Source organism: Eschrichtius robustus, chromosome 1, assembly GCF_028021215.1.
Source record: "Eschrichtius robustus isolate mEscRob2 chromosome 1, mEscRob2.pri, whole genome shotgun sequence".
Lineage (NCBI taxonomy): Eukaryota > Metazoa > Chordata > Mammalia > Artiodactyla > Eschrichtiidae > Eschrichtius > Eschrichtius robustus.
In genome coordinates this window covers 11,969,815-12,258,172 of record NC_090824.1, presented here as the reverse complement: position 1 = coordinate 12,258,172, position 288,358 = coordinate 11,969,815, and the positions used below count along the sequence as shown (strand labels likewise).

Below are 288,358 nucleotides of genomic sequence, written 5' to 3'. Positions count from 1 at the left end.
CAGGACTTTAGAGAAACAGGGATATCACCTAATATATTAATTAATTTAAATATTTTTGTTTAGCTTTACTTATTTACTGGCTTGTCTGTTGTCTGTGTCCCCACACTAGAAAGTAAGTTCCAGAAGAGCAGGAACTTTGTCTTGTTGCCTCTGCATCCCCAGCATGTACAGTAGCACCTGGCATGTAGTAGGTGCTCAATATATATTTTATTGTTTAATAAATGTGGTAAATTAAAGATGGCCATAAATTCTTTGCTAATCTTCCCATTGAAATGGGGTGGTAGGGTCTACTACTCCTCACTTTGAATCTGGGCTGCACTTAATGACTTGCTTGACCAATGGAATATGGCAGAGTGATGCCCTGGGACTTCTGTAGCTCAGCCATAAGAAGCTTTACGGGTTCTACCTGGGGTTTTGGAACTCCTGCTCCTGGAATGCTCCTTTTCACAGCCTGTTCTTCTTGCTTCGAGAAGCACTGCGTGTAGGTGCCCCCAGTCAACAGCCCCAGCTGAGCTCCCAGCTGACAGGTAGCATCAACCGCAGGTCACAGTAGTGAGCCGGTTTGGACATCCAGCCCAGACGGGCATTCAGATGACCACAGCTCCAGCAGAGGAATGTATGATTGCAACTAGATGAGAGGCCCTGTGTGAGAACCGCCCAGCAGAGCCCAGTCAATCCAAGAACCATGAGAGATGGGGAGACGGGCGTGGTTCTGACATGGGATGAGAGGGGAAGTGGCAGCACGCCCATGCCCATGATAAAACAGCATGTGTGTTCTGGTCTCATTTATGTAACATCACCTATGTATCTATAAGCCTAAAGAGGAGCTTGAAAGATAATTACCAGATTGTTAATGGGTGGTTATCTCAGAACGGAGACATCCACGTGACCTTGACTCTATATTTTAATGAGTTGTTCAGGTGCTTTACAATGAGTATATGTTATATCATTACATATAATAAGCAAGGTTACTGAGGGTGGAGTGGGAGAAAGATAATAAATTAACCTCAAGGTTTTTCTGCAACACAGTAGATAGCCTTGAAGATTATCATGGCTATTTTCTTTAGGTGGTAAAATTAAAAGGACTTAAGTTTTCATCACCAGGATTTTATTCAGATCCTGGGTCAGGTGAGTTTAAGGAATTTGCCCAATGTTGCAAGGCTAGTATATCAGTCAGGGCTCCTCTTTGCCACAGAAACCAACACCAGCTGATTTAAGCAGATAAGAAATTTCTTAAAAGATCATTGGGCCCTTATTCATGATAAAAACTCTCAGCGAACTAGGAATAAATGGGACCTTTTGCACCTTAACAAAGGGCATCAAAAAAACCCTGCAGCGAACATTATATTTAATGGTGAGTGACTGAACACTTTCCCCCAAAGTCTGGGGAAAAGTCAAGGATGTCTGCTTTCATCACTCCTAGTCAACATCCTAGTCAACACAAGGCCAAGAAAAGAAATAAAAGACGTAAGGATAAGGAAGAAATAAAACTGTAGGCAGGGGACTTCTCTCGTGACGCAGGGGTTAAGACTCCGCCTGCCAATGCAGGGGACACGGGTTCGAGCCCTGGTCTGGGAAGATCCCACATGCCATGGAGCAACTAAGCCCGTGTGCCACAACTACTGAGCCTGCGCTCTAGAGACCGTGAGCCGCGACTACTGAAGCCCATGTGCCTAGAGCCTGGGCTCTGCAACAAGAGAAGCCACCGCAATGAGAAACCCGCACACCGCAATGAAGAGTAGCCCCCGCTCGCCGCAACTAGAGAAAAGCCCGCGCACAGCAATGAAGACCCAACACAGCCATAAATAAATAATAAACATTAAAAAAATAAAAACTGTAGGCAGTATGGTCCACATAGAAAAGACCAAAGAATTTTCAAAGACACTATTAGATCTAGCAAGTGAGTTTAGCAAGAAGGAAGGCTACAAGGTCAATATATTGTACAACAAGTTATTTATTTATTTGAATCTTTGTGTGCTAGCAATGCACAAATGGAAATGAAAATTAATTTTTTGAAAAGGTACCATTTACAGTAGCACCAAAACCATGAAATACTTAGGGATAAGTAACGTGTAAGATTTCTAAGCTGAAAACTATAAAATATATTGGTGAGAGAAATCAAAGAAAACTTAGAGAAATGAGATCTACTGTGTTCCTGGATTGAAAGACTCAATACTGTCAAGATGCCAGTTCTCCCTAAATTGATCTCCAGATTCAATGCAATCCCAATCAAAGTCCCAGCAGGCTTCTTTGAGGAACTGACAACCTGATTCTAATATTTATATGGAAAAGCAAAGGACTTAAATTGGCCAAAACAATTTTGATAAAGAACAATATTGTAGGACTCGTAGTACCTGATTTCAAGACTTACTATAGTAATCAATACAGTGTGCTATTGGTGAAAGGATGGTAGATAGATCAAGAGAACAGAAAACAGAACCCGGATATAGGCCCATACATATATCAATTGACTTTTGATATAGGTGCCATAGCAGTTCATTGGAGAAAGGATAGTCTTTTCAACAAATGGGGCTATTGGACATCTATATACAAAAACAAAACAAACCCCCCCAAACCCTCAATCCATGCCATACACAAAAAGCAATTTGAAATGGGTTATAGATCTAAATGTAAAAGCTAATATAAAACTTCTAGAAGAAAACAGAAGAAAGTCTTTGATACTTTGGGTTAAGGAAATATTTCGTAGGACACAAAAGTGTGAATCATAAAAGAAAAAAATAATAAAATGAACTTCATCCAAGTTAAAAACTTCTGCTCTTTGATAGACACTTATGAAAATAAAAAGACAAGCCACAGACTGGGAGAAAATATTTGCAGAACACAAATCTGATAAAAGACTAGTAACCAGACTATATTTTTAAAACTCTCAAAACACGATAATAAGAAAATAACCCAATTAAAAAATTAGCAAAATATTTGAACAGAACACTTCACCAAAGAATATATACGAATGACAAATAATCACATGAAAAGATGCTCAACAGTACTTATAATTAGGCAAATGGAAATTCACACCGTAACCAGATACCACTATACACCTATTGAAAGGGCTCGAATTTTAAAATCCTGACAATTTCACAATGCTGTTGAGGATGTGGAGCAATTGGAACTCTTACACATTGCTGGTGGAAACTGGTGGAAATGCCAACTGGTACTGAAACAGAGCAGGACCCTATGGTCCTTGCCCCCCATGTCCTCTGCCTGCCTTTTGTCTGTGGAAAAACTTTAGCCAAACAGTAAGTTTAATCAGAGAGGTGAGAAAATGCAGAAACAAAGGAAAACAGCCAAACAAGACCAAATAATAATTGCTTAGTCATTAAGCATAGTCAAGGACCTTTGGCTCCTTCTCAAGGACTATAGATAATATCCTGAGCCGTATCCCGTGAGCTGTCTTGTAGATACTGAAGCCCCCACCAGGTGGAGAAGTTAACTGCATGATGACCAGACTGTAGCCATGACATAAGCTGCCACAATTCTGAGAATTGACCTCAAAGAATGGGAATCATTCTGCCATTTGCGACAACATGGATGGAACCCGACAGCATTTTGTTAACTGAAAAAAGTCAGAGAAAGACAAATACTGTATGACCTCATTTATCTGTGGAATTTGAAAACATCAACCCATACAAACAGACAGTAGAATGGTGGTTACCAGGGGCTGAGGGGTGGAGAAAACAAGAAGATGTTGATCAAAGGGTACAAACTTCCCTTCCCTTATTCATAAGATGAATAAGTTCTGGGGATCTAAAGTACAGCGTGGTGATTATGTTAACAATACTGTACTGTGTACTTCGAAGTTGCTGAGAGTGAAGCTTTAATGTTCTCACCATAGTAATAGCAACAACAAAATGGTCATTATATGAGGTGAAGGATTAACTAACCTTATTGTGGTAAACATTTTGTAATATATACATGTATCAAATCATCACATTGTACACTTGAAACTTACACAATGATAGACGTCAATTATATCTCAATAAAGCTGCGAAAAACGTACCCCAATAAATCTGAAAAAAACGGGGGCCATTGAGAGGGCCAGAGAACCTAGTTTTGAGAGTATATGCCATGAAAAATGCCCAGAGTCATACTGGACTCTGGACTTAGCCTCAGTGAGTGTCCAGTCAGGAAAACAGAAAGCACCTCAGGTTTTCAAGCAGAACAAGACTTACTCCATAGGCTGAACTGATGGAATACATGGGGCCCAGGTCACGTGCCTGTACCTTAGCAGCAAGGGAGGCGAGGACTGGGAATATCTAGCATTTTCAACTTTTCAGGCAGAGGATTCACCATAAACTAAGGGAGTCCAGATGCCAGAGGCCAAAAGGAATGACAAACGTCCACTATAGCTAGTAAATATGAAAGCTGGGTTTCGAGCCCTTATCAACCAGGACCAAGGTCTTCATCATGACATGGCAGGTCTTGGGGTGGTGCCTGAACGCTGCTCCCAGGATCCAGAACCAGTCAGTCTGGAATGGGTTAATAACTGTGGCCCCCCTGCTGTGCTCTCTCCACCATGAGAGCGGTGAGCTCGGGGCTTCCCCTTGGCTTCAGCTGCTTCTCTCGGCCCTACCCACACTGAGATCCCACCTGGGCCCTTCGGCACCGTGTGTGTCTTCAGCCGGGAATGGCTTTTTTGGCTTAGGAGCGCCAGGTCCTCAGAGAACAGAGGCGGGAGGGACGCCCCCTTCATGGACGCACAAGACGGGGAAGCTGGAGCTTTGAGCAGCATCCGTGTCCTGATAGAACAGGAAGGGGGAGCGGGAGGTCAGGGTGGGTTAAGGGAGAAGAGGAAAGGTCAAGTTGAGGTTCTGAGATAAAAGCCCTTCCTCCCCTCTGTCCACTTGCCCTGTTCTCAGAGAAAGTCTGGCTCCAGACAACCCAGGCTTTCACCTACCTCTGGTCTCATCCTCTGTTGACCCTCCCAGGCTGCTCAGCACCGTCTTCTTCCCCCTTCCACCGACCTCTGGATCTTTCTCCCTACTTCTTACTAACCCACAGCACATCCTGAATCTCGGCCTTGAAACACTCACGCACCTAAAAACACTACCTGCAGGGAATAACACAGCTGAGAGAAAGGTATGGACTCCCTAATTCAAAACCGACCAAGCCTGGGAGGGCATCTTGGGAAAAGGAAACACCTGCAGAGCAGAGAGGAAAGAGAAGGAAGGTACAGGGAACATCTTGGATACACACCCACCCAGCAAACATTCTCCACTCCTGCTTCCTCTCCTCCCACAAAGAGGCTGAAATGGCCAGACACACACCTTCCCAGACTCCTTTGCCACAGAACTAGGGCATATGCTCCAACCTTGGCCAGTAGGATCAATAAGAGGAGGAGTTTGTTGGTATCTTCAGAGTGAGGTATTCTCCCCTAATGAAAGGAGCTGCATGGGTGGGAATGCCCTTCTTCTCTAGCCAGATGTTGTCACATCTACACATGATGCTGGAACTGTGGCAGCCATTTTGTGACCATAAGGACAAGCCTAGGACCAAGTTATTATGCTGAGGAAGGCTGAGAAGAAAGATGAAAAGGGGTCTGCGTCCCTGATGACATTGCTGAGAACCAACCCTGGACCTTCCCTCATGTAGGTGAATTATGTGAGATAATGAAGCCCCTATTGTTTAATCCTCTTGTAGTTGGATATTTTGCTCTGTACAGCTGAAACTATTCTGATGGATACAGAAATAAACCAGCATTTGCCAAATTCCCCAGTGTGTAAGGCTGTGTTAGGAGCTTTTTATAAGGTCGTTACTACATTATCCCCATTGTACATTTGAGGAAACTAAGGCTTTGAGAGGATAAGTAACCTGCACAGAGTTACATACTAAGTGCCAGAGGCAGAACTCTAAGCTGTTGTGACTTAAAAAAATTTACTGAGCGCTTACTACGTGTTAGGCAGTCTCCAAGGGCTGGGGAGGCAGGGCAAAGGAGACAGACAAACCCCGGCTTTCAGGGAGGTTCCATTCCAGTAGAGGAGGCTGTAAACAAACAAGCAAGGTGATTTTAGATTAGCGATGATTGCTAAAACGGTCATAAATAGGGTGATACGGTGGAAAGTAACTCGGTTTCTGGTGTGTGTTGGAGGGGGAGTGAACATTTGAGACAGGGTGATTGGGGAGGGCTTTGTAGATGAGTCACATTTGAACTAAGCCCTGACAGACAGGAAGGCACTGCCATCCCCATGTGAAGACCCAGCGAAGGGCCTTCCGGGCAGAGGGAGCAACATGTGCAAAGGCCTTGAGGCAGCAAAGAGCTGGGGACATTTGAGGAGCTGAAAGGAGGCCACTTGACTGGAGCTCAGTAAGGAATGGAAGAGGCTAAGTTTGGAGAGAGGCAGGAGTCAGCTCCTGTAGGGCCATTTAGGGCTTTGGAAAGAGTCTGGATATTATTCTGATTGAGAAGAGGAGTCATTGAAAGGTTTTAAGCAGGGGATGGCATTATTTGATTTACGTTTTTAAAAAATATTTATTTATTTTATTTATTTATTTTTGGCTGCATCGGATCTTAGCTGCGGCAGGCGGGATCCTCGTTGAGGCACGCGGGCTTCTCTCTAGTTGTGGCGCGTGGGTTTTCTCCCTCTAGTTGTGACGTGTGGGCTCCAGGGCGTGTGGGCTCTGTAGTTTGTGGCATGCGGGCTCTCTAGTTGAGGCACGCGAGCTCAGTCGTTGTGGCGCATGGGCTTAGTTGCCCCACGGCATGTGGGACCTTAGTTCCCTGACCAGGGATTGAACCCCCATCCACTGCATTGGAAGGTGGATTCATTACCACTGGACCACCAGGGAAGTCGCTGATTTATATTTTTGATAGGTCTCTCTGGACACTGTGTGGGAATTGCATAGTAAGGGGTAAGAGTAGAGGCAGCAAGACCAGTTGGGAGGCCATTGGTGTGGCCCTAGAGAGAAGTAATGGTGGCTTGGAATTGGGGGGGTGGCTTGGAAAGGGGTGAACAGATTCCAGCCAGGTTCCCAAGGCACAAGCAACAGGACTTGCCAATGGATTGTATGTGCAGGGTATGGAAAAGGGATAAATCAAGATTGGCCTTTAGTGCTGGGGCTTGGGCAACTGGGTGGTGGTGATGTCTCAGGGGAGAGGAAGAGGTTTGGGTGAAAATCAAGAGTTCTGTTCTGGAGTCCAGAGCTGGTGTTCTTTCCATCCTTCCCCACTGCCTCCCTACAGTTAGTAAAATACAAACTTTACACGAGGAGTTATTACTGCCCTGTGGGCACATCTGAGTGGTAAGTGATGTGAGGGAAGCAGGAAAGGACTCCAGGATATAGCAAAAGCTCTAAGAGAGCATTTTCTTGTCACCTCCAAAGTGCTCCTAAAGCACGTTTGTTTACTGGGATCATTAAATTAGCACAGTGTCTTCTAAGGCTACCCCAGAAGCAGATCCTGAGACAAGGATGGGAGTGCATGTAGTTTAATTGGGAGGTGACCTCAGGAAGTGATGGAAGGAGAATGGGGATGTGGGAGAAGGAGGGGAAGGAGCCAAGATGGGGTTTGTAATGAGCAGGTTACCACCATGGGCAACTGGAGTGTAGTCTGGCTGGGGACCTCTGAAAGAGAGTATAGAGCATGCATCAGAATTGTCCCACCCAAGGGACAAAAAGCTGGGTTCTTTATACTCCAAAAACCATTCATTGACCGAGGGTTGCTCCCAGGGGCATCAGCTCTCAGCACCTCTGTCTTCCCCTTCCCCTGGCCCTCAGAGAAAGCCCTCAGGTGGAAGATCATAGGTGCTCACAGGAAGGAACGATCAGTGTGCACTAGAATGGCCAGTGCCGAGGGGATGTGGGAGGGGCACCAACAGCTCTGCCATTGCTAAACCAGCAAAATGTTTTCACTGCTACTAACCTTTTAGAGCGAGTCTCAAAACTACTAGACAGTAGTATTCAAAGTGCAGTCAATGAATCAGTGTCACAAACCGTTACCATTCACAATAAAGAATTTGTAAATCAACCCACGGCTTCTTTCATTGAGAAAGTCCTACTATATAAAAGTCAGCTGTGCCTAATGACGAAAATCGATTTACATCCTGGTATAAGCTCCTTGTCTTCTTGCAGACTGGTAACAATTCACAGACCAGCATCTTCTGCAGTGCTATGCTAGACTGTGAGATCGTTGAGGACAGATGCTGTGACATGTTCATCTCTGTATCCCCAGGGCCTGGCACAGCGTCCAGTGTAGAGGAGGCACTTGGTGGATCTGTATTGTGCCATTTTACAGATGAGGAAACAGGAACGCAGGGAGGTTGCCTCCCAGTTCTGCTGCTTGAACCCTCTAAACCTCAGCATTGCCTCCTGGCCTGACAGATCCATTCAGGATGACCTCTCTCCTGAGAGAGTGACACCAATCGGAATCAAGCAGAGTGTCATTTCCCCCTTTAAGAGTTGTGTATTGGGCTGTGTTTATCCCTAGGGATCAGTCATGCAGCCAAAGTTCTTTCCCATCCATGCTTCTGCCTGGACCAGGCTGCTTTCCATTCCTAGGACCACAGGTAACTAGGTGGCCACCACTGAATACTGTCTTGATGAGACTGATGATGACTGTATGATTCCTCAATGAAGTGGGAAAACTCAGGCACGGGGAGTTGCCTTTTGGTGATTCTTCTTTTAACCACATAAGGCTGGCAAAGGACTCAGAAACTCTTGAAAGTTGCTGATGAGGGAGAACTCTTTGATCACTGTCACAGTGACTCATGCACAGAATAAGAGGGTCCAATGGGTAGTCTAGGTTAGGTTATGCTGCAGTAACAACCCCCAAATCTGAGTAGTTTAACACAGCTAGAGTTTATTTCTGGGCCATGCTACATGTCCAAGGGTGTGTCCCCAGCGGGTTCTGCTCATGTGTCCACTCAAGGACTCAGGCTGGTGGAGACTCCACCTTGACATGTGCTGGTAGGACCATTGCAGCAGTGAAGGGAGGGGAGTGGAGTGAACAGCTCACTGGTTCTTAAAGCTTCCTCCTAGAAGGACACGTGCCCTGTGAGTTTCATTGGCCTGAGCAACTCAACACTCTCCTGACTTCAGAGGAGATGGAGACGTGAAATCCTACCAAGTGCGTGGAAAGCAGAGTCAGCACTAATGGGGAACAGCACTAATGATAACCACAGATGTGCCCTCTGCTGTTGGCATGATCCTATCTCTCCGTATCCTCTTACATTTATGTTAGTAGCCTGTTTCAAAAGGCATTTAACACAAGAGGGAGGGGATATGGGGATATATGTATACGCATAGCTGATTCACTTTGTTACACAGCAGAAACTAACACAACATTGTAAAGAAATTATACTCCAATAAAGATGTTTAAAAAAAGAAAGGGGCTTCCCTGGTGGCGCAGTGGTTGAGAGTCTGCCTGCCAATGCAGGGGACACGGGTTCGAGCCCTGGTCTGGGAGGATCCCACATGCCGCGGAGCAACTGGGCCCGTGCGCCACAACTACTGAGCCTGCGTGTCTGGAGCCTGTGTTCCGCAACAAGGGGGGCCGCGATAGTGAGAGGCCCGCGCACCGCGATGAAGAGTGGCCCCCGCTCGCCGCAACTAGAGAAAGCCCTTGCACAGAAACGAAGACCCAACACAGCCATAAATTAATTAATTAATTAATTAATTGAAAAAGAAAGGCATTTAAGTTTGCTGAACTTTGAGCAGGAGAACTTGAAGCATTCCGTGCCCAACGCGATGAAACTCACCATATGATAACTCAATCTCAACCCTTAGGTATGATCACCAGACTTTTGTTCCTTGTAACTTGCCCACTATACCACCTGCCCACCTGTTGGGTTGTTAGCTATTCCCTGCACCTGGATTCCCCATTAACATCACATCGATCCCTATGCCCTCTCTTCACCTGGAGTACTATTATTGCAAATCACCGTTCCCATCAAGTACCATCGTCTTTGCTGAGTACAGGAGAGCTTTTTTTCTGGCACCCACTACTGATTCCTTCCCCTGGCCTAGCCCCAGCCTCTGTTCCTCACCACCCCACCCACCATGGGCAGGACTAGAATTGGCCCCATCCCCTCCCAGTCCATTCATCTAATTGAACCAGACCATGAACACCTCTCCTGAGATGTCTGCATTCTAGATTTGCATCCAGATAAACCATGCATCCACCCATTTTTTTTTCCCCCTCATGCCCTTCCATCCCAGGAGGTGTAGCTAAGATTTATATAACACCTGCCCCAGTCTTCCCCTTCTGCTCAAGCCCAGGTTGCTAAGTTTAAGAACATTTTCTGTTCCTACTTGTGGTGCCCAGCCAGAGCACCACCCACGGCAGGTGAAGGGTGGAGGTGAAGACACTTCTGGAATAAGAGGGTGTCAGGACCAGGTTGAGCTGGGAGGAGCATCTGCTGAGGACGGCATACCCACAGTATGTTGGGTGTAAGCCAGAAAACCATCAAGGGGAAGCCAAGGTCAAAGCCGGAAAGGCGGTGCCAAGTACAAGAGGCAAAAAGGATGGGAACGCAGGACACGTATCACAGGGCCTCAGCCAGGAGGATCAAGAGTAGGACACAGCGGGGGGGATCCCGGGTGGGCAGGACACAGCCCAAGGCCATAAACAGCCCGAGGGCTCTGGGCCACCTGCCTTGTCTCTCTGTTCCCCACACCCTGCAAGCACTTCTAACCCAGCGTCAGAAACACTGCCTTAAGAGACCAAGAGACAAACAGAAGCTGAAAAATCCGTGCGTCTGTGGCTGTGCTTTAGCTACCGCTCAGCTAGTGCAGTGAACCAGCGGGCAGAACCAGGAATGACTAATGTGAAGCTAGGGGGCTGCAGGAGTTCTGCACGGGCTCCCGAGAGGAAAAGGACACAGGGTTGGAGTCTCTCAGGTGCTCCTCGGCCTGGCCCGGCGTGGCTGAGAACCGGAGGGACAGGCACAGCGGAAGGGCAGCAGCGGTGCGGCTCTGAGGCCTGCCGTGAGCTTAGGTGCGGGGCAGCCCCCTGCCCCCTGCTGGTGGGTCCCGGCGGGGCTTTGCTCCGCACTCCCCGCCACTGGCAGTCAGGGAGCACCGCGGGGCCGCACCCCGGGCACACCCATCCGCACCCTCCCCCAGGGTACCAAGAACGGTTTCACAGGCAGCAGGCCCCAGAGGGACCCGGGAGTGGAAGAACCCAAGAAGACCGCGCACGAGAGCGCAGGAGCCGCCGCTTGGCGGGACGGGGTAAGGCGGGGGTGGGAGGGGTAGGGTGGGGTGGGGGGAGGTCCCTCTCATGGGCTGTGTTCTGATTGGCTGAGGAAATCTCAGATACCATTGGTCTAAACCTGAAGTCGGCAGCTGACCTTAGCCTCTCAAGGGTCCTTCCGCAGCATTTTTGGGGTCTTTGGGGTTGAGGGGTGCGGGGGCTGTTGGAGAGATTTCTGTCACAAGCGATCAGAACAGTTGCATTGCACCCAACATTGGGGGCTGCACTCCCAGATCCCAGGCATGCTAGCAATTCCCCTGGGCTCTGTCTCGTGCTCTCTGAGGTCCTACGGGGGGCTACGTCATCAACGTAGGGGGTGCCTCAGGCTGTCGGTGTTCAGGGCAGCAGGCAGCATACCACACCACTCTGGCTTTAGAGGAGGCGTGCGTGAAGATCTTCTCTCAGTTCTCTCCAGCCACATCTTTCCTTTCCTTTTGTCTTCGTACCTGGACCAAGGAGAACACAAAAACTCCATGTGCTAATTGAAGCAATATCTTTCATCAGTAGACCCAGTGGAGCCTCCCAGAATACTCTGTGCCATTCTTCTTCCCTCTGTGTCTTGCAACCAGAGAAGAGTGAGGTTATCATGTCTTGGGTGTCTTGTCCCACAGTGGAAGGCACCAGAAATGCCCACCACCCACCATATTTTTAACACCTGTGCTGTACTGACCCACCGAGTTTCCAGCTCACTTCAATAAAGCTTGAGATGAGACAAGTCCCAGAATCCATTATCTCAGTCCCCCTTGGGAGCATTTGCTGCCTTCAGGGCTTTAACAAACACAACCCCCCACTTCCATCAGCAGCCCTTCTGCTTTTACAAAATGACAGATGCTACACGCCTGCTAAAACCAGGTTGTTTTGCATGCAGAGATTTTCTTTTTTCTTTTTGGCTTATGTCTAGCTACACTTCCAGAGCCCTGAGGGAAAGTTGCAAGAGAATCTCTGGTCAACTCCATAACCATTATGCCTGAGAGATAATGCAGAGAGACTCCCTTACACCTCTACGGACATGTTCTGGTGAAGCGCGTTTCCAAGGTGAGATTCGGCTAAGTTCGTGCTGAACCGAAAGAGGTTGACTCAGAAGTTGATTTATCAGAGAGCTGGAAAGAAGCCGGGCCGAGCGGTTGCCAAGGGCCGCATGCAGAAGTGCTGAATGTATAAACCGTAACACTGTTTAAAAATGAGCCATCCCAGAAACTCTGGCTTCAAAGAACTCAGCCTCAAACAGCAGTGGGAAGCAGTCAGGAGAGGCTCCCCTGGGATCATGCCACAGAAGGGGTTTGCCTGCCCTGATTGTCATTCCAGCCACGACAAACAGCAGAGCTCCTGCCGGGGCTGGAAGCCTGGCGCTCTGGGATGGCCATGCAGGATGTACAGAGGCCAGAGGGTTTGGGCATCTGTGAGCCATAGGCCAGGTAAGGGAGAGAAAATAAAGGCAAAGAATGTGGATGAAGAGTGTGTTTGGGTGCCCAGACAGGGCCTGATGACATTGTAGACACACAGTAAGTATTTGTGAATGAGTGAATGAATGAATGAATGAATGACTAACACAGGCCAAGGGCTGTTCTAGGTACTGGGATATATCCATGAACAAAAAGAAACAGCCAGACATTCCTTGTGGAACTTTCATTTTAGAGGCAGGGGAAACAGACAATAAACATACCAAATACAGACATCATAGAGCATCCTAGAAGGAATTATGTGCCTGAAAAAAATAGAGAAGGCTAAGGGGCTTGGGAGTGCTGGGTGTGGGTGGGTGTTGGAATTATAAGTAGGATGGTCAGGGCGGGCCTTCCTTACCATGTCATCGCTGAGCAAAGACTTGAAAAAAGACAAGAGAACTGGTCAAGTAGGTATCTGGGAAAGAGAGCTCCAGGTTAAAGAGAAAAAAGCCCATGCATTGAAAATTTATGTCCACACAAAAATGTGCACATAGAGGTTTATGCAGCTTTATTTATGGCTGCCGAAACTTAGAAGCAACCAATATGTCCTGCAGTAGGTGATGGGTAAATAAATTGGGGTACATCCAGACAATGGAATATTATTTAGTGTTAAAAAGAAATGAGCTATCAAACCATGAAAAAACCTGGAGGATCCTTACATGCATATTACCAAGTGAAAGAAGCCAATCTGCAAAGGCTATATACTGTATGATTCCCGCTGTATGACAGTCTGGAAAAGACAAAACTATGGAGATAGTAAAAAGATCAATGGTTGCCAGAGATGCGGGAGGGAAGGGTGAATAGGCGGAGCACAGAGAGTTTTTAGGGCAGTGAAACTACTCTGTATGATACGGTAATGAAGGACAGATGTCATTATACATTTGTCCAAACCCACAGAACGTACAATACCAAGAGTGAACCCCAATGTAAACTGTGGACTTTGGGTGATGAGGAAGTATCTGTGTAGGTTCATCAGCTGTAACACATATGCCCCTCTGGTGAGGGTGTTGATAATGGGGAGGTTATTCCTGTTGGGGGGAGGAGATATATGGGATATTTCTGTACCTTCCTCTCAATATTGCTGTGAACCTAAAACTGCTCTAAAAAAATAAAGTATTAATTTTAAAAAAAGCCTGTGCAAAAGTGAGAGTGAACCTGGAGAGGCATAGTGAGGTAGCCAGTGTGGCTACGTGGACAGAGTGAGGGGAGAAGGACAGAGAGAGAAGAAGGGGAGTGCCGGTCAAGGTCGTGGCAGGAAGCAGATGGTCTGCTCACACTGGATGATTGGAAGAGAGTTTAATTAAAGGACAACTTGCAGAGTAGACAAGATTCCGGGGCACCAGGATTCAGTATCCCCGGATGCCATTACCCGCCCTGAAACTGAAGGGGCAGGAAAAGAGAAGTTACTAGAACCCAGGGAGAGAGGAGGTGGCTGCTGGCTGAGTGACACTAGCAGCCATGCGGGGCCCTGCAGGGGGGAAGCGGAGGGAATAAGCACCCCAGCTCTCCTCTCCTCTCTCCCTCGGCCACCCGCCCAGGGTCCCCTATTGTCTGAACCCAACGGGAAGCCAGAGAACCCACTGCAGGTCAGCCTCTGGGGGCTGGGAGCAGGGTGAAGGGTGGAGAGTGGAAATACAGGGACCAACCAATGATGCCCAGCACAGAGCAGATTGTGCAGGGCCCTGGGGCCACCTAAGGACTTTGGCTTTTACTCTGAGTAAGACAGGAGCCCTTGGGGCTGTTGGACAGAGGAGTGATGTGATCTGACTTCCGTCATGAATGAATGGATGAATGTCGTAAATAAACATCAGGTACGATCCTTAGTGCTGACGTTAGTGGCCAGGAGCTGAAGGAGGAGCATGAGCCCTAAGGGTCAGGGGAGAGGGAGATGCAGGAAATCCTAACGATGGTTTGTACATCAGAGGGAAGCAGGATCGGAGGGGAGGGGAGGGCGCAAGCACCCAGCACCTCCAGACTCAGGCAGCCGGGGTCTGCCGGGCTGCTTTATCCTCCTGGCCTCTGAGAGAAGTGTTCCAGCTCAGTGGTTCCCTCTAAGATTCTACTCTCAGCCTGGTGAGGTGGGCCTGGACCCCTGTAGGACTGCCACGGAGACACCAGGCTTGTGGGTGTGGTCCTGAGTCATCCTGGGGTGGGGGGGGCTTTATCAAACCCCAAGTGCCAGCCCACATTTGAGTGCGCATTGCCCTTTGCTTACCAACCAGTTGTGCCAATGGCCTGTACCAAGAGCCTGTGCTGCGGGCTGCAAAATGCTCAAAGCCACCAGGCTGCCAGTTGATGGTGTCAGTGGGAAACAGAGGAAACTGCAGATTAGGTGTATGGCAAATATGTGGGACGGAAGCTGAGCAGTCCTATCCTGCAGCACCGAGAGAAGTCCGAGAGCTCTTGGTACAGTGGTGCTGTCATTTATCACATGGTGTAACTCTGCTTATTCACTGCATTGCTTGGTAATGCTTTTTACATTTTCAGTAAACCCTTCCAGCCGTAAGGGAGCTCAAAAACATTTGTGTGCATATTTAATGAAAACTTAAGCGCTATTTTTCTGTTTCTCAAGAAAATTGATGATGAGAATGTACCTAGCACAAAATGTTGATGTTTATCCAGACACCACGGGGACCATGGTCACCGACCACATGGAAACCTGAAGACAGGAATCTGCTGAGGAAGCATCAACATCCACCGCAAAAGGTAGTGATTATTTTTAGGAAGTGATGCCCTAAGTGAGTGACTTAACATGTGCAGCTCCAGAAAAGTCCATTTACACATCCCTCTGTGAACCATGACTTTGTTGAACAGGTACAGAGTTTCAGTTTGGGATGATAAAAAAAGTTCTGGGGATGGTTGCACAGCAATGTGAATGTATTTAATGCCACTGAATTATACCCTTAAAAATGGTTAAAATGAGGGCTTCCCTGGTCGCGCAGTGGTTGAGAATCTGCCTGCCAATGCAGGGGACACGGGTTCGAGCCCTGGTCTGGGAAGATCCCACATGCCATGGAGCAACTGGGCTCGTGAGCCACAACTACTGAGCCTGCGCGTCTGGAGCCTGTGCTCCGCAACAAGAGAGGCCGAGATAGTGAGAGGCCCGCGCACCGCGATGAAGAGTGGCCCCCGCTCACCGCAACTGGAGAAAGCCCTCGCACAGAAACGAAGACCCAACACAGCCAAAAATAAATAAATAAATTTATTAAAAACAAACAAACAAACAAAAAACTAAATTACTATCACTGATTTCTCATTTAAAAAATGGTTAAAATGGTAAATTTTATGTTATGTATATTTTACCACAATAAAAATTAATCTTGTTCATTTTTTTTCCACGTTTCCTTGTCCATATACAAAGAGAAGTGATAACTGTTATCGTGTGGGCTCCACTGGCAAAAGAACAACCTTGCAAACAGTTAAATGATGCCTATTTGATATCAATGTCATCCAGTGTTTTAAGTATATCAGTTAACTCCAATGCGGATTTGATTTTTTTCAACCAATTCACGGAATCAAAATAAAGTTTTAAAAAGTTCATTCTGCCAAGGGTAAAACGTCCAAAATTAATGTAAACACATTGTAAACTTAGTTAAAATATCCAGCATTGAAGATAAAATTGTTTCTGTGGTCTCAATACAAATATATACTTTGGTGAATCACAGCTTTATGGTAAAAATGATGTTTGTACTAAATTAGCAATGACCTTGGAATTGGCTGTGATGCACATGTAATTTCTAATTCATTCAAAGTAGCTGTGATGTCCACCAACTGAAATAAAGCTGCAGTTGTTAAACATTACAAATATTTTTATACATACTCAGAGTAACTGTGATAATGCTGAAGCAGCATTAAAAAAATTTTTTTTTGCTGACAAGTCATTAATCAGATGTTAGAAATGCTTGAGCTTTGGCAGAACCACTTTCTACATCAGCCCAAGAGTTTTACCAAGCTTTTTCTCTTTTTAAAGGGAGTCTCAACATTTTTGTCAAAAATCAGTTGGAAATATTTAATCAAAGTACTCAATGAATGGAGCCCTAAAATAGAACTTCGGCTTTTAAAGCTTTTTAGCAAATTGCAATGATTGAAGACAAAGCTTGCAAACAGGAAGGCATGAAAATGAAAAAAAGGGACTGAAAAAATTCTAGGATGTGCTTTGGGAAATCTTATCTTGAGGGGAGAATCTTTGGATGGAGCTTATTTTTTTAAGTGTATAAATTTATACTCTGTACCAGATGGAATAAAATTAAGAAAGGCCTACAATCTAGGTTTGACAAAACATTGAAAAGAGTCATACTGCTCCAAAATTGTTCTCCTGATGAATATTCCACGCTGTACTAGGGACTTAATATGTCAGAGAAGAACATGTTTGGTGTATCATTTTAAGTTCCTTTCTAGTTGGATCTAAATTAAGTATGAGTGTTTGTTTCCTTTGGGGGAAATTTTTTTTCCAGTTTAGAATTTGTGTTAAAAATGTCACTAATAAACCCTTGAACCTCAAAAAAAAAAGTCATAAATATAGATCTATTATTCGATGCCTTTTTATCTTATAAAGATACTTACTAAAGAAAAGTAATCTGAAAGGAGGCAAAAAGACAATGTGTGAAAATATCTTGGCTGAAATATTATACATTTCTATTTGAAATAAATTAGAAATGAGAATCTCCTTCATCTAGCAAAATTTCCTTTGAGCTCACCAGGCACCTCAGCACCAGGAAAGAATATTTTCTCAATTAAGAATATCATGGTCTGCTTGTGGTTGCCATGGGGGAGGGGGGTGGGGGAAGAATGGGTTGGGAGTTTGGGACTAGCAGATGTAAAATATTATATATAGAATGGATAAACAACAAGGTCCTACTGTGTAGCATAGGGAATTATATTTAATATCCTGTGATAAACCATAATGGAAAAGAATATGAAAAAGAATGTGTGTGTGTGTGTATATATGTATTTAACCGAATTACTTTGCTGTACAGTAGAAATTAACACAACATTGTAAATCGACTGTACTTCAACAGAATAAATTAAAAAATAAAAATAAAAATATATCATGGTCTGTAGAGGAGTCTTTTGAAGATCTCAACAATTTCAAATGTATTAACAATTAAATGCAATTTTGAAGAAAATTTCAGGCTATGTTATAAACATCTAAAAATAACGAGCCCAAATTGAAAAAAACAAAACGAACCATATTCTTCAGAAGAGTATTTATGACACGGTATTAGAATCAGATATAGCTACAAAAGAGAGTAAAAGTACTTGATTGTGCACCCAAAGTAATTATTCTTCTAATTTTTTTCAATGTTCACACAATTAGTATAAATACTTTAAAAACTTTGTTCAGACATATATGGATACAGATATGTGTTATTTTTATTTTGAGAACGAATATTATTTTTAAATACAGTTTTTGAATCACACTGTTTTACAGGTTCACCAATGTCATAAAACCAATTTGTTGATCAATATATAAATATAATTAATACAATTTTAATTGCTTTTAGTACCCCCTAACCTCACAGGAGACAGACCAGCCCGAGACTTTAAAATCCTGCTCAGAAGACTATTTGAAAAGGCTGGGATGCCATAGTGACCAAGCAGAGTGAGTGGGCCACAGGAAAAGAACAGAATGCATTGCCCACATCAAGGTGTTTGCAACTGCAGTGCCCCAGCAGGAGCCACTGAAAGACCCAAAGAAATGCCCATGCAAGAGAGGTGTGTAATACAATCAGACTCAGGGAGCGTGGAGCCTTTTTACTGTAGAACCAGTCAAGTAGCAAATCTTCTGCCCCCTTTCCCTGCCTTCCCTCCCCCTCACACTCCAACCCACAGGGGCCAGAAGCCAGAAACCGGAGTTAGCCAACTAGGGAGGGGAAAGGGAGAGAAGGACCACAGCCTGGTGCTGGAGCAGGAGGGCAGGAGGTGGGGCAGAAGTCTTACCTCTGAGTCAAGATTTGGCTGTTGATTGGAGAGGAGAGTTGAATTTCTGAATTGAGACAATGGATTGCAAAGAATAATTACCCAGGGACTTTTTAAAACCAAAGAGCAAGCAAAAATTGAGGGGCTAATAAGGAATGAAATGTTGATGTTACAATGTTACAAAGACCTCAAGAACAAAGACCTCAAGATGTTACAAAGACCTCAAGGACATTATCTGCAGCAAAAGAAGCCAAACATGCAGGTCACATATTGTACATTTCCATTTATATGAAACCCCCAGAATAGGTAAACTCACGGACACAGAAAGAGGACTGGCTAGAGGTTGCCGGGGTTGAGGCTTAGGGAGTGGGGGATGGAATGGAGAATGACTGCTAATGCGTACGGGGTCTCCTTCTTGGGGTGATGAAAATGTCTTGGAACTTGATAGAGGTAGTGGTTGCACAACACTGTGAATGTACTAAATGCCACTGAGTTGTACACTTTAAATGGTTAATTTTATGTTATGTAAATTTTATCTCAATTAAAAAAAACCAAGGGGCTACCCCAAATGTTCATCCAGGGACAGGAGAAGGACGCCTCCTGCTGGGATGGTTGAAAGGCCAGTGCCTAGCAAAGAAAAAAGTTTTTTGTAAGGACTGTTGTCTCTCACATTCTGCGTGTAATGCATATTACTAAATAGGGCTGGATGCATCAAACTATGTCAACTGTACTCTCTGGGGGATTTAAAGAATTTTTGAGGGCAAATTTGGACTCTGCTGAAATTTCACCTACTGTTCTGACTTCAGAGCATTAGCTCCACATACTCTGAGCAGCAGTAAAGCATTAGGCAAGTGAAGACAAGACAGAGAAACAGCTTGAATTGTCTCCCTGGGAGCTGAGCCTCATTAATAGGAGAGTTCCAGGCTGGGGTGAAGTTCTACAAGCTTCTGCTGCCACAGACTCTGGACCACTTTGGACCAGAACCAGCCATCACCTCCTGTCATTCTGAGGTTCAGCTCTTTGGCGTGTCCTCGTTTCCCCTACCTCTGGATTCTGACCATAAATCCCCTAATTCCTGAGACAGGTTCTGTGCCAAGCAACCAAGGAACCCAGACAGCTTGGAGTCCAAGAAGCCTGCTAATTCGGAAAAAACCTCTTGCCCCAGAAGAGTAGTGACTGGCAGCTGGCAGGCATCCTGGGTGTTGGCACTGGCTGTTGTGTGCCCAAGGGAAGGTGGGCAGATTATTTAAAAAACTGGCATGGCGCTACTGAGCTTTGAACTTATGAATGCGCATTAAAATTGGAAATTATTAACCAGAGAAGTAGGGAAGTAATTAGGATCCAAAGTACATTATTAACTCAAGCGAGCAGATCAACTTGACCTCTCCATGCCTCAGTCTTCTCCTCTGCAAAATGTGAATCCTTTTGATTTAACCAGATGGTGTGAGAATGGAATGGTATAGATATATATCAAAATGCTTTGAAAAGTACAAAGTGTCACACAAAATGCAAGGGTTTTACCCAAGTTGTTTACATAGGAACTTAGTCAAAAACACACCTAGTGGCAAAACCGAGGGCTCTCAATATTTAGGGAGAAGTTGGGCCAGTGGATGGATCTACAGCCAGACCATACTGTCTCATGCAGGGTTGGAAGATCTGTTTGGGCTGTCTACCAACTCCCTGTCCTCAAATTTGTCATTTATTAGAAAGAGAAAACTGGCCAGAAGGGGAACCCAAATGAGAAAAATTAATCATCAGCCTCTCATTGTAATTGCCTTTGTTTTTCAGGATTAATCAATCCTTGGTCATAAAAATAACACAAAGATTTGAGTTTAAAATTGGGGGCATTAAGTAGTGCAAAGAACAAATTTCGAGTGTTTCTTATTTGTTTACCTAGCTGGGAGCATGAAGGACGTATGTTTAAGTTGGCTTATTTGGAATTAGGAGACTTTGATCTGGATGTTTCATTTTCTACCAAACCATGATGACATTCAGTTCAACTAAGTAGATATTTGCTGAGTTTCCATTTTGCTTCCAAGCCAGGGATACTGGGGTGAATGAGATAGATTTCCTCTCCCTTAGTTTGCGCATAGGCTCTTGGAGATCAGCCCCAGCCTTCGTCTTGGGTTTGAAGGAAATGAGTAGACATAAACAAAACCCGTAGACGTACACTTTGAAGTGTGTCGGGTGTGTATTCTGGCCAGGGATTTCCATGGAGTTAGCACCAGCAGAGGGGGACACCCAGGTTAGAAACCCTTCTTTTGAATAGCTACCAAACTCTCTGGTCCCTTAAGCATATCCTGAATCAAGAGTCTGATATTTAAACTGACAGCCACTCATCACGTTTGAAGGGCAGACATCTGAAATTAGAATGCCCAAAGGTCAGGAAAGCAGAAGATGATATTTGGTGTGTTGTCACAAGGCAGTGTGTTTTAAGATACTACGCTCATTTGCATGGTGGTTGAAGGTTTTTATTTTTTTAAGACAACCACTAAAACTCCAGACCAATTTTCAGCCTGAGTACTCCCCATGATTTTGCTCCAAATACTGAACAGATGAGCAATGAGTTGAGTTTTCCTGAATCTAAGCACCAGCAGCGTTGCCCAGCTCAGAAATACAATAAGCAAGACTTACCCCAAAGTACAAGAACATTGATTTTTTAAACTAATTTAAATTTAATTAAATTAATTTATTTATTGGCCACGCTGCATGGCATGTGGGATCTTAGTTCCCCGACCAGGGATCGAACCCGTGCCCCCTGTGGTGGAAGCACGGAGTCCCAACCACTGGACTGCCAGGGAAGTCTCAAACATTGATTTTTTATAGAATTTTATCCTTCCAAAGATCACAAAATACTTGCCCTGAGCTGCCTACAAGTGAAGTTTCTCCAAGGGCTTCCATCCTCCCCTCAGCTAGATGCAAGACCAGCCAAACCCACAGACTTTCATCCAGTGTTTTTCTCCCAAACAGGTCTGGGAAGTAAGTGCAGGCTGGAAAGAGGTTTATGATTCAGTTTTACCATTTGATGACGGAAAGGAGGAATCTCCTTTTATGCTCTGTTGGCACCAAGAGGGTTAGAATTTCAGAGCTGGATGACACTTTAGATTTGGTCCAATGACTGCTCTTCATTTTCCATCTCCAGGACTTTTTATCTTTCCCAGACTGAAACTCTGTACTCATTAAACAGCAACTTTCCAATCTCCCCTTCCCCCAGCACCCAGCAACCACCATTCTATATTGTCTCTATGATTTTGACTACTCTAGGAACCTCATATAAGTGGAATCATACAGTATGACATTTTATGACCTTTTATGACTGCTTATTTCACTTAGCATAATGTCTTCAAAGTCATCTATATTGTAGCATGTGACAGGATTTCCTTCCTTTCTAAGGCTGTATAATTTCCATTGTAGGTATATACCACAATTTATTTATCCATTCATCCATCAATGAACATTTGGGTTGTTTCCACTTTTTGGCAAACACTGCTATGAACATAAGTGTACAAATGTATGTGTGAGTCCCTGCTTTCAATTCTTTTGGGTGTATACCCAGAGGTGGGATTGCTGGATCATATGGTAATTCTATATTTACTTTAAAAAAAAAATCTATTTATTTATTTATTTGACTGTGCTGGCTCTTAGTTGAGGCACGTGGGATCTTCATTGTGGCGTGCAGGATCTTTAGTTGCGGCATGTGGGACCTAGTTCCCTGACCAGGGATCGAATCCAGGACTCCTGCATTGGGAGCATGGAGTCTTAACCACTGGACAATCAGGGAAGTCCCTATGTTTACTTTTTTTGAGGGACTGCCATAATGTTTTCCATACTGGGTGCACTATTTTACATTCTCACTAGCAACGCACAAGGCTTCCGATTTCTCTGCATCTTCACCAGCACTTGTTATTTTCTGTTTTTTTAAATTTTTATTTATTTATTTTTGGCTGCATTGGGTCTTCGTTGCTGTGCATGGGCTTTCTCTAGTTGTGGTGAGAGGGGGCTACTCTTCGTTGCAGTGCACGGGCTTCAGTAATTGTGGCACATGGGCTCAGTAGTTGTGGCTTGCAAGCTCTAGAGCACCTTAGAGCTTGCTCAGGCTCAGTAGTTGTGTTGCACGGGCTTAGTTGCTCCGTGGCATGTGGGATCTTCCCGGACCAGGGCTTGAACCCGTGTCTCCTGCATTGGCAGGTGGATTCTTAACCACTGTGCCACCAGGGAAGCCCTATTTTCTGTTTTTGATTATAGCCATCCTAATGGGTATGAGGTGGTATCTCACTGTAGTTTTGATTTGCATTTCCCTGATCATTAGTGATGTTGAGAATCTTTTCATATACTTATTGGCCATCAGCATATATTCTTTGGAGAAATGTCTATTCAAGTCCTTTGCCCACTTTAAAATTGGGTTGTTTGTTTTTTTGTTGTTGAGTTGACACTTCTTTTTATATATATTACTAAATGGGTCACAGAAAGGCTGCACTTACCCAAAGACACTCAGCTGGATGGTGGCAGAGTCAGAATAAGAATTTAGGGGTCCCAGTAACACAACAGGGCTTTGTCCCACTTCATTCCTTATGGAGGAGGAAACAGAGGTGCAGAGGTGAGGAGACTCACCTCTGCTACTTAAGGCTGTGGTCTCTAGGGCACAATCTGCCAATAACAGGCTCCATTTGCTGCATCTCGCTGAGTGATTGGAGCCCAGATTCTCAACCCTGTGCTATGGTCTCAATTGTTTCTCCCATCCCCAAATCCACATGTTGAAGCCTTAACCCCCAATGTGACTGCATTTGGAGACAGGGCCTTTAAGGGGGGTAATTAAGGTAAAATGAGGCCGTAAGCGTGGGGCTCTAATCCAATAGGACTGGTATATAAGAAGAGGAAGAGACACCAGAGCTCTCTCTTCTTCTCTCTGTGTATGCACAGAGGAAAGACCATATGCGGATACAACAAGAAGGTGGCTGTCTGCAAGCCAGGCAGCGAGGCCTCACTGGAAACCATCCCTGCCAGTACCTTGTTTTGGCCTTCTAGCCTTCAGAATTGTGAGAAAATGAATTTCTTTTTTTTGTTTGTTTTTTGTTTTAAATTGCTAAGTTTAGGGTAATTTATTTCACTCAGTAGACAACTTCTTCCACAGATTTCATAACTGGGCATGCTGTGCTGACATAAGAAAAACCTAAAAGGTAGGAGAAGCTTTATACCTGGGCAGTGAGCAGAAGCTGAAAGAACTCTGAGGAGAGTATTAGGAAAAGTCTAAGAGGCTGTGAAGATATTGTTAGCAGAATCCTAATGGCCTTTGAGGTGATTGCCAGTGAAGGTTGAAAGAAAAGTAAGGATAATGTTATTGGAAACTGGAGGAAAGAAGATCCTTACTATGTAGTGACAAGAAGTTTAGTAACACAGCCACCTGTGGTAATGTGGAAAGTAGAAAATATAACAATTAACTAGGTACATCACTTGGAACTTCAGATGTAAGCATGTCATTTCAAATACAAAGGACAACTGGTCATTCTGAGCACCAATAGAATGCAAATCCCTCTGGCCAACTAAATTCACTCAAGTACTATTATTTCTGTATGATCATAGGCTTACATTTCCAAGTATTATTTCTTCTATTAACCTTCCTCTTAATTCTTTTCATATGCCTTTGGAAAACATTTTCCCATTAAAATAAATTCTACATTGCATCCTCCAAAACACACTCACTTGACAATCTTGTTTTACACTAAAATCTTTCTCTTGACTTGAAGGCTTTTCTAGTGGTGGGTGTTCATTGAGAAAATGAATTTCTGTTGTTTAAGCCACCTAGTCTGTGGTATCCTGTTATGGTAGCCTGAGCCTACTAATACTGGATTCAGAAAGTTACCAGATGGAGAAGAACCCAGAGCGAAGTGCCAGCGTGGGTATGGGTGGTCAAGTTGGCCAGCTGGGTCTCACAATGGGTGTGGCCATTTAAGTTTTTCTGGAATCTTATAGGCTTCGATCTGATATCCGAGTAATCTCCTCCTGGCAGAACACAAATTCCTGATGTTGAAAATAAAGAGCTTAACAAAGCCTACTAAAATAATTCTAAAGGCTTCCTGGATATCAAATAGCTCTCACTAAAAAGTATTCTGATGATTTAAAAGTCCCAGACACGTGCATATTAGGTTTCCCTCAAAGTGCACATGGTTTCACCACCAGTGTTGTACTTCTTTTATTCTGTTCTCTTCTCTGTGATCCCTGGTTTGGGTGGTTTTTCTCAGCTATTTCTGATGTATTTGTCAGCCTTTCCTTCCCTGTCCACCAGATTAACTGCCAAATCCCTCCAAGGTTCCTTATTTCTGTAAGATCTATTGTAGTTATACTTCAAATGGTCTTGACTCTAAGGCAAATAGGACCCAGCAAGCAAGGGCCAATGGGAAGAGGAGGAAGTGAAGAGCATCTGTGGGTGGGCCACTGGTGGGACGGGAAGCAGGCTGGTCATCAGGCTGGCTCTTAAGGATGGGCCTAGGGAAGGGGGCTAGAATGTCAAGTGGGAAACTGAGGCAGAACCCTAACCTAGTAACAGGAATGGGTTCAACACCACAGGAGTTGCTCAGCATGGTGCACTAGCCTGGTGTCAGCAGACAATCTTCTAAGCCACTGAGCTTCTCCCTTCTGCCCATCATCCTTTGCTCCATTTTCTCAGGCTCTAGTCCATCCTTCCTGTCCTCACCTCGCCTCACCCATCCAGTCTCTTTGTTTCATGCTATATAATATTTCATCACTCGTTCTTGGCTTTGTCTGCTCACTGGAGACTCTCAGGGTAATGTCACGGTCCTGGGACTTCTTTCAGGGTCAAGGGCAGGATCCCAACATGAGTAGGGGCTGGCTGAGACTCAGCTGTGTCAGCTTCCCAGAGTGAACTCTGGCACACATTCCAGAGGCTCTGAAGATTTTACCTGGGAATTACCAGTTCCTAAAGGAACTGGGCAGGGTGGGAGTTCTAGATGGGAGGTCTAAGAAAGTGGTGAAGTTGGAATTTACACTCAGGAATTAAGACTCCAAACCTAGGGCTCGGTCTGCTATAGTACTTCTCAAATTCTAATGTGCATCTGAATTTTCTCAACATGTAGATTCTGATGTAGTAGGTCTGGGGCGTGGCCCTGGATTCTGCATTTCTAACCTGGAGTGCCCAGGTAATATGGACACTGTTGTTCCGGCCCTTTGAGTATCAAGGCCCCACTGCATCATATTAAGGGAACTCCAGCTGTGCTGGAATTTCAGCTACCACGGAAGGCTGGAATATTTTTGAGTACATTGGGCCTCTAGTCAGGCCTGGTGGGTACCACCTCCCCTGATGCATCTCATCAGGCTTGAATCTGTAGCAAAGAGGTTCTCAAGCTTGAGGGTGTATTAGAATCACCTGGAGGGCTTAAGACACAGTCATCTGGATCCCATTCCCAGACTTTCTGATTCAACAGGTGTGGGGTGGGCCCCAGAATTTGCATTTCTAATGTTTCCAGGTGATGCTGCAGGTCTGGGGCTCAGACTTTGGAATCACTGTTGCAGAGTAACTAAAACTGGGGTACCACTAGGGTCCCACAATAGAGGGTCTGATGGTTTGGGTTTGAACCTGATTCTACCCCTTACAAATAGTGTGATATGGGCTAAGTCACTCCTTTTCTCTGAGATCCAGTTTTCCCATCTACAAAGCAGTGATAATGCACCTCGTTGCACAGGGTTGCTGAGCAGTTGAGAGAGAATGTTGACAAGTGCTTCACACATGTTTGTCCCTAAGAGTGGGTTCCCAGTCTGCATGGAGAATCTGTCTGCTGCCATCAAACAATTAAAATTATTCAGCGGTTTAAAGACCTAAATATACGACATGACACCATAAAACTCCTAGAAGAGAATGTAGGCGAAAACATTCTCTAACATAAGTTGTAGTAATATTTTCTTAGATCAGTCTCCCAAGGTAAAAGAAAGAAAAGCAAAAATGAACAAATGGGACCTAATCAAATTTAAAAGCTTTTGCACAGCAAAAGAAACCATTAACAAAACAAAAAGACAACCTATGGAATGGGAGAAAATACTTGCCAAAAGATGCGACTGACAAGTGGATGATGCGACTGACAAGCAGTAATATCCAAAATGTACAAACAGCTCAGACAACTTAATATCAAAAAAACCCAAGTAACCCAATCAAAAGACAGGCAGAAGACCTGAATAGACATTTCTCCAAAGAATACATACAGATGGCCAACAGGCACATGAAAAGATGCTCAACATTGCTAATTATTAGAGACATGCAAATCAAAACCACAATGAGGTATCATGTCACAACAGTCAGAATGGCCATCATCAAAAAGTCTACAAACAACAAATGCTAGAGAGGGTGTGGAGAAAAGGAAACCCTCCTGCACTGTTGGTGGGAATGTAAATTGGTGCAGCCACTATGGAAAATAGTATGGCAGTTCCTTAAAAAACTAAAAATAGAGCTACCATATGATCCAGCAATCCCACTTCTGGGCATATATCCCCCAAAGATGAAAACTCTAATTTGAAAAGATATATGCACTTCAATGTTCATAGCAGCACTATTTACAATAGCCAAGACATGGAAACAACCCAAGTGCCCATCAACAGACAATTGGTTTAAGAAGATGTGGTATATATATACAATAAAATATTACTCAGCCATAAAAAAGAATGAAATATTGCCATTTGCAGCAACATGGATGGACCTATAGAATATCATACTAAGTGAAGTAAGTCAGAAAGAGAAAGATAAATATTATATGACATCATTTGTGTATAGAATCTAAAAAATAATACAAATGAATCTATATACAAAACAGAAACGGACTCACAGACATAAAAAGCAAACTTATGGTTACCAAAGGGGAAAGACAGAGGGGAGGGATAAATTAGGAGTTTGAGATTAACAAACTACTATACATAAAACAGAGACACAACAAGGATTTACTGTATAGCACAGGGAAATGGAAAATAATCTGAGAAATATACGTATATATAACAGAATCACTTTACTGTATACCTGAAGCTAACACAATATTATAAATCCACTATATTTCAATTTTTTAAACAGTTGTTTCAGTCCATTGGTCTGTTGTTTTAGTTGCTTGACTTACCCTTTTCATGGAATTGAGTAAATTAACCAAATGGATCAGTATATTTTTTTCCAGGACGCTCTTTGGGAAAGTGAGGTCTAGAGGACCTGCATCTGAAACCCCCAGGACAGGGCTTCTTGAACTTTAATGTGCATCCAAATCACCTGGGGATCTTGTTTGACTGCAGACTTTGATACAGTGGGTCTGGGATGGGGCTTGAGAATTTGCATCTCTAACATTCTCCCAGGTAATGCTGGTGTTGCTGGTCCAGGACCACACTTCTTGTAGCAAGAATTCTGGAACAATATGAATGTGCAGATTCCTTGGCCCTGCCCAGACCTTCTCTATAATTTCCTCAGGTGATCCTTTGGCAGACTAAAGTTTGAAGGCTATTGTCTCAGTGATCAGCCTTAATCTTTTGCCTTATAAATGTCGGCTGTAACCCAAACAGTGGGAGATGTCAACATCACGTGGCCTGCCCTGCACATTTCATGGGGATGGAGAGGGAAGCAGAGGTGCCTTCAAGTCCCACTTCTACCACTTCTGGGCCATGCTGGGAAAATCATTTCACTTTCAGTTAGTTCTTTTGAAATAATCGGCTCATTGGTAAAATGGGAAAAAAAATATCTGTCCTTATAATGGGTCGTTGTGAGTCTGGAAGACTTGCTGGGTCCAGAAGCACTTTGGAAATTGTAAATTTGCAAATGCAAAGGATTATCTTAAAAACAGAAAAGTTTAGGGCAAAACTTTCTGTGTCAACTTATGAAAAACTAATTTTACCTGGGCCTTGGCCATGGGCACGTGGCTGAATGCAGAGCACCATGAAGGAAGTAAAATATTTTGGTGTTGGTCCTAACTTAATCCAAGCATAAGTCTTCCAAACCTTTGAATTTTGACCAACTCCAAAGAAAGCCAGTTGGGTATGACTATCTCTCCCTTAAAAATTATTTAAATTGTTAAATGTACATTAACACAAGCAGCAGCTGAAGAGTAACACGTAACAGCACTGACCTTCTCCATACAGGAGTCAGCAGGGTTTGAAAAGCAAGTGAATGGTTTGGAACTGAGCTCATTTCACAACACAACCAATGTTGTGAATATTGTTTCTGAGTGAGCCCACAAACCCATTTACCTCTTAATATAGCTAAAACTCAACACTTAAAAAAAACTAACAGCAATGATGTGTAAAGAGCATTATGGTTTATGAAGCATTTCTATATTCACTGATTTTTACTTCCTTTCCATTTTAAAGATGAGGAAACTGAGGCTTAGAGAGGTTAAGAGAGTAAAGATTATAGAATCAGTCACAGGCCAAGAGCTTGAATCCGGTCTGCTGATTTCAAGACTGGTGCATATTTCTGGTCTTCTAGAACCAGTTCCAATGAGCAGGGTTTGAAGGATTCCATCTTGGATCATCGTGTACATACCTATTCCTATAACTACAAGACCTGGGAATTCTCCTTCACCTGCTTAGTCTCCCACCTGGTAGTGGGGGATTCAGCAAGACAGTGCCAAGGGCAGAAGTATTAGTCAGGAGAGACAAATTACCTTAGCAGTTTTTGAGGGATATGTTTTGCCCCTTGGGCTCCTAGTTACACTTTCGTTAATTCAAAGGGATCTGTCTCATCTCTAATTGGAAGCAAAGTTACTACCTCTAACTTAAGCAAGAAAATGGGTGTATTGCTTAGGATTTATCTTGGTTGCTAATGACTGAGACTTGAAATAATACCAGCCTATATGAGTTGGAGGATTGTTTTTTCTCTCACTTCAAGCCTGAAAGTAGGTAATATAGGGCTGGTATGGTAGTTTCACGAACTCCTCAGGAACTCAGTTTCCTCTGCCTTTCTCTTCACCATCCTTAGGGCTGATTTCCACCCTCAAGTTCACTTTATGGCTGTGATATGGTCATTGTAGCTCCAGCCATCACATCAGCACTCCAGGTAGAAAAAAGGAGGAAGAAGGGATAAAAAAGTGCATCTCCCAAATGAGTTAATGTCTTTAAAGCTGGGTAGAGGGACTTCCCTGGTGGTGCAGTGGTTAAGAATCTGCGTGCCAATGCAGGGGACATGGGTTCAAGCCCTGGTCCAAGAGGATTTCGCATGCTGCAGAGCAACTAAGCCTGTGTGCCACAACTACTGAGCCTGCATGCCACAACTACTGAAGCCCGCGTGCCTAGAGCCCATGCTCCGCAACAAGAGAAGCCACCGTGATAAGTCCACGCACCGCAAAGAAGAGTAGCCCCCGCTTGCCGCAACTAGAGAAAAGTCCACGCACAGCAGCGAAGACCGAACGCAGCCAAAAATAAATAAATAAATAAATAAAGCTGGGTACATTTATTCACTCAGTAAACTGCAAGTTTTATTTCTAAGGAAGAAGGGAGAATAGCTATTGGCATCTATGCTCTGTTGGGATTTTGGGTAGCTCATGGAACTGAAGGTCAGGAACATCTCAGGGATTCACAGAAAGTCTCTTTAGGGAGCTGTTGTGGGATAATTTTGCCCTGCTTCCTTCAATCCCTGTGAGCCCACTCAAGATTCAAATTCCCAGGAGAAAGAATCTAAATTTAAGTTTGCCTTAGCGGCTCGCTGGGGGATCGGAGAAGTGGACCTCCGTTGTTGACTCTCCACCAATTATAAGGACTGGGCCAGGATCCTTGCTCAAAAGAAGGGATTCTGGGCAGAAAAAAGTCACAAGTGTCTCCCAGGCTTCATTTGTTGTCGCATTTCATTCTCTCTCTTCCAGCCCCAGACTCTTCTTAGCAGAGAGAAAGCATGGTAGGGTGTGGAGTGGAAACAACAAGGCTTTTGAAATCAGCACACCTGGGTTTACTCACAGTTCTGCGTTTACCAGGTGTATGACGTTGGGCCCGTATTACTTCACTTGGCTGAGCCTCAGTTTCCTCAGCTATTGGAAAGGGAATAATCTCATGTGCCTTGAAGTTGGTTGTGAGGATTAACATAGTGGAATTGCCACAGTCTCACTAGTCCTGAGGATGAATAAGGTCACTTTGACAGTGGTAATCTAAGTTTCACTGATTCTCCATGACCTGTGAACCCCTGCTTCCCCTGCTTCAAGTATTTGTGAGGGCAGTTAGGGAATGCCCTACACACGTGCTTACCAAGAAGTCGGATACTCCCATGCATAGGTGTTGCCCTGCCAGGCACCTTAACCCCTGTCCTTCACTCAGCCCTGGGGGGCCTTTATCAAAGCTGAGCTATGGTTTGGGGAAATTGTGGGGATAAAGCTTTTCTCCCCTCTTTGATGTTACTCTCAGTGGAAGGGATCCCAATCTAGCAGTCCTTAGACCCCCAGGTCTCAGAGTTTTCTTGAGGCCTCCTCCCTCTCTGAGGCCCTGGACATGCAGCCATAGGACTCCCTGGCGGTGTTCCAATGGCTGAAGTTGCTCATTGCATATACAGAAATCCATCTTCTCCTTTCTCCTTAGGAAGTAAACACTGATGTCCAGCTGGGCCCCTTTCCACCTGGAGTAAAAGACAAGATTTCTTGGCTTCCCTTGGAACTCAATATGTCCATGTGACTAAGTTCTGGCCATCAGGACATAGGCAGAAATGCTGTGTATAAAGAAGGCTGCTTAGGGAAATTTCTCAGCTATAAGTGTGTCCCTTTTTGCCTTCTTCCTTCATTTTTTCAGCCAGCAGCCTGAGTTGTGATGACTGGAGCTCCCACAGCCATTTTGGACCCTGAGGAGAGCTTGTAGACAGAAGCTATGTCCTTAAACAGTGAAGGAGAAAGATTGAAGTCCGTGTCCCTAATGATACTGTGGAATCTCCATGCCAGTCCTGGACCATCGGTTCTGGACCGCCTTTGCATCAAAGAAAAATAAATTTCAATCTTATTTAAGCTACAGTTATTTTGAGGGTTTCCTTTTTTTGTGTGTTATAGTCAGCTGAAACTGATCCTAATAGATGTTACCACACGCACATCAGGTAATTTCCCTTTTCCCCTTGGGGTGAATTCTTGCCAGGTGATCTCTCAGTCCTCATGAAAATAGATTTCTGAAGGGATCTTCCCCACTGGCATTCCAGACGTGTCCAGGCCTACCCAAATCCTACCTAGAATCAAACTGGGTCTCTCATAACTCACATTGTAGCTATTCTTATAATACATGGTCTGACACAGTTCTGAGCATACCAGGCTCAATAAAAATTAGTCAGCATTCTCTTCATCCTTTATATGTGTAGGTGGTCAACTCCTTCCACCTGTTAGGTCTGGGCTGTAATGCAGAGGGCTGAGCCAGGGTGGGGAAATCCTATATAAGCATCTATGAACCAATCTGCCCCCCTAGAGGTCCCTTTCCACTTTCCAGCCTTGCTTCCCTTTAGGACGTTGCTGGGCAAGACCCTGAGCTCAGAGGGTAAGCCACCATCCATCAATAACACTTCCTGCTGAGCCACTGGCAGGGGTTGGAGGTGGGGTCCCAAAAGGAGAAGATGGAGCCCTTACCCTCAGAGGCTTCTACCCAACAGGGACTAATGACGCTGAATGATTAGAGTTGAGACAGGGACTCAGGAACACAAGGCCAGCTTGAACCATCTGTTCCAACAATCCATTATGGCCCTCTGAGGTCTGACTCATCTCAAATAGCCTCTGGGTTTCCTGGGTAACCTTCTCCCCTCCCCTAACTCATGCTGACCTGAATCCAGGCTACTGTGGATGCAGAGGTTCTCCTGACTATTAGAGTCATGGGTGGCTGAATGACTTTTGTTGTTTTGATGATTTGTCTTTAAGCAGGAAATCAGATCTAAGCCAGTTCTAGACATTCAACTTGTTAAATGAATTGAACTAAGGAAAAGGAGAGTAAAAAAACATGCCTAAACAAATGGAATGAACGGGCCAAGTCAAGAGATGGTTTCTTTCCACGTCCCCCCAAAAAATGGAAGCATGCTTCTCAGGCCCGGGATTGTGGGGCTGGAGTCACCATCCCTCCTGCTCCCCCGCCTCCCTTTTCCTCCTCATCCCAGGCTGGGCTGAGGAGTCTGGGCTTTATTTTCCACCAGAGACACCTGAGGAATCCAGAGGTCAGGCTGAGTCAGGTGACCCAGCATGTGTCACCGTGTTCAGAGTGTGCAGTCACCCTTCCTTCCTGGAGTCTTAAGTTAAGGCCTGAGAGGGTCTTTGCGCTGCAGAGGTCCTGAGACAGCAGAAAAAGGAGGCTGAGGTGTGGACAGCGAGGCCCAGAGGAGGCTCAGGAAAGCTCCCCAAGCCAGCATTCCTAGGAAAAATGCTCCTGGGAATGGTGGTTGTTCTTCCCTTTGCAAGGTCCTCGCTCAACCTTGGAGCTGCCTTCTGCAATTCAACAGAAGTAGACTCAGTCCCCCATGTCCTATAAGCCCAAGCTCCTTCCTCTGAGTGTGTGGGAAGGAGGTCGAGGCCCCAAGGGAGCAAGTTTTCCTGCCAGTAATCCAAACAGAAAGCTGGCCCAGGAAAAGTTTTTGGAGTAAATCCACCCCACCTTGGAAAATTCTATCAAATTATCATATTCTGCGCTATATACACACTTTCTATAAAAGCAAAAATTAAATGGTACTTCGGGAGACAGGGCCTTGGGGTGTCTTGCACAGTAGCCTAGGAGACCTTAGAGGTTTCCTTTATTACCCCTAGTCCTCATCAGGCAAGATTTATTTTTACTGTACCTAGCTCTCCATTCAAATGATCAGAGCAAATCCAGTTACAAATGACAGTATCTCTTTGAAACGGTGATGGTGACAGAATCCTGAGTGTTTCCAGTATGCAAGGAGTGGTAAGTGGAAGGCAGTGTAAGGTAGTCTTTATTACCAACTTATAATGTGTAAACTGTCACTGACAGTCTATTTAATTTGTGTGTTAGTTATCTATTGCTACATAACACATTCCAAACAGCAGCTAAAAACAACAGTTATTATCTCATAGCTCCTGTGGGTCAGAAATTAGGAGTGGCTTAGCTCAGGGCTTTTGGCTCAAGATCTCCCAGGAGGTTGCAGTCAAGCTGTCGGCCAGGACTGCAGTCTCATCTGAAGCCTCAGCGGAGGTGGAAGATCAGCTTCCAAGCTCACGTCCATGGTTGTTGGCAGTCCTTGGTCCCTCACCACGTGGGCCTCACCACAGGGCTGCCTTGTGACATGACAACTGGCTTCCCCGGAGTCAGTAATGTGAGAGAGGCTGAGACCCAAGACAGTCTTTTTGTTTTTGTTTTTGTTTTTTAATATTTATTTATTTATTTGGCTGCACAGGGTCTTAGTTGCAGCATGGGGGATCTTTAGTTGCAGCATGTGGGATCTAGTTCCCTGACCAGGGATCAAACCTGGGCCCTCTGCATTGGGAGCACAGAGTCTTAACCACTGCGCCACCAAGGAAGTCCCCCAAGACAGTCTTTTTATAGCCTAATCTTGAAAGTGGTGTCCCGTTAGTTCTGCCACATTCTATTTGTTAGAAGCAAGTCATTCGCTCCACCCACACTCGAGGGAAGGGGATGAAACAAGGATGTGAAAACCAGGAGGCAGTGATCATTGGAGGTGGGGAAAGGGCATCTCAAAGGTTGATTTCCACAGTTTCTGCCTTTTCTTCCTTTTTTTTTTTTAAACATCACAAATACTTTAGGGATTTCTGTGGCTTAATCGTTACCCTGGTGTCCCTACTATTTTTATCTTTAAAGTTCGAAAACTCCTGCAAGGGAGTTTTCGGGCACTGGAGAGGGAATTCTATCCTGTGGTTTATCTTCTGTGGTTTGGGGAGAAATGTTCCACAAATTGGATTTTCTAGACAACTGGGGGCTTTTCCCTTTAAGCACCCAAGTTCTGTCCATACTGTACAGGAGACCCATGTAATTCTGGAGTATAATTCCTGAGACCATTGAGAATACCTAGATTACAAAAGGAAAGGTGTGTATGTATGACAGGGTTTCTCAGGAATCGCAATTCTATGATGTCTCATTTCTCGTAAGCATCCCCACACATTAAGTTAAATAAATGTCTTTGTAAGTTTTGCTAAAACTCTCTCACGTGGTTAATAACTTCTGTGCAGGTTGGAGCAGTTGCTAAAATAGCTTTGAGAATCAATTTTTCTTGTTTCTGGAGGACTTGATTATGTCCTAGCTATGAGCCACTATTGAATTAAACACTTCATTCCTTTTTTTTAAAAAAAAAAAAGTATTATCTTTATTCCAAGCCAAACTGTCATTCAAGTACAAAGGCAACTGAAAATTCCTAGTGTTTGAATGGCAGAATCTATTAGAGGATAAACTTAGACTCCCCCAAGAGATGATGGGAAAATCTTCAACAAAAGAACGGGCAGAGGACATTGATTCATATCACTGTAGACCAAGACAAAACACAAGCAGTGACTATGATGGAAGAATAGATTCTAAATGATCTAGAAGTGATATAACTGACAAAAATTCAGATGCAAAGGGGGAACAAAGTTATATACAGTATAAACACATTGTGGTATAAATGAGACACTTCATTCTGTAGGTTACTCTAAACATCTATCCCTTGCAAAAGAACCACCAATTTCTTAGTCATCCTCACTTTCTCTTCCCTTCTAATACAGCTCTAAAGGTCCATTTTCCTTGTGCTCTTTTCCATGCCTTGGCTTCCTCTTTGAGGCAGTACGGCTCAGTGGTTGTGAGGGGAGGCTCTGGAGTTATATAGTCTTGGTTCCACTGCTTCCTGGATGTATGACTTTAAGCAAGTCACTTGACCTCTTTGGCTTCAGTTTCCTCATCTGTAAAATGGGGCTTATTACGTTTCCTACTCATAGGGCTGTCGTGAGGATTAAATGGAACAATCCACGTAAATCTCTTAAGAAAGTGCCAGGAACATAGTAGGTGCTCAATAAATGTTCGAGGTGATGGTCACTGGTCATGGGAATAAGAGACAACAACAAGGTCATACTGAGGGCAGGTGCTGGCCATTGACAGGTATACTCAATGGCATCCTGGTATCCAAATTCTTGTCCCATCTAAAGGCAAATCGCGTCTAACCTTCAGGGTTGCTGGTGAGTGGACCAGACACCTATTCTACTGAGTCCTTCCTGCTGCTGCAAAGAGAGAGTCAGGAGCCTGAAGTGACCTTTCTCTTGGGATTCAGGTTCCTCAACAGGAACCAGGACCGATATGCAGGTGGACTCATCCAGCCATGTCTCAGACATGAGACTCCCATGTCTCAGAGGTGGGTGCTTGGGGGTGTTAGCCCTTGAACAAAATGGCCCAGACACTATTGTGTTCCAAATGCAAATATTTGCATCTCATACTTTTCTGCCTCTGAAGGATCACTGCCAGCTGCTGCAGTCGGCATACATACATTGCCAGCATGCCTGCTTCCAGCAGCTCTCTTCCTTCTCCTTCTAATTTCTTACTTTCACGGGCTGGGAAACGTGAGAGTGAACCTTAGTAGAATTTTCTGTAAAAGACAAGGCTTTAAGTGAGGGTCTGAGGGCTGTGCCGCGAGCAAAGCTTGGAGCTGATGAAGGCTGTGAACTGTGGCAGAGACAGCAGCGGGCAAGGACTTGACCTGGTCTCAAATCACCAAATTTTTGAAGTTTTATTTAAAAAATTATCATAGAGTACAATTTGGCTCCTTTTCCTTTTCTCTAAATTTAAGACGTATAAACGTATGTGACCACCGCCCCAATTGGGATACAGAATAGTTCCATGACCCCAAAAGACTCCCTTTATGGCCATGCTCTCCCCCACCCAGAAGCTCTGGCAACCCCGATGTTCTCTGCATCACGACAGTTTTGTCCCTTCCAGAATATCATGTAGATGAAATCATAGCATATGTAATTCTGAGACTGGCTTCTCTCACTCAGCATAATGTCTTTGAGATGCATCCAGGTCGTCGTCTATCAACAGTTCGTTTCTTTTCATTGCTGAGTAGTATTCCATTGCATTGTTTATTCACCTGGTGAGGGACATCTGGGTTTTCCCAGCTTTTGGCTATCACAAATAAAACTCCTATTAACAAGCGTGTACAGATTTTTGTGTGAATATAAGTATTCATTTCTCTAAGGTAAATATCCAGGAGTGAGAGCTCTGGGTTATATGGAAAGTATATATTTAACTTTATGAGAGATCACTAAACCATTTTCCAGAGTGGCTGTACCATTTTGCATCCCCACCAGAAATGCTCCAGTTGCTCTGTGTCCTTGCCAGCACTCGGTATTGTCTGTCTTTTTATTAGTCATTCTAGTAGGTGTGAATTGGTATTTCATTATGGTTTTGATTTGCATTTTCCTAATGGCTAAGGATATTGAACATCTCATGTGCTTATTTGCCCTTCTTACATCCTCTTTGGTGAAGGTCTATTCAAGTCCTTTGTCATTTTTGAAAGTGGGTTGTTGGTTTCCTTACTGTTGAGTTTTAAGAGTTCTTTCTGTATTTTGGATACAAGTCCTTTGTCAGATCTGAGACAAGGCTTAAGCAAATACTTAAGCACCTGAGCCTTCCCCCTTATTAAATGGGGATAATGTAGTTTTCTTTGCCTATTTCCCAATGTTGCTCTGAGGATCAAATGATAAAGGCAAGTGAAACATCGGAAGCTGGGAAGGAATCACTATTGCTGTTTGGGTTACCCAGGTTCTTGTGTGAATGGTCTGTGACCTACGGGTGTTTCTTTATTTACATAATGTTATGCTCCTTCCAAGCAGGTACTTGACAGACTAAAAGGTTTAAGGTGAAGGGGAGTTGTGTGGAGAAATGGTCTCTGCTGACAGCTACTCCTTTTTTTGTCACCGCTGGAGCACACTTCCTCCCCCAGAGCCCAGGAGACTTGGCCAGGAAGGTGCTAGAGGTCGATGGTGGTTGAGCAGCCGGTGCCAGGAGCTCCTCCGCAGACCATCTGCCCCAGCTTTAGGAAGCAGCTGCTGCTGGCCCAGGCAGAGCCCAGCACTCCTGTTGAGAGAGGATCACATGCCACAACTGAGGGTTGAAGAGAGATGTGCAGGAGAGGATGTGACTCGTTCCCAAGTGAAGGAAGGACGACTGGACTCCATCTTCCAGATCCCATTGCGTTGCCGGCTGCCTTGTGAGCGAGCCAAGCTTGAGGGTGGCTAAGAGGAGCCAGCAGTGGCAGAAGATATAGGACCCGTGTCCTAGTAGTGTTTACCCATAATCTAGCAGTGCCCACCTACATTCTAGCCGTGCCCACCCATATTATAATAGTGGGTATAATGGTGGCCTCCCCACTGTCTATCCCACCCCTCCCACCTAGCACAGGAGAACTTCAGTTTGAAGAATTAACTTCAGCTCACGGGGTGACTCTGAGGCATTTGAGAATAATCCCATTCACCCTGCTACTGCCTGGTTCTGGAATGCGCATGACCTGATTCTGCCAATGAGACACAAGGAGTGGTTTGCTGAAGGTGTCTGGGAAATTGTTCTACCTTTTGGGGGTGGGGGCGGGGTGGGATGAGAAGCCAGATCCATTCGCTCTGTTTCACCCTGTCTGTCTGTTTGTGTGTCTCTCCGTCTCTGTCTCTCTCCCCCTCTGCTGGGATGCTAGCAGCTAAGACCACAGGGACCCAGACTTGCAGTGAGTCCAGTGCTGAGCCTGGATGAGCAGAGATGTGGAAGGAACCTGAGCCCTTGTTTCCGCCCTGAGCCTGAAGCCCACCTGGTCTGGAAGTCTTTGCTGAAGTTGACAATATTCCCTCCAGTTTAATTCAGTTTGTGTTCAGTCCCTTATTATTTGCAGCCCAAACACAGTAGCTGTTATAAGCTGTCCCCTCACCAAGCTCAGGAGCCCTCCTTAGCTCACAAGTCAGACTTCAGAGGTACGGAGTGGCTCTGGGGGTGAGGACAAGGAAGAAGGCAGAAAAGGCAATGACCTCTTCTCACTTCAATGCCACAACATCAACACAGTTTTATGGACCAAGTCTCATTTTTTTTGTTTTAACGTGGAAGCATTAAAAATCACCTAACCCATATTAACTTGGATTAAAGTGAGGGGAGAGTCTGAATTATAGCATCTGTTCAAAGGAAGGCAGTTTGTTGTATTCTGTTTGAAGCGCACAGTAACCGGACCAACGCTGGGTAGAGGTCCTGCTGGCCTGCTTCAGGGAAGACACAGTTAACATGTCGTTGCTATGCCAACACTAATCGTTGCTTTGGGGATTTTTTTCTTCACATATATAGGCAATAGTGGCTGAGTCAATAGTGTAAAGGAGGTAACAGAGGCGGCGGAGGAGGGTTTAACCTGTTTCAGGGAACAGACTGTTTTCAAGGAGCAGCGGCCCCTGGCAGAACAACGTGGTGCTCATTGTGCATTCATCACTGCAGGCTCGCGCGGACGACCCCGGCACCGCCCAAAGGCTCACAAGTTTTAAATCTGAGGAATCCCGAAGGATGAAGCTCTGGGGCACACGCACCGGAGGCCGTGCGCGCACCTGGATTCACACGTTCACGGGCAGTGACAAAGCAACACACACGAGACACGGCGGAAGAAACTCGCTTGGGCCCTGTGTACTATCGGAGGGTTTCTCTTTGTGGGAATGTGGCTGCATTTGCGCTTTTTTAGTAACCACTGGTTACCAAGGCAGTGAGTGCATGCGTGTGCGTGTGCGTGTGTGTGTGTGTGTGACACAGAGAGAGAGAGAGAGAGATACTGAGTGCCAGCTGGCAAGAGCATCGCTCGATTTGTAGAGATTTCTCACAAGCCCTCAGACCCTGGAGAGAACTGCAAGTCCTTGGTCCTGACCCTAGTTTAGTTTTCCTAGTTGACCTCCCAGACTGTTACCGAAATCTTGAAGACTAGATCAAATCAGACTATTGTTTTCCTTAGCGGATAAAGACTCGTTCATTTTAGGAAAAGCAGCCAGCTAATACTGGTGTGTATTGGGGATGCAGGTGGGGGGAAGGCCCCTTTCCTTAAATAGAAGATGGAGGAGGGGGGAATCCTTCAGCATGTGCCAGGTGTTGAGCTACCTGAGAGCCAGGTCACCCTCCTTCTTTCTCTGTCACGTGTGACTCGAGTACCTGCCAGGTGTCAGGCGCTGTGCGGTGTGGATATGGAGATGAATGAAACACAGAACCTGCTTGTGAGGGTCTCACAGTGTAAGGGTGTAAGGGGAGACACGCACACACGCACACAAGCACACATGGAGCTCTAATGCGTGTTGAGATGTACAGGGAGCGAGGAGCACGGAGGAGCCTTCAAGCTGGCATTCGAAGTTAAAGCCGGCGTCCCAAGCACAGGAGGGAAAGCAGATGGCATGAGCAGCGTTAGGGCAGCGGGAGTGGAGAGGTGGCTTGTTTGGGGACCAGGGAGGCCTCCAGCCTGGCCGTGTGGTGCAGGGGTGAAGAGCAGGGGCTCTGCAGGTGGGTTAGCCGGGATGCCAACGTGGGACCACAGGCACTTTACCCACTCTCTCTAAGTCTCTTCTCTTGTCTGTAAAAGGGGGATGATAGTCATACTTGTATTGGGCGGCAATGATTACATGAGATGATGCAGGTTAAAGTGCTTAGAGCCGTCCGGGCACGCAGTAAGCATGTCGCCCGTTTGCAGTGTTTCCTAAGCATCGCTGTCAGAGGGGTTTGTGTGTTAGTCTTTCTGAAGCCAACACTCCCCTGGTCCTTCCTCAAGGCGCTCTGGTCCTGCCAGGTGTGTGAAAGTCTTGGTCATGGAAATGATCTACTATTTTTAAAAAGTGAGGTTCCACAAGACATTATGTTGAATTGGAACTGTCAATATAAATTCATAATCTCACAAAAAAACGTTTGCAGCTTTGTCATTACAGAGGGTAAACTCCTTGCAGCCAGATTTTGGTTTTCCACATTTGTTCTCCACTAATGGAATCAGGTCTCCTTGGAAGGTAGGTGATTCTGTGTCTTGGGGCAGGGAGGGGGAGATAATCAGTATGGAAAGTTCTGGATCATCTCATGATCCAGAAAGGAAGAGTGCTATCAAGGATGCCAAGGGCATCCTGAAGGTGCTTACGTGGACAAGTTTGACCTTCTAATCATGTGGTTTATTGGAGAAAACTCGTGAAAGGCCATGAGTTCATAATGATATGCAAATAAGAACTGTTAGTCTAACATTGAACAAAAGGGGAATTGAATGACTTGAGGTGGATGACTAGTGGGGTATAGTATTTGCTTTTTATTCTAAAATTAAGGGGTTGTTAATATGTGTGAGTATTTCATTTCTTCTCTAAGGCATGTGACTGGTTATAATGACCCAAGCAAGCAGGGGACGGGTGTGTGAGCCTCCGGTTCACTCCTGGCCCCTCTCCCTGCTCCTCATCACACAGGGACTGGCTCTGATGGGCTGCGTTTCCCAGGGTTCTGGTTGGGCGTGGCCAGCTGGGAGGGAGGCTGGAGAGTGGGAGGGAAGGAGAAGCCAGGCTGTTTCTCCCCGTGCTTCTCTGTCTCCGGCCGTCTCCAGCATCGGCTGCATCGCCTTTATAGCTCCAGGCGCTGTCCTGTTGGAGCCACCACGGCGCCAGTTTCTTTGGGGGGCCCCCAGCTGCAGGGCTCCACTACCACCTTCTCCTTTGTCTCACCAGCCCAAAGGTGTTAGTGGTTTCCTCAAGTTGCTAATCTCCCTGTCTCCTGTTCGGCTTCTCAGCTGTATAATCAATTCCCTTCGATGCATCCCCTTCATGTAAATTATTAAAATGACCTCTGTTTCCCAGTTTGTATCTGATAGGATATGTCATTGTTTCTATCTGCACAGGCAGAGAAGAATAAACACCAGGAACTGCGAGTCAACCAAATAATCCCAGAATAGACAGACACAGTGGCAAGGGCAGGAAGGGTCAATGAGCACTGTGGTGACATAAAATCCAGGCAGGGGGACTCAAAGCCGAGAGGCGGCACACAGAAGAAGCAAGCAAGGAGAGGGTTCCGCAGGATGTTCCTGGTGACGCATTCGTCACGTGTCCTGAGGAGAGGAGCTCACTTTGCACATTTGATCCCTCATCAGGTAAGAGATGAAATGTTTCGATGGTCTTATATGAATAATAATAAAATGCAAATAAAAGAATACATAAGTTTCAAATAATATTGTGGGACCAGGTCAGTACATCCTAATAGGACAACGGGTTAGATGGTATCAGCTAAGAGACATTTAAAGGTAGAATCAATTCTGGGAAAGATGCCGAGAGTGGCAGGTGCCGTCTGTGTCCTGTCCGGCTCCCCTCGGTACCCATAATCCCCTCACCTGTCACTGGGCAGCTTCAGACCACGAGCCCTGCCACTCTTTGCCTGAGGGCTGTCTCTGGCCACTGGAACCAGCTTGGCCCAGGTGGGCAGCCTGGAAGTGTCCATCTCCAGGGCAGCCCTCAACCAATATCTGATGAGAAGGGTGGATAGATACTCCAGCACCCCTGCCTCCCACTTGGGGTAACTGAGGTGTGATCTACACCATCTCCCATGTTTCTGGGCAGGACTGTGCCTGGTCACCCACAGTGGTCACCTGCTTGCAGACACGGCCTCTCTGGATTCCTCCCTTCCTGGTCTCACGTCCCCACATCCTGACAGGTGATTCCTAGAATCTCCTCTCAAAGAAACTACTTCTACTCATATTCTTGTCTCAGTGTCTGCTTCTGGGGGAGCCCAGACTAAGGCACCATTAAAAAAATAAACTCATTTGGAATAATTCTAGATTTAGAGAAAAGTTGCAAAATTAATACCGAGACTTCTCATTCAGTTCCTTCCAATGTTGATTTCTTTTTTTAAAAAATGGCTTTATTGAAGTATAAATGATATACAAAGGACTGCACGTATCTAATGTGTTTGGAAATATGCAAACCCCAGAATACCATCACCACAATCACGGTAGTAGACATACCAAAAACCTCTCGAAGTGTCTTTGTATCCTGCCCCCTTTTTTATTGTTGGTTTTGTTTTATAACACTTACCATGAGATCTACCCTCTTAAATTTTTAAGTGCACAATATATATTGGTAACTATAGACACTATGTCATACAGCAGAGCTCTAGAACTTATCCATCTTGCATAACTGAAACTTTATACCCACACATTATCTGGTCATTTGTCGCCTGTTAAACCTAAGAGGTTAACATTGCACATTACTATTAACTAAATCCAGGCTTTCTTCAGATTTTATCAGTTTTTCCGCTAATGTCTGCTTCCTGGTTCAGGATCCCACAGGATCCCACGTTGCAATAAATCAGCGTGACTCCATGGTGTCCTCTGGTCTATGACAGTTACTTAGTCTTTCCTTATTTTGCATGACCTTGACAGTTTTGAGGAGTACTGCTCAGGTATTTTGTAGAATATCCCTTGGTTTGGGTTTGTCTGATATTTTTCTCATGGTTAGACAAGAGTGACGGGTTTAGCGGAAGAGGATCTCACAAACGAAGTGCCCTTCTCACTACATCATCTCAGGGAAGACACCAAATTAAATTTAAAAACGTAAAAAAAAATCCATTAAAAAGACAGATGCTTAAAATCCCCAAGTCATCACAAGTAAAAATTTTTTATAAAAGGGGACCCAGCCTGGAGTCCGGGGGCTCATGTTTGAGTCACCTGACATTGGACATCCAGGTCCTATGTCTCAGCCAAGAATCAATTAGCCAATTGCCTGATTCTATGTCCTCAGCTTGTCTGAGAAAGTGTCCTCTGAATTTTGGCTCTGGTAAGACTAATGACTCCTCAGGAAGGAGTAAATATTATTGAAACCCTAGGACGATATAAGAAATGCAATAAAGGATTAATAAATGTAGCAATAACCCTGGGAAGGAAATATATCAGGTGCAGAATAATGAATTAAAGCCATGGTGTGTGTGTTTTAGAGTGGGTGTAAGTAGGTGCAGTAATAAGTTGTGTAACTATTGTGTTTCTGAGTATTTTGTCTGCTATTTGAGGTCTTTGAACTATTCAAAAGAATCAAATGGATTGTTTGTAGTGGAATTTCAAATTGTTGAAGAACATATCATTCATCATATTTATAACTGAGAAAAATTGGTTTTCTGAGTTCTCTTAATTAGATGTAATTGTAACAAATTAAGGATTCAGGAAAGTCTACACAATTGTGGGAGCTGCTTTTCCCCCATAGAAAAGCCCCTTAGGCGTTAAATCGTCTATCAGTGGGTTACAATAGGACTAATAGTCAGTCCCTCCCCACCCCCATCTGTAAAGCTGTTAGCTTTCAGGCGCTGAAATACTAAGCCTCTCACAGATGCTTTAGGCATTTTCACATCTTTCATCTCATTTTATCCTCATAAGAACCTGGTGGTATTATCTTCATCTGACAAATGAGAGAACTAAATGTGTAATTTAGGATGCATCTGACTGTGAGAAAGAGAATACTGGACCAGAAATGACTTAGACAGCAATAGGTTTATTATCTCCTTGAGAAGTGGTCCTGCTAGCTGCAGGGCTGGTTAATTCAGGGGCTCCATAACACCAGGTCCCAGCTTCTCTGTGCTTCTCTTGACTACTTCTCATGGGCACAAGGTGGCTGCAGCAGTTCTAAGCAGCCACAGCGTCCTCGTGTAAAGCAGGCTCTCCTATGGTGTTAGGGAGGAAATCCTCTCCCAACAGTGCTTTGGTGACTGCTCCTCACTGGCTAGGATTGAGTCCTGTATTCAGGTCTAAGCCAGTCACCTACAGAGGGGCGGAGTTACATGATTGACTTGGACCAGTCAACCTTCATCTCCTGGGACTGGGAGGGTGGAGAGGCAGCCAAACCAGCAGAGAAGATGGGCACAGGCAGCCCTGGCTGTGAGGAGGCGTGGCGAGGGCACGGCTTGTCTAAGCCCAACCTGTCAAGACTGGAGTCTTAGGTTCCAACTTACACTTTGGCATTTCCCACTAGACCTCTCTGAGTCCTTGGAATGAGGTCACACCTTTAAATGGTCTTCAACTTGGAAGGAGCCTCCAGGGCCTTCTGGGCCAGTCTCTCTCTGGCCAGCCGGCGAAGGTGGGTTTAAACTTCACAGAGCAGACTTGTCTTGCTTCTTCCCAAAGACTGTCGCAGCTGCTGAGGCTCCGAGGGCCACGTAGTCCATGCTTTTTATTGCACAGATGGGAACAGTGGGGCGGGGTGGGAGAGGGAGCTCATGGTCACAACAGGAAGGGACTGGATTCAGGGCCTTCAACTCCTGATTCTTGATATGTTGCCCTTTCTACTCCACCTGGCTGTTTTGCAGGTGAATACTAATAAAAGTGAGCGTGTATGGGAGGCACTTTAGAGCAGCACTTGAAAGCACAGACTGTGGAGACTGACTGCTGTGTTTGTATCTTTGGGCAAGTTACATTATCTTTCTGTTCCTCAGTTTCCTCATCTGTAAAATGGGTATAATAACTGGACTGCTTCCTCGGGTTGTTGTGAGGAGTAAATGAGTGAGTACACGTAAAGGCTTTGGCACACCTAGTAAGCTTTTTAATTATGATCGTGCTCCTACCGCGTGCCCAGCACCATGCTCTATGTTTTGCATTTATCTAGTCTTTATGACACCTCTATTATTAGCAGAATTGTTTTACAGATGAGGAAATTAACGCACAGAAATGTCAGGTAACTTACACAGGGCCCCATAGCTGAGGCCACACTGAGTGTCAGACCACGTCTGTCTCTAGAAGCCTGAGCTGTTAATCACTTTGCTATCCTGTCTCCCTCCCCTTGGTGTTCGGCCTCTTGGGTTCTCTACTGCAGATAAAAAAAACCAGGGCCAGCCAGGTCAAGCCCCCTAGTTCATGGTCACCAAGCTAGTCAATGAAACAGGAGCTAGGAGACAGGGACATTTCACCAGCCCACTCTTCCCCTGCAGAGACAGAGCCTCCTCAGGTTCCGACAGCAAGATTTGTCTCAGCTACTCTGTCAGGCAGTTCTTCCTCATGTCAGACCCAAATCTTTCCTGCTTTAATTTATGCTCATCTTCTTTTTGCTGAATCTCTGAGGCCTTTTTCCAGTTTATTTGAATTGTTAGCTTATGAGTCAATGAGTCTTCACACCTGCCACTCAGCCCTGCCCTGTTTGTCCCCCCGCGTCCACTTCAGAGCCTCTCCCTGAGGATGTAGCTAAGGCCTTTCTGTGCCACCTTCAGGGACAAGAGAACCAGGGGTCTCTAGAGTGTCCACTCTTGCCGCAGTCTCAGCTCAGCCTCAGCGGGATCCCGTTCCTCCCCAGGCCTGGATGAAGCGTCTCCCTCCTGACATCTTTTTTCCTTGTACTTCTCCAGACTTCCCACCTCCCATCTGGCTGGGGAGTGACTATTTCTAATATGTGAACTGGGGGAGGGAGAGACTGTCCTCTAGACCTGCACTGTCTACCACTAGTCACATGTGGCTATTTAAATTGATTAAAAGTCAGTAAATTTTAAAAATCCCGTTCCTCTGCTGCACTAGCCATGTTTCAAGTGCCTGATAGCCACGTGTGCACAGTGCCTTTGTATTGGACAGCGCGAGCACAGAACATTTCCACCACTGCAGAAAGTTCTATTGGACGGCAACAGAATTGTGGTTCTCTAGCTCAGAATCATATGGAGGACTTGTTAAAATACCTAATGCCAGGCATCCCCCACCCCCAACCAGAGTTTCTGTCTCAGTATGTCTGGGGCGGGTTGGAGGATTTGCATCTCTGACAGTTTCGTAGGTGATGCTACAGAGGCTTGCCCAGGGGCCCCACTTTGAGAACCGCTGCTCTTCCCACCACTGGGGGAGGCTGCTTGGAAGACCCGTACGCTGATCCTGAGCTGATGGTGGGAAAGAAGGACGGGTGGACACAGCTCCCGCAGCTGAGCTTCGAGAGGGAGCATGAGACCAGCCTTTTCTTTTTAATTTTTATTGGAGTGTAGTTGATTTACAATGTTGTGTTACTTTCTGCTGTACAGCAAAGTGAGTCAGTTATACATATGTACATATCCACTCTTTTTTAGATTCTTTTCCCATATAGGTCATTACAGAGTATTGAGTAGAGTTCCCTATGCTATACAGTAGGTTCTTATTAGTTATCTATTTTATATATAGTAGTGTGTATATGTTGATCCCAATCTCCTGTTTATCCCTGCCCCCCTCCCCCCCCCCGGTAACCATAAGATTGTTTTCTACATCTGTAACTCTATTTCTATTGTGTAAATAAGTTCATTTGTACCATTTTTTAAAGATTCCACATATAAGCGATATCATATGATATTTGTCCTTCTCTGTCTGACTTACTTCACTCAGTATGACAATCTCTATGTCCATCCATGTTGCTGCAAATGGCATTATTTTGTTCTTTTTTATGGCTGAGTAATATTCCATTGTATATATGTACCACATCTTCTTTATCCATTCCTCTGTCGATGGACATTTAGGTTGCGAGACCAGCTTTCTAAAAGCAAACATTGGCGGGACAGTGGGGTATGTTCCTGAATTTGCCAAAAAAAAAAAACTCCACCCTCAACCCAACAGAATAATCCTGCACGCCCGTGGGCTGCCTGGGCTTCATTTCCACTTGTCTGTAAGTTCTGAGAAGGAGCCACTTCAGTTCCAACCCTCAACACTGTCCTTCTCCAATGACGAATACAAAACGAGGAGCCACTCCAATGTCACCTAAGACACTGGTCCTTGGTTACAGTTTTCTTTCCACCTTGCACTTTCCAAGACCCACAGGTACTTGATACCTTCTCTCTCGAAGAGGCTGTGTCGGGGACAGGAAAGCACTGGATTTGGAGTTGAAAGATTTGGATTCAAGTTCCTGTGTGACCTTGGGCATTGCCCCTCTGAGTTCAGTAATGGGGTAATATGATCATATTACTTTACAAAGCAGTTTTATGCTCAAGGAATACAGGATGTGATTCTGTTTGTAAGTCACAGAGTACTATCCAGACCTCAGGTCCCGTAGCTTGGTGTGTAACTATTAGAGCACAGGCTCTACCCAATTATTTGTTTATCCGCACATCTCTCGACAGCCTGAGAACTCCTCAAGGCAAGGCTCTGTCTTATTCACCTATTAATCTTTGAGCCCCCTAGTGCTTAACTTGAGGTCCAGCAAATAGTTATACCAATAATGATTATTATACTAAAGCATACAGCATGTATCATGTGTCAGGCACTGAACTAATATATTAATTCATTTAATTCTTACTGCTTCTGCACAAGGTATGTATTACAGTTATGAGATTATACATAACAGGTGCCAAGTAAATATCTATTGAAGCGTCTAGGGCAGCCCTTCTCCAACTTTAAGAGGAATAGGAATCACTCGGGGATCTTGATCTTGTTAAAGTACACATCCTGATTCAGCAGTGCTGGGGTGGGCCTGGGATTCTGCATTTCCAGCAGGCTCCCAGCTGCCAGGTGGTGCTGCCGGTCCGCAGACCACACTGTGGGGTCAGAGATCTAGATCATTTAACAAGTCATCAGATAGAAAACATCCAGTCCCTTGTGGGGTGGATGCAGGGGTGGGAAACACTCAGAAAAAAATAACTCATGCCTTACTTTGGTGTTGAGAGGATTACAGATCCTCAGAATAGACATTCTCTGAGGGGATGATGAAGTGAGTCAATCAAAGGCAGCTTTCAAAGTCTCATTGGAACAGTCTATTCTCACAGTTTCCAGGAAAGGCGCAGGGTAAATACTTTCCAACATTAGGAACAAAGCTTAACTGTGTGGGGCTACACATCTGATCTTAACAGGGAGCCCAGCACTTGCTGTCAAATCGCCTGGACTCTGTCCTCCAGCGAGGGCTGTGAGACCTTCCCATGGCAGCCAGGGCGCAGGTGGACCTGAGGCCAGTCCCCCTAGCAGGTGGATGGATGCCCAAGGGCAGTGGGAGGAAGTGCGTGGATGAAGTGTGGCCTCAGAGTCACACACAGCTGGGTCCCAATCCGTTGCCCTTGCCAGCTGTTCAGTCCATGGCAAGCACCTTATCGCCGTGTTTCTGTTTTCTCAGTGTAGCAGACAGATGATACCAGGTTTGATGAAGAAACCAAAACTCCCAGAGGCTTTCAAACAGAGTGACTGTAATGCAAGGAATTGGTTACAGAGGAGATGGCAGAGCTGGAAGCCAAACGGGGCAAGGGGAGGCAGTCCAGAGGCTAGCAGGAAGACAGCCGTGGGCTGCAGGCCCAGGAGGGAAGCCGTGTTTCCACGGGGTCAGGTCACCAGGGTGGGGCTGGAACCACAGAGGACACGGCCCTTGCCAGGATGCTACCTGAACAAGGACAAAGGAGGAGAAATACCCCTAGGGCTTGCCTCTTTACCCCACCCTCCAGTCTCTGCCATTGCCTCCCTGGGCTGAACCTAGCTGGATGCTGGGAAACATGGCCTGCTGCAGCCAGCCGTGCTGTAACCCGGAGCAGGAAAGGGGAGGAATGGCTCCGAGGGCCAACATGCTCAGGACCTGCATCACAGGTTCAAGGACTGGGCGGGGAAGCCTGTGTAAATGCCCCGGCACAGTGCCGGCCACATCAATAAAGTGCATGTCCTTCCTGCTCCTGGAAACAGCCGGCCTCGGGGGTTAACCGTGTCTTCCGGGATGCCGTCTTGGCTATCAGCAGTTTCCCTCATCACCCCTGTCTGTGTGGAACTCCAGGTTCTGTAACTCAAGAGAATCCTTCTCTACTGGCCTCTAGGGATCCTGGAACAGGTGGGAAAGGGTTCTTCAGACCAAAAGACCATCGGGGCCCAGGGAAGTGGCCAAGGCTGGATGCAGGGACACCGGCAAGGGGTGACAGCCTGGACAGGACTGTCACTGTTCTGTCCATTCGTTCATTCATTCATCCATTCATTCATCCATCCATTCTTCTCTTAAGCAGTCACTGAGCCAGAACCACAGTAGGTGTCAGGAATGCAGGCTGTGTCCCAGCCTGGTGGGTGATGCAGGCCTGTAAATTAACATTTCAGTCAGGGCTGTCTTGGTTCTAAGAAACAGAAAACCATTCAAAAAACTCAAGTGAAAAGGAGGCTTATTGAAAGGGGTAAGGGAACCTGATAGAATCAAAGTTCAGGAAGTGCAGCTAGACCTCAGGGACCTGGCCCCATCTTGCTCTCTGCCTCTCCGAACATCTGCAAACCAGATCACACGTGGTTCCTGCTCCCCCAGAACTTCTGCCTGTGGGTGACGCTGGCTCCCCTGCAGTCAGCTGACTCAGGCCTTGACTCCCCGTGACTGTACAAGTCCAACACATCCTCATCAACCAACTAAGATCACTGGTCTCTCCATTTACATTATAGCGAGAGATCCTGCCCCTGACTGGCTCTCTTGAGTCAGACCCCAGGCCCCATCAGGGTGGCCTGGACAGGACAGGCAGTGGGGAGGTGGGCGGAAGGGCAGGTCCTGACAAGGGAGCCCAGGGCAGGCAATGAAACATGCTTCCTGCAAGAAATTATTACAGATCTGGCCTAAGGAGTATATTGAATATGGAAAAGCATTTAAAGTGATAATAGTGACCATTTATCAATTCATCAAGTTTTTATGTGTCAGACATTATATAAGTACTTTTTATATGTTTACCTCTTCTAATCCTCACTGTAGGCCTCAGAAGTCTACTTTATTATTTTCCCCATTTCCCCATTTGACAGATGAGAAAACAGGTTGTAGGAGGTTATATACGTGGCCTGAGGTCAGGTGGGTGGAGGTGGTAACAGCAAACTTGAGCCACGTCGCTGAGCCACATGTCTTAGTCCTGTGGTTCTCTGCTTCCACCGAGAGCAGACGCCCATCAGTAAGGCCATTTCCTGTGCACAACCTACAAGAATGCTGTCTCCAAATCAAACCTTTCTTTTGTTAAGGAATTTCAGATGCACAGACTTGGGGCATTAATGTCCCATTTTAAGGCTCACCATAGCCGTCCACCTGTGCTCAAATCCTCCTTTATCTTGATCGTGTCTTATCCTTCATCCAGGTCCCTATCCTAGGCCCCTCCCCTAGAGCTGTCCACTCTGCAGTAGATAACATACGTGCTTCCAATTTACCTCACGTAGGTTTAATGAATATATGCTATCCTTTGAAAGTGTATATGTGTTTGGGGTTTATTTTTCAGGGACTGTTTATTTTTTATTTCTTTTTAAATTTTATTTTATTTTTTTAAAAAAATTACTTATTTTATTTTATTTATTTTTGGCTGCATTGGGTCTTTTTTGCTGTGCGTGGGTTTTCTCTAGTTGCGGTGAGTGGGGGCCTACTCTTCATTGCAGTGCGCGGGCTTCTCATTGCAGTGGCTTCTCTTGCTGCAGAGCACAGGCTCTAGGTGCGTGGGCTTCAGTAGTTGTGGCTCGCGGGCTCTAGAGCACAGGCTCAGTAGTTGTGGCTCCCGGGCTTAGTTGCTCTGTAGCATGTGGGATCTTCTGGGACCAGGGCTCGAACCCGTGTCCCCTGCATTGACAGGCGGATTTTTAACCACTGCGCCACCAGGGAAGTCCTATTTCTTTTTTTAGATCATAAATCACATAAATTCCCCTCTAAGCCCTGTTTTTGCTGCATCCCACAAATTTCCTGTGTTTTCATTTTCATGCAGTTCAAAATATTTTAAAATTTCCCTTGAGATGTATTCTTGGACCCATGTGTTATTCAGAAGTATGTTGTTTAATTGCCAGGTATTTGGGGATGTAGTAGTCCATAGATGTCCGTTATGCACAGTTGATTGATGGTGTTGTTGAATTCAATCATGTGCTTACTGATTTTCTGCCTGCTGGATCTGTCCATTTCTGGTAGAGGGGTATTGAAGTTTCTAACTCTGAGAGTGGATTCATCTATTTCTCCTTGCAGTTCTATCAGTTTTGTCCTATGTATTTTGATGCTCTGTTGTTAGGCACATACATGTTTAGAATCATTAGGTCTTCTTGGAAATTGACCCCTTTTTCATTATGTAATAATGCCCCTCTTCATCCTTGATAACTTCCCTTGCTCTGAAGCCTGCTCTAACATTAATATAGCTACTCCTGCTTTCTTTTGATTAGTGTTAGCAATGTATATCTTTCTCTACCCATTTACTTTTAATCTATATGTGCCTTTATATTTAAACTAAGTTTCTTGTAGACAACATATGATTGGGTTTTTTTTTTATCCACTCTGATAATCTCTGTCTTTTAATTGGGGTATTTAGACCACTGATATTCATTCAAAGTGATTACTGATATAGTTTGATTAGTATCTACCACAGTTATTACTTTTTTCTATTTGTTGTCCTTGTTCTTTGTTCATATTTTTGTCTTTCACTCTTTTTCTGCTTTTTGTGTTTTTAATTGAGCATTTTTTAAAAGTTTTTTTTAGTGGGTTGCCCTAGAATTTGCAGTATACATTTATAGCTAATTGAAGTCCACTTTCAAATAACACTATACTGCTTCATGGGTAGTGTGAGTACATTATAATAACAAAATAATACTAATTCTGCCCTCTTGTCCCTTGTATCATTGCTGTCATTTATTTCACTTACGCATAAGCCATATAGGTATGTAACAAAATACACTGTTGCTATTATTATTTTGAACGAGCCATTGTCTGTTAGATCAATTGAGATTTTTTTAAAATTTATTTATTATTTATTTTTGGCTGTGTTGGGTCTTTGTTGCTGCGGGCTTTATCTAATTGCGGCGAGTGGGGGCTACTCTTCCTTGTGGTGCACGGGCTTCTCATTGCGGTGGCTTCTCTTGTTGTGGAGCACGGGCTCTAGGTGCGCGGGCTTCAGTAGTTGTGGCACATGGGCTCAGTAGTTGTGGCTCATGGCCTCTAGAGTGCAGGCTCAGTAGTTGTGGCACATGGGCTTAGTTGCTCCGCAGCATGTGGGATCTTCCCAGACCAGGGCTCGAACCCATGTCCCCTGCATTGGCAGGTGGATTCTTAACCACTGTGCCACCAGGGAAGTCCTGAGATTTTTTTTTTTAAGTTTTTATTTTATCTTCAATTATTCCTTCTCCAGTGCTCTTTATTTCTTCATGTAGATCTGAGTTTCTGACCTACATAATTTTCCTTCTCTCTAAAGAACTTTTAACATTTCTTGCAAAGAAGTCTACTGGCAACAAATTTCCTCAATTTTTGTTTGTCTGAGAAAGTCTTTATTTCTTCTTCATTTCTGATGGATCATTTAGCAGGGTACAGAATTCTAGGTTTGTGGGTTTTTCTTTCACTCAGCACTTTAAATATTTCACTCTACTCTCTTCTTACTTGCATTTTTTCTGAAGAGAAGTTGGGTGTAACTCTTATCTTTTTTCCTCTGCAGGTAATATTTTTTTTCAGTATTTTTTTCTTTACCTTTATATGCCTAAGTGTAGTTATTGGTTTTTTTGTTTGTTTGCATTTATCCTGCTTGGTGTTCTCTGAGCTTCCTGGTTCTGTGGTTTGGTGTCTGACATTAATTTGGGGAAATTCTCAGTCATTTTTGTTTCAAATTTTTATTCTGTTCCTTTCCTTCTTACTTCTCCTTCTGGTATTCCCATGATGTGTATCTTACACCTTTTATAGTTGTCGCATAATCTTTGGATATTCTGTTCTGCGTTTCACAGTCTTTGTTCTCTTTGCTTTTCAGTTTTGGAGGTTTCTACTGCTATATCCTCAAGCTCAGAGGTTCTCTCCTCAGCTGTGTCTGGTCTACTAACAGGCCCATTGAAGTCATCTTTCATTTCTGTTATAGTGTTTTTATTTCTGGCGTTTCTTTTTGATTCTTTCTTAGAATTTCCATTTCTCATCTGTTACATTGCCCATCTGTTGCACCCTGCCTGCCTTATCAATTAGAGCCCTTAGCATATTAATGCTAGTTGTTTTAAATTCCTGGTCTGACAATTCCAACATCCCTGCCATATCTGAATCTGGTTTTGACATTTGCTCTGTCTCTTCAAACTGTGGTTTTTTTTGCCTTTTAACATGTCTTATAATGTTTTCTTGATAGCTGGACATGATATACTGGGTGAAAGGAACTGCTGTAGACAGACCTTTAGTGATGTAATGGTGAGGTGTGTGTGTGTGGTAGGGGAAGCATTCTGTAGTCCTGTGATTAGGTATGTCTTTCAGAGATCCTATACCTCTGGATTGTGAATGTCACCGATGCTTTTCAGTTTTTTTTTCCTCCCCTTAAGGGGAGACAGGATGGCTCCAGGGGGCTGGAGTTGGGTATTTCCCTTTTCCCATGTGGAAGGCTAAAGCTACACAATAGTCTAGGGGCTTCCCTGTGACTGGATCACCCTGGAGCGTTTTACTCCCAGACTTGTTCATACTGAGCCTCCAGCAATTTGTTAATTACAGTTCCGGTTTCAGAGGTTGCAGCTTGTGGGTTTCTGCTCCAATTAAGTTGTTATTCTCTATATCTATCTGTTGGCTTCTGCAATTTGGAGGGCGGTGGTTTGCCCCGTGACCTCACTTCTTTTACAGATCTAAGGAGAGGTGTTGATTTTTCACTTTGTTCAACTTTTTGCTTGTTGTTAGGATAACATGGTGACTTCCAAGAGCTTCTTACACGGTGGACCAGAAACCAGAAGTCTCCCTTATCTAGTTTTAATTGAGAATTTTATATTATTCCATTTTCTCTCTCCTCTTAGCCTATCAATTATAACTCTTTTAATTTGTTTTGGTGGTTGCTTACAAAATACATTTTTTAATTGATATGTCTACTTTTAAATAACAATATACCACTTCACAGGTAGTGCAGGTACCTTTTCCCCAATTTCTCCCTTCTATCCCTTGTGACATTGCTGTTATACATTTCACTTACCATATGCTGTAATTATACATTTTTATTCTTGTTGCTTTAAACGAAGTTATCTTTTAGATCAATTGAGAATAAGAAAAGTAAAATATTTTCTTCTCTGATGCTCTTCCTTTCATTACATAAATTTAAGTTTCTGACATATAATTTTCCTTCTGCCTGTAGAACTTCTTGTATCTTTTTTTTTTTTTTTTTTGCAGGGCAGGTATGCTGGTGATATATGCCCTCAGTTCTTGTTTGTTTGAGAAAGTCTCTTTATCTCCTTTACTTTGGAAGAATAATTTCTCCAGGTATAGAATTCTAGGTTGGTGGGTTTTTTCTTTCAACATTTTAAATATTTCCATGCCATTCTCTCCTTGTTGAGAAGTCTGCTGTAACTCTTCCCTTTTTTCCTCTATTGGTATGTTCCCCCCTGGCCTCTTTGATGATTTTCTCTTTGACTTGGATTTTCTGTAGTTTGAATGTGATGTGCCTAGGTGTGGAGTTATTTTGCTTGTTTGCTTGCTTGTTCATTTGTTTTGGTGTTTATTCTGCTTGGTGTTCTGTGATCTTCCTAGATCTGTGATTTGGAAAGTTTTTGGCCATTATTACTTCAAATGTTTCTTCTGCTCGATTTTCTCTTCCTTGTCCTTCTGGTATTCCAACTATGCATATGCTACACCTTTTGATGGTGTCCCACAATTCTTGGATGTTCTGTTCCATTCATGCTTTTTCCTCTTTGCATTTCAGTTTGGGAAATTTCTATTGACCTGTCTCCAAGTTTACTGATTCTTTCCTTGGCCGTGTTTAGTCTCCCGATGAGCTCATCCAAGGTGTTCTTCATCCTGTGATGGTGTTTTTGACTTCTGGCATTTCCCTTTTGATTCTTTCTTAGAGTTTCCATCTCTCTGTTTACATTATTCGCATGTTCTTGTATGTTGTCTACTCTTTCCACTAGAGCTCTCAACACATTAACCGTATTTATTTCAATACTCTCTCTGATATCCAACATATGTATCATATCTGAGTCTGGTTCTTTTGATTGCTTTGTTTCCTTAGACTGTTCTCTCTTGCCTTTTATCAGACTTTGTTATTTCTTGTTGAAAGCCAGGCATGTATCGGACAGTAAGGCCTGGGGTAAATTGGCCTTTAGTGTGAGAGTTTATGTTAATCTGTCTAGGTGTTGGGCTGTGTTTTTTTTTTTTAATTAATTAATTAATTAATTAATTAATTAATTTTTGGCTGCATTAGGTCTTCTTTGCTGTGCACGGGCTTTCTCTAGTTGCGGTGAGTGGGAGCTACTCTTTGTTGCTGTGCACAGGCTTCTCATTGCAGTGGCTTCTCTTGTTGCAGGGCATGGGCTCTAGGCATGCAGGCTTCAGTAGCTGTGGCACATGGGCTCAGTAATTGTGGCTCACAGGCTCTAGAGCTCATGCTCAGTAGTTGTGGGGCACAGGCTTATTTGCTCCATGGCATGTGGGATCTTCCTGGACCAGTGATCGAACCTGTGTCCCCTGCAGTGGCAGGCGGATTCTTAACCACTGCGCCACCAGGGCAGTCCTTGGGCTGTGTTTAATGTTTGCTGCAGCCCTGTGTTCCAGAGGCTTCAACTTCTTCTAGAGTCCTTGTTTTTGTCCCCTCTTGAATCTGGGCATCCCTAAGCACTCCCCTTTGGAAAGAGTCTGTGTCTGACAGCCCTTTCAACTGTAATCCACTGTTATTGTATTGGAACACTCTTGGTGTGGTGGCTTTGTGATTCATTAGCTTTGTTTGGGCATGTTTCTTCACTGAGCCTACTTCCTAACCTATAAAATAAGAACAGTAATAAGCCAAGACGTGGAAGCAACCTAAGTGTCCATCAACAGATGAATAAAGAAGATGTGGTATATATACAATGGAATACTACTCAACCATAAAAAAAGAACAAAATTTTGCCATTTGCAGCAACATGGATTGAACTTGGAGGGCATTATGCTAAGCGAAATAAGTCAGACAGAGAAAGATAAATACTGTGTGATATCACTTATATGTGGAATCTAAAAAATACAACAACCTAGTGAATATAACAAAAAAGCAGCAGACTCAGAGATATGGAGAACAAACTAGCAGTTACCAGTGGGGGGGGCAGTATAGAGGTGGGGGAGTGCAAGGTACAAACTACTGAGTATAAGATAGGCTCAAGGATGTATTGTACAACATGGGGAACATAGTTAATATTTTGTAGTAACTGTAAAGGGAAAGTAACCTTTAAAAATTATATAAAATTTTTTAAGTGAAAAAAAAATCAATGTGGAGCATTCTTCCCATAAAGAAGAAGAAAAAGAGGAAGTGGAAGAAGGAGAAGGAGAAGGAGAAGGAGAAGGAGAAGGAGAAGGAGAAGGAGAAGGAGAAGGAGAAGAAGAAGAAGAAGAAGAAGAAGAAGAAGAAGAAGAAGAAGAAGAAGAAGAAGGAGAATGAGAAGAAGAAGGAGAATGAGAAGAAGAAGAAGAAGAAGGGGAAGAAGAAGAAGCAGAAGAAGAAGAAGCAGAGAAGGAGAAGAAGGAGAAGAAGGGGAAGAGGAAGGAGAAGGAGAAGGAGAAGAAGAAGAGGAGGAGGAGGAGGTGGAGGAAGAAGAAGAAGAAGAAGGAGAAGAATAACACCTTTTAAGGCTGTGTTAAGGCTCACATGAAATCCTGAGTGAAACACTGAGCACCATGCCCAGTATCGACTTGATTCTTGGTTGAATCAATGGGCCTATTTAGCTTTACATCATTCACTGCTGCTGGTCTAGTTGGATGGTGACCCAGAGTATGGCTTTGCCTCCCTCAACCACACAGTTAGAATCAGAACCCTTCTCTCCCCATCCCAGTGGCTCAGCGGTATGAATTTTGCAATAGACAAGTTTCTTAAAAATAAATAAAGGGTGCTTTCTAGGTACCCCAGATGCTTTAAGCATCTAATGACATATTTAAGTACAGAAACTGCCGGAACCACCTCTCTCTCCTGAGAAAATAATAACCTCCCTAATTGCACACTGACCGAAGATACATTCCCCCAAGTAAATAGTATTCTGTTCAGAAGCATCCTAATTAGGTATTTACCTAAGAGATTGCAATGGCTTCACCCGGCTCCCCAGGGAAGTACTAAGCATCATATCAGGGCCGAAAGGACTGAAAAACAAGCCAGCATCAATAAAATAAACCCTGTCATTGATTTTCCATGAGAAGGCAGAGGGCTGGGGCTCTGGGGAGAGGAGTTGTTAGCCAGCTGTGCGTGGGGCAGCATGAATGCCTGCATGAATGGAGGCAGCTCCCCTCAACGATGGTCACAGGTCAGGCTGAGAGGCAGTGCCTTTTTGTCCCACCTCCCCAGAATTAGGAGCTGGGGCTCTGCAGGAGAATGCCTTTTGTGCAGCCACTGAGTGCTGAAACAACAGATGTAGGAGCTGCTGAGGCTCCACGTTTGGTGGGAGGTGGAGGGGTCCTCTCTGTGTCCTCCCAGTTCTCATTGGCTTTGGGTCATGGAAGTTCCTGGAGAGGCCAGGGAGCCTTATACAACCTTCCCTGGAGGTGGAGTTACCTGCTCCCACCCACTCCCCTTCTCTTTCTTCTCTTTCTTCCTCCATTTCTCTCCTGTCTTGCACTTCTAACTATCTCATTCTCCCTCCATCTCCTCTTTTTTTCTTTCACCTTCTTCCTTTCTGCTCAACAATCCCCTTCTCCTCTGTCTTCCCTTTCTCTCCTCCCTCAGCTCCCTCACCCTCCTTCCCCACCGCCCACTCTCTTCCACTTCCTGGCTCCTCACCTGGAACTCCAGGGAGTCCAGACCTGTCCTCATCACCCACACAGCACGTGGCCCCTGGCTGGGTGGTGGTACCCCTGCGGCAGGCCCTTGGGTGCTGGGAAAGTGATGAGAGTTTGGGAAAATCAACCTCAGCTTCTTACCAGGAACTGATAGGAGATACTCCTCAAACCTGGCTCTTTTGCTTGCAGGCACCATCAACTGTGCCTTGGGATCAACATCATAAAGCTGTCCGGGTGGAAGGTTTCTACGGATACACTGCGAGGTGCACAGGGGCTGTCCTCGAGAGCTTGCAGATTGTACATACACTCAGAGGTGGAGGGTGGTGAGATTCTCAGCACGTGGGGATCACCAGCCGTCACAGTCAGTGAAGGGGGCATGGAACACGTGGGTCTCCTTCTCATCCTGGCTTATGGCCCAAAGAACATGCCCTTGTATTTTCATTCTCAGAGCCCTTCTTTTCCAGCACAGAGGGCTTTGTCAGCATGGGTAGAGTCAAAGGAACCCTAGCGATTGTCCTGATCTGGAATTCTTAACCTGGGTCTCTAGCCTGGACGTTTATATTAGTCTGCTTCTACTGCCATAACAAAGCACCGCAGACCAGGCAGCTTAAACAATAGATGTTTATTTTCTCACAGTTCTAGGGACTGGAAGTCCAAGATCAAGGTGTCAGCAGGGTTGATTTCTTCTGAGGCCTCTCTCCTTGGCTTGCAGACGGCCGCCTCCCCCTGTGTCTTCACACGTTCTTCCCTCTGTGTATGCCTGTGTCCTAACCTCCTCTTTTCATAAGGACATCAGTCCTATTGGATTAGGGCCCACCCTAGTGACCTCATATTAACTACCTCTTTAAAGACCCTATTTCCAAATATAGCCACATTCTGAGGTCCTGGGAGTTAAGACTTGAACATACAAATTTAAGGGTGGGAGACCATTCAGTCCATAATAGGGTTTGTGGATAAAACTGGGGGAAAATAGGAAAAAAATGACATTTTTATTTTCACAAACCTCTAACTGAAATGTAACATTTCCTTCCTGCATTACAAATGTGGGCAATAAACCATAGTTACATTATCAGCACCTGTGATATTGTTACCAATAAAAGTCACAAATATTTTCACATGAAATTATAGTTGTCAGAGACATCCTAAAATATTGTTTATACTCATAACTACTTTGAAATTACAGTTGTTATACCCACTGCTGGGTCTTCTTTATTGCATTTATTAAGAAGCATATATGTTACTATATAACAGTTTTTTCAGTGTGTTGATAATTTTATGATAATTGGTTTCTCTTGCAAATTCAATTTTATTTTATGCACTTTAAAACATTATACTGAGAAGGGGTCCAGAAGCCTCACCAAACTGCCAAAGGGATTCATAGTACATAAAAGAACCCTGGACCTAGTTGAAAACTTCATTTTTACAAGGGAGAAAAAGGGCACCCAGAGAGGGAAATTCACTTCTCTGTGGTCACACAGCTGGTTAGTGGAAGTGCTGGGCTAGAGCTGAGGTCTTACAATTCCTAGTCCACTGCTTGGTCCACTCCATCATGTTTGCTAGCTGTTTTTCCCCTGGTGAGGACTGGTATAAAATCATTAGCTTTGATATGAATTTTTAAAATACCTTCAGATTAGTAGTATATCCTATATGTCCTTCAGATGTGCAGCCTTCAGGGTCACCCTTCCCTTTAATAGCCAACTAGCCTAGTCCCCTTTCTGAGAGATAGAAGGTAGGCCAGCTTTGAACTGCTTCCCCTCCTGACATGTTAGGGAGATCTTGGAGGAATGTTTACAGGTTTCATAGGCACTGGTTTTCTCTGATGACCCCATCTAGTAGGGCAACCAACTCATCCTGGTTTGTCTGGAACTTTCCCAGTGTTTACATTGAAAGTCCATGACCTGGGAAGCCCCTCCTTCCTGGGCAAGCAGGGGTGGTTGGCCACCCTCCCAGTCAGCCTCTTGCCTGGACAGCTGCTCCAGCCCCTTGGGTCATCCCTTACCCACTCATCATCGGCCTGTCCAAGCTCTTCCCTCTTTGCCTACTCTGCGTGGCTCTCCAAAGCCCAGCTAAAACCAGGCTGTCTCTTGCTCTGCAATTTCTCTGAAGACTTGGGAATTATATTGTGGGTAAGAGAACAACCTAATATCTTATTGCGGATCTCAAGGCTCCTGGCTGCCCGGGACCCTTGCCCAGGGGCTGGTTCTCTCTCCTTGGCCCCCAGACTGCTGCTACTTGGCGTGGGTCAGTGTGGCCTCATCCAAGGGTGCTCAGCTCCCTCTTTCCCCACCAGAGGACCCTGACCTCGGCCCTCAGCCCTCTGCCCTCTTGGGGCTCAGATCACTAACATCCCCCCACTTCCCAATCAATATCCTGATCTTTCTCACAAATACCATATGCTATCACTTATATGTGGACTCTAAAATATGACACAAATGAACCTATCTAGGAAGCAGAAACAGACTCACAGACATAGAGAACAGACTTGTGGTTGCCAAGGGAGAGGGGGGTGGGGGAGGGGTGGATTGGGAGTTTGGGATTAGCAGATGCAAACTATTATATCTAGAATGGATAAACAACAGGGTCCTACTGTATAGCACAGGGAACTATATTCAATATCCTGTGATAAACCATAAACCATATATGTTATACATATATATAACTTAGTCACTTTGCTGTACAGCAGAAATTAATGCAACATTATAAATCAACTATATTTCGATAAAATAAATTTTTAAAAATCCTGGTCTTTCTCAAAGGTGCTTCTCTACATGAAGACCGGCTCTGACATCATCACCGCAGCACAGCTCAGCCTCTGATTCTCACACGCCCCAGCTTGGCTTCACCTCTGCCAGTGAGAAGGTTCATAGATGTGGTTTTCTAAAAACAATCAGATGTCCATTCTCCATGTCTACATCTCTATTCCTGCCCTACAAATAGGTTCATCTGTACCATTTTTCTAGATTCCACCTACATGCGTTAATATACGGTATTTGTTTTTCTCTTTCTGGCTTACTTCACTCGGTATGACAGTCTCTAGGTCCATCCACATCTCTACACATGACCCAATTTCATTCCTTTTTATGGCTGAGTAATATTCCATTGTATATATGTACCACATCTTCTTTATCCATTTATCTATTGTTGGACATGTAAGTGGTTTCCATGACCTGGCTATTGTAAATAGTGCTGCAATGAACATTGTGGTACATGTGTCCTTTTGAATTATGGTTTTCTCAGGGTATATGCCCAGTAGTGGGATTGCTGGGTCATATGGTAGTTCTATTTTTAGTTTTTTTTTAAGGAATGGACATGTGGACACAGTGGGGGAAGGGGAAGGTGGGACGAATTGGGAGATTAGGTTTGACATAAATACACTACCATGTGTAAAATAGATAGCTAGTGGGAGCCTGCTATAAAGCACAGGGAGCTCAGCTCGGTGCTCTGTGACAACCTAGATGGGTGGGAAGGGGGTGGTGGGAGGGAGGTCCAAGAGGGAGGGGATGTAGGTATACATATAGCTGATTCACTTCATTACGCAGCAGAAACAAACACAACATTGCGAAGCAATTATACTCCAACTAAAAAAAAAAAAGGAAAAAAAAAAAAAAACACTCAGAGTTTCCTTCCCTCCAACACGACTTCTGCAGTCATTCCTGGAGCAAGGCAGCATTAAAATAGCAGTCTGCTCCTGACCCCTAGGGCAGTAAAAAATACATTTGCATCATTGTTGCAGGCATTCATGTATTCATTCAAGACACATTTACTGAGACCTACCTACCACGCACTGGGCACTGAGCTGGGATATGTAGATGCAAAGATGAACAATATCAACCCCTTGCTCTCTAGTAATTCCCTGCTAGTAAGGGAGACAGACCATCATATGATGCAGCCAGGGTTGTATGGTGCAATCTACCAGGTGCTGGGTGAACCAGGTGACGATGTGGTCGTTTCCACCCTGGTGACAGGGTGGAGGGTGGAGAAGGGAAAGGAAGGTGTAGTGCCGTGATTCTCAGAGAATGATGTCTAGACCAGCACCATCAGCATCACCTGGGAACTTGTTGGAAATGCAAACTGTCATGCCAACCCAGACCTCCTGAATCAGAATCTCTGGGGCTGGGGCCCAGCATTCTGTGTGCCAAGAAGCCCTGCAGAGAATTCTAGAGCCAGTCAAGTCTGAGAGCCATGGGCACAGTGGATGTTGTTGGTGCCCCTCCCCCAGTGCCCATTACAGTTTAGTGCAAGCATCCCCCCAGCTGCCTCACCTGGGAGGTTACCTCCATCCCCGCCCCGACAGACCACAGCCAGTGACGGACATGGGCTACACTGAGCTGCTATCTTGGCCACAGCTCTGTGTGTGGGGTAACTCTGGGGTGCAGGTATGATTCAGAGTTCTCGAATGTTCCGACTGAAGCTCGTCCCCAGCTGGGTGCACATTCCTGCTCGGTTTGATCCCCGCCCTCATCCTGCTCCCCTCATACCCTTCTCCTGAGACCACCCCCAGTAAATCAACCTCACGCACCCCAGCTTTAACCTCCTGAGCTACCTGTCAGCGCAGAGGGTAACAACATAGGGAAGCTTGTGCACGGATACACATATGTAACACGTTCCAAAATCTCAACTTCACACTTTGGCCAGGTATCAGCAGATGGATTTGTACGTACCTGGACAGAAGGGTGATCATTTAGTACAGCTGACGTTATTCGAACGTGCATTTTTCATCGGTGGAGATGCAAGTATGCTCTCCAAGGCAGTTTTTGGCAATGCTTTCAAGAGATGGACTAATCAATCACTTCTGATTCTGGCTGTTTATTGGAGCTATCAATCATGCTGAACCCTCTTGGCGTTAATGGGAATGTCATCAGTGCTTCTACAGGATTCTCCCTGCACCTCAGCTTTAAATAGCAAGATTATTATTTTTCACATGTTATTCAATCTGGGATTTCCCCCCACCATTGGTTTGAGTCCGGGAGACCCTCCCCCTGAAAGTGCTTCTCCTTCTGGCCCACCCGAGGAAAGTCAATTTGCCTCAGATTTGGGGAAGGAACTAAGCCAAGATGCCTTCACGCAGACTAATTAGGGGTTGCGCTTAATTACAGGTGTTCTGACATTTTTGCAAAGGCTGCCACGTGTCTCTCCTGATGTTGGATATTTATCTTCTCGAAGCTAGGAGAGGCCGCGTCCTCCCGCTTCCCCAGGGGCCTGACAAGTTGCTGGGGCTCCCGATGAACTTTATGTGGTTATAGTGACACAGGCCGGGACCTGGGACCCTTTACTGCAGTGCTTGCACTTGGACAAACGACTCCTCCAGCAACAGAATACAAAGGAGCTCTAAGGGACTGAACATAACTGCACGCATGCGTGATTGGGGCAATTATGCACAACACGGTACAAAAAGGCTAAAACCCAACTGCCACTTCTGAGGTGCCGGGCGCAAAAGCAGGGGACTGCGTGTGATCCCTGCACACAGCACCGCCAGGCGGGTGGGCAGCCCACCATACCCACCGATCTGCCCCTACCCTCACCCTATTTGAGGAACCAGCTCACTCCCCCACTTCGGGGAACAAGCAAGGGCACCTGTTACTTGTTTTCGCGCACGGGTCCCCATAAAGCCTTGCCGGAATTTCTCGTCTGGCTTCTCCTCAATTTCTGCTGATTAAAGAGTCCAGGAACCCAGGTCGGTAACAGCGGTGCAGGTAATCTGTGTGATCTGTGAAGTGGGCTTTCTTAAATCACAAAGAGGATAGAACAGTAGTGCCCAGCTATCACCTCCCTGTGATGATTCTCTTTGACCAAGAAAATCTGTGAATCAGAAGAACAAACGCATGTGTCCCCAAGCCAGTCCCCTAAAATGAGCATTTCCTGGGGACTGGTGAGATTAAAGGACTCAACAGCCATTGAGGCTGTTGAGGAATGAGTGGGTGGGTGGAGGGAGCTTAGGGGTGAGCTAGGGTGGGACAGGGGAGAGCGGGGGAGCTTGTGAGGCCAAGGGTTGGGGTACAGAGCAGAGACCCGCAGAGCAGGGCAGAGTGGAGTCTGGTTTCAGTCTCCAGTGCCATAGTTTTGTCTAGTCAGCCTTGACTCTGACCTTGGGTCCAAAAACTCCTCCTCGACAGCCATCCCCGTCAGCCCTCTGTTGTTGCTGTCTGTCTGTCCAGTTCAGGGGTTACTGGATCCCTATTAGGATGCCACTTTTGGCTCAGTCTGTCCAGGAATGGTCGGTGAAGCACAACTGTGCCAGGCGCAGGAAGAATGCAGCCCAGGGCTCACACTGACCCCTCGCACCGTCTTGGCTACAAGATCAGGAGAAGGCAGAAGCCGTGATGACGACCACAGGGTTTGGCATGACAGTACCTCTTGAGTTTTCCTCATTTGCACCATCTTCCCCCGCCCACTGCCACTTCCATGGGAAGAGAATGTGGGCTGAGTGAGTGAGTGAATGAATTAATGAATGAATGTAGTTGAACTGCACCTTGCTCATTCTCCCCATCAGACCCTCATTATCCTCACTGGCTTGGAATGTTCTTCCCATGCTCCAATTTCCAGCCCCTCCCTTACCATCTTTGACTCAGCTCAAATATCGTTTGTACATGTCACTCTCTTGATCTTTCTGAAAGGCAAACATGATCTTGTCACCTCTGTGTTGAGATCCTTTAAATGCCTTCCCATTGTTATGGATTTATCCAACAAATACACATTGAACTCCTTGTGCAAAGGTTGCGTCATGTCTCCCAGTGCCTGGGACTGATCCTGGTTACGGGCAAGACTGCAGAGAAAGTCTGTCTCCTAGTGGGACTTACATTCTAGCAGAGGAGAGAGCCGCTGACCAAGTGAAAATAAACCAGAATGTTCCAGACTGTAGCCCTTTGGAGCACGTAGTCTTGGACTGGCAGATGGAAGGCCCACATTTAGTGCTTCTTTGTAAACCACACTCTCATCCCGTTCACCTCTGCTGCCTCTGTTTCTTCCTCTGAATCTCTTTCCTTCTCTTTGACATACACAGCTCCAGTTTTCTCGAAGGTCACAAGAAGCCAGAAGAAGCATCTCTGTCGGCAGCTTCCGCCAACATGAAATGGAACTCCCAAGGGGCCTGCAGGAGTTATTGGTTTAGGGGTGAGAAAAGGCCTTGATCAAGTGGCCTCAGGAAGGGACTATTTGTCTCCGGAGCCACCTCCCCTGCCCTCCAGCCTCTGTCTTCCTTTCCATTCCTTTCAGACCAGGATCTGTGCACGGATGGCAGTGGGTGAGCCATGGCGAAAATTCGTTTTTGGCCCTAGGAGAGCTGGGTTCCCGTCCTGCCCCTGCCCAGGTGACCTCAGGAAAACCTGTGGCCCCTAGTTTTCATCCCTGAGGTGACAAGATTGTGTTAGATGACATCTGTGGCCCCTTCCAGCTCTGGGTTTGACTAGCATCTTGCCTTCCTTGAAGCTTGGTGAGTCATTGTGCTTCTGCAGCTCCCTTGGGGGCAGCTCTGCTCTGAATGTTAGTTTTGTGATGTGAAAAACATGGCAGGGAGGGGGGCATTGATTCAGTGAAGACTTTCTGGTGATCTGTCACATCTTGCAGCACCTGCCCGCTTCATCCACTTTACGTTACTGGAAATCAAGAGGAAAGTGGAATTCCAAAATAAGAAAAGCGCAGGCAGAACAAAGGGATGGGTCTCTGCTGAGGTGGTCAAGGGCTAATGCCAGGTATTTCCCACTCTCTGCCTGGGTTAGTGGTAGTGTTGCGCTTCCTGACCCTGTGTGTTTGGATGGGGCCATGTGATTAACTCTGGTCAATAAGTTGTGAGGGGAAGTTTGCATATCACTTCCAGGCCAGAGCATGGAGGTGACAGGGGAAACATTTCAGCACTCTTGACAATGTTTGAGAAGGAGTCTGCTCAGTCAGTCTGGGTCTCTGAATGACCACATTAAACAGAGTGTCCAGCTGACCCTAGATAGATGTGTAACAAAGGAGAGAAATACCTTTTGTTATCTTAGGTCCCTGAGACTTGGGGGTTGTTTGTTACTGCAGCATAATCCAGTATGTCCTGACTATTACACAAACCTAGATTCTGTCAAGAGCATTGGAGAACATGGTTAATTTCCTCTGAGCAACTTTCATTAATCCTTCATTGGTAAGAACAAAAAAAAAAAAACACAAGATGCCCATGTGGAAGCTTAACTGGGTCTTTCCTTCCCATCTTACAGTGTGCAATGCTCAAGGATAAAGAGCCCTTGGAAATCCACCACGAAGGTGAAGGTCTATGTAGATTCCTGCTGCACCAGTTCAGACCGTAGGTTGCGGGGCCTGTTTTTCCTCTGCCTCATGTCCCCAGCCTGACTCCGTACCCCAGCATGAGGAGCTTCCTTTCCCTAGCAAGCCCTTTCTGAGTCAGATGGATGAGAAATCAGTTGAGAAAGGGAAAACAAGACAGCTTGATCTTTCAGGGATGAGTTTGAAGACATTTCCCAACTTAATATTTTACCTGCCAGGAAAAAAAAAATGAAAATATTCATAGGAAATTATCTTGAAGAGCCCATGTGATGGGTGAGAAGAACTTTCCTCATTGTTTTCAATAATGTTGTTAGATGACGTGATTGACAATGAATAATATCGAGAGGGATTATTATTGCTGTCCAACCCACTGTTTGCCTCAGACACTTATTATCAGGGAAAGCTGATTACATGCATAAGAATTTTCATGTCTAGCCAAGACCCCATAGTAGATGATTTCTGTAAAGCAAATGTATGGACTTAGAAAGAAATTTTAGCAGAAAATTTCCTGTTAAGAAAACTCTTCAAACATAAAATTTTCAAGTCTTATCATATTGGCTCATCATCCCTAAAGTAGAATTTGGGGTGCATCTAGTATGGGACCAACTAGTACTTTACTTGGCAAAAGATGTCTGTGCCATCATCGTTATCTATGATAGAATTTATATAAACCCCCTAGACATTCCCCATTGGTACCCGTGTCCCTGGCTGGTTCCCAGGTTTGGCGTTAAAAGGCTTAGATTCAGGACCCACCTCAGCTACTGACTAGCTCAGAAGCGTTAAGCAAATCAGTTTATTTCTCCGAGATTTGATTTCCTCACCAGCAGAAGGGAGTCAACTGCCAACTCCTAAGGTAGCTATGAGGCTCCACTGCTTCTACAGCTCAGTTCTGGTCACGTTCTCCCACTGAAAGTTTCCATTCCCATCGCCTTGCTGTGTTGTCCAGTATGGTAGCCACTAGACACGTGTGGCTATTTCAATTTCAATTTATATTAATTAAGCTGAAATATAATTGGGACTTCCCTGGTGACGCAGTGGTTAAGAATCCTCCTGCCAATGCAGGGGACACGGGTTTGAGCCCTGGTCCAGGAAGATCCCACATGCCGCGGAGCAACTGAGCCCGTGCGCCACAACTACCGAGCCTGCGCTCTAGAGCCCACAAGTCACAACTACTGAGCCCACACGCCACAACTACTGAAGCCTGTGCGCCTAGAGCCTGTGCTCCGCAGCAACAGAAGGCACCGTGAGGGGAAGCCCGCACACCGCAACGAAGAGTAGCCCCCGCTCGCCGCAACTAGAGAAAGCCTGAGCGCAGCAATGAAGACCCAGTGCAGCCAAAAATAAAATAATACATTTTTTTAAAAAAAGGTGAAATATAATTGGACATCTGGTTCCTCAGTGGCGTACACCACATTTCACATGTTCAACAGACAGAGGCTAGTGGCTACTGTATTGAACAGTGAAGATACAGAACATTTCCCTAATTGCAGAAAGTTCTATCCGATGGCACTGGGTAGCACTACCAAATTATTTGTTAACATGAAATCTTGTGAGAAGTTCCCCTACGTAAAACAGTTAAAAAGAGATATTCTGATTGAAAACAGGTAGGGAGATCAGAATCCCTCCCGTCCTCCACCTCTCCTGGCTGCCTCTCGCCTCTCGGGAGGCTGTAAGGAACCCCGCAGAGGCCCTCGGAGCAGAGTCTGAAAACCACTGGTTCATAGTCTAAAGCTCAGACTGCTTTGTAGGTGGCCCTTTATGACCCGACCTCAACCTATCCTGTTCTCCTCTCCCACCTCCACGTCACCATCCCCTCCCCAGGACAATGAGTTTCCTCTCCCTAATATGCCCTTCCCCCTCCTCTGCTTGCTAATCATGTTAATCACCTTCCAGGACCCAGTTTGAAGTAGATCCCATTCAACAAGTGGGGTTAGTCACTCCCTGTATCCATTACTGGTGCTTTAACTGCCTTGGATTGGGCCCGTCTCCCCAGCCAGCCTGTGAGCTCCTGGAGGGCCGGGGCCGTGCCCTGTATCTCTATATGCTTGGTACATGGGCGGCACTTAGGAAATGTTAGTGGGGTGGACAGACAGAAGTTGGGTGAGGCCTTGCAATGGGCCTGTCTCCCCAGCTACACTGTGGGCCAGGGCACTGTCCTGTTTTCTCATGACAGCAAACTCACACTGACCCACTGCATACTCACAATCCAGCCCTGTTTTTGGACTACACAGCTGCCTGCAATCCTCAGGTCTGTCCCCAGTGCTGGTGGGAAAGGACACTGTGGCCGGGCCGGGCCTGGAGCTCACGGCTCCTCATTCTTCCCTCCCACAAATATTTGTTAGGCACCTACTGCATACGCAGCAGTAGCTGGGGCACAGGGGGATGGAGCCCTGGCAAAGCAACACTATCCCTCGCCCTCATGAAGTTCACATTCTAAGTAAAATTAACAATAGATAAGTAAAACATATTTTGTCAGATGGTATGATGGAGGAAATTAAGCCTGGAAGGGGGAAAGGGAGGGTGGGGCTGGGGCAGGAGAGCAACGCTGAGGGGGTCACAGGGTGAAGGAGGGTGAGCAGGTGGGTCTCAGGGAAGGTGAGGGACATAAAGGCCCTGAGGAGGGAACCATGTGGATGTCTGGGTGAAGGGTGGTTTGCACAGAGGGTACTGCAAGGACAAAGGTCCTGTGGTGGAAGGGTGCTGGGGGTGTTTGAGGCCCGATTGGGCAAAGCCTCGTAGGTGTCTTGCTGTGGACTGAACTGTGTCCCCTCCAAATTCCTATGTCGAAGCCTTAACTCTCAAGGCAACTGTATTTGGAAGTAGGGTTTTTAGGAGGTAATTACGGTGAAATGAGGGTGGGGTCCTCATCTGAAAAGATTGGTGGCCTTATAGAAGAGAGAGAGAGATATCACACCAGTGAGCACACAGTGAAGCCAAGCAGAGGGGTCTCACCCGAACCCGACCACACTGGCCTCCTGATCTTGGACTTCTGGCTCCAGAACTATGAGAAATAAGCATCTGTTGTTTAAACCCCAAGTCTGTGGAATCTGTTATGGCCACCGGAGCAGACTAAGCCACCTCTGTAGGGACTTTGGCTTTTACTCGGAGTTGGGAGCCCTGGGAGGGTTTGAATGAGGAGGAGTGGCACGTACTGACCTTTGGTTAAAAGAATGTGTCTGGCTTCTGTGCTCAGAACAGAGGGGACAAGGGGACAGGGAGACCCAAGAGAAGTCTATTGAAAACATCAGGCAAAGTCCGCACAATGGAATACTTCTCAGCAATAAAAAGGAACAAAGTGGTGCCTGCTGCAACATGGAAGAACCTCAGAAACATCCTGCTGCGTGAAAGAAGCCAGATGCAAAGACCACAGACTGTGTGAGTCCACTTATGTGAAATGTCCAGAGAAGACACGATGGAACGTTCTAAAACGAGACTGTGGTGATGGCTGCGTAACTATAAATTTACTCCAGATCATTGGTTTGAACCAGGGTGATGAGAGTGGAAGCGGTGAGAAATAGTCAGATGCTATTTTGTGGGGTCAGCAAGTAGGATTTGCTGACGGATTAGACCTGAGATGTGAGAGAAAGAAAAGGCAAGGATGGATCTACATGCTAACACTTACAGCACTTACTATGCTGCAGACCCTGGTCTCAGCCCATTACAAATATTAACCCATTTAATCCTTATAAAACTTCTATGAGATAAAGACTATGAACCCCATTTTACAAATGAGAACACTGAGGCACCACAAGGTGAAGCAGCTTGCTCATGGTCACATATTTAGGATGAGGCCAAAGAACTAGATTAGTGGAATTGACATGTATTAAGATGAGGCATGCCATGGGACTTCCCTGGTGGCGCAGTGGTTAAAAATCTGCCTGCCAATGCAGGGGACACGGGTTCGAGCCCTGGTCCGGGAAGATCCCACATGCCGCGGAGCAACTAAGCCCGTGCGCCACAACTACTGAGCCTGCGCTCTAAAGCCCGTGAGCCACAACTACTGAAGCCCGCGAGTCACAGCTACTGAAGCCTGTGCGCCTAGAGCCCATGCTCCCCAACAAGAGAAGCCACCACAATAAGCCCGCGCACCGCAACGAAGAGTAGCCCCTGCTTGCCGCAACTAGAGGAAGTCCGAGTGCAGCAACAAAGACCCAACGCAGCCGTAAGTAAATAAATAAATAAATTTATTTTAAAAAAAAGAAAGATGAGGCACGCCTGTGACAGGAGCTGGTTTGTAGGGACAGAAGGTCAGAAGTGCCGTGTGGACACATCATGTCTGAGAGGCCCCCTGGATGCACTGAGTAAGCCACAGGATAATCAATCAAGTCAGTGGTTTAAAGGAAGTCGCTTTGCTCTGGGACCCTCTTGCCCAAGCTTAAACTGAAGGTGTTTTAATTTGGAAAGGCACCTCGGAGCTGTCCCAGCACAGTAGGATTGAGATGGGGGGGCCGGAGCCCTATGCAGCTGGGAATGGGACGTCAGAGACGGTAGCGGATTGCATATGGGGAGTCTGGCCATCATGGGGCAACTGATTTTCTGCCCCACCTTCAGGACAAGCAAGATGCGAGGACAAAAATTCTGGTTTCCAGACAGGAGTCAGCACACCTGGTGATTCTAAGAGCCCCAGGCAATGACTGTTTCCCTTCAGCCAAGCAGACAGAGCCTCAACACAGGGATTTGGGTAATTAATGTAATTTGAGTCATTAATTGACCTGATTTGGTCTCATCTGGACTATACAGATCTCGCCAACATTTGAGATACAATTAGAGGTTGTTATGTGTTTCCCTGTTGACCCACTTGTGGGAGACTCTTTCTGAGTTTACCTGGCGGGATGTAAATGACTTCATCTGGCTTATAGAGTAAAATACAGTGTCTATACTTTCAGACCTGTGGTATGTAGAGAACAGTAGGTGGGAAACCACGAGACTGGCTTCTGATAATCCCCAGGCCACTTATACAGAGGGCAGGCAGTCAGGCTAGATGATCTTCAAAATCCCACCTGTATTACTCAGGTAGGGCCACCGTAACAAAGAACCACAGACTGGGTGGCTTAAACAACAGAAACGTGTTGTCTCACAGTCCTGGAGGCTAGAAGTCCAAGATCAAGTAATTGGCAGGGTTTGTTGTTTCTGAGGCCTCTCCTCTTGGCTTATAGACGGCCACCTTCTCCCTGTGTCCTCACTTGGTCTTCCCTCTGGGCCTTTGTCCTAATCTCCTCTTCTTGTAAGAACACCAGTCATATTGGCTTAGGGCCCATGCTAATGACCTCATTTTAACTTAATTACCTCTGTAAAGACCCTATCTCCAAATACAGCCGCATTCTGAGCTATTAGGAGTTAAGACTTCAACATATGGGTTTATGGGGACTCAATTCAGCCCCCATCTCCATCCAACCCCAAGGTTCAGCGATTCAGGGTCCCCTCTCTGTTGCTAACTCCCCATGAGCTAGGTGTGACATTCTCCCTCTGGACCTCAGTTTTCCCATCTGCTCTGCCCCCCTCAACTGGGAGGCACAAACCAGTTAATGTACAAGAAAGTGCTTTGTCACCCCCAAAGTGGTGGTCCTTGGACGGACAGCACCACCCCTCGGGGGCATTTGGGAAATCTCTGGGTGCGGGCTTTGGGTTGTCACCATAGTTGGGAGACCTCAGGGCATCTAGGGGGCAGGAGCCAGGGAGAAGTCCTGCTTCATGGGGGACGTTCCCAAACCACAAACTGTCCTCTGTCACTCGTGACTTTCTAATATCCTCTGTGCATTCATGTAGGTGAAAAAACAACCCATAATCATCTGAACTTAGCACCTAATTCTATTTTACATATAAACACAAAGCATTTCTTTTTGCAAAGTTTAAATGTATACTTTTTACAGGAAGGCACTGCCAGGCAAATCGAGAGAAGATTGTACCTTGTTTTGTTTGCAACTGTAACAAAAATTATTCACCACTTTAGAAAACACATTTTCTACAACACACATTCAGAAAATGGGCTTCTAAGGCAATGCCACTCATGGCACATGAGTCACTGGTAAGACATACCTGTACCAGTTTGCATGTGTAGCTGCCTTGTCCCTTCCAACTAGAGATGCAGATGTCTCCTCAGGCTGTTCCCTAGCATAGCTGTGAAATATATTGTCCTGATTTACTTTCTTTCCATTCCTTTTATCACAGCCAGGGCATCATATATTTTCTTGAAATTATGAGACAGGTAGTTATATTATCAATGAATTTCCCTTAAAGATTGTAAAGGGAATGCTAAATATTTTTAAATGGTGGCTATAACATAAGGGTTGAGAAATTCTGCTCTAAGACAACATGCAGGTACAAATTTGTACCGGGCTGGTCAACGTCGCCCTCTGGGGGTTTTGCATTTCTTCAGCCCCCAGGCACAGGTGCACCTGACCCCCCCAGGTGATCTGGTTGCAGTGGAGCACCCTCAGAAGGAAGGGAACGTTTTTGCTTTTGTCATTTCTCTTAACTCTCACCCAGCAAGGCGCTGGCATCTGCATTGGCCACTACTCATTACTTTAAACAATAGAGTCGGTCACTGCTGAGGCCTCTGGACTTCTGTGGGTGAGAGGGCACAGCTGAAAGCCCAACTGCCCCAAGCCCGGCTACCTGTGCCAAGCAGCTGGCAACACCCCGAGAAGCCGGGTCACTTGGAGGCCCGGCTGGGGCAGAACTGTGGGGACCAGCTTGTCACCGGTGACGTCACTGAGCGGGGCAGGGCGTGGGCACAGCCTGCACCCTGGGGCAGCCCACCCTGCCACCTTGCCACTTGTCTGTGCTCCAGCTTCACTCCCAGCCTGGGTGCCAGCCCCTTCCCAGCCTTGGGGCCTCCGGCTTCATTAGTGGCACAGCACATAAATGAGGCATGGCTCCCCTGGGATGGCCACCCTCCTCAGGGCGCTGCAGACCCTACCCCAACCTCTCTCCCTGGTGTGCATTGGCCTTACTGCTGCAGGTGACATGGAAAGTCCACCAAGAGAAGCCTCCTCGGCAACAAGCCAGAAGTGGTCCTGCAGTTTCCCTTCGTGCACCTGCTCTGTGTTTCCTGTACCTCCAGGTCATTTTCTCTGAGCCTCCAGCTGAGAAGTCCCAAACTCAATGCCTTGCTCCTTCCTTGAAACCCTCCAGCAGTTCCTCAGCTCCTACAAAGAGACTCCCCAATGTGTGGACCACCTGCATAACTGCTTGTCAAAATGCAGGTTTCCAGGTTGCATCCTGGACCCACAGAATCACAGTTTCTGGGGATGTGACTCTGGAATCCATCTTTTAATATGAGCTCCCTGGGTGATTCTGTTTTCTCTAATTTGGGGCATCCTGACCTACAGAAAAAAGTCCAGTTGTCTTTATGGCACCGGCATCTTTCACAGCTAGGCTCTGGTCTACCTATCCAGGCTCGTTTGTCACAACTGGGCTCACAGTGAACTTGTCATTGTTCCCCAGCATCGTGCGCCCTACCGTTTGCACGTTCCTCTACACATACTCTTCCTTCTGTCTGGAAGCACAGTCCCTCCTTTCCCCCTTGAAAACTCCTACGCACCTTTTAAGACAAGATCAAACAGCACCTCCTCTGGAAGCCTTCCATGACTCCCTCCAGGTAAGCAGTTGTTGCTGCAGCGCAAGGTCATATGGTGATTATAGCACTTCCCATCCTGTTCTGTCCTCATCCCTTTAACCCCACCTGGCAACGCCCTCCTCATTGTCAGCCCCTGGCAACAGCAGGACTGTCATTTATCTTTGAAACCCCAGCAACTAACACCCTTCCTGGTACATCCTGGGTGCTCGGTAAATATTTATGTAACTTTAAGTGGTCTCTTGGACACTAATTTCCCATCTCTTCTTAATTGAGGTTCTGCCTTAGGCTGCTGGGCTTCATTTAAACCTTGGTCATTAAAAAGCAGTTCCTTTGTTTCTTCTGCGTGTTTCATATTTAGCCAAAGAGATTTATTTCTCCAATAAACCCTGCTCTCCAGTCAGCCACATTTATCTGCTCCTCCTACTGAGAAATGAAGGGACAGTATGCACCAAGAACTCCTGTGCTAGTGAATGCAGAAGAAGGGGACCAGGGAAACTCGGTTCAGTCTCACCGCCAGCCAGCAGTTGATCAAGGCTGCTTCCCTGGCATTTGTCTCCTGTGTTTGCAGGGTTAAATGAGGTTCTTTAGGGGGGAAAAAACTCAGAACTCTTTTCTTTGTTCTACTGACTGCTCTAATTTTCTTTTTTTAAGGTTTTATTTATTTATTTATTTTGGCTGTGTTGGACCTTCGTTGCTGCGCGCGGGCTTTCTCTAGTAGTGGCGAGCGGGGGCCACTCTTCGTTGGGGTACGTGGGCTTCTCATTGCGGTGGCTTCTCTTGTTGCGGAGCATGGGCTCTAGGCACGCAGGCTTCAGTAGATGCAGTGCAAGCTCAGTAGTTGTGACTCACAGGCTCTAGAGCGCGGGCTCAGTAGTTGTGGCGCATGGGCTTAGTTGCTCTGCGGCATGTGGGATCTTCCCGGACCAGGGCTCAAACCCATGTCCCCTGCATTGGCAGGTGGATTCTTGACCACTGTGCCACCAGGGAAGTCCTGCTCTAATTTTTAATATGAAAAAAAGAGAATCTCAGGTTCATGTTCTAAGAGGGTGACTAACCTATCAGGGAATGTAGAGCTGACAGGTGTGTTGTTAGCAAACCCAACGGACTCCAAGCTCCAAGCGACACAAATGCAGGCTGGGGATATTTCCTACTTCCTGGCGACCCAAGACTGCTGGAGAATTTTCGCCTGATGTGAATTCAGGTACATATTCGGTCTTAACAGTTGGGGTTGACACCCATCCGATTTCTTCTCCGTGGATCTCTTCCTTTCTGTTTTTCTTGGTTGAGAATATTATATCTTTAAGGATTCCTGCTGCCAAACTGTTTTCATAGATGTAAACCAACTGTTCTGGTGGTGAGGCTATTATATTCCCTGCCAACTTATCTCCAGGAGAATTCAGGGGTTTGGGGACGGGGAGGATGGCAAGCACTAAACGGACCGGCTGGGTGCTGAGCTGGACACAAACAATATGGTCTTGCGCCTAGAATTCTGAAAGTTCAGGGTGAGAAGGAACTTTGAAGGTCACCTTGTCTAACCCCTCCTTTCCATGCTTGAACTCCCTCTGTGACATTCTTAGCAAATGTTGATTATCTAACCCTTGTACAATCACTTCCTGTGCCAGAGACCTCACTATTCTCTCAGGCAGCCCATTCCATTTTCTGATTGCTCTGCTCACCAGCTTTCTCATAGGGTAAGCTGACATCGTGTCTCTGTAACTTCTAGGGGATGGCCTTCCTTGTGCCTGCTTGTGTCATGTAGAGAGAGGCTTAAGGATTGGAGGCTTTCTCTTGTTCAGGTTAATCATCCCTGGTTTTGTACACTACTTCTGTGGGTCATGGGAACCTACATGGTTTTTACACTTTTTTCACATAATGGAGGTGCTGTGACATGAGCCCTCTGGGGAGAGCTCCCCAGTGGCACGGTTCACTTACTTCTCCCCAGGATGGGCACGTGAATTCCATCCACAGCCATTCACATCACAGGTGGCTGTCACTACCTCAGTACTTAGTACCTTAATGCTGGGCCCATAGGGGTACTCAATGAATATTTACTGGATAAATACAAGGATAGATGGATGAATGGGTGGATGAATGGGTGGGTGGTTGAATAAATAAATAGATAAATGGATGAATAAACAAAATTATGACTCAGTAAGTGAAGGAGGCCAACTGGAAATGTTTGGATCAATCAATCAATATCTATGGACCCTTTTCTATACCAATATTGTGCTGGGTAGAGGGAAGGAGTGCTGGGGAGAAAATGAGCCTTTTACAAAGAAGTGTAGATATAATGATTTATATCCTAATGATAGAAACAAGCTGGATGCAAACCTGTGAAAACAGCCTCCTGCCTCTCTAGGTCTGATGGTTATTGACATCTGTCTATAGCAAGTTACCCGCAACATAAATTTGGCTCCTTGGAATTCCTTCCTGTGATTTGGGATTGAAAGAAGTTAGAGCTGGAAGGGCTATTAGTGATTAATTGGTCAAACCCTCTCTTTTACAGTGAGGACCTGGAGATGGAAGTGACTTACCCAAAGCCACACAGGGAATTAGTGTCTGAGCCAATTCTGGAATCCCTGTCTTTCAACTCCCAGTCTAGCACCTCTTTTCCAGTATGCTTTCTTTGCTCAGAGATTATTTGTCTTAATCCACATTCATTGTGTACTTGCTCCGAAATGTCTGCTTTGCATTGACTTTGCAGACCTGGCTGGCTTTGAATTCCATAGATATCATTCATTCATTCATTCATTCACTCATTCTCTATCCAGCCACACTTGGGGGAATATTTATTATTTCACATTGACCGTTAGTATTTAGGATAAACAATGCTCCGTGTATTTATTAAAAATAACTTTGAAAATAGTCTCCTTGGTTTTTATGTAAGGTTCACAACAATCTCCCTTGGAAGCCAGTATGGAGTTGAAGAAGGCTATGTGTGATTTAAATTTAAAGATGGGCCAGATATGACCTGTGATCAATTTTCAGTGGCTGTTGTGCACTTGGGCTGCAGAGACATTAAGGAAGGCTTGTAAACTACCTAACAGAGCACTTAAAAATCTAATAAATAAGAAATACAATGCCACTGTCAGAAGTCTTGATGGAGGTCGGAGGGAGCCAGAGAAGTAATTTGTGCAGTAAATCCTGTGTATTTCCATTACTCTTTTTTTCCCCTTCACACAGGCTAAAAATAGAAGTCTCAAATAAATATGTATCAGAGGTAGAAAAGAGAAAATGGTGATTTGGAATGAATTGCTTGATGGTCTAAGCTGATAATATAGAAATTGGAATCAGAGATTATAAGCGCAGGGTATGATACTGCCATGTTTTCTAGGAGCCATATTTGATATGGCAAAACGTCTAAAGGGCTAGGTGGGGGGGAAATGTTGCCGAGTCCCATAACAACAGATCAAGATGAACAAGGTGAAGACCCAGGGAAGTATGACTTTTGTCCTTACTTGGCTGATGTCTCCTGGACATTCCATGGTCTGACTTCTTTATGGTCATTAATGACCATGACTGAAGGTGTTTCAGCTTCCATGTCTCAAACCATCTGGCTTCTCCTCCCATCATGCAACTACTCTTCTGATGACCACTAATGACCTCCTTGTCATTGAGGCCAATGGACACTTGTTTTATCCCTTGTTTCATGTGGCGCTGATATTGACCCCTGCTTCCTTTTCCTTTCCCTGCTTTTCTTCCTATTTCTCATCCCCATGTTCTCAGTATCCTTTGCTAGCTCCTTTTCGCCACTTGTATTTGAATGTTGATGTCCCCCAAGGGCTGTCCTTCACTCTCTTCTTACTCCACACATTCTGAGCAACTTTGAGACTCTCAGCTTTCTGTCTTCGCCCATTGTATGTCTTAGCTCCATGTTTTCAAATTTTTTCTAGATCTGTGCTGCTTAATATAGTTGCTGCTAGCCGCATGTGGCCTTTTAAATTCAAAATCTCAAATTAAAATAAAATTTAACATTTGGTTTTTCATTCACATAAGCCACATTTTAAAAAATCGAAGTATAGTTGATTTACAATGTTGTGTTAGTTTCAAGTGTACAGCAAAGAGATTCAGTTATACATATATATATATTCTTTTTCCAGATTCTTTTCCATTATAGGTTATTACAAGATATTGAATATAGTTCCCTGTGATATACAGTAGGTCCTTGTTGTTTACCTATTTTATATACAGTATTATGTATCTGTTAATCCCAAACTCCTAATTTATCCCTCCCCGCCCCCCTTTCCCCTTTGGTAACCATAAGTTTGTTTTCTATGTCTTGTGAGTCTGTTTCTTTCTTTTTTTTTTTTTAAATTAATTTATTTTTGTCTACATTGGGTCTTCGTTGCTGCACGTGGGCTTTCTCTAGTTGCGGCGAGCGGGGGCTACTCTTTGTTGCGGTGCTCGGGCCTCTCATTGTGGTGGCTTCTCTTGTTGTGGTGCATGGGCTCTAGGCATGAGGGCTTCAGTAGTTGTGGTTCGCAGGCTCTAGAGCGCAGGCTCAGTAGTTGTGGTACACGGGCTTAGTTGCTTCGTGGCATGTGGGATCTTCCCGCACTGGGGCTCGAACCCGTGTCTCCTGCATTGGCAGGCGGATTCTTAACCACTGCACCACCAGGGAAGTCCCTGTGAGTCTATTTCTGCTTTGTAAATAAGTTCATTTGTATCCTTTTTTTTAGATTCCACACATAAATGATATCATCTATTTGTCTTTCTTTGTCTGGCTTACTTCACTTAATATGATAATCTTTAGGTCCATCCATGTTGCTGCAAATGGCATTATTTCATTCTTTTTATGGCTAATATTCCATTGTATATACATATACCACATTTTCTTTATCCATTCACCTGTCGATGGACATTTAGGTTGCCCCCCTGTCTTGGCTATTGTAAATAGTCACACAAGCCACATTTTAAGGGATTTATAGCTGTGTGTGGCTCTCATGTTGGACAGTGCAGCTACAGAACACTACCATCATTGCAAAAGGTTCTACTACACAGTGCTGTTCTAGCTATTGCCACCTGAATATCCCACAAGCACCTCAAACTCATCATGCCTCAAATATATTATCAGACTAACTTTGGTGTACATGGAAAAGGGTGACAAAAAGAAATAAGGGAGGGGGAAAAAAGAAACTTTCAGTTGTAAGTAATATAAAACCCATCTCAACAGGCTTAAATAATAAAGGGAATTTTTTGATGCATGATACTAAATGGTCCAAAAGAAGGGTGAGTTTCACATGAGGCTTGACCTAGCAACTCAGCAACGTCATCAAGGACCATCTCTCTACTACATCCATAGTGTTGACATCACCCAAAGGCCAGCACCACTTATGGACACAAGGTGGCTGCCAGAAGCTCCCAAAGCAACAATCTTTCTCACTCTTGTCCAAGGAAGATAGGGGCAGTTTCAGGTGCAGAGCATAGCGATTTTTTGTTTTTTCAGATTATATTCTATTATACGTTATTACAAGATATTGGGTATAATTCCCTGTGCTATACAATAGATCTTTGTTGCGTATCTATTTTATGTATAGTAGTTTATATCTATTAACCCCATACTCCTAATTTGACCCTTCCCCCTTCCCTTTTCCTTTGGTAACCGTAAGTTTGTTTCATATGTCTGTGAGTCTGGTTCTGTTTTGTATATAGATTAGTTTGTATTATTTTTTAGATTCCACGTATAAGTGATATCCTATAGTATTGGGTGGGCCAAAAAGTGCCTTCGGTTTTATAAGTAAAAGACACATTTTTCATTTTCACCAAGAACTTTATTGAACAAAGTATTCACCCTTCTATTCCACTACCTTCTGCCATTTTTCAGGCAACTTCATAATTCCATCTTCCCAAAACTTTTTATCTTTTTGAGCAAAGAACTGTTCCAGGTGCCTTCTACAGTCTTCCAGGGAATTGAAATTTCTTCCATTAAGAGAATTTTGTAAAGACTGAAATAAATGGAAATCTGAAGGTGCAATGTCTGGTGAATATGGCAGATGAATCAGAACTTCCCAGCCAAGCTGTAACAGTTTTTGCCTGGTCATCAAAGAAGCATGCGGTCTTGCGTTATCCTGATGGAAGATTATGTGTTTTCTGTTGACTAATTCTGGATGCTTTTCATCGAGTGCCGCTTTCAGTTGGTCTAATTGGGAACAGTACTTGTTGGAATTAATCATTTGGTTTTCTGGAAGGAGCTCATAATAGAGGACTCCCAATCCCGCCATATACACAACATCACCTTCTTTGGATGAAGACCAGCCTTTGGTGTGGTTGGTTCACTTCACTTGCTCCACGATCTCTTCCATTCCACACTGTTGCACAGTATCCACTTTTTATCACCCGTCACAATTTGTTTTAAAAACTGAAAGTTTTCATTACATTTCAGTAGAGAATCGCATGCGGAAATATGGTCAAGAAGGTTTTTTTCTATTAACTTATATGGAACACAAACATCAAAGCGATTCCCATAACCAAGCTGGTGCAAATGATTTTCAACGCTTGATTTGGATATTTTGAGTATGTCAGCTATCTCCTGCATAGTATAACGTTGATTGTTCTCAATTATTGTTTCAATTTGATTGCTATCAACTTCAACTGGTCTACCTGACGGTGGAGAATTGTCCAATGAGAAATCTCCAGCATGAAACTTCGCAAACCACTTTTGACATGTTCAATCAATCAGTCACAGCACCTTCTCCACACACAGCACAAATCTTTTTTGTGCATTTCAGTTGTGTTTTTACCTTTCTTGAAATAATAAAGCATAATATGCCAAAAATGTTGCTTTTTTCTTCCCTTTTCAATATTAAAATGGCTACACAAAAATTCACCAATTTTTTTTTAACATCTTTATTGGAGTATAATTGCTTTACAATGTTGTGTTAGTTTCTGCTTTATAACAAAGTGAATCAGCTATACATATACATATATCCCCATATCCCCTCCCTCTTGCATCTCCCTCCCACCCTCCCTATCCCACCCCTCTAGGTGGTCACAAAGCACCAAGCTGATCTCCCTGTGCTATGCGGCTGCTTCCCACTAGCTATCTATTTTACATTTGGTAGTGTATATATGTCAATGTCACTCTCTCACTTTGTCCCAGCTTACCCTTCCCCCTCCCCGCATCCTCAAGTCCATTCTCTATGTCTGCGTCTTTATTCCTGTCCTGCCCCTAGCTTCTTCAGACCTTTTTTTTTTACATTCCATATATATGTATTAGCATATGGTATTTGTTTTTCTCTTTCTGACTTACTTCACTCTGTATGATAGACTCTAGGTCCATCCATCTCACTACAAATAACTCAGTTTCATTTCTTTTTATGGCTGAGTAATACTCCATTGTATATATATGCCATATCTTCTTTATCTATTCATCTGTCGATGGACTCTTAAGTTGCTTCATGTCCTGGCTATTGTAAATAGTGCTGCAATGAACATTGGGGTGCATGACTCTTTTTGAATTATGGTTTTCTCAGGGTATATTCCCAGTAGTGGGATTGCTGGGTCATATGGTAGTTCTAGTTTTAGTTTTTTAAGGAACCTCCATACTGTTCTCCATAGTGGCTGTATCAATTTACATTCCCACCAGCAGTGCAAGAAAGTTCTCTTCTCTCCACACCCTCTCCAGCATTTATTGTTTGTAGATTTTTTTAACGATGACCATTCTGACCGGTGTGAGGAGATACCTCACTGTAGTTTTCATTTGCATTTCTCTAATGATTAGTGATGTTGAGCATCCTTTCATGTGTTTTTTGGCAATCTGTATATCTTCTTCTTTTTGGCAATCTGTATATCTTCTTCATGTGTTTTTTGGAAATCTGTGTATCTGTATATCTTCCTTTCATGTGTTTTTTGGCAGTCTGTATATCTTCTTTGGGGAAATGTCGATTTAGGTCTTCTGCCCATTTTTGGATTGAGTTGTTTGTTTTTTTGATATTGAGCTGCATGAGCTGCTTGTATATTTTGGAGATTAATCCTTTGTCAGTTGCTTCGTTTGCAAATATTTTCTCCCATTCTGAGGGTTGTCTTTTCATCTTGTTTATGGTTTCCTTTGTTGTGCAAAAGCTTTTAAGTTTCATTAGGTACCATTTGTTTATTTTTGTTTTTATTTCCATTTCTCCAGGAGGTGGGTCAAAAAGGATCTTTCTGTGATTTATGTCACAGAGTGTTCTGCCTCTAAGAGTTTTCCCCTAAGAGTTTTATAGTGTCTGGCCTTACATTTAGGTCTTTAATCCAAAAAATTCACCAATTTTGATAAGTCTTTTTTTAAATGCATGCTGATTTGACAGCTGTCACATATAACCTAACAAAATTGTTTCAAATGAAGTTAAAGACAACTAAGTGCTGCTAGAGCCACCTTATGGAAAAAACCAAACGAAACTTTTGGCCCACCCAATATTTGTCTTTCTCTGTCTGACTTATTTCACTAAGAATAATAGTCTCTAGATCCATCCAGGTTGCCGCAAATGGCAATATTTCATTCTTTTTTATGGCTGAGTAATATTCCATTGTATATAAGTACCACATCTTCTTAAGCCAGGCATCTGTTGACGGGCGCTTGGGTTGCTGCCATGTCTTAGCTATTGTAAATAGTACTTTTGTCTTAGCATTTTCAATCAAAGCCTTGAGATCCACTTTGGTTGGACCAGTCCAGGCCGCCTGCCTGTGCCTGAACCATTCACTGTGGCCAGGGGCATGGTAAGGATTGACTGGCTTAGTCCCATGGTGCATCTCTGGTTACAGAATCACTTGGAATAAGCTTTTCCTGATGCACAAGTGTTCTCAGACAGAAATTGGGAGCTGCAGGGGAGACAGAAGGGAAACATGGATGCTGAGGTGGTACCCACGGATGTCTGATAGGAGGGGATGGCATGATTTTACAATGAGATTGATAAGTGGAGTTTACATTCAATTTCCTTTATTTTCGAGTTTTAGAATCAGAACCTGGGTACTTTGGGTTGAACTTGAAGAAAGCCAAGCAGCAGTTGCAGCAGGACCATGCTTCTTTCATGTAACCCACTATCAACTCCAAGCAGGACGGGGCTCCTTCCATCCTATGTGTTTCCTAAGGAAAGCTTTTGCTTCTCAGCCCCAGAAATGATGGCGTTTTCTGGGGGGTCCAGAGGACCAGAAAATGGGGTTATTTTTTTAAAGCCCAAAGTAGAGTGGGGAAAATGTGCATTTTCCATTTACTGTGATATATTCTTTCTCAAATTGGGGAAAGAAATGCAAAGAATCAGGGGAGGGGAAGAAAGCAGAAAGAAATAATGTAAGTGAATACCGTACCATATTTCCTGGTTCAGACTGGCAAAAAGAAAACTGCTTCTACGATGGCACAGGAAATTGTGATAGATGCCAAAACTAGAACAGAAAGCTTTTCTATAATTTTTATACTGCTTCATTTTATTTGTTTGCCAGTAATCCATATCACCTGTAAGAAAAGCACCATCTCCTTAAAAGTTCTGGCAAAAATTCACTTCATTTCATGGGATAGAAGTTAGTAAAGCCACGGCTTTTCAGCAAGTATGAATTAGGACAAGTATTCAAATGGATCAGACCAAAACTGCTTTCTTTCTGTGTATAATGAGCATCTTAAGGGAGGAGTGAGAGCAGCCTCACAAACTCCATTAACAAATAGTTACTTTATTTTGGTTTTGGTTTTGGTTTTGGTTTGGGTTTTGTTTTATTTTTTAAATTTATTTATAATTTAATTTTTATTTTATATTGTGGTATAGTTGATATACAATGTTGTGTTACTTTCAGGTGTGGTTGCTTTCAGCAAAGTGGTTCAGTTATACATATACATATACCCATTCTTTTTCATATTCTTTACCCATATAGGTTATTACAGAATACTGAGTAGAGTTCCCTGTGCTATACAGTAGGTCCTTGTTGTTTATCTATTTCATATATAGTAGTATGTATATGTTAATCCCAAACTCTTAATTTATCCCTTCTACACACCTTTCCCCTTTGGTAACCATAAATTTATTTTCAAAGTCTGTGAGTCTGTTTCCGTTTTGTAAATAAGTTTATTTGTATCATCATTTTAGATTCCACATATTAGTGATATCCTATGATATTTGTCTTTCTCTGTCTGACTCACTTCACTTAGTATGATAAAGACTATACTTTCAGGGATCATTTCTATTAGTTCATTACATATTTTCTTCTTTAAATTATTTTTTATAATTTAGGAAATTTCTGCTTCTGCTTCTCCCCCTCTCAATTCCTATCCTCTCTCTGTCCTTCTCTATTCCTCATCCTCTTTCTCTCCTTCTCAAACCCCATTTTTCTTTGGAAAAGTTTCAAGTAGAATGAATTCAGTGTTCTCAGCCAAGCCTCTGTATAAAGAGCTCACTATGTACTTTAACAGAAATTATCTCCTCTGAAGAATCCCTGCTTTAATCTCCCCCAAGGCAGGTTTTTGTGGTGTTAGAACAAAATGACACAATTCTCTTCAAACTAAAAGCCTTATTAATTAGCATTCAGAAAGTCTTGCCACTTTCTCTTCTTACCTTTCTTGTAATTGGAGGCTTAATTGATTGGATGAGTTTCAATGATTTTTTAATAGCATGTGGTTATTAGGACCAATCAAATACTTCAGAATAATTGTCTTAACTTTTGAGGTGGGGGGGGTGGGGTGGAGGGGGGGGATGGCAATAATCATCTCTAACATTGCTGGGATTTAAAGAATACATCTTGGCTGAGTTAAAACTTTTTTCTGTATAACGTATGTCTCAATGGGGCTGGAACCAACATACACCTGAGCCAATAGCCTTTCATGGCAGATGTGGTCACAGCAGGTGACCCCAACCCGGGAGAGCATCTCTTTCATGTGAGGTCTCCTGTGGCTCAATGAAAAGCTTGATTGTTTCAGGGAGAACTGACTTAAGACCCGATTACAGGTATGGGGGAGAGACAATTGGATTATATCATGTTGTGTCATCTCACCCGGGAGATAATAACCACTCTCCCAGGCTGGAAACCCCTCCATCGCTTACTAACTGTGGGACTTCAGAAAAGTGTAGGGGTCATGGGGTTCTCAGCAGAGGAAAGGAACTTAATGAGTCCAGCCCTTACCTGCCTCATCCGCAGGAGAGAATGAATGTCAACAGCCCTGAAATCAAATTGCAAAACTATCCAAGTGGGAAGTGCTATTCTCCATGCAGTAAATGATCTGAATGCTCATAGAGAGACCTGAATGGGGTTGGAGGACATCCCCTGAACTATTACTTTCTTTGACTTAAACTTCAAATGCGCTTCCAGCCCAGTCTCTTCTTGGGAGCTGGCCTTGACATTGCAATTCAAAGGGGACCCTTCAGTCCTCCTGACATGCCCTTCCCAATTGATTTTGCACCACCTGCAAAGAAAGTGCTGTGCCCAGCAGTCTCCCTCAGCAAACCTAGTCCTTCAATCCCCCGTGGTCCTGCTGCTTCTGTGGCTGGTCTTGCTCGATGAAGGCGAAGCCTTAGAGCACCAGTGAGGGGAAGAGTGCCATCACCTTGGCACCTCAGGCACCCTACTGCCACTCCAGCCATGAGTGGCGGCGTACTTGCAGCCCAAACACTGCCGCCTGCCACTTTGATTTTTCAGGGACTGTGGACACCATGCCTCCATTTCCACCTTTGATCAGAAAGCTCAGAACAAAACAAAGCCCAGCCCCAGGACACACACCTTACTCCTGTCAAATCGCCCCTCTTTTCTAAAGGGCCCAGGGAACAAGGGGGGCTGTGCCTATCTCTTGGAGGAAGGATGCTCTGAGAGGTCTCAGAGCATTTGTCCTCAGCAACGGTGAGGTCCCTGCTCTGGGGTTTTGATGCAAACTTCCCTGCCGGGGAGGGTGATGGCGAGGCCACTGCTCAAAGGTGCTCGACCACAGGCTGGAGCCCTGATCCCTGGAGTGGGTGGGGGAGAAGCGGCAGGGACACAGCGGCCCTAGGAAGATTGGGGGTGACCATTGTGCCTTGAGAAGGAGAATGAGGCATCTTCTCTCATGCCAACGCCTGCCTCACCTGTACCCCTCAGTGCAATCTTCCAGCAAAAAGGAGAACCACCTTCCCCTCCGTGGGCAGCTCTGGCCCTGCCTCCAAGGGCACATGAGGGTCATCTGTGGCCATCCCCTTCTTCCCCACAGTTCTAGATTGAGGATTCCATTACTAAATTCATAAAATCAAGACAAGACTTAGCGGTCACATTGGAACCTGTTCAAGGTGACAAGCATTGAACCTGCACTTAAAGATCCAGGAAATATAAGGTTTCCTGTGAACTCCTCAGTCCAAGCATGTATCTGGTTCTTCCAGATTCCCAGGACAGAAGTCTGGGAGTCATCCAGACTCCTCCGCCCGCACTCCCGCCACCTCCCCCCCCCCCCCCACCCCGCACTGTCCTAGGCCTCTTCAGTCAGCCAGTAACTGCAGTCCATTTATCTCCTAACTTTCTTCCAGGTCCATGCCCTGGAGTCTGGTGCCCCTGTCAGGCTTAGTCCACACCTGGCTTCCTCCATCGGATTTTCTTTCTGTAATCTGCCCCGCTTCAACCCATATTTTCACACAGGCTGCACAGTGGTCTCTTTGAAAGCCGAATCTGACCATGGCACTCACTCGTGCGGAATCCCTGAGGAGCCCGTTATTGCCTCCAGGACAATAGCCGAACCCCGGCGCCTGACACCCAAGGTCCTTGAGGACGTGGCTGGCTTCCCCGGGAGCACTTCAGCCATTGCCCGGCACATTCTCTTTCTCCCCGTTACTGTTGTTCCTCAACTCAAGGGTGCACCGGATTTTTCCTATGTGTTACATTTCTGAAATTCAGACGTGTCTAAAATTGACATACACACTTCAATCCCCCACCCTCAGCCCCGCCCCGAGAAACTGTTAATAGATCAATGGTGCGTCATATAATCACTAGTGTTTTGGATCAGAGGAGCCAGCATGGCAAGTGGCAGAAGTGACAATCAGTTCGGCAAGTGAGGCAGGAAATGGAGAGAGATGTTGTACTCTGGACTTCATCTGGTGGAGCCGCCTGAAAGGGGATGGGAAGGGTCAAACCGGTCTTTTGGCAAGATCTGTCTAGAAGCCCTGTGAAGAATGGATTGGAAAATAATGACAATGGAAGGGGGATGGGAGAGAGAACCAGACCTTAGAAGCGGAAATGTCTAGAGGACACTTTGCAGGTAGACCTTAAAGTATGGCCCATTAATGTACAGTTAGTGCAGATCAAGTGTGGGCAAACTTTTTCTGCAAAGGGCCAGTTGGTATCTCAAACTAATGAGGGTCTTTAAGATATTCCGAAAAGCCTGTTCCCTAATCCTGCTTTAGTAATCGAGTGCACTGTCCAGTCCTTTCTAGCCAGCAAGCATCTCCCTTAACCTGAACCTCACGTTTAATTGGTATTTGTATCCTCTTTGCTCTAACATTCATGGATGCCAGGCACAGCTTTATGTACTGTAGATAATTCAAAACTAATTAAGACTCCAGGAACTCGAAATCTAGTAGAAGAGAGAGACAACCAGAAGAGGAATTCAAACACGCTGTACAAGAGGTATGAACCAAGGGCCATGAGAATACAGAGGAAGGAGGGGGCTTCGTTCTTCCTGGTCCAAGGGAAGGCTTTGCCGAGGGATAACATTGGAATTGGTCCTTGAAAGATGGAGTAAGGTTTGTTTGTCCAGGAAGAGGAGACAGCTTGAGCAGAGACACAAAGGTGAAAGTGGTGTGTTCTGGAACAGCAAGGGGGCTGGGGGGAGAGAGCTGGGGCCGAATGAGTGAGTGCAGAGCCTGGAGGAGAGATTAGAAAGGCAGGTGGGGGGCTAGACCATGAAGGGCTTTGCACACCTTGCAAAAGCTGTGGAGTCTGATCCTGAAGGCACAGCAGGCTGAACAGAGACAAATAACGATTGCTCCCCAAACCTTGAATACTAAACTTTCACAGTGAAATTAAAAAAAAAATTCTCCCTAAAACTCGGTTCTCTTGCCTTCTCTGCTCTGACATCTACTTCAGCGGCAGCTCCAGCCGTGTCTCAGAAACACCCACGCCACCAACCCCCTGTTCTGTTCAATCGCTCTTTGCAATGAAAACGCCTCTTCCAGTTAAATGTGAATTTTGGATCTCATTGATCTATTTCCACTTATTACCAACAGCGGTTGGAAGATTTGCATGATGAAAGGTGGGAAGATGAAATTGTCTTCTCCTTGGAGAAATCATCTGTGCACCTGCCGTTTAGAAATTATTCCAAGTTCACGCTCCGTGAGAAAAGTTGCAAATTGTTCCCTGGCATGGAGGTAATGTACCCGTCCACAGGCGACCTCGCTCATGTCTAGGTGTGTTATTAGCTGCAACACCCCCTTGGTGTGGCCTTGGGGAAGCAAATGAAGAGTCATGGATCAAGGTCACTGCCAGGCATTCATTCATTCACTTATCAAATATTTATTAACAACTGCTTAGATGCCCAGCACCAGGCAAATTGTACTAGGAGGTACACACACGTGAATCGAAAAGCACAAGTCTTCCTCCGCTAGAATATAAGGTCCGTGGAGCAGGGACTTGGCTTGTCTGACTCACTGCTTTATTGCCAGTCCCTATAATGGTACCCAGCACATAGTAGGGGGTGTCAGTCAGTATTTACCAAATGAATGAATAAAGGAATGAAAGCGTTTATGTTTTAGTGGAAAGAATACTGGAAACCTGGGTTTGAATCCTAGAATCTGTGCTTGAGCAAGCCATACTCATACATATTTTTATCTATAAAAATGACTTCCTTCACCAATTAAAAGTTGAAGCTTTGATCCTAATAATATTGAATACCTGTAGTTCCATATCATGTCCCCAATATATCTTTATCTTCCTGAATGGGAGAAACCAATCTAACAAAATACTATAAACGTCATGGTTTCTGAAATGCCATCATCTACTACTCTCCAGGACCCAGATAATACCAACTGATACTAGGACCAGGGAAAATTGAGACTCCAACAGAATAGAGAATGAGTAACTGCTTTTTTTCTTTGTTGGCGTGGTGTTCAAGAGCCAGAGGAAGGACAGAAGTCTGACCAATTCCTGCTCTACCACAGCTGTGCGGTGCCAGTTGATGGAATTTTGTCTAGCCCCCTCATTACACAGTCAGCAAAGAGACATGATCAGCAGAGCTGGGCGCGCCACCCCCGCTCCCCTTTGCGTTTTGGTCAAGTGAGTCGTGGTAGTCAGCAAGCCTGCCCTTCCTGGGCAGTTGTAACAGTTCAGATAATAGGCCCACAGACGTCAGCCCTGCATTTATCCGCTCACAATGGCTCAGTTCTGCACTGCAGCATTATTGCAAGCCCACTTTGAAACAAACACGCCTTGAAATACACACAAATGTGTCCCCGTGCCCCCGCCTCTGCTGGCAACTTTAAAAGACACCTCAGCGAAACCAAGCTGGGCTGTAATGAGAAGGGGCTGTTCCTGAACACGAGGCAGAGGCCGGCAGAATCTTAATCAATAAACTGAAATGCCAGGTGAGTTTGAGATGCAGGGGCGGACCGTGGATGCCTGGTCGTGCCTGGCTTGCAGAGTGCCAGCTGATAGGGTTTTGCCCAGACTTGGTCACAAATGTAGGCAGAGGGCGTGTGCGACCTGAGATGTTTCACGATGTCCTCTTTAGATGAAAATGTCATCCTCCTCCTCCCTGACAATCGCCTTTCATGCCTGAAGAGTCCAATTTCAGGCCAGTCTTTTAGATTATTAGAGGCACTGGGTCCCTAAAGCTTCTCTCTAAATAATGGAAGGAGGGATGTGCTTACTGTCGTCACAGCAGCAGCAGCTGTGCTCTGATACTGTTCACAGTTACAAGGGGCCTTTGCGAGTTTGTCATTTAACCCTCGCAATACCCCAATTGAGGTAGGTGAGGCAGAGACTCCCACATTTATAGATAAGGAAATGAGACTCATACGGGTTCAGTGACTTGCTCAGGGTCACCAGCAAATACGCATTAGAACCAAGAACTCTCATGGTTGGGATTGACTCAAAGCTCATCTAGTCCCGGGTATCTCTTGTCAGATGCCTCTTAATATCCTAGACCGGCAGTCACCTCACTTTTGCGTGGATGCTTCCAGGATTGAATTTACTTCCTCACAAGACAAGCGCTCCGTTCCACTGTTGGTTAAGCCTCATTGTCGTTCTGTTCTCCTTTATATTATGGAGCCCACATCTGTCTGCCTTTATCTTACAACCTTCTTTGGATACATGGAATAGGTTGAGTCCTTCTACCTGACAATCGTTTCTGTTTGAGGATCATTCCTATGTCTTCCACTCCCAGGTCTTCTTTAAGCCAAAAAGTTCCCCAGAGTTTTGAGATACCCTCACTCTCATTGTCACCCTCCTTTGATTGTTTTAAATTGTTAATATTCTTTTAAAAACAGAAGCCATCAGAACTTGACATGACAGTCTACCTGTGGCCTGAGAAACAGAGTAGAACTGTTACTATCACCTCCTCGGATTAGGACCCTGTGGTTGTTTTAATGCTACCAGAGCCTGCATAAAATCTGCCCTTCACCTAGAATAGTGAGATGTAGGGAAGGTAAGATTTGATAAAAGAATCATAGAATAATGGGACACAGGAAGGGTAAGATTTGCCAAGAAAATCCTGGAACAGCGAGACATGGGAAAGGTGAGATTTGATAGGAGGAAATCAGGAAAGCATGGAATGCTGCGGTGGAGAGGTTACCCTTGGAGACAGGATGGTGGGGACCTTATGGGTGCTAGAGCTGCTAGAAAGGGCAGTCAGAGAGTCTAAGAAAAGAGGCCCTGGGGTCAGCCATACACCCACCTTCTCTGCCCTCCCCTGCAAGGCCCCAAATTCAAGAACTGCAATTGCTGACTAAGCTGCTTCAACCCTCCCATCTTGTGATTGCCAGGGTGACCGAGGACACATACAGCAGAAATGGCTAGTGGTCCACAAAGTCTGTCCTCTCCTGCCATTCGTTAGAGATTAATAGAGTTATAGGTGAACATGTGGCCACATAACTAGAGATGCTATTTCCCAGCCCTCCTTGTAGGTAGGTGTGGCCATGTGACTTTCTCACCAGTGGATCGTGAGCCACGTGCTGGTCTAGGCCTTAGAAAACTGGGTGGGGCTCCTCCATGACCTTCTCTCCCTCCCCCCAACCCCACCAGCTGGAATACAGGATGTGGCAGGGACCCAACTTCAACCGTACCCAAGAGGATAAAACCTGCGGCAGTGGTTCTCAAACTTGATCTCATTGGAATCACCAGATGGGCTTGTTAAAACACAGGTTGCTGGGCCCACCCGCAGGGTTTCTTCAGGGGGGGGTCTAAAAATTGCATTTCCAACAAGTGACTTCTAACAGGAGATACTGCTGCTGCCCATGGGGGGGTCTGCAAATGACACCTTAACTTCTGCCTTGAGGGATTGCCTGAGTTTATAGACACAGTGAAGACATCCAGGACTGGACATCAGACCTGGGTACAAAGAGGCACCTCTGAAGGATTCCTGAATCATACAGGGCAGAAGACACAGGAGAAAAGCCTGGGCATTTGGTCAAGCTGGCATGGAGAAGGGTGAGCTGTGCTTTGGCCCCTGCTGTCCGGTGATACAGTTTGCATCTCTGAGTGCATGAAGCAGGATGTACCAATGACTCAAGATTTCGCTCCTTTCAATTCTTTGAGGCTGTGCTCTGCTCATCTGATGGGATCTTGGGGAGTGTCACCTTGGACTTGGGGTGCTGGCCACCCCTGACCTGGGAGTGGGAGCTGCATTTCCTCTGTCCACCCAGCAGACCCCCAGTTGTCAGCTCTGATTCTGTCCTCCTGGGGTGTCTGCTGCTCGTCTGGCTGCAAGTCCCCCAGGCTGGCTCGCTGGGGGGTCCTGTCAGGAGCAGCCCATTGAATGCCCCCTCTGCCCCCAGGCACTGTGCCAACTGTTCTCTGCGCTTTCTCCCATTTTGATCTAGTCATTTGTTTTATTCATATACTTATATCTGGATTCGTCTCAAAAGGATTTTAAGGTAAATTTGTTTTCCAACCCTCACAAAAGCCTGTGAAGTAAGGATTATTATTTCCATTTTAAAGTCCATGAACTGCTGCTTAGAGAGGGGATGTAACACAGCTAGTGGGCACAGCTAATGGCAGAACTGGGACGGAACATTGGTCTTTTTGACTCCAAATTGTATTCTCTTTCTTTCCCCCAATAGGCCTTTTTTAAAAGCTATGAAAAATTGATACATATAAAAGAACATATGTAAAGTATATGTAGGTTATAACCCATAACAAAAAAATGCCCCCTGTGAATCGGCCCCTTGGGTTCTCCATGGGCCATGCTGCTTCCAAACGAATATTGCCAGGGACCCTCCAGGAACCAAGGTGAGCTGAGGGCGTTGTAGTTTTTTGTCCTGTAACTCTCACCTCCCCTGGGAGGCAGGCATGCCATGCTCAGAATGCAGACGGAGAAACCAAGGTGCTGGGGCTCTCCCAACCAGGCCAAGGTCCCAGGTGGGGTCCCAAGGTGACCTGAGGTTCACAGAGCCCAGGGCTTCCTATTCTGTCTGCTTGTCACACCCTCTGGGCCCATTTTGGAACATGTAGATCCCTGATCTCCAGCCCTGACCTTGTAGATCAGAATCTCCAGAGCTGTGGCCCAGGAAGGTATTTTTTTCAAAACTCTGGTGCAGCTGGCCCACAGACAGGGATGGGGGACTAAGTTCTCCAGCCCCAGGCTACACCGAGTGATGGGGGAGCTGGGGATGGAGCCTCAGAGCTGCAAACCGACCTACTTGACTTTGCTGCCTCACGATTCTCAGTGACTTGCAGCCATGGGAGGGCCTCAGGGTGGGATACGGGGCCCTCCTGATACAAACTTGTAAACCCTTTCCCATGCAAAGGGCACTCCACCCCAAAGGCTGTCATTGCCACATAAGGCCAAAGTTAACGAATGAGTAGTGAGGGTTTCTAATATTTGTTGTTTAGAAGGTAAAATGAGCGTATTGCTAGAGCTGACTGAGGACTCTTAGTTCAGCATTCTACTAAGAAGTCTGGCTGTCACCCAGCTCTTGGCATCAGAGGTGGCTGGGAATCCTGCAACGCTGGGGAAGAATACACGCTGCCAGAGTCCCATTGGTGCTGCCTTGCGCTTTTCAGCTTCGGCAGCGTCCGTGGCGTTGGTGGCGAGCTGTCTGGTTAACACTGTGGTGTGCGGTGTTGCCTATCTGCATCAGCTGTTTAAGGAGTTTATAATTTTCCAATAACTCCATGCTAATGTTATATTCACAGGCAAACTATCCACACCCCTGTTGCAAAGGCAGCTGTGAACATGCACCTCGGCTCCCTTGAATTTGCTTGGATGGTAGCATCGCATGTTACCGCGCAGTTCCTTTTCCCTTAAAACTCGGGACAGGTGGGGGCAAGTGGTCCATGGGGCATCTTTTATCCAAGCAGGTCACCAGTCGACAAAGTTTGAGAGCCATCGGCCCAGAGGTGTCAACTCTTAGAGCTGGGAGGGACCTCGGCCCCAAAGCCGGGGAACCTCAGAATCCACTATGGTTTCTTTAACAAAGTAGACTCAGGAGGTAGTTTCTCTTCTAAGACTAAGGCCAGGCACATGTACAGAGGCTGCCTGCCCAGTAACATGCTATTTCATTTACAGCAGCCCAAGAGCGTAGCTTGTGTGTGTTAATATTGGATTATTTCTCTTCATAGTTAGCTGCCTCCTCACTTCCCTGTTTCCATGGCAACACTTCTCAAACACCACTTGCACTCTGAATACACAATGTAAACAACCTTCAGTTGAACATTTCCCAATTTAGGGGTTTGGAGCCACAGCCAGCAGGCCTGCCATTAGGAATAAAGGTGAGACCCCAAACCTGGGAAACTGCTCAGAAGCGGCGTGCTGGGGGGTGCTGGGGGGACATGCAGCAAAGGATTCCTGAGCCAGGTCTTTGATGGACAAGGGGCCCAAAGGTCACTCACTAATATTCTGTTCTTTCTTAGTATATGAGGGGCTCAGGGTGACTTACTGAACTGGCAGGGACTCCTCTGTCACTTAGAGATGAGGAAACTGAGGCTTGGAGAAGGGAAGTGATTTTCTTACTGTCACACACTTGGTGATGGAGACGAGACCAGAACTAGGGTGTGTCCAGGAACTGCACATGTTCACCCAGCATTCGGTTCCCCAGCCCCCTTGTGCTCATGGCAGACATTGTTGGTCCATCCTGGAATTCTTTCCCATGGAGCCTAGACTCATACTTCTCCATTTTAGCACAGTGCTCTGGGAAGTCATTGCCAGTTGATTGGAAATGGCATGTGAGATGATGTTCAGTTGCCATTCCAGCATGACCAGTACTAGATCCAGTACTGAAAAGAGAATGGCATTAGTGTAGGTCACTCATAGGTTTCAGAAGCCTGGAGATCTAAGAAGTAGGAAGATAAAGCAGGAAGGAAGTAACTCAGCTGAGCATCTTCCGTGAGCCAGACGCTGACGGAGGTTGGTGCTTCCATATGCATGCTCTTGTCTCACCTTTGAAACTCACCAGATCGCCATTCAAGGGGAGTCAAGGGTTGGTCAGTCCAGACAACAATCAACACGGGGGGCAGAGAGAAACTAATTGTGGACCTAGCCAGAAACATAAGACAAAGCAAGTCCATGATGGCCTCCAAGGACTGGATGGGGGAAACCAAGATCAAAGGACAAACCCAACGGGCAACAGCGGGGCCAAAAATGGGAGACGAAGCCCAGTGCTGGTGGGTGTGGAGTCTGGGGGGCAGCACAGCCGACGGGCAGAAGTGGGGAGGGGTGGGGCGGAGTGCAGGGACCTTAGAGAGGCAGGTGCCTGGCGAGGGTGCTCCCTTTTTCCAGGGATCTGGTACAGGGGTACTGCTGGCTGTCCAGAGCTGCCTGACATGCGGCTTCCTCGGCAGATGGTGGTGACATTGTCTGTGCCTCTTGTCTTGAGAATTGCCTCCTCTGGGCTTGCTGGCTGCAGGAATGTGCCCCGAGGCAGCCCAAACCGGCACCCCACCTCTTCTTGAGGGAAAGGCACTGATCCATCCAGACAGGGGTGTCTGGAGGAAAGCCACGTGTCCTTTTTCCCAAGTGCATCATGTCAGCCCAGAGGTGCTGTGAGGGCCTCAGCAGGCTCCGGGCTCAGGTGGCTCCACTATAGGAACTCCCTCCACTAAAGAAAATAGGGACTCAGCCCGCTATCCGGGGAATGGCTCAGGACCCCACTAAAGGCATTGCTTTTTTCCTTTCATCAAAGGAGATATTTTTCTTTCCAGTTTCTACCCACACGTAGTAACGCACACATTTTTCGCATAGTTATAAGCATGATAAGGAGGATTGTTGGGTTTTTTTAAATAGAAAAACCTCAGACCTTTTCCATTCAACGTCTTAGCAACCCTTAGCATCCTTTGATTTCTGAGCAAATGATCACATGATTGCTGTGTCTTTAGCAAAGAACCAAAGGACACTCCTGGCCTTAGGAAGTTGAGGAGAGGCTCAGATAGTGGGGCCAGGAAAATGCCATCAGCGGTGTCCTATGGGAGTAAGTTGCCATTCCTAAGAGTCAAGATTTTGGGACGTGGGCAGGGAGGGGGGATTCCCCCATTTAGTCACAGACCAGGCTTTGGAGCAGTGGGAGGATGGAGTCCATCATTTGCAGGTTTTAAACAAGCAAACAGAAGGGGAGGTTCATCCCTAACGTAGTTGGTGCACAGCTTCCCAGGGGCCCTGAGCCTGCCCCTCTCAACCGTCAGAGTGGATTTGGTTTTGCTGATTACAAAGGTGTGCACTGGGGATGGGGTTTTGCCAGTTGTCTGTACTCCCAGGGATGGCACATTGGGTTTCCCCAGTGATGCTGTAAATGTCCCTGAGAGCCAGGCCTAGGCTTCAGGTCCCCATTCCATAACCTGTGCTGGGCTGGTCTTGCCTGGGGCCCTCGAAACGAGCACGCCACGCCCTCAGGGTATCACCCTGGAAGGAAATCCACACGTCCGTTGGGGCTCTGGGCTGTGATGACCTGGGGAGTGCGTCTGAGCATTAAACCTGGGGCACTGACAATGCCCTCTGCCCTCAGTGCCTCAGATATTGTTTCTGCTTTCTGTTCTCCTGCCTCCTTTTAGAGGAAAGACAAGGTTGAGGACAGCGCTGCCCTTCCTGTCCTCAGAGAAGACCTCTGTGCTGGGCAGTTTGCCAAATGGAAAGAGCTACGAGCCAGGGAACCAAGGCCTGGCTTCACCACTGACTCACTGTCACCCTGGGAAAGGCATGCCCCTTTTCTGGGCCTCAGTTTCCCCATCTGTAAAGTACAGGGATTGGGCTATAGCAGGATTCCTCAAAGCACCAGTGCTATGGGGTTATTAACTGGTGATAGGAGCAGAAAGGAAAGCGGGGCCAAATCAGTTTGGGAAATGTTGAATTTAGCAAAATAAAAATGCTCCATTGCTGCGGATCTTCTCAGAGCCTTTAATACACTTTGTGGATTTCCAAAAGGAGATTATAGCATAAGGTATTTCCAAAATTTGTTTAAACATAGACCCTCTAAACCTTTTCAGTGTCAGTATTAGAATTCTCTTTCTCTCCTTGGAGAGCCAGCAAAGTCATTGATCTTCACTTCTTTGAGCATCTAAGGCTGTTTGGTTTTTCAGTTTGTTTCTAAAATATAAATAGTCCTTGGTGAGGTCTTGGGGGTGGGTGAGGATCCACCTTAAACCAGAGGTTCTTGAAAGTCCTTAGAAGATGGCTTTGGGGGAAGGGTTCCACTCCTGCAGAAATGGTATGCAAAAGCTGATGTGTCTAGTTTGTACACTCTCCTGGGGTGGGGGGCTCAGAGTCTATAGCATTCATCACATTTTCTAAGGCATCTGTACCCCAAAGATGGTGATGCATTGTGTTCTAATTCTTGGTAGAAATCATTTGATTTTGTAGGAATTTGGACAAGACTTTGATATCTTGATTGGAATCAGGGCAGTTGGGCTCAGGGAACAGAAGTGACAGGAAAGTGGACAGAAGATGGGGAAAACGAGAGGGACCAGCAGTGACTCCATCCCGGGCAGGGCATGGCCTCCCCAAATTCTCCCCTGGTCCCACTATGAGTGCCTCTAAAAATCATCACGTGGTTCTTGGCTATGGAACTCAGCTACTGAATATTAATGCTCTGTGGCAGGGAGAAAATTACCGCTGTCCCAGAAAGGCTCCATCTCTTACAGGTCACCGGGGCTCCATTTGTTAAATTGTTGCCCAAGGGCACAAATGTCCTGCAAGTATGTGTCTCCTCAAGGTCAGATACTTTCTCTTCCTCAAAGACACCGGGGTCTCCACCTCAGACTCCCTCCATGCAGACCGGAGAGGTTGCTGAAAAGGTGAGAAGTGGTGGCAGGAAACTTCCCTCTTTACAGAGAAAAGCCTGCCCACAAATGTGTCCGAAGGCGGTGGGGCATTAGTGGGGTGCCTGAGAGAAGGTTCTGTTGGAACCAAAACCGAAAGACCAGATCCACAGAGGGAGACTTTGAAGTGTTAATTCAAAAGCAGAGTTCTCTGACGGACTACCAACCGTCCTTGGATCACTGGCCTTTGCAACAGAATACTAAGCATGAGTTTACACATTATTATTTACCAGCGGCCTGAGGGATTAGAATTCTCTTGGCTTGAACGGCCTCATGACTGTTCACACACATGACCCCACGGAGCACAGGGTTAGCAGTCGAAGGGGAGAAGGTTACTTACTGCGTGTGCTCTCACAAAAGCTCTTTCTTTCTCTCCTTGGAGATCTTCTGAAATATCTCCACACCGCAGGTAAGAATTTGCTTTCAGAACCTGGTTTAAAAGAGGGAAGAGAGAAAGTACAGGCCTCAAAGCTAACTGACAGCGTTCATCCGAAATCCTTTAAATTAATTGAAAACGCTGAGTCACACCCACCCATTGTATAACAGCCATTTACCCACATTGCGTAGCAGCCATTAAAGTATCAGTGTTACTTTGGGGGGCACTTTACTATGCCACCCAGTGGTAAATCTCCTCTGGGGCCCCCTCTTTTTTTTTAATTGCCCAAAAGAGTCGCAGTTTGCTAATTTATTATCAAATGGGCTGAGTCTGAGTTGATCCCAGCCTCCTATTCAGCTTTTTGCCTCAGCACAAGGATGGTGGACCATGTGAAAGTTGGTGTCCAGCCTGAAAGCCGTGCTTGATATTTTAAAAACATTTTGAATTATCTACAAAGGCAGAACCACCAATCCATCACCTAGCAGGCGTTAAAGGATGACTTACACGTGCAGGCGGGTGAGCTCTGAGCTTCCGTCTCTCTGTGTCTTTTCTGGGTCTCAGTTTCCCCCTCTGTCAAAGGAGAGCTTGGACGGGAAGATGCATTCTTGAGGCAGGACGATGAAGAGCAGAGATCCTGGATCCAGACTGCCTGGCTTCGAATCCCCGCTTTGTCACTTACCAGCTGTGTGACTTTGGGCAAGTTACTTAACCACTCAGAGCCTTGGGCTCCTTCATCTGTAAACTGATGATTACAGAATTGTTGGGAGGATTAAAAGGGTTGCTAGATATAAAGTGCTTTGAACACTGCTTGGCCCCAAGCAAGGATAGGTAAATGTGATATACTGTTATGATTGTTCTTGTTGGGGCCCTGGGGAGATGACTCTTTGTGCATGGCACTCATCACCCACCACTCACCATTTCCTCGGCTCCCTGGGCACACTGCTGGACCGTATTTCCCGCCTCCCTTGCGGCCCTGGCCACTTGGCAGAGTTCTAACCCCAGAATGTGGGTGGAAGTGAAATCGCCACGTCCAGGTCTGACTCATAAAAACCTTCCCTGGGGGGTGGATTTTCCATGTCTCTCCCGCTCTGCCATTTCAGTGCAGATGAGTTTGGCACCCCTGGAGGCCCAGCGCTGAAGATGGTGCGGCCACGAGAGGGAAGGGACCAGGAGCTCTGACTAACCGCTTGGAGAAGAGCTGCCTGCCTCTACGCCCAATTCGGACTTCGTTTGGGTGAAGAATAAACTTCAGCGGTCCCAAGCCAGTGAGGTCTGGGGGCAGCTAGAGTTACTGTATCCAGGCGCTGGGCTAGTGTGGACTTTTATGGAGACTCAGACATCCTTCCCGAGGGGTCGAACCTGCTTGTGGTTGTTCAATTTCCTGTCTCCAAGTTTCTGATGTTATCTGGGTAACTGAGCCAAAGGACACCCAGTTCTCTGGCTGGGGACAAGAGCTTGTATGTCCAGCAAGCACTGGCCTGGGCTCTGGCAAGCTCCCCACAGACAGCTGCCTGAGCTGGCTGCCCACACTTTCTGGACAATGGGGCCGAATTTCTGCCCAGATGCCATGGGGAGCTACTCAGGTTCCCTGGGAAGTAGCCCATGTTCAAAGTATTCCATTTCAGTTCTCAGATCTTGGTCCTCCCCCGTCTTCCCCATGGCTCTCCCTTGAGTGGGAATTAGCAGGAGCGTTTGTACAGAAGCCTCCTAAGTGGGCAAAGTGAAACTTCCTCATTAAAACTCAAAATGTAACACCTTCCCCAACAAAGCTAGGGCTAGAAGGACGCTCGCTGTGTTAAATTGTCTACTGGTGGCGAGTGACTTGCTGATGGTGTCCCTGAGTTGGAGACATGTGTGTCACAACGGTCCCAGAGGCATTTAGTAATTCCCCTTGTGGCGGAATCCCTCTCCATTTGATGAAAATCTCCTCCAATGCTTTCTCTGTCCCTCTCTCCCCGCCCTTGTCATTTTTCTCCTGGCACGACTGTCATTTCTACCCATGTATTCAGGCCCCTCCAGAGATGCAGAGAGGCCAGGGCTTTTGAGACCTGAGCCATTAGAAAGAAATAAAGAAATATGAAAACAAAATAGAGTACTTTCATAGAAAAACAAAAACCCAAGCTGCTGTAACCTTTGGCTGCTCAGTACACCAATTATAAAGGAAAATCCGGCTTTTGTGCAATGTCATGTTTCATAGTGAGCGTGGAGAGGCCAATCCAACAGCAGAACATTAGCAAGGGTCTAAAGTGGAGACACCTATGAGCCATGTCCCTTACCAAAGAGCCCTTCCTACTGTCCCTTGTGGTAAGTCCTACCTGCCTTATTCCTACTCTCAGACTGACAAGCTCCAAGCGATCAGAGGGGCAGTGGGTGCACTCGGGGGTCTGCACCTTGGAGTGGAGGCTTGAACTGTGACTTATTACCCTGGGGATCTTGGCCAAGCCACTTAGTCTCCTTAAGTCACAATTTCACATCTGTGGTGGAGGCTGATAGCTGCCCATCCAAATCCCTCCTCCTCTGCTTCCACAGTAACAGGATTCTCCCGGGCACAGGCTGCTCAGGTAGGCATTTTCAACCTTTCTTGGGTAGGCGTGGTCATGTGACTAAGTTTCCACCAATGGTCTGTGAGAAGTGACACAGGCTGGGGCTGGGACTTCTGACATTGGGTGTTCCTGCATTGTGCTCTCCTCCTCCGTCCTGTGGACTGAAACCCAGGTGTGCTGGTGAATCAGCTTTGACCGTGAAGATGATGAGAAAGCCCTAGAGGATGGCAGAGCCACCACGTGGCAGGAGCCTGGGTCCCTGAGTGATGAGGAGGAGTAGAGCTACCTTACAAACCTGGATGGCTCTATGGGGACTCTTGCATAAAAGAAACTCCTTGTTCTCTATGACATTCGAGTGCTGGATTTCTTTTCCACAGTAGGTTAGTCTTTAACTGATAACATTCTTCATAGGCTTATGGTGTGGTAAGTTATATAAGGGTAAAGTGCTCTACAGTTAGGTGTTCAATACATGGTGAGCAAAGGGATTGGTCATTCCCTTGTTTAAATCCAAGAAATCTGAGAATCAGATTTACAAAACATAGAACAGCTGCATGACTTGATTTCAGGGAACCCCCAGGCTCAGCCTGTTTGAGCATCTTTCCTCTGCTAGTTGGCCTTGGCTGAGAGTTCCCACCATCAGTCAGTTACCAGGAGATGACCAGGAAGGAAACAGGGATATCATATACAGCCTTCTATCTCTACCCAAAGAGCTAGTTAGCACACCTATCAGAACGAGTAGCTGTAGCATGGTGTGGTTGGTGAAGGGTATGGCTAATGGGCAGAAGACCAGGTTCAAATCCTAGCTGTACCTCTAACTCCTTTTGCAAACTTAAGTGGGCCACTTAACTGTGAGGAGCCTCAGCTTCCTGAAGCATCCACAAAACGGGGATGCTAATTCTGGCTCTGCCTATTCCCCAGGGCTACTATGGGGATCAAAAGACACAAGATGGTGAAAACACTGCATATGGCAGATGCCAATGGGAGAAACATAACAGATCAAGTCCTATTTGCTGAATGTGGAACAGGTATGCTTGTCCCTTCCTTCCATGAGTATTTGCTGAGGACCTACTAAGTCCAGTGAGGGGAGATGTGTGCAGGGGAGACATGGTTCCTGTCCCCACAGAGCTTAGAGTCTGCTGGAAACTATACACAAGGAAATAGGCAATTACAATACAGCATGATGAATTATTTGATAGAAGTACAAGCCACCATAAAAATATAGAAGAGGGGGCTCTTAACTCAGACTTCTGTGGTCCTGGAAGGCTTCCCAGAGGAAATGATATCTCCTTTAAGATTGGAAGCAACAGAAAGAGTTAGCCAGGTGTCTTAGTTCAGGCTGCTATAACACAAATACCCAGACTGGGTGGCTTATGAACAACAGAAATTTATTTCTCAGAGTTCTGAGGGCTGGAAAGTCCAAGATCATGGTGCCAGCAGATTCAGCGTCTGATGAGATCCACTTCCTGGTTCATAGACGGCTGTCTTCTTGCTGTGTCCTCACAAGGGGAGATGGAGCTCTCTGGGGGGGGGGGGTCCCTTTTATAAGGGCGTTAATCCCATCCATGAGGGCCCCACCCTCCTGACCTAATCACCTCCCAAAGGCCCCACCTCCTAACACCATCACATTTGACAGTAGGTTTCAACATGTGAATTCTGTAGGGACACAAACATTCAGTCCATACCACCAGGCAAAGGGGGCTTTGGAGGTGGGGAGACATGTTCAAGGAAAATGAAACAAGGGTCACCTCTGAAGAGCAAGAAAGAGCCTGAAAGAGATTCTGAGTGGCTGGAGCCTGGAGTGAAAGGAAGAGAATAATGAAAGATTGGGCTGGAGGAGCTGGGAGGGTCGGGATCAGGGTAGAGAGAACACACTTAGCTGCAGCTTGGATAAAATACCAATGCCCAGTTCCTGCCCCCAGGTGGTTTAAAAGCCCCCCAGGTGACTTGAATGTGCAGCCAATGTTGAAAGTACTGATTAGATCACACAGGATCTTATATGTCAAGCTCAGGAGCTGGAAGTCTAGCTTGAGAGCAGCAGGGAGTCTCTGAAGGTTTTATGGGAGGAAGGGACATGACCGGATTTTCCCTTTTACCCTAGCTGCTGGTTGGAGGAAGGAATGTGATGGAAAGACTGTGGGGTTAGAGACACTGGTTAAGAAGGCTGCCGAGGGGTGCAGGTGAGGAATGGAGCCAGAGGTGATAATGGAGATGGCAATAAGGGGACAAACCTGAGGCCTGAGTGACGATGGACTGGAAGGAAGTGGGGGAGAGGCAGGAAGACAAGGATGAGCCTCAGATTCCTGACGTGGGGGTCAGAATTCCTGAAAAGACTGCAGCTCCAGATACAGACTTATAAGTCAGCAGCAGAGAGCAAATAACTCCAGCCAGAGAATTGATGAAGTCTCCTGGGAAGAGGGGTGTAAAGAGAGAAGAAAAGAGGGCCTAGAACAGAGGCACAGAGGGCCGAGGGAAGAGCCGGTTGGAGAAGGAAGAGAAAAACCATAAGCACACACTGTTAAAAAAGTTAAGGATGTGACTGTTTTAAGAAGGGTGTGTTCAAGAGTGTCCAGTCCTGCTGAGATGTCTCCACAGGTCACTGGTAACCTTGACAGTGAAGATGAATGGGACCTTGGGGTGGTGCTGAAGTGATGGTGAGAGCGGGCACCTCCTAACAGGGACAAGTATTTTTTATCTTCTTCACATTGTAACCAAAATGTGTTTATTCATTCATTCTATAAATACGTCATTTATTAAGCACCTAATGTGCTGGGCACTGTGTTCAGAGCTGCAGACAAGAGAGCAGGTCCTTGAGGTCCTCACTGGCCAGGAGGAGACAGATACTCTCTCCCATTTCACAAGACCACGTGATGTAATTGCTATAATGGAGATGCGCGTCAGGGGCTTTGGAACAAGCTGGACCAACTCTACCGGGGAGGGGGAAGAGGCGGCCAAGAAAGGTCCCAGAAAGCAAGGAAGCGGGATGAGGTTTGCCCTGGTGTGGTTGTCATGGGGGCTGTCCACTGCAGAGTGCAGAGTTCAGCCTGCAGTGGAGGAAGCGCACTTCCAGACCCGCCCATGTTGCTGGGGCCACGTGCCTGGCTTTGGCCAATGAGTGGTGAGCAGCGGTGTGCAGAGCCCAGAGTCCTCAGCTGCCAGCTCAAGACCCTCCAGTGGGCTCTCCTCCCTCTGGCATGGCGAGCAGCAACATTTGAGACTGTGGCTGTTCCTAAGAACATGAGTAACTGCCCTCAAGACACACACCTCTTGATAGACAAGAAATGTAGGGGAGGAAAAACTATTTTCCCTCCACCCATCTTAGGTTCATTGACTGGGGCCTTGTAAATTAGACCAACAAAAGACAGATTAACAAGAGAAAACCAAACAGAAGTTTATTCATCTGTGCATCGTGCATACACATGGGATTACCCAGTAATGAGTAATTCAAAGGGGTGGTAAGAATTTGGGCTTATATAGCATTTTAACAAAGTAAAAGTACATCTTTAGAGAAGTGAGAAGACAAAGGAAAAAGACTTTGTGCTTCCACGGGTGGCAAATTGTGAGAAGGCAAATATAAGGGGAGATCAACGGCGGATAAGGGCGAGTTTTAGCAAAGTTTGTGGATAGATTGCTCTAGTGCTGTCCCTGGGCTGATAAGGATCTAGAGTTGTCACCAGTGATTAACTTCTGTCCTTCCTGGCACAGAGCAGAGGGGAATAATCTCTACAGATTTATTTCCTACATTTAGGCAAATAGGGGAAGGGCAAATAGGGGAAGGACAAATAGGGGAAGTTTTTCTTGTATTTGCTTATTCTTATTTGCCTTCAGCTCAAAATAATCCTTATGCCAAAGTAGCATGTTTTGGAGTTGAATATTCTGCTACCTTGAAGCAAACTTGTTGTTTTACTGTTTTTTGTGGTTACCACAGCATAACCTAGCCCAGTGGTTCTCAAAATGTGGTTCCTGGACCAGTAGTAACAGCTTCACCTGGGAACTTGTTAGAAATACAAATTCTCAGGCCCCACCCCAGACTTACTGAAGCTGAAACCCTGGGGTGGGGCTTAGCAATCTGAGTTTTAACAAGCCCTCCAGGGGATTCTAAAGCATGGTCAAGTTTGAGAACTGCTGACCTTGGTGGTGCCAACTGATACAGCTATCTGGAAGACACAGCAGGAGGAATTACAATTCATAGAGAAGGTCGTTTAAGTAAACTTGAAAAAAACCAAGTAAGAAGATGAATTAAATGGTGAGGCTCTTCATGTCATAGGAATGAATATTTAAGAAAAAATATATTGTACCTATCTCCACAGACTGAGCCTTCCTATCAAAATGGTGAAAACTGGTCATGTGGACAGTCTCCTACTATGTCACATCACAGAAAATACTGTTGCAGAGGGGATACTCAGAATCCAATGTCACTGAAGCCACAACTAGGCTAACTAAGGTAAACCCAGAAATGCACTTTCCATTTGTCTCCATGGCCTTGCTTAGAAAATGCTCCTGGATGCTTTGAATCTGAAAGGTACATAAAATCCAATTCTCTCTTCTGCAGGGTGAGTCATTAGAGCTGCAGCAAAGGCTATTTGGTAACGGGTAGTATTTAAATGAAGCAAAAAGTACAATTTCAAATGAATTGCTTTTTAAACTGTCAGATAAAATGAATCCATTTGTGCATGTGAAATTATTCCAAGGGTTCTATTAACCGAGAGCAGGTGAAAGATGTCAAAGAAACGTTCTATTAAAGAGCTGGCTAAATGTTTAAAGACAGACACCTGATGACTCCTTTGGCCTGTTTTGGATTCAGAAATGTCTATTTTTGCCAGCCCTACGTGAGCTCCATGGACAAAAGTTTTAGGAAAATATTAAATCCTAGTAATAAGATGCCATTTTTTAAGCTTCGATAAGTTTTTTTAATTGAAGTATAGTTGATTTATAATGTTGTATTAGTTTCAGGTGTACAACAAAGTGATTCAGTTATACATATATACATATATACACACACATATATATGTATATATATACTGATACATATTCTTTTTCAGATTCTTTTCCCTTACAGGTTATTACAATATATTGAGTATAGTTCCCGGTGCTATACAGTAGATCCTTGTTGGTTATCTATTTTATATATAGTGGTATGCATATGTTTATCCCAAACTCCTAATTTATCCTCCCCCCACCCCACTTTCCCCTTTGGTAACCATAATTTTGTTTTCTATGTCTCTGGGTCTAAGTCTGTCTTGTAGATAAGTTCATTTGTATTGTTTTTTTAGATTCCACATATAAGTGATATCATAAAATATTTGTCTTTCTCTGCCTGGCTTTCTTCACTTAGTATGATAATTTCCAGGTCCATCTGTGTTGCTGCAAATGGCATTATTTCATTTTTTAATGGCTGAGTAATATTCCATTGTATAAATATACCACATCTTTTTTATACATTCATTTATCAATGGGCATTTAGGTTGCTTCTATGTCTTGGCTATTGTAAATGTGCTGCAATGAACATTGGGGTGCATGTATAATAAGATGCCATTTTGTTCATTAGAGATGCTTTAACCAATGTGACCCAAATGCTGTCTTACGGCGGGACAATAGTATATTATCACTTTTTTTCCTTTGGTGAAAATACAATGCCAAGGGCTCTTGGCTAGCTTTCCAAATGCCCATTTAACACTGTTCTGTGGTCTTTTATTTGTTATTGATAAATAGCAATCCTTGTACAGCCTGGTCAATAAGAAGAAAATTCTTCAAACATATGAAAAGTGCTGTTTTTGTCACTGGCAGGTATGCTTGGTAGAGGTCACCCATATAGAGGGAGATCCTCAATGGTAAGGCTGCTCTACAGACAAAACAGAATCCTGAGCTGTTCTACACAAGGGCAACACCGGCCTTTTCCATTTCATTTCCTCTAGGGGTTTCTACTGCAATTAGTCTTGTGTTCATGCCTTCAGTATCCATGGGACTACTGAAACAGGACTACTGAAAATAATTAGTGAATCTTCTCCTTCCCCTGGCCCTCCAGGTACCTCTCACCTGTGTCACTATGCCAGGCTAGCACAAGCAAAATTCTTGCTTGGTCAGTCCAAGAGGAACTGTGCAGATAGTGCCCCACTAGAAGCATTGGGACAGATTTGAAAGGGCCTGCTTCTGACACTTGAATGTGCACACAAATCTCCAGGGGGTCTTGTTAAAAATGCACATTCTGACTCAGTAGGTCTGGGCTGGAAACTTAGAGCCTGAATTTCTTGCAAGCTCCCAGGCAATGCCTATGCTGCTGTGGACCACATTTTGAGTAGTGATGGAATGACACACATTCCGCAAAAACAGTGACTTTTAGAACTGACTCTGTTAAACAGGCATTTGTCTAAGGGTCTGGCTCCCCTTTGCTTTGGGGTTCCTTGAAAGCAGGAACTGGATCTTACACATTTTTTGGTTGTTTTGTTTTGTTTTGTTCTCTGGCTGGCACTTGGCATTAATCCTGCACACGGCGGGTGTGTATTTATTTAATTAAACAGAGCCGGCCTTGTTCCAAAAAGGATTTTAAGTGGACTTAACCCCTAGCAGGCCCTAACTAGGGGCTTGATGAGATGGCCAGGGAAGGAAATCATTCCCAGGGGTAGTCACAAACCCTCTGGGCTGAGGCCCTTCCGCTAAAGGTCCCCACCACCTGCTTGCACCCGGATTACAACTCAGCTACTGCTCTTCGGAAATTCTCCCTCCTGCCCCATTTTTAAAGTGCTTTACACTAGAGAGCCGATCAGAGAAAAGGAGGAAAAGCAAAACAAAACAAAACCCAGAAAGCCCCGTGAAACGGCAAGGCTCCAGAACATCAAAAGCTCCACTCTCCGCGGCGGGGCGCAGAACTCTCGGGTTTCTCTCTGCCGGGTCTCCAGCTTCGTGCAGGTCGGCGTAGCGCCCGGAGAGCCCTGGAGGAGCCGGCCTTGGGGGCGCGGGCGCTCGTCGGCTTGGTGCAAGCCTGTTTGTTAGCTCTGCTCGAGCAATTAATCTTCTCGTGCATCTCCCGCCCCGGGGAGGGGGGGGAGTCGTGGGGGCCTCGGGTCGCCTCGGGGGTCGTGCAGAGCCCGGACTAGAGCGATCGCTCTACAGAAACCCTTGTTCCCAGAGTCCCTGTGGTGTCATAACCCGTTCCTCTCTGCAGCAGCCTCGGAGGGTTAGAGAAGGGCTTGTTTCGGCTCCACAGGGGCTGGGGGAGAGAAAAAGGGAGAAGGAGGGTGATTGTGTGGGTCAGTAGTTGAGCCTCAGGGGGGAAGGGAGGAGCGCCCGGGCGAGTGCGCCCTAGGGGAGGAGTACACGTGCTGGGGGGAGGGGGGCGGTGGTGAGAGGCGGGCAGGAGGGGAGGAGAAGGGAGGCGTGAGCTGCGGGCGGGAGGCGCCAGGGCCTCGCAGACGCAGACGCCGGCAGCCGGAGAGAAAGTTCCCGGGGAGAGCTCGCCCCCGCAGGGCCGTCGTCGAGGCTGCTCGCGGCGAGGGTTGCAGGTCCCGCGCGTCCCGCCTGCCTCCGCCTCTGAGCGCCCTGGGCCGCCGGGGCTCGGCTCGCCGGGAAGCAGGGGAGCATCGCTGGCCGGCGGCCGCCGCCAAACTTGGAGGGGGAGGGTGCTGCGAGTGCGAGCGGCGGCGCGGGGCGCGGGGCGCGGGGGCACACTGAGAGCTATCGGGGCTGCGGCCGGGCGAGGGCGCCGAGGCCGAGCGGGCAGGTAAGGCGCACCAGCGCCAGGACTGCGCCAGCCCTGCGAGCCAGGGCCGCCAGCGCCACCGTGCCGGCGTCGCCTCCTCGCCGCGGAGCCACGGTGAGCGGAGCGCGCACGCCGCGCGCCCGCACCTCCTCGCTCCCCTCTGGGCTTCCCCGCCGAGCTCGCCCGCGGGCCATGAAGCTTTGGCCCGTAGCCCCTCGCCTCTGAGCCTCGCGTCGCCCGCTCCAGCCCACGCCGCTCCGCCACAGATAGCACTCCGGCCAGTGGGGCTCCCCATCCTCTGCCAGAGACGGCATCCAGGCGCTCCGGGATGGCGCTCGGCGGCCCCCCGCGGCCGCTCAAAGTTCGCAGGAGACGAGAGATGCTACTGCAGCAAGTTGGCTTCGTGTGCGCGATTTTGGCCCTGGTGTGCTGTGCGTCTGGCCTCTTTGGCAGCTGGGGTAGGTACCGGTGCGGGCCTGCCCCGGGAGTTGGGGGGCTTGGGCTGGAAAGCCGCGGGGCAGCTCCGAGAGGTCTTCCCTTCCTTCCCAGTCAGGTTGGCCCCAAGGGTTCATCTAGTCCCTTCCCCGCCAGGCAGGTAGAGCGCACCCAGGAGGGCTGATATCGACGCTCTGAGCCGTGGTGTCTGTTCCCCTGAGCTGCGCGCGGCCCCTGGGGGCTCAGAACGCGGCTGCAGGTCTGTGTTACTAAGGCGAAAGCCTGAACCACTGGCCCCCTCGGCGCCAGAGTTCTGTCCCTGGGGTGCCCAGGGAGTGTGGGCAGCGCAGCGGCGGGATCCAGGTGTGGATTCTCTTGGCCTGGGGCGGACGAGACTAAGTGGACCAATTTCCAATTTTACGGAACCGGAGAAGGTTGTTCTCCGCGTCCCTCGAAAACCCAGATTCTGAGGCTGGGAACTGAGTCTCAGCTCTCCCCTCGCCCCTGCCAAAGGGGCGCCCTGGGTGTCCTGACGCGTCTTCTCCAAACCCTAAAAATGTTGGGGGCAGTGTGTCCCCTCGGGAGGTTGCTGCTATGTTTCAGTATCACTTCTCAACTCCTCTTAATCCCCACGGTACCAGAACGCTTGTGCCTGGAACCACTATCCATACTCCTTCATCCAAGGAGAGACTGAGGGATTTGGGAGTTGCTTAGGATATACAAATTTAAGATGGAGAGAAAAAGAAACTTGCAAAAAATATGTTTAGGGAAGGGAGTGGGGGATGTGAGCCTAGGTGGAAGCTTCAGAAGACATTCAGGTGGCTAACATTCCCATTTTTAGTTGGACGCTGTGGACCTTCTAGTATTTTTTTTTAGTGTTCTATTTTAATTTTTAATGTCCTCTAGAAACTATTTTAAAAAAATTTTAATTGAAGTATAGTTGATTTATAATGTGTTCGTTTCAGCTGTACAGCAAAGTGATTCAGTTATACCTATATGTGTGTGAATATACGTATGTGTATATGCTTTTTTCCCGATTGCTGTCTAACATTTTAAAAAATGAAAGAAATGGCATGATTTAGCAACCTGCACATGGGGAATAAAGCAGGTGGTCCCTTCTTGAGCAGTTAGGGACAATTTAGAGAGTTTCATATTGATAAAAATCAGGTGGAACTTGATTTAACTCTTTAATACTGCCTTTCAAAACCCAAACTTTGTGATTTGAGGATAAAAGATCAAAAACTGGCCCTGTCCAACAGAAATCCAGAAAGGTTATTTGAACACCTTAGTACCTGGTGCTTTGCAATTGGGCAAGTTGGTGTGTGTTCTCCCTCAATTACAAGAAATAACAAAATACCTAGAGGCTCCTAGATGTCAGCATTATAGAAGAGGTATTATTATCCAGCTGAAGCAGTATGCACATCAGGAGAGGTAAATGAATACTTTAAAGGTCTTAAGGTGAGAATCCTTTTTATTTGCTGGCCTTTAGGAGTTTAACTGCGCTTGGTTATCGGCATCCATACCAGTGATCTCCCTTGTTACTCAGTGTGGCCCTTGGACCAACAGAATCAGTGTCACCTGGGAGCTTGTTAGTGTAGAATCTTGGGTCGTGGGCCAGACCTACTGAATCAGAATCTGCATTTTAACAAGATTCCCAGGTGATTTGTGTGCACATTCAAGGGTGAGAAGCCGTGGGCCAGACCCCATCAACTTTCTCCACCTGTTTGCTGACTTTATCCTTCAGGGCAGGAACGCCTGAGCATGTTTACTGGCTAAGAACTTCATGGTCACCTATCTAAACCCTTTGTTGCACCTGTGAAGGGCTGAGACTGGTGCAATCTTGGCCAAGGTCAGATCACATGCTGACCAATCTGGGACTAGAAACAATGAACTCGATCTAGGAAGCAGATTACTGTAGGTGAGCAGGTGATATTGTGCTTCCAGTCATTGTATCACTCCCTACAGATGGCTCTCAATAATCAAACAGGGCTGTTGCTGACAGAGCTAGATACAGGCGTGTAAGGCCATTGTGAGAACGCAGGTGCCATGTTGATCTAATGTCGTTTGTGACTTATTTTCCAATCCAGGGCACAAAACAGCTTCTGCTAGCAAACATGTTTTACCAGACACATGGAGAAGTAGAAGGCTGATGGCACCAGTGAATGGGACTCAGACAGCTAAGAACTGCACAGATCCGGGTAAGAGATAGATTCTTCCCCTAAGGCATTTGGCGGGATCTGGAGATGGTGCGTATGCGGACAATTATAGCCAGAGCTGAGAAAAGGTGGTTTTGTGACCCTGAGTAGGAAAGGGTAGCTATAAGGTGTTGAAAGGTAACGCACAGATGTTAATCAGTCGTGCTGCTAAGCAACTCCAGTACTTTCTTTATCCAACAACTGAAAAGATCACATTTCAGAGAATTTAAATTCTCATTTTTAAATTCTCATTTTTAAATTTAAGTTCTCATTTTTTGTTCTCACAATGCTCCTAAAGGCTCAGTGTTCCGCCCCAGCTCCCGCAATTTTGTTTGCCTGGGTGTCTTCGTTTTCTTTCCCTTTTGCTCTCTGTGTCCATCTGATGGAGCTTCAGGGACACAAACCCAGCTGCTCTGGCAGAGGGCACTTTGGGATGACTCACCAGGGTCATACCACCCAGGGTCGCTGCAGAGGTGGGACACGCTGGGTTGCTGGGGCCCCTTCTCTGGAAGAGAAGTTCCAGGTAGCATTGCAGCCTGGTAGATGGGTTCTGCTCGCCCTGGGAGGTGGTTCGATGTGCCTCTTCAGGCTTCTCCAGGCGATCAGAGGCTGTAGGGACCCAGTGATGACATCTCGTCTGTCCTCCTGCCAGATGCAGGCTTTGCTTAAATGGGTGGAGATTTCTTCTCAGAACCTGTACGGGCCAGCGAATGGAAGCTGCCCGGGCCTCAGACAGGCCAGTCCTAGGTTTTAGCTCTGGCTCCCAAACTTGGGGGTCTTTGTGAGAAGGACTCAGTGAGATGATGCATTCAAAAGCTCTTTGGGAACTATGAGGTTTTATTTTCTTATTTTTTTTTAATTGAAGTGTAGTTAATTTACAATGTTGTGTTTCAAGTGTATAGCAGAGTGATTCAGTTATACATATATATCCTTTTCCAGATTCTTTTCCATTATAGGTTATTACAAGATACTGAGTATAGTTCCCTGTGCTATACAGTACGTCCTTGTTGTTTACCTACTTTATGTACAGTAATGTGTGTATGTTAATCCCAGACTCCTAATTTACCCCCACCCTGCTATCCCCCTTGGTAACCGTAAGTTTGTTTTCTATGTCTGTGAGTCTATTTCTGTTTTGTAAATAAGTTCATTTGTATCATTTTTTTAAGATTCCACATATAAGTGATAGCACATGATATTTGTCTTTGTCTGACTTACTTCCCTTAATATGATAATCTCTAGGTCCATCCATGTTGCTGCAAATGGCATTATTTTTTTTTTTTTTTCATTTCTGCATTCTATTCTGCATCCTGGTCTTTTTTTTTTTTTTTTTTCCACACACACACACTGTATTTTATTTTTACAAGAGATAAATAGACTGACACCAAGCATTGTACATGGATGACCACTATTTGGTTCTTTTTTATGGCTGAGTAATACTCCATTGTGTATGTATACCACATCTTCTTTATCCATTTACCTGTTGGTAGACCTTTAGGTTGCTTTCATGTCTTGGCTATTGTAAATAGTGCTGCTGTGAACATTGGGGTGCATGTATCATTTCGATTTATGATTTTCTCCAGATATGTGCCCAGGAGTGGGATTGCAGGATCATGTGGTAGCTCTATTTTTCGTTTTTTTAAGGAACCTCCATATTGTTCTCCATAGTGGCTGCACCAATTTACATTCCCACCAACAGTGTAGGAGGGTTCCTTTTTCTCCAGACCCTATGAGGTTTTACTATAGATGGGTACCACTTGGCTTTTCCACCAAGTTGCCGGGCAAGTCAATCTTTTTAGGTGTCTGTTTTCTTACCTCTAATATGGGCAGAATAGTACTTGGCCTCCTACTCCAGGGTTGTTGGAAGAATCTGGTAAGGCTCTGTATGGGGCTGTGTGCAAAAGGAACTAGAAACCCAGGCCAAAGGACCAGGTTAGGATGGCAGTCTTCCCATGTCTTATTTTCATAGGCAGGTCTTATCTGCATTTTAAAGGTCGGAAAACATCTAGGGAGGAGACACGAGTCACTCAAAGTCATGAACCTTACAAGCGGGGAAGCTGGCACTAGAACCTAGGCCTGGGGGTCTGAAATGTTTGGTTAGTTCCATGCACTGAAGAAGGCCAGGGCCTTCCCTCAGAGCCTGTTTTCTACACCATCAACTTCCCTCCCCTCAAGATGCCGTGTGAGAAGTCCATTTGGGACACGGAGGCTTTGGTAAACCTCTAAGCGGTTCATCCTCTGCTTGATGGGGCTGCGACTGCGTGAGCTTGCAGGGAAGCAGCTGGGATTCCCCTTAAACTCCCATCTATCTCGGTGACCCAGTGGGCAGTGGTGCCCGTCCTGTCATTTCACCTCCCCCAGCACGTTCTTCCATCAGCCAGAGGTGGCCGGCGCATGCGCAGGACTAAGCCATGAACATGTGTAAGGCCAGGAACTATGGGTCCATCCTCTCTAGGCGCCTGAGAGGCTAAAATTAGCACCATCCATGAAAGGAAGACTTAGCTACTCTGGGTGAAGAATCAGGGTGAGTGCATTTTTGACTGGTTTCTAGCTCATTGATGGCCTCATCGTGGGCTGGCTGTGTCCTCCTCCTGTGGCTCCTGTCCCATCTAGTCTGGGCACATTGGCTTAGATGGAGCCCCGTTCTTAGGAGAGAGTCTCCTATGCCCCACTGTTGCCCCTGTCTCTTCAGTATACTGTCTGATCAGAAATTATTCCACTAACTACGGAGCAGTCAGTCCTATTTGGCAGGAAGGACTGGACTTTTGTCCGCCTCGTGGAGAGGGAAGCAGGGAAACTGCAAAATGTTTAGCAGTAAGTAATATTTGGATTATGCTTTGTGTTGACTGTTTCTGGGATAGGGTCCTGCACATAGAAAGGACTCAGTAAATATTGGTCAAGTGATGGAATGAAAGGGGATTTTCGAATATTAAACACTTTAATTCTTAGTGTTTATGCAAAGATGAGGACCACGAGGCTCAGAAGTTCAGTGACTTCCCAAGATCTCTTGGCTGGCAGGAGCATCCCTTGGTCATCTGACTCTGGACCTCATGACCTCCCTGCTCCATTGCACCTGCCCCCACTCTCCTCCCAGCCCAGGCGGGGCTGAAGCCTGACTCCCCTTCCATCCTCCTTGTCCCTAGACCACGAGACTATCCAGTCTCCTTTCCATTTCACAAGTGTGTAGCACACACCTGCTGTTGTGTGTCCAGCCCTGCAGTGGGCACTTGGTGGGGAGTAGAAGCAAGTATAAGAGGCCACCCTTGTCATCAAGCAGCTCACAATCGAGTAGAGAGGACAGAGTCCTGACACAGGAGGACTGCAGAGGTCCCCCAGGCAGCAGCCCCACGGGGCTCGGAGGGCAGTGAGTGACTCCGATGCAGATCTGTGGAGTCCTAGCGTCTAGATGAGGCAGGCCTCTGCTGCAGTGACAGAAAACCTCCCCAAGTTGGGTTTAGCGAAAAAGGGAATTTATTGGCTTAGTCACTGAAAGCGTGAGGTCAAAGGTGAAGTGTTGAGACTCAGTTTCTGTCTCTGGGCTCAGGTGTCAGCCAGTGTGGGGAGGTGGTGACCACAGCTCTGGCTTTATGTCCTCCCAGACCCAAAAATGCTGGGAGAGAGCGCTGGTGGCTGAGGCGGTTCTGCAGAAGCCCCGAGGTTCTGGTGGCTTGGCTTGAGTCACATGACTCAAGTCACATGACTCTAAGCCAATTGCTTGGCCAGGGGAGTGTTGGGTCTGGACCAGCTTAGACGTGAGTCACACTCTCTGCCTCTGGAGGGAGGGGACTGAAGCATCCTCCTCCAGCCCCGAACTCTGCCTGGGAGTCAGCTGGGGATGGGCAGTTTCAGGAGGTGGCCCTCAATGTTTTATAACCGTCCTGTTCTGGGGCTGCTGCTGTGACCAAGGTGGACCAGAGCTCCCTTCCCGTTAGAGTGTCAGGGGGGTGACAGGGCGGCAGCCAATGGCTGCCATCTTTCCTGCAGTTACAGGAGTCACCCATAAAGAACCCCAAGGTTCTTACATCTCCTGAAGCTCCTGCTCTGCGTCCCTCTCCACCAGCTAGAGGGCCCTCATCCTCATCTACCAGATGAGGTCTTTCAGGGATGTGAGAAGATGGGGCTTGAAGAATTTCCTGCTGTGTCAGCTCCCAGAGCTGAAGCATCGCCCACAGTAGGTGTTCAACAAACGTTAGTTCACGTTTCCATAAGAACCTCCAGGGAGGGACCCTGTCTTATTTTCTGTCCCCTCTGAGTGCTCCTATTCGCCTGTCAGAGAAGTATTTAGCTTCGTTTCCTAAAAACACAAATGGGACCCTGCTCTAGTCATCCCTTGAGACTTGAGGTGGAAAGTGGGCTCTTTGCTCAGCCTGGGGTCATTTCTCCAGATCTTGGTGGTGTTTCCATCTCATTATTTGTGCTTCAGTGTAAGTGCCCCCCTGACCCCATCATGTTACTCTATGTTATTTTTATGACATGTATCTCCCTCTAAAATAATTTACTTATTCATCATCTGTCTCCCCTTGAGGGCTACCTTGCTCACTGCCCTATGCCCAGAAGAGTGATTCTTAATCCTGGCCACACGTTCAAATCACTGAAGCACTTTTGAAATGCCCAGGACCCAACCCTGGAGTGTCTGATTGCCTTCGTCTGGGGCTGGGGCCTAGAAATCAGTACTTGCTCAGAGCTCCCCAGCCGCTTCCAAGTTGAAGCCAGGGTTGATGCCTGCTGGGCTGGAGCCCTGCTGCTCAGCATGATTGGCATCGCCTGGGAGCTTGTTAGGAATGCAGAGTCTCAGGCCCCAGACCTACTGCGGAATCAGAATCTGCATCCTAATGAGACCCCCGGGACGGTTCCCATGCCCACCAAAGGCTGGGAAGCACTGGGCTAGAACACTGCCTGACACTTTGTAGGCTTTCAGTAAGTATTTGAATGTTGAATGAAGGCTAACAGTTTAACATAGTGATTTTCCTGAAAACCAGTTTGGTTTCTTTTTTTAAATGTAGGGAAGCTAAAAAAAAAAAAAAAAAAAAAAATGACTTTTCCATAGCCTTCAGTGGTCAAAATTGGAGTTTGGTTTTTGTTTTATTTTTCTATTTTATCTTCCTCCAGAGGCAGTGGGTCCCTCCCTACAAAATGCATGAAATAGGAACGAGGGGCAGTGACTTTGAACCCTGTGGGAACTGTCTTAGTTCAGGCTGCCAGAATAAAAAATTACAGACCGGGTGGCTTAAACAGCAGACATTTATTTCTCACAGTTCTGGAGGCTGGGAAGCCCAAGGTCAAGGTGTTGGCTAGCTCCATTCTTGGCTTGCAGACGGCTGCCTTCTTGCTGTGTGCCCACGTGGTGGAGAGAGAACTGGAGCTCTGGTTTCTCTCCCTCTTCTTATAAGGGTGCTAATCCTGTCTTAGGGACTCCACCCTCATAACCTCAAATAAACCTAAAGACCCCACCTCCAAACACCATCACATTAGGGGGTTAGGGCTTCAACATAGGAATTTCAGAGAGACACAAACCTTCAGTCCATATCAGGACCCAAAGGGTTTCCACACGTTTCTCGGTGGTGACACTTGGAGTGTTTGAAGACAGTTGAGGGTGGAACCGGTGATTCTCACCCCTAGCCTGCAGGTGAGAAACACCTGGGAGGCTCTGAAAGATACAGATGCCTGAGCCTGGCTCTGACCTGTGAGGTCCGAACCAGTGCTGGACACATTCTGCGGCTGACTTTTGGAGCTTCTGGGAACCTTGCTCTTCCCCTGCCCCCGGTCTTCTAAGATGAGCTTCTTCTTGTGGTTGTCACCTCCCACTGGCCTTTCCTGATCACCCAACCCAAAGTAGCCTTCTGTGTCACTGGTTCTCTTGGTTTAGGTTTTAACAGGCACTAAACTTATCCATTGTTATATTGTTTGTTTGCCTCCCTCAACTAGGATATAAAAGGCGAGCCTCGTTTGCTTTTTAAAACCATAATAGTGCTTCAGTGTTTCCTTTTGTAAAATGAGGGTGGTAAGGGGGGTGATAATTGCATTAATTTCATAGGGTTGTTAGAATTAAATGAGTTAATACCCATCAAGCACTTAAACGCATACATGTTCACACATTCGCTCCTTTCATTATTATTATTTTTATCTGCTTAGCCCAGAGATGACACAGTGCCCATGTATTGTAGGTACTAGAAAACTATTTGTCAATTGAATTTTATGAGGACAAGTAAACATCTTGACACACATTGTTTGTCTTCTCTTCTGTGAATACATTTCTTGTTTTTTGTTTTTTGGTTTTTTTTTTTTTAACCTTTTTGGAGATTTGGGATGCTGGAAGATGGCATACCTTGCAGAACTTGCCTCTGAATAGAAAAACTGGTTTTTGTCTCTTGACAGTTAGGTGGTGTTTTACCTTTTGGCTTCTTAGCTGGGGTGGGAATGCCTTCCCCCATTCTTACACTGTCTTTTCCTGCACATTTGAGATTGAGTCAGTGGTCCTGCCTCTACCATGTCACCCCATTCATTTAGGTGCCCAGCATCCTGTGCCTCATGTTTGAAAAGGGAGAGAGGAGCTTGGTTCCCGGAGCTTGGTTCCCTCCATTGATATTGGAGGAATTTGCTTTGTCATGTTTGGTTTTGCTCCTTTCCAAATATGTCTTTTGAAAGGCCTGGTGGCTGTGTGTCTTCGCTTGAGCTGCCATAACAAAACACCATAGACTGGGTGGCATAAAACAGAAATGTATTTTCTCACAGTTCTGGAGGCTGGAAGTCCGAGATCAGGGTGCCGGTAGGATCAGGCTCTGGTGAGGACTCTCTTACTGGCTTGTGTGTGTCCTTACGTGGCAGGAGAGAGTGAGTGAGAATAAGCCTCTGCTGGCCCTTCTTATAAGGCCACTAACTCCATCAGGCCCAAAGCTCGCCTTCATGACCCCGTCTAACCCGAGTGACTTCCCAGAGGCCCCATCTCCAACAGCATTACTTGGGGGGGGTTAGTGCTTCAACATAGGAATTTTGTGGGGATGCATTCAGTCCATAGTAGTGTCCACAGAGGGAAGGCTGGGGGCAAGGAGGGCTGACAGAGAGGTGCTTGAGAGGCATCTGAAGTTGAAGGTGGTTTCTAGATTTTCAGGAGAGCAGAGGTGTGGGATCACGTGCTAGGTGGAGGCTTTTTTGTGGTCAGCCTGGCTCTGATCTACTTTTCCTTTTTGTTCCATGCCAAGGCTGAGCTACAGACCATAGGGAGAGGAGACGGGGTGGTGGAGGCTAGTGCGGGTGTGGGAGCCTGCACACAGGAGCCAGCGTTGAGGCTGGGCTGGGAAGACATGAGATCGCTGAGCAGGTGCCCGCTGCAGTGGGTCTCTGTAGGCGCCCCTGTGCGGGGAGCAGAGGTGCAGAAGGCACGAGAAAGCAAGAGTAGGAGGAGGGGACCCAGAGCTGCAAAAAGTACATCAGGCCGTGTGGGCGTGGAGGTGAGGTGGTACCGGTGATGACATGACGTGTCTGGATTCTGAACGAACGTCTGTTCAGAGGCTGCTTCAAGGCACACATCCCAAGTCTGAAAGTTGTTATGTAAAAGCAAGCGCGGCGTTGGAAAAGCAAGAATTGAACTTATCCCTGTGGGCAGGGAGATCACAGCTGAGTTACTGTGCCAGACGACAGAGCTGGAGTGCCAGCGGGGAGGGGCTTTCCTGGGCAGGGCAACCTCCAGAGCAGCCAGGCGGCTCCTTGGGGCAAGTGTCACCGTCCACCTTGGAACAGCGATAGGCTGGCAGAGCCACAAACCTGATCGCAAGTACAGGCCGAGGAAGACAGCACCCTGTGATCAGTGTGATCACTCTTGGCTTTTTTGGGGTGGTGGGAGTGGGCATGTTAATACAGTGGGTCAGGTGGCTTGGGGGCCAAAGGTCTGGGTTCTAGTATTGGCTCTGCCAGGATCCTGCTTGGCATTTGGGGTTGATCTTTCCCCCCTCTCCCCCCTCCCTCCCTTCCCTGCACCCCCTCTCCGTCCCCACTCTCTCTCTCTCTCTCACAAATACCTCCCAAAACGAGATTACATAGGATAAGTACAAAGACTTCCGGCAGCCAGGCAATGCCCTGTCTCAGTGTGTACGAGCTCTTTCCTTCTTGGCGATGGCAGCTTGTCATGGGGAAGGCAGATGTGTGGAATTGTGTCCCAGCTCACCGTTACTGGCCGGCCACGTGACCTATAGCGAGTTATATAATCTCTCTAAGCCTCAGGTTTTCTCTTTTGTAAAATGAGGATAGCAGCATTTCCTACCTGTCTCATAGGGCTGCTGCAAACCTTAAATCCCATGATGAATTGAAGTACTTAAGGGTACCCATCACATCATTGTAATCATGGCTAACACCAGTGTACTATAGGCAGGTGCTGTTCTAGGTGCTTTCTGTGTATTAACTTACTTGCTCCTCATAACAACCCTTTGGGTAGGTGCTATTAGTGTCCTCGTTTTGCAGATAAGGAACAGGAGACTCAGAGGGGTTAAGTAACCAGTCCAAGGTCACCCAGCCAGCAAGAAGAGACAGATATATGGTAGAGGCAGGGAGAGAGAGATTTAATAGACTTTATTTTTAGAGTAGTTTTAGGTTTACAGAAAAATTGAGGGGAAAATAGATTTCCTGTATTACTTCCCCTCTTCCCATCTTCCCCTGTTAATACCTTGCATTCCTGTGGTACATTTGTTGTAGTTGATGAGCCAATACTGACACATTATTATTAACCAAAGTCCATAGTTTACATCAGGATTCACTCTTTGTGTTGAACATTCTGAGTTTTGATAGATGTATAATGACATGTATCCACTGTAACAATATCATACAGAACAGTTTCACTGCCCTAAACATCTGTGGAGCCAAGGTTTTTAATTTGGATGGTGTGAATCGTGCGCCTATATCCTTATCCATAATTACGAATAAACAGGGTAGAAAAAGACGATTTAGAGATGAGGACTTGTGTTGCAATTCCAGACTCCATCACTGTCTGGGTGCCCCCTGAGGAACAGGGAATGCCTATCCATTGTAACAGCAAACACCTGTGTGGGCACCACTTCTTGGTATGTTTCTAATACCGATTTGTTTGCAATCAAAAGTTTTGTTGTTGTTGGGTTTTTTTTTTTTTCCTTTTTGCCTTATCCAAACTATTGGGGCCATCTGCTAGCAATCTCGCCTCCTTGCCGGGCCATCTGACTTCCAGATTCTCCGCTCTTGACGCCATGCGGGCCTCCCTCAATCCAGAGAGCACCCACTCGGCTTCCTCTTGAACTCTGAGGATCGTTCCTCCTGAGTTAAAAATGGAAATCATTAAGCATTGCCATGTGTTGCCTTGGGTAGAAGAGATCCAGCCATTCAACTCAACAGCAAAGTCAAATGCTTGAAAAGCGTTTTTTTTGTTTTTTTTTTATTAAACATTGTCCATTATGAAGAGGCCATTGGAGCATAGCATTTTACTAAAAAAGAAGAAAAGTAAGTGTGCTGGAATAATTTACAGTTTCTCCTGGAAGGACAGTGGATGTCCCCCTTGGGAAAGGAACAGAAGGTCACTGTGTGGCCAAGAAGCAAAGGAGCTCTCTGCCCAGTGGCTTGTCCCCTTGCACATGGGAAAGTGCCACCAGTTTCTGGGTCCACAGCTCCTTTTGCTAAGTTAGCACAGGACGGGGCTCCAGCTCTGGGTCTCATGTAATTGCGCGAGAAATTAATTGCAATGTGCATTTCTCGACTGTCTACACAGCCTGTACTGTACTAGGCTCTGAAGCTGGAAGGGACCCAGTCTCTGCTGTCAGGGAGTGTGCACTGCGCAGGGGAGACGGGGGCTTAAATAACAGACAGAGCCCCCTATGGCAGATACCTCCAGAGGAAAGAGCCCGGTGGTTCAGGGCAAGGGTGCCCTCCCAGGAGGAGGTGACATCTGAGCCCACCCTGCAAGGGTAGGAGGTGGCAGTGGAAGGACATTCTAAAGCAGAGGGCTCAGTGCTTAGGAAAGTGCTGCCTGAGAAGTCGCAGCAGCATGTCCTACCTGAGCAGTGCTTACTAGCAACCACGCATCTTGCTCATGGGCTGTCCGAGGGGAGAGAGAAAACAAACACTTCCTAAGATTACCATGCACAATAGTTAAGTAATTAGGCTTTGGGGATTTAGCATGGAGTCAGTGCTCAACCAGGGCTAGGCTGAATCAGATTACTTTTTTTTTTAAAAGCAGACGGAGGTAGGGCTGGGCAGTATGCTGGGGCTGTCCAGGATGAAGTTGGTAAACTGGCTCACATTGCCCCTGCCCCAAGCCACAATTAAGGCAGTCACCCCAATTCACAGGTTGTGCTGGGTCCAGAGCAGGTTGTAGTTAAACTAATAGAATTATTTGCTAGTCTTTCTGCACTAGGCTATGAGCTCCTTGAGAACACAGCTGTGTCCCCTGCATCTTTGGCCCTAGGACTGAGGCCGGAGTCAGGCATAAACTCAGCTTGCAGCAAATAGTGACTGGATGGACAGAGGCCCTCGTTCTACCCGTCAGGGAGCTGCGGCCCCCGAAAGCAGCTGCTGTCTCCCTGGCTGTCTCCCCCTAGCCTGCTGATGCTTGGGGACAGATCCAGACACCCAGCCAGGAGGAATTAAGAGTTAAGAGCTCAAGGGTTCAGAACATGGACTCTGGAGTCAAACTGCCTGGTTTCCAATCCTGCCTCTGTCCTTAGTAGTTACGTGACCTTGAACTAGTTACTTTATCTTCTAACCTCAGGGAAGGGGCAGGGTTTGTTTTGTTCACTGATACATCCCAAACTCTGGAACAGCACCGTGTGTGTGTGTGTGTGTGTGTGTGTGTGTGTGTGTGTGTGTGTAGGTGTAGGTGTATAGAAGCCCGTACAGCACCTTCCTCACCGGGTTGTATGTGCTAAGTGTGTTAATCTATATAATGGGTTTACAGGAGGGCCTGGCACAGAGCAAGCACTATACAAATATTTGCTGCTGAAATTACTTCCAAAAGATAACTCGAATTGAACATAATTTTATAGGATAAATTTTTAGAACTGAAAGATTGAGGGTGAATTTTGTAAAGGCAGCATTTGCTTTATTTCAAGTAAAAACGTTAAATTGACATCTGGACTTATGTTTGCTTGTTACTCTTTGAGGACAAGAAGCTGTTGATTCTTTGAAGGGCTGATGCTGAGACGGCGTAGACCGTGCAGGCCGCAGTGGACCCCTGTGCGTGTTCCACATCTGGTCCTTTCTGTTGGTGAAGGGGGACCTGATGAATGAGATCTGGAATTTGGAGACCAGAGTTTGCGTTCCGGCCCTGACACAACCTGTGCATGAGTCACTTTGACTATTACAGCCTTAGTTTCCTGCCTGTGAAATGGGCATAATGATGATGCTATTTATCCTAAAACTTTTTAGGATCAAGTGCTGGGCAAACATTATTACTGTTGTTTGCATAACTATAGTAGATGCTTAACCCTTCGAAGAACATTCCTTCCTTGTGAAGTAGAGAAAATCAGTTATTTGGGGCTTTTCAGAATTGACTCATAAAACCACAAATAGGATTTGGTGCAAGCATTGCGCATGGCCCGCGTGCAGCAAAGGCCCCGTCGGTGGAGTGTCTGGCTAGAAAAGAAAGACACAGGAGGTCTTTTAGAACATCCTTTCAGATACCAGCTTTTATGACCCCCTCATCAGTTGATCTCATTTCACACTATAAATGTCTGACATTTGATTCCGTTATACATGCCAAGTTCAGGGACCAGCCTTTAAGCTGGGCTGATCCCACACCAGCTGGTTCAGCTCTGTGCCTAAGATCTGTGTTTATTAAAACAGTCACATGGATGAAAAAAATTACGTAGGAGGCCTTCTGTGGGCAGTTTCTCGGAGCTCAGGTAGGAAACCATTCTTGGGTTTGATATTTGGCTAGACGAGCATTCATGGAGCGACGGTGTCTGCTGAGCCCGTGGGGAAATGAAAACTGACCTAGATGTGGACACTGCCTCCAGGGAGCTTCCATTCCAGTTGAGAGGAACAAACTGCAAAACTGACCTGTAATACGAGGGGGAATATGAAGTGTTCCAATCCTGGGGGTAAGGACAGAGGAAGGACAGCTCAGTCCTAAATGTCAGGATCAAGAGCATCACATCAAAGGGGGCCCCGGGGACGGGCCTTACACACATTCTCTTGCTGAGCCTCGCAGCAATCCTAGGAGGGTAGCTGGTAGGTATTATTGTTGTTGTTATTATATCCAGTTTACAAAAGATACAGGGAAGGCACAGAGAGCTTAAATAGTTTGCCTAAGTTCTCCTAGCTCGGAATTGGCAGAGTGGGGATTGGAACTCAGGCCGCCTGTCCCCATAGCCTGTGTTCTTTGGGGAAGATGATGAAGGGTTCGCTGGCTAAGGGACAGTTAGGTCCCGGATAAGCTTAGGGCATAAGGTGTATGGGCGGGTGTGGGAGGCTAGTCACCCTGTAACAAGCATGTTGGACTAAGAGCCTTGGACCCCCGAAGGGCTTTGTGTCCTACCCTGTAAGCAGTGGGGGCCACTGACGGTTTCTGAGAAGCTCTGTGCTTTAGGAAGATGACTCAGCTGGCAACATGGGGGATAACTTCGTTTAAGGTAATATGTGAACGTTCTTCGCATCAAGCCTAAGGAGATTTTTAGGGAGAAAACAAAGTGAAGACAGGGAGAACAGTTAGGAGCTATTGCAGAGAGATTTAGGCAAAAGTGATCGTCTTGTGCAGGTTGTAGAGGAATAGACGGAGGGAGGCAGCTTCTGCAGGTCTTGGCAGATGTTGGAGGTAGGAGTTGTCGGTTCTGATCACAGATGCAGATAAGTGGTCCCAACACCACCATTTTCCAAGACGGGGGTGTGGGAAGCACTCCTTCCTTCTTTAGACTTGGACCCCTCTGCAGGGACCCTTGCCCAGAACCTTGTACCGAGGACAGTGGCTGGTTTCTCTCCTCTCTTTCATACTCTGAAGTACGCATCTGACAGACACTCATTGGCCCTCTGTGGGTGGGGCCCTGGTCGGTGCTGGGATACAGAGAGAAGTCCCTGTTCTCAGTGAGCCCACAGGTGTAATCGCCTCGTGTGACCTGGAATGACACTCTAATGCCCAGCATGGCTGGAAGACATCACGCACCGTGCAGCGTTTGAGATGTGCTTTGACACAAGTGGGTATTTGCTGGGCAGATGGGAGTGTGTGACATTCCTGGTGCTGGGCACGGTGATTGCAGAGATAGGGTGGAAAGAGAGGACCCGGCCGGATCAGGGACGAGAGTGGCGTTCTCAGCTGGCTTTGGGTTCAAGTCCTCGGGTGGGCGTGGTGGGCCCTGTGGCTGCATGGCACCAAGCCCGAGGGGCGCTGCTTCTCCATCTGGCTCGTGTAGGGTGGCAGATGCAGTTCTTGGCCTCGGGGAGCACAGCCGAGAGGCGAGGGAGCACAGATCACCGCGATCCTGTGCTCCTTCTGCACGTTGCCTCTGTGTCGGGTCGCCAGGTTTATGACACGTTTTATATCAGCAGAGCTTAAGCCCCACGGGATTTTGCAGAGGCTTTTGCTGTAAGTGACACGTAGGCATTTAAACAAAACCCATAGGGAAGAGTTTCTGAAATGTAGAGCATTGTACAGACTTAGCAAAGGGAAGACTGTGGCCCTTTTTCTGGGGGACAGCCGATACTCAGAGCTTCACCTGCCCCTCTTCTGCTTCTCTTCACCCACTCCGAGTATTCAAAGGGGCAGCTGAGTGCTCGTCCTGAAAGGATTCGTGTCATCACGTGGGTGCTTGGTAGAGTGGCAGCAGCCCAGCCTCCCTTTGTCGCTTGGTGGCCTTTGTGTCTTACCTTATTTGGAGATGAACATTCCAGGACAGGGACCATTAACGTGCCATGTGAAATGCCCTCTGTGCTGATGAGCTGCCTCAGGGTGGCCGAGGACCTTGCCTGACCCGCACGGTGAGGACAGCGCACTGGGTGGGGGCCCGGGATGCAGGACTGAACTTGCAGGATGTGGATCGGAGCCAGGGACGGGAGTCCCACTGTCGACAGGCTGGCTTGCAGTCTGGATGAAACCCATTACCAGAAAGAAGTGGAGCCTCGTTGGAGACCCGCAGGAGTGTCGATAAAGGTGATTAATGGAGTAGATAGAATGACTTAGAAGCAGAGATTAGAGCAGCTAAGTAGCTCTGGCTTATTACGCCTCTGTCAAAGCGGGCTGTGTGGAGAAGGGGCACTTGACACTGTTCTGCAGTGATTCACCTGGTTGCAGGAGGCCGCACCTGGGGAATCCTCAGACCAGGAGGGGAAGAGCCAGGGGCAGCTCCCCTCCCCTAAGTGCCTCTTAAAGGAAACCTTGGCTCCTCAAACAGCCTCCCCAGGAAGGTGGAGGGAAGCCCCATCACCTGGGCTATTTTAATTAGATGGGGCAGTGCGCTGGCGGGTTTATAAGAGAACTGGCTGCGGAATGGACTGGCCGTGCTCTCGCATCTTTTCTCTAATTTCTGGGTAATTCTTCTGTGGGCCTCGGAGGGGGAGCCCTTGAAACAATCACTTTGAAATCTCTTTGATCATTTAAACCTTGCTTGTTTTCCCTTAGCTGGCGAAAATTCCAACGTAGCATGGTGTGACAAGTATCTAACTGACTTGCGGGCTTTGGGTGACCCATATGCATTCAGAGGAAGAAAGAAAGAAGAGGGGGATTGGTATCTAATTTGCAGACCACAGGCACGGGGCAGGGGTTGCTGCTGCTTCCACCGCCCCCAAGCTCACAATGAATACTTAGAATCGCACAATGAAGTCAGAGGGCCCCCAAGAGATCACGGGGAGGTGGAGGGAGGAGGCACGTGTTGAAGCTCAGAGCCGTGCCTCTCCATCTTTAATGTGCCCACGGTCACCTGGGGACTTGGTTAAAATGCAGACGCAGGAGGTCTGGGGGAGGCTGAGGTTCTGGGGTGATATCAGCGCTGCTTCTTTGGAGTAGTGAGAGTAGAGTCTGCCTGTTCTACGTTTGGGTCCCAGCTCTGCCAGCGAGCTGAGCAGCCTTGGGCAAGTTACTTGGTCTGAGCCTCAGTTTCCCCATCAGTGAAATGGGGGCTATATTGCTTACCCAGCAGGGGTCTTAGTAGAATTCAACGAGATCATGGCTGTCAGCTGCTTTGCTTAGCGCCGTGACCAATACATAGCCAGAGTTTGGATATGGAAAGTTGTGCTTAGAGATTGGTCCGACATTCTCCAAGCTGCTCCGAGGAGCCCCGGTCCCTCATGGTGGTCTTGCCCCTCTTCCCATCTCTTGCTCAAAAAAGCGTTCGTGATTGGATAACTTTGGGGAAGACTTGTAAAGTCTGCCTCTAGTGGAGACCGATTGGGTCACAACAGCATCTTCAAGGTTCTGAGATATTCTGCAGTAAAGAAATATTTAAACTTAAAAATTTGTATCATGGGAAAAGACATAACATAAAAGTTACCATTTTAACCATTTTAAGGTGCAAGGTTTAGTGGCATTAGGAGCAATCCACATTCTCGTGCAGCTGTCACCGCCATCCCCCTCCAGAGCTTTCTGTTCATCCCCAACTGAAACTCCACACCCGTGAACCAGTGATGACTCGTTCCCCTCCCCCAGCCCCTGGCGACCTCCATTCTACTTTCTGAGTTTGACTACTGTAGATACCTCATATAAGTGGAATCATACAGTATTTTCCTTCTGTGTCTGGCTTATTTCACTTAGCATAATGTCCTCAAGGTTCGTCCATATTGTAGTGTGTGTCAGAATTTCCTTCCTTTTCAAGACTGAGTAATATTCCATTGTGTGTATAAACCACATTTTGTTTATTCATCCATCATTGGACACTTGGTTGTTTCCACCTTAGACTATGGTGAATAATGTTGCTATGAACACAGATATACAAGTATCTGAGTTTTACACTTTTTTCAACCTAGTATTTCCCCAATATTGGTGGGGAGGTGTGTGGGTGGAAAAATGCTGAACAGTCCAACCCACTCTCCCCAACCCTGTATATTACAGCCCCAGTGGGACTCCCAGGTCTGTCCCTGAGGTCCTCAACCCTGACTGTGTTTTAGACTCACCCAGGGAGCTTTAAAAAAATACCCATGCCTGGGCTCCACCCTGGACCAGTTAAATGAGGATCTTTAAGGTTGGGACCTGGCCAGAGGTATTCTCAAAGCTCCCGGGTGACATTAATGAGTAGCTGGGGGTGGGGGGACTTGCAGAGGTTGACACCCAGTGGTGGTGCAGGGCGGGGGTGAGAACTGAGGCGCATCGAGTCCCAGGATGTCATGGGCTGTAGCTGCTCCACGAGTCTCCCCATCACCCAGATCGAGCTCCTGCCCTGGAGCTCCTACTATGGGTGCCTGAGAGCAAGGGCAGCCCTTGTGTTTGGCAGCCCCTTGGGCTCCCATAAGTCCAGACCGTATTGAAAAACGTCTGTTGTCCATCTCCGCTAGGGAGGCCCTATCCTCAGTGGGAGAACCCAGATGGAGGCAGGCCCATGCCTGCATGAAATCACCGAGGCTGCCATTTAGTGCCGCAGTGTGGACCTGCCTCAGCGTGGTGTGCAGAGCTGAATGCAGATGAGGAGAAGCATTGCTGATTTTGAGGACACTTTTTGTTTACAGAGGGCAGTAGGAGCACCACCGTTCAAATATTTCTCAACTGGGAAGATCACTGTTGACCCTTCTTGTCACTTTGAGATTGAGAGATTGAGTTTCTGGCCTTCATGCTGTCAGCCAGATGGCCTGGGCTGGTACACACCGCCCGCTCCCTGAGACACGGATTTGCCTCAGCAGGACTTGACCTTGGGAGCCACGGTGTAGTGGTCTGCCATCCCTGTTTAATTTCCAGGAACTGGCAATCTTGACTGCCCAATCTCACTTTGGTCTGATGTGTCATAGCGTGGAGGAAAGACTTAAAGGCATTTAAATTATTTTTTTATAGCATACCATGGGGCCAGGAGAACAAGCCAAAAACCTGTTTTTACTCCAAGTTAAGCCTTCCAGCTCAGTCCTCTCTTTCTGGGAGTGTATGATCCTGGGGTCTTTTGTAAGGAGATCCTCAACCCCAAAGAGATCCCAGCAGCGTTTTGCCAGGTCCTGCTGGGCAATACACCTGGGAGGCTGGGGCGAGGTGAGCTCCAGGGGGTCCGCTCCTTTCCTGCGCCCGGGAACACAGTTTGCAGGAGCAGAGCTGGTGAACCCATGGTAACCAAGCCCACACATTCACTTCAGACCTAATAACCAGTCCCCAGCCAAGCTGCAGAGCCTGGGGACAAGAAAATCCCCTTCTAATTTGACACACCTGACCATGGTGTCATGGGGCAGTGGACCGTCCCCCTCACTCTTTCCAGCTGGGGAGGGTGGCACACTTGGTTTGAACAAACTGGCAGAAATATCCGCAAGCTGTTTTACTCCATAGAAATATATGATATGAAAGAAATGATTAAAAAAAAAACCCTCACAACAATAAGGAGTGATTTTGATTCTTGACCCTAGCCTCCTTTTAGGGAGTCTTTATGGCTTTTTAATGACCCGGGTCTCCATCCACTATGCAGGCGGAGGATAAAGGCTGTTTCTGCCTTTCTGTGTACCAGGCTCCTCCACGCCCATCTTCGTGCAGACGTTCCTTTGAATTGGTTGTGAAAATCCATCACGAAGACTAGACCACGTAGCAGGGGTATTTGCCATTCTGGGTTTGAGAGGCAGCCTAGGATCCTGTGTGGGTGAGTTGGTCTGGGACTTCTGTGAGCTGCAGGCATTAGAGATTGATCATCTGGCAACTGGCTTCGCTGGCTGTTGAACGCACGTCCCTGCTCAGCTCACCCCATTCGCGGTGCAGCTGCCTGTCTGGTTCATCTGTCTTAGAAGTCCGCGATTTCCCTTTCTGCTGCTTCCGTTTTCATATAACCCAGTGTCAATATAGCAACAAGCAGCAGGGGCAACCCTGAAACTACTTAGTAGATCCGATCCCTCATGGTTTGCTTGATATGGTTCGCTACGGCCCATCTGTTCGTTCACCTCTTTTCTCTCCCTTAACTGCATCTTGGGAGTTGTCTTTTGGATGCAATCTGGGTCTTAAATTGTAGTACCCTGTCGTCTCTTTCCAGGAGTAGTTAGTTGGCTCCTGGAAAGAAGTAAGTTTGCAGACTTATCAGAAATTCACCATCACTCTCCATTTGATTGAATAATCTTTATTTTGAGTTTAGCTAGTCCCTGAGGCCAGATTTTTCCCGCTAGCTTCTCAGACCGACTGCGTTCCCCACTCACGCCTCTCCTGCCGCCTCTGGGCTTGAAGTGTGCTAAGGCGATGTGCTCACTCATTTATTTACTCATTTACCCAAGAAATTCAAGAGCCGCTGATGTGGGAATCACTTTGCCACGTGTTGATGAATTGAACAGGGCTCACCGTAACATACAGTGAGGGAGGGAAGAGGAATCCTGAATCCAAATATTAGCACGTCATGATGAGGAAAGGAACTGCTTCTGCAAAAAAAAAAAAAAAAAAAAAAAAAATCCCAAAAGTCAAATGGAAATCTAGCTCTTTATTCCAAAAACTCATTCTCACGTGAAATAAGCATTGCTTAAATGCCCACCCTGTGGTGCAGAATACCATAGGCAGATAACTAAATCCCAATACCAATAACTAAGGTACTCTCTGGGGATAGAGGGACATTCAGATCTACATACCTTCAGAGGCAGACGAAGCCATGTGAAGGCCCAGAGAAGCAAGAGGTTTTTCCTTGTGGGCCTTCATGGAGGAGCTGGCCTTAAAGGTGGCGTGGACAACTTTTGACCCCGCGGATGGAGGGAACTACATGGACCCGGGCCCTGAGGTAGGACTTTCTGTGATGATTTGTGTTACTGTCTGCATTTACTTACTTCCAGACCTTCCCGTATGTGGGGGGGTGTGTGTGACTTGTGTTATAGGGTATTCAATCCATTGACACTGGACATGGACATGAAGCTTGCTTTGGCCAGTGGCACATGAGCAGATACGACTTATACTGTCTGAACAGAAGCATTAAAAGCCATGGTGTGTTTCTGCCAGCTCTTGCTCTTTTCCCTTTCCCACGAAGATGGCATGTTCTGGATGGGGCTTATCCTGCCTAGATTCTAGAATGGCAAGACAGGAGAAGCCAACCCATGATTGCCAGTATATGATGCAGATAAGAAATAAATGTGTGTTGTATGCCACTGGTATTTGGGGGTTGTTTCTTACCGCATCATAACAGTCATCTAATGAAAGTTGACTGATACAGTCTCAGTCGTAGAATGGTGTGGTTTGCTCACATGTAGTGTAAAACAAGGGGGAGATTTGGGGAAGAGAGATTGTCCTAGAATCAGATGACAGTAGGTTTCTGTTGTCCAGCTAAGGAGTTTGGATTTCTTACAGAGGCAGTGGGAGTTGGGAAAGGCTTCTGAGCCAAGGATTGATGTGATGAGGCACGTGCTTTGGGAAGATGACTCCAACCTCAGGACAGAGGATGGAACTGGTTCTGGGGAGATGTTTGGGGTTGTTTGCGGTCCAGGCAGAAGGAGAAGAGGGCAGGGACAGTGGAGTAGAGACAGGATCCAATTTCAGAGACTAGGTCATTGTCAGATTAACATAGACCTGGCAGCCGCCTGAAGGTGAGGGAGGCAGAGAGGCACAGGGGCCAGGTTCTTGCTGGTGGGGGGGCTTTGTCTTGGTGGACCCTCCACAAGCTGGGGGAAGAGCTGACCTCATGTGCGCCATCTGGCCAGCTCACCAAGTGTCTGAGCACTGCCTGTTTCCAAGATGCTGCATTTTGCCGTGTCAAGACGAGAGGTCTGGGGAGACATGCCAGGCATTGGGTGGACTTCAAGTTCACTCCCGGCTTTAGAACTTCCTAAAATTCTGCTGCTGCACAAACCATTGTGCAAACAGGGTAGAGGTGTGATGGGGCCTGACTAAGGAGACAGATGGAATGCCTGGGGGGATGGGGTCCAGTCGGGGTGCACTGTATCCCAGAGCAGAATGCAGGGTGACCCCATGAGGGACTCGGGCATTTGGCCTGCCCCACTCATTGATCAGTGTGTAGTTGTCCCCCTGTATCCACAGGGGATTGGTTCCAGAACCTTCAGGGATACCAAAACCCCAGGATGCTCAACTCCCTTATGTAAAATGGAGCAGTAGTCGGCCCTCCTCCTCCACAGGCTCTGCATCTGTGGATTCAGCCAACTGTGGTTCGAATCTTGACTGGTGGTTGGTTGAATCTGGGGATTCGGAGCCCACAGACGTGGTGTGCCGACTGTAGTAACATCACGCCTTCATTAATCACTCATTTAGCAAAGTGGTTGAAGTACCCACTCTGAAGCTGGACTGTGCAGGTTTGAGTCCTGGCTCTGCCATTTACTAGCAGTGACGTTGGGCAGGTTACTTATTAACCCTTCTGTGCCTCAGTTTCCCCATCCGCAGAATGGTGATGACAGCCCTGAGGTGAGGTGTCTTAGTGAGGGTTCAATACATTACCATAAGTATAGCACTTAGAGTAGGATTTGATGATACACAGTAAGGGCTGTTGCAGTTGGGGGGGGGCAGTATTTATTGAGCACCTACTAGGTGCCAGGTACTGTTCTAGGCACTGGGGATACAGCAATAAACAGAGTCCCTGCCCTCGCGGAGTTTATTTTAGTGGAGAAGGCAACACATAAATTTGCAAATAAGCAGATGTATAATGTCAGGTGATAAATAGCACGAGGAAAAATAAATCGGGATAAGGAGATAGTGACCAGGATGGGTTTGGGCATCTAAAATAGGGTTTTCAGGAAGGCCTCTTAGTGGATGGGACCTGAATGTGGCAAGGGAGGGTGTCTGGCTATATCTGCTAGGGGAAAGGGGAGTTGTGTGTCAAGAGAACAGGAAGTGCAAAGGCCCTGAGGAGGCTGTTTCCAGAACAGCAAGGGGGCTATGTGGCCAGAATGTAGTTTGCTCATTGAAATACTTCCATTTCTTTCTTAAGGAAATTGAAGCTTTCTGCTTCTATTACAAGTTCAGATTTTACAGCAAATGGGATAGAGAGTAGTGCAGGAATATGGAACCCTGTTGTTCTCAAGCCCTTTTTTTAAAAAATTTAATTTTATTTATTTTTTTATATAACAGGTTCTTTTTTTTTTTTTTTAACATCTTTATTGAAGTATAATTGCCTTACAATGGCGTGTTAGCTTCTGCTTTATAACAAAGTGAATCAGTTATGCATATACAATATGTTCCCATTTCTCTTCCCTCTTGCATCTCCCTCCCTCCCACCCTCTCCATCCCACCCCTCTAGGTGGTCACAAAGCAACAGGTTCTTATTAGTTATCCATTTTATACATATTAGTGTATATATGTCAACCCCAATCTCCCAATTCATCCCACCCCCCCTCCCCTGCCACTTTCCCCCCTTGGTGTCCATAGGTTTGTTCTCTACATCTGTGTTTCTATTTCCGCCCTGCAAACCAGTTCATCTGTACCATTTTTCTAGGTTCCACATATATGCGTTAATATATGATATTTGTTTTTCTCTTTCTTTTTTTTTTTAAATTAATTAATTAATTAATTTATGGCTATGTTGGGTCTTCGTTTCTGTGCGAGGGCTTTCTCTAGTTGTGGCAAGCGGGGGCCACTCTTCATCGCGGTGCGCGGGCCTCTCACTATCGCGGCCTCTCTTGTTGTGGAGCACAGGCTCCAGACGCGCAGGCTCAGTAATTGTGGCTCACGGGCCCAGCTGCTCTGTGGCATGTGGGATGCCACAGACCAGGGCTCGAACCCGTGTCCCCTGCATTGGCAGGCAGATTCTCAACCACTGCGCCACCAGGGAAGCCCTGTTTTTCTCTTTCTGACTTCACTCTGTATGACAGTCTCTAGCTCCATCCACATCTCTACAAATGACCCAATTTCGTTCCTTTTTATGGCTGAGTAATATTCCATTGTATATATGTACCACATCTTCTTTATCCATTTGTCTGTCAATGGGCATTTAGGTTGTCTCAAGCCTTAAATTGTCTTTTGGAGCCTCAGTTTTTCCATCTGTAAAATAGGGGTGGTCTTCCTTACCCCTCGGGATGGGTGTGGGGAATACATGAGGTCATGTGTCCTTAATCTCTGCACCCACAAGGCGTTCGGTAAACATTAATTATTAGAAGCCTTGGAAGAGAGTGATCTGAGGGCAAGGATGGCAGTGCCTCTCCAAGATAACATGTTGGGTTCGAATCTGAGGCCATAAGGGAGTGATGGATCATTATTGTAACCATCTAATTTAAAGGGACTTATACCCAAGCTGTTATTTATATTGCAGTAATAGCTACTTGCAGTGGTGATTTTACTTGCTAGAGGGGAAAATGGCCATGACATCTGTGAAATGGCATTGAACTAGGGCTGTGGTCCTTAACTTTGATTGCTCATTAGACTCACCTGGGGAGATTTTAAAATTCCTGATGCTGAGGCCACATCTCAGACAAATTAAGTCGGAATCTCTAGGTGTGGATCAGTCTTCAGTAGCTTTTAAAGCTCTCCTGGTGATGCAAATGTGCAACCATGGTTTAAAACCACTGAGCTGGGTTGGGTGGGGGTGGTCTCTTGCTCTGAAAGATTCTGCAGGGAGATTTGGGGGCATATGTGGCAGATCCATGATCATTGCCACTGTGATATGCGACTGGGGCAGGGGGTGGTGCTGAGGTTAAGAATGACCTCAAGAGTCAGGGTTCCACTAAGCTACTTCCTCTGTAGTGTAAGCTACTTCCATTGCCAGAATGGTTCATTACGCAGCTGGACATAGCTTTAGTTTTAAACTTCTAAGAAAAGTGTCATTAAAATGAGTGCTTTACAATGGACTCTGTGCTTACTAAAAGGAGTGCAGGCTCTTCAGTAGGTTCTGATATCAGTCTCCTATTTCTTCCTCCTGGGGAGTTAGTGATCACCCTTAGCCAGTGTGGTGATGGGAATCTAATGTGATACATCCTTGATTCCATTCAGTGTCCCACAGTGGGCTCATTCCACCTGGTTTGTGTTGGCATGCACCAAATCTTTCAAGGAGCCAAAGGCACCAGCAGCCTGGTATGTCTCTTTGTGGGGTAAGACAACACTAATGGCAAAAGGCAGAGTCAGGAAAACTGAAGCTTCAAGGTAAAGTAGCAGCCAGGAAAAGATGAGGCGTCTCATTAGATAGTGAAATTCTCATTGTTTATGTTGTTTCCCTTCTTGGCTGCCAGGGAGCCGAAAGTTGTTTTATGTTCATTTGCCTTAGGTTCCCTTAGACTTTATTTAAAAATTGTAATTCTCTTGTCCCTCTTTACCATTACTTCTCCACACTGCTACTCGACTTTCAGCTTTTTACTCTGATCTTGGTCTTTTTTTTGAAGTATTTGGGTTATAAAAATACTTTTAAAGAAAATAATTTAAGTGCTAGACATTTTGGACATCACCCTGTGCCTCGATATCTGATTGGAAAAGAGTTGTTCTTATCATGTTCAAAGGAGTTGTTGGGATGTTAGAGCTTCTTTTGCAACCCTGACATCTTCACAGATGACGACCCAGGCCCAGGGAGAGGAAAGACTTGCTCAGGAGGTAAGACGATGTGATGGGACGAACCGGGCACTCAGCACAGGAGTCTGGGTCCTAGCTTCTCCATTTACTAGATATGTGAACTCAGGCAGGTTTTAACCTCTTTGAGCTCTCAAATTCCTTATTTATGAGATGGAGACCATCCTAGCTTTGCAGGTTTGTTGTGGGGATTGGATGAGTTAAGGTGTACAAAGCACTTGGCAGGGTGCCCGGCACTTAGAAACAGACACAGTAGCATTTTTATCAGATTATTGCTAAGCCCAGGGTCAGCAAACTCTTTCTGGAAAGGGCCAGATAGTAAATATTTTAGGATTTTCAGACTGTATGGTGTCTATGGCAATCGCTCAACTCTGCCATTGTACGATGAATCCGTAAGTGTGTATGGATATGTTGCAATAAAACTTTATTAACCCTGGGCTGTAGTTTGCGACCTGCTGTAGGTCACACAGCCAGTTGGCAGTTTCCTGATTCCCAGTCTCTGGGGCCCCTTCCTCTGGACCCACACTGCACACCATTGGAAATGGAGACTGCACAGTAATTAGTTTGGTGTTGTCCAAACTATTGGTTTTTTGGGTTAATTTCTTTTCCCTAAGATTCATACTAAGGCAGAGTTTCATCTTGAGAAATCTGAGACAGGATCAGCATGCCCCTGTATTTCCTCTGGGTTTCATCTTCTGATGTGCGTGGGAAAATCCTTTTGAAGCACATGGTTCTAAGGGCTCCCTTTGGTGAAGGCTAGTTGGGGCCCAGAGCCAACAAGGGATGGAGCCAGGTTCTTGTGAATGTGGCAGATTCATTACTGAGAATGTTGCACAGGAGTGACAGTCTAAACTCGGGAAGGAAAGCAGGTGCTGTGTCAGCCCCTGACCGTGGCTTATGATCTGGAGTTACCAGCCCTCAGGGAGGTGGCACATCATGCTGCAGCCTTGGGAAGGCTCATAAAATGAACCATCGCAAAACAAGAGGCAAAGACTGGGGACCCCGCATTCCAGATAGGAAGGCTGGTGTAAGAATTACTGTGAACCCTCCCCTGCCCCTGCCATCTCCCGATTTTCAGTGTCCTAAATAATAAGTGACTGGATGATGTTTCTTGAGTCTACAGGGCAAGTTCTTTTTTAGTCTTTTTTTAATTAAACTTTTAATTTTGAGAACTGTAGATTCACACAGTCGTAAGAAACGGTACAGGGAGATTCCATGTACTCTTCACCTTGTTTTCCCTAATGGAGATATTTTGAGAAACAATATCACAGGATACTGACATGGATGCAGTCAAGATACAGAATGTTTCCATCGCCCCAAGGATCCCTCCTGTTGCTGTAGGGCATTTTAAAATATAAGCTTTTATTGAATTTGGGGGCATTCAAATAGGGTAGCATGCCAGCAGAATGGTTCAAGTACCGTCTGTGGCAGTCTTGTTTCCCATAGCAGAATGTCTCCTTTCTGAATTATGGATAAAGGAGCTTTGTAACTGATTGTCTTCCTAAGAGGCAGTTCTTGTGGGTTTGAGGATGTGCCATGGCACTGGTCCCACAGGGCAGACACTTGCCACTCAACCTGGTGGACATTTGGTCATAAAGAATCATTTTAGGGATGGTTGTAGAGGGGAAACGTGCCCAAGCTCAGAATAACACACTTATAAACAATAGCTGCAGGCTTACGAATGTATTGGACCCTATTAAAGTCTCTGCATCTAGAAAGACAGTGGCGAGTAGTAACTGGTGAACTGACCTCCGTCATTTGATCATGTGAGGCTGAGTTCTTTGTGGGGAATTGGTAACAGTGGTGGGTGAGAGCCAACTGCTCTTCGGCACCCTTGCTGCCAGGTTATAAAGAGAGGAAGTTGCCAATCAAATTCTGCCACATGCGGATGTACAACCATCAGTAAGATAAATGAAGTTCTAACACACTATCCTTTAAGGTATTCTGAGCACAACTTGAAGGGAAGTTCAAGGTAGAATCGATGATATTCAAGTGTCAGGATTCCATTAACCTTATAGTCAGGATCAGACAACCAGAACCCACCCAAGCCAACAGGCAGACTCAGACCATTTGGGGATCAGGCACCATCCCTAAGGATGCAGGTTTGTAGGCTTCTCTTCCTAGTCACTGTGGGTGGGGATGACCTCCACAACATCTCAGCCTGCCCACATGTCTTGAAGGCCACTGATTTCATCAGCGAGAGTCCATTTCTAACACCCAGTATGCTGATCATCCAATTAGGATTCTAGTTACCAGTATTCCCAACTCATTATGCAGATTAGCAGAGTCCCTGATGTTTATGGGAAATAGAGACAACTGAAGCACTTGGTGTTTGGCCATTCATCATGCTAACTCACCACCCCTGGGGTGGGAATTCAAGATTAGGGCACTGACATCCCCTAGAGCTTAGCTGAAATTACACACACACACACACACACACACACACACACACACACACACACACACACACACAGAGTCTATGCCGAAAGCTCAGAGTAAATTAGAGTATCTTTAAAAAGTGGTTGCAGGACAGGCTGAGCTTCAGAATGCCATCTTTAACACTTATAGATTGTGGGACTCTGAGATTTTTAACTCAGAGGCTCTGTTTCCCCATCCATGAAGTGGGGATAAGACCTACCTCAGAGGGTTGCTTGTGGAGTCTAAGAAATGTTAGCTGCTATTGTTAAGTGAAAAAAAAATGCCTCTCAGCTTTCTTCTGCATCCACTGGTATGAACAAGACATGTGCCCTTTAGAATCATTCTTAAGTGCTCCTTCTCTAATCAAAAAGTTATAGGCTTTATTTTAGTTGGAGAGATGGGAATAAGAATGGCAGGGGTTGGGGGGTAAACAGGAGGAAGGGAACTGGCATTTGAGCCCCTGCTCTTTGATCAGCACTGTTGTGGGTGACAGTGAACAAGAGTCCTGACCCCCAGGGAGAGGAGAGGCCTTGAACAAGGATTCAAGAGTGAGATGACCTATGAACAAGTGCAAGAGGCAGTCAGAGCGTACAAGAGGGTTGATCTCGTAAGAGAAAGCTCCCCCGAAGCAGGGATGTTTGACTTGAGACACCACAGTAGACAAGGTAGGAGTTACCTCAGTAGAGAAAGATGGAAGGTGTGAATGGCAGATACAGAGGCACTGGGGCAAGGAAGAAGGTGGTATATTACAGCAATACAGCCAAGTTTGTAGCGTTTGGAGTAGAGTGACGGGGGAAGGAGGCGTGAGGTGAGGCTGTAAGGGTGTAGGCTCTACATTGAGCAGGACCTTATAGGCCAGGGGATGGAATTTGGACTTTGGCGAGCTCTCCCCTAGGGCTTTGCATTGCCATTAGTGTAGATTCTGCTTTCAGAAGATGATTCTCAGATGTGTGGCAGCCTCATTTTGCTGACGAAGAATTGAGGCACGAGGAGGTTAAGCACGTTGGAAGTTGGAAGATGGAAAGCGGGCCCAGGATTCACTCCCTGGGCCTTGTTTCACCATCTGCCAGAAGGGGAGGTTGTAGCTGAAGTCTGAGGTCCATTGCAGCTAAATTGGGATGAGTTAGACTTGCAGAGGGACTTACACGGGAGTGGGAACATGGCACCTCCTTATGAGGATTATACAATGGTGGCCCTATAAGTTAAAAATGAAAACTACACTCAGGAAATTCCATCAGCCATCTGTGGAAATCAGCCCCTGTCTTAGTCCAGTTGGGCTGCTATAACAATACCATAGGCTGGGTGGCTTATAAACACCAGAAATTTATTTCTAATTTCTGGAGGCTGGAAGTCCAAGATCAAGCGCCAGCATAGTCAGGTTCTGGTGAGGATCCTCTTCTGGGTTGTAGATTGCCGACTTCTCATTGTGCCCTCACGTGGTGGCAAGAGGGCAAGAGAGCTCTCTGGGGTCCCTTTTATAAGGGCAACTACCCTACTTGTGAAGGTTCCACCCTTACGACCTAATCACCTCCCAAAGACCCCACCTCTAAATACCATCACACTGGGGGTTAGGATTTCAACATATGAATCTGGGGGAGACACAAACTTCCAGTCTGTAACAGTCCTGTTGTCCAAGAATGTGATTCTGCAGAGGTTGGGAACCCTCAAAATTCTGATTAGGATTTCCTGGCTGTGCTTTGAAAATGACCCTCGAGAGTAACTGTAGTTCAGTATAGGGAATATGTAAAAGATGATACCATAAAAACTCTCCCTCCTGCCTCTGTCCAGCAGCTACCCAGATCCCTTCCGCAAGGCAGCCCTTTCCCAGTTTTGGCACGTGTATGTACATAGAGCTTGGGGCTGTGTGATGGTTTGTGTATTTCACACACATAGTTAGCATAGCACGCACATTGTTCTGTACCTTTCCTTGCTATTGAAGGCTGACCCAGATCATTAGTAAATAAATGTGGGGTTTTTTTCCTCTTTAGTCTCTAGAGCATCCTGTTGTAGGACAGGGCTATGACCTATTAAACTGGCTCCCTCCTGACACACGTGCAGATCGGTGAAGCAAAAGAGGGCAAGGAACAGGGTCGTGATGAGTAATTTAGGAGGGGGATTGCTGGCCAGAGAATATGTGAATTGGGGATTTTGACAGATGGTGCCAAATGACCCTCTATCAAGTTTGGACCAATGAACAGCCTGTGTCCCAGGAGCCGGGGATGAAGCACCCCATGGTGTTATCAGATTTGTCGAGGTTGCTAATCTGGGGTGTGGGGAGTGGAGTTTTTGTTTCTCACCCATGAGTGAGGTTGAACATCTTTTCCTGTTTGAGCCATTTATTTGCGTCCCCTTTCTGCTTACTCTCATTTACATCCTCTTCTATGCAGACACTTAATCTGTTGCATACTACTTGGGCTGTCTTGTCAGAAAGGGAATTGCCACCTTCACGTGTCCTGAAGGTTCTCAATTGCTTAGAGAACCTCAAGGTGGCAGGGCCTGGCCCAGCAGGCTGCGGGAGGGGCCTGGAGTGCTCAGTTCCCCGGGTCAGCTGTAACCCTATAGGGGTCGAAGCTGCCGCCCCACTTGTCCTGCCTGCCTCTGGCGCGGTCCTCACTCGAGCTTCCCGCACTGCTGGCCCGGAGAGAGGGACGGCACTGCTGTCACGCATAGCTGCATACTGTGAGAAATTGAACTGAATCACCTTGCGGTTTTCTGTGCCCTCCCCGTGAGCTTGGCCGTAGGGCTCTGCCTGTCGGAAGCCCAAGGCCAGGTCTCAGACCCTGGTGAGCTCTGCTGCTCCCTGCTTGGGTGTGGTTTGCCCCTTTCAAGCCCCGTCCCCATCTTGACTGCTTTCACTTCATTCAATTGTTCGTTATCTGTTGGCCTGCCTACGATGTGACCAGTACCTTTGTAGCCTGGGGACCGCAGTAGAGATGAGAATGGACAAATGCCCGGAACTTATAGCCCGGGTCGGGGAGGAAACAGACACAATAAACAAAGTCTCTAACCTGCTACAATAGAATCTCTCTCTTGTGCACCCAAATCCCCAGGGGAACCTTGTGAAAATGTAGATTTTGATTCAGCAAAGCCTGAGATTTTACATTTCTAACAAGCTCCCAGGAGATGGTATTGGTCGCCAGACCACACTCTCAGAAACAAGGCCCTAGAAGGTGTTAAAAGCAATGGGGGAGCTGCTTCCCACTAGCTGTCTGTTTTGCATGTGGTAGTGTATATATGTCAGTGTTACTCTCTCACTTCGTCCCAGCTTACCCTTCCCCCTCCCCGTGTCCTCAAGTCCATTCTCTACGTCTGTGTCTTTATTCCTGTCCTGCCCCTAGGTTCATCAAAACCATTTTAAGGGGTGGGATAAGGAGGAGGGGAGGAAGACACAAGAGGGAGGGGATATGGGGATATACGTATGCATATAGCTGATTCACTTTGTTATACAGCAGAAACTAACACAACATTGTAAAGCAATTATACTCCAATAAAGATGTTAAAAAAAAAAAAAGCAGTGGGGGAGAACACAGAGCAGGGTGAAGGGGCCCTAGGTGCTATTGGGGGTGGGGCATTGGGAATATCCCAGAGGCTCCCCAGCCCAGGCCGCGTTGAGAAAGTGACGTTTGAGCAGCAATAGGAGGGAGGTGGGGACACCGAGGGGACAGCCAGCACACAGGCCTCACAGCAGCAGGAGAGGGCCGGGTGGCTCTGGGGGACGGCAAGGAGGCGCAGTGGCTAGAGTCCGGCGGGCGTCATCAGAAGAGTGGGTTGTAGACGTGGGGCAGAGGGTCTCATAGGCCATGGAAACACGAATGTTCTCTTCATTTGGATACTGACAACGGCCCAGTGGGGTCTCAGGCTCAGGTAGAAGCCGAGGCCAGAGAGATTTGATGGTTTGTCAAAAGCTAGCCCTGAGCCCAGGCCCTCAGACTTCAGACTTTGTACTTGGCGATGCCAGCCTGCAGGGTGTGGGAACTTTGTCAGTTCATGCAGAAATTGGCCTGGTGTTTCAAAATGCCTCTTTGTCCAAATAGTAGAAGCAGGACTGGACTGGGGAGGGCCAGAGGACAGAGGGGAAGCTCAGGGCTGCTGGGCCTGGGAGTGCTGCCTGCCCCCAGGTTTGGGGCGTCAGGCCAGGGCTGGGCCCCCAGGCTTTAGAGGATCCGCCTCTACTCTCCAGCCCTTGGTCACACACAGCGGCCCTGAGTGATGCTGGCCCCGCGAGCTGGCAAGTGAGGGGTCCTGCGTGTGGTCTCGGCAGGCAGTCTTTCCCTTGGTGGGTTCCTCTTGGCGCTCGCCCTCCCTCACGGTCCCCTCGTTCCCCCAGAGCTGGGTTTGCCTTTTGATGGGTGTCAAGCCAGAGAGTCAGAGAAGGAAGGATTTATTACTTGCAACAAGTAAGGAGAACACTGGGGATCTTTCCCAAAGCAGTATCTCCCTGAACAGCAAAATTGGGGACGTGTTAAGCTAAGGGAGCATGCATATTCATGAGGGGACTTGTGCAGAGAGGAATTTAGCGTAGAATTGGAGCAAGAGTCGTGCTAGGTTGAAGGAGTCCAGGTCTTAGTGGCTTGAAGTCACGAGAGCCAGCAAAGGTCAGCATCATCAGTTCTCCGGCTCCATGTGGTCTGGTGGCCGATTGTTCAAGGGGGTTGAGGACCCTGTAAAACAGCTCAGGAATGTGCGTCAGGCTATTCTTTACCTTTGAAACAGAACTGGGAGTCTTAGTGACTGACTTATTGTCTCCGATATGGTGATTTCCCTGGCCTGGCAATAGCTGCTTGTTCCCACATTCCTTTGTTCCCTTAAAATCATTAACTACTGAGACCTATTCTTCTGCACGGGCAAGCATTGTGGCCAGGCTTAGATCACAAAATGGCCTAGGCCTAAAATGGCTGCTCTTGTGTCAAGAAAGCCATGCCTCGTTCTCTTCCCCGGAGACCCCAACCTTATCTTGCCTACACCCTGACTGGCTGGCGTCATGTTTATTTCCCCGTGGGTGTGTGCATGCCACGGAAGGTATGAGGGCTGAACCCCACTGTATACTTGCCTTGCACGTACCCAGTCTAAACAGGAAACACGGAGCTCTGATGAATTTAATGTGACATTTTCCATGCTTTTCTCTCTTGCAAACCAGAATGAGCATGCCACTCTGTGGACTGTTGCAAAATAGTAAAGTTTAGTGTCTGAAGCCAGAACTCCTGAATTTGAAGCCCAGATCCATCGCTCACTAGCTGTGTCACCTTGGGTGTGCCATTTGACCTTTCTGTGCCTTAGTTTCTCCGACTGTAAGGTGGGGACAGCGATGACAGGGCCTGGGTTGTCGTGAGGATTAGAGGAATTAATGGATTACGTTGCACAGCACGGTGCCTGGTACACAGGACAAGCTTAGTGAATCGCACCATGTCCTGTTTCTTGATGAAGCTTCAGTGGGTCCCATGGATATAGGATGAAGTCCAGTCTCTGCAGTGGGATGCTGTTCAGTTCTCTCTGGGATCTGGCCCCGGTTCCCCTCTCTGGCTCCTCTCCTCACATGCCCCTCGCCCACCTGATAACCCAGGTATGCCGATAACCCACTGTCGTACATACAGCTAGCTACATGTCCCCGAGGATCTAATGCTAAGCTGAAATCCTTCTCAACTCTCACAGTACAGAGAAAACACTTTAAGTGCCGATGGAATCTTACAGAGATGTCGGATGCTGATATTTCAGGTTTCCCAGGTAACCAGACGTGGGACATTTGCTTCTGTTGGGCCCGAGTGGAGTTGTTCCCTTTGTATTTTACTCAGTTGTTTTCCTAGCTCTGATGAGTAGTCGTTGGATAATCACATCTCCTTTCAGTATTAGAACCATGTTTCTCAGTTTCTTGAGACTTACTTGGGCTATTTAATCACGAAGGTCAAGTCAGTGTTACAGCCTTCCTTGGAAGGGTAAGATTAGGATCATCTCTGCCGGAAGGACTTGGCACAGTTAAGACCTAGGGAGAAGTTCTTCTAAAGTCAATAAAGATCCAGACAGAAAGCTTGGTTGCAAAAAGGAATTGGATATCCTGGTGTAAAACCAGAAATTGGTCAGCTTGATTAAGTTTCTTTTGGGAAGCTCAACTCTGAAGAATACATGTTGCATTTCCGGACTCGAAGAGACACTTGGACGTGCACATTCATAGCAGCGTTATTCATAATAGCCAAAAGGTGGAAGCAACCCAAGTGTCCACCAATGGATGAATAGATAAAATGTGGTGTAAACATACAGTGGAATATTACCCAGCCTTAAAAAGGAAGGAGATTCTGACACATGCTACAACATGGATGAACCTTGAGGACCTTATGTTAAATGAAATAAGCCACTCACAAAAATAGGATTCCTGTATGATTCCTTATATCAGGTGCCTAGAGCAGTCAAATGATAAAGACAGAAAGTAAAATGGTGGCTACCAGGGGCTGGTGGGAGGAGGGAATGGAAAGTTATTGTTTGATGGGTACAGAGTTAGATTTTTACAACATGAAAGGAATTCTGGGGATGGATGGTGGTGATGGTTGCATAGCAATGTGAATGTACTTAATGCCACTGAAGTGTGTACTTTAAAATGGTTAAGACAGACACCGGTGACCTATTTGTAATTAGGAAATTCTACTACCAGGTGGATAATTGGTGCCATGAATTTTTGTATTCTTACAATTAAACTTGTTTCCCGTATGTCGAAGTAAGATTATTATTGTTCAAGCATCATTCTCCCACATTTCAAGGTTTGTAACTTCTTTTTTCTGTAAATAGCTGATATGTCTGTTCCTTATCTGTCTGGGGATTTTGTGGTTATACAACAGATGTGTATCATGTTATTTAAACAGACCAGGGAAAGGCCTGATCAGATACTAAGATTCAGCATGGCTGCTCAGGGCTTGGGGATACACAGGAGCTGGGCCCTTGGTGTGGCCAAGCCCAGTCTAGCATTTGAGACCCCCGGAGGGTCTGTATGCAGTTCCTCCTCCTGCTCACGGTGGCGCTGATAGGGAATATGAGTTTACTTCTTCCAAGTCATCTACACTTTAACAGCATCTTGAAGACACCCTTCCCCTCAAACCTCCGACGTCCAAAAGTGAAGGGATCTCGGGTGTTCTAACTGGTTAGTGAAGAAGATATTTTGGACAGAGGTGCCTACCCAGTGTTTATAATAATAATGCTTTATCTTCCTGTTTAATTTCCAACACCTCTGCACATTTACCCCTCTCATTTGATCCTCACGGAAGCCCTGTGAGGGAGAGAAAACGCTCACTGTCTGTTTACAGATGAAGTGATCCCCCATTGGGCAGGTAAAGTTTAGTGCTCACTTATTGGACTGTCCATCACCACCACGAGACCTGTAAGCGTTTTGAGGATGACTGTCCTTTTATCCGTGTTGGTGGTGACTGCACGCTGCCTGTCCTCCATCTGGAGTCATTCACCGGGGTGGTCGGGTAAGCTCGGCTCTAGGACCCACCCCGCTGTCTTCCCCTTTGCACCCACCAGGCTTCTAAGTTCCCACGGAGTCTGAGTTTCTACAGCACAAAGATCCCCAACGCCCAACTCAGCTGCACCGTCTCATCCTTGTTCTTTCAAAGGATGGGCCATTCTTGTGTGTGAAAGTAATTAGAATAAAGCTGTCCAGCCTTTTAACACACAATTGAAACGAAAGGGAATGTTTTAATCTTATAAAAAGACATGGCGTTGCCATGCTCCCAGCAAGCTTCCAGGTAGGAGGCGTCAGGACGGAAAAAGCCACAAGTGTTCATGGCCAAAATATGCCCGTGGCTGGTGAGTGTTTCAGGTTGGCCCACAGTTGGCTTCGCTCCCCACACGTTTCTCATCTCGAGGATATTGATGGATTATGTAATAGGACATTTTTTGCTGAAGATAGAATTTGAAACTGCAAAAATGTTCCCTGCGCTAGCTAAAAAATGTTTTTGAAAAAAGTCTCAGGCTTCAGACTCTCTCCTTGGAAAATGCCACAGGGGTGGAGAGGCAGAGTAGTTAGGGAGGGAGCGGGTCCCCGTGAAGGTACAAGGGGGGCACGGCTGATTTCCTTAAAACAACGAAGCTCTCAGCTGCATGAATTTTTGGTTGCTAGGTCCCTTAATAAAAATAAAGCAAGTGAAGGTTGAAATGGAAAGGAAATGAACGAAGGGAGGGATCTTTCAAAGGCAAGGGCAGCAGGACTGGTGTCCTTTAGGGAACAAATTCAATAAATTTGATGTTTGCTAAGTGCTGGGACAGCAATTAAAAGTCCTTGCCCTCATGATGCTACAGTCTAGCGTGTGGGGGAAGAGAAATAGTAAACACTGTGTTTGGTGGAAAAACAAAGCCAGGTGACAATCACAGAGAGAGGGAGTTGAAATAACTCTGCTTGAGTTGGGGTATGTGGGATGGGGGTGGGGAAAGATGATGAGCTTAGCTTTAGTGGTGTTGAATTTGAGGTCTCCGTGGGCCCTTCATGTAGGAGCCAGTGCCCAGCTGGTGGCTGGAGATGGAGCCTGGAGAGATGGGGGCTGGTATGGGATCTTAGAGGGTTGGGGGGCAACAACAGCCTTGGGAAGCACGGCATGCTGGGGCCGGGGGGAGAACCATGCATCGCCTGGCTCACAGGTGCTCAGGAAGGATTCGTTGAAGTAACAAATCCCGATAATGGCTTGGAACGTGGGGAAGTTTGAGCAGGCGTGGTCTCCTGACCAGGTAACTTGAGTAGAGGCCCGGGACTTTCCTGTCTTTGCTTGGCCAGAACCCCAGGCCTCAGCTTCCCTGTCTAGCCCCAGCCTGATGCAGGTGGCGCTGGGGTCTGACCTCGGGGCCTCTCAGGTCGCTAGACTCTTGGCAGCTCAGGCCCAACCTTGTCTGTTTTGCTTCTCCAGGTCTCTGGAGAGAGCTTCCGAGTTCCCTTTCCAAGAGGCCTGGATGGTGGCACCTCGGCACCCCGTCTGGGGCCAGGCTGGGGCACTGCCTGAGTTCCGGCCCCTTCCCAGGCTCTTGGTCCTCTGGTACTTCAGTCCTTCCCCTCCATTCTCTGCTCTCCCGTGTTTACCTCCTGTTGCTCAGAAGGGCCTGGGGGTTGGGTACAGGAACTAGGCAGGCAGCTGTAGGTTGGACTGACCCCACTGAAATTTACTATCAAGTCATTCAGCCAGTATATTCACATGGCCACTGACGCAAATGGGCATCCCTAAAAGGGATTTTGAGGGGTATGGTAGAGATGGCTTCTGGCTTAGGAGCTTCCACGTAAATGGAAATTTGGGCTTAAAACTGAGGACTTTAGAAAACAGTTCCCTTTACCCCCCGTAACAGTGATACCCTCCCCACCCCAGCCTCATGCAGCACTGACGTCTGTACTGGAGTCACGTTTTGCTCAACAAATTTTGCAGAATGAAGGTGCAAAGAGAGAAGGCAGCTTGGGGCAGAAGCTACAATGCTGTTGGTATTCGGTCAGCAAACACTGAGTACCTACTGTATACCAGAAAGTGGCAGCTGGCAAGGAACACACAAGCTGAGTCGGTTTCTCCCTGGGTTTCTCTGCTTAGTTAATGAAACTTGGAGTGTGTTGGTGGTTTTAAGAAAATAACAAAGAGGAAGAGAGAAGGACAACTGAGGAGGGGGAGATTCTTTGCATTTCTCAGTCCTTGGTCTTCCTCTTGGGGAGCGGGTGCTGCACCTGCACGTGAGGAGCATAAGTCGGACAGACGGCTCAGCCGGTGCCTGGAGGACAAGCCTGTCCCCACCGGGGTCTCAGAGGTAACAGTTACAGGACATGAAGTCGGAGCAGACCATCCGGGGGCTGAGCACAGAGTCGGGGTGCAGGGCGGGTTGCCGGACGTCTACAGTCTGGGAGTGACTATTCAAAGGCCGCTCTGTGTCTCGTGGTCAGTTGGGCACCAACTCGTGGCCAGTGGGTGCTGCTCGGCCAGCACCAATTAGGACATAAGGCCCTGGAGGACTTTACACTGTGTTAAGGGTACAGACGAATAGTGCCTGAGGGTTTGCCCTCCACTCTGTCGTCCACGTGGCCACGAGACGGCTCTTCTGAAGGCTGTCACCGTCCACATCCTTCCTTTGGTTAAAGTCTCCAGAATGCATCGCCGCCCTGGCGATGAAGACGAAACTTCTCAGTCCTGTGTCTGGAACCCCTGGCTCTCTGGGCCCTGCTGCCCGGGCTCCATCGCTGCGCCTGCGCGGTCACTCACCCTCGGATGCTTCCTTTGTACTCATGGCCCCGCCCCCTGCGCCGTCTTTCCCCGCATCCTCTATCTGGCGATTTCAGCTTCTTTGTTCAGCACCCAAGCGAATAGCCGGCTCCTTCCGACAGGGTTAGTTGTTCTTTTTATTTCTTCATTACTGCTTTTGTAACATAATTAGATTATAATACTTAGTGTGTCGCATAATTGTCTGTCCAGATGTGCTGCGAGCAACTCTACTCACCACCCAGCACCCAGCCGGTGGTTGGCACTTAATGGTCCCAAACCTTCACAGAATGACCCAAATCCGTGATGGCTGTGGTTCCCTCCTTGGTGGCCCCCATCCTCTCTGGGCAGCCTCTCTGCTAGACTCTTGAGGGGTGGAGAGGGCAGGAAGGACGAGAGGAAGTGGAAGGCGAGAGCCCCAAAGTGAAGGACGTGGGATCGCTGCCCTTGAGGATAAAAGGAAGAGGCAGGGAACGCACAAATGTTTATCCATAAACACAGGATGAAGCAAGTGTGTACACAGACAGCAACACCCGTGTGGGTCGTAGTGGGCAGGCAGGGCGACGGTGGCTGTAGGCGCGAGGAGGTGACATTGCAGCACAGGGCCCATCGGGAACAGCCTTTCGCTCAGTTCCAGAGGCCCCGTCCCCATCAGAGGCCGGCAGAGGGGGAAGGAAGGACTAAATGCACACTCGCTGTCCCCTGGTCTTTGCACAGAGGGGGCTCCCCCTCCTCCTGCAGGTGTCTCCTCCACCTCCATCAGGTGTTCCCTGATGGCCCGAGGGAACTTGGAGCCTCTCCCTCTGCCCCCTCCAGATGACAAACTGCACGAGTGACCGGAACAGCCGTGGCTTCTGCTTGAGTGTGTCCAACAGATTCTCGGCGGGCATCCAGCACACACCGGGGCTTAATAAGTGTTTATTGAATGAAGCTCCTGCCCTCCTCCCTCCACTGGGGCGCGGCAGCCTGCTGATTTCCCAAACCCACCCTGTGAATCCCTTCTCCCTGCCTGGCTCCTGCCCTTCCCTCTCTGCCTGACCCTCCTTCCTCTCAGTCTTTCCAGCTTCGCTTGTGCAGTGCCTCCCTCATGATGCCCCCCTGGATACACCGCAGTGTCACCTGGGCCCTCCTCCCTCTGTACGTCTGGGCCGCTCACAGTCTGGCCACCTCCTGTCTGTCACCGCCCCGTCCTGGGGGCTCCCTGAGGACAAGGACCACTTGCTCATCCTTTGGCTGCCAGTACACAGCACGTCTGGCACACCTGTGCCAACTGGGAAAAGTCTGAGTTAATCCTAATTCACCTCCCTCGGCTATTGGAGCCTTGATGAGATTGGGTCTGCAGATCAGCCAGATTCCTACAGTGATGCCAAGGCTTGCCATTGTCTGTCTTTTTTTTTTTTTTTCTAATAAAAATTGTGTATATATTTTTTAATAGGTCTTTATTGGAGTATAATTGCTTCACAATACTGTGTTAGTTTCTGTTGCACAACAAAGCGAATCAGCCATATGCATACACGTGTTCCCGTATCCCCTCCCTCTTGAGCCTCCCTCCCATCCTCCCTATCCCACCCTTCTAGGTCATCGTCACGCACCAAGCCGATCTCCCTGTGCTATGCTGCTGCTTCCCACTAGCCAACTATTTTACATTCGGTAGTGTGTATATGTCGGTGCTACTCTCACTTTGCCCGCCCACCCCATGTCCTCAAGTCTGTTCTCTATGTCTACCTCTTTATTCCTGCCCTGCAACTAGGTTCATCAATACCATTTTTTTTTTTTTTTAGATTCCATATATATGCGTTAGCATACGGTATTTGTTTTTCTCTTTCTGACTGACTTCACTCTGTATGACAGACTCTAGGTCCATCCACCTCACTACAAATAACTCAATTTCGTTTCTTTTTATGGCCGAGTAATATTCCATTGTTATATGTGCCACATCTTCTTTATCCATTCATCTGTCGATGGGCATTTACAAACTTACAACACAGTGAATGAGCGCTAGAGATCCAATGCACGGTATAGTGAATATAGACAACAGTCTTGTATTAAAATCATCAAACTTGCTATTGTCTTAACGATCCTTGTTTTGGAGCAAGCTTCTGTATGGGCTTATAGCTGCTCACGCACAAGGCCTTCACGTCTGGATAGGCCGGCCCAGGAGGGCTCAGGTTGACACCCCCAACTCCCTGAGCCTGAGCACTCTTGATGGGGGACAAACTGGAGCCTCTGGGTGCTGGTTTGTGTTTCTCCCTCCCTCCAAGACCCTCCCCTCATGTTCCCCCATTTAGCACATCTTAGCTGTGACATGTTGGTGGCTTCCTTCTTCCCACTGTGAAGGCAGGACTGTAGCTACTCACCCCTCTGTCCCCAGGGCCTGAAGCTCAGAGAGGGAGCACAGTAAGGGAATGAGCCAGCCTCGGGTCTTAATATCCCTGGGGTAGTGTGTGCTGTGACCCAGAGGTCCCCGAGCAGGTGGAAGATGATTATAACAGCAGTACATATTCATTTCTGATTACTTCCTATGTGTCTGCCACTGTTCTTGGAATTTCATGCATATTAACTATTCTTTCTATTGGTTTTTTTATTTTTATGCTTTATTGTAGTACAATATAATTGACATACAATACTAAAATTCACCCATTTTTGATTGTACAGTTTAAGAATTTTGTTCATTTTGTGCGGCTGTGTAACCACACGACAGTCAAGATGTAGAAATTTCCTTCACCCCCAAAATTTCTTCATACCCACTTGCACTCTATCCCTCCTTGACCCCTAGTCCCAGGCAATTATTGATCTGCTTTTTGTCACTAAAATTTTGCCTTTTCTGTAGTTTCATAGATATGAAATCATACAGTATGTAGCCTTCCTCTTTGGCTTCTTTCATTTAGCATAAAGATCTTAAGATCCACCCATGGCAATGCATGTCTAAATACTTTTTATTGCTGAGTAGTATTCTACAGTGTGGATATACCACAGTTCATCTCTTCACCAGTTGAGGGATATTTGGGTTGTTTCCAGCATTAACTATTAATTCTTGCCACAAGACTATGAGGAAACTGAGGCAGGGGGAAGAGTAAACTTGCCCAAGGTCACATAGTATGAGTGGCAGAGGTGAGATTTGAACCAGGCAGTCTGGTGTCAGAGCCCATGTTCAAATCACCCCACCTTTCTGCCCTTTACCAAGTGTCTACGATATTCCAAGCGCTATTAGTAATAACTTGCGCTTGAAAGCTTGGTGTGTGCCAGGCAGCGTTATAAATCCTTCACCCTTATAAACTGGTTTAATCTGCAGAACCTTTTGTGGGATAGGCATGGTTGTATCCTGTTTTGCAGATGAGGAAGTTGAGGCACTGAGAAGTTTCGTAGTTGTAGCAAAGGCTGAATGAAATGAGAAGGAGGCCTGCTTTTCCTGCTGGATGCGCTGTCCAGATGCTGACCATCCTGGCCTTCTCCTGGGAGCACCTGATCCCAGGGCCAGGCCTCTGGGAAGGGAGGAAGCAGAGTGTAAAGGGAAAGGGACACAGTCCTGCCACTGCACGCAGACCTCTCTGGTGGGCAGGCGATCCTGGCATGATGGGGGTTTGCCAGCAGATGCTTGGGATAAACACAGTCCTGGCCCCTGGCCAGAGGGATGAGATCACAGCAGCCTAGTTGAGCCAGGAGCATGTGCTGGTGGTAGAAAGGGGGATGGCCTTGTGCCCTGCGGCAGAAAGAATATATCGATTGGTGTCAGGTTTTACTGGGGTGTTATGCTCAGGGCTGCCCTGTGACTTCAGCCCTCAGGGTGGAATCTCCTTGCCCTGAACTGATACCTTCTCCTTTGTCCTTGGCTGGGCTTTGGAGGTTAGAAAGGAAACAGCCGGGACATCTTCAGAACCTGATTGGATGCACAGCACCCATGCTGGTGGGCATTTTGTATGAGCCTCTTTCTGTTGGTACATCCCTCACCCACCCTAGTCCCCACCTCTACAACCTAGGTTAAAATGCAGATACACGTGTGTGTGCCTTCTCCGGCACACCTCATTGCCACGCCTGTGGAAAACAAACGAAACCGGAACTGGAAGGTGGCCATAGGCACTGTTTTCCTTTAAACTTGCCATCTGCCTTAAGACTTGCCCTTGGGAGACAATGTTGATTTTTATGGGTAGGTCCAAGGTGAAGGTTCCCAAAGCCAGAGTTGCTGTTTATGTTCCTTATTTATCTCTTCTTTTAGTATCTGTCCAAATAGTGAAAACTCTCTATTTTTTATTTTTATTTTTTTACATTTACTTTTTTAATTGAAGTATGGTTGACTTATGTTCGTTTCAGGTATACAGCATAGTCATTCAGTATTTTTATAGATTATACTCCATTAAAAGTTGTTATAAGATAATGGCTATAATCTCCTGCGCTGTACACTATATCCTTGTTGCTTATCTATTTTATACATGGAATAGTTTGTTTCTGTTAATCCCTTACCCCTAATTTGCCGCTCCCCCCTTCCCACTCTTCTTTGGTAACCACGAGTTTTTCTATCATCTGTCAGTCTGTTTCTGTTTTGTGTATACATTCATTTGTATTATTTTTTAGATTCCACATATAAGTGGTATTATACAGTATTTGTCTTTCTTTGACTTATTTTACTAAGCAGAATATTCTCTAGGTCCATCCATGTTGCTGCAGGTGGGAGAATTTCATTCTTTTTTGTATTGAAAACTTTTCAAAAAAATTAAACGTAACCAGTATAACCCCTCTGTCAGCTGGATGATGAGAATTATGGTGATAGTAATTCTCGCTTTATATTTTTCTGTGGGTTTTTATCAGCATCCTTTTAGATTTTTTTTTTAATTAATTTTATTTATTTATTTATTTATTTTTGGCTGTGTTGGGTCTTCGTTTCTGTGCGAGAGCTTTCTCTAGTTGCGGCGAGCGGGGGCCACTCTTCATCGCGGTGCGCAGGCCTCTCGCTGTCGCGGCCTCTCTTGTTGCGGAGCACAGGCTCCAGACGCGCAGGCTCAGTAGTCGTGGCTCACGGGCCTAGTTGCTCCGCGGCATGTGGGATCCTCCCAGACCAGGGCTCGAACCCGTGTCCCCTGCATTGGCAGGCAGATTCTCAACCACTGTGCCACCAGGGAAGCCCTCTTTTTAGATTTTTAAAACAACCCTGGAGGAGGCAGGGAAGGCACGATTACTTCCATTTCTTTTTCAACCTGAGGCTCAGCCTGAGGAACTTGCTCAGGGTCACACAGCGGTAAGCAGCATGCTGGGACTGGACCCGGGCCTCTTGTTCTGAGTTCAGTGTCTTCTCGGCCACTCTGCAAAGCCCCCTTCTTGGCTTTGGTTGGGGAACTCAAGCTTTCCATCCGGCTTTGAGGTGCTATAGACTCAGGAGTTGGAGCGAGGGAGCTGGCGGCTGCTCCAGCGACCATCCAGGAATCACTGGAGTCCTCACTGTCACTTTCGTGCCTTCTGATGCAGCAGGGAGGAGGGAAAAGGCGAACCCCAGGCCTTGCTCCGTCGGAGGTTGGGTGGTCTGTCTTTTGACTCTGATCACATGAAAGCAGGGCGTAATCACTGCTTCTGCCCCAGCTTCCGGGAGCTACTGAGTGCTTGCTCTGTGGGGTGGGCGCTGCTGTTCTCACAGTGTTGTATTAAGTCGCTGAACCCTCACAACGAGGCAGAGGGAGGTCGAGGTTGCCCCGTTACTAAGCAGCAGAGCTGGGATTCCAACCCTGACCTCCAGACGTGCTCTTAATCCCACACCGTTTGCAGAGCAATGGAATGGAATTTTGTTTTTCCCAAGGTTGGCCCCGGCCTGGTTTGGAAGAGGATGAGATTTGAGGTAGTGAGCTGAAATGCTCTGCCTGAGAAATGAACAAGAATGAAGGGGTATCAGCAGGTAGAAGGTAGCTCCTCATAGGAGAAACAGCAGGAAAAAAGGGTTGCAAGCTGCTCAAGGGGCGAGATTGCCCATTCCGAGGGGAGTGGTCACGGTGATTTAGGCAGCTGCATAAGGCTCCGTTCCAGGCGGTGTTTGTACTGTGTTACACCAAACCTTCAATCGCCAGCCACGAGGGGCTTTGCGGGTCAGGGTGCTTTGGGGATGAAAACACAAGAGGTGACATCATAGCGTGGGGCAAAGTGGGGAAAGGCCAGCATTTGCTGCCTGTGAGTCTCAGGGTGGAGAATGAACATTTGAAAGAAGCAGAAACTCAGAAACAGAAGTACTTGGAGAGGTGTTAGCGTATATTTTTGAAAAAGTTAAACATAATTCTCATACAAATGGAGAGCGAACATGTGTCAAAGACCTGTTTAACTCATGAATGACAGAAGCAGCGGATGGAAAGGAAAGATACAGGTTCCAGGAAATATACAGGAGACAGACATACCTCGTTAGTGAAAGGATGCTTGAATCCGATTCCAAAGTGAGATACCAAACCGACGGACGTCCTGCAGGGCAATGAAGCCACCGCCTTTGGGATTGTCTTTTATCCCTCCAGACAGAAACGAGTGGCAGTTTACCAGTTCTCAGCAAGTTATCCTCTAACTTTACAAAGTGTGAGCCACAATGAGGAAGAAATTATCCAAGTGACATTCCCAGGAGGACCAGATGATCTTTTGCTGGGCAGGTTAGATGATACTCCAGTGCGGCATTGAAGGGACAGCAGACGTCCATCTGCCTTATATCAGACTTGGATAATTTCTCCCTAAGTCTTTAGAGACATCTGGGGAGAAGTTCCTCCGCATTGCCTATAGTAGGTGGTTTGGGACTCTTGCCGCTACTGAAATATTAAAGGACACAGGCTCGTTGTTAAAGGTGGTAGATTGAAAATGCGCATCACCTTCACTCCTTCCCAAAATCCCATCAGAAGACAAGTAAAAGGGTTTTTTGAAAAACTAGAATCCAGAAAGATAAGAAAATATCAAGCATTTTGGAAGCTGGGGAGCAGAAGTGTGAGTAGCAAGTCATCCTGCAAGTGGGGGGGACAGTGTGACTGGAGGGGACAGGGTGAGTGGGGGGGACAGTGTGAGTGGGGGGACAGTGTGAGTGAGGGGACAGTGTAAGTGGGAGGGGACAGTGTCAGTGGAGGGGACAGTGTCAGTGGAGGGGACATTGTAAGTGGGTGGGACAGTGTCAGTGGGGGCGACAGTGTAAGTGGGGGGGACAGTGTCAGTGGGGGGAACAGTGTCAGTGGGGGGGACAGTGTAAGTGGATGGGACAGTGTAAGTGGGGGGGACAGTATAAGTGGAGGGGACAGTGTCAGTGGGGGGGACAGTGTAAGTGGAGGGGACAGTGTCAGTGGGGGGGACAGTGTAAGTGGAGGGGACAGTGTAAGTGGGGGGGACAGTGCAAGGGCCACTGTAAGGGGGGGTGTGGGCTGAAGGAGGGTTAGTGGGAGGTCGGGGAAGCAGTTTGGTGCCCGCTACCCACCCCTCCCCCATTTTGCACAACCAGACTACCCTCCCCCTTCCTACTGTGGCAAAAAAAATGAGGGTTTACTTTTTGGAGAGAGTGGAAGCGAGGGTCCCCGGAGAAAAGGGATTAGGAGGAGGTTTACAAGCTGGATGGGGACCTGTAAGCTGTCTTCCCCACTCAACTTCCAACAAACTGGCAGCCAATTCTGTACCCACTCGGAGGAGACTAGAAAGTTCTCTGGGGGACTGGTCAGCCTGAGAGAAAGGATCTAAAGACCTGACCTCCAGAGGTCCCCGCTGAAGCAGCCTGATTGCCCTACGGTGAGACGCTTGGCCTCCAGCTTCATCCGTGTGCCCTGCACGTCCAGGCAGCTCTTCATGCCTCTTGCGTGAGCCCAGAGGGCCAAGAGTCATCTGGCATCCAAGGAGAGCCTTGACTTTGTAGGACAAACAGAAGAAAAGCAATTTGGAGGCAACTAACTATGCAGGGAGGGAGATGTGAGTTGGGGCCAGGGATATATTCCTAGGCTGTGAGTAGACTTTGCGTTACTATGTAGTATTCGTGCCAAAATCTTTAGTGTGGATCTAATCCTGGGGAAACAGACAAATCCACGTGTGAATCAGTCTACAAGAAACCGATGTGGAGACCTCAAAGATGACAAGGAGAAGAAAAAGGCTGGCCCAACTCTAGAACAAAAGAGGTGAAGATGGCATGTCTACCAAATGCCATGGTTGGATCCAGAACTGGAAAAAGTATATATTCGCAAAATACATTTTGGGGACAGTTGGAGAAATCTGAATGTGAGCTGTATGTGAGAAATGTATCAAGATTAAATTGCTTGACAGTCACCGTAGTGATGTGGGTAGGAACAGGGTCTCTAAACTTCAGTACTGTTGGCATTTTAGGTCAGATCATTCTCTGTGGTAGGGGCCGCCCGGTGCATTGTAGCGTGTTTAGTAGCGTCCCTGGTCTCTACCCAGCAGATTCAAGTAGCACCCTTTCAAGTCTTGACTATAGAAAATATCTCCAAACATTGTAAAATGTCTCCTGGGAATGGAGGAGAGGAGAAACTAAAATCGCCCTTGGTTGAGACCCCTTGGTGTGGAGGGGAGACTCTTCTTGTTCTAAGGAGAAAGGTGTTGAAGTATCTAGGGCTGAATTTCGCGTCAGCAGTTTACTTTCCAATGGTTTAGCAAACCAAATGTATGATACAGAAAAAGTGAATGTGACAGATATTAACTGGTCAGTCTAGGTAAAGGGTACATGGGCGTTCGTTGCATTATTCTTTAAACCTTTCTTTAGGTTCAGAAAGTCTCAGAGTGAGTTCATATAAAAAATTAGCAAAAAAGAACCCAGAGAATTTTAGTACAATTGAAGTGAGGAGCTCAAAAAATGGCTAAAAGGTAAAATTGAGAGTCTCCTGGCTATGGAACAAAAATTAAAAGCAGGAGCTGCCTGAACCTGCCACATATTCACCATGTGACTTTGGGCAACTGTGTGACCTTTGTGGATTTCAATTTCTTTGTCGGGAGGACGGAGCTCATAATTTCTGTCCTGTCTCCCACCCAAATGTAAAAGGCGATTGCTGTCCTTATTATGGAATGACTGTCTCTGACCCTTAGAGACACTCTCTGTGAATGGGGTTCATGTACTTACTGCTCTGGTTTGCGTTCATTCACCCATTCATTCATCTGAGAAACATTATTCGAAAATACTTCTATAAAAAAAGATGCTTTTCTTAAAGCCAACAGGAGGGAAACAGAAAATTAGAGGAGATCAGAAGGTCCAACATTAGAATAATATCGATAATGTTTTAGAAAGAGGGGATAGGGAAAACGGAGTGGGGGGATATTATTAAAAATAATTCAAGAACACTGCTTGGACCCAAATTTCCCAATGAAAAGCCCATTAAATCCTCGGCAATATGGATGAACATGAGCCTTACTAAGGCTTCTCATTGTGAAATTGTCCCTGGTGTTTAGTAAAGTGTCTAAAAGTTTCCAAAACGAGGAGAAAGAGGTCGCATCAGATGTCTCGGCAGCAGCGCTGGATGCCAGAAGGTCATGGAGTAACACCTTGGAAATCCTGGAAGAAAACTGCTCCGGCCTAGATTCTCCGACCTGCTGAGCCTCTCATCGAGGTTGAGGGCAGAATAAAGACATTTCAGACATACACGGTCTCAAGTGTATCTCGGTCTCAGTGGCTTTGCAGACACACACTCATGTCACACTCTTGGGTCTGCTCCTCGGCTGGCCTTTGGCGCCTGGCTCAGTGTCCCTGACTGGCGCTGGCCCTTTCTCAGTCACCAAGGTAGGGGACTCCCATCTTCTCTCCCATGGGCTCTCTCGTCCATGCCATTGGCCAGACACTGACCACCGCGCTGGGTTGGGCTGGGCTCCTGGTCCGGCGGGGAGAAGACGCCTCATGGTGTTCGTTATTTCCTCAAGTCAGACACCTGCTCTGAACTTGGGCTGTGTCTCAGGAAGTGTACACCTAACGGGTCATGGCCCTGATCCACCCACAGGCTGTCACAGTCAGTGGGTGTGTGAATCAAGAACAGAAAGGTCTGTTCCAGAATCCGAGGATCTGGGATGTAAGGATGACTTGGAGGGAAACAGGCAACGATGTGTTTATACAAATAAAACACATCGTAAAAGAAAGGCTCCAGCATGTGGCCACCAGGAAGGGCTCTCGGGGTTCTGGGCTGCATCTTGAAGTTGGGGGGCAGGAAGTAGGCCAGCAGAGGAGGGGCCTGTGTGAAGGTGTGCAGACATGAATCAGTATTGGGGGTAGGGGGCTCACAGGTGGACGGGTCCCCAGTGAGTTTGGGTTTCCTCGCAGCCCTCGGGGACCAGTCAGAGCACATGGGTCTCAGTGGATGGACCCACCTTCCATGCCACCTCCCCCCAGCTGAGTGAGAGCAGAAAGGTATGTGGGGAATCATGACCTGGCTGGCTCTGACCTTGAATAGCCACTGCTGACAGGTATTTGCCCCTGGTGGCCTGAGGCTGACAGAGGAGACAGGAACGTAGGGGGTCCGCTGGGCTCAGCCCCTGGGGTGTCCAAGAGGTAGGCAGGGACTGGGTGAGGGTTTCTCTCAAAAGTTCTGCCGCATGTGCTACATGTCACGGCCACACACACACGTACACCGGGCTCTATTGGAGAGCATGGATCGCGAGGCGAGATGTCACAACATCGTATCCTCAGGGACTTTGGAGGCAGCGTTTTGCAGCAAAGTGTGCCCAGGCTTCCAGAATCTGGAATGAGGTTTACCTCCTTGGACCTTCGTCAGGCTCTTAGCCTTTCTGAACTCACTCCTCTTGTCCACAGCGTGAGGATGATGTCAACCTCTGGGTTTCAAAGATGTGGGTGGAACACTGCCCATCGCATTGCATTTGTACCTCTTCAGCCCAAGGGAACGGGGGCGTTACTGTAGTTCTTAAGAAAAATGGATACTTGGAAACAGAGGGCCCAGGAGGAGAAGTGCCTTGCCTGGGGTCCAGAGGGAGCCAGAGGGAACTGAGATGGGTGCCCAGGGTGCTCAGTGTCCCCCACGTGGGGGGCTACAGCCCCCCTCTGCCTCATTGACCCTCTGTGCTGCAGTCACTTACCAAGCATCCTGAGTGAGATTGTTGTTAAGCTTTGCAATAATTCTTCTCTTTCTGGGTCTTTTAGACATCAGAAAAACACACCGCTGAGAATAAGGTTGGGGAAGAGATCTGTCTCCACCCCCATGGACTTTTAAGATGGGGACAGTGAACTCCATGGGTTTGGACAGCCACACATCAGACTTTTCTAATGAGGAAGAACACCCTTCACTTAGCTCTGTGTGTGTGTGTGTGTGTGTGTGTGTGTGTGTGTGTGTGTGTGTAACCATGGTTAGCCTTATTTAAAAAAACATGAAAAATTTCAAACATATGTAAAATTAGAGATGATAGTATAATGACCCACACACACATAGCCATCACCCAGATTCATGGCCATCCCCGTTTTATCAATATCCCCCCACTTACCCCTTCCCATGTTATTTTGAGGCAAATTCCACCTATCATACAGGATATCATTCATCAATAATTCAGCATATATCTCTAAAAGGCTTTTTTATGACATAACCACCACTATTGCATACCATGATTGCATCTGAGAAATGAACTATTTTTATTCTTTATTCAAACTAGACCTGGGTCTTCACTGCCTCCTTGGGAAAAGAAGGCGCTAGCCAAAATACAGAGGGAACCCCAGCACATTCTTTGCTTTTATTCTTCCCCGGATGTGGCTCCTGGAGACGGAAGAATGATTTCAAGAACTGTCAGGGGACTTCCCTGGTGGTGCAGTGGGTAAGAATCCACCTGCCAATGCAGGGGACACAGGTTCGATCCCTGGTCTGGGAAGATCCCACATGCCACGGAGCAACTGAGCCCGTGCACAACTACTGAGCCTGTGCTCTAGAGCCCGCCAGCCACAACTACTGAAGCCTGAGCGCCTAGAGCCCGTGCTCTGCAACAAGAGAAGCCACCGCAATGCGAAGCCCGCGCACCGCAACTAGAGAAAGCCCGCACGCAGCAACGAAGACCCAACACAGCCAAAAAAAAAAAAAAAAAAAAAAAAGCTGTCAGGATTGCTTTTGGTGATTTTTACCCCGCCTCTCCTGAGCCAGGCAGGGCTGCTATGCCATGGTCAGCACAGCGCTTATGCCCAGAAGGAGAGGCAGGAGCAGTCGGGTGGATTGGGCCCCTCTTGTGAGATCAAATTGGATCATCTTGAAGGACCCAAGCCTCTGGTCATGGGTCTACAAGTCATCAGTCCCTTAGAAGGTGGCATCAAGTCATAAAGCTGAACTCCATAAACAGAGGACAGGTGTTCTCCCACACCCAAGCTACTCCCATAGGCAGGTGGGCACTGAGCACGTTGTACCCAGTTTGCAGAAGGCTCTGGCATTCCAGAGAGAAGTGTCCTTTGCAACAATCCCCTAGCTCTGCCCTCCCTTCCTTAACTCTCAGCATCACTGGCTCTTGCCACATTTTCTCACTGTGCTTATGTTTGAGAGCTGAGCCTGAATTTTAAATTCATGCTCTCTATATACTGAGCCTTCCTATTACACAAAGTTAGGGGACCTTTATGCCTTGGGTCCAGTGTTTTGCAATTTGCTTGCTTGCCCTACTTTTGTTAATAGATCTTTAATTCTCTTTAAACATTTGCTTCTATCTTTTGCTTTTATTAAATTTTGAAATGCACATGTGTTTTTGAGTCCTCTGGGTAACAAAATGTCAACAGATTATAGAGTACATTTTTTTCCGCTGCCTGCTGGCCGGCAGAGTTACAACAGTAATCTAAATCTGATTAGAAATGAGGCCATGACCCCCCCCCCCCCACCACACACACACACTCTCCCCAGATCCTCTGATAATAAGACCAGGGAAATGTGAGAAATTAAACCAATGATTAGGTTCCCTTCAAATAGTTACAACTTTTTTACCAAATTCCTTTCTGGGGATTGGGCTTGGTAGGATGAAGTGTAATTCAACTGCTTATGCCCACCAGTGACCTGAGCACCTCTAGAATAAGGTTCATGGAGTTTGAAAGATGCCGCTTGACACCCACTGGGGATGGCTGTGATTTTTTTTTAAAAAGGGAAACAAAGTTGGGAAGAACGGGGAGAAATTGGAACTCTCATATACTGCTGGTGGGGATGTAAAATGGTGTAGCTGCGGCGAAAAACACTTTGGAAGGTTCCTAAATAAGTTAAACATAGAATTGCCATATGGCCCAGCAGTTCTCCTAGGTATGTACCCAGCAGAATTGGAAACAGGTGCTCAGACAAAAACTTGTATGCCAGTATTCCTAGTAGCATTATTCATAATAGCCAAAAGGTGGAAATAACTCATGCCCATGAACTGATGAATGGATAAACACATTGTGGTTGAGCCATCCAATGGAATATTACTCAGCCATTAAAAGGAATGAAGGACTAACACACGCTACGGCTTGGAAGAGCCTGTAAGACACCATGCTAAGTGAAAGAAGCCAGACACCAAAGGCCACATGTTGTATGATTCCATTTATAGGAAATGTCCAGAACAGGTAAATCCATAGAGACAGAAAGCAGATTGGTGATTGTCGAGGGCTGTAGGGAGAGGGGAGATCATAAGGTGTAACTGGTCAGTGGGTAAGGAGTCTTATTTTGGGGTGAAGAAAGCGTTTTACAATTAGATGGGGATGCACATGGTGAAGGTACTAAATGCCACTGAATTGTGCACTTTAAAACGGTTAATTTTATGTTACATGTATTTCACTCAATTGGAAAAAAGAAATGACAGTTTGGCTTTGTGTAACACAGTCACCCTTTGCTTGCCATGAAGCCAAATAAGTGTGTTGGGGAGGGTGTGCGAGCGAGGTGGTCCGCCGGGGCCGTGTGGTGCGGTGGATAAGAGAATGGGCTCTGGAGGCAGGCAGTCGTGGGTTCAAATCCTGACTTTGCCAAGCTGTGTGATGTTGGGTAGGTTGGTTAACCTTTCTGAGCCGCAATTCCGTCATTTGTAATATGGAGCTGCAGTAATGCCTTCCTCACGGGGTTGCTGAGACGACCAAGCTCTTAAGGTCAGCCACGAATGGATGGGTTCAGGCTGGCAGCCGGGGGCAGGCTCCTTCTCCAGACTCTAGTTCCCTCTCCTGTAAATCTCATCTCCATACTGTAGCTGCGGCTCCTGCTAAACTGAGAGTGAGAATCCTGCCTGGCACACCCTGTCACGTGAGTGACAAAGACCACTCACGGCCACGTGAGTGACAAAGACCATGGGCAGGAACATGCTCGGGCAACTCCAAGCCTCTGTGCCTGTTCTCTGGCCTCTGGGCTGTTGGGGGGACTTAGAAGGTGTCTTTTTTTCCCCGTGATCCATCTGCTGTGCGTTCCATGCAGGAGGCTGGGCTAGGGCTGAAAGGCCCCGGAAGCCCTTTGCCAGGTGACGGGCGAGCCTATACCTGTCCAGCTCCTGCTGAGACTGACAAGTGTTCCCTGTCTCCAGCTGGGGCATGCAGGGTTTTCCAGGAATGGATTAGCCCAGCACCAGGATCAGCTGCTTAAACCAGCTTTAGCTCAGGTGCCAGGAGAGTTTGGGAGGTCCTGGGACCAAAATCTAAGTCAGTGTTTCTCCACTGCCTCCCAGGGGATGTAGGGCAAGGTCTGGGGACATTTTTGGTTGTCACAACCCCAGGGGAGGGGTTTTTATTGGCATCCAGTGAGCAGAGGCCAGAGGTGCTGCCAAACACCTTGCAGTGCTCGGGACAGCCCCCTGGACAGAGGACTTGCTGGCACAGGATGTCAGTGGTGTCGGGGCTGAGATCCCTCCGCTAAATGCATCTGTCAGGAAGACTGGTTTATGATGCCAGGGAAACGCCTCAGAGGGGACCATTCCTGCCTGCCACGTGCATCCCATTCGTTATCTCAACAGCCACGTAGGCACCTCCCCACTTCGTGGAGGAAAAAAGGGAGACCGGGGGGGAATGAGTGACTTCGTTCAGGGACCACAGCTGCCAAGTGGCCGGGCTGGGATTTGAACTGAGGTCTCTCTCACTCCAGAGCCTGTTTCTTCAACTGCCCATCATTAAAATAGGGAGAGTAGCACATGTCTAGCCTACCTTGTGGGGACCAAATGGGTCAGGTATGTTTTACTTAGATAAACCAGCATTACTCAGGGCTTCTCGCCTGGGAGCTGTGTGGTGTGGTCCTTGTTCACAAGGCACCTAGAATTGTAGTGGGTCGGGGGTAGACCTTAAAATGGATAAATTCAATCTGCTTAGCTAAGGACTAAGAGCTTCAGGGAGAAGGGTGTACCCACACTGAGGAGGAGCTGCCTGAGCTGAGTATGAAGATAAGAGAGAGGCAGTCAGCCTGTAGAAGAAAAGCGGGGAAGGGTGTTCCAAGTAGGTGGAACAGCATGAACAAAGGGATGGGGTTATGAACTGGCATGGAGCTGTGGCGGGAGCGGAACACGGAACAGGCTCCGGAGGCCCAGGCGACAGGAGGAAGGGCTCCAGGATGCCATGCAGAAGGGCTCGGACCTCATCCCCAGAGCGAGCTGGGGAGCAGCAGGTCAGGTGCGTTCTAGATCAGGCATCCTGGCTGCTGTGTGGAAGACGGACCTGGAAGGGTGATGGGCCAGGTTGTCAGGTTGCTCGAGGCAGCGAAGTTGGGCTGTATCGGTGGGGATGGAGGCGCGGCGGGGGGAGATGGAGGAGAGGCAGGAGGTGAACCAGGCAGAACTTGGTGACTGGTTTGCCCTTGGAAGAGAGGGAGAGGGGCCTAGGCTTATCCTGGGTTTCTAGCTTGGTGAAGGGGAGTATTGGTATCCTACCTAAAAAGGAGGATGCGGGAGATTTGGGGTAGAAGGTCTGAGTTTGAGTCACCGTGGGACGAGTAGGGGTTTGTCCAACACCCAAAGGTTGAGTGGTTGAGTCTGACCTCGGAGTGGTGGGTGTGCATGCAGTCTGCCTGCTTTCACTCACATTACCGGTGTGATTCCTCCAAGCTGCGGGGACAGCGGTCACTGTTTTTCGTTTCTCTGTATAATTGCATGGTGTGAATACATACGGGATTGGTTGGTCCATTCAGCTGTCGGTGAACATTTAGGTTGTTTGGAGTTATTAGGAATATTGCTGCAGTGAACATCCTTATGTTACCAACTCGGGTCCTTGGACTCCTTAATCAACAGAAGTGGATAAGAGGCCAGGTGAGGAATTCAGGCAAGGCTTTATTGGGACTCCGTGCTGCAGCACAAGGGAGTGAAAACAGGTAACAGGTGCCCTTGCTTGTTCCCTAAGGGGCCGGGCACTGGTTCCTTAAATGGGCTGAAGGCAGGGGCGGATCAGTGAGCGGGGCAGGAGGGGTGGCTTAGGTGGCCTGCTGTGGCGGTGCTGCGTGCGGGGGTCACGCGCAGTTCCCTGCTTTCGCTCCCGGCACCTCGGAAATGGCAGTTGGTTTGTGGCCTTTTTGTATCTTGTTGTTTATAATTGCCCCAACTACGCATGTGTGCAGTTATTTTCAGTTTCTTTGTGTTCTGTTGCTCCAGATGTTTGTTCAGGTGCAAGTGCAAGCTCTGGTGAAGGTCCCAGGTCCCAGCCTATCTCACTTATATGTGCGTCTTGAGGGACATGGGCTCTCATTTTTGTTGGATGTTTAGGAGTAGAACTGCTGGGTCACAGGAGGGCGCTTGGACATCTTTCGTAGACACGGCCGGACGGTTTTCCAAAGTGTACCTGTTTACGCTCCCGCCAGAACATATGGGGGTTCTGGTCCCTTTATATCCTGACCAACGTTTCTCTGGTGTCTTGTGATTTTAACATGCTTTTCTCTGCAGATGAATGGTTCTGGGCACCTTGCCCTGTGTTTATTGGCTCTTCAGTTATCTTTTTTTCCTCTGTGATGTGTCTGAGTCTTTGTCCAGTTTTCTAGATTGTCTTTTTCTGGTTGATTTGTATCCAAGTCCCTCGTCAGATACACGCACTGTGAGTATCTTCTTACCCGCCGTGCGTTTCATTTTCACTCTCTTACTGGTGTTTTTTGAATGGAAGTTTTAAATTTTAATAAATTGAAGTTAACAATGACAGCAATGAAGTAAACATCGTCATTAGAAATGGAGCAAAGTGGCAGCTTAGACGGCAGAGGAAGCCTAGTGCTCTGGCTAGTGTGATTTTTTTTTTTTTTTTAGTTATTTATTTATTTTTGGCTGCGTTGGGTCTTCGTTGCTGCACGCTGGCTTTCTCTAGTTGCGGCGAGCGGGGGCTACTCTTCGTTGAGGTGCGCGGGCTTCTCATCGCGGTGGCTTCTCTTGTTGCGGAGCACAGGCTCTAGGCACGTGGGCTCAGTAGTTGTGGCGCATGGACTTAGTTGCTCCGCGGCATGTGGGATCTTCCTGGACAAGGGATCAAACCCGTGTCCCCTGCATGGGCAGGCAGATTCTTAACCACTGTGCCACCAGGGAAGTCCCTAGTGTGATTTTTAAGGGAATTAAGATCTCTGGTTTCTTAAAAGGAAGGAGATGGCCTGGGAGTGGATCTGGAGTCTTGGATCTTTATTATTGGGCAGGTCCCCAGGTCTCTGTCTGTGAAGGGGATGCCATCTGCCTGGCTTCCTGGGGGCTCCACAGGATCCAGGGAATCCACATGGGTGAGAGGACTCTGAAGAAGGATATTCTCAGAGGTTCCTCTCTGAACCCAAAGGCAGAGGCTTGGCCCCAAACCCACCTCCTCGCTGGCTGCAGCGGCAGGTGTCGTGGACGGGACACAGCAGGGGCTGCTGGAATAACCTAGGAGGGAGGGTATCGGGCTCTGGCCTGAGGTGGATGGGGGGAAGCTGGGCACGCCGCCCCCTCTGCCTCCCTGGGGTCTCCCTCTTTCCATCCAAGGCCTGGGAGCTCTTGCCTGGGGGCCGAGGAGCCCCAGAGAAAGGCGGCTTCAGGGGGCTGGCTGGCCTGGATTCCATTTGTGCCACCTGGTAGGTGCCCACTTTGATGGGGCTCGTTCGCACAGGGGCCAGCTGTCGTGCTGGAAACCCAGCTTCCTGTCGCTCGGCACAGCCTCCCCATCGCTCATCATGCTCCAACCACATGACCTTTCTGTTCCGCAATCACATCACCACTTCCTGCCTTCGCTGAAGCCGTGCCCTGAGCTGAAGCTGAAGATTCTCCCTCCCCCAACACCCGCCCGTTTTCACGTCGTCCAGGCCTCTGCTTGCTGTTCCCCTCTTTGGTGGCCCTTCTCCCGCCCACCCTCTCCCTGCTGTGGTCTATTCTGGAGCTCGCCTCGCCCTGAAGCTGGGCCACACAGCACGACTTGGGGGGGGGGTTCCCTCTCCCTCCAGTACAGCAGATGCCCGAGGCACGGACTTCACGCCGTTTGCTGCAGCCCTGTGGCCTGTACTTGTGCCTGGCACGTAGTAGGAGCTCACAGACCCTGAAGGCAGAGGGACACAGACCCACAGATGATAAGGAGTGGTCCTCTGCCACTGAAGGTGGAACAGGGTGGCAGCGACATGGACCAGAGAGCAAATTCCACGGCCAGAGGTGGGAGGACCCCACCTTCCATCAGTGCCCTCCGTGCTCATTTAAAGAGGACTCGGAGGGGAGTTTGAAGCTCTAAGGGCCAGGTTGAGTTTCCTAAGGTGCTTAGGTATCCCTTGTGATCCTTGGCCCCATCAGTCGTGAAGGTGGGGCATCAGCACGTGGCCACGTTTCCCGGCCTCAGGGAGGGCTCTGCCCTGACAAGCCTGCTTCCTGCCCCTCGGGGCCACATGTTGGCATGATGGCTGCAGCCCCGTGCCGGGCTCAGAGCAGTGCAAGGTGGCCCTTTGCTGGGGCAGGACAGGTGTTGGCGGGAAAGTGGCTTTTGGGTGTCTGGGCAGATGCTGGCATTGCTGAGATCCTGTTATTCTGGGATTTTGTTTTCAGCACGCCACCCCGCTCCCATGGAGCTTCTCTGACCATCAGAGGAAGAGGGGCTGCTTTTCTAAAAATCTGGGCTTTCACAGTACCAGCTATGGGATCTCTGCCTTTGTGGGATTCCACTTCAGAGGCAGGTGCAGTTTATCAGCTCCAGAAGGAACTTGGGTGTCCTGCCCGGGCTCGGTCAGCACCCGGAACTCTCAGCCTGTGGGCGAGGCTCTTCCCCCCGCCCCGCCCCCGCCCAGCGCAGGTGCCAGGCTGGGTGCCTGGTGGGCCAGACGGAGGCTTTGGAGGCACAAGGGGCCCGAGCTGCTGCTTTTGAGCCAGTGACTGTGGGCAAGGGAGGTGACCCCTCCAAGCCCTAGTTGTCTCTTGTGTAGAAGGGGACATGGCTCCTTCCTCTGGGGCCTGTTTTAAGGGTTTAGTCGAAAGGACAGTCCTGGGAGGATGTGCCTGAAGTAAGGGGTGGATGGCAGAGATGCCCACTGAGCCGCAAAATGGCCCCTGAGCCGCAAAATGCAGCCCGATGGTCACTTTAAAAACTTGAATTGTGGACTTCCCTGGTGGTCCAGTGGTTAAGGCTCTGTGCTTCCATTGCAGGGGCCACGGGTTCCATCCCTGGTCGGGGAACTAAGATCCCACATGCTGTGTGGCGTGGCTAAAAAAAAAAAAAAAAAAACTTGAATTGCATTTGCACAGTACTTTGAAGTTCTTCAATTATGTGATATTGTTTTGCTTTGTCTTTTATTCTTTTAGGCTTGGGATTCTCAGCCATGCCTGCATACTGGAATCGCCTGAAGGGCTTTAAAAATTTCTTTTTAATTTAATTTTTTAAATTAAAATTTTAGGTTTCCCCTCCTCTCCCAACATTATGATGTCATTACAGGGGTGTGGCCTGGGCCCCAAGATTTTTCAAAGCTCCCCAAGTGATTTCTAAGGCTGAGAAGCCCCTGTTTTAGGAGGTCACGTGTATTCTGTAATTCACCACCTTTCAGAGATCTGTAGGAAACCCAAGATAGATAATTTAAAAATTCATGTAAGTTCTTAAAAGAAACTTTGCCTTATTGTGTCAATTTGTATCTGTCATCTTGTCTGTTATTTGAAGTGTGTGGGTCACCTCCCTAGCTGAAAATGTCCACTGATTTTCTTGAGTCCTCTAAACACCTTCCTGCCTCAGGGCCTTTGCACTTGCTGTTCCCTCTTGCTGAACACTCTTACCAGATCTTGATAAGGCAGGGTCCTTGAAATCTATTCAGGGCTAGCTTAAATGTCACCTCCTCGAGAAGCCTTCTCAGACTTTCCAGTCTCAAGTCGCTCTCTCCCCAGTCACACCCTATCACGTCACCCTTCACAGCCAGAACTGCTATAATTACCCTGTTTATTTTCTTACTTATTGCTGGCTGCTCTGTTCTTAAACATGAGCCCTTGAGAGCCTCGCTGTCTGTTCACTGCTGGATCTCCGGGCCTGGCACCTGAGAAGCACCCAATGAGGACTACTTGAATGTAAATTAAGTTGAATGTGCATCTTTGGCATTTGTGAGCCTCTTGAGAACAGGCCCAAGGATTGTGTCCTTTAAGGCCTCTTGCAGTGCACAGGAGTAGAGGTACAAGTGGTGCTGTTACGTAAAAATATATTCATCAACTTGTCATTAGAATAAGCGTCGGAACTAGAAAGACCAGTCTGCGGATTTGCTCTAGGCTGTTACAGAGGGAGGGGGAAATGAAGTAGGTACAAAACTGCAACGCACAATTCTACTTTGAGGTCACATGGATATACTATAATGATAGAGGCCAAAACTACTGTAACAGTGAAGATAGAGGCCAAAAGTCGAGTGGTAATCTCTGGGTTGAAGGATAGCCAGGAATTTCATTTTCTTCTTTATGATTATTTTATATTTTGAAATTTTCCTATCGTGAACACATTTCCTGTAACTAGAAATACTAACTTTTAAAGGGGGAGATTTATATTTTTTGATGCTTCTGGCAGAGTGGTTTAAACACTCTGGCTTGCAAAAAAATTATATACATAGTATATACATTATATATATATATTTATATATAAATAAAAGTAAGACCTCTGGCTCCGAAGCCAGGTGAACCTGGCTCTACGTCTTGCTAGCTCTACCTTAGGTAAATTAACCTCTCTGAGCCTCAGTATTCCCAGCTGTTCAATGGGGATAATTACAGTCTGCCTCAGAGTTATGGTGAGGATTAAATACGTCAATCTATGCAGACTTTGCCTGGCACATAAGGAGTGCTCAGTATGTGTTAGCTCGTATTTTTACTACTAGTGGGGTACCAGTATATTTTAGGTATACCATCTCACTTAATCATTTAATCCCCCAAACAAACCTATGAGGTTGGTGTGGAAGCAGAAACTGAGGGAAGAGAAGCATAACTTGCCTTTGTTTGTTGTCAGAGCAGGGATGGGGAAACAGTTTCCAGCTGCCTTCTCAGGAGGTCATGAGTTGACCACCTGACACTACCTGGACACATAGGAATTGGTCAGTCCTGTAAATCGGTCCTGGAGCAGTTCTTAGAAAATCCTGTGCCCCAGAAGTGGCCCTGGGACTGTTTCTTTAAGCTGTGACTCAGAGGGTCCTGCCTTGGGCATTCTGCCCTCTAGTGGCAGATACAGGATGTGCGTCTGTTCTAGGCCACTGATCCTCTTGGCCCGTTATGAAGAGGATTGGATTCAGAGTCAGAAAATCTGTATGACGGGCTGTGTCTCTTCACTCACTAGCAGTGAGGTCATTGGCTAATCTCTCTCAGGCACGGTTTCTGCTCCCACCCCACCTTACACCTGCCTCCCCCTGCACCCCACCCCACCTTAGACCTGCCTCCCCCTGCACCCCCCAGCCTTGTCTGGACAACTGCAGTGCTCTCCCTCCCTGGCTCCCGAGCCATCATATCATATCACCTCCCAGTTGTCTCGACAACCAGCAGATATGTTCTTGTCACTTTCATATGTAAAGACCCCAGGGGCCCTCATGGCAGGAGGAGAAACCCGGTGTTTACTGAAGGCCTGGCCCAAACTGGAAGCTTGCCATGTCAGGCCCTCTGTCTGGCCCCCCACCCTGTTCGCTAGCCTCATTTTGTGTCCCCCTGTCCTGCACACTGCTTGCGTAGACCCCAGAGGGCGCCAGGAGAAATGAGACTCGGTTGTGCAATTGACGAGCTGGAGCAGGCAGCCACACAGGTGCCAGGGTATGAGACAGAATGCCCTGAGTGCTGGGGACTTTGCACGTGCCCGGTCCCCTCCTGGATGCCCTTCCTCCTCTGTCTCCAGACCCACACCCCCATGGCCTTAAGGCATAGCTTGGATCTCCCCATTTCTAGAATGTTGCCTGTCGGCACTCCAGGCAGCAAGGACTGCTTTCTGCTCTCTCCTGTTACCACTGTACTGCCCCTGACCCCACCCCGCCCTCGCCGCCCAGGTCATGCCTGTGACGCTGTGTTTCCCACTTGGCCTTCCCTGCGAGACTGGGAGCTTCCCCGGGGCAGAGGCTGAATCGGCCATCAGAGTCGCTTCCCCTGCCCAGCAAGGTGCCCCTCGTGGAGTGGGCTCCAGTGTTTATAAATGACTGAAGGGGAATGAAGATGAAGGCCGCTTCCCGGACACCCATTCCCTGTGCCCTGGGGGCCTCCTCCTGCAGATGCACCTTCTTTACCCACTCCCTTGCGAAGATCTTCAGTGTGGCCCAGAGCCATGCCTAGCTGGACCCCAGTCACCGCCGCTGGAGAGTGTGCTTTAGGCCGAGAGCCCAGTGACTCTGAAATATAAGCCAGAATTAGTCTAGACCAAACCATTTCATGACTCCAGCTTGACTCACATGAGATGTGAACGGGGTAAGCACCGAGTGAAATGAATTTTTGATTACCACTTGGGCATTGTGCATCTTTGTGTCTGCCTCACCCCGTGTTTCTCTCCCCTAGCTCAAGCCTGAATGTACACTCTGCAGTTCCTCAGGGGACAGCCTGGCAGGCAGGGCCTTTGGGGTAAAGTAATGTTGGAAGTAGCATAAGAAAGGAAAATGACAGGCCTCTTCGGGCAGAGGTTTTAGCCTCTCTGCTGTAATTAAAATTTGCTTTAAATTTCAGGGCTGCATTTATCAAGACTGAAGGGCAGGGTGTACAGTGTAGCGTGGTCACATTTTAGAGCTGATGTTTTTTCAGGGAAGTTTAATGGAGGTTTGTAGGTCAATTCTGATTTCTAAAAACATTATCTGCATGTGCATCGAGAGCCTGCTCTGTGCTTGTGCTGGGCTGGAGGGCTGATAGAAAGGTGAACTGGATAAGAAGCCTCTCCTCAAGCAGACAGCTGTAAATTAGGACAAGTAGAAAGGTCTCGGTGCGCTAGGAAAAGGCAGCAAATTCAGAGCCCTAGCAGGTCAACGCTGGAGGGCTTCATGGAGGAGGTGGCCATCTAGGTAGGCCTTGGAAGACACTGAGGCTTTAAATACATGTTAACTGAGGCTGGGGAAGGGCAGCCCAGGCGGAGGGAGCATGATAAACAAAGGCCTAGAAAAGCAGCTGCCTCAGAAACGAGGCGCCGTCAGATGGGCCAGAGTGGGACCCGGAAGGGGGAGGGTACAAACTTGAGAAGGAAGGTTGGGGTCAAGTGGTAGGGGGTGTTTGAGAGTCACAGTTATGGCAATGGCCGCCCTTGGTATGGAAGAGCTGTTGTCCCTGGGAGCATTTTCCATCGTTGGGGCTATAGGGACAGCAGTAGATACTGGGGCTATAGGGACAGCAATAGACACGAATCTGTCAGCTGGGAAGTGGTGGGTGAATGTTCCCACTCCCTGAGCTCAGAGGGCAGTTTGTAGAGGGTTGGTTACTAAGTGACCCATTGGCACGATGCAAAGAAAGGAAGGATCTGGCTTCTCTCTACCCCCACCCCCACTCCCATCTGTTCTTTGAAGCCTGACTCAGACTGACCAATCTAAGAGGAGAGTAATATTTAAAGACTGAGTTGGGGTTGGGGAGCACCCACTGCCAGGGCTTGAATCCTGGCTCTTGCTTGTGCTAGCTGTGTGATTTGAGGCAAGTGATTTAACTTCTCTGAACCTTCATTTCCCCATCTGTAATCAAAGGGGACAAAGTAATTAGGATAGCAGCTGAGAGGTAAAGTGGTTCTGAGCAATAAAGGAAGCCACTTGTGAGACTTCGAAACCATGCCTGACAAACAGCGAGTGGTTAATAAGTGTGGGCTGTGGCTTTGCTGGAGTAACTGTCTTACTGATCCTGGCTGGTTTGGGTCGTGCCCCAACTCTTAGCATCTCTGATAAGACAGAGAACCTCCCAGCTCCCAGGTGCTGTGTCTTATAAAATATTATACTGGGAGGGGTCTGCCAGGTAGGTCCCATCTGCAAGGAGCAGAAACAAGCTCAGCTGGAGGTCAAGGTTGCACAGCCCCATTTAGATGCACACCCAGGGCTTCCGAATAGTGACTCGGCTCCCACGGCTGCTCAGGAACAGGGATGGGCCTTTGTCACAGGTTCTAGGCGAGCTGGCACCTGCGTGGTCTGAGTGCAGATCTGTCTCCGGGTTCGGCTGAACTGGGACGTCTCGAGGACGGTGTCTGCCCATCCCATGTCCCTTCCCCCCAGCCCTCTATGTGCTTCCTGAACTTGATGCCTCACCTCCCAGGATTCGTGGGGAGAGGTGAGAGGGATGGACGGTGTCTGCTGCTGCGACAGGACAGCAGAGGTGAGCAGTTATGGAAGAGGAAGAGCTTCCATTTGGCCGGGCTCTGGATACTCAGAGCCTATGTCCCCAGTGGCTTCAAGGCGCTGAAGTGGTGCTGGGCAGAGAGGGGCCTGGGCTTCACTCCTGTAACCTTGGGGAGGTCACCGATGCTCCCTGTGCGCCAGTCTTCTCAGCTGTAAAATGGGATCCGACGTACCGTACCTCCCGAGGTCACTGTGTAGATTAACCAGATGCATGGAAAGCACTTACTAGTCCTTCCTGCTGCAGTTCCTCCTGAGTGCCTGAAGCCAGCAGGGCCCCTGGGATCCAGCTGTGAGCAAGACCCTGCCCCCCCCCCCGCCCCGGGGCAGTCGGCTTTCTGGGGGGATGGGGTAGCCTTTAGCACAGTGCCTGACACATGATAAACCCTCTAAATGATACATGGTACCTGCTGTTAACCAGAATTAGTGTTATTTAAAGCCAACCTCTTTCTCCCCTCCTCTCGCCCCGCAAAAGGCAGTTAAATCAGCAAAAGTCAGAGAAGAAGGTAGTCATCGGCAGGAGCCCAAGCTACTGAATGGGGTTTGTTTGATGTTTCCTTTAATCTGTGTTTAATGTGTAAGCAGATTATCTGAGCAGAACTAGGACTTCTGTGCAGGATGCTTTGCCTGTCTCTGGCCTGGGCAGCTGGCCTGTGACACCACCATTGAGGCTGGGTTCTCTGTTTCTGTGGAAATTCTAGGTGGTCCTCGGTGGAGAGATTTGGGCGGGAGGAGGGGACTTCTATAGCTGTAAAAATGTGTTTGGGTTGCCATCTGTGAACGCAGATGCACTTCACCCTTGACCTTTGAGAGGTTCCTTCTCTCCCCCCACCCTTGACCTTTGAGAGGTTCCTTCTCTCCCCCCACCCTTGACCTTTGAGAGTTTCCTTCTATCACCCCCACCCTTGACCTTTGAGAGGTTCCTTCTCTCCCACCACCTTTGACCTTTGAGAGCTTCCTTCTCTCCCCCGACCCTTGACCTTTGAGAGGTTCCTTCTCTCCCCCCACCCTTGACCTTTGAGAGGTTCCTTCTCTCCCCTGACCCTTGACCTTTGAGAGGTTCCTTCTCTCCCCCCACCCCTGTGTGAGTCTATCTTCAGTCCTGTGACCCCACCCCCGCCAGCCTCCTGCTGTCCTGACCGGGTCAAAGGGAGGAAAGCAGGAGCTGTGGGGACCAGGGGCGGAGGGCAGGGGTGTGGTGGGAGTGGTCTGCCTCTGGGGAGGGGTGTTTCTATCCCTGATGTTTAAAATTGTGCCAGGGATGACCATAAGTTTATTATTTTTTTGTCTTTTTACTGTGGGGAATATACATAACATAAACTTTGCCATTTAACCATGTTTAAGTGTACAGCTCAGTGGCATTAAGTGCATTCACTTTGTTGTGCAACCATCACCACCATCCACCTCCAGAACTTTCCAGACTAAAACTCCACACCCATTAAACACTGACTCCTCCTTCTCCACTCCTCACAGGCCTTGGCGACCACCAGCCCACCTTCTATCTATGCATTTGACGACTCTCGGTGTCTCATATAAATGAGCCCGCGGAGTATTTAGCTGTTTCTGACTGGCTTACTTCACTTGGTGTAATGTGTTCAGAGTTCATCCGTGTCGTAGGAGTATCAGTCCTTCATTCTTTTGTAAGGCTGAGTAACACTCCACGTGGTATGCGTCTACCATGTGGTGTGTCTCCATTCAGTCATAGAGGGAACTCGGGTTGCTTCCACCTCTTGGCTATTGTGGATAATGCTGCTCTGAACATGGGTGTACAGTATCTGTTTGAGTTCCTGCTTTCAATTCTTTTGGGTACCTACCCAGAAGAGAAATTTCTAGATCCTCTGGTAATTTTATGTTTAGTTTTTTGAGGAACCGCCACACTTTATAAACCCTTTATGCACAGTGCACCCCTTTATTGCCTGCATCTGGGGTCGACACAGCCAGCCCGCCTTGGGTGCCCCATTCCTGTACTGTTTTCCTCTGTTGTCACCTAATAAAGCCTTGAGAGAGACCTCAGGACCTGCGTGGCTGAGAGTCAGGTCTGGAGCGTATCGCAGTCTGAGGCTGTGTCCCTGTCATGAGAAATGCGCTCCCCCAGGGCTTGGTAGTGAGGTCTGTGGCTGCCGGCGCCTAGCCTGGCTTCCCAGCCACTTGCTCCTCGGTTCTTGGAAGCTTCCGACGGCTGACTTCCAACCTTGTTGGTTGAAGAAGGCCCACAGGCACTGATTGGGGACGCCTGTCCTCTGGGCTGGTCTTTAGCCAATGGCCTGGGTTGCCCCCTCCCTCGTGGCTCACAAGACACTTAATGTCTACACTTACGTATTTACAGAGTGGGGAGGCCACAGCTCCCCTTCCCCTCTGGGTACTGGTCGGTACCAGTTCCAGATGATGGTTCTGGAACACATGGTGTCGACCCTGAGGGATGTCAGGGCTATTGGTGTTCAGGTATCTAGGGCAAGGGCTCCAGGGCAGCCCCCCAAGACCAAGACTGGGGCCCAGGAGACATCTCACGCCCACCTCTGGTCAGCCTGCATGGGGAGCAGAGAACACCTCTGGGCTCTTGGAAACTCTTGTCCAGACTTCATGTTGAGTTTCTTTTTAAAACAAACAAACCCCACCTCCTTTAAGATATGTGCACTAGAACATTTATGGTAGAAATACTGTGACAACTGAGATTTTCTTCAAAATAAATGGGGTATGGGAGTTCCCTGGAGACCTAGTGGTTAAGATTCTGGGCTTTCACAGCTGCGGCCCGGGTTCAATCCCTGGTTGGGGAACTGAGATCCTGCAAGCCGTGTAGCATGGCCAAAAAGAAAAAAAAGCTAGAATAAACAGAGTGGGGAGACAGAGGGAGCCAGCACAGCTGGTGGGGATATGAGATGGAACCAGATCGGCCCTGAGTTGATAGTTGAAGCTGGGCAGTGGACACATGAGCGCTCATTACACTATTCTCTCTGTTCCTGTCTGTTTGACATTTTCCATATTGAAAATTTAAAAAATATAGCCTTTCCCTCCACCCCTCTCTTGGCAGGAAACTAACCTGCCCCGAGCACTTCTTATATTTGGGCACTTCCCTATTCTCTTATTAAATGCTCACAACACACGTGCAGTGGGTGCTGTTATCCCCATTTTACAGGCGGGTAAATGGAGGCGCCTTGACATTTCAGCAGTTGAGTGGCTTAGCTGCGACATGAACCAGGTCTGGTTCCCACACCGCTGCTCTGCCCCCTGGACTTGCTGCCCCTGGATGGAGAGTCCCAGCCCCACCTCGTTAGCCCTGGGTCTGTGCAGCCTGGACCAGCTGCTGGAAACCAGTGCCCTGGGCGACCCCTGACCCTGTCTCTGTGGCTTTGCCTTCCCCTCTCCTGTCCCCAGGAAGCCCTGCCTGCAGGGCCTAGAGATCGTTATAGGGAGGAGGAGACGGGGTAATGACTTGGCCCAGGTCACTCAGCTCCTAAGGGGCAGAGCCACTCCCCTGCGCCAGGCCGGTGCTCCTGGGCCCCAGCCCCCAGGGGGCCGTGTGCCTCATTAGCGCGCTCTCATTTCCTGTGTCTTCCCTGGGCTCCTGAACTTTGCTGCTCAAATCTCCCCTCACCCTTGGGCTTCTGGGTTTCCTGTCGAGCCTTGGTCCCAAGCATCCTCTTGCACTTGTTTTCCTCCCAGTCTTGCTTGGTTTCTTAACTTGTCTCTTCTGCTCAGTTGGTCTGTTGCCAGCTGGCCCCTCTGCAGAGGTGGCTTCTCCCATCCTTTGCAGAATCTATGCATGGCGTCTCTCCCTGCCCCTTCTCTCCTCCCTCATCCTGGGTCGTTCCCGCTTCCCTCTGGCCTGTGTCTCCCAGCTCAGCCCAGGTGGTGCCACTGCTGTCCCGCTGCTCCCACGGCCCAGGTTGACAGCTTTCTTTCTCCCTCGTGGAGGAGTGCGTTTCTCTCCACTTACGCCAAGGCGTGCCCACGCCATCTCACCTTCCCCTGAGGAGAGGGCACAGCTACTGCCAAACAGGACCTGAATTCCCGGCCTCCTACTCGGTTTCGTCAGCCTGTCAGCCTTTATTCCATTTAAGATATTTTTAAACACTCAACACTTTTGCCTTAGTTTTAACTCTTCCCCCAGTTAAAATGTGGCTCTCCTTCCAGTGGATTTTCTCCCTAAGATCTAACAATGTATTTTCTTAAAATGGCTTCTAAAAATTTATCTGTTCACCACCATAAATTTGAAGTGAGAACCATCCAAAAATGATAAAGCATCCTCTTTGGCTGTACTCTGTATCCTGCACCAGACTAGGTGGGGGGCTTCTCTGTGAGCCCCATAAGCCTTCCTGGACCCATCTGTATCATCGCACTTACTTGTCACTAGACAGGCCAGCCAGCACCTTTTTTTTTTTTTTTGCAGAAGACACCAGGTTTACCAGGGAAAACTGCAATTCCTATTTTAGGAACCTTGAGTTGACTGTGACCAAGAGGTGGCGTGGTATTAGATAGGATGCCAGCTAGTGTAGCAGACACTCATACTTCAGCGTCTTAGCACAATAAAGGTTTACTTCTCACTATGTAACACTCCAGGGTGTGTTCCTGGCTGGTGGAGTGTCTTCCACATGGTCACTCAGGGACCGAGGCTCCTTCCATCTTTGGCTCTCTCTCTAGGGCTCTGGGGAAAGAAAACAGTGGAATAAACACACCTGCTGCTTGATGACCTTGGTCTGGAGGGGTGCATCGCTTCTGCCAGTGAGAGCTGGTTGCATGTCCCACCTAAGTGCAAGTGACATTGGAGGTGTTCCGGTTGGCTGGGTTCCTAGCCGACTGCCAGCATCACCTGCCAGCCAGGTACATGCAACATTTAGGATGTGAAGGCCAGTCGAGTCTTTGGATGACAGCAACTTCAGGCAACATCTGGCTGCAACTGCCTGAGAGACCCTAAGTGAGAACAACTCTTCTAACCCCAGTTCCACGTTCTCTCTCCTGCCCACTCTTCCCAGGAAGCCCCAGCCCAGGCAGAGCCATCACCACCAGCTCTGGCTGCATGTACCACACTCCTGGAGAGCACCTTTCTCAACCTGCTCTTTCCTTCTCCCCAGTGCCCTATCGATTTTATTGATTCTTCTTTTTCAGCAGTACCAGAAACTCTCTGTTGTATAATTTTCTAGAGATAAGGCAGGATTTCTGGATTTAGAGATTAGTGTGTAGAAAACTAATGTCTTGATCTGAAAAATACATTGGGTAGTTATCTTCTCACTTATAATTTTAGGATCATTGAAAGAAGAGACAGTCGCAGATTTTTTTTTTTTTCTTTTCTCCCAAGGATTGTCCCTAGATTGTGTCAGCCTTGCTTGATTTCATCCCGACGTCTCATCTGCCTGTCACTTGCCTTCTGGACGTCTGGACCCTGATTGGTCCATTTCAATCCTGGACCAGTTTTCCATCCTTCACAAACAACACTTTGATTCATATATTGGGGCAACAGCTTCTGATCTCTGGGTTGTGGCCAGAAGCAGCCTTGTTTCCAGTGAGTGACCTCTCCAGCAATGGGGTATTCAGGGGTTATTGGTTGCTCTTCATGCCCTACTGGGTAGCCAGTGTTCACTTTTAGGACCACTCCCTGAAGGAGGCCTTGGAATGGGAGGTGAGCACTCAGATGCCTCAGCAGTGAAATTGCAAAGCCCTCTGAGTTGGTGGCAAAGAGAAGAGGGAGAAACGATCAGTTAGGATTGACTTTCCTTTTCCGTCATTCAAGGAGTCCAAACTGTTGGTGAGCATCACCCCTGTGGAGGTTTCTAAGGAATGGTTTCTGCTTGGAGGTTCCAGAATTTTCTACCGTTGTCCACCATGTGATTACCAAGTATCTCCTGCAGCACAGGGAGTGCAGGGGGCTTGCCCCACATGGATGCTTGCCGTCCAAGATAGGGGTCAGTCAGGTGCCACAGGAAATGGTCATGGTTTCTATCTAGTTCCATCCAAGACAAGTTTTTAATAGGAACAAAGCCATGATTCCTAATTTTCCCTTATTTTAATTCTCACAGTTTGGAGTTTGTCATTTGCTCTCTCTTGTCTTTATAAATTAGAATATTTTCCTTGGTGTGGGCAAGTCACATCCATTTGCAATGTTGTTAAAATACAGAAGAAATACAGACTTCTGCAAGAGTTGAAAATGGTCATCCAGATGGGACATTACTGCACTTAGAATAGTTTTTATCATAATACATAGTCCTACATAAAATTTTGTTCAAAACAATCTTAAAGGAGACTAGGATCAGTTGATGTTATTTCCATGGAAATTCAGATTATTCTTCCTATAACTTTTCAAACTATTCTGAACCATAAATAGCTACTTAATATACAATCGTGTAGGATATCGGCAATACCATTTACACATCCTCCGTGAATGCTGTTAAATTTTAAATGATGGGTAGAGTGGGAAAGAAGGTACTAAATTGAACACCATCATTCTAGGCTCTTCTGCTTCAGGGCAAATTTCCTGGCTCCCTCCACCCAAAGAAAGCAAGGTGCCAATTAAGAGATGCTTTGAGACTAGAGCTGTGGGGTAACCTCCCCACTCAAAAGCCAGACAGCAAGAGTGATGGCAGGGGAGGGCAGAAAAAACAAAGGGATGCAGTATGGGGTGGGGAGGGTCTGAATGATTTCTAGGATGGATAACACAGCCCAGCAGTTCTGAACTTGACCCCAGATAGATTTATAAACTGTCCTCCTATTTTCTTTAGAAGTGATGGGCCCATCTTTTGACCTGACTTTTTTTTTTAATTGAAGTATAGTTGATTTAAAATGTTGTGTTAATTTCAGGTGTGCAGCAAAGTGATTGAGTTATACATATTCTTTTTCAGATTCTTTTCCATTATAGGTTATTACAAGATATTGAACATAGTTCCCTGTGCTATACAGTAGTACCTTGTTTTTAATCCATTCTGTATATACTAGTTTGCATCTGCTCACCCCAAACTACCACTCCATCCCTCCCCCACCCCCTCTCCCCCTTGGCAACCACAAGTCTGTTTTCTCTGTCTGTGAGTCTGTTTCTGTTTCATAGATAAGTTCATTTGTATCATATTTTAGATTCCACATAGAAGTGATATCATATGGTATCTGTCTTTCTCTTTCTGACTTACTTCACTTAGTATGATAATGTCTAGGTCCATCCATGTTGCTGCAAATGGCATTATTTCATTCTTCTTTATGGCCAAGTAGTATTCGTGTGTGTGTGTGTGTGTGTGTGTGTGTGTGTGTGTGTGTGTACACACCACATCTTCTTTATCCATTCATCTGTCAATGGATGTTTAGGTTGGTTCCATGTCTTAGCTATTGTGAATAGTGCTGCAGTGTACATAGGGGTACATGTATTTTTTTAAATTATAGTTTCGTCCAGTTACATGCCCAGGGGTAGGAATGCAGGATCATACTGGCCTGACTTTTACAGCGAGCTCTTTCTGCCTGACCAGGGGACTCAGGTGTCTTGGGTTAAGAGTTAATCTTGGCTGCACTACTTTTAACTTGCCGAGTTGCCGTGAGTGGAAGCCGCACTTCCCAACTTTGCTGCCTGTGACAATGCAGTGATGCAAAAGGACTCTCTAGACCAGCAATTCTCAGAGCAGGGTCTTCGGCTTAACTGGAAGACTTCAGGGGCCTCCTGACAGGCCAGGGCTGATTTTTTAAAAATCCTCTCTGTTTCTTGCGGGCAAATAACGTACCTAGGACTAGCTCCAAAAATTTCATTTGCAGAAATTGTGAAGGGTAACTATTACCTGAGCTAGCTATTAAGGGTTGCTTTGCTAAGACTTTTTATTTGTAAACTAAAGTAAGTGAGTTGCTAGAGTTTGAGGGACCTAATTCAGGATTCTGTAAGAAGTCTGGATTCCAACCAGCAGTTGGCGTTACTGCCCAGTTCCGACTACACACGTATCCAGAGAGAGTTGGAATCTCCTTGACTTGGAGGAAGCTTGCTTTATGAGTGCCCCTTCTGTTTATTGTTTTGAGATGCTCATAGTTTTTAATTGCTGCCATTTTTGCTTTTCATTTATAAGCAAGTCACTATTAGTTTGGCTTCATTGCCAGTTTAGTTTCGTGGGGGTTGTTTGCATCACAGGGCAAGGTTTGCCACACCTGCATATTTTGGCTTGTCATTTGCCAGTAGTGAGACTGACTTAGACTTGTATATATTTTAATTTGACTAAATCACACTCCTCCTTCTCCCACCATCCCCCCAAATTGGCTGGGGAGTGATGCTTTGTTTTCATCATGAAATCCGTTGTCCTCTGGGAAGTGGGGACAGATGAGGTTGGGTGAGCCCCACATGCTCTTATTCCTCCTTCGTGGGCCATAGTGTAAAAAGATAAATTAAAAAGTGAAAGATGAGGGGGTGTAGAGAAAAAAGAACCCTCCTACACTGTTGGTGGGAATGCAGCCATTACGGAGAACAGTGTGGAGGTTCCTTAAAAAAACTAAAAATAGAGTTACCATATGATGCAGCAATCCCACTCCTGGGCATATATCTTGACAAAACTGTAATTCAAAAAAATACATGCACCTCAGTGTTCATGTCAGCACTATTTATAATAGCTAAGACATGGAAGCCGCCTAAGTGTCCATTGACAGATGAATGGATAGAGACGATGTGGTATATATATACACAATGGAATATTACTCAGCCATAAAAAAGAATGAAATAATGCCATTTGCAGCCACATGGATGGACCTAGAGATTATCATATTAAGTGAAATAAGTCAGAGAATGACAAATATCTTTCACTTATATGCAGAATCTTAAAAAATGATACAAATGAACTTACAGTTGGTCCCCTACATACGAACCTTCAAGTTGCAGACTTTCAAAGATGCGAACGTGTATTCCATCAACGTCAGGCGTGAGTGAAATTGAAGCTTGCCCTCCGTCTCCTTTGGCTGACGATCCTTTAGCTCTACCGTCTCCCACCTCCTCTCCCTCCTCCAGTCAGTAACTCTTCTTGCCTGTTTACTCGAAGCCAGCCCCTGTGTGCCAGCTGTCGTACTGTACTACTGTGCTTTTTAAGGTACTGCACTGTAAGATTTAAAATGCTTTATTTTTTTGTGTTTGTTTTTTATGTATTATTTGTGTGAAAAGTATTATAAACCTATTACTGTACAGCACTATATAGCCGATTGTGTTAGTTGGGTGCCTAGGCTAACTTTGTCAGACTTACGAACAAATTGGACTTAGGAATGCCCTCTCGGAGGAACAGAACTCGTTTGTATGTAGGGGACTTACTGTATTTACAAAACAGAAATAGGCTCACAGACATAGAAAACAAACTTAGAGTAACCAAAGGGAATAGCGGGGGTGGGGTGGGGGAGCGATAAATTAGGAGTTTGGGATTAACATATATACACTACTATGTACATATATAAAACAGTAAACAACAAGGTCCTACTGTATAGCTCAGGGAGCTCTACTCAGTATCTTGTAATAACCTATAATGGAAAAGAATCTGAAAAAGAATATATATGTATAACTGAATCACTTTGCTGTACACTTGAAACTAGTACAACATTGTAAGTTAACTATACTAAAGTTTAAAAAAAAAAAAAGAAAGATGTGGGAACTCATGTTCCTGCTCAAAGACAGACTTAGGGTACAGGAATCCCACAGAAAGGAATGGAGACCAACCCTAGGAATGTGACTTCTGCATCACCCTACAACTTAATGGCATGTTTAAAAATACACCCACAGCTTCTTTGTCTAGAGAGCCAGTTTCCATCTAGCACATCTGTAGCTCTTTCTCTGCTATGGGATAAGTTTTATACACAGCAGTGTGTACGATTTAGAATTCTGCTTCTTCATCTGTCTTCTCTGTTCTTGACTGTGTCTCTCTCTGGGGGTCAGAATTCTTTTTCCTGTATGTGCAGCAGTCTGCTGAGTTGTGATGGTGACAGATCTAATGGGGGCACTTGAATGGCTTCCTGAATCTCTGTCACTGCCTCTGCTCATGGTGCTCCCCCCACCTTCCCGCCACCCATGCACCCACTTTTTACCAGTACATAGATTAGAATTGGAGGCTTAATACAACATAATAGGGTCATAGGGCACCATCTCCATGCCGGACCCTGTGCTGCCCCAGGGATTCTAACGTGGACAAGCCTCTGGCTCCTGCCGTCAAGGTGCGAATAGCATTTTCTCTTAGTCTGGTAGGTGGAAAGTATACATTTTCTTCTTATTGATCTCTGAGTTTTGACTGCTTATGAAGTCTTATATAGAGAAGCATCACGGGAAAAGGGAACTTCTCCTCCCCTTTTGCTGTGGTAATTCACACCAGAGGTTCCCAGTAGCTCTGAGGTTGGAGGATGGTGTGAAATATATCACAGAGGATCATCAGAAATTTGCATTTGAAATGCAGAGGTGTCTGTTCTCAGAATCCCACGGAAAGTGAGCCTCCCATGTGCCCAACTCCTTCTGCCCCCCCCACCCCACCCCCCCACCCCCCGGTTCTCCTGGCTGCAGCATTGGAAGGAGTCCCTGAGTCACCATGTGGAGCGGACCATCTGTGACTGACAGAGGGATCACAGCCTGGAGCTATTTGGGTGTCTGTCCGAGATGTGAGCCTAGTACTGTTTCCTTAACTCTCAGTCCAGGGCTCTTTCCCATGTTCTTGAAGGAACAAAGACCTTTTGCATGAGAATAGTTGCCTAATCGTCCTGGATGGAGGGACGGGGGTGGGTATCTGTGCTCTAGGGGGACTTAAATTGGCCAAGGGGGAGGAGGTGTGCATGAGCAAAGATGTAGGGGGTCGGCTTGGCCAGACATTGTGTGCAGGTCGGTGATCAGGCTAGAGGGCAGGGTTGTTCCCCCCCCCCCCCACCCCGGGAATGGCTGGCAAGGTTGGAATTGTTATCCAGGGCAACAATTTTGAAAGGAATAAAAGATGTTTCTGAAAGTTCTGTTTGTGATTATCTAATGTTGCAAGTTGGGATTTGATAAAAGTTAAGAGCAAGACCACCTCATGGAGAAGCTTTTCCTACCTTTGTTATTTTTCTCACCCAAAAAATAGAAGCAAGTGACATACTGCTATTTAGGATTCACAGTGTTACCGAGCTCAGATTTGGCCACTTGCCACTCGAAAGCCAATAATTCGAGGGGCAAGTGTCAGTAGAAAGAAAAGTAGCTTTAATCAGAAAAGCCAGCAATCTGGGGAGAAGGTGGACTCGTGTCCTGAGACCAACTCCGAAGATTCTGCTCAGCCGTGACAGTTTTTCAAGGGAAAAATGGGGATGGGGGGAATCCCAGTGAATCATCGAGGCAGGAGGTTGGGTTCTGCATCATTCTGCATTGCGTGCAGACTGGCTGACTCTCTCTTCAGATGTTATCTTGCCCGCATGATCTGCCTGTAGGGTTGCTTATGGAGCTGTTAGGGTAGAGAGCTAATTATTCTTTTTTTCTTTAATGTTTATTTTTTATTTTTATCTTTTTCTTATAAGTCATCCATTTTATACACATCAGTGTATACATGTCAATCCCAATCTCCCAGTTCATCACACCACCACCACCACCACCCCCACTGCTTTCCCCCCTTGGTGTCCATATGTTTTTTCTCTACTTCTGTGTCTCAGTTTCTGCTCAGCAAACCGGTTGATCTGTACCATTTTCTAGGTTCCATATATATGTGTTAATATACGATATTTGTTTTTCTCTTTCTGACTTACTTCACTCTGTATGACAGTCTCTAGATCCATCCACGTCTCCACAAATGACCCAATCTCGTTCCTTTTTATGGCTGAGTAATATTCCAATGTATATGTGTACCACATAATCTTTATCCATTCTTCAGTCGATGGGCATTATGTTGCTTCCATGACCTGGCTATTGTAAATAGTGCTGCAATGAACATTGGGGTGCATGGGTCTTTTTGAATTATGGTTTTCTCAGGGTATATGCCCAGTAGTGGGATTGCTGTGTCGTATGGTAATTCTATTTTTAGTTCTTTAAGGAACCTCCATACTGTTCTCCATAGTGGCTGTATGAATTTACATTCCCACCAACAGTGCCAGAGGGTTCCCTTTTCTCCACACCCTCTCCAGCATTTGTTGTTTGTAGATTTTCTGATTCCCATTCAAACTGGTGTGAGGTGATACCTCACTGTAGTTTTGATTTGCATTTCTCTAATAATTAGTGATGTTGAGCAGCTTTTCATGTGCTTCTTGGTCATCTGTATGTCTTCTTTGGAGAAATGTCTATTTAGGTCTTCTGCCCATTTTTGGATTGGGTTGTTTGTTGTTTTTAATATTGAGCTGCATGAGCTGTTTATATATTTTGGAGATTAATCCTTTGTCCAATGATTCATTTGCAAATATTTTCTCCCATTCTGGGGGTTGTCTTTTCGTCTTATTTATGGTTTCCTTTGCTGTGCAAAAGCTTTTAAGCTTCATTAGGTCCCAGTTGTTTACTTTTGGTTTTTTTTCCATTACTCTAGGAGGTGAGTCAAAAAAGATCTTGCTGTGATTTATGTCAAAGAGTGTTCTTCCTATGTTTTCCTCTAAGAGTTTTATAGTGCCCAGTCTTACATTTAGGTCTCTAATCCATTTTGAGTTTATTTTTGTGTATGGTGTTAGAGAGTGTTCTAATTTCATTCTTTTACATGTAGCTGTCCAGTTTTCCCAGCACCACTTATTGAAGAGGCTGTCTTTTCTCCATTGTATATCCTTGCCTCCTTTGTCATAGATTAGTTGACCATAGGTGCATGGGTTTATCTCTGGGCTTTCTATCCTGTTCCATTGATCTATATTTCTGTTTTTGTGCCAGTACCATATTGTCTTGATTACTGTAGCTTTGTAGTATAGTCTGAAGTCAGGAGGTCTGATTCCTCCAGCTCCGTTTTTTCCCTCAAGACTGCTTTGTCTATTCGGGGTCTTTTGTGTCTCCATACAAATTTTAAGACTTTTTGTTCTAGTTCTGTAAACAAATGCCATTGGTAATTTGATAGGGATTGCACTGAATCTGTAGATTGCTTTGGGTGGTATAGTCATTTTCACAATATTGTTTCTTCCAATCCAAGAACATGGTATATCTCTCCATCTGTTGGTATCGTCTTTAATTTCTTTCATCAGTGTCTTATAGTTTTCTGCATAGAGATCTTTTGTCTCCCTAGGTAGGTTTATTCCTAGGTATTTTATTCTTTTTGTTGCAATGGTAAATGGGAGTGATTCCTTAATTTCTCTTTCAGATTTTTCATCATTAGTGTACAGGAATGCAAGAGATTTCTGTGCATTAATTTTGTATCCTGCAACTTTACCAGATTCATTGATTAGCTCTAGTAGTTTTCTGGTGGCATCTTTAGGATTCTCTATGTATAGTATCATGTTATCTGCAAACAGTGACAGTTTTACTTCTTTTCCAATTTGTATTCCTTTTATTTCTTTTTCTTCTCTGATTGCTGTGGCTAGGACTTCCAAAACTATGTTGAATAATAGTGGTGGGAGTGGACATCCTTGTCTTGTTCCTGATCTTAGAGGAAATGCTTTCAGTTTTTCACCATTGAGAATGATGTTTGCTGTGGGTTTGTCGTATATGGCCTTTATTATGTTGAGGTAGGTTCCCTCTATGCCCACTTTCTGGAGAGTTTTTATCATAAATGGGTGTTGAATTTTGTCAAAAGCTTTCTCTGCATCTATTGAGATGATCATATGGTTTTAATTCTTCAATTTGTTAATATGGTGTATCACACTGATTGATTTGCGTATATTGAAGAATCTGTGCATCCCTGGGATAAATCCCACGTGATCATAGTGTATGATCCTTTAATGTGTTGTTGGATTCTGTTTGCTAGTATTTTGTTGAGGATTTTTGCATCTATATTCATCAGTGATATTGGTCTGTAATTTTCTTTTTTTGTAGTGTCTTTGTCTGGTTTTGGTATCAGGGTGATGGTGGCCTCATAGAATGAGTTTGTGAGTGTTCCTTCCTCTGCAATTTTTTGGAAGAGTTTGAGAAGGATGGGTATTAGCTCTTCTCTAAATGTTTGATAGAATTCACCTGTGAAGCCATCTGGTCCTGGACTTCTGTTTGTTGGAAGATTTTTAATCACAGTTTCAATTTCATTACTTTTGATTTGTCTGTTCATATTTTCTATTTCTTCCTGGTTCAGTCTTGGAAGGTTATACCTTTCTAGGAATTTGTCCATTTCTTCCAGGTTGTCCATTTTATTGGCATGGAGTTGCTTGTAGTAGTCTCTTAGGATGCTTTGTATTTCTGCCGTGTCTGTTTTAACTTCTCCTTTTTCATTTCTAATTTTATTGATTTGAGTCCTCTCCCTCTTTTTCTTGATGAGTCTGGCTAATGGTTTATCAATTTTGTTTATCTTCTCAAAGAACCAGCTTTTAGTTTTATTCATCTTTGCTATTGTTTTCTTTGTTTCTATTTCATTTATTTCTGCTCTGATCTTTATGATTTCTTTCCTTCTGCTAACTTTGGGTTTTGTTTGTTCTTCTTTCTCTAGTTCCTTTAGGTGTAAGGTTAGATTGTTTATTTGAGATTTTTCTTGTTTCTTGAGGTGGGCTTGTATAGCTATAAACTTCCCTCTTAGAACTGCTTTTGCTGCATCCCATAGGTTTTGGATCGTCGTGTTTACATTGTCATTTGTCTCTAGGTATTTTTTGATTTCCTCGTTGATTTATTCAGTGATCTCTTGGTTATTTAGTAACGTATTGTTTAGCCTCCATGTGTTTGTGTATTTTACGGGTTTTTTCCCTGTAATTGATTTCTAATCTCATAGCATTGTGGTCAGAAAAGATGCTTGGTATGATTTCAATTTTCTTAAATTTACTGAGGCTTGATTTGTGACCCAAGATGTGATCTCTCCTGGAGAATGTTCCGTGCGCACTTGAGAAGAAAGTGTAATCTGCCGTTTTGGGATGGAATGTCCTATAAATATCGGTTAAATCTATCTGGTCTATTGTGTCATTTAAAGCTTGTGTTTCCATATTAATTTTCTGTCTGGATGATCTGTCCGTTGGTGTAAGTGAGGTGTTAAAGTCCCCCACTATTATTGTGTTACTGTCAATTTCCTCTTTTATAGCTGTTAGCAGTTGCCTTATGATAGGAGGTGCTCCTATGTTGGGTGCATATATATTTATAATTGTTATATCTTCTTCTTGGATTGATCACTTGATCATTATGTAGTGTCCTTCCTTGTCTCTTGTAACATTCTTCATTTTAAAGTCTGTTTTATCTGATGTGAGTATTGCTACTCCAGCTTTCTTTTGATTTCCATTTGCATGGAATATCTTTTTCCATCCCCTCACTTTCAGTCTGTATATGTTCCTAGGTCTGAAGTGGGTCTCATATAGACAGCTTATATATGGGTCTTGTTTTTGTATCCATTTAGCAAGCCTGTGTCTTTTGGTTGGAGCATTTAATCCATTCAAGTTTAAGGTAATTGTCAATATGAATGTCCCTATTACCATTTTCTTAATTGTTTTGGGTTTGTTTTTGTAGGTCCTTTTCTTCTCTTGTGTTTCCCAGTTAGAGAAGTTCCTTTAGCATTTGTTGTAGAGCTGGTTTGGTGGTGCCCTTATTTAGCTTTTGCTTGTCTGTAAAGCTTTTGATTTCTCCATCAAATCTGAATGAGATCCTTGCTGGGTAGAGTACCCAGCAAGGATCTAGGTTGTAGGTTCTTCCCTTTCTTCTCTTTACGTATATCATGCCACTCCCTTCTGGCTTGTAGAGTTTCTGCTGAGAAATCAGCTGTTAACCTTATGGGAGTTCCCTTGTATGTTATTTGTCATTTTTCCCTTGCTGCTTTCAATAATTTTTCTTTGTCTTTAATTTTTGCCCATTTGATTACTCTTTGTCTCGGTGTGTTTCTCCTTGGGTTTATCCTGTATAGGACTCTCTGCACTTCCTGGACTTGGGTGGCTATTTCCTTTCCCATGTTAGGGAAGTTTTTTACTATAATCTCTTCAAATATTTTCTCAGGTCCTTTCTCTCTCTCTTCTCCTTCTGGGACCCCTATAATGTGAATGTTGTTGCATTTAATGTTGTCCCAGAGGTCTCTTAGGCTGTCTTCATTTCTTTTCATTCTTTTTTCTTTATTCTGTTCCGCAGCAGTGAATTCCACCATTCTGTCTTCCAGGTCACTTATCCATTCTTCTGCCTCAGTTATTCTGCTATTGATTCCTTCTAGTGTATTTTTCATTTCAGTTATTGTATTGTTCATCTCTGTTTGTTCTTTAATTCTTCTAGGTCTTTGTTAAACATTTCTTGCATCTTCTCGATCTTTGTTTGCCTCCATTGTTTTTCCGAGGTCCTGGATCATTTTCACTATCATTATTCTGAATTCTTTTTCTGGAAGATTGCCTATCTCCATTTCATTTAGTTGTTTTTCTGGGGTTTTATCTTGTTCCTTCATCTGGTATGTAGCCCTCTGCCTTTTCATCTTGTCTATCTTTCTGTGAATGTGGTTTTTGTTCCACTGGCTGCAGGATTGTAGTTCTTCTTGCTTCTGCTGTCTGCCCTCTGGTGGATGAGGCTATCTAAGAGGCTTGTCACTAATCATTCTTTAACTGCTTAATTCTTCATTCTTCTTTCGATCTAGGAAGAAAATCAACAGGTTAGGCAAGGCATGGTGTGCCTTCAGGAGAGCCTAAGTCAGGAGTTAATTTCAATTGCTTAGTGATCTCATTCCTATGATTAGGTTTTTAAGGTTAGGGGGAACAGAAATGGGTAAACGGGAAAGGGGCAAAAGAGCTGCTTTCACTTCCCCACTGTCAGACATCATTCCATTTCTATGGGATTAGGGGCAAAGGTCTATCTTTTGTGACTTCTTCATGCTGACACAGGGTACCATATTCTCAGAGTGGAAGATGTCGACATGGGTCTGTACCATCCCTTTGCTAACAATTTTAGTTGGCTATTTAAATATATGGGCAGGGCAAGCTACAATTATTTTGATGCCCACCAAGGTATAGATTACTTTGAGCAATAATGTTAATCCCATTGTCTTGAGGCTAGTTCTTGGAATTCCTCAAGATGGAGCACCTTATGTCATGGCTGCACTCTGGTCTTCATGCAGTTAGCTTTTTGCCTCTAAGTTGTTCTATAAAAACAACTTAAGAATGCATCAGACGCTGGAAGATTCTGTGACTCTTGTCCTAATCATTAGCTGCTTGAGCCTGCTTTTTTGTGACTCAGGGAGGCCTGAGAGACTTCAGCTTTTCTACAAACAAGAGGCAGGGAACAGAGAGGGGCTCTTGTACTTGCGGGGGCCACTGCAGTGTTCTACTTGGTTCCAGTAGCATATGTAGGATTTGGCTCCAGAGTGGTCCAGATCAGAAAACTTGACGTGGGTGTCAGAGGGAACCCAGCCTGACCTCTCCTCTTTGAGAACAAGCCATGCACCTGAAATAAGGGCCAACAGGACCAAACCCTGAGCTAGGGGCTGCAAACACACCTCTGTCACAGCACCTCCACCTGAGCCCTGGCTTGGGGCTGAGCCATGAGAAGGATGGGCCCCTGCTGTCGTCCCTTCTGGGTCCACACCCTCCCGATATAGGCCTTATTTCTGTTTTCTAAACGTCCTGGTTGTTTGCCTGTTGAAGTTGGTGGAAACAGGCAGGTGAGCTGCTGTGACTGGTAAATTGTAGTCCGAAAGCGCTGGGTAACAGAAGGGCGGTTCAGTGCCACACTGAGGATGGCCTTGTCCCCAGGGCAGCAGGGGCCGCCGAGGGCCTCTGAGGGACAGCCGAGCACAACCACAGCAGGGCTAAGAAGAGGCGAGGCTGGCAGCAGCCGTCTCCACTGAGCATCAGAGAGGTGGACATGTGGGAGCCGTTTTGGAGGAAGAACTGGTGGGCTTGTCGGAGACGGGAGGGGAGAGATGGGAAAGGCCACTAAATGGGTGAGGCCCCAGGGCCCGGTTTTACTGACATGTCCTCCTCCTCCTCCTCCCTGAAGCTTTCTGTGTCCTAAGAAAAAGCCTGTTTGCCTCAGCGCCTTGCTTCCCAGGACCCCTGACCAGCCGGGGGGCTGCTCTGATAGGTTCCCTCACACCTGCCCCACCTGATGGGCCCAAACAGATCCCTTCTTGAAACAGGAGGGAAAGGGGCAGGGCACAACCTTTAGAAGAATGACATAGCCCAGGGACACTACATAAACTGATTAGAACCAAATAGGTCCAAGACGGCAGACGAGTCAACTTTCAGTGGACCTTGAACCTCACTGTACTCTGATTGTAACACATCAGCAAGCTAAATGACACACCCACAGGTACATGACAGTTTCAAGGTAAGGGTCAAAAGTGGGCGGTGGCCCAATTCCTGGAAATCCCCACCCCTTCCCCAAAGTAGCTGGAATACTCCTCCGGCTCATTAGCCTATGAAATTACCCACCCCTATAAAAACTGACAACCCCGTACCCTGGGGCTACTCTCACCTTCTGAGATGGCCCACACTCTGTCCATGGACTGTGTTTCTCTCTAAATAAATCCACTTCTTACCTATCACTTTGTTTCTCACTGAATTCTTTCTGTGATGAGACATCAAGAACCTGAGCTTCATTAAGTCCTGAGACCAGGTGTGTGATCTCAGTTAAAAGACTGTGGGTTCAACTGTGAGTTGCATGGTTTCATTCTGACCCTCACCAAGCTGGAAGGGGAATTTCTACAGCTGTTTGGGCACAAATCACCACCGAGAGAGTGGGCTACGCTGGGCCGAGTTGCCACGTGAGGGACCCTTGTCTCCCTGCAGGGTGGCCGTTCCCGGCTCAACGCCTGCTGCTTTCCCGTCCTGAGATCCTCCCAGGCCAGGGTTAGGCCGAGTAACCCTGGTGACAGCCTCGGTAACTGTCGGGTGTTTGAGGATGATCAAGTAGCCTCCTGGAGGGGGATTCCAGCAAGATTTAGGATCTTAATTAACAGCCCTAACAACCTATTTCTGTTCAGCCTGGTTAGATGACATTTAAATGCCAGCACTCTCATGAACTACTTGCCGAGAGCCCTGCTAATTTGTTCAGGCCTCAATTAATCATAAAATGCATTTTCAGTAGGATACAGAATTACCTAGACCCGGGTTCTCAGAAGATAACATGTTGTTAATTCCATGCACACCGAGTTAAAAATGTCACTCCATGGGGTCTAAATTGCCATAAACTTGCTTACACAGCAAAACCTCACCTTGATTTTGAAACCTACTAGATAGGGATGATATTTCCCATTTGGCCTGATGAATCCAAACAGTTCAGATCAGCGGCAACTGGATCTGATGTTTCTTTTCTCCCAGAAGGGATAGAACAAATATATCTAAAGGAAATTAGGAAAAGATGGTTGGATTTTTACAAAATGTGGATAGAAAACAACTTGATATTACGGTTACTTTTCATATGCAAGGTGTTACCTAAGGAAGAAATCAGTATTTCATGGTGTGGACTTTTAAATTAAATGTTGCCCCATGTTTGGATTGAAAGCCATTTTATTGCCTTCTGGGAGTGGTTGTGAAATCTTGAAGCATCTTCAGTTACTTATATCTGCCTCTACATTGGTGAGGTATTGGTGCCGGGGCTCAGCTGGCTGCCAGGACTTTGCTATACGACGGAGCTGAACTAATCCTTGGCCCTCTAGTACCCCCAGCACCTTCTTCCAATGAGAATTTCCATTACACTGGTTAATTAAGACAACTGCAGAGAAATTTATTAGTTGCAGAGGTAGTTAGAGAAGAGAGTTGAATGTGGCCTAAAGAAACTGCAGAGAAGGAGAACTTGCCTTGAGCCCTGAATGTGGGAGTCGGGGAGGAGTAGAGGTGGGGGTGAGGAACAGTTTTAAATCAAATACCTGTATGTTGGAACTGGTGTTCTGTTAGTGATCTGTACCTTGATAAACTGGAAGAGATCAGAGGATGTTGGCTCAGAATTGGGGGAAACGTACACCCAGCCACCCAGAGGGCGAGTGAACCAGGGGAGAGAAGACCACGGGGCTTGACTAGGAAGCTCCAGCCACAGTGGACCCTTTAGACCCCGGGGAACTGCAACTCCTTTTACCCACAGCTTTGAACCCCAGGTCATTAGGAGTGCCCCTCCCTCCCTGGGGAAGTATTGGACAGTATATAACTGAGCACAGGATCGTCTAAGATGAGAGACCACCTCATAACTAGCTGCAGTGATGCGAAGTTAATTCCTTTCCTCTGACAGCCCTAAAAACAACCTGAGAACCTAGGTCTCCTGTTATCTTTGCCTTTTCTCGTTTATTTCTGTGGGCTTTGGTGCTTAGTGGGAGATGCATACTTTGCAAATGCAAGTTAGGAAGTGTTTTTATCGATATTCTTTTTTTTAATTAATTTATTTAATTTATTTATTATTTTTGGCTGTATTGGGTCTTCGTGGCTGTGCGCGGGCTTTCTCTAGTTGCGGCGAGAGGGGGCTACTCTTCGTTGCGGTGCACGGGCTTCTCACTGCAGTGACTTCTCTTGTTGTGGAGCACGGGCTCTAGGCACGCGGGCTTCAGTAGTTGTGGCGCGCAGGCTTCAGTAGCTGTCGCTCACGGGCTCTAGAGCACAGGCTCAGTAGTTGCGACGCACGGGCTTAGCTGCTCCACGGCATGTGGGATCTTCCCGGACCAGGGCTCGAACCCATGTCCCCTGCATTGGCAGGCGGATTCTTAACCACTGTGCCACCAGGGAAGCCCTTTATCAATATTCTTGATGCCTGGTGTAAACAAGTGTGTTTGAGGAGCTGTTGGCTAAAGGAAAGAAAGAAATCTCAAATCTCACTGGTCCTTCTGCCACTTGAGGGGAGAAATTGGGAAATGGGAGTGAAAGCCTAGGTGGAAACGACTGTTTAGAAAGGGCCTCCACTCACACAGGCGTCCATCCTGTAACCGCCTTCCTTGATTTCCCACAGCAGAGCAGGGGGAACGATGAAAAGACTCCAGTCTCATCCCTCAGTCTCATAATGAAGAGTCAGAAATCTCCTGCCTCTCAGGGTTGAGTTAGCCAGCAACGCTTGCAAATCAAGTCAACAAAAATCTATTGTGTGCCTGGTGCTGTGTTAGGAACTGGCAGCACCAAATGGAAAAACAGAGACTGTCCTCAAGGAACTTGTGCTCCCAGTCTGGTAGTAGATCACTGTGTACAGCTGTGCAGGTTGTGCACTGCACAGCTCTAGAGGGCGCCATTCAAATCAGAGATATTGTTGATTTGTCTCTTTATTATGAGCATATTCCAGTAACTGGAAGCAAAATGTCTTCAGGAAGGGGCACTTTTTTCTAATTCTAGGCACACTATGAGCTAGTAGAGCCCGAATGTGGAGTCAGACAGAAAAACAATGGCAGTAAAGTGTGACAGTGGCCAGAGTGGATATGTGTGCAAACAACAGACTTAGTAGGAGGAGCCCTCCATGTGCCTGAGAGAATCATGGAAGGCTTTGCAAAGACGGTCCTTTGGAAGACCATCCCCCTAAGCAGAGAGGCAGTGTTATGTAGTGGGAAAGAGATTATGTGCAATACCCAGACTTCCTGGGTTCAAATCTCAAATGTGCCCCTTACTGTGTGACCTTGGACAAGTTACCTAACCTCTCTGTGCCCTTCCTGAGTTGCTACTAATTCTGCAATACCCCCAGGGCTTGTGTCTCTCCAGCCAGGCAGGTGGCTCCTTAGGAATGAAGCATGGGGCTGAGGGGGGGTGGGGGCAGGGAGGCATCTCAGTCCTTCCCCTATAGACAATACACTCAGAGCCCTACACACAAAATGCACCAGCCTTTTCCTGGCGCGCAGACCCGACAAAGGTCAAATTCACCCACTAATAACAAAACTCATTCTTTTTCCCTCTAAACACCAATGCTCACAAAAGTAAGAGAAGTATGGAATAAATATATTCAAATCATCTAGGTCCATTGCCCAATTTCCTTGATGATGGGATATATTGGTTTCATAACATTTAAACACTTGATAGTTTGCTGATTGTGGTCCTCAGGTAATGTTTATCAACTTACACTCTTGTTTCAAGGTACAGGGGCAAAGCTGAACAAGATTAATGTTCGCTGGAATAAGTAAACTGTATGTCAAAAGCAAGGCATAAAATTGGTTACCCTGGCTTCTAAAAATACCTCTGTGAGGCAGGCAGGATTATTGAGTGCTAAGTGTGCTCACAACTTAATTTAGTATGGCCACCCACTAAATTGTGATGGTCCTGAAATATATTGAGTTACATATCAGTAGTTGAAACTTTTTTCCCTTTCCTCAGTGTATATCCTTGGGGACAGCCATGAAGAGCATCCCAGATCCTTCATATCACCTACCGTGGTCCACAGTCCAAGAACAAAACCCCTAACTAGATCATACAGGTGGATGCTTCGAGACTGTTTGAGAGCATATGTTTGGAAAATCAGAAAATGTTATTCCTTTGGAGGTTAAGATAACAATCACAACAGTAACTGAGAAATCCCCAAATCTCAGTAGCTTCACCCAGTAGTAGTTTGTTTTTCACTTGCTTGGCAATCCAGTGTGAGCGTTTGGCAGGGAGCCTTCCAGGCGGTGACACAGGGATCCAGGCTCCTCCTGCCTCCACTCTGCCATCTTCAGATGGCCTCCAGGGGCCCCGTGGAAGGTGAGAGAGGGCTGAGAAGACGCACCAGCTTCTGAGGCACTTTGGAACAGAAGTGACACATGACACACTGGTGATCTGGCTGATGGAGTCCTCTGGGTGGGCAACTGTTTTTACCAGCAGCCACCCTATCCTGTGGAAGTGAGCACGAATCTTTGGGAAGCCTCCCCACCTTGCATCTCTGCCACCGTGCAGTCATGAGTAACAGTACCCTCCCCCCAACACACACACACACACACCCCACAGTTAGTTCAGAACAGCAGACTGTCTAAAGCTCAAAGAGTACTGACTGGAAACAGGGCTTCAAAAATCCGGGAGAATTACCCTCAACTCTTCTAGATACAATTAGGGCTAGTCCTTAGTCAGAATTTAAAGTAGGCATCTTCTCTCATCAATTTTTTTTTCTTTTTTCTTTTTTTTTTTTTTATGGCTTGTGGGATTTTAGTTCCCCGACCAGGGATTGAACCCAGACCCTCAGCAGTGAAAGCCTGGAGTCCTAACCACTGGACCGCCCGGGAATTCCTCTTCTTTCTTTTACATGCTTCTAATGGTCTCCTCTGCAGACTCTGCTAAACATCTCCATTTGGGCACTGCACCCGCACCCCCTCCACACCTGCTCTGTTCCTGTATTACATACCTCCCTTCTCTTCAGCCAAGCCACTCATTTTTTCAGTGCTGCTGATGCCCAGTATTAAGAGGTGAAGCTGATAGGGCTCATTTATACTAATATGTAGTTGACTGACAGCTCTTTTTCCCTTGGAAATAATTGCATTTTTATTTTTTTTAATTTTTTTAAAATTTATTTATTTTTGGCTCTGTTGGGTCTTCATTGCTGCACGCCGACTTTCTCTAGTTGCGGCGAGCGGGGACTGCTCTTCGTTGCGGTGCGCGGGCTTCTCATTGCGGTGGCTTCTCTTGTTGCGGAGCACGGGATCTAGGCGCATGGGCTTCGGTAGTTGTGGCTCATGGGCTCTAGAGTGCAGGCTCAGTAGTTGTGGTGCACGGGCTCAGTTGCTCCTGGCATGTGGGATCTTCCTGGACCAGGGCTCGAACCCATGTCCCCTGTATTGGCAGGCGGATTCTTAACCACTGCGTCACCAGGGAAGCCCAATAATTGCATTTTTAAAAGAGCATGTTTGAAAAAGCTTTGCTCTGGTCTTGTCAGAATCTCAGTTCAGTGACTGTGTTAGAAAGGAGTTGTGTAAATTTAAACATAAATTTAAAAGAAATGGAAAAAAACTAATACTGCCCTTGGTGCTGTGGGTGCTATGCATGTCCACCTCCCTGAGTAGAGAGGAGTACAGTGTAGTGATGAAGTGTTGACTGCCTGGGTACAAACCCCTACTTTACCACTTGCTGTGTGACTCTGGACAGGTTACCTAGCCTCTCTGTGCCCTATACTCAGCTATTGCAGAAATTTCTGCAATACCCCAGGGATGGTGTGTTCCCAGATAGATCAGTTAACCCTTCAGCTGGGAGTCGTATCCCCTCCCGAGAAATGACAGGATTTAAGAACAGGACTTAGTTGCTGTTTGTGTGTGTAACAAAGAGGTAAATATGAACATTCAAGTTGGGAGCTTTTCCGTCAGCCCCTTAGTGGTCAAGATGGTGCCAGGAATTATTTAGTGCAGGCCTCACTTCAGTGGTTTCCAGCATTAAGGGTTGATTACAACATTAGAACCACTTTGCAGGGTGATCACATACAGTGAAGGTAGAGGGATATGGATATACACACACATACACACACACACACACACACACACGTGTGTGTGTATGTGCACGTATTTTGGGAGAGGGGGGCTAGGCTTATTCCTCTTGTGGATTCAGACAGAAATGATTTCCAAAGAACCAAAGTCTTGAATTGTCATGGGATGCTCATGTGGTATTTGTATGCTTATTGCTGCAAAGAGTGTGCATGTGTGTGTGTGTTTTGTTTTGCATCCACAAGGGGGGGATGAGTCAGGATGGAAGAAAAATAAAAGGGGGTGACTAAACTGACCTGGGATTAAAGTCTATTATTATATTTGTTGTGGTTAAATTGAGTCTTCTGAGTTTATTTGTTTTAGGAAGTGGCTTACTTCATTATTTTCTTGATTATCCCAGAATAGCCAGCAATAAGTACCTGTGTGTTGGAAAGTGCAGCTAGAGCTTTCCTATCTCTGCAAGCGTGTGAGTTTATGTTACCTTGGAAGCCTTCTAGGTGGGCTAATTGTTTTAAAATGATGGCTGTGAGGTGTGAGCCAAGGTGGAAAAACTCCAGGCATTGGAGCCAGGCCAGTTTGCTTGGGATGAGTTGTGGCTTTCCTGCTTATGGGCTGGATGGGCTCAGGCAAGTCATTTAGGCTTTCTGAGCCTCAGTTTTCTCATCTGCCAAATGGGGATAATAAGACCTACCCTTCAAGTGGTAATTAGGATTAAGTAAAATAATAACTTACAAATGCTGGTTTCTTTATTTCTCTAGAGGGAATGGACCACTGTTTGTTTTACCTTTTCCCTTGTCCTGGAGCAGGTTAATCTATACCTGTTCTCCAAACAGAGAGTTTCCCTGTGGGAAAACTTAGGGTGGTTGTATTTATGTAAGCCTTTTCCTCATGTGAGAACGTGGGGAACTTTGATGCCAGTATGTGTGGATTACAAGGCATTATCATTGGGACTAAATAGAGCATCCTAGGGGCTGGAGTTTTCTGAGAGAGAAGAGAAGCTGCAGGAAAGGAAATCTGGCCTGAGGACCATCTGGTCGAGTATTTGGGGTGAACCAGGTGTGAGTGGGGCTTTGGCGGGGCTTTCTTCAGACAGAGGTGGGGCTGGGTCAGGACAGCCTATGGAAAACAGCTCCCCAGCCAATTGTGAGTAAAGTTCAGTCTCCTCAGGCCTTTCCCATCTCAGTCAGGGTCACTGAGACGCGAAGGGGTCCAGCAAGCTGACGTCAGCAACTCCAAGTCGTAAGAGGAGGCGATGTTGAACAGCTGGATGGAGGAATGGCCCTGGGGGTGGAGGGTGGCCAGCACTGTTTCCCAGGGAGCCTGTTTTCTGCAGGGCTGAACGAAGCTGGAAGCCATTTGAGGCTGTAAGGCACAGAGGTGGAGGAGTTGCTCAGGAGCGAGGGATAGGAAATGCAAATGCATTAAATGTTTTCATTATTGGGAGCTTTGCAGCTGCCGCCGACCTTCTGTCTTTTTTGTTTAAGAGTATCTTGGGTTTTAGTACTTTTTATTGAAGGATAACATACAGGGAAGTGGACTTAATACATTTTCCCAACTGTGCGTACCCATTTCACCAGCACCATATCACGCAACAAAATATTACCAGCTCCAGAAGGCCCCCTGCATCCCCTTCCAGTTACCCATCCTCCTGGCTGTACTGAGCCCTTGCTGTATGCTGGGCCCTCTTCCACACATTTACATAGACCTTCTCGCTCCATTTTCTGAACGAGCCCAAGCGGTAGGGACTAATATTGTGCCTGTATCACAGGTAGGAAACGGAGACATGGCAAGTTAAGAACCTTGCCCAAGGCCACACCACTAGCAAGTGGCAGACAAGAATTTAAAGGCAGTGAGAGGTCCACCTTGCCCATGCGGCTTCTGGGAGGAGATGGAGGACACTTGTCACCTAGAGGTCCCATGTACTATATGCAGAGAAAACAGAATGACCAAAAGTGATTGAGAATTTAGTAATTTGATTAATAAAATATAAATGCATCCAGAAACAGAGGTCTAGACATTCCTGATGCTTGCACATGGGAGTGGGGTGTTCATTCCATGTTCACTCAATGCACGTGGGTTTGGGCACCTCTTAGACAAACTCTGAGCTCTCCCCTCAGATGGAGAAGCCCTTCTCTGGTGCTTTTGACAGATGAGGAAGGCGGGTGCCAGAGAGGAGAAGTGACTCGCTGAAGGTCACACATTCAGTGAGGTCACACTAGGACTCAGACCCCAGTGCATAGACTCCCTGTACAGTGCTCTTTCCTTTCTGCCTTGCAACACCCCCATTCATCAGCTTCTCCGTGAACACATTTCATAGACACCCACAGTTGAGTTGAATACTCCAGAGCCTCTGTTGGGTCACAGCCCCAGGGACTCAAGCTGCCCACGCACATCCCTACCTCCAGCCTTGGAATCAAGGTTGAGCACTTAGCAGAGCTCCACTACCCACTTACTCTTTACCCAGTGAGCTGCTGCTAATAGCCAGCCTCTTCCATGCCCAGCAGGAGGCCTGCCCCTTTCCGAACCATCTCTGAGACCAGGTAATTCCCTTCTTTCCTTTAGGCTCTTACCCGACGTGCAGTGAGAGCCAGTGCCCCGCCAGCCTGCTCTCTCCCAGCCAGAGCCTGTCTCGGTTATTTGTATAAAGCAGAACCAGGTCCCTGAAGCTCATGGGTTCTCTGAACCCTTAGTCGGTGGAGGACGACAGGAAATCCACACAACCTGCTCATGTTTCTCTCCAGAGAGCTTCCTCGAGCTCAGCCTGTTGGTGCCCTGGGATTGTGTGCCTTCATTCTTGCACCAGCATTGTTGAGTACTTACTGTGTATAAGGGGCACTGTCCAGAGATAAATAAGACAGATGCAAATGCTTTGGACTAGGCCATTTATAAAGTAATCCTCTCGGATGGGCACTTGATGACACACAATTCCAAGATCAAGGCCTCTGCCTTCCTGGGTTTCCATCTAATAGCAGCTGGATGAGTTAGGACTTTGGTTGGAAGTGACAAAGACCCAGCCTCGACTGGCATGAGCAAGTGATGGGAAATGATGGGCTTCTGATCTGGGAGGTCTGGGTCCAGCTTTAGGCATAGCTGGATCCAGGGGTCAGTGGGTGGCAACAGGATGGGCTCAGCTCTCTTCCATGCTGGCTCTCTTCCCAGCCAGTCTTGCTCTACACAGGGACCCTGGAAAGTCATGGCCTGCATTGTTACCACTCTTAGGTTCAGCAGAAAGAAAGCTTGCCCCAAATTCCTAGGATTGACACTCATTGGATCCTTTACCTATCTCTGAACCAACTTTGTAGCCAGCCCTAGGGAGGGACTGGCCCCACTCCCATCATATGGACAAGAACAGGGAAAGTGTGTCCCCCAAGGAGAACCAGGGTTGCAGGATGCTGGGCAAGCAGAAACAACAGATGTCAGCTCTGTCCACCACCCCAGCACTCTGAGTACCCAGCTCTGGTATAATCCGTCTCTCTCTGAGACAGGCTGATCTGCATTTGGGCCAGGCACGTCTGTCCTCTTGGGCACAGGGTGTGTGGCAACAGCCCCCAAGCCTTCCTGGCCTGTGCCATCTCCGTATCATCACCCACCTATATTCATGGCATCATAGCGCCCTCTCATCCCTCTAGCCAGAAACCACAGGTGCGTCCTTCCTCCCCTCCTTTGGTCCTCCATCCTGCTGCTCAGGTGGCCACAGCATTTGCGCACCTGTCCCTTCCTCACCATCCTTGTGTTACTCCGGCAGCTTCTGCCTAAGGTCCCTGTCCCCCACCCCCACCCCGGCAACACCTTTCTAAAACAGGCATCAGCAAACTACAGCCTGGGAGCCAAATCAGTTCCCCGCCTGTTTGTAGATGGCCCACAAGCTAAAAATGGTTTCCACATTTTGAAATGGCCAGAAAAACATGTTAAAGAGTGATCGTTTGTGATGCTCGAAAATTATGTGAGGTTCAAATTGCTGTGAACATAAATAAAATGTTATTGGCACACAGCCATGCCTATTTGTTGATGTGTATGGCTGCTTTCATGCTACTAAGGCAGAGATGAGTAGCTGCGACAGAGACCGTACGGCCCCCAAAGCCTGAAATACTCACTCTCTGGCCCTCTACAGAATTAAGTTTCCAGTTGGGGTTAAAATACTCTAATCCTGTCATTCCCGTGCTCAGAAGTCTAGTGTTCCCTGGTGTCATGGGGACACAGCTAGATTCCCACGCTGGCACTCAGGTCCTCTTCTCATTGTCGCCTCCCCTACTTCCTGGGTCCTGACGGCACAGGATTCCCGGTCTCCAGCGCTCCCTCCTTCCTGCCTCAGCATCCAGTTCATTCCTTTGCCTAGAGAGCCTCTCTCTCCTTCCTGGGAGAATCCAGGAAATCTTTGGAGCCCAGCTCTCTCATCTGCTGCTTTTCCCTGAGTCATCTTTTCCGAGTTGGAGTTAATTGTTCCCTTTTCTGTATTCCACTAAAATTCTGTGTAAGCTTCTCCCTGTGGCATTTGTCCTATTACAGTCGCCGTCCTCTACACATCTGTTTCCCCCTCCCCGCTGGATTGCAGACACTGCCAGGCTTATCCTTCCTCCCTCCCAGCCCCCAGCACAAATCCTCCTGGTAGACGGTACACACTCGGTGCTTGTCAGAAGGAATGAAAGTCGGGGTCTGGTCTGGAAGCAGCTTCTCTTCCAGGGACAGACCTGCTGGTTGTATAGGAACACACGCGTTGGAGAACTGCAGCTGGTAGAAGAAAAATATGAAACTAAGACAGAATGAACAAGGATTCAAGTTGACTTAATGAGACTTTAAGGGGGGGAGGGGGGAGAATCAGAGTTCTCTGGCATGTTCCTGGCCACCCAGTTTGGGTAGAGAGGGTCTTGTGAGGGAGGAAGACCTGTGCTTAGCAGCATGTGGACCGGTAGACCGTGAGAGGCAGAGAGTAGGCGGGTCTTAGTTACAAGGAGGCAGAGTGAGGCAGGCATCAGTGTTCAGTGGACAAAGACAGCAGCCACCATTTTAATGTGTTTTATTCCCTAGACCAGCGTTTTTCAACCCAGACACTATTGGCATCTGGGGCTGTGTAAGTCTTGGTTATGGGGGCTGTTCTGTGCATTGTAGGATATTTAACAGCATCCCTGGCCTCTGCACACTAGATGCCAGTAGCACCCCTGCCCCCAGTGTGGCAACAAAAAGTGTCTCCAGAGCTCACCCGGGCAGGGGAGGCATAATCATTCCTGGCTGAGAAACACTTTCCCAGCTGACTGCTCCTCCACGTTCTGTGGTGAAAGACTTGTTTCTTTATTTCACCAACACTCTTGTGAAATACTAGAAAAACATGTTTGTAAAATACTAGAAAAATGAATCACTCGATAAATGATCACATACTTGGTTGTCACAACGTCAGATTGCTTAAAAGTGTTTAAATGCTTATTCTTCTTGCTCTGTTTTCCTCCTGTCACGGACAGGTAACAAAGAGTTCACAGACCACACTTTAGCACAGCGCTAGACCCAGAAAAATATTCAAGAACCTTCATTCTCTGCTTGAATAGAAGGGAGGTATCGTTCCCACTGAATGGGTATCGCTTTCATAAAGTCGAAAAATCATAAGTCGAATCATCATAAGTCAGGGATCGTCTGTGTAGTGCACTTCGGGAAGAGTTTGTAGTACTGGGCGGATAAAGAGGGAGACAGAGGCTGGCGGGAAAGCAGAGACTCATTTCCCTGCCTTAGTGATCAACTTCTCTCCTGCCATGTGCTGTGCGCCCTGCATCGAGGGGACAGGACATGAATGAATTGAGCTGAGGAACCCCTGGGGTCAGGCATCTCATTGGGGACCTCTTACTCTCCTCGTACTGAGGTGGAAACTGAAGACCGCTCTGTCAAAATGACATTTAGTGGCAGAACTGAGGCCAGAACTGAACATTCTGGACTCTCAATCCAGTGCCCATTGTCCGATTCTTGACTGCCCCATGAATCTTAATTCTGTTGATGTTTTTGAAGAGCTGGCATGGGCCTGAGAAGACATCTAAGGGGAGAAAAGTCTAGAAGTGAAGGTTCGGTGACCTCATGTGGTTCATTTTATAGTCTGTTCTATGGTTCAATGAATCTCCTGTTTATAACAAGCTAATAACCTTCTCAAACTTCACAGTGCTTCATGGAAGCTAAGGAGTGAAGTAATTTTCCACAAGCTCACAAAGGAAAGCCAAGAAGAAAATCCAGACCCTAGTGACTTCATCGGAAACGTTTTGGACAGAAGCTAAGGATGAGAGCAAGCCTAGAACTTAGAAAGAATTAGGCAGACGTCTTTGTTCTTGTGAGATCTTAGGAAAAAGGGGTTACGTGTCTGAATTACAACCATCTGTCATTCAACAGCTGTTTAGTTAAGCACCTGCAATGTGAAACACCCTGGAAATCCATCAAGCCTGCCAGGGTCCTCTTTCTGCCTGTCACCTTGCTTCACCCTATTAGCTGAGCTCCAGTGGCTCGATGTCTCATTAGAACTGTGAACGTCGACAAGGCCCACCGCAGGACTGCCTGGGATCTGTACAAAAGGAGAAGCTGTCGTGTCCTTTCCAGGAGGGTCTCGGTGGGCCTTCCCAAATATGGCTGGTGACCTCAGCCCCTGTTTTTCCTCAGTCCTGACCTGAGGCTTCCTGCCTTGAGGCTGCTCAGGGCGCCAGCAGGGGTTAAGTCTGGGAAGAGAGGCAGGATTATATGCCAAGGAGAAGGGTGGCCAAACAGGGAACCTCTCGGGCTGGGGGTAGGGAGACAGCGCAGGACCTAGGAGTGCTGGGACTGGGTGACCCCGACCCACGGCTCTGGGTTATCTAGTAAGTGGTGATAGCAGCCTGTCAGGTCCCTCCACCAGCCTGGCCCCTTGGTCTCCTGGTTTGGCCCCATCCGGGGCAGGAATGGCTCCTTGTTCTTCATATCCTAACCCCAACCCCAGTTTGCCAAGATCCAGTGTGTCAGTCAGGGTTCTCCAGAGAAGCAGAACCAATAGGAGGTACACACACTCTGTGTGTGTATGTGTGTGTATATATATCCATAAAGAGATTGATTTCAAGGAATTAGTTCATGTGGTTATAAGGCCTGGCAAGTCCGAAGTCTGAAGGGCAGGCTGTCAGGCTGAAAAAAAAAAACGCTCAGGAGCTGATGCTGCAGTCTTGAGACAGAATTTCTCCTTCTTCTCTTCCAGGAAACCTCAGTTTTTGCTCTTACGGCCTTCAACTGATTGCACGAGGCCCACCCACATTATCAAGGGTGATCTCCTTAAAGCCAACCAACGGTAGATGTTAAGGCACATCTGCAGAATACCTCCATGGCAACCCCTAGATTTGTGTTTGATTTAATGACTGGGTACTATCGCCTAGCCAGGTTGGCACATAAAATTAACCATCACCTCTACTAGACAGCCTGGTCATGACTTCAGGGCCAGGGCAGGTCAGAGGTAAAGGGAGGGGCTGCTCCAGCCTCTTCGAGGTCCCTTGCTGGTTAGTGGGGAGCCCTAACCAGCCTCGCTGGTTAGACCGCTCGCTCTTGGCAAATCATCCACCCTCCCTTAGCTTTGTCCTTGGGTGGGAGGCATTCCTGAGCCCATGCACCTGCTCCAGCATCTGTCTTTCCCCAGGCATTTGCTTGAGGCTGTCTAGGAAGGGGACGTACCAAGTATCTATGTTGGAAATGATGGAGGTCTTTCCTGGCACGTAGGCATGGGTTAACTTGAACTCTCTCGACTGATTGTTATGAATTTTTACTACGGGGCACTGAACTCCTAATGAATAGAGTGGCCATGAAATTTATAATCCAAACTGGGACACTTTGGAGAGTAGAGGGGACATTATTAATCATGCTGGACAGCAGATGTGAATCAAGATGGTTCTGGGGCAAATCAGAGCATATAAAAGACTTAATAACAGCCATCACTATGTTGTTCTTAAGAGTTCATTAACCCAGAGTAGTTTTCTGTTCCTGTGTTCTGTAGACGAAGGGTTAATCAAGTCAACAAATGTGAGTGCAGTTGTGGGCTGAGTTGTGTCCCCCCAAAGATATGTTGAAGTCCTAGCCCTTGGCACCTGTGACTTTGACCTTATTTGGAAATAGGGCCTTTGCAGATGTGATTAGTCAAGATGAGCTCATCCTGGAGTAGCGGGGCGGGCTTGCTAAATCCAATGACTGGTTCCTTACAAGAAAGCCACGTGAAGACACAGATGCCCAGAGGAGAAGGCTCTGTGGTGATGAAGCAGAGATCGGAGTGATGTGTCTGTAAGTCAAGGAACTCCAAGGATTGCCAGCTGTCACCAGAAGCCAGGAGAGAGGCCTGGAACAGATTCTCCCTCAGTCTCTGAAAGGAACCAACCCTGCCACACCTTGATTTTGGACTTCCAGCCTTCAGAACCACAAGAGAATAAATTTCTGTTGTTTTAGGCCACTTTGCGTGTGGTACTTTGTTACAGCAGCCCTAAGAAACTAATATGGGACTTCCCTGGTGGCACACTGGTTAAGAATCCGCCTGCCAATGCAGGGGACACGGATTCGATCCCTGGTCCGGGAAGATCCCACATGCCGCAGAGCAACTAAGCCCGTGCGCCACAACTACTGAGCCTGCACTCTACAGCTCCCGCGCCGCAACTACTGAGCCCCCGTGCTGCAACTAGTGAAGCCTGCGCTCTAGAACCCGTGAGCCACAACTACTGAGCCCGCACGCCCCAGAGCTCCTGCGCCGCAACTGCTGAGCCCCCGTGCTGCAACTACTGAAACCTGCACTCCTAGAGCCTGTGCTCCACACCAAGGGAAGCTACCGCAATGAGAAGCCTGAGCACTGCAATGAAGAGTGGCCCCCGCTTGCCGCAACTAGAGAAAGCCCGCGCGCAGCAACGAAGACGCAGCCAATAAAAAAAAGAAACTAATATGGGTGCCTCCTACATGCCAGGTTCTGGTGGAAGTGCCAGGGGTACATCAGCAACCCACAGCAGATACAGCCCAATCTTATGAGGGCTCACAGTGTAGAACTTTGTCCCTGGGACTTTGCACAGACTGCTGGCTGTATGGTCTAGCCAGACAATAATTGTTTCTGCAGGTTGATCAGTCAACTGAAATTAACACCTGGCCCAAATTGATTCTCACACCCACCTTTGCCGGCTGAGAACAACAGGACAAGTCAAGTGGGTTCTGTTTCTGACTTTGACAGTGGTGACATGGCTCAGGTGACATCAAGGTCTTGTTCCAGGGGTGCAGAGTGCCTGTTGTGATGAACCCACCTGAAAATGGGTCACAACAGGCAAAGCCCACGCTGCTTCCTGAGCTTCTGAGCTCGGGAGATGAGCTCACCTTTCTAGCAGCAGCAAGGACCATGTCCAGCCCCATCCCAAAGTCTCCTCCACAGGAAACATGGTGGTGGCTGACATGTGCGATTTTCACGTGAATCCAGGTGCTTGTTACTTGTCCATCCATGTTGCGAAACTATGACAATGAGGGAAAACAGTGGGGAGTGCTAAGGTTTATCAGTGGTAATAAATGTGCTCCCCTTTTCCTATATTGTGGGAAGTTCTATGGATCTCTCTTTACTGACATATAACAAATATTAAAAAAATAGATTTTTAAGTGCACAGCTTGAGTTTGACAAATGTATGTAACCATGTAACTACCACCCCAGTCAAGATCTAGAACATTTCTGTCACCCTAGAAAGCTTCCTGTGCCCTTTTCTAATCAGCCCCTGCCCCAACCCCAGAGGTTCTGATTTCTATCCCCGAGGGTAGTGTTGACGGTACTTGGGCATCATATCTGTGACATCATGCTGTTTGTGCTAGATTCTTTCATGCACCATATTTTTAAGCTTCATTCTTTACTGATAAATCATAATAAATGGACTTAAACATTTTACTATAAAAAACAGTATAATCATGTTATAAAGCGTTTGGCAAGGGGGTGATGGGAGGGAAAGTGATTTAGGATTCTTTTATGTGCCACAGCCGTTTTAATGGTTTTAGTGTGTTTCTTTCTAGTTCTTTTCATTTGCTTATTTGTTCATAGCTGCAACCAATCCATAGGTGATTTTTTCGTGTGTTTCTTTTTAAAATTTATGATAAACATTTTTTCCACATCCCGTGTCTTTACCATTTTTCATAATACTCTATCTAAATTGTGCCATGAGGGCAGGGGCTTTCACTGTCATGTTCAGTGATGTATTCCCAGTATGTAGAACAGTGTCAGGACGTTGGCAGGTGCCAGTAAATGTTTGTGGAAGGACTAGATGAATGTATCACAGCTACTTAACCATTTCCCTATTACTGGACAATTAGTGGCTTCAGTGTTGTACCATTAGAAATAATAAGTATCTTCACACAAATGGTGCCCCCCCCCATTTTGAGTGATATTCTTAGAACAAATGCCAAATATTGTGTCAGAGAAGAAACATTTTATGGTTCTTGTTAGACAGTCAAGTGCCTTGTAGAGCTGAATTACTCAGGTATCAGTCTTGGCTCTGCCACTTACTTGCTGTGTGACCTTGAACAAATTACATCACCTTTCTGTGTCCTAGTTTGCCCATCTGTAAAATGGGACTAATGATAATATTTCCCAGGCTTGTTGTGAGGATTAAATGAACTACTGTGTGTAAAGTACTTAGAAGACTTGGTGCATAGTAAGCCCTGTGTATATATTTGCTGTTTATGTTTTATACATAAAAGAGGTTATGCTAAGAAAAGTTTTGCCTCTCTTTCCAAGTAGAAATGGTTTATATCTTAATAACCACTGTCCTTTTGATAACTTAATAGCACTGTGTGGTGCCCACTGGCGAGTGGCTCAGAGTTGGGTTGCTGTGTGATGGGCAGGAATCTTGGTGACTGGTTCCCGTCAGATGTTCTGTGTGCCTGCCTGTGAAATGCTCTTGCTGGATGCCATCCGGTGGAGGCAGGGACGAGACCGGGGTGAAGAGTTTGTCCTCACAGCCCTCAGCATGCTCAACCTAGTGCTGGAGAGAGACATACAGACACAACTAGAGGTTCTTCCTATCGTGGCAGTGAACAAAGGCCCCCCCCGAATGAGAACAAATCCCCGATACTTATTGAGAGTTTACTACAAAGGAGTCGGCCACCATCACTTGTGTTTGCCAGAGACTCAAAGGCAGGTAGGGGAGTGGGGCAGCTTTATAGCGGAAAAAAAGAAAAGACTTCCATTTTGCCCTGAAGGACGTGGCCGGCCTGGGGAAGCTGGAGGTGGCTAAATATAGGCAGGGTATTTTATGCCGTTGGTTTGGGGAGTGTATTCATTTCCTAGGGCTGCTGTTACAAATTACCACAAACTGGGTGACTTAAACAGTAGAAATGTATTCTCTCAGTTCTGGAGGCCAGAAGTCAGAGATCAAAGTATCAGCAGGGCTGGTTTCTCCTGGAAATTCTGAGGAGAATCTTTTCCTGGTCTCTGTCCTTGCTTCTGGTAGCTGCCGGCAATCCTTGGCGTCCCTTGGCTTATGGACACATCACTCCTATCTTTGTGTTTGTGGTCACATGGCCACCTTCTCTGTTTCTGTGTGTCCTTTCCCCTTCTTAGAAGGATACCTGTCATTGGATTTATGGCCCACCCTAATCCAGTATGACCTCATTTTAACTCAGCTACCTCTGCAAAGACCTTATGTTATGAACAAGGGAATTGCATTCCCTCAAAATCCATATGTTGAAGCTTAAGCCCCAAAATGATGATATTTGGAAATAGCACCCTTAGGGAGATAATTAAGGTTAAATGAGGTTATAAGGGTAGGGCCCTAATGAAATAGAACTGGTGTCCTCATAAGAAGTGAAAGATATCGCTTATATGTGGAATCTAAAAAAATGGTACAAATGAACTTACTTACAAAACAGAAAGAGTCACGGATGTAGAAAACAAACTTATGGTTACCAGGGGGGGAAAGTAGGGGGGAGGGATAAATTGGGAGATTGGGACTGACATATACACACTACTATATATAAAATCGATAACTAAAAAGGACCTACTGTATAGCACAGGGGACTCTCTTCTCAGTACTGTATAATGACCTACGTGGGAAAAGAATCTAAAAGAGTGTATATATGTATATGTATAACCGATTCATTTTGCTGTACAGCAGAAACTAACACAACATTTTAAATCAACTATACTCCAATAAAATTTTTTTTAAAAAAGTGAGTTTCCCATAGACGGCAAAAAAAAAAAAAAAAAAAAGAAGTGAAAGAGACACCAGAACAGGAGTGCACGCACACAAAGTAAAGGCCATGTGAGGACACGGTGACAAGGCAGCCATCCACAAGCCAGGAAGGGCGCTCTCACCAGAAATCAGCCATGCCAACACCTTGATCTTGAACTTCCAGCCTCCAGAACTGTGAGAAAATTAATTTCTATTGTGTAAGTCCTCCAGTCTGCGGAATTCTGTTATGGCAGCCCTAGCAGTCTGATGTACCTTCTCTCCAAATAAGGTTGAGTTTAAGGTTCCTGGTGGACGTGAATTTTGGCGGGGGACACCATTCACCCCATTGTAGGGGTCATATTTAGCTTTCTCTGGCTGGTCTTGAGTTGGAAATTGGGACAAACAGTAGGGAGGCTGGCCCTCACTGACCACGTCCTGACCATCTGGACCATTGCTATGGCTGTGGGCCAATTGTGGTTGGGCTTCCTGGACCAGCTGCTGCGGAGGACATGGGTCAGAGTTGTCCTGTATGGCCTGGCCAGCATCCGTTTGCATGTCCAGGCTCTTGTCCTGCTGCTGCTAGCCAGCTGTGATGCTGAGGGAAGCACTTGACCTGTCTGGACGCCGGTGTTCTCTCTCCCCTTGAAAATGGGGCATGAAGCGGTTCTCCGTGGGCGGGAGAAAGATGCTCAGCATCAGGGCAGGGAGAGAGGTGGAGATGGCGAGGGTGGCTTAGAAAATATTTCCCTGGTGATTTTGCTAAGCCCATGGCCCCTCCTGGGTGGAGAACAGCTGGGCCACTTGGCATCTGGAGCCTCTGCCAGCCATGAAATTCCACAGTGGTTTCTCTTGGAGAGAGCAATCTTCCTGCTGGATCTTCCAACCATATTTTTATTTTTCGTGGCGCTTGATCTCTTTTGGAATGTACTGAAACGAGAGAGAAGATTTTAAACTCATTTTCGTGCTGGTTAAGCCAATGATTTAATCTAATTATTTTTACTCCTGTTTGGGACATGAGAGTGATGCTATAAAACCTAGACATTTCAGCTGTTGTCCATGAAAGGTATACAATTCTTAGCAACTTTATTTTAAGCCGTAGAATTGGGGGAAAATCACGAATTTTTTTTTTTTTTTTTTTTTTTTGCTTTGGTTTCTGGCATTGGGTGGTTTCTAAAACACAGAAGTCGAAATGCTAGAAATTTGAAGCTATTTAAATTACTCCCCAGCCTTCCCATCTAGCCTTCATAGTTTCAGGATAAACGTCAGGGCTTAGAATATGGGGTTATTTTTAACCAGGGTAAAAAGCAAAGGGAGAAGGGCATGTTTTGAGGCGATTTTTTTTTCCTTTTTGAAAAATTCAATTCACAGTTTCTATTCCCTGAAGAGAATCAACTAATCAAAAGGTTTAAGAAAGGTCAGCATCTAATGGAAGGACACCTCTGTCAAACACTCTCCGTCTGGGAAGGGTCACGGTTCAGCATCCAAGCAGCAGTTTGAAAAGCCGGGAGCTGAGAAAGGAGGGATAGCCACACCACCTCCTGGGCATCCTTCCGGGCAGAGCTCATCCTAGCAGCTCCTGGGTTTGTGTCAGAAGGGAGGTGGAAGGCCAGATACTCATCACTCAGCGGGCATTTCCTGAACACCTATCTTGTGCCAGGACCTGGCAGCTCACAGACGTGACCAGTGCAGCCAGAGCAGAGCAGACTGGAGAAATTGCCAGGGCTGGACCACGCAGGGTCTTGAAGACCTTGATAGGGTTCTGGGCATTTCTCTGAAGAGTAGTTGAAAGCCATTGAGGAGTTCTAAGCCATAAATGCATGTGGAAAACAGAAAGGAGCAGATTGAGAATGGTCGTGGGGAGGTCAGGCAGAAGGCGGGTGCAGTGGTCCAGCCAGAGTGGATGCAGGTGGTGGAGATGAGGAAGCTGAGGGACTCGAGAGCTGTTTTGGAAGTAAGATTGTGGAGGATTGGCTAAAAGAGGGCAGAGTGTACCAATTAGCTTTCAGTGCAGGAAATAGGAACCATTCTCAATATTTTCAACAGAAAGGAATTGAATTCAGGGAATTAGGTCCTTACAAAATTGCAGGAAGGGCCAAAGGAGCAGGAATTGGAAATGGAATATTCAAATTCAAGAACATCTTATGTACAAATAAGGAAGTAGATGCTATTGTCAGGAGAGCCTGTCAACACTTAGATCTCCAAAGCCTTGGTTGCCAGAGGAATAACACCTCTCCCTCTTTTCTGTCCTCTGAATCTGCTAGGTTGGCCGAACCTACTTCTCATTCAGAACCCTAGCTGCATGGTAGGTCAGGTTTCACAGAATAGGTAGCAGAGCTAGTATGTGTGAACATGCAGTGCACGGCCCGCACACCCGTACCTAGTGTTCTTGACAGGAAGGCTCATGGAGGGAAGTCGAAATGGATGCTGAGTGCCAACTGGCCTGTCCACTTATCACAGGGTATGAGGGAGGAGGAGGTCATCAAGGATGGCACCAGACCAATATGGAGGGTGGGCCGTTCGCTGGGGACAGGTTTAAGGTATTTATAAGATGGCCAGAGAGTCATGTGCCATTGCCAGCTGGGTATGTTAGGTCTTGAGCTCAGGAAAGAATGAGATCTGGGAGAAGTCTGCAGAGATTAGAAAGTCAAAGCCAGGTCACCTGGAGAGAAGAGGGCTCAGGGCAAATCCCCTGGAACCCCAAGATTCGGGGTCCCATAGAGGAGGGGGCCCTCTAAAGGAGACTGGGCAAGTGAGGACAGCGTGGGATCAAAGAAACTAAGAGAGAACATTGCAAGAAGGTGGAGTCACACGACAATGTGGGTGAACCTGAATGCGTTTTGCTAAATGAAAGGAGCCAGACCAGAAAGCCTATATATTCCATGATTCCATTGATATGACATTCTGAAAAAGGCAACACATCAGGGGTTGGGGTTCGGGGGAGAGTTTAACTACAAAAAGGCTGCAGAAGGGAATTTGGGGGTGGGGGAACTCTTCTGTCTCAGAGGCGTGAGAACCCATAAAAATGCACATCACAACGAACGAATCTTACTGTGTGTAAGATGGATGGGTGGATGGTTGGATGGATGGATGGATGGGTAGATAGATAGATAATACATACATTCATTCATACATTCATACATATGTTCATTCATACATGAAAGAAGTGGTCAGTTTTATTAAATGTTTCAAGGAGGTCAAGGAAAATGAGTGACAGGTTTCCCCTGGATCCACAGAATAATGGGCTAGACCCCTGTATGAGTGGGTCCTGGGCTATAAGTGGAATTGACCTAAGACATGCAATGTGTATTCCTCCTTTTGAGAGCATGACTTCTTGACACGGCCCTTGGAGCTTCCAGGAATACAGAACCTGCTCCTTGGATAAAGGAGACCTTAGTCCCGAGATGTGCCCCTCCTGTGGATAAAATGCTTGGATGGAAAGAGCCTGGTGCTGGTTGGGCTCCCAGCCTGGGTTCTTCTCTCACCTGTGCCAAACAGTGGTTGTATGACTGCAGGTGACTCCTTAAGCCTCGCAGAGCCTCCATTTCCTCATCAAGAAAATGGGAATAATGATCTTCTCAGGACTGACATGGCAGATTAAAGGACTTTGAAAAGTCAGTAACGCAGCCTCCAAAACTTGACGAGGGTGCCACTGTCTCCATGGGCTTGCTGCCCGTCCCACCTCCCCCAGGACAGTAACCCCTGGCTTCCTTCATGCCTCACCGTCACAGCAGGCTTTTTCCTGTTTCTCAATCATTTGTTGCCTTATTGGACCCTCACCAGCCCGTTTAAGGGCACATCCTCAAGGCTAAGCCCCTAGCCTAGCACCTGGCACATAGTAAATGCTCAAGAAGCATGTATTGACTTGAACTCGTTCAGGATCAGGGTATTCGCCATCCTGATAACCTCCTGCTTTCTGAATAACTTTGACTTTCTCCAGAAGTTCCCATCACCCTCCAAGGTGAAGAGCTGCCAGGCCTAAGGATGCTCACAGATGCATCAGGGCCTCATCCACCTGCTCCCAGAGAGTCCATCACCTGCTGCGTGGGGGCTTAGTAAATACTTGTTGAACAAATTCATACATTTTGGAACTAGCAGGAATGTTGGCCAAAGTATAGAGCCTTGAAAGGGCAACATAAATTCAGGGTTTCTGAAATATAATGGCATCACCCATGTAACTGTGTGTGTCAACAGGAAGGGTCAAGTGTGCTCTAGGGGTCTGGCTTATAAGGTGTTAGAGAACTTAGTAGCTAGTGGTGGGGAGGGGATGGCAGATGTCCCCTGGGACCTTACATTCCTCCCCCCAATGTTCAGGAAGGCAACTGGCAGGAAAGACCTCCCGCCCCAGTTCCGCCCTGCCCTGCACACAGTGGTGGGGGGATGTTCCAGAACCAAGAGTGACGGAGAAACCAACTCTGGGCTCCGAGGTCCACAGGAAAGAATCCTAAAAGAGGGGTGGGGAGTGGCTGCTGGGTCGCTGGCAGCTTTATCTCCCCTCCTCCTCCTCCCCTGCCCACCCCCGGGTGTGGACGTTGCTGGAATCATCTGTGGTTTCCTGAGCTCAGCTCCACCTGCAGACACATCTCTTCCCTACACCCACCAGATTTCTGCGGCTTAAAGGCTTACGCGTGACCTCGAAAGCCGCTTGTGTGCGCCCTGCTGATTCCTCTCTTCTCCCTGGTGGGGATTTGAGCGGATAGGGCAGACTCGGCCCCTCTCGGACACGAAAGCATCCCACCGTTGAACGTGGCCGGGGGGCCCCCAATCCCAGCGAGCCCAAGAGAGGAGAAGAAGGTTTTCTCAGGAAGCTGGGATTAAACTGCACCAGCATTCAGATCCTAACATGGCCGGTATAATCACGCTTGCTCTTTTCCCCGCTAAGCTGATCTCATCTTCTCTTTTGCTTTCACAAACCAAGGCTCATCGTCTGGAACAGCGGGCACAGACCTGGTGTGGAGGGCGGAGTCTGTAAGTCAACAGTCCTCAGAGGGATGGCAGCCTAGCTGGGATAAATGCGGTGCATACACTATCTGTGTCACTTAATCCTACAGCAGCCTGGCGGGCAGGTTCCGTTACATCCCCATTTATAGGTGAGGTAACAGTCCCGAGGTGTTAAACAACTCGCCAAGGTCATGCAGGTAACAAGTAAAGGACAGAGGCACTTCCTGAAACCTAAGTTACCTGCTTCTGAAAACAAAGCCTTAAGCAGCTGCATAGGCTGTCTGCAGTTTAAAATTGCTGCTGTTGAAATAGAGACACAGACGTAAAGAATGGACATGTGGATACCGGGGGGTGGGGGGGGGGGAAGCGGGGAGGGACGACTTGGGAGATTGGAATTGACATATACACACTACTAGATAACTAATGAGAACCTACTGTATAGCACAGGGAACTCTACCCAATGCTCTGTGGTGACCTAAATGGGAAGGAAATCCAAAAAAGAGGGGGTATATGTATATGTATAACTGATTCACTTTGCTGTACAGCAGAAACTAACACAACATTGTAAAGCAACTATACCCCAATAAAAATTAATCAAAAATAATAAAATTAAAAAATAAAATTGTTGCTGTTGATGACAAAGGTGGGAGGGGTGGAGTTTCTGCGGCATGTGCTCCCTGGTCTCTACACCCTGCCCCCTGTATGCCAATTTCTAGAGGATGTGACTCTTAAACTGGGGAGTGGACTGGTCCCAGCTTCCAGCTGCCAACTAGGGAGGGCAGGGTGGCCATCTCCCTGCTTGCAGCCTTCGCTCTCCACGCCAGGGCATGCACACACAGTAACGATGACTGTTTCACCACCTTGCATGGCAGCAGATCGCCACTGAAGAAATAGAAGGACAGAGAGGTTAAGTGACTCGGCCAGGGTCCCACAAGCTGATGGGTAGTTGAATCAGGACCCATTTCAAATCAGTGCAGCATGATTTCTATCCACGTTAGAGGCAGCCCTTAACCCTGGACGAGGAACTCAGGATCCCCCTGCTGAGTCCTGGCTTATATGGTCCCTGAACTAGTCACTCCCCCGCTGAGTCTCATCTGGAAAACAGGGATATTTGTGGCTGCGGTGCCTGCCTCATGGGCTCAGGGTGTGTCCAGAAGACTTGGGTGGGTACAGAGGGTGATTAGCAGCTGGTAGCTCTGCCGGTCACTCTGTCTCTGCTGGCAAAATTCAGACCATGATGGCATTCACTCCCCTCCGCAGCCCTCCAGCGTACGCATGGGGTCACAGAGCAAGGCACTGCGGCTGAACCATTAGAAGCCTGTTCCTACCAAGGACAAAGCCATTTATAACCCGCATCCCCTCTCTGCTGGAGCCCAGACGATAGTGTCCTTATGGCAGAAAGCAGCATTACTTGATTCTAATTTTCCAAGAGTGCCCAGTATTGGATAAGTCACTGCTTTGGAGAATCAAAAACTGGCTCGAATTTTCATGGCAGAAATGTCTGCTTGATCTGCCCTGAAATATCCCAGACAGTTACATTTCTCCTGGAAACAAGATCCTGGATGCAGGAATGTTGAGTTACTGCCTTTACAATTCTCCATCTCTGAGCCGACAAGCCTTGAAGTAGACCCATGCCCTTGAACTGACAGCAGCAATTCTATTAAAGAAGTTTGATTACAGGGGAAAAAAAAGTGAAAGAATCTATGTTTCATTAAATGCTGCTTGTTTTAAAGTGGGAACGTGTTCTGGGAGTCTGGGGAGCTAATGTTTTCTAGGTCTTGTTGGGAGAATCTCATCGTAAACAGAAAAGTTTTCTGTTTTAAGGGAGAAACCATCCTTTCAGAGCTTAGAGCCAAATTATATTTACAGAGAAGGGATTTTTGTCCTGGAAGTTTATAAGCGTTTATCAGGTGCCCACTCTGAACCAGGTGTCATTCTAGGCATTTAAGAGGTTTGCAAGGGTAACAAAAGCATTCTAACAGGATGAGATGATGTAGATTGTCATTTTTGCTAATATTTTAGCATTGTTTATTCAACTGAGTGTTAAGGTCTATTGAGAACCTACTGTGTGCCAGGCCTGGCCGAGGCACTGTGAATGCAATGTGGATCCCTGCCTTCCAGAAGCTTCCGGTCTAGCTGAAGTCCCGAGGACGTGGGGGTGTTTTGGTGTCTGACGGGGAACCTGCAAAAATGACATTCACAAAATAAAATACTTACCTGTTGGTCATCTCCAGTGGGGGACGGGGCGGTGAGGAGGAATTATTCTGCCATTACAGGTGACATTGAGGTCCAAGAGCCCATAACAGAAGTGGCAGTACCCACCCCACAGGAGCATCCTTGGGCCAAAGAAGGGCCTATGACATGGTACTCAGTGACCTGAGATGCCACCTATGCCAGTGGAAGCACACCTGGCACCTGAGGGGCCTGAGAGGTTAGGGGACAAGGATGCTGTCGGCCCTCACCTCCTCCCTTGTTCCAGCTCGGCATCAGGTCCCCCCTCCAAGCTTACCTAGAGCCTCGCCTCCCATGAATCGTTTTCCCTGCTCTGTGTGGCATCGCTATAAGAGACCTCTCCCTGGGGACAGGAGATTTTCCTAGTGCTGGCACTGCCATCCTCGACCCTGCCAACGTCACTTGACCTCTCTGGGATCTTGGCTTCCCCCCTCTGGAGTGACAGGTCCATTGTGGGCAGGAGGAGAGATTGGGAGGAGGGGCTGATGGGTCTGGGACAGGCTGGAAGGGCTTTGCAAGAGGCCGCCTGTCCCTGAGCTCTGAAGCGACTCTAGCGGAAGGGGATGGGCCTCCCCTCTCCTCTTCGTGGAGCTGCTTCTCAGTTCTGACTTGACAGTGGTGAGGGAAGAGTATTCCACAGTCCTGGGCGGGGGTGGGGGTGGGGGGATGCAGGTTTGAAGCCCACCACAAGCTTGACACGCTGTAACAGTAAGGCATGTTATTAAAATTAGGCTCACCGTTTTACCGATGAGGAAACTGAGGCACAAAGAGGTTAAGGAACGTGTCCCTGTCGACCCAGCCTGTAAATATTAGAGCAGAGAACTGAACTTGGCCGTGTGACCTTGGAGCCTGCCCTCCCAAGCAGGACAGCCATCCCTGGCCTCAGCCTGACCGTTGGCAGGGATTGTGTTTGTAACAGATCCGAGTGTGTGTTGAAGCCACTTGGAAAGCTGTCTGCTAGGAATGTGATTGGAATCCATTGACAAAACAAGGAACCATCCCGATTTTCCTCTTTGGTGACTTTTGACTTCTTTATACTTTTTTTGGTAACTTTATTGAGATGTAATTCATTCATATACCATACAATTCATCTGTTTAAAGTGTACGATTCAGTGGCTCTTAGTATTCAGAACTGTGCAAGCATCACCACAAACAATTTTAGAACATTTTCACTACCCCAAAAAGAAACCCTGTACCTTTTAGCTGTCATCCCCCAAACCCCATACCCTCCAGCCTTAGGCAACCATTAATCTACCTCTATCTCTATGGATTTGCCTGTTCTGCACATTTTATATTAATGAAATCATACAATAGGTAGTCTTTTGTGAGTGGCTTCTTTTACTTAGCAAAATGTCCTCAAGCTTCCTCCGTGTTGTAACGTTTATCAGTGCTTCATTTCTTCTTATTGCCAAATAATATTCCATTTGTATGTAAATATCACACTATTTATCCACTCATCAGTTGGTAGATGTTTGGGTTGTTTCTGCATTTTGCTTATTATGAATAATACTGCTATGAACATTTCGTGTGTGGGTTTTGTGTGGACATATGTTTTCATTTCTCCTGGGAAGATACTTGGGAGTGGAATTGCTGGGTCATATGGTAACTCTGTTTAACCTTTTGAGGAACTGCCAGACTGTTTTCCAAAGGGACTGCACCATTTTGCATTCCCACTAGTAATGTGTGAGGGTTCCAGTATCTCCACATCCTTGCCAACCCCTGTTATTATCTATCTTTTTGTTTATAGCCATCCTAGTGGGTATGAAGTGTTTCATTCTTTTTTTTTAATTGCAAGGGATATGCAAAACATGATCAACTTTAAGGTACTAGGATATGGGGATAATTCCATATCCAGCAATGTTTTCCTAAGAGTGCAGGTCTGCCCTGGACAGAGAAGTAGCTGGCCTCTCCCCTCGTAGTCTAACACCAGGGGGGCTCTTCAGTTCCATAGCCGACCCCCCAGGCCTCAAATGACACCCCTTGATAACTAATATTGAATACCTTACCATGTCCTCTTGTCTTCCAGCGATTCATGAGTTCCCCACAGACCTGTTCTCCAATAGCGAGCGACAGCACGGAGCCGTCCTGCTGCATATCCTTGGTGTAAGTGGCCCTCTCGGGGTGGGACGTCCCTGAACTTCAGGCATGTGAAACCTGTCTTCAGAGCACAGCGTGTCAAAGGTCTCATCCAGTCTTTGTAGAGCCCTGTGAGAACAGATGCTGGATGTGTTTTAACCACAAAGAAATGAAATCTTAAGGATATGAAATGACTTGTTCAGTGTCACACAGCGAGTGGCCCCAGAGCCGAGACAAGGATTCATGTCTTCTTGTGCCTCATTTTCTGCTTTTATAAAATGGGAGTGACAGCATCTTTCCCAGATGTATAAATACAAGTGAACATGGGTCAAGTCCATCAGACGTCGCAGGGCATGTGATAAGGGCTCTGTCCCCTCTTGCTATCATGATCCCCGGGATCCCCCCACATTTTACTGCCTTGGCATAACTAGTTTAAGACTTCGGTGCCCTTCTTCTCAAACTTCCCTCAGTGTTAGATGAGCCTGATGACCAGTGGTGGAGTTCAAGTAGCCGTTCAAAAAGGCATAGTGAGCTCAAAACTAAATTATAGGTAAAAGTCGCTCTTCTCTGCAGGCTAACTACAGCCCGCAGCCACTGCCCATGTCTGTAAATAAAGTTTTATTGGAACACAGCCATTCTCACGCTTTTCTGTATCATCTGTGGCTGCTTTTGTGCTTCACTAGCAGAGCTGAGTAGCTGTGTCGGAGACTCCGTGATCCACAAAGCCAAAAAAATTTGCTATCTGTCCCTTTGTAGGAAAAGTTTGCCAGCCCCATTGTTTAGTGCAGGGAAATGAAAGTGCTCAGGGTTTAATTTTCTACTTTGCATCAGTCACAGCAAATGTTCCTCCTGATGTGGTTCCCTGAGCACCCGGAACCATCTGCTTACATATTTAAACCCAACCCAGTATTCGTCTTTGCAAGAGATAATTAAGCAAGTGAAAGCTGGGGTTCTCACATAGAGAGTCGCCACCTGAGAATAATGTATGAGTGAAGTTTTAATCAACAGGATAAACCACTAGTGAAAATGAAGGTTGTGGGCAAATTTTGAGTGACAGACCTGTGTATTATTTCTCTAATAGAGTTATTATCTTCCTAGTATCTCTGGCTTTCCCATGCCCTCTCCTTTCACTGAGGGGGTGTGGGTTTGGCGAATTAGTCCCATAGTTCTGTCCTTCTGCCTCATCAAAGTCTTGACAAAGCTTTTTTTTCCAGAACCTGAGAGGACCTCAGGAGTTTTGCAGGAACCTTTTTTTTTTAATTTTTTAAAAAATTTTATTTATTTATTTACTTGGCTGTGTTGGGTCTTCGTTGCTGTGCGCGGGCTTTCTCTAGTTGAGGCGAGCAGGGGCTACTCTTCCTTGCCATGCGCAGGCTTCTCATTGCGGTGGCTTCTCTTTTTTTTTTTTTAAATAAATTTATTGTATTTATTTATTTTTGACTGCGTTGGGTCTTCGTTGCTGCGCGCAGGCTTTCTCTAGTTGCGGTGAGCGGGGGCCACTCTGCATTGTGGTGCACGAGCTTCTCATGGCGGTGGCTTCTCTTTGTTGTGGAGCACGGGCTCTAGGCGCGCGGGCTCAGTAGTTGTGGCTCGAGGGCTCTAGAGCGCAGGCTCAGTAGTTGTGGCGCACGGGCTTCGTTGCTCCGCGGCATGTGGGATCTTTCTGGACCAGGGCTTGAACCCGTGTCCCCTGCATTGGCAGGAGGATTCTCAACCACTGCACCACCAGGGAAGCCCAGCGGTGGCTTCTTTTGTCGTGGAGCACGGGCTCTAGGCGCGTGGGCTTCAGTAGTTATGGCGTGCGGGCTCAGTAGCTGTGGCTCACGGGCTCTAGAGCGCAGGCTCAGTAGTTGTGGCACACGGGCTTAGTTGCTCTGCGGCATGTGGGATCTTCCCGGACCAGGGCTCGAACCCGTGTCCCCTGCACTGGCAGGCGGATTCTTAACCACTGCGCCACCAGGCAGGAACCTTTTAGGCCAGGCGTTACCCAACTATGTCTGGAGAACCAAATCTAGCCTACCTCCTGTTTTTATAAATAAAGTTTTATTGGAATGCAACCACACCCATTCCATGGCTACTCTTCTACAGCACCAGAGTCAAGAACAGACTGTGTGGCCTGCGAAGACTCAAATATTTACTATCTGACCCTTTAAGAAAAAGTTTGCTGAGCCCTTTTTTAGAGCAAGAAAAGGCTGGAGCTTTAGAGCCAGTTTTTATCTGTAGCACTAAGAAGCTTCTCAGAACTTCTGGCCCAAGTGAAGGAAACAGTGGTGCCATCTTGGCCCCCTTTTCTCTCCAGTGTTTCTGAGGCATCAGGGGAGCCAGAGGCCCTTCACCCTCACGGGACACCCTTTGCCTGGGAGATGCTGTTGGGGGGAACTTCCGAGGGTATGAATTCAAGTCGGTATCCTAAGCTTTGTAGCAGGGTCTCTCCCACCCTCTCTCTGTCCACTTTACCCACACCCCCAGTATTTGTTTCCTTTTTCCTTCCCCCCAGAAGATAATGTGTCAAATTCAGCAAAAGCCACACATGGCACTCCAGTAGACATCTGCCTCAGATGCTTTGGTCACAGTTGATAGATCTCCCACTTTAATCACAGTTAATTAATTGTAAAGTTGTCATAATATCACGCTGTTTTAGCTGAAGCAGCCCAACCTTTCCCTCTTTTGCAAATAGGGCATTCATGTCACTTTTTCTTTGAAGAAAAAATGGCTTCCACCAGCGCCTAGAGTAAAATCCCATCTCCTTTCCACAGGTCCTGCTCCTTGCCTCTCCCTCCAGCGTCACATTCTTTATTTTCCACCTTATTCTCACTCTGTTCTACCTGCACCAGTGACCTTGCTGTTCCTCAAATGCATCAAACATGCTCCTGCCTCAGGACCTTTGCACTTGCTGTTTCCTGGCAGTTACAGATACTTCATTTGCCTATCTGCTCATCCCCCACAAAGAGGCAGAGGCTTTTCCTGGCATCCTCGCCACCTATCCCTAATGGCTAGAATAGTACCTGGCACATAAGATGAGCTCAGTAGAGCCGTGTTGGGTGGACAGGTCAGGGAAGAGTTCTGTAGATGAAACCATCTAAAAACTACCCATCTGTTCTTACTCTGTCATCGAACAGAAGAAACCGAGACCTAGAGATGTGACTTATCCAAAATCACAAGGCAAATAATTCCGAGGATTAGCACTGGAATTTGGACTCTGTTCCATGAGCCTCCCAGTGTAAATGGCTTGTGGATTTTAACCTGGACCGACATCAAGCAGCGTCCCAGGAAATGCTGGGTCTCACGTTGCCGTCTGTTTTGGCAGGAGGTGGGCAGTCAGTAACAAGGAAATGATGCCTTCTCTAAAACTAAAGAGGGGAAATCAGGATGATGATTATTTTAAACTCTTAAAGTGGCAATTTTGAATACTTTCCTCTTGGCCCTTAAGATTAGGATCTTGCCTTTTGAGGGCCTACCGTGGTGCTGAAGAGAGAGCTGCTTCTTTAAGAAGAGAGGAAGGGGCACAGGACCCTGTGGCATGAGTTCTGGTCCCCTCCGCTGCTCAGCAAGTGATTTCTCCTGTCTGGGCTTCAGTTTCCCCATCTGTCAGTGAGGGAATTGAGGAATCACATCTCTGTGGTGCTGGAATTTTCCTCTGTGCCTCCCTCTGGTCACCTGGCCTCTGCCCGAGCAGGCTGGTTTGGAGGGTGATGGACACCTGGCCGTGCCCCTCAGTGGCAGGAGTTCTGGCTGACACTCTCTGTCTCACCATTTCCTTCGCAGGCTCTGTACATGTTCTACGCCTTGGCCATAGTGTGCGATGACTTCTTCGTTCCGTCTCTAGAGAAGATCTGCGAGGTACATGGGAAGGACTTAGGACCCTTTGGCAAAGCCTGGGTGCGGGGCTGGGGGTGATTGACACATGGCGTGTCGGTACCAGGCCAAGAAGGACCAGGGTGGGGAGCAGGCCCAGGCAGAGGCAGGGCGGGGCAGGACAGGGTGTAGCATGGTTTGGATTCTGCTAAAAGCTATCACAGGTGCTTCAGTGGCTGAACCTCTGTGGCATCTCCTCTGCGGCAGGGCTAAGGTGGCCGGGCTTCTACCTGGGGTCAGTGATGGGCCCCCACCCCATTTTCCATCAAGCCCAGAGCTCCAGCCCTTCCGAGGACCCCTTCTGTAGCAACCTCGGTGGGGAGGTTGTGCTGACCCAGGGATTGGATTCCACAGTGGCTTGAGAGCCCAGGCTGCCCAGGAGTGCTTTGGGAGGTGAGGGCAGGAGGAGGCCGAACCCTGCCCCGAGCCAGCCTGCCCAGGGGCCTTCTGAGAACCACAGGTGGGCACCTTCAAGTTGGCATTCAGGCGGACCCAGAATCTCCGTGGTTTTCCCGAGCACCCGAAGCCTCCAGCCCCACATTCCAGATCAGAGGATGGGCCTCTGTGGCCAGAACACAGTGTCGCCAAGCAGAGTGGGCCTTGACAGTTCCAGCCCTGTCCCTTGCTGGCTCAGCCCGGGGGACAGGATGCGAGGGTCTGTTTCAGTGAGCAGCCAGGTGTCGGGCCTGCCATTGAGAAGGCCTTCTGGGATGCAGGAGCCAGGCTGTGCGTCCGAGGCCTCCACATCCCACAACTGGCATGCGGAGGTCCACTTGGTACCCAGGGTCTGTGTGAGCACCAGAGGAGATGGGCGCTAAACTGGTGGGCTCCCCGCTGAGCACCAGACCCTGTTCCAGGCATCCAAAGATGAGAAAGACCAGCCTTGTCCTCGTCATCCAGTGGGGAGGCAAGCGCATGGACCTCAGACCCTCACTGCGTGATTCGTGTTTCAGCTCCTCTGTCCCAGGGGAGTGGCTGCCTCGTGGTGGCCACTTAGAAAGGCTTCATCAAGGAGACGTTATTTAAGGGCTCAGAGAGTGAACAGAGATGGACAGATGGGGGAAGGGGACAGGCGATTCTGGGTTGAGTGTCTGGCAGTGTGGACGAGGTGCAGGGAGGAGAGGCCGCCAGCCCAGGAGCTTGACTCTGGCTACGGTGCTGCTCCCCTGCGCTCTCCCGGGCTGCCAAGTGTCCAGTTAGCATGTTTACTGCCCCCACCTTACAGCCTGAGGGTCTGCGGTCGCTTCTGTTTCAGAAACTCCATCTGAGCGAAGATGTGGCTGGAGCCACCTTCATGGCTGCAGGAAGCTCGACGCCAGAGCTGTTTGCCTCTGTAATTGGTAAGAAGTCCCGTCGCCCCGAGATGCAGGATGCAAAGAGAGCCCAGGTTTGGTGCCCAGACTAGTGTGGGCATTTGTCAGCTCTGAGTCTCAGTTTTCTCATCCGTAAAATGGGAGAAGTAGAGAGCTAGAAAGTGGATTAGTGGTTCCCAGGGGTGTGAGGTGGAGTGGGGTGCTAACGGGTATGGGGTTTCTTTTGGGGGCGAAGTGAACGTTCTAAAATTAGATTGTGGTGATGACTGTATAATTCTGTGACTGGACCAGAAAACACTGAATTGACATTTTAAATGGATGAATTTTATGGCATGTGAGTTACATCTCAATAAAGCTGTTCAGAAAGTGGGAGCATTAGAGTAGCCGGTCCCTGAGGGCACTTCCACCTCTGGTTTTGCTGTCCTCAACCGCGTCGCTGGTGTTCTCTGATAATAAGAACAGCTTCCCTCCGTTCGTGGGGTGGGGGACACAGAGCCAGCCCGGGTCTAAGGAAGGGGAAGGCCTGGGCTTTGCAGAGGAGTGTTTGTGCCTTTCTCTTTCCAGGTGTGTTCATCACCCACGGAGATGTCGGGGTTGGGACCATCGTGGGCTCTGCTGTGTTCAACATCCTGTGTATAATCGGAGTTTGTGGATTATCCGCAGGGCAGGTCAGTGGTCTCTCTCTCCGTACGAAATGACATAGGGACAGCGCGGGGAGACCCAAGGCCCAGCCCTGGCCGAGCCCGTAAGTGCTGTGGCTGTCAGAAACGGTTTCCTCTCCGAGCCTGCTTCCTCACGTGTAGCAGGGCTGTCCTGCCTTCCTTCCACCAGTGGGTCTGGGAGCAGGAAGAGCGTCAGCTCCGCGGCTGGTCCAAGGGGGGAGCGTTCATTCAACAGCAGTAAATATTTAAGGGGCGTCTCCTGTAACTCTGACCCTGAGCTAGACTTTGCACATATTTGGGGCCTGCCTTCAGCCTCCCCACAGGACGCATGAAGCTGGCTTGTTGTTGAAACCCCATCGTGTCTTCCTGGTCTTCAGAGCCCCAGGGGGACATTAGACTCAATCTCAGAGAGTCAGGCTCAAGGGTAGGCCCCGCCCGGCCAAGGGAGGCAGAGGTAGGCAGCCGGTCACCCCTAGAAGGTTCGAACATCGGAGGGAAGAGTGAGTGCCTCCGGCCTCTCCCCCTGACACATGGCTTCTGCTAGGAAACATGCCATGTGGTCACCTTGGAGGAACAGGGGGCAGCTTTGCCATCGCTTAAGAACATGGTGTGGTATCATTCCGTCCCCAGATGTGACAAAGAGCGCAGGGTGGCCTTGAACAGCCAGACAAGATGTGGTTCTGGTGGCACAGTTAAGATGAGCTCCGTGGACATGTGTCTGCACCTGCAGGGGTCTGGGGGTGGTGGGAGCCCCACAGCAGTGTCCCCCGGCCCCCATACCCCATCTCCCCAGCCAGTAACAGCTGATGGTCCTTTGCTCAGCAGGTGATCCGTCTGACGTGGTGGGCCGTGTGCCGAGACTCTGTGTACTACACCCTCTCTGTCATTGTGCTCATGGCCGTGAGTTACCTTCCCCCCCTCCCGCCCCCGGCCCCTGCGAAGGCACCGGGGCCCTGCCCACCTCTGTCCCTGGCACTAGAACGAGAGAACCCACGGCGCCCCTACCCTGGGGTGTGCTGGCCACTCCTTGCAGTCATGTTGACCAATCTCCCACCACCGTGCCTCCCTGCCCCGAAAATCTCATACCTGATGCTTTGCTTATCCATCACATCCAGGTACCACAAAGGCCCTTGAGGGCACAAAGGCCTTGAAAAAGCTAAAGAAGGCATCATATGGTCGATGCAGTTAAGCTCAAGCACGTGCTCATCAGAGGCCTTCAGATCCTCACTTAGAGCCCATTTACTAAAGAGCAGAGTTTCTGGCTTCGCACCTTACGGCGGAGCAGAGAAGAGAGGCCAGCTGGGAGCAATCAGGGTTGGCAGCTGGGAGCAAGGATATGGGCAGAAAAGGCAGAGGGGCTGAAACAGGGATCCCTGAGGGCTCGGGTACATCACGGCACATGACAGTGACACAGCACCGAAGCCCATGACACAGATTACTGCCAAGGAAGGACCATGTCATCCACAGGGGAGCAGCTTCCATCCAAAAGGAGCTTTAAAGTGGCGGCACGAGAGCAGGTGATTTTCAAGAGGGCAGATGCACATGGCATGCCCAGATTTCAGAGTATGGAGTGTACCCTAGAGTGACAGTTCTCAACCAAAGGACATCTAGAGCCAACTGGATTTGATAATCATGACCCTTGTATTAGTTATCTGTTGCTGTGTAACAACTTTCCCTTAACACTCAGCAGTTTAAAACAGCAAACGTTTCTTGCTCCCATTTTCTATGCATCAAATCTGGGAGTGGCTTAGCCCAGCCCTCTGGCTCACGGGTGTCGGCCGGCCAGGGTATAGTTAAGTCAAGGCTCCCGTGGGCGACGATCTGCTTTCAGGATCACTCGCGAGGCTGCAGGCCGGCCTCGGGCTGTTCCACAGTGCAGCTCTCGGCATGGGGACTGGTTTCCCTCCCAGCAGGGGCGAGGAGGCACCAAGCTGGAAGCCACAGTCTGCTTGCAACCGAATCTCGGAAGTGACAGCCCATCACTTTTGCCATATTCTGTTACGAGCAAATCCCTAAGTTCAGGCCACACACACAGGGGAGCATGAAGATCAGGTAGTGGGATCATCGGGGCACCTGAGAGGCTGCCCACCACACCCCCCAAAAATGAAAGTTATAGATAAAACTATTTACCTATACACAATTTTACAAAGTCAATATAATGCCCAAACTATACCATAAAGGACAAATAAAAGTAATTCATAATAAAAGAATACATCTTTCAGTGTGTAAATGTCTGGGCATGAAGGTGCTGGAATGCCGAATGCTGTGATCCGTTGCCCCCATATGGGAAATCTCCAGGCCCTACAGCTACCAGTGCAGACTGAGGCTGGTATGCTGGGCTGGCAACCCCATGAGTGGTGCCGACCTTGATGACGTGATTTTCCAAAATTATGAATGACTCCTGATAAAATCCTAAACAGAGCCAAGTACAATCATCCCTCCATTTGCATGACAGTTAACTCAACTAGAAAATTAAGTATTTATTAAAACCATGTAAGAGTACTTTGATTTGCAAAATGGAATTAAGGTCGAGGCTCAGGTCATTTTTTTTTCTGCCTGCCTAAATATCTAGCAGGACATTTAAGACGTGTGCCAAATACGGAAGAACTCCTCTGGTAGAACCATTTCACATGCTCTAGGCTGACTAGCACCCCGGGCCTTCACTGCCTCTAAATGCCAGTAGCCCTCCATTGGGTTATAAAAACTGAAACTATCCCCATAAATGTCCCCCAGGTTTCCCAGGTGGTGGCACTGGGCTCCCCTCTATTGAGTGCCTCTTCCTCAGAGGCTTGAGTTTGGGGAGCCTCACAGCAATGCCCAGCCAGGAGGACCCTCTCCAAAGTGACTTCCCAAAGCAGATTCTGTGTGTGCTGCCTGCCATGACAGCCAGGAGAGGGGTACAATGGGCCTAAGTCCAGACAACATCCCCCTGGTCTCTCCTGGCATCCCGTGTCTCCAAGATCAGGTTGGTGGGCACTGCCCCTCCACCTTCCTGTGCTCACTGGGCCTGGCTGGGGCGGTCACAGGACTCCTCCCCTGGACCACGGAAGCATCATTCATCTGTGTCCCACGTAGGCAATGCTGGGTGGAATTGCTGGGCAATGTCAGTGCCCTCTTAGGAAGCCACGGCATCCCCACCATCACCCCTGGCCTCCCTTCAAATGGTACAAATGGGTCCTTTGCCCTCAGAGTTTCCGCAGGGGTTACTCTTAATTTTTAAAAAAATGACACCCCTTCCTCCCCACCCACACACGCAGAGGTACCACAGATCGATCGATAGATAGATAGATAGGTAGGTAGGTAGATAGACAGACACAAACATACATACATACAGAGATGCTTTTTCAGTTTTTAAGATTCTTGATTTCAGCAACTCTGTTCCATTAATGAGGGCAGACCCCTGCCAGGTTGGCCCCAGTGGCTACTTGGACTGTTGGTAGCACAGGCCAGTTCTCTTTGGAGACCCACCCTAGACCTCATACTGCAGCATCTACTGACCAAGGTTTCCACTAAGGAAAGGTCACCTTCTATGTTTGAGAAACCTAGACATGGAGAGAAGAGCCAGCTTTCTGTGAAACACATAACTAGCCTATGTGTTGGCTCTGGGTGCTTAGAGGTCTGCGTTTATTCTTCTTTCGGAATAAATCTGTCGCCCCACCCTTTGTTTCTTTTGCCTTCCAGTTCATATATGATGAAGAAATTGTGTGGTAAGTTTTTAAGTTTGTTTCTCATTGTTCCTTTTTCGTTAGTATCCTTGCTTGTCGGGTTCATTGAATCTTTTTTAAAATTATTTTTACAAACATAAGTTTATGAACTTGTGAAAGTAAAAAGGGTATCATTCTAAGCAGTCATGCCTTTATTTATCCTTTCAAAGTGACCAAGATTGTTTCCCTTAGTATTCCCACCCTGCCAGATATCAAGATATATTATAAAGCTAAAATAATGAAAACAGTATGGTGTTTTGCACAGGGATAAGCATAGGCCAATATGGAACTGAGAACCCAGTAATGGGCCCAGTTCTGGGCTGGGGGATACGACAGGCATCATGACAAGGTAGTGAGTTGGGGGGGGGTGGGCGCGGGAGAGGTCCTCATACTACAAAAACGAGGAATTCATATAGAATAAAATAATATCAGCTCCTTCCCTCACACCTTATACAAGAATAAATCCCAGGTGGATTAAAGATCTTGCTGTGAAAAGCAAAATTAAAACAATTTAGGGTAGAATATAGGGACTCATCTTTATGATATGGAGGTAGGAAGTGATTTCTTAATCAAGATACATAAAGCATAAACTTGTAAAGAGGTTGACATTGCCACTCTAATTTATAGGGCATGAATGCATCTTACATTCATAAACCATAAAAACAGTTCTCTTCATTGACAGTGATTCAGATCTGCATCCTGTGTTTGTTTGTTGGGCATAGATTCAGGAGAACTGATGCGAGCGGCTGTGTGCTTTGGGCCCAGAGCATCCTGGTTCTGGGTCCTAACCCACTGTGTGAGCCAAAAAGTCTCTCCCTTTCTGGGTCTCCTTTTCCTCATCTGCAGATGGAGTTTTGAGGGGGTGGTCGGGTCATCTACAGACCCCTTTGTGGCTCTACTGGGCTGTGGGCTAGCAGAGGAAGAGCTCCCCAAAATGACTATAGCTCATGTCGGGCACATAGTAGGTCTTCAGGACACACTTGTCAGATGACCCAACAAATTAAGCTGTGTGACTCCTCAGAAGCTTGTGTTCTGAGCTACAAAAATCCCTACCATGTGTGGGGTTGAACGCTGGTTCTGCAGGACGGCAATAAGAGTGCACCCCAGAAAGACCCCCACCCAGCCCAGCCCCCATGTTTGGCCCAAGAGGCTCCTGTGACTGGCCCATCTCTTCAGGCAGTTCTTAGGGCCCCTTCCCACCTGCACCCACAGCTTCTCCTGTCGCTGGCCAGAAGCTCGGGTGACCATAGGGCCTCTTAGCGTCATGACTCCAGGCCACTCCCCTCCCTGAGTCTGGGATGAGGTGGCCCTGGGCCCTCCTTTCTCTAGGTAGCTGGGGGGACTCCTCCTGAGCCCTGTAGATGAGACCCCCTGTAGTTGAGAAGGCCCCCCCCCCCTCAGCCTTCTCTGTTACCAAGCGAGCTTCAGATTGCAGGACGGTGGGGGGCTGGGTGGCTCGCCCGCATGCCTGGGTCCTGGGCCGGGTGCTGGGTCAAGGAAGGTGACAGGACCACCCACCCTGCTGCACCCGCCACTGTGCTGGTCACTCCCAGCCTTCAGCGCGCAGGCCTCCTGGCTCTAACCAGTCTCCTTTCTGTCTTTGAGGTGGGAAGGCCTGGTCCTCATCATCTTGTACGTGTTTTACATTCTGATCATGAAGTAAGTGCCCTTTCTCCTCTTCTGGGCTGTCTCACCCCTGGTTTCACATCCTGCTTTAGCCTTTTGTCCGAGTAGGAAGAAAACCTCCTTCAGCCCTTGCGGTCACTTTTGGCCACCCCAGTTCTCTGGGGGACACCCTGCTGGGGCAGCCAGAGTGGGAGAGAGAGAGACTCTGTGTTAGGGTGCTGTCCGCACTTGGGCCGGGGTGGGTGGCTGGCTGGCTGGTGGGGGGGAGGTTGAGGCCACTCCCAAAACAAATAGCAAGCAGGGACCTCTCTCCCAACCCACTCCACGCCCCTGGCCCGTGCCCCAGGGTGACCGCTCTTTTGTGCTGTCTATAAATTTAACGCCTGATAATTTAATGCCGCTCTTTTGAAAGAGCCGGGCACCTCCATGCTGTCCAGACTTCATAAAATGCCACCTCTCGGGGCTGCCACCTTGCACAGCTGCACCGGGCACCACTTGTAGTTCTAAAGATGCAGACCTTGGCGCCAGGGTTGTGTGTACCCTGAGGCCCTCCGGAAGCTGCCCAGGTCAGAATCATCTCAGAACTACCCATGATGAATTAACATTCAGCCATTAAAAAGGAAGGAAATTCTGACTCATGCCACAAATGTGGATGAACCTTGAGAACATTATACTGGATGAAAGGGATCCAGTCACAAAAGAACAAAAACTGTGCGGTTCCACTTATGTGACGTACTGAGGAGACTCAAATCCCTAGAGGCAGGCAGCGAATTAGAGATTGATTACCAGGTGCTTGGGGGAGGGAGTAATTAATGACTCATCGGTGAATGGGAACAGAGTTCTGTTTGGGATACTAAAAATTTGGGAACTAGATAGTGGTGATGGTTGCACAACCTTACAGATGTAATTACTACCACTGAATTGTGCACTTAAAAATGGAAAATAGTTAAGACGGCAAATTTTATGTGGTATGTATTTTTCTACAATTAAAAGAAAAAAAGGCTACCCATGAGCTAAGCCACGTTCAGGTTTGTAACTTTCTCCTCACACCTCCAGAGGTAATTAAAAAGGAAAACACCACTGAGGTTTACGACGCTGTGAATCCCCCCGTTGACCTAAAACGTTTATAATGTTTTATAAAGTTGGGTGATAAGCTGTCAGACTGCGAGAGAATGGTGCTTAAACCGTGTGCTCTCTGAGTGCTTTCCAGTGGGGCCGTCAGTCTGGGGTCTGGGGTAGAGCCTGTTGTCGGTGTGGGCAACAGCGCTGGCTGGGATGGGACAGGCACGGGCCCCCAGGCAGCCCACGGGAGCCAGGCCAGGCCCGGGAACGCCTGCTTCGAGCCTGTTCTGAGGCTGGGCTGAACTTCTTTTGTCAGGACAGGTTTATGGCACGCATAGGCAGGCGTCAGTCATTTTCTTGGGCTGAAGGCCTCTCACGCCCCCAGGAAGCCCACTCAGGAGCAGCAGGCCCCCTGCGACGGCACATTATTCCAAGGTTCCTGTTAGGAGCCTCTGTCAGCTGGGTTGAAAAGCCTCAGCCCCCCCCCCCCCCAACCCCACCAGCTCACCCAGGGCCGTGCTTGCTGCAGGTGCACAGGGGAAGGAGGTGGGGGAGGGCCCTGCCCAGTCGACCCCGCAGCTCTGACCTCCCGCCTTAACTGACTTGCAGGTACAATGTGAAGATGCAGGCCTTTTTCACAGTCAAACAAAAGACCATTGCAAATGGCAACACGGTCAACAGTGAGCTGGAGGATGGTAATGATTACTGTGATAGTAGCTCTGATGACCCTTCCATGCCATTGCTGGGGCAAGGTAAGGCTGAGCAGACAGGAGCAGGCAAACCGTGTCATTGAAACCACTCTCCCCTTCCGTGTGCACACACACTCCCTCTGAATTGTCACTCTTCCCCTTGGCCACAGGACCCTCAATGAGGAGGGCGAGTCGTTTAGGAGGTGTGGCTCAGATGGGCGTTTACTTAGATGGGAGAAGGATGAATCAGGAGTCCACAGTCACGTCCTCGGGGATCGCCCCTGGCCTCCCGAGGAAGTCTCAAGCCCTGCTCGGCTTTCCTGAGATGCAGTGAATTACATCTCTGACCCATGTCAAAGGCCGGTGACAGGAAGCTCTGCACTTGGGAAGGCAGAGCAGGCTCGGTCTCCCTGTGGTTTCTCAAATGCCAGGCCCAGTTCTGGAAGCTCTGTTCTAGAGAGACCACTGGCTCCTTGCCCAGATGAACAGCAAGGCCGGGAAGGAGGCCCCGGAGCTTAAAGGGCTTCCAGACCCACCCCCGAGAGCCCTGGTGGGAGCCCCTTCCCCTGGGGACTGTGGTCCGGTCTCCTCAGCTTCTCTTTGGCCCCTTGTCCGGGGGTTCTGGGCCTCCGGAGGCAGCCCGTGTCTGTCAGGTTCCCCAGATGTCTGGGCCCGACCAGCTCCCGCCTTGGAAACCTTGTCCTCGATTCTTATTCCAGCCAGTTACCACGTGATTCCATCTGTGGGGACAGCTGCCAGGAAGCCGAGAGAGTTCACACTCCTCCCCATCCAAGACCTGTGTTAAGGCCTGAATAGATTCTTGGAGTTTAAGACCTGGAAAGAACAGCTTAAGCTGGCCTTGTTGAGTTCCACCCACAGTGTTGCTAGGGGCCTCCTTTAACCAGGGGCGAGCCCCTTGGACCAGCTACCCGAGGAGTATTTCTCCTTTATTCCTCATGGCCTTGGGCAAGTCACCCCCTCTTTCAGGTGACTTTAATTCCTTTGTGGTGTCACTGATGTCTCAGAGGGGACTGTTTGCCAGTTTCTGGGACACGTGGAGGCCGAAATCTATATTCCTAGGCTCCCTCCCCAGCCTCCACCCTGGGGTGGGTCAGGGTGGGAGCTCCCCCCATGTGCGCTCCGGGCAAGCATGTTCTGTCCCGTCCCAGGTAACCCCCAGGAGGAAGGCACCTGTCGTGGGTGCTGAGTGAGGGGTGGATTTCTCCGCGGGGAAGGAGGGAGGCCGGTGGGGAGAGGCTGTGAGTGGGGCCAAGGCCACAGCCTGGCTGCCGAGGCCCACCTGCAGGCGGGGTGAGAAAGGAAGCCTGCAGAGGGTGGGGCTGTGCCGTGTGTCCTGTTTCTTGAGCACGAGCAGGCTGCCCCGGGGAGAGCCCGTTTCCAGGACAGTCTCCTCGGCTCCAAGTCGCGTCCCCACCCACAGTTTCTTAAGACAGAGGCTGCTCCTGGCCGCCCTCGTCCAGGAAGATCAGTGCTCCTGGGGTCCTCTGGAGCCCCGTGGCAAGAAGAGAGATTCCACGTGCGGAGTCGTTCAGGCCAGTGGGAAATAGCCTCATCTTCAGGTGCCAGCCCCGGGAGCTACCTGCCGCCCCTGTGGCTGCGGGAAGAGGCCCGTCCCCAGTGCCACGGGGCAGGGACGTGAGCCACTTCCTCTTCCACGGAGATCCCGGCTGCCCCGAGGCCACAGCCCGTGCGGGGCATTTCCAGGCGCTCCCTGGTGGCCTGTCTCCCTCAACTTTTGTACCCATGACAGTAGGATTTCCCACAAGTTTATTGCTTTTCCCCAAATTTCGAAGCCCAGGGCAGTTTCTAAAAAATTGGAAGATTAGACACAGGATTGCCCCCAGGCACAGGGAAAGGTGCAAAGATAGGTCTCCCTCCAACTCTTATCAGGGTGAATGCGCTTAGATAAAGGCCAAGGAGGAAAAGATTTGGGGGGTTGGGGGTATGCAGGCCTGGAACTGGAGAGGTGGGAAACCCAGAGATACAGCCCCAGTTGGTGGACGCCCCTTCCCTCCCAGAGGGCCGTGTGCAGGGGCAGGAAGAAGGAGCGCCTGTACCACCCCGGTTGGGGGGGGGGGGGCCGGGGGCGGGGCCTGGGGAGAACGGGGCTTCGGGACTTTGCCTTTTCTCATGGTGCTGCCACAGAATCTTTCCAACTCGGAGCTTCTCTCTCCTGGTCCTCAGCCTTCAGGCAGGTCATGTAAACTACCCCATCCAGGGTTGTCAAAGATTGCTGGCTACTAAATTATTTCAGGAAAACATGCGCACACACACACACCCCTGACTTTGCTGGTATCAGCTTTGGTATTTCCCCATATATGTAAAATCAAACATCTTTAACCCAACCTCTTGACAGGAGAGGACACACTGCCTCTTTAACCCCACTTCTATTAAAGACCTTTATGTACTTAAATGTTCTTAAAGGTCCTACAGTTCAGCTCACCAAGTCAGCTGGAGCCAGTTTTCTCTCTTGAGTGGAATAGCATCCTCCAACTTTGTTCTGCGTACAGTTGTTTGGGGTTTTTTTCCCTAAAAGTTTTACACATTTTTTACATCACACTTCAATTCAGCTCAAGAAAGCGGAGCACAATACACCAAGAAAAGGTGACGAGGACAAAGGCAGGAAGGCACGCCGTCGTTTCCTGTCACGGCTGGGGGTCCGGCCTCTCCTTGCTGGCTGTCAGGGGGCCTTGAACACAGCCTGACAACCAAGGCCATCTTGACCACTGGCTGGGCCCACTCTGGGACCTTTCCAAGCTGCCCTGGCCCTAGACACAACTTTGGCTTGGAGCAGGGAGAGAGGGAAGGATACCTGGCCTTAGGCTGAACTGCCGGAGAAACATGCTGTACTTGATTGGGTTACCTGCTGGGCAGGCGCCCTTGGCTTGGACATATCACCCTGTGCTGCCTCTTGGTGGGCGGTGCCAGGACAAGGTGCCTGAGAAGTCAGGTATCGTGGCTCTTCCCTCCTCCTGAGCCCGACTGTTCCCCCAGGTGGTGCCCATGATAGGGCTGGTTCTACCCACGGAGCCTGCGGCTGTTTGGCTGGTTTCCCCCTGCCTCTGAGGTGGAGGCTCCAGAGGAGGGAAGGATTCCAGCTGTCCTGCAGCAGGGTGGGGCCGCGGGCACGGGGGCTCCCGATCCTCAGAGTGGGACCGAGCCAGGAGAGGGGCCATCCCGAAGGCCAGAGGCCCCGAGCGTCGAAGCCCCTCTACTAACACCCTCCTTCACATAACCCCCTGGCATCTGGGCCACCATCAAGAATGCTGCCCCAGACTCCCGGCGTCCACGCACGCTAATCATCTCTGGCAATCTCTGTTGGCCTTTGTCTCCTTAACTCTTCTCCTCTTCTAAATTGTAAGTAATCTGCTTTCATCCAAGCGATAACACATGCATTTTAAAAAACAAAATCCGTGAGTCCAACGCACGCCTTGTTGGCGGTTAGTGTCTGTCTCCGAAAAATGCATGGTCCTCCTGGCTTTGGTTCTAACTACACGCCTCCTGTCTGCTGAGCCTTGCTGCCTCTTTGGTGAGGATGTGTGTGGCTGGTATGCATTTGTTCGTGTTTGTGCCATTAACTCTTGCTCAGGTTTGCTCTCGACTGCTCCTGGTTACCCTATTATCCAGGAAGGACACTCACCGGGAGCTGGCGACCAGTGGAGAGGGATGGGCATATCTGCCTTGATAGCCCCTTGGAGGGGAAAGCCCCCCTGCTTCTGTGTGCTGTGTTCAGGAGTGCTTCTGTTTCTGGACCCTCTGGGGCTCTGGAATTAAATGTCAAACCCCCTAGGACTCGAGCTTGGAGCATGTTTGGGAAGGTGGCAGGGCAGGTCTGGGCACTGGGGAGATTTGTTCTTCAGCCTCATGAGTGGAAGCAAAGGGTCAGAGAGAGTGGCCTCCCTGCTGGAGGGTGCTGGTTTTACTGGAGACACTGGGCTCAGCCAGCAGCTCTCCGTGCACCCTCCGCAAGCAGGCTTCTCCTGGGTCTCAGTTGCCTCGTCCAGGGCCCGTGAGCCAGATCTTTGACCTCACTGCCTACCGCATGGAGAACAAATTTGGAAGCATCCTTTTGTGCCAGGTGGAGATGGTTCCTCTAAGACAGAGCAGGTGGCCTCATGGGAAGTTTAGAGCTGGTGCTCTCTGGCGCCTCCCAGCATTTTCCATTCCAGGGGGCCCTTGTCAATTTGTAAAGTTTTGTCTGAGCCTCTGTAAACAGCGGGAAAGACAGGTCCTCTCAGAGTCAGGGGTGAAAGGTGGCAGAGATCCTGTCCACTTTGTAGGTGGGCTGCCCTGTGAGGCTTAGATGAGGAACTGAAAGACCCTTGCAATTAGCCAAGACTGGGCCCCGGAAGAGAGGGGCATCGATTGGCGGAGGGGCTGGCAGTGGAGATGGGGGAGTGGTCCTGTAACAGGGGGACTTGGGGGTTCTGTCCAGTGCTTGCAGGCAGTTCAGACCCAGTGGCCCACTTGACTAATGGGAGGAGCTGCAGCCAGGCTTCCAGGCGGCTACCAGCTGCCGAGACCACAGCCCAAGAAGTCTGCACTGAGAGGGGAAGTCAGTCGCCCCAGCCCTTGGGTTTTGCCCCAGGGGATCTCAGCACTAATCATGGCTTTGTGCTCAATATAGTGAAGGAGGAGCCGCAGTACAGCAGAAACCCAGTGGTGATGGTGGATGAGGTCATGAGCTCCAGCCCTCCCAAGTTCACCTTCCCGGAAGCAGGCTTACGCATAATGATCACCAATAAGTTTGGGCCCAGGACTCGTCTGCGGATGGCCAGCAGGATCATAATTAACGAGGTGAGTTTGCTTCAAGGACCATGAGACCATGAGAGCGAGTGGCCTTGGATGGGTTCTGGCACTGAGGAGGCCCTGGCTTGTCAGCACACTTTCTGGTGTTGGGCCTGGGGTGTCCTCTGCCAGGCTGGCATTTATCGCCGCACCTGTTGAAGGAAGGAAGCCCAAACCTCACCCACAGGCAGCAAATGGTCTTATCAGGAAGGATTTTAAGGCAGGTAGCAATCAAATACCATGCCTGCCATGTTCCACTAAGTATTTTGTCAAGTAGTAGAGTGAAACTAATCGGAGAAAGGCTAGTCTGAAGTACGGATTGTTTATTTTAACTGTTGCTCAAGGCAAAAAAAGAATGAATACACACCTGTTCTCTGTGGGTAGAGCAACTCTAGAAGGAAACCGAGAAACCTATAGAAACCTTCTGGTTTGTCTCTCTCAGCATGTGGATCCGTCACCTCCTTCGTGTTGTAACCTATGCCTCTTTCAATACAACCTCATAGCTGTAGATTTTTTTTTCAAGTATAATTCTCTATTGATTCCCATTAAGCTCGAGTCAGGACCCCCTCCCATTGTTACCATTCATGTTCCTACTGAGTCACGTCCCACCTCCTTACAATTCTGTCCTTGCACAGCTATTTGGGGGTTTTGTTTGTTTGTTTGTTTTTGTTTTGTTTTTAATAAGGATGACCTTTCATTTCACTCTTTTTGGGTAGCAAAATATTATGCCTCCATGTCTGGCCCTGAGTCTCAGATGTAGATCACTTTGCTCTTTTTGGTGGGCTAAATGTTGTGGACACACGTGTAGGAAAAAAAGTTTTAAATTTCCACTCAACCCTAGACTTCATGGTTTAGGAGTCCCTGCCTAAAACCAACATGAAGGCAGTTAATGATCAATTCCTCTTTCTTTTGGAAAAATAGCATGCCTCCATTTTAAGTAATAATGACTTTTTTCCCCCTCTTTTTGCTTCCACTAACCACAAGGATAAGTGTTAGGCACACAATTGTGGAGTATTGCCTTGGGGACATGTTTACTGACTCTTGGTCTCCTGCTGAAGTAACTGGGAAGGATATCTGTGCCCATGTGTGATGATCGTTACCCACAAGGCCTAAAGCTGATCCATAAATATTTTTAATGGGAGCCCGACAAAGACAAGCTGTGCAAAGGCAAACAGATTCTTGGGAGCATGAAAACCTGTTGATTTCTTGAAATGTTGCCTCTACATTTCCCTGGTTTTGTAGAAACCCACAGACTTGGCGAGCAAAGTCAGCTTCTGCTTGGGTAGAAAGGAGGCAGACTTGGTCAGTAGCTACAAGGAGATGGGGGAGGGAAGGGGACGGGTTGGCTCAGAGCACACCCATTTCACGTGGCAACAGACTTGGACAGCAGAGGCCTTCCGAATGGCCACTAACCCAATCAGGATGCTCAACCTCATTAGTTGTTAGGGAAATGCAGATTAAAACCACCATTAGATACCACCGCCCATCCACCAGAATGGCTAAATGATTGACAGTATCAAACGTTGACCAGGATGGGAAGCAACTGAAATTGTAATCCGTTGCTGGTGTGAGTGTAAAATGGTTCAACTGGCACCTACCTTATGACCTAGCAATCCCACTCCTAGATAAATACCCAGGAGAAATGAGTGCATATGTCCACAAAAAGACATGTACACAAATGTTCGTGGCATTCTTCATGATAACCAAAAAGGGGAAATAACCTAAATGCCCATCAACAAGCAAAGGATATGTTGTGTGTTATTCACAGGATGGACTACTATACAGCCCTGAAAAATATCAAATGACTGATGTGTGCAGCAACATGGATGAACCTCACAGATATTCAGCTGAGTGAGAGAAGCCAGACATAAAATAATATGTACTCTTTGAATCCATTTATAGGAAGCTCAAGTTCAGGAAAAACTAATTGATGTTTATAAAAATCAGAATGGAGTTACCTTGGTTACCCCTGGAGAGAGGGGACCATAAAGGAGTCTTTGGAGGGGCTGGAAATGTTCTATATCTTGATGTGAACCATCACTGGGCTGTTGGACACATAATATAAATGCACTTTTTGTGTAGAAAAAAAATTTTTTTAAACTATGCAAAGTCTGTCCTGTGTGACTGTCTTCAGGTGGTTTATGACCATCTTCTGGGGGATGCAGAATGATCGCTGTCATCCAGTGACATGAGATGGGTTGTCAGGTTGGCACTAAGAAGAGGAGGCCCAGGGCTCTGACTGATACCCTTGCTGGTATTGGTCCAAGTGGAAATGAGCAAACTTAGCTGGATTCCAAGGTCCTTGGGCCATTTTTCAGGCAAACCCATCTCCAGAGGCATCGTTCTCGAAACCTTTAAGCGCCGCCACATGGGAGGAACAAAGCTACAGGGTGACACTTTGTCACACGCCTGGGTGTCTGTCTTGCCTCCTGTCCACACAGAGGCAGAGGCTGATCAACTCGGCAAACGGTGTGAGCAGCAAGCCACTTCAGAACGGGAGACACGAGAGCATCGAGAACGGGAACGTTCCCGTGGAAAGCCCTGCAGAGCTGCAGCGGGAGCGGGAGCAGCCGCCGCCGGCCCCGGAGCCAGAGCTGGTGGAGGCCGCTTTCCTGTCCCCCTTCTCCATGCCCGGTGAGTTCTGGGGGAGTGTGGGGGCTCCGAGGGTCCGAGCCCGGGTCTTCAGGATGGAGAGCCGGACCCATGAGGGCGGGGGAGGCTGGTGGGAAGGGTAGACATAAAGTCACTCGGCGAACACCTCCTAAGTGCTGACCTGTGGGTTAGAGCTGCCCTGGGATGCAGGCACTGCCCAGGGTTGGGGAGCCTGTGTGCCAGACGGCCGGCCAGATGGAGACTTGGGAAGTGCCAGTAACCCCTAGTGACTGCTCTCAAATGCCCAGGGCATCGAGGCTTTCTCATGCAGTAAGAAAAACAGCCACGTATGTTATTTTTATGGACCCGCTCGGACTCTCCAACCCTTCCAGCACGGGCAGGCTGTTTTGCCCATGCGTTGCATATTTGCTGGGACAGGATATTCTAAGGCCATAAATGACCTTTAGACAGTTACACCTTATCTATTTGATGACATCTCCTACCTATAAATAAGTCAGAACAGGCGTGACTCTGCCCCCAGCCCTGAGTGTCCTCCCATCTCATTGGACGGGCCCAGTGTCATCTGACTGCCACCTCCTTGCTGACCTCACCTCTGCTGCATCCACACTGGCCTCCTCACTGTCCTTCGCAGAACGTAGCAGGTGTGCTCCTGCCCCAGGACCTTTGCACTTGCCCTTTGCTGGAATGCACTTTCCCCAGTTATCTATATGGCTCCTTTCCTCACCTTCTTCGGGTCTCTGCATAAATGTCACCTTCTCGGTGTGGCCTTCCCTGACCACCCTAATTTAAGTATTTTATATATTTGGTTATCTTGTGTCTCCCCGGCTAAAATATCAGCTCCGTGCTGGCCGAAATCTTTGTCTGTTTCATTCACTGTATCCACAGTGCCCAAGCCCGACACATAATAGGTGCTTAGTAGATATCCGTCAAATGAATGAATTCAGGAGTTCGTGTGCGAGAGGATCCCCCGGACACACCCAGTCTGCCTTCATCTTTAACCAAACTCCTCTGCAGTCCACGATGGGAAATGAAGGCCTGAACTCTTTGGCCTCATCTCGGAGGTTTTTTTCTTGGTGTCCTGCCATCCTGAGAGGTAGCAGAATTCCAAATTTTTCAAGTCCAGAACTTGATGTTTTTCTGAAAAGAATTCTATGTTTAACATCAGGCTTACAGACCGCACCTGATTTGGGAGATGGCTTGGGGGGGTAGGGGGGAGAGGCTGCCCCAGCCCCTCGTCCCCATCTTTATGGGGACACTCCTGCTTCCCAAGTAGATGGTGTGGGCCCTCCTGGCTGGGATACTCTGCCATCATGCTTCATCTGGAAAATATAGGTTCTATTTGCAGTCACAGGGCTTCCTCGGAGTTTCTGGATTAGAGTCTCCAGAGCGTGCTGAGCACAGCTACCCGGGGGCTCTTCTCCAAATTCAGGGCCTGGTTCCCAAACCCAGATAGTCCAAGGACTAGAACGGGGCCTGGGAATCAGCACTTTCAAACCTTCTCAAGGGGATTCCTGGGGCCTAGGCCAGGTTAGGAATTGCTGCTCCTGGTCAGCACCTCCCAGCCTTCTTTCACATTAAGGGAAGACCCAGAAAGTGGGATGCATTTCCCCCACTGAGGTCACAGAGGGGCCCAGCCCCAGGGGTTCGGTCCTCCCCAGGGCCCCCTCTGCTGACCAGAAGGCTGAGGGATCTGTATCTCGGCCTGCCTCTAAGACATCCCTGGCACGTCAGCCCACCTTCCGGAACACTCTGTGGGGGCAAAGGTCATGCTCAGCCAGTTAGTCTGCTGGGCTAAAGGTCGAACTGTCTTTGGGTGGGAGCTTGGCGCCTGGGGCTGGGTCTGGGACACTGAGGGAGGGAGGGGTGGTCTTCTCCAGATCCTGGAAACCTGTATCAGATCATCCGTTTGGATATGCAGGAAAAAGAAGCTTTCTGCGGGGCGGAATCCTGGGAGGGAGGTGTGTCCACCCAGAGGATAGCCTGCTCCAGGGCTGATGGACCAGGACGGGCGTGCCCCACCTGACGTTTCTTACTTCTGTGGTCCTGAGACGTCCGGACACAGTCCCCTGGCTACTGCACATAGCCTCGAGCCGTCACATCACCAGCCAAGTCCACGTGGGGCTGAGAACAGGGGCTGCAGTTACCAGTGGGGTTTCAGTTCCTCAGGACCTGGACACCAGATGCCAGGGAGGCCTGGAGTATGGCCACAGAGAGGAAGATGCATCCATTGTCCGGGAAACAGCCTACCCTGCTGGGGAGTCGGACTGAGAAGGAGCTACCGTTCGGGGAGTTCTGTTCTCCAGCCCCAGGAGGTGGACGCAATCCCCATTTTACAGACGCGGGGCCTGATAACGCCAGCATCACCTCCACCTGTGCTGCCACCGCCTCTGAGTCCTGGTCCCGATGCTGCTTGTCATGCAGGGCTCTGCAGGAAGCCAGGGAGGGACACGCCCTTTTTGGTAGCTGCTATTCTGTAAAGTGACGCAGCCACATGTAAGGGCAACTCATCTTTCCATTTCCTTGAAACCTTGAGTTTGGCAGGACTTTGTGGGGTGGCCCCAGAGCCAACTACCTCCTCCCCTTGTCCTGGTGCCAGGATCTGATGCTCCTTCGAGAAGGGGCTTATGAGAAATCGGGTCTAGCTCCCTGCAGGTCACCTCCCGGGGCGGGCGGCGGTGCTTATAATGCTGCTCTCCTGCAAAGGCCAGGACCAGGTCCCTGCCAGGTTCTCTGCACCCATGAGCCCTTGCACAGGGAGCTCTGCCCTTCCTGGCGGGCAGAGGCTTCCTGTTGAAGTTGGTTCCACATTCCTCTTCAAGCCACGGGCTCCAGGACGTTCCCCTGGGCCGGCCTGCAGCAGAGCCAAGTGCTGTGAGCTCCCGCCCGGTGCTCGCCCCTCCTCGCCCTCAGGAACGGGCCGGGGCTTCCTGTGTCCCTGCGGGAAGCTCCCTTTGTGTCCCTGCGGAAGTGTTTCCAGGTGTTGCCCTGGGAAACCACAAGTGACTTCCTCTCCACCTCCTCCTCCCCCCTCAACGCGAGGAGCAGGGGTGGGAACAGAGTTGTGTGGCTGCCGCCCGTTTAGGTGTGTACAGCAGCCGAGGGAAATCGAGGCTGGTGTGGACAGAGGCTTACAGGAATTTAGAGCCAGTCGATGGGACACAGCACCTGTGAGAAATTCCGAGTATCCAGCTGCAGGCCCTCTGTCCACCCACTCACCTTCCTCATCTTTTCAGCTCATCTCTGGTTGTGGCATCACAATGATCTGGGGCTGTAGGGAGGCCCTGAGGGGCTTTCGGGGTGGATGGAGCTCGTGTTCTCCTAAACTGGACCCCAGGAAGGAAGCATGGGGCCAGGGAAGGGATAAGGGGGTGGGGCACTGGGAAGAGGGCAGAATCCGTCCCTGTGGTCAGCTTGGAACCAGCGTGGCTGCAGGTGTCAAGGAATGACCCCAGGCCATCTGGTGTGCAGCTCTTCTGCATGGTCGGGGACAGGCTGGGAGGCAGGCTCTGGAGTCCAGAAGTCCTGGGTTCGAATCTCGGTTTTACCGCTCACCAGCGCTCTGGCCCCGGGCAAGCTGCTTCACCTCCTAAACCTCAGTTCCTCATCCACAAAATGGGGCGATGGCATCTTGGGTCTCTGTAAATAAGATGAGTAAGTAAGATAGATCTTTAGATACTGCCTCTGTGCACTGTGTGATACATGGGTGCTCAGTAAATGTTCATTTGGATCACAGTGTGCTTTAATCCCATGGTTTCTGTTATACCCAGCTTCGCATGCCCTCCCCTGCTTGGACCATAAGCAATGTTCTAGAAAGGTCACGGGTGCCAGAAGCCCTGGAGGCCTGGTGCTGTGCTCATCCCCAGGGTCAGGGAGAGGGAATTAGTCTCTGCTAGGTGCCTGCTATGTGCTGGGCCCTGGGTTTCAGGCACTTTGCAGACAAGAGGATTTTTTTTTTAATAAATTTAATTTTTTATTCATTTATTTAATTTTTGGCTGCATTAGGTCTTCGCTGCTGCACGCGGGTTTTCTCTAGTTGCTGAGAGCAGGGGCTACTCTTCGTTGTGGTGTGCAGGCTTCTCATTGCAGTGGCTTCTCTTGTTGCTGAGCACGGGCTCTAGGCGCGCGGACTTCAGTAGTTGTGGCACGTGGGCTCAGTAGTTGTGGCTCGCGGGCTCTAGAGCGCAGGCTCAGTAGTTGTGGCGCACGGGCTTAGTTGCTCCATGGCATGTGGGATCTTCCCGGACCAGGGCTCGAACCCGTGTCCCCTGCACTGGCAGGCGGATTCTTAACCACTGTGCCACCAGGGAAGCCCCAAGAGGATTCTTTTAGTCAGTAAATATTTGGGTACCAGACTGTTATGGGCCTTGGGGATCCAGGTGGGAACAGGACAGTCATGGAGCCTGCCCTCTGGGACCTTCCAGGCTTGCAGGGTAAATCTGAGCAGATAATTGCGTGATACACTTTGTGTAGCATCTCCTGCCCTCACCACACAGCTGAAGGGTAGGTGAGGTGGAAACGCCAGCCGCGGCCCCCGGGCTCTGCCCACCCGCATGAGGCATCACTGGGCTTGTGGACCAGAGCCAGGGGCACCCAGCCACAGCCTGGATCTGGTGCCCACCCGGTCTGATGCTGGATTTACATCGACACCGGGTGCAGCCATGCTGTTCCCACTCTGAGCCACAGAGGCTGGTAATTGGGCCTCCTGGGCCAGCTGTTGGTTGTGGGAGAGGAAAAGGAGAAGGAGCTCTTCCTCCCCTGGAAACTGTGGGCTGCGGCCCTGCAGTGGCCGGCCGGTGACCCTGAGCCCCAGCCCGGCTGGGGAAAGCCCTTAGTACAGGCTGTTTGTGGCTGACGAACAGTCTGAGACGTCCTCCTGCCCCGTGGGCCACACCCTTGCCCTCCAGCTGGACTCCTCCTGCCCCCATAAGGGTAAAGAAATCACATCTTGTGTTCTGGGATGCTGGCGCTCGTGTCCACCATTATTATAGTGACCACATCTCATTGGAGACTTGCTGTATATCCAGCATTGAGTGAAAAATAGGGAATTCTTACAGGGCTCTTACGGGGCTTCTGTGTGCCATGCCCTGCTCTAAGAGCTTTACATGTATTCCCTCATTTAATCCTCACGACAACACGTGAGGTGGGGACGATGATCATCTCCATTTTATGGAGAAGGAAAGAGAAGCACAGAGAGGTTAAGTGACTTTCCCACAGTCACCCAGCTACTAAGTGGAGAGCAGGTTTCCAAACTGGGCAGCCCAGACTAACTACTGCCTCTTTGTACTGTGCACTTTCATTCAGTCCTCCCAGCTGCCTTGTGAGGGAGGCATTATCATTATCCCCATTTTACAGAGAGGGAAACTGAGGCTCGGAGAGGCTGTGGGACTTCCCAAGTCACACAACCATCATGTGGGGAACCACCCTTCCACCCCTTGAGCTAGGGACGCCATCACGAGCCAGTCTAGTCGGGAGCGGAAGTCCAGGCCCTGGGAGGTTCTTGAACGGTGACAGGAAGTAAAAAGCTTATTGAGCACTTCCAGTGAGCCAGGCAGGGTGCTTCACACAGATGAACTCATTAAGTCCTCAGGACCACCCTGGAAGGTGGGTACTGTTGTTATCCCCATTTCCCAAGTGAAGAAACTGAGGCTCAGAGAGGTTTAGTTGCCCAAGTTCACACGGGAGGAAGGGGCAGAGCCAGGATTTGCACACTGACATTCTGACTCCAGATGTGCTTAAGGGACAGCACTGTAGCCCAACTAGGGGATTCTTTCAACTCCTTCCTTTGGAGCCAGTGAGAAAATGCTTGCCTCTGCCTGGGATGTCTTCTAGCTGGTGCACAGGTGCCAAAGAACTTGAGTCTGTGTTGAGCAAACCATGTTGACCTGAGTTGAATTATGGGCCTTTGGGACCTGGCATGTGCTCTTCAGACCTCGGATGGCACAGCTAAACCTTTTCTTCCTTTAGCAGCATAAAACTCAGTGCAAGCCATCTGAAGGTTTTGGGAAGCTTCTAGGGCTTCTTCTCCCCACCCCAGCCCCATCTTCCTCAGTTCTACATAGCACTGACAGACCCGTGCTGACTGGGAAGAGAGAGGTCTGCTTAGTCTCTCTGAACCCAGTAAGCGATACTGCAGAAATGGAGCTCTAGAAAACTCTGGGCCCTGTTTTTTCCTCTTAGCCACTCGGCACATCTAGGAACACAGTGGAGAAGCTGCTGGTGCCATGGGCTCATGTACGTGTGAAATTCCACACACGGTTCCCGTCTGCTCCAGGCCCCCAGAGACACATGGCACTTTATGGTGGAAATGATCTTGTTCTTGCCTCGGTCGCGGGGGCCACCAGAGAAATCACACATTCGGTAGATTGTCCCGTAAGTCAAGGTCAGGATTTCAAAGAAGTGCCCTTGTCAGTCACTGTGGAGCACTGAGGTGTCAGTTCACACCTAATTAGACCAGACACTGGCTGAGCACTGTTATTTTTTAATATAACAGCTTTCCTTTGAAGTATACAGTTGAGTGGTTTTCAGTCTACTCACAAAGTTGTGTAACCATCATCCCCACAGTCAGTTTTCTTTAGCACCCAAAAGGAGCCCCCTACCTGTTAGCAGTTATTCCCCATCCTCCCCCCATCTCCTGGCAAATGCTACTACTCTACTTTGTCTCTTTGTATTTATCTATTCTGGACATTTTATATAAATGGAATCATCCAATAAGTGGCCTTTTGTGTCTGCCTTCTTAGCGTGATGTTTTCAAGGTTCATCCACGTTGTGGCATGTGTCAGTCCTTCATTCCTTTTTATGGCTGAATAATGTTCCATTGTATGGATGTACCACATTTCTCAATTCATCAGTGGATGGACATTTGTATTATTTTCACTTTCTGGTGATGAGTGGTTTATAAAAACAGCTACTAAAGCGTAGTAGGGAAAGAAGGGGGGTCTGTTTTTATTTTTTAATCTAAATGAAAGCGATTTTCCTCTGAATTCTCTGTGGTTAACAACAAATGGTCTCTGAATACTAGAGTTAAAGGGATCTTGGGAATTTTAGACCAGCCTTCTTATATTCCAAAGCAGGAAACTGAGGGGAAGGGGCTTGCCCAAGGGGCGGTCTTGACCAGACAGAGCTAGGCATCTGGACCACCTGCCCTAGAATCTGCTCTGTGATGACCCCACAGCCAGGCCAGTGCAGTGCAAGCAGGGAGGTGAAGGGGCCCAGGACCCACCATGCACCAGGCGTGTGCTGGGGTCCTGAAGTCACACAAGCTCCCTTTGAGATAGAAGGAGACCTTTTTTTTTTTTTCCCATAAGGATATAGGGGTGTGTTATGGATCCCACGAGCAGGGAAACAGCTGGACTCACCCAGGGGCCGGACTTGGGACCTCCGTGAATGTTGCGGCTCTTGTCTTCATTTCTTCACACCTGCCTGTCTCGTTCTGCTCTTTGGCTGCAGACCGGCTTTTCTCAAATTCACTGTCAGTGCACATGGCAGGCTGTGGCCTCCCACTGGCCCCAGACTGACCCCTGACAGTCCCTTCTTCCCTAACTTGGTTCACTGGTGTTGCATCTGAATTCCAGAGTCCCGAGAGAGAGAGAAAATGCTATAGTCCCAGAGGTCAGGGGTCCACTCCTGGTCAGAAGCCGTGCTCGCCAACACGGCTTTGGTGGCCCCGGGGAGGGTGGGTTAGAGGGAAGAAGAGCTGAGCCCACGTGCCTGCACCCCTTGTAGATGTCTATGACAAGTGCCTCCAGCTTCATCAGGACATGATGGATGGAACCCATCTCAGATGCAGGAGAAATTGATAGACGTAGGTCCCTTATGCAGTGGTGGGAAGGACACTCCTGGCTGGGCACCAGCAGTGACTCCCACTGAACCGCTGCTACCACGCCAGGATTGGGGAGGTGGGGAGCTGGGATGGACCAAAACGTTCAGGAACTCACTGTCAGAACTGTGACCCAGGGACCACGAGGCCGCTGCCACAGCTGATCTCGACCGCCCCAGCATCACGCAGTGGACACGGGGCAGCCGGTCCAGCCTGAGGGACCATCTCTGATTCCCACTCAGCTAGCACCTGGGCACGGACATGCTGCTGCAGCAGAACTAACATCCCCAGAGCCCTGCTTAACAGCGGTGCATCTAAAGCAGCAGGAAGGCAGCCCGGCCCCACCTCAACTCTGCTTTTCAAAGGGACCCAATCTGAGTCCAGAACTTCAGCTGCAAGGGAGTCTGAGAAATGCCTCTGCAGACGCACTAGGAGGAGGTTGGCGTGGGGAATGCTGAGGACGCACTCAGCGTGTCCACTCCCATGGGAGCTGCAGTGAAGCCTGGAGAGAAGCAGTACAGCCAATCGTAGCTGATGACTTAATGCCAGAGCAGCTCTAGCGAGGGACTTGTGTGGCTTCCAACCTCCCAGTGAAACAGAAGAGGGGACAGGGCCCCGACCTATAGCTTGGCAGACACATCCTTCCTGGAACCCCAGCCCCGCACTGTGCTTCACACCTTATATTTGGTGCTTAGATTCTGCACACAGCCCTGCTGGGTGGCTCGTGTGGTCCCCGTTTCCCGGGGGAGGAAACTGGGGCTCAGGAAGCTGCACACAGGTGAGTAGGGGCCACGGGCAGGGCTGGTACCGCAGGTCTGCCTGACCCCCTAAGTGCTGTCCTCGGCCTGGTCCCAGTGTCGACTTTGGCCAAGAGGGCCCCCAAGCTGGAGCACCTGCTCTGGAATGCAGGGGGTGGCAGGAAGGAAGGGGAGGGAGGCGGCCAGCTGCTGGGTCTGCGTGGTCTGTAAGCACCGGGAACCCACAGCCCAGCCCTGAATGTTTGCTGGATGTTTAAAGCGAGCGTGCCTGCCAGCGCGAGGAGGACCAGCAAGCGTTCTTGACTTCACTGGTGTTTGTGGGACCAGCGGCCTCTATTTCACCCTCCCCGGGGCCTCCAGATTCAAGGTGCGACCTTCAGAGGCAGGACGATGAGCTCTGTACTTTTTGCCTTTTTTTAGTCTCCCCACAGATCCTTGGAGTGGGTGAGGCGGGGCAGTTATCACCTCACAGACAAGGACAAGGAGGCTCAGAGAGGTTGAGGGTCCACCTGCTGCCACACAGTGGAGAGTGACAGAGGACGGAACAGCTCTCTTTGGCCCCAAGCCTTGGGATTCCTGAGGTGGAGTGCAAAGCTGGCCATAGCTTGGGATCATCGTTAGAATAAGGGAGTCGACGCACCGACCCCAGCTCTGGGACGCACTTACATCCGGTCCCAGAGCTGGACATGATCGGGGCTGTGGACACGTACGCGGAGCTGGGGTGAGGGTCCCTGGGAGCTGCACCAACCGAGGGAACTCTGGGCCTGGCTTCTCTGTTGACTGGGAGGTCCTGGTCTGTGTGTCTGATCTGTCCCCCTCTCCTGTGTGGGAGGATGCTTCTTGGGGAAGCACGAACAGGGTTCCGGAGGCTGAACCGTGTTACCTGAGCGTGCGGTGTGAGGGGGAGACCGGGCCAAGGGCGCCTCCCTGGGGAAGGGCTCTCTCTGCCCCCGCAAGCTCTCCAGGTCCCTGCACTGAGCTGCCAGGGCACCTCTTACTGGGCCTTTGGTCCCTGTGTACTCAGCCCTGACTGCCCACATCTCCGTGTCAGCGCTCAGCAGGGCCTGCCTTGCTGAAGCCTAATGTTTTCTCTCACATCCTCCCTTTCAGTCTTCCCCTGCCTCCCAAACCTCAGCTTGGCAGCTCGGTTTGATTACAGCCCTGACTTGTCTGCTTCCCATGGGGCCCCTCCTTGCCCCTCTAATGCCCTCAGGGTCAAAAGGCATCCTCCGGGACTCAGGACAGTGTAATTAAGAAGCTTTGGTTTTGGACTCCTGGGTCTGCCACTTCCTAGCTGTGTGACCTTGGGCTAGATGGCTTACTTCTCTGAACCTGTTTTAGTCTCCATAAAACCAGTGCTTGAGTAATAGGTACTCAGTAAGTGGAAGTTAATTAACCATTAATATCAACAAAAGCTAAAATTTAGTGCTTGCTCTGCACCAGGCGTTGTGCTAAATGTATCTCCCATGTTGGCTCACTTTAGTCTCACAGTACCACTGTGAGGTACACAGTGAGCACAATGGAACTGTTGTTATCCCCATTTTGCAGGTTAGAAAACTGAGATACACAGAGGCTAAATATTTTTCCAAGGTCACCCAGGTAGAATATGCCAGAGCTGGTATTTGAAGCTGGTAATCTAGCTACCATTAACCCTGGAGCTTCTGTGCCCCTCAAAGACCAAACAATTTAATGGTAAGTCTAAATTTAAGGATAAAACAAAAGTATATTAAAAGTAACTAAAAATTATTGATTCTAAAGTTCATTAACCCCTAAGGAATAAGAAAACTTTAATGATTCCCCTTCTTAAGAGGATTTTTCTGTTATCACAGCCATGAGCTAAAACTATAAGGCTCTATGCTGACAGTCGACACCTCTGTCAGCCAGTGGGTAGTAAAAGGACTTCCACAGGCTTTGAAATCACAGGACTCAGAGGGCAGGCGAGCAGTATAGTACAGAGGACCCAGGATTTAAACTCTAAAGACCTGCATTCAAGTCCAAGTACTACCTCTCACTTTGTGATGTTTAAGTCACTGAATTTCACCAAACCTTAGTTTACTCACCTGTGAAATGGGGAGATATGAAAAATAGAGTGTTGATATGGAAAATAGAGTGTTTGTGAAAACCACCTCCAAGGTGTGTGAGGCACAACACAAATGTTGAATAATGACGAGGGGTGTGTTCATGAATCCAGCCTCGACAATGCTCCACCCTCACCTGCATCCCCTTGCCTCCCCACAGGGCCAGACTAGAGGCCATTGGCTGGGGAAGCAGGGTCTATTTGTGGCTCTGCCACTAATTTTCTGTGAGATTGGGCAGTTCATTAACCTTCATGCGTCTTGATTTTCTTCTTTATAAACAGTTAAGCAAGTGAGATTTATCTCAGGAATGCAAGGCTGATTCAACACATGAAGAACAATGTAACACACTATATTTTTAGAATAAAGGGTGAAAACCATACGATCATCTCAACAGACACAAAAAAGCATCTGTCAAAATCCAACACCCTTTCTTGATTAAAAAAAAAAAAAACACTCAACAAACTAGGAGTAGAAGCAGGTTTCCTCAATCTGATAAAGGGCACCTCCCAAAAAACCCAAAGCTAACGTCAAACTTAATGGTGAAAGACCGAAGACTTTTCCCCCTAAGGTCAGGAACGAGACAAAGATGTCACTCTTTCCTCCTCTATTAAACATTGCGCTAGAGGTTCTGTCCAGGGTAAATAGGCAAGGAAAAATAAAAGGCATCCAATTTGGAAAGGAAGAAGTAAAGCTGTACTCACAGATGACATGATCTTATATATAGAAAATCCTAAGAAATCCACCCAAAAAACCCCACAACCCTATAAGAGTTAATAAACTTGCAGAATACAAGGTCAGTATACAAAATTCAATTGTATTTCTGTACATTAACACTCCGAAGATGAAATTAAAATTTCATTTACAACGCCATCAGAAACAACAAAATACTTAGGGATAAATTTAACAAAGGTAGAACAAGATTTGTACACTGAAAACTATAAAATATTTTTGAAAGAAATTAAGGAAGATTAAATAAATGGAAAGACATCCTGAGTTCATGGGTTGGAAGACTTAAAATTTTTAAGATGGCAGTAGTCCTCAAATTCATCTACAGATTCCATGCGATCTTTATCAAAATCCAAGCTAGCTTTTTTTTTGCAGAAATTGACAAGCTGATTCTAAAATTCATATGGAAATGCAGGGGACCCAGAATAGCCAAAACAATCTTGCACAAAGTTGAAGGACTTCCTGATTTCAAAACTTATTATGAAGATATAATAATCAATACTGCCTGGTACTGGCATGAGATAGAAATATATATCAATGGAATAGAATTGAGAGTCCAGAAATTTAAGGTCAGTAATTCTTCATAAGGGTGCCAAGACAATTCAATGGGGGGGGGGGGGGGGGGAATAGTCTTTTCAACAAATGGTGCTAGGAAAACTAGATAGCCACATTTTTATAAAAGGAGTTGGACCCCTAATTCACACCATATACAAAAGTTAATATGAAACAGACTTAAATGTAGTAGCTAAATATATGAAACTCTTAGAAGAAAACATAGGTGTACATACTTGTGACCTTGGATTAGACCATGGCTTCTTAAATATATCGAAAGCATAAGTAGCCAAAAAATAAAATTAAAAAAAAAAACACTTCATCAAAATTAAAAACTTCTGTGACTTCTAGGACACTATGAAGAAAGTGAAAAAACAACTCCTGGGATGGGAGAAAACATTTGTAAATTATATTTCTGATAAAGATCTAGTATCTAGAATATATACAGAACTCTTAGAACTCAACAATATAAATGGGCAAAGCATTTGAGTCAACAATTCCCCAAAGAAGATTTACAAGCAGCCAGTAAGTCCATGAAAGATGCTCAACATTATTAGTCATCAGGGGAATGCAAATCAAAACCACAGTGAGATACCACTAATCACTCACTAGAATGGCTATAGTAAAAGACAACCCTAAAGTGTTGGCAAGGATGTGGATATATTGGAACCCTCGTATACTGCTGGTGGGAATGTAAAATGGTAAAGCCTCTTGGAAACCAGGCTAGCAGATCCTCAGAGAGTTAAACATAGAGTTACTATATGGTGCACCAATTCTACTCCTGGTTATATACTCAAGAGAAATGAAAACATATGTCCACACAAAAACTTGTACACGCATGTTCATAGCAGCATTATTCATAGTAGCTAAAAAGTAGAAATAATCCAAATATCCAAGTGATGAACAGATTAAACAAAATAGAGTATATTCATATAATGGAATATTATTTGGCCATAAAAGGGAATGAGATACTTCTTCATGCTACATCATGGATGAACTTTGAAAACATTATGCTAAGTGAAAGAAGCCAGACACAAAAGGCCGCATGTTGATTCCATGTATATAGAATGTCCAGAATAGGCAAACTACAGTGATTGCCAGAGCTTGAGGGGAGGGGGAATGGGGAATACTGCTAAAAGGGAGGGGGTTTCTTTTCAGGGTCCTGAAAATCATCTGGAATTATGTAGTGATGGTTACACAGCTTTCTAATATACCAAAACCCACCTAACCGTACACTTTAAAAGGGGTGAATTTTATGATATTTTAATTATCTCAGTTTTTAAATGGAGTTAATCTAGAATGGTGGTTCTCAAAGGGGTGAGACAAGCAGCAGCAGCAACATCTGGGAACTTGTTACAAATGCAAATTCTTGACCACTCCCCCCCCCCCCCCCCCCCCCCCCCGCCCAATTCCAGAGCTGCCAAATCATTAGCTCCAGGGGATTCTGATTTATACTCAAGCTCGAGAACACTAGTCTTGGACCTGTGCTCTCTAGATCATGTAAACACTCCTAGTTCCAGGGTCCATGAATATCTACATCATCTGGCGACACACGCATCCCCACATACCGCAGGTTAACCACTCTAGGTAGTTAACTATCCAAATTATTTTGTTTGAAGTTTTTCATTAGCAACTGCATCTGTTCTTATTTTTTTCCCTCCAGTATGATTAGCCATCTGTTTTGTTAGAGTTCATTTTAAAGATTTTTTTCCCACATAATTAAATTGTAATTTCCTACTTCAAAAAAGAAATCTGAGAGTGGAAGAAACACCAGCACCCCTTCTTTCATGCTTACATTTGCACATCTGTTGGCGTCCACAGGGAGCATCTCTCAGATGTCCCTGACATTGCCCTTGAAGGGATGGCAGTTGGAAGGGGGGCTGGAGGGGCTCCTGGTGGTGTCAGAGGAGTGTCCCTCAGGATAGACATTGCCCTGTAGCCCCCCAAACTCTATCACTTCACCCATTAATTAGTCCAGACTCCTAATGTTAGAGAAATCCAACTCAGGCTGGTTTAAGCCAAAGGGCCCGTAGTGGCAGATTCACTGAGAGAATCGACCTTCAGGCAAAGCTCAACACGGGGCTCAAATGGTTACAAAACCCTGGGACATGTCTCAGCAAGGTTTTCCCTGTATTGGCTTCATCCTCTGGCAGCTTGCCAAGATGACCACCAGCCATCTAGGCTTACCTCCCATCGGATTAACCCAGTGCACAAGTGGTGCCTCTGGCTGAGTTAAGGATTGCATTCAGCTGCATGTAACAGAAAATTCATGTGACAGAGCCTTCACCTTGAAGGATTTATTTTTATCACATAAGTCCTGAGATGAGGGTGTCTCGTAGCTCTGTCATACCATTGGTGTCCCATTTCTGTTCTTCCATCCTTAGCAGGTGACTTTTGTCTTCAAGGTTGCCAAGTGGCTCCTGTGGCTTGTATGTTCATGTTCCAGGCAGGAACAAGGAGGAAGGACAAGGGGCAGGAGACACGTGTCACTAAGCCTGTCTCTTCTTATCAGGAAGATAGTCACCTTCCTGGAAACCCTACCACATAGGCACCTCCTTACATCTCATTGTCCAGAACTGTCCATGGCCACTCCTACCTGCCAGGAAGCCTAGGAAATGAAGGTTTTTAGCTAGGAACCTACTGTCCAAAGTAAAATAGGGTTCTGTTAGTAAGGAGGAAGGGATAATGGATATTACAGACAGTGTTTCCCAGCACAATCCACACATGGGTCTCTACATGGGTTATCCATCCAACCCCAAACCCATGTAAACCACTCGATGGCAAGGGTTGTTGATTTGTCCACTGGTGGATTCTCAGTACCTAGAATAGTGCCTAGCACCGAGAATGAACACACTGAGTATTTATGGAATGCATGATTAGCCAAGCTGGACTCAACACACCCACCCATAGAGCTAGGAAGTAGAGTCAGCCCTCCAAACCACATGGCTGATGTAGAATGGAGGTTTGGTTCCCTAAAGGAACATTAGCATGCTGTTACCAGGAGTGGGGCATGGGTGCTAGGCAGATAAGAGCAACGAATGCCCTGCACAACCCAGCATTGCTCGGGCTAGCCAATTCGTAGAGATAGCAAACTACCCATCCAGAAGTACACTTTTCATATGCAGACTACCCAGTCCGGAGCTCAGTCCTCTGAATCGCTGGCCTCTGTCTGGCTCTCGCACTCCAGGAGGTACGAGTCCTTTGCCCTGATCACTGCAGGGTCAGTACCAGACGGCTGGAGACAGCCCCTGTCCCCCAGGGCCCGCGGAAACTGTTCCAACAGCCAGTCCTAAGCCTGCTCACCCTGTCTTGCACTTGCTTGTGGAAAATGCAATGATCATTTCGGTGTCTGGTGTCTTACGGCGCCTCATTAAACAATGGAGACGCTGAAGACAGGTGGAAGGTATGGGTGGGGTGGGGCACGGCATGATCACTGTGAAAGTTTTCCACACTTGGACCATGACGCACAGTAATAAATATCTTACACACGCACACAGATATCTGTAAAAAGGAAACAGAAGTCTTCAGAATAGTATTTAACTCGTTTACCGTAACTCTAATACTTTTTTTTTTTTCTTTTTAAGGAAATGCTAGTCACCACCCACTTAATTGATTTCATAATCCGCTAATGGGTCTCATCCAACAGTTGGAAAACACAGCCATAGAGCAGGTCTGCTGGAGCATTGTTTCTTAGGAAACAATGGTGGGCCATGAGGCTTGCCAGCTGGGTGGGACCAAATCACGGCAGATGTCCAAACCAGATTCAAAACCCATGCTAGACAAACAGACAAACATCAGCTTCAATTTGGTGTCTGTGAAAATAAATTATCCTTCTGCTGTGGCATTTGTATATATCTGCAAAGGCGCTCCTGAGCATGTAAGTGTCCAGGGTTACAATTGCTCAAAGTGGATTTTTCCCTTACATACAGAGTTTTAGGTCAATTCTGGAGATGCCCTAGGCCTTCCCTGGCGGCCTGGATGAATTGGGATGTGGGCTGAAATTTTGGACAGACTAATCAGGTAGGAAAACTTTTTGCTGTTTGTGGAAGGATTACAAGGTGCAGAAAGGTATATGTAGAGGAAGATCTGGGAAGACAGCTGTTTTTCTAGATGTAGCATCTAGGATGAATACATGAATGGATTTGCTGATTTCTAGCTAACCATATTCTCCTGATTCATTATTATAAACAGGCTGGGTTGTTTTTTTTTTTCTTAACACATATGTTTTTAGTGACTTAGAAAGATTCAAGCACAGATTTACAGGGCTAAAACTGCTACTGCCAGCCTACTTTGCAATTTCTTTTTTTTTTTATTGAGCTATAACTTATAAACCATAAAATTCATACTTATAAAGTATACAATTCAGTGTTTTTTAGTATGTTCACAAAGTTGTGCAACATCAGCACCATATAATTTCAGAAATTTTTCATTACCCCGAAAAGAAACTTCATACCCCTGAGCAATCATCTCTCCCCATTCGCCACCTCCCCCCATCCCCTGGCAACCACCAGTCTACTTTCTGTCTCTATGGATTTGCCTAGTCTAGACATTTCATATAAATGGAATCATATAATATGTGACCTTTTGTGTCTGGCTTCTTTCATTTTGTACAGTGTTTTCTTGGTTCATCCATGTAGCATGTATCAATACTTCATTCCTTTTTATGAGTGAAAATTCCATTGTATTTATATACTACGTTTTGTTTATCCATTTATAACTTGATGGATATTTAGGTTGTTTCCACTTTGGGGCTATTATGAATAATGCTGCTATGAACATTTGAGTACAGGTTTTTGTGGGACATATTGAGGAATTGCCAAACTATTTTCCAAGAGGCTGGACCACTTTACATTTCCACCAACAGGGTATGAGGGTGCCTATTCTCCCACATATTCACCAATACTTGTTATTATTTATCTTTTTTATTATTGTTATAATTGTGGGTCTGAAGTAGGGTTTTTTTTGTTTGTTTTTAAATTTATTTATTTTTGGCTGTGTTCGTCTTCGTTGCTGCACACGGGCTTTCTCTAATTGCCGCAAGCAGGGGATACTCTTATTTTTTTTTTTTAAACTTTGGGTTTGTTTATTTATTTATTTATTTATTTATTTATGGCTGTGTTGGGCCTTCGCTTCTATACGAGGACTTTCTCTAGTTGCGGCAAGTGGGGGCCACTCTTCATCGCGGTGCGCGGGCCTCTCATTATCACGGCCTCTGTTGTTGCGGAGCACAGGCTCCAGACGCGCAGGCTCAGTAATTGTGGCTCACGGGCCCAGTTGCTCCGCGGCATGTGGGATCTTCCCAGACCAGGGCTCGAACCCTTGTCCCCTGCATTGGCAGGCAGATTCTCAACCACTGCGCCACCAGGGAAGCCCCTGAAGTAGTTTTGATTTGCATTTTCCTAATAACTAAAGATAATGAGCAGCTTTTCACATGCTCGTTGGCCATTTGTATATTTTCTTTGGAGAACTGTCTATTCAAATCCTTTGCCCATTTTTTTTTTTTTCATTTTTTATTTTTATTTTTTTTGGCTGCACCATGAGGCTTGCGAGATCTTAATTCCCCAACCAGGGATCGAACCTGGGCCCCTGGCAGTGAAAGCGCCGAGTCCTGACCACTGGACCACCAGGGAATTCCCCCTTTGCCCAGTTTTAAAACTGGGATTTTTTTTTATTTGTTGAGTTATGAGTTCTTTATATATTCTGAACACTAGATATTTTGAGTTAATTTTTGTATATGGTATGAGGTAGGGGTCCAATTTCATTCTTTTGCATATCTGTATACAGTTGTCCCAACACAATTTGCTAAAAAAATGACTATTTCCCTATTGAATTGTTTTGACCCTGTTGTTAAATATCAATTCACCTTAAATGTATGGGTTTATTTCTGGACTGTAAATTCTGTTTCATTGTTCTATATATCCTTAGGCCAGTAGCACACGCTCTTGATTACTGTAGCTTTGTAAGTAAGTTTTAAATTCAGAGCATGTAAGTTTTCCAACTTCATTATTTTTTCAAGATTGGTTTGGCTATTCTGGGTCTCTTGCATTGCCATATGAATATTAGAATTAGCTCATCAGTTTCTGCAAAAAAGTCAGCTGGGATTTTAGTAGGGATTGCATTGAATCTGTAGATCAGTTTGGGGAGTATTTCCATCTTAACAATATTAGTCTTTCAATCCATGTACAAGATGTCTTTCCATTTATTTAAGTCTTCTTTAATTTCCTTCAACAATGTTTGTTAGTTTTCAGCATACTAATCTTCTGTTGTATTTATTCCTATGTATTCTATGTATTTTTTTTCTTTTTGATGCTATTGTAAATGGAAATTGTTTTCTTAATTTCATGTTTTTGATGTTCATTGTTAGTGTACAGAAATACAGCTGAATTTTGCATATTGATCTTGTATCTTGTAGCTTGGCTGAATTTGTTTCTTAGTTCTAACAGTTTGTGTGTGTGTGTGTGTGTGTATTCCTTAGAATGTTCTCTATACAAGATCATACCGTCTACAAATAGGGATAGTTTTATGTCTTCCTTTACAATCTGAATGAGTTTTACTTATTTTCCTTGTCTACTATTCTTGGCTCAAACCTCCAAAACAATGTTGAATAGAAATGATAAGAGCAGATATCCTCATCTTGTTGAAGGCTTTCAGCCTTTCACCATTAAGTATGATGTTAGCTGTGGGGTTTTTATAGATACCCTTTATCAGGCTAAGGAAATTTTCTATTCCTAGTTTGTTAAGGGTGTTGGATTTTGTCAAATGACTTTTTTGCCTCAATTGAGATGATTGTGCCATTTTGTCCTTTATTCTATTAATGTGGTGTATTGCATTGATTGAATTTCATATGTCAAACCAACCTTACATTCCTGGGATAAATCCCCCTTGGTCGTGGTGTATATTCCTTTTTATGTGTTGCTGGATTCAGTTTGCCAGAATTTTGTTACGGATTTTTGCATTCGTATTCATAAGGGATATTGGTCTGTAGTGTTGTTTTCTCTTGATGTCCGGGTTTGGTATCAGGGTATTACTGGCTTCATAGAGCAAATTGGGAAATGTTCCCTCCTTCTTTATCTTTTGGAAGAGTTTTATGAAGGACTCATGCTAATTCTTCTTTAAACATTCGGTGGAAATACCCATGAAACCATCTGGTCCTGGCTTTACTTTAAAGGAAGCTTTTCTGATTACTGTTTCAGTCTCTTGTTATACGTCTATTCAGATTTTCTATTTATTTCTTTTTGAGTCACTTTTGGTAGTTTCTGTCTTTGTGGGATTTTTTTCTGTTTCACCTAGGTTATCTAATTTGTTGGCACACTGTTGTTCATAGTATTCCTTAATAATTCTTTTTATTTCTGTAAGGTCCTTAGTGGAGTCCCTCTTTCATTCCTGATTTTAGTAATCTGAGTCTTCTCACTTGTTTTCTTGGTCAGTCTAGCTAAAGGTTTGTCAATTTTGTTGATCTTTTTAAGAACCAACTTTTAGTTTACTTGATTCTGGGTTTTGTTTTGTTTTTCTTTTTCTTTTTTTTTTTAACTTTTTTTGGGGGGGGGTTATTTATTTATTTATTTATTTATTTATTTATTTATTTATGGCTGTGTTGGGTCTTCGTTTCTGTGAGAGGGCTTTCTCTAATTGCAGCAAGTGGGGACCACTTTTCATCGCGGTGCGTGGACCTCTCATTATCGCAGCCTCTCTTGTTGCGGAGCACAGGCTCCAGACGCGCAGGCTCAGTAATTGTGGCTCACGGGCCTAGTTGCTCCGCGGCATGTGGGATCTTCCCAGACCAGGGCTCGAACCCGTGTCCCCTGCATTGGCAGGCAGATTCTCAACCACTGCGCCACCAGGGAAGCCCTGTTTTGTTTTTCTATTTCACTTACTTCTACTTCAATCTTGATTATTTTCTTTCTACTTTTTTTGAACTTAATTGGCTCTTTTTGTTTCTTAGTGTAGAAAGTTAGGTCATTGATTTAAGTTCTTTCCTCCTTTTTAACATAGGAATTTACAGCTATAAATTTCTCTCTAAGCACTGCATTCCATAAGTTTTGGTATGTTATGTTTTCATTTTCATTCATCTCAAAGTATTTTCTAATTTCCCTTGTGATTTCTTCCTTGACCCATTGGTTGTTTAGGAATGTGTTATTTAATATCTACATATTTGTAAATCTTCCAGTTTTCCTTCTGTTGCTGCTTTCTAATTTCTTTCCAATGTGGAATGATTGTAGAATATACTTTGCATGATTGAAATCCTTTTAAATTTATTGGTGCTTATTTTATGATCTAACATATGGTCTATCCTGCAGAATGTTCCATGTGAACTTGAAAAGAAGGTATATTCTTCTTGAATGTATATATTAATGTTTTTCATCAGATTTGGAAAGTTTTTGAGCATGAGTTCTTCAAGTATTCTTCCTGCTCCTTTTTCTCTCTCCTCTCTTTCTGATACTCCCATTATGCATATGTTGGCATGTTGGATGGTGTGCCACAGGTCTTTGAGGCACAGTTCATTTTCATTTACTCTTTTTCTGTTCCTGACACTAGATAATCTCAGTTCACCTATCTCCAAGGTCACTGATATTTTTCTTCTTCCTTTTCAGATTTGCTATTGAGCCCCTCTAGTAAAATTTTCATTTTAGTTATTGCACTTCTCAATTCCAGAATTTCTGTCAGCTCTTTTTTATAAGTTTTACTTCTTTATTGATACTCTCTGATGAGAAATCATTCTCATACTTCCCTTTTGTTTTTGAGACATTTTAAAAACTTTTTTGTGCATATTTAAAAATAGCTGATTTAAAGCCTTTGTCCAGTAAATCCAATATCTGGAATTCCTCAGAGATGGTTTCTATTAACTGCTTTTTTTCCATGTATAAGCCATACTTTCTTGTTTCTGTGCATGTCTCATAATTTTTGTTGTTGAAACTGGACATTTAAAATAATATATTTATTAATCTTTTCCTCCCTTTATGAATTGTTAAATAAAAATACCAATGAAAAACTTGAAAATAAATAAATAAATAAAATAATATAATGTGGAATAAGAAGAAGAAGAAGAAGAAATCACATTCTTCCCCTTCCCAGGACTATTTGTTGTTGCTTTGTTGTTGTTGTTTGTTTGGTGACTTTTCTAATTCTGTAAAATCTATATTCTTTGTTGCCTGACCACTGAAATATCTGTGAGGTTAGCCTAAGGTCATCTAACGATTGCACAGAGATTTCTTTAGATGCCTGGGTCGAAACAAGTCTCCCAGTCTTTGCTGATGGGCTCTGTGTGTGTTTGGGGGCACGCCTTTAACACCCAGGCAGGCAGTTTACAACTCCACCTTGGCCTTTACTTCTTGTTTTCTCAGAGTCTCAGTTTTAGGCAGAAGTGAAAGCTTAGGACATTGTCAAGTCTTTCCTGAGCCTGCAAATAACCCTGAGAACAGCCCTACGCATGCTCATGGACTTTCAGATTCTCAGAACTATGTGGGAGCTTTTCCAGGCCCTCTATGGATATCTCATTACCAGCTTCTCCTTTTAGGTTTTTTCATTAACCTATTGTTTGTCCAACTGTTATCCACCACCTCAGGCTGCACAATTTTCCACAAGTGCCCCTGTTTCCAACAAATGCCCTCAAGGAAAAGGCTGTTCATACTGGGTGAGCTCTGAGTCAGGTAAAATAAAGACAGCCTTGAAAGTGGGGTCTTCCAGGAAACCAGCAGACAGGTCAGATAATGCCAATCCTCTGGGAATGGACTTGGAAGGAGCTCTAATCCTGTCCTACCCTTTCTGGTGGATGCCAGGCTACTGGTCTTTCAAGGTTACTCCAAAGCTGATGAAAGGGAGTGAAAACAGGGCAAGTTAAAATTCTATATAAAGTTCACTGTTCTTACTGATACCCAGCCAATTTTCTTAAATAAACACTCCCTGGATTGCTACAAGGCTTTGGTTAATTTCCAGAGTTCTAAAACAAGTTGAGGGGCTTTCCTGGTGGCGCAGTGGTTAAGAATCCGCCTGCCAATGCAGGGGACACGGGTTCGAGCCCTGGTCCAGGAAGATCCCACATGCTGCGGAGCAACTAAGCCCGTGTGCGGCAATTACTGAGCCTGTGCTCTAGAGTCCGTGAGCCACAACTACTGAAGCCCGCGGGCCACAACTACTGAAGCCCGTGCACCACAACTACTGAGCTTGTGCTCTAGAGCCCACGAGCCACAACTACTGAGCCCACATGCCACAACTACTGAAGCCCGCGTGCCTAGAGCCTGTGCTCTACAACAAGAGAAGCCACCACAATGAGAAGCCCGCGCACCGCAACGAAGAGTAGCCCCCGCTCGCCGCAACTAGAGGAAGCCAGCACGCAGCAACAAAGACTCAACGCAGCCAAGGATAAATAAATTTTAAAATAAATAAAATAAAACAAGTTGACTCTGACCATTTTTGCTAGTGTTCTCATTGCTTTTATGGAGGAGAGAATTTTCAGAGGTCCTTCCTCCACCATTTCATTGGCATCACCCACAAGCCTATTTTGAGCTTGCATGTGCTCAAAATACCCAGAGGCTTATTAAGGACACTGTGCTTGCACTCAGTGGCTTTTGAGGCCACTTCTCCTCTGTTGAGTTGTTTGCGGAGTCCCTTGGTAGGGGCCAGCGAGGTCATGCCTGCCAGCAGGACACCACATTTCAGTCTTGCATCTGCCACTGGCTATGCGACCTTGGAGCAAAGGAGCTGAGAGTTCCAGAGCACCTGCTGTGCCAGGCTCTTTGAGCTGGCTGTTTTATGTACATTGTATCATGTCATTTTTGCAAGAACCAAGAAAGAGATAATGTTCCCATTTAACAGGTGAAGAAACTACTAAGATGCAAAATGCTCAGCACTATGCCTGCTACACATAGCAAATGTTCTCCACATCAACTATCGTGCTGTTGTTACTTACAGCTGTTATTGTGAGAGGAGGAAGTGGAGTTGAGGGGGTTGCTCAAGGTCATTTGAATTCCAGCCCAGGTCTGACTCCAAAGCCTATCCGTGTATTCCACATCCCCATTCCAGCTGCCCTGTGCAAATCTGTTTCAGCTCTGGGTCTCACTTTCCTCATCCTGTCAAATAAAGGATTTGGACTGACAGAGGTTATTCAATCAACACACACTTAACTGTCTTGCTAAGATCGCTTCCAGGTTGACGGTATGAAGGTGTGTGATTCTGTGAAGTCCGTTGCTAGGAGTCACATTCGTAGCATTCTCTTGTTTGGCTTGAAAAGATAAACCGACGGGTAGGCTGGCAGGTGTGTAATCCAGTGTGTGTTTCTCTCCTCCCCCCTTCTGGCTCCGCCCCACCCCTCTGCAGAGGCAAGAGGGGACAAAGCCAAGTGGGTGTTGACCTGGCCACTCATCTTCCTCCTGGGCACCACCATCCCCAACTGCAGCAAGCCCCGCTGGGAGAGGTTCTTCATGCTCACCTTCGTCATGGCCACGCTGTGGATCGCTGTCTTCTCCTACCTGATGGTGTGGCTGGTGAGTGGCAGGAGTGGGGGTGGACCGTACGGACAGCTCCTGCCTGGCACCTGCCAGCGGTGCGAGAGCTGGTCTCAAGAGCACGCTCAGACACTGCTCTGCCACCTGCGGCAAGTCACCTACCTTAACAGACCTTGGCTTATTTCTCAGTAGGAAGGGGTTTCAGCAGAAGTGTGTGGTGCTATGCTGGGCATCAGGGATACCCAGGTGGACACAGCATGGTCCGTGGTGGCCATAGGAGGCAGACGAACCTTCACACGAACAGCCTGGGACACGCCGCCCTGGTGTGATGGGAAGAGGAATATGGGGGTGGTGGGGCGTCTCTGTAAAAAGCTCTGGAGGGCTAATCACTAGCCTCCCTTCCTTTTCCGTATCCATAGGGGAATGTGATGGAGACTGGAGTCAATGGGAGACAAACACAAGGCAGCCCTTTCCATGCCCCCTGCCGAGGGATGCTCCTCTCCCCTTTCTATGTCCAGGCAGAGATATAAACTTTAGGTAAACTCTTCTAGTCCTCATAACAACCCGATGGGGTAAGCCATTTTATTATGCCAGTTTTACAGATGAGCAAACTCAGGCCTAGAGACTCAGTCATTTGCCCAATTAGTTACACAGTTAGCAACTATTGCACAATTAGTTACACAGCTAGTAAGTTCTAGAGTTGGGGTTAGAACCCAGGTATTGGTCTCCAGAGTCCAGGATCTCAACCAGTCTCCTGAACAGCCTCTCAGTTTGTTACTGGAATCTTCAGGTGCCGTTTGGACTAAAGATTTTCAGGCAGAGAGGCTTTGGCGTAGATCCTCTGGCCACACATGACAGCTCCCTGTAAAAGCCTCTCACCGGCTGGGCAGGGCCAAGCAGGAGCCCCTTCCCCCTCGCTCTGCATCACCCTGTGGGGTCCCTCCTCTTCCCTTCCCCTCCCCTCCCCTCACCGGGGGAGCCCGGGAACAAGGAGGGAAATAGGTACCGGACCTCTGCATTTCTATTGGGAAGCTCACCTGTCAGCCACTCACACCTCAGTGGTATGCATGTAACCATTTCACTCTCATCCTAACACCTGATGTCTCCTCACACCTAACATACAGGGCAAGGTTGTCTTGGTTTCAGAGACACAGGGGCCCCCTTTCCCTTAACCCCAGAGAAACAGTTTGGTGGGGAAAGAAGAGCTGTGGGGTCACATGGGAATGGATGTGAATCCTGGTTCTCCCACTGTGAGCCGTGAAACCTGGGTAGGTGACTCAGCTTCCATGAGCCATGGTCGCCCCCTCTACGAAAGGGACTGGTTATTGGGAGAATGAAAGGTTTCTGTTCAGGCATCAGGTCTGAGCTTGCAGCCTAGCAAATTGATCCTAACTGTAAATATCAGCCATGTTCACCATGAGATGCAGCCAACACTGTTTCCATGCTTGTTCAGATAGAGGTTTACATCCCCTTAGATGCTGGTGTGTGTGCGTGCGTGTGTGCACGTGTGTGTGCACGTGTGTGCGCATGCGTGTGTGTGTTTAGGAAGAAGAGTTGGAAATAGCTACTATCCAAACCCCCCAGAAAAGGATGGCAATCAGACATAATGAAAACTGGCCTCAAAATGAATTGAATTTGCAAACTTAAATTTTTCTGAATAGGGTTAAAGGCCAGCCCCTCTTTACATTTGATAAAAGGGTCCAGCGATTTCTCTTACTAAAGTGCATTCCCCAAACGACATGCTAGTGAAAAAAGTATTTCATGACATTGGAGTGGGTGTGAGAATTAGGGAAGATCAAATTAATGAATGTTTGAAATTTGTTTCTTCTCTAATTAATGAAAACAACAGTATTGTGAAATCAGTTCTAGTCATTAGCAGTGAGGTAGGGCATTTAATAACACTCCCAACCCCCCGACCTTGACTTACAAACCCCACTCTCACTTCTTAAAGCAGACTCTTGGCAGTGGCTTGGCAGGAGATACGGGAACCACCTTGCTGGGGCGCTCTTGCCTGTGGTTTTGAACTTCAGCTGGCCTCAGTTTGAGGTGATTGAATGGCCTCCACAGTAGAAAACGGTAAAGACAACAGTGCCACATTAGCCTGATTTCTACTGAAGAAAGATGTGCCTGCCTGGGGGCCATGCTCTTACTTTCCTCATGTCCTGATGGGGGCGCCAGGGAGCAGTGACGTCTCACCTGCCCATGCCTTACCCCAGCCACCCTTCACATCTCTCACCCCCAGCGCTTTGCAGAAAACGATTCTTGAGTGTCAGTGTCAAAAGGGAGAGACCTCCAAAGCGGGTCATCCTGTCCAGCACCTTTGCCCAACTGGGGAGTTGAAAACCAAAGAGGAGGCGTGACTTCCACAAGGTCAGGCAGATGGTCAGCCCAGCTCTGGACTCGCCTCTGCCTCCCTTTCTGAAGCCCAAGCATCAGGAGGGCTCAGAGGGCCCAGGGCTGGAATCCAAGGCAAAGCCACGCTCACGTAGCATCTCTGGTCCTGAACACTTGGAGAGTGTGTGCACACACACAAAACCTTCCTTCTGTCCTTCCAGCCTCCGGCTTCTTAGCCATGGAGTTCAGTAATTTAAGAAAAAAAAAAAAAAAAGGAAGCATGCCCAGTATTGCCAGAATAACCCAGTCTCCTATACGTATGACATCTGGCATCACCCATTAAAAACACGTCAACCACAGCCCGGCCGGGCTTGTGGAGACCTCCTTCACGGCCAGCATGGGTTGAGCATTGATGGGTCGATCAGCTGTGTGGTTTTGGTGTCCTCAGTGTCACTCTTCTCTCACAGCCCCGGGCAGGCCAGTCGGTGTGTGCTCTGCTCCGCGCCTGGTGATGCTGAGCTGAGCGCCATGTTTTGAGGGTAGAGCATCTTCAAACCCACCTGCAAAGCTCTGTCCGAGGAGGGATAGCATTTTAGTCCATGAGCTCTGACTGCATTCCAGGGCTGAGCTTTGCCCTTAGAAAGCACACTTCGTCTGGGTCTAATCACCCTAATTTTCTCTGCCCCCATAGATTGCAAGACGAGTGATTGAAAGAGAAAGGAAACATACATCTATGAATGTCTTGCACAGACCAGGCACTGTCACCTCATATTTTTTCACTTAATCCTCATTTAAAAGTCCATTTTACAGATGAGGGAGCTGAGGCTCAGAGAAGCAAGCCAGCTTATCCTAAGTCACCCAACCATTTGCTGGGATTGGAGCCATCAGCCAAGATGTGAACAACCCTAAGAGATGCCACTGTTCCCGTTTTCTAGATGGGGAGGTGAGCCAGGACTAATGGGCATTTTGAATGGGGTTGTCCAAGTAGTTTCTAGGGCTTTCCATCTGGCTGCTGCTGCTCAGGGCCCAGCCACCTCCCAAGTGTCAGGCATTTATTAGAGGACTATGTGACCATGCCTCAAGATCCTTAAAAGCCTGCGAATCCTTTGATCCAACAGTTCTATTTCTTGGAACTTATCCTAAGGCTATAGTAAGATGAGATCCCAGGGAAGTTCACACAAGACAGCATGACGGCGAGGTTGGAGTGCAGCCTTCAGAGTTGGAAAGACTTGGCCTGGGATCCCTGCTCTCCTGCTCACCGGCTTCATGCCCACGCGCATTGCAGCTTAACCTCTCTGATCCTCATTTCCCTGGGCATAATAACAGTGCCTCTCTCACCAGTGGGTGGTGAATAATAAAGAGTACCTGAGATTGTGAAAGTAAAACACCTGGAGAGGACCTGGTACACAGTAGGTGCTCATTAAATGTTACTTGTTACCATACAGTGATATTGTAAGAGCAAAAACAGAAACCACTTCCATATTCACCAGTGACAGATCGGTGAAAACTTTAAAGCCATGCAATGGAATCCATGCATCAGTTTAAAATAATGTTATAGATGAGTATTTGAGTTGGAAAGATATTCACAATGTATTATTACGTGTAATAAATAGCTGCAAAATATAGGTCGGTGCTATAATCTGATTTTATTTTTTGTCTAATACACACACCAAAAAGAAGGTCAAGGTATATGCTAAAGCAGGGGTTTTCAAATGTGATTCCCAGACCAGCAGCCTCAGGATCCCAACCACCTGGGAACTTGTTAGGAATGCAGATTCCTGGGCTTCACCCCAGACCTCCTGAATCAGAAACTCTTGGAGTGGGACCTGGAAATCTTATTTTAACCAGCTCACCAGAGAATATCCTACATGTTCAGATTTGAGAATCATGGGCTGATGCAAAGTGTTAATAGTGGTTGTCTGAGGGTCTTGAGAAGTGGTAGGTGATTTTTACTTTCATTTTACTTTATTTTCTAAACTTTTGAAAACAGTAAACACGTATTACGTAATCTGGAAAAAAGAACGCGCCAAAGATGGTTTTAAAATAGAACCGTATTCCAGATTTTTCTGTTGGATACAGCAGTACTGTGTATAAGTTAAAAACACTCAGATATCAGCACATTTTCCAGGGGCGCTCCTCTGTGGGTTGATATTTCCCCCGACTCTTCCGCAGGTGACTATTATTGGATACACCCTTGGAATCCCTGATGTCATCATGGGCATTACTTTCCTTGCAGCAGGCACAAGCGTTCCAGACTGCATGGCCAGCTTAATTGTGACGAGACAAGGTATGGATCATGCCTCAGCCCTGACAGCAGTCAGCGTCACCACGCGGGCCCCTACCCCCAGCCCCAGTTACAGTTTGTGGCCCCCGTGACTGGCAGTCGTTACGTCCTGCTAGGAAGGAAACTGTGACAACTGGAAAGCATCATGTATTAGATTCCATCCATGGAGAGAATACTACCAAGATCAACTCCTCCAGACCTCTAGAAGCATTTGTGTGGAGTTGTATAAAAAGGGACTTCTTCTGGGAGTTCCCTGGTGGCCTAGTGGTTAGGGTTCCAGGCTTTCACTGATGGAACTGAGATCCCACAGTCTGCGCCACATGGCCAAAGGAAAAAAAAAAAAAAAAAAAAGATGAACTTGTTCCGGCACCACCAATGTGAGATTGAGCAGAGCTGGAGCCCAGACTTTTTATAGCAAATGCAATAGGAATGAGAAATGTTCTGATCCCGGGAAAGCCAAGCGGGGATATCCTGTATCTCCAACTATTTTCCAATTCTCCTTCAGAATTCTAGACCTTATGTAATGTTATGGTTTGCTTGGCGGTTTTTCTTTGGAGCTAAGTGCCATGGGGTAAGCAAGGTGAGGAATACCAGTGTGCTCTTTGATGGCAGAACAAAAGAGCTGTAAAGAGCCAGCCTTCCTTTACCACTCCCTTTCTACCAGTGAGATAGCATCCAAGCCCGGACCTCCACAGATCTTCCTCTGTAGATGGAAATTTGAAAGTATGGGGGGCAGGATGGGCAAATAATGGAGTGGAATCTCAGAGGAGACAGGAGAGGAGAGCAGTGTCCAGAGAGAAAGTTGGTTTGGAAAGAACGAAAAAGTTTTATTTCTTCAAGATAAAAGAAAGGGTTGATTAGTTGGTCAGTCAGTCCTGAGAAAACACGAATTGAGGGGAAGGAAGGGTGGGAGTATGTTTGGCAGTAGGCCGGAGCCTTGTGGAGGATGGGGACAGCTGGGGACAGCTGGGGACAGCTGGGGACAGCAGCTGAAGGGTTTGGAATTGAATTGAGTGACCTTTGAGGTGAGTGTATTCATTTCCCAGGGCTGTCGTAACAAAAGTACCCCAACTGGGTGGCTTAAAACAACAGAAATGGATTCTCTCACAGTTCTGGAGGCTAGAAGTCCAAAATCAAGATGTCGGCAGGACCATACTCTCTCTGAAGGTTCTAGGGAGGATCCTTCCTTGTTCTCTCCCAGCTTCAGGTGGTTGCCAGGAATCCTTGGCTTGTGGCTGCATCCGTCCAGTCTCTGCCTGTGTCTTCGTGTGGTATCATTCCCTCTGTGTGTGTTTGTCCAAACTTCCTGCTTCTTATAGGGGCACCAGTCATTGGATTAGGTCCCACCCTAATTCATTATGACCTCACTTTAATTGGATCACATCTGCCAAGACTTTATTTGCAAATAAGGTCACATTCACAGGTTTCGGGTGGGCATGAGGGCGGGGCACTATTCAACCCAGTACAATGAGTAAAAGGAAAGCCGATGAGCGCCTAGGGCCTGGCCGATGCTCAGTGGCGTGAATTTGGGTGGGATTCCGGCATGAATTTGAAGTCATACCAGCTCCAACAGCACACGGATGAGAGATCACAAGTTCATCCAGAGCTGGGGTTGGCTGGGTGGGCACAGTGGAAGGTCAAGGAGGCAAAAGAATGTGCCATTTAAACAGCTGGCCTTGGAGTCCAAGCTAGTGGGTCAGGGGGTGGGGGTCATGATACTAGAAGATTCAGGGCTTGGAGGGGAGGGTCCCAATGAGGTCAAAGGGGCTCTGTAGGAACAAGGACAAGTGGGGACATCATCTCAGATTGGCTCCTGTGAGATGCAGAATGCATAAACAGGAGGGGGGAGGCGGGGGTGGGAGCGTCGTGTTGTTGTGAGTATGATGCTGGTGTGATTGGCAGGGGGTCCAGCAGACCAGGTTAAAGCCTGGACAGATTCTTTATGGCGGAGGACACAGAAACCTCTGTTCGGAGTCCATCACACAAGGCAGGAGCCGTGCGGTGAGCTCTAACAGAGGCTCTGCATCCTGGGCTCCCTGAAGGCTCGCAGCCGAGAGCGTGGTCCAGGCCGGCAGCATCGGCTTGAGAGAAATGCAGACTCTCAGGCCCCGTCCCAGCCCCACTGAGTCAGAGTCTGTTGTTTTTAAAAATAATTTTTATAACTTTATTTTTTTTAATTTAAATTTATTTATTTATTTATTTTAATTTTGGCTGCGTTGGGTCCTCATTGCTGTGCACGGGCTTTCTTTTAGTTGCGGCGAGGGGGGGCTACTCTTCATTGTGGTGCACGGGCTTCTCATTGCGATGGCTTCTCTTGTTGCGGAGCCCGGGCTCTAGGCGCGCGGGCTTCAGTAGTTGTGGCTCAAGGGCTCTCGAGTGCAGGCTCAGTAGTTGTGGCGCACGGACTTAGTTGCTCGCGGCATGTGGGATCTTCCCGGACCAGGGCTCGAACCCATGTCCCCTGCATTGGCAGGCGGATTCTTAACCACTGCGCCACCAGGGAGGCCCCCAGAGTCTGCTTTTTAGGACCCCCAGTGAGTCGTGTGCTCTTGAAGTTTGAGAAGTGCTGCCGTAAGATTCCTCAGAGGGCAGAGCCTGCGCAGAGCAGGCAGTCAAACCTGAGAAGCTCTCCTCCCTCTTCTCCCAAACCTGGGCATCTCTGTGCCTCCTGACCCATCCGGCTAGTGCCTGCCTCCTCACCAGGGGCAACTAGCTGGTCCAAAACAGTTGCTGCTCGTTCCTGTTTCACAAAATCCTGGGAGACTGGAAGGCGGGTTTCCCAGAGGTACCACCCCTCGATAGGACTCAGCTGCCGAGATTTTGAAGGCACTCAGATCAGTGCCCAGGCAGGCAGGGAGGGAGCTGTGAGGCCCTTGAGGGAGGCATTGTGTCCTGGAGGTCAGCGGATGACAGCAACAGGGCGGGAGGAAGTGGGCTGTCTATACTAGGGGGGCAGGAGGTCAGATGGAGGTGAGGCAGTCGTCCGGATGCTCTTCTGAGTCTCTGCGAGCTTCTCAGCGACCAAGGCAATTTTATGGGCACGGGCATGTGTGTTTCAGGCTTGTTCATTCCACGGACGTTTGTTTGTGGCCAGATTATGACAGTCGTGTCGATTAAGGGCTAAGGGGCCAGGTGAAGACACGTTTCAGCCCGCATGAGTCTTATTTGTAAAAGTTTGTTTAGTAACTTTTGATACCTCTCAAGTCATTAAGTTCCTAAGACTGTGTGGCTGGCATGAGACTGGACAGTGGGGCGGGAGAGGGAAGGTGGTGACACGGTCCCTCACCTCTAAGATGCTTCTAGTCTGGTTGGGAGGAAAGAGTTCACTCTTGGGAGACCACCCAGGCATAAAACCTGATGCCCTGTCATCTGGGTCAAGGTCGTGGTGCCATCACCTGGGTCACAAGTATACATTGAGGATGAGGCCCCTTCCCTCCCAGAGCACCTGGGAGGCTTAAATAAGAAGCGCATAGTGGGGCCTCCCAAAACACCGGCTGACACCCCTGGCAGGAGGAATAATGAAGGGCTCTGGATTAGTTTCCTAAGTCAGCCGTAACTACCACAAACTGGGAGACGGGAAAACAGAAACTGACTGTCCCACAGTCTTGGAGGTTAGAAGTCCGAGATCAAGGTGTCAGAAGAGTTGGTGCTTTCTGTCTGTTCCAGGCCTCTCTCCTTGGCTCGCAGACAGCTGTCTTCATGTTCAGATGGAGCACTCCCTGTGTGCATGCCTGTGCCCTAACATCCCCTTTTAATGAAAACACCAGTCATATTGGATTAGGATCCACCCTAAGGACCTCATTTTAACTTGATTACCCTGGAAAGACCCTGTCTCCGGATAAGGTCACATTCTGAGGTATTGGGGGTTAGGACCCCAACATATGAATCTTGGGGGGTCACAATTCAACCTACTACAGGCCTCACATGTAAGACTTCATGAAGGGAGTGAATCTTAGTCCTCATTAAAAGGTTTTAGAAATGTGGGGTCCATGAGGAAGGAATTCCTTTCTAAGGAATAACACTGATGGAACAGTTATGGGAAGGAACAGGGGTTTCCAGCGACCTGCTCTTAACGAATGACATGTCGATTGTTCCCTGCAGGCCTTGGTGACATGGCGGTCTCTAACACCATAGGAAGCAACGTGTTTGACATCCTCGTGGGACTCGGTGTACCATGGGGGCTGCAGACCATGGTTATTAATTATGGATCCACGGTAAGTTCGTCTTGCTTCCTTAGTGAGATGACGCCAGGCACATGCGCTTTACAGGGAGTGATAGTGGTGTTGGCCCTGTGCCAGCCAAGGGCTGCAGGGGATGCACTGCCCCCTTCTCCTTGGCACGCTGGCAGCCACTTTGTGCAAAGGCGTCCCGAGCAGCCTGGGCAGTGCCTGCAGGAGGCAGCCCGTGTTTGCCCTGCACTCACGGGTGCTTTGGCCCCGTGTCTCTGCCCACTGGCACGCCTGTCCCCTCCTAGTTCATATCCTTAGATGAGCAGAGACCTCAATCCATGGCCACATGCTCACCGTGAACACCCACCTGTGGCTTCCAGATAAGGGAGGGAATAAGCCCGAGCACACTGGGCTCCCAGAACGGATGGGGGCCTGAACAGCCCAGAGGTTCAGGGTATGTGTGTTTGTTTTTCCAGGTGAAGATCAACAGCCGGGGTCTGGTCTACTCCGTGGTGTTGCTTCTGGGCTCCGTTGCTCTCACCGTGAGTTTTTACAATTCCAAAATAGAAGCCTCACACATACATCATTTCCTCTGATTGTGCACAGTCTCTGAATCCCCTGCCCCTTCCCTTTGGCAGTGAGGGGTAAAGCAGTAAAAGCGTATAAATTCACAGATACCCCCAGAAACAGTTTCTGCCAAGAATGTTGGCACCAAACACTGCACTTTTCCCTGAGCCACTAAGAAGTCCCTAGAGGAAGTGAGTCACGTTACCTCTCTTCTTGCTGCCCGGTCTCTCTCCTCTCACTGGTGCCAGTAGGAGACAAGTCCTCCCCCAGCCCATCTGAGCTGACATGGGGGCCTGATGGTCAGGTCTTGGGGCTGGCACACCGTGATACTGAGGTCTCCTCACTCCACATGCCCCAAACTGTGCTAACTCTACCTCTGCTTACTTTATTCCATCCTTACAAGCACCTGATGATAGTCTACTTTGCAGAAGTAATCAAGGCTCAAGGGTTAAGTGACTTTCCCAAGGTCACAGGGATAGGAAATGACAAAGCTGGGATTTGAACCCACACTGGTCTGTCTCTAAGGACCCATGGCATTGCTCTGATGAGGTAACTCTGATCCAACCCTTAGGAGGCCTCAATTCAGGGATAAGAAAGAAGGTTGTAAAAGGACAGGTGGGCAAGTCTGGAAAGAACATAGAAAGAGGATGTGCTCCAACCCAATCTCCCAAACACACACACACACACACACACACACACACACACACACACACACACACACACACACACACACACACACACACACACACACACACATAGAAAGAGGTGGTCCAAGCAGAAGTTTGCCAGACGTGGGCCAGCGGGAGCCTTGGAAGTTTTGCTAAAGAAGGCTGAGGATGCCAAGTTCTGAAGCAAAGGGAGGACCCAGTGAAAGTCCCTGGTTGTCACTAAAGAAGGCCCGGGAGGGCATGTGCATCCCCAGGAAGTGGTGTACGTGCCCCGGCAGAGCCGGTGCCCTGAGGCCAGCTGCTGTGTGTGCCTGGAGTCTGCACCCTTTCGTTAGACAAGCATAAAGCCTGCAGGGCTCATTCTGATCAAACCAAGGATCTACCGGCAGCGCCCCTCCGCCCTTGCCCACCTTTTGCAGAAAGTTCTGGGGTTCATCGCTCGTGTGTAGCTTTCCAATAAAAGTACCTTTTGTAGCATTTCTCTGCCCCCAAGCCCAACACTCACACGCTCTCCTTCCAGGTCCTCGGCATCCATCTGAACAAATGGAGGCTGGACCGGAAGCTGGGGGTCTACGTGCTGGTTCTCTACGCCATCTTCTTGTGCTTCTCCATAATGATAGAGTTTAACGTCTTTACCTTTGTCAACTTGCCGATGTGCCGAGAAGACGATTAAAGCGGAGCCACTGCCCCCCAACCCGGGAGCTCTTCTGGACACTCCGGCGCTGGCGTCCTCCTTCTCCTCCCCTCCCCCACCACGAGTCTCTCCTGCACCGGCCGCCACCGTCCGTTCTTTCATCCTCGGGAAGGAAGAGCCGTCGTGGTCTTTGTATGGTCACGGGCCAGGCTGCTGGGCATCCTTCTCCTCCTCGGGGTTCTGCCCCACAAGAGGCAAGATTCAGGGGCCGCTGTTCGAGCAACTTCGCAGCCCTCTGAGCCACCAGCCACAGGGACATGGCATGTGTCTCCTCTTTTGGACGCTTGGATCACAAGGACTTCTGTGTGCTGGTTGTCCTTCTGTCGCACTGCGGCCTTGGAAATGAGGCGGGCGGTGAACACAGGGTCTCCTGTGGCAATGCAAACTAGGAGTGTTGTTCTCAAGGGTCCCCTCTGGGCCAGAGAGTGTGGGTTCCTTGGGCAGCGTGTGCTCCTAAGAACCTCTGAATCCTGCTGGAGGCACTTACGGTTTGGAGGGAGCAAGGCTCCACTTGTTGGGAGTTTGGGGCTGTGACGGCAAACACCCCAACCCCTTTTCTGAAAAAATTGGAAGAATGGAAACAGTTGTTCACAGCAGAAGAGAGAAAACGAGTGAATATTCTTATCACTTGCATTGATGCATTCAGAGAATGAGCAATGAAACATTAAAAGTAAAATGTTAGCTATACATCTTCATACTTGAAAAATATCATTCCATACAAAGAACCTTGATGGGTCCCAAAAAGGTAACGCTTATGGAAAACAAATCCTATGTATATCGTGTTGCACTGACGCTAAGATGTTTGGTTTGGAACATAGAAAAGAGCGGAAGACTAACATCTAAACGGGTGCTAACTCAGAGACACGGTGGAGATGGTAGTTTACAGCCATTCATTCCAGACCTCCTGTGGCATGGGACGCGCGCTGTCAGTTTGGGTTTGTCATTTCTTTGTTAATGCTCTGCTCTCAAAACCACCCCGTTCAAAGGCCCAATTGTTTATATGCCCAACAAATGTCATAGCCTGCTGAACTGGAATGCGTGTGCCAGAAGTAATGGTTACTGACAAGAAGAGAGATTTCCTGAAAAACCACCAATTGCTCTCTGCTGAGCTGGAGGCGAGTATGAAAACCGTAACTTGGAATTTTTTAGAGCTAAGGTTGTTGAACCTTATAGTTTGCTCCACAGGAAAGGCCAAAGATGGGAGGTTGATTCAAAAATAGATAGAAACATAGTAAACAATTTCGACTGCTTCATAGCTCTCAAATATATATTAAAAAGATCTACGAACACAAACCATTCCTGGTTTCTAAAAAGAAAGCACAATTCATTTTATATAGAGGTGTTCTTTTTTTATTTTTTTAATGTTGCTATTGCAAAAGTCTATCAGATTTGATGCACTTTTAATATTGGGCTATTTTGCACAGAGGACTGTATGGGAACGCCCCACGATGGTGTGAGGAAAAGAGGCTTTTAGTGATTCACCAGTAATCGGTCATGGGTGATGAGTGTAAATCCGATAGCTTATTCTTTCCTCAGACACAAAGGTTGTGACCCGCAGTGGAATTTGTGGCTGTGCTTTTTGGGGCCTCCTGAATTTCAGAAGGAGGACGTGTTCAAGCTTGTGTCCCTAAAATTCCCTTAGCGCGGGCCTAAGACATGACAGCTCCATCTCCAGGCTTCTCTTCTGGATCCTCATCCGTGTTAGTAACTACACCAAGTTAAGACTTCTCTTTTCGTTTCTCTACTTAGATACTCAGCGGTCTTCTGGTTGAGGAGCAGGGCGAGTTTCCTAAGAAATTAGCTAAGTGGGAGGCCAGGGAGCCCGTTGGTTCATCAGTGTAAACGTCTCGATGCAGAGGGTTTCAGAGCCCTCAGGACCGCTCTGTGCCCTCGTAAAATAGCAGCCTGGTCTTCTCCACCTAACAGAGTCATCCAGGTTTCAAACTGCGTCCGTCTCTGTTTGGAGGCTCAAAACTGCCCTGTGACATAAGTAGGGATTACTGTCCCCGTTTAACAGGAAATTTAGTCTTGGAGAGCTCAGGTGACTCTAGGTCAATGGCTAGTAAGTAGCAGAACAGGGACCAAGCTCCAGATCGCCACCCGGCTGAGCCAGTCCAGTGTGTGGCCATCCTTGGTGGGGCGAGTGTGGCTATGTCCTTGTCCTCGGGGTTGGTTGGTCCTTACTGTTTGAGTCAAAACTTCATCAAGTTTCTAATTGACATCTGGGTGCTCCAGCTCACATCCTAACATTTATCTCCATCCTGTGTCCCTATTATTTTCCAATAAAGGCCAAAAAATATTTTTAGCCACCACAAGGCACAGGCCACATGGTCCCTGATGACATCCCTGCTGGTGTTCAGTTCTTTGAATCCTTGTGTAGCTTTCAGAGAAAGCTAATCACATCCTAATCACCCACCTCTTCCTCAGCAGAACCCATTTGAGATTATAAATATGCTGCAGTTGCAGTTTGAGACAAAAAATAATGTTTCTAGCATGTAGAGCCGTTCTCCTGGCTAATTCTCTTATGACTTTAATGTGCCAATGTAACTTCCTTAAAGCATCTATGCATTTATTGTATCTAGGAAACTGTATATACACTGTAGGTGCAGGATTCTCTTTGTTAACTAGATATTTTTCCATCTCAAGTTTAAAGAATTGCTTGATTAATTAGGCCTTCATTTTAAAATACTGCTTTCATCACTGCACTGGATTACTTCCTTTATTTTATTCCCGAAGCTAGTTAGCAGAAGGTAAAGTTATTCTGCTACAAAAATAGGCAATTTGAAAAATAAACTTAGCTCTTCGAATTGTGGACAGAAAATGAACCACTGCACTCAGAAAACGTCTGTAAAAGCAGGGGCAGGTGGCTCCTGTCCATTTCTGGTTTGGAATTTACCTTCGCCAGCCCAAGCATAGTCAGGGGGGAAGGTGTGCAGTGTCTTGAGAACCTAGCCCTGGAGGAAGGTTCTGGGTCAGCTGCAGTGAGAGACTGCTGTTAAGGGCAGGTCGGGGGCATCCCACCCCCATCCTTCCTGTAACCCACAGCTGCTGGCCTCTGTGTTTGTCTTCCGTGTGCACCGACCTTGTGAGTTTTCACCTGTTCATTACCTGCTCCCCAAGCCCTCGCGCCACCTATTAGGGCTGTTTCTTGCTTCTCCCCGTCAATCTTCTGCCTTTACAGACCCAAGCAGCTGAAAAGGCATAACCCCCGGGGAGCCAGCTGAAACCAGATGGGCGCGCCCACCACTCTAGGGCAGCCCTGCAGACCCCAACCAAAGAAAGACCCCTTCTGGGCTGCCCAGGGTCTAGGTCCCAAGGGAAGAAGCTGCCCCCTCTTCTCTTTTGACAAGGATTTGCAAGCCTCTTAGCATCGGCAGGAGCCCAGCCCTCAGGGAACACCGGACTCCACAAACAGGCTGGGAATCCAGGAAGGGTATGGGCAGCCTCTTTGGCTGACACCCTTCTTTCCTCCGGGCGTTTCCCCTCCCTGAGCCCTAGGGCCCCTCCCTCTCCTTAAGGTGGGTGTGGACAGAATCGAGATGGACTGGGAGAGGGTCACTTCCTTGCCTCCTTCCCCAGCTGTGAAATGGGCTAGCAGGGTCAAGGTCTGGAGCAGGGCAGGAGAGAAGCAGAGAGCCTCCAGCTCGGGCTGGCGCTGCCCTGTGAGCTCGTGGCCCTCCCGTCCGCCCTGATGCTGAGTGGGCCCTTAGGGCTGGGGTTGGCCTCTCTCACACGCCACCCTTTCCTTCTCTGGTAAACCCTGTTCCTCCCCTGGCGGGAAAAGATGGTTGTACAGGTATGTGACAGGCTCTCGGCAAATGCCTGTTGCTTGAATAAACAAAGAACTTGCCTGTTAGGGTGAAAATCTTCAGGAGATTGTTCCCGAGTCCTGTGATTTAAATATTCCCAGGTCCCTCTAATGCCCTCTGAACATCATTTCTGTGTGAGTCTTCCTCCCCTTGGGGCAGTTAGCAGATGCGCCCAGGGCCCCTGAGATGGGCCACAGCTCAGCAGCTTCGTCACCACGTGGTGCTCATAGAAACTTCCAGAAATTTTTGAAAAAGCTCTCTGGGCAGCTCTTGGGTGGCAGGAAGTCCATCATCCCCCATCCATCCCTGGACCCTATGTGCTGCCCCTGGCCCCTGCCCCTTCTATGTGGATTCACCCAGATCGTCTGGGCACCCCACCAGCTGTGAGCCCTTACTCTCTTCAGCTGGTCACACGAGCCCCTCATGTGCGAAGATGCTCGCAGGGCCTTCTGGAAGCTTACAGAAGGGGCCCCTCCAGCACTGGGTCAGTCTCCCCCACTGTGTCTGTCATGTGGGTGGTAGAACAAGAGGGTCTTTGCCCGCGCCCATCCTACAAGGCAAGACACAGGTGGGACGCAGATTTTGTTACCTGGCTCGTGTAGGGCCCCCTTTGCCTTGCTGCAGAGACCTGTTCCCCCAAGGGCACAGTCCACAACAGTATTTTTGGCTGCATTGGGTCTTCGTTGCGGTGCGCAGGCTTCTCATTGTGGTGGCTTCTCTTGTTGCAGAGCACGGGCTCAGGCGCGTGGGCTTCAGTAGTCGTGGCTCATGGGCTCAGTAGTTGTGGCTCGCGGGCTTAGTCGCTCCACGGCATGTGGGATCTTCCTGGACCAGGGATCGAACCCGTGTCCCCTGCATTGGCAGGTGGATTCTTAACCACTGCGCCACCAGGGAAGTCCCGCAATGGTACAGATTTTTTAAAGGCTGTTGCATTTGCTTCTTAATAGGGAAAATTAAATTGGGACACTAGCTTAGTATGTGCTTAACTTCAAACCTCTTAGCCAATGAGGTCAGTATCCAAAGTCACACGCTACCCAATCTCAAGGAAATGGTACCTGCATGAAATCGGGAGAAGAAGTGCTTTTCTCCCATCCTGCCACCCAGGAGGAGCTATTTTTTCCATCACAACAGGCAAGCCAGCTGGGTTGTATTAGAGCTTTGATTATTTTATGGGGATTTTTAAAACTTCTAACTTTTCAATGACAAATGGCTCCCCGGTTCCCTTGGTCTCTGCTAAATCCTCACACACTGCTCGGGGCCAGGGGCGTGCTTGGTGTCATCTTTTACCTGCGTGCTTCTAAGGCTTTCCATCACCTCTTACGGTGCCAGTGTCCGGTCATCAAGGTGGCGTATCCTCCGCACACTTTGTAGCAGGGGTTGAGAACATTTCCTCTTCTAGTCTGGGAAAACATCTGCTTCCTGAACACCCTGATACAGAACCAGGGCCATGGGAGGTGGCTCTGACAGTTAGAAATGCCCACCGTACCCATGTGAAAGTCAAGCCCTTGCTTGTGTGGCTTTTCCATCGTTAGATTTATGGGCCTGGGATGGGCTGCTTCTTGGTTAAAAGCCCTATGACACACATGGGCATATCCACACCTATTCCCCCAGTTGCCGGAATTCAGACAGTTGCTTTTTATGCAGCACGTTGGTTGGGACTTATCCACAGCAGAAGCCAATAAAGCCCTTAATCCTGGAGAAAGTATGTACCCTCGCCACCCCACCACTGGAAAACATGTTTTTTTAACTATCGAGAAAAAGTCTGTACAGCTTTTGGTTTCTAGTCGCATGGTTTGGTCTGATCGGCCTTTGTGCATAAAGGAGGATCCCAGACGACGGGGCCCTCCCTGCTCCCACCTCCGGAAGTTCCCAGATACTTGGGAGTATCCGGATGGACACAAAGTCCCCATTCAACGCAAGGAGCGAGGCCTTTCCTCCCACTGAAAATGGCTGGGATGTGAGCCAGGCAGCTCTGTTTTTCCAAATCAAATGTTCTGGAGGGTTTTTTCTGGCCTCACCTCCAGAGGTGCCCTTCTGAGCTCTAGAACACTTTCTGGCACTTCCGCCACGTGACTGGACCTAGGCTATTCGGGGGCCCAGTGGCCAGAGCTGTGGCTGAGCCTCTGTGGCCAGCTCTAGGGGAGCCTCGTAGGGGTCTGCTGGCCTGGGAGACCGGGTGTCTAATTCAGAGCACACGCTCCCTGGTAGACTGCCCTCTGTATATGTCTCCTGTCCAGCTGTTGCCAGTTGCTGGGTGTCTAAATACAAAGGGAGCCTTGATTACCTAGAGAGGAAAGAGCGCTGCCAGCCGGATGGGGCTAGGCCCACGTGCAGACGCGGGAGCTGCCGAGGGAAGGGCAGGGGAGGCCTGGCACAGCCCAGGTGCCCAAGAGGCAGACTGGGCACTGTTTCCACAGGGCCATGGGATCTTCCTGGGACCCAGCAAATAGCAGGTAAATAGAACCAGAGGGCTTTCGTGCCCAGAAAGAACCCCCTTAGAAACAAGCAAAACCAAAAACTTCTGAGGCTGTGACACATCACTTGAGTCCCCATGAGACAATTCCGGCATGCTAGGCTGAACGCTGCCATCTTTGTTCATCTTCTCTAACAGGCGAAGCAGGAGCAGTCAGTTGAAAAGTTGTACATAGTAAATATCTTTATCCTGCTATTTATTTTTTCAATAACTGTGACCTCCTGCACTGTGAATGCTCTGTGATATGAGATCCTTAGTTTAATAAAACTGTCATTAAATTTGAATGAATTGATATTATTGGTTACTAAACACTGGCATGAGTCTATTCTTATTGTGAAGAAAAATCTAGACTAAGTATTGAACTAAATCTTTATAAGAAACCTAGCAGTCAGTATTGTAATACAATATATGAAAATCTGTGCACGGTCAACAAAATAAACGAATACAAGTTGTCTTTCCCTATAGAGAGCTTCCATTCATGTTTTAATAGACACATACATATTTGTAGTTTCGGAAAGAATTCTTTACACTGGAATAACAGCCATTTATTGAAACCATTTCTATTTGCATATTGAGAAGAAAATAAACTTCAAAAAGGATGAGGGTTGGCGCTTTTTAATTATAATGATTGGTAATGAATAAAACAAAGCAGAAAACTCATAACTTACCTTGGCTAAGCACGAATGAATCCAGAATGACCCAGCCTTCTCTTGCCTCACCAGCAAGGCCAGCTTTATGGGCAGGGGACCCATGAGGTCAGTCACAGAGGGCCTCACACTCAGGAAGACCCCAGGCCCAGTCGTCACCATCTTGAAATCTTTAATTTTTTTTTAAAAGGGGCCCCACATTTTCTTTCTTTTAAACTGAAGTCTAGTTGCTGTACAATATTATATAAGTTACAGGTGTACAATATAATAATTCACAATTTTTAAAGGTTATATGCCATGTACAGTTATTATAAAATATTGGCTATATTCCCTGCATTGTACAATATATCCTTGTAGCCCACATTTTCATTTTTGCCCTGGGCCCTGCAAATTATAAATCTGGTCCTGCTCATCAAGAATAAGGTTATGCTATACCTAACAGACAAGAAGTTGGTATCCTCAGGCAAAGAACTTGCAAACTAATAAGAAAATGGCAAAAACCCTTCAAAAGAAAAATTATAAAGGAAAAAAAAGGTAATTCCCAAAAGAAGAAGTATAAATGGCTAATTAACAGAGGAAATTCAATCTCACTGACCACAGCAGGGAATACATATTAAATACAGTAAAATATGCGGGGCATATTCAGGTTTATAAAGCCTGAAACAAAGAATTTGGGAGCTGGGTCCTCAAAACTATGAATGCAAAATTGAGTGTGAATGTGAATGTTTTTTAGAATGAGAAAAGGAACCACAATAAATTACAAATTTTTAAAAGCTGAAAAGTCTCACAAATGTCGCTAAAGCCAGTAAAAATACCATAGCATTTTTGCTAATTGTGTAACACTCCTTTATAATATTTTTTCTACATTTTCTGGCTGTATGTTTTTTCATCATTCTTTCATTTGACAATGATTTTGTGTTACCATTTCCTATGCAGAGGACAGAAAAATAATTCAGTTTTTATCCTAGCGTGGTTGACTGAAATGTTTCTTATTTCCAGTTGGAATTAATAAAATACATAACTTCACACAGCTTTACTTGCTAAAAAAAAATAATAATAATAAGGTTATGCCATCGGCTCTTGTGTCGTGAGAAATTGAGATGAGGGGGAGAGGTACTGGTTAATTCCTTCATTCTAAACGTTTCCTGCGTCCCAGCTGCCTCAGTGCCACCATAAACTTTAACATACACGTAAATCACCTGGGCGTCTTGTTAAAAAGCAGATTCTGGTTTAGCAGGAATGGGATGGGGCCAAAGATGCTACATTTCTAGCACGTTCCCAGGTTTGCCAATGCAGCTGGTCCACTTTGAATACTGAGACGATGGATCAGTCCCACTCAGGGTGTGATCTGGGCACCTGTGCAGCCTCACAGACTGTTCTCCACCTGCCACAAGACAAGTATAGAAACTGAGAGAGAGTATAAACATTTATGGCAATACGATGACTAATTTTCTGTCTGAACATGCTTTTTTCATTGCATTTTTCTAGTAATTTTTTGTTGTACTTATAAAAACACCTGTCCACAAAGAAAATATTTTTAAAAAATCTTTCCCATAGGTTCTACTTTAGATGAGAAGTTGTACTTTACATGAAAGTTCAGATGGTTTTAACTCTTTCCTGTTTAAAAGTCAATCCACAATGTATGAAGGACTTTGACTTGGTAATTCCAGCTCAATTAGCCTTGTGGGTCCTGCAGCCTCATGTTCTTTGTTCTCAGTATCTCATTGTCCCTCAATCCATCTGGTGCTGCATGGCTTGATGAACCAATGGAACACAGGACAGAAACAGAAAATGTCCCCACTTCACAGATGGGGAAGATGAGGTTCAGAAAGCATACCTGCTGTGTGCAGGGTCTTTCATCCACTCACCGTGAGAGCCAGCCTTAACAGCCATGCCTCCTCCTATTGCCTGGGGTTGCCCAGACCAGACAAGGGAGGGGGTGGTTGGCTGAATCTGTCCTCCCCTGGGAGCTCATCTCCTAGTTGATTTCACAACTCAGGCTCTATCAGCTTGTTTTTGATGTTTTCTAAAACTTGCTCCAGGCAATTCCAAGTTCAACATGGTCCTGGTGCAGGTGGTCTGATGGTATAATGGTACAAGAAGCAGGCCTTCTCCTGGGCGTCTGTCGCCCACCCTTGCTATAGCTATATTCCAATTTTTTAAAGTGGGCAAATGTTCACAGCAGTTATTCTCCTTTCCTCCATCAACAGGTAGACAGAGGAAAGGAGAATAATTTATAAATATAAAAATGCTGAGATTATCAATATGGGGGAAGAGAATCTTAAATATTGAACTCCAGGCAATGATATGCAGGCTCAAGAGCTTAGGGGTGATGTTTGCAACTTACTTTGAAATGCATTGAAAACATAAGATGGCTGGGTGGGAAATGGCGAGATGTGTGATAAAGCCAGTTTGGTAGTGTTAGTGGTAGAATGTAGATGGTGGGTATATGGATATTCACTGTACAGGGGTTTTTTTTTCTGTATGTTTGAAATTTTTCGTAATAAAATGTTGGGGGAAATAAACAGCAAACTCTCCTCCCACCCCCAATCGCCTTCCTGCTCGGTAGTACCAATATCTCACCAGTCATCAGCAGCAAAATGTCAACTCCTCCCACCACCCCTAGTGCTAGACAATGATCTGTCTTCTCGTTTTCTTCCTTGCAGTCGTTTTTGCAACCTCTCACTCCCTTTCTGCTCCAGCCATCAGGGCCCCACTGTCAGTGTTCGCCTGGGCCAGGCCAGAGGCTCCGAGCCAGCCTCCCTGCCTCCACTCTCCCTTCCCAGTCCAGCCTCCACTCAGCAGCCAGAGGGATCTTTTAACGCAGAAATCTGATTTGTCCCTTTCGTGCTCAGAAGCATTTAACGACTCCCAGTTGCCTCAATGGGCCATCTCAGACCCTCCACGACCATGATGACAATATCTTCCTCTTTATCTTACATGACTCTGCCTATCCTCAGAGATTTTGCTGTTACCTCTGCTTGAAATGGTTTCCCCACCCCTTATCCTGCAGAGGAGGGCCCACACTTCTTCTTTCAAGGCCTTCCTAGGCCTCTAGGCCAGAATGAATCACATGCTTCTGTTTTATTTTTAATTATCTTATTTTTTTTGTCTGTAAACTTGCTTCTATTACTATTTGGCAATTATGCATTTGGAATTTTCTAGAACAGTCTCAATTTGAAATATACTCACCCACGGCCTCCTCAACCATTGAAAGGCACCCATTTGGGGGTGTCTAGACTACATCTTTTAGACCAGCCCTTACAGCTAGAAAGAGCACAAAGTATTTTGTCATTCAGTAAACATGTATTGAAGGCCTGCTCTGCACCAACTGCTGGTTGCAGAGGTGGAAGGCCTACCGCCAATCACTTCAAGGAGCCCCCAAGTTCTGGGAGGGAGTGAGCTCAGGAGGCAAGAGCCCAGCGAAGGGACACCCAATCATCCTGGCAGTCAGGGGAGATGCTGACTCAAGCTGAGGCTTAATGGATGAGGAGAGTCGGGAGTAGGGATGGGGAATAACATACCCACACGTGAGCCAGGCAGAAGGGGACACGTTCAAATCACATCAAATATTTCATGATTTAAAAAGAGGCAATGGGGCTTCCCTGGTGGCGCAGCGGTTAAGAATCCGCCTGCCAGTGCAGGGGGCACGCATTTGAGCCCTGGTCCGGGAAGATCCCACATGCCACGGAGCAACGAAGCCCGTGCGCCACAACTACTGAGCCTGCGCTCTAGAGCCCGTGAGCCTCAACTACTGAAGCCCACACGCCTAGAGCCCATGCTCCGCAACAAGAGAAGCCACCGCAATGAGAAGCCCGCGCACCGCAACGAAGAGTAGCCCCCGCTCGCCGCAACTAGAGAAAGGCCACGCACAGCAACAAAGACCCAACTCAGCCAAATAAATAAATAAATAAATTTTTTAAAATAAAAAGAGGCAATTAACATGGAGAAAATATGACAGAGATGTTCAAATTCTTCGTGGACAAAAAAAAATGTTGCCTGCCATTTCAGTAAACAACAAATGTTGCCCGCATCAATACAGCCAGCCCGATGGTGCACCCTAAGGGGAATTCAAGATGGAGAAAAACAGGAATACTGGCCCGAGATACTTAAGATGCATATCAAAGGAATAATTTCAATGAACCCAGACTCTTGCTTCTTCCCATATGTAGAAAAGCACTAAAATCATTAACCTGAGATTTTTTTGTGTGATTAGCAGTAATCTTTCGATGTACAACTACATGGGTTTTTATTTTTGTTTTCAGCAAAAACTCCTATACATCCTGACTCCTCTCTTACCTCTTTGGAACAGTTCCTCAGAGCTAGCTGAGAGGCTGGTTCTCAGGCTAGAGTCCTCAGTACGGTCCCTGAATAAAACGTAACTCTCAACTTTTAGGTGGTGCGTTTTTTTCAGTCAACACTATCTCTACCATACACAAAAACCAACTCAAAATGGATGAAAGACTTGACTGTAAGACCTGAGATCACAAAACTCCTCGAAGGAAATGGGCAGTGTGCTCTTTGACATCCAGCTTAGCCACATCATTCTACATATGTCTCCTCAGGCAAGAGAAACAAAAGTAAAAATAAGCAAAGAGGACTACATCAAGCTAAAAAGCTTCTGCACAGCAAAGGAAGCCATCAGTAAAATGCAAAGACAGCCTTCCAAATGGGAGAAGATATTTTCAAATCACGTATTCAATAAGGGATTAAAATCCAAACTATATAAGGAACTCATGCAACTCGACAACAAAAAACAACCCAAATTTTAAAAGGGCAGAAGACCTGAATAGACATTTTTCCAAGAAGTCATACAGGTAGCCAACAGGCACATGAAAAAAATTGTTCAACATCACTATTAGAGAAATGCAGTCAAAACCACAATGGGATATCACCTCACAGCTGTTAGAATGGCTGTTATCACAAAGGCCAGAAGTAACAATGCTCATACACTCCTGGTATGAATATAAATTGGCGCAGTCACTATGAAGGCTCCTCAAAAAATTAAGACTAGAACTACCGTATAATCCAACTATCCTACTTCTGGGTATTTATCCAAAGAATACAAAAACACGAATTCAAAAAGATACATACACCCCTGTGTTCATCACAGCATTATTCCGCCATCCTCCATACTGATCGGTCTCGGTATCTGATCAGGTTTCCCATCCTCCAGTGATGCCAGGTGATGTCTGATCACGCTGCCTGCCTTCAGTAGGAATCCTGTTAGGTCGGTTTAGTCAGAAACCCTCTCACCCGTGACGTCTCCTTAGTAATTTTCCATCCACTGATCCCCACCCTGCTCCTTGGGTATAAATGCCCACTTTTCCTTGTTATATTCAGACTGGAGCCCAATCTCTCTCCCCAGCTGCAAGACCCCGCTGCAGTGGTCCCTACACCCACAGCGATGGCCCCCCTTGAATAAAGCCTGCCTGTCCCTTAACGAGGGTCACGAATCTTTTTTCTTTACCACTTGCCACATTCCGCCTGGTGGCCTCTGGCAGGAGGCGCGGGGCGTGGCGCTTAGAGCCAGCTGGCCGAGCAGCAGAGCCCACGGCGGGCAGCACGGGCAGGCACGCAGAGAGGGCGCTCCCAGGTGCGGGAGCCAGAGCACCTCCTGTGGGGCTCCTGACCCACAAACCACCACTGACGTGGGCCTCCGGGCCGCAGAGCTGGGTGGGGTGGGGGCTGAGGGGCCCGCAGGACCAGCGAGGCTCACTGAGAGGCTGAGCGGGATAGAGGTGCTGTGACCAAGCTGGAACCTTCCAGGTGCAGCACTGAAAGTCCCAGGTCCTGGGAAACCCCTCAGGCCAGGGCAAACTAAGATGGTTGGTCACGCCAGGCCAGGACCAGATTCAGGGCCTTTGCATTTACAGAGCCCACGCTTAGGCGGGTCTTGTGCTTGGCTTGATGTTCTGCTGTCTCTGTCTTGAAATCTGTAACACTTTTGGAGCAAGGGGTCACACATTTTCATTTTGCACTAAGTCCTACAAGTCGTGTAGCTAGCCCTGCTCTAGGCCAACACCCCTGTGAAGATCACACACTGTGGTGCCAGGACCTGAGGCTTCTGTGGATGACACTTTCCTTTCTAGTCCTCAACATCGTCTTGTCCGAGGAGACAGCGTTAATAGCAGCTGAATTGAACCCAAACTTCCTTAAACACACCTCTTGGCACCCCTGTCGGAGGCAGAGCACAGGGTGGAAGGCACTACGGAGCCGGGCATCCGTTCTGCTCTTATAAAAAGCAATAAAGGAAAAATAAAAAACTAAGTCAATAAAGGGAAACTGACATTTGTCACAAGCCTGCTACTCAACACGCAGCTAGCCAACTTCCATATAATCTTCACAAGCAGCTGTGAGGTATGCCTCCAACCATATTCCAGAAGAAGGAACTTGGGCTCAGAGAGGCTAAGAAACTTCCCCAAGGTCACACAGAGGGCAAGAGCGGAGCCGAAAGGGAACTGTGCTGTGCGGTTCCAAAGCAGCCAGAGTGCGTGTCCCCTCTGCACCCAGCCCGCCGCCCAGCAGCTCCTGAAGGCAGGGGGTCCACGGTGGGGAATGTTCTCAACCTGAGGTCCCAGGAGCCTCCTGCAGGGTGCACACCCCTCTGTGGACTCTCACCTGGGATGGCAGCAGAAGCCCAGCCTGGGACTGTGGCCAAGAAGACGAGTGCTGGGTCGGATTTCCTCTCACACTGACTGGCTTGTTGCCGCCCCATGATTCTAAAGGAACCACCCTGGGTTTTCTCACAAGGAAGACGCCTTGAAGACACCACACTAGATTTTCATAGGAAGGATATAGCCCCAAAGGGAGAAGTGAAATAGAAATCACGGCCTCACTCCCACGTTGTGATAGAACATCTTTGTTGCCAAGCACACTATACAGAGAAGTGTAAGGTACAGTCCTTGCCCGCAAGGCAAAAGACAAACGAGGAGGGTTAGCTACCCTGAGCCATTACAGCGCCTCTCAGTGGTGGGCACTTAGGCAGTAACACATTCTTCCCTCATCACTATCTTGAGAGCTATGTAGGGTCCTACCTCCAGACGTCTACCCATGCTGCTGTCACCTCCCCCTGGGATGCCCTTCCCTTATTTCCACCTGTTGGAACCCTACTCCAGAAAACCGCCAAAGACCAGTGGCTTAAACAGGGTAGGATTTTATTTTTCTCTCATGTAGAAGACGAGGGTGCTCAGTCCAGGCTGTTGGGACACTCCATGGCGCTGGTGAACCAGCCTCTTTCTCCATTGTGGCTCTTCGTTCCTCAGTGTATAGCTTCTGCCTTATAGCCCAAAGTAGCTGCCAAACTTCATCTTGACTGCAACCTCATGAGAGATCCTGAGTCAGATCCAAGCACTTAAGCTGCTCCTGAATTCCTGACTCATGGAAACTGTATAATTAAAAAAAAAAAAAAAAAAAAAGTATTATTGTTCAAAGCTGTTAAATCTGGGGGTAGTTTGTTAAGCATCAATGGATAACTAAGACACCGTATTACTAAACAGGTTTAGTTCGTTTATTCAACTGTCCTGAGCCCCCAACCTGGACACACATGGATGAATCAGACGTAGTTAAAGACTACCTATCAGAACAAGAGGATTTCCTGGAGGTGGGGCAGAAATCATGTCATCTGTGTCCTTGCCCTTGGAACGCTTTCCCCACCTTGGTACACAGTAGGGTCGCAGGACCTGGCACACAGTAGGAGCTCTGCTTCCCAGAGAAGAGCGTCTACCTCCTGGCTTGCCTTCTGGTGGATGAGCCAACTTAGAGATGATGAGCTCTTAATGTTCAATCATCTGGCCTCTTGTCAAAAATGTGGATTTGTTTCTCAGAGGACAGTTTCAAAGCCTCTTTCCATTCCCTCACTCCCCGTGCTGCCAAGAGGGAGGACATGCAAACCAAGCAAGCGAGAGCCTTTCCTGAGCCAGCTGCCTTCCCCCTGCCTGCCGCTGGTGTTCGTCCTTCAAGGCCCTCCAAGGGCGGCCTCCTCCTTTAGGCCTCCCTGGTTGTCCTTCACTGTGGGGGAGGGAGCGAAGAAAGAAAATGATCTTCTTGAAAAATTATTCCCTCGCGCTGAATCTTTATGAACCATATTGTCGGAGCAACTTGAATTATACGTGTAACTCATGGCCTTGTTTTCTTAAATAATAAAATATGCAGTACTCTGCTATAAATTCTACAGAGCCTATTGATTCTCACAGAATGCTTTCACAGCTTTTTGCCAAACTCTTGTATCTCTAACCAACCTGTGGTTGCAACTGATGAATGACAGGAATGTTATAAATCACACAGTTTTGTTTACACAAATGGGTACAACCAAAGCAAAACAGTAAAGATGTAGTCAGAATTTTACTCATTCGTTGATGACATGAATGACTTCTCTGCAGAATCAGACAATAGTTTTCGAAAACTGGAAGAATATTTGCCTAATTTTTTGTGTTTTTCATAACATAATGACTAAAGATATGACACAATTTTTTTTTTAAAGATTTTTTTTGATGTGGACCGTTTTAAAAGTCTTTATTGAATTTGTTACAATATTGCTTCTGTTTTATGTTTTGGTTTTTTTGGCCGAGAGGCATGTGGGATCTTAGCTCCCTGACCAGGGGATTGAACCCACACCCCCTGCACCGGAAGGTGAAGTCTTAACCACTGGACCACCAGGGAAGTCCCATGACACACTTTTAGAAATAGCTTTTTTGAAGTATAATTGACATACAAGAATTGTACATGTTTAAAATGTATATTTGATGTCTTGATATGTGTAAATATCCACGAAGCCATCACCACAATCAAGATAATGAATATATCAGTCAACCCCAAACGTTTCCTCACATATGGCCTGTTTTTCTGGTCATTTCTTCTTCTTTTTTTTTTTTTTTTTTTTCCCGGCCATGCACACGCAGCATGTGGGATCTTAGTTCCCTGACCAGGGATCAAACCCGTGCCCCCTGCAGTGGATTTCTGGTCATTGCTATACGGATGTAGTTGACACTGTTGGTTGTATACCCAACATCCATTCTCTTCTTCCTTCCTTTAATTTTGCTAAGGTTTCAACCCCTCCCCAACATGATCCAGGGAAAGGGCACCTCCAAGCCCAGGACCAAGTATGGATCTTAATTAACCTAAGCCAATCGGTGTGTGACGCTCTCCTGGTGACTAGGCCAGACATGTGACCTAAGTTGGCCAATCACACTACAAGGACTTCTGTTGCATGCTTAGGAGAGAGGTTTTTCCCCTCTCTTGCAGGATGGCCCCGTAGGGCGTGATCTCAATTGCGACTGGAAGCTGTCTTAGAACTGTTGGAGAACTAGCCTGAGGTTGAAGTCAACGCTGAGGAGGCCAGAGCAGAAAGAAGGACCAAACCTGAGTGATTGATGGCAATGTTGAATCCTTTTACTAGACAGCATCCACGATGGCTCCCAATATTCCTTGCTCCCTAGTCTTCATACCTTTGTTTAAGCCCCTCCTGTTGAGTGTAGGCAGGACCTGTGACTTGTTTCTAATAGAATACAGCAATGATGATGGGATGCCACTTCTATATTAGGTTGTATGAGCTGTGACTTCTGTCTTGCTGGCAGACTCTCTCTATTGCCTTCTCAGCTTGCACACTTTGATAAAACAAGTGTCTGTGCTGGCCATTTCCACATGACCAGGCACTGAAGATGGCCTCCAGCCAACATCCAGCAAGAAACTGAGGCCCCTCAAGGAACTGAATCCTACCAACAACCATTTGAGTTTGGAAGCAGCTCCTTCCCTAGCTGAGCCTTCAGACGAGACACCAGCCCTGGCCAACAACTTGACTGCAGCCTTGTGAGAGACCCTGAAGCAGAGGCAACCATCAAAATTGTGCCAAGACTCCCAAGTCACAGAGATTGTGAGTTAATAAATGTGTTGTGTGAAGCTGCTAAATTTGGGGTAATTTGTTACACAGCAGTAGATAACTGATGCACTTCCTTATCTCTAGGCTTTGAGTTACATGAGGCAGTCCATTTCCTTTGTACTCAGTCCACTTAGAGTCAGGGTTTTCTGTCATTTAAACCCAAGAGCATCCTCCTGTGGTGCGTCTCCTCCACTAGCTTGAAAGCTCCTCAAGGACAGGCCTTCCATGTCCTCCCAGAGATTCACTAGTGTCATAACTTTGTAGACTGTGTGAATTAAGGACATACTTGACCCTAATTTTAGCTCATCTTCTGACAGCACAAAGCAGGGAAAATCCAAAC

The 288,358-nt window shown here is 47.3% G+C and overlaps 1 protein-coding gene across 2 annotated transcripts; it reads left to right on the top strand.

The window, feature by feature from the left end:
• The first annotated feature begins 108,143 nt into the window (after positions 1-108,143).
• On the top strand, positions 108,144-271,191 carry SLC24A4 (solute carrier family 24 member 4). Of its 2 annotated transcripts, none has more exons than XM_068554651.1 (17): positions 108,144-108,273; positions 110,338-110,448; positions 216,743-216,819; positions 220,558-220,632; positions 221,903-221,987; positions 222,525-222,628; positions 223,448-223,522; positions 226,304-226,329; positions 227,932-227,985; positions 229,624-229,709; positions 234,352-234,521; positions 236,954-237,146; positions 260,369-260,535; positions 265,003-265,117; positions 269,216-269,328; positions 269,760-269,825; positions 271,039-271,191. In XM_068554651.1, exons 1-17 carry the CDS (start codon positions 108,144-108,146, stop codon positions 271,189-271,191), a joined length of 1,800 nt encoding a protein of 599 aa, XP_068410752.1. The 2 variants fall into 2 exon arrangements, with proteins under 2 accessions (XP_068410752.1, XP_068410669.1); XM_068554568.1 differs by having other exon boundaries at positions 229,624-229,766.
• The last annotated feature ends 17,167 nt before the right edge of the window (positions 271,192-288,358 follow it).

Bases quoted from the DNA above. Each gene is read 5' to 3' on its own strand.
- SLC24A4 (XM_068554568.1), top strand. From the start codon at position 108,144: ATGGCGCTCGGCGGCCCCCCGCGGCCGCTCAAAGTTCGCAGGAGACGA. The intron at 216,820-220,557 runs GTAAGTGGCCCT...TTTCCTTCGCAG, and splicing joins TCCTGCTGCATATCCTTGGT to GCTCTGTACATGTTCTACGC. The intron at 234,522-236,953 runs GTGAGTTTGCTT...CTGTCCACACAG, and splicing joins GCAGGATCATAATTAACGAG to AGGCAGAGGCTGATCAACTC.